At 40.2% G+C, this 288,358-nt stretch overlaps 1 protein-coding gene across 7 annotated transcripts; it reads right to left on the bottom strand.

The window, feature by feature from the left end:
• Nucleotides 1-55,590: 55,590 nt before the first annotated feature.
• LOC143282022 (uncharacterized) lies at nucleotides 55,591-287,074 on the bottom strand. Of its 7 annotated transcripts, none has more exons than XM_076587445.1 (34): nucleotides 287,048-287,074; nucleotides 276,805-277,045; nucleotides 221,532-221,698; nucleotides 210,874-211,096; nucleotides 209,623-209,706; nucleotides 204,808-204,905; nucleotides 203,173-203,317; nucleotides 199,958-200,083; nucleotides 197,995-198,120; nucleotides 196,953-197,120; nucleotides 192,035-192,160; nucleotides 191,311-191,478; nucleotides 180,091-180,162; nucleotides 176,634-176,699; nucleotides 172,740-172,901; nucleotides 172,099-172,178; nucleotides 171,352-171,448; nucleotides 158,016-158,101; nucleotides 153,664-153,727; nucleotides 146,385-146,519; nucleotides 146,020-146,078; nucleotides 133,522-133,628; nucleotides 129,155-129,323; nucleotides 128,615-128,726; nucleotides 127,905-127,946; nucleotides 120,451-120,593; nucleotides 116,462-116,581; nucleotides 115,410-115,429; nucleotides 108,346-108,389; nucleotides 92,979-94,838; nucleotides 86,153-86,258; nucleotides 78,240-78,657; nucleotides 63,264-63,325; nucleotides 55,593-55,729 (listed from the first exon to the last, which is right to left on the bottom strand). In XM_076587445.1, exons 2-33 carry the CDS (start codon nucleotides 276,925-276,927, stop codon nucleotides 63,298-63,300), a joined length of 5,544 nt encoding a protein of 1,847 aa, XP_076443560.1. In that variant the 5' UTR covers nucleotides 276,928-277,045; nucleotides 287,048-287,074; the 3' UTR covers nucleotides 55,593-55,729; nucleotides 63,264-63,297. The 7 variants fall into 7 exon arrangements, with proteins under 7 accessions (XP_076443561.1, XP_076443560.1, XP_076443558.1 ...); XM_076587443.1 differs by lacking the exon at nucleotides 63,264-63,325 and adding an exon at nucleotides 75,756-75,832 and having other exon boundaries at nucleotides 55,594-55,729; XM_076587442.1 differs by lacking the exon at nucleotides 63,264-63,325 and adding an exon at nucleotides 75,680-75,711 and having other exon boundaries at nucleotides 55,662-55,729.
• Nucleotides 287,075-288,358: the final 1,284 nt, after the last annotated feature.

The following is a 288,358-nucleotide window of genomic DNA, read 5'->3' as shown; positions in this document are numbered from 1 at the left end:
CACCACTACTGTGTTCCACAGAACCTTGACTCTGGGGATCTCTTGGGCGCCCATTGACTAAAAAATATGGTCAGTCCACAATGAAGCAAGTTCTTGGATAACCTGGGCTGTAAATTCCCTGCCGTTATCTGGCTGAAGAATGTGTGGTGCACCTCTTTATCTAAGAAAATAATAAGTTCATGGGCGACCTCAGCTGCTGTTTTTGACTTAAGGGGGCGAATCATATGGGACTTGGTCAGGAACTCCATGTAATGTAGAATGAAGCGATAACTCACTACTAAATCTACTTGTCCACGCTCAGTGATATCATTCACAATGGTTTTGCAATCACTCCTGCAGTTGTCTCCTGCCTGCAACGCGTTTCTACACAAAGTTCTAGGAATACTGGCAATCTTCTCAGTTTTTTGGCAGTTTCCTGTGAGTCTTCAATTAGGATTTGATCCCAATCCTGCAATATAGAGAAGTTTTCAATTGTCGTAAAATACATTTGTCTTGAGCAATAGCAATGTGAACAATATTTTAAAACTCATACGTGACTACCCATTTGCTGAAACGGGCAGTTTCAAAGATTGGGTGTAACACACACACACACACACACACACACACACACACACACACAGAGACTCAAACTGACAAGGACACAGACTGGACACACACACACACACACACACACACACACACACACACACACACACACACACACACACACACACACACAGAGATGATGGAGTCTCCCGTTGGACCGGCGGATGAGTAGGCAGGCAGGCTTATCTGTCAGTGTGTGTCCTCATATGGGAGAAGAGGCCGATTCTAGATGCGCAGCACTTCCCACAGGTGTTGCAAGGGAAAACGTCTCCAGAAGTTGAGCCCTGCTTCCTTCGCTCACGCTTCTCCTTAATGGCCAGAGTTCTCTTGTTTTCAAATGTCTTTATGCCACTAGAGCACAGCATCCTCCAGCCAGAGCGGTCAAGGGCATCAGTTTCCCAGGAAGCAATGTCTGTGTCACAGGCTTTGAGGTTTGTCTTCAAGGTGTCCTTGAAGCGCTTGCAGAGTCTTCCAAGTTCGCGGCGGCCTTCCTTCAACTGGCCATACAAGAGCATCTTCGGGATCCTGCTGTCTTCCATGCGGACAACGTGTCCTGTCCAGCGTAGCTGGCGCTGGATCAGCAGGCTTTCAATGCTGGGCAGGCCACTCCTCTCTAGGACCTGGAGGTTGGAGACCCTGTCTTGCCACTTTTTGCCGAGGATCTTTCGTAGACATCTCTGGTGAAACTGCTCAAGTTGTTGAATGTGACGGCGATACGTCGTCCATGTTTCACAGCAGTACAACAAGGTGGTCAGCACAACAGCTCTGTAGGTTTTGATTTTGGTGCTCAGCCTGATGCCTTTGTTGTTCCACAGCCTGTTGTTGAGTCTGGGGTGGAGCTGGCCTTGGCGATGCGCATCGTCACTTCTGCATCAAGAGTTCCGTTGCTGCATAGGGTGCTGCCCAGGTAACAAAACTTGTCGACTGACTTAATCTCTGTGTCATCGATCTTGATTGCAGGTGGGGGGGAGGCACTGGCGTTCTGAGCTAGCTGGTTGGTACATGGACTCAGTCTTGCTGAGGCTGATGGTGAGTCCAAAGCGCCAGCAAGAGGTTGAGAACCTGTCCATAATGAACTGCATGTCCTCATGGGTGTGTGCGGCAAGTGCGCAGTCATCAGCAAAGAGGAACTCTCTCAACAGTGCCTCAAACACCCTGGACCTGGCGTGGAGTCGCTGCAAGTTGAAAAGTTTGCCATCTGTGCGAAAGTGAATGTAGATGCCCCAGTCACAGTCTTGGAAGGCGTCAATCAGCATGGCAGAGAAGAGAATGGATAACAATGTGGGTGCCAGGACGCAGCCCTGCTTCATTCCATTTACCACAGGGAACAGATCCGACATATCAGTATTTTCCTGTACTCTCGCCTGCATGCTATCATGGAATGACACAATCAGCTAAATTAGGCTCTTTGGGCAGCCGAACTTGAGGAGGATCTTCCACAGACCACGGCGGTTCACCATGTCAAAGGCCTTGGTCAGGTCTACAAAGACCGTGTGGAGCTCCTTGTTCTGCTCACGGCACTTCTCTTGCATCTGGCATACGCCAAACACCATGTCACATGTTCCCCTGCCTGAGCGGAAGCCGCATTGTGCTTCAGGGATGACTGTGTTGGAGACATGGTCAACCAGTCTGTTCAGTATGATGCGGGTGAAGATCTTCACGGCAATGCAGAGGAGAGAGATTCCATGGTGGTTATCGCAGAATGTTTTGTCTCCCTTCCGTTTGTAAATGTGGACAATTGAAGCATCCTTGAAATCCTGGGGGACCTCCCCTCTCTCCTAGATAGACTGGAACAGGGTGGTCAGCTTGTCTGTCAGCTCCTCGCCTCCATACTTGTACATGTCAGCCTGGATTCCATCCATTCCTGGTACTTTTCCTGACGTTGTCAGCTTCAGGGCCTTCTGGGTCTCGGCCTTGGTGGGAGGGGCAGCTAGCAAGTCATTGACTGGTAGCTGTGGGAGGGCTGCAATTACCTCGTCAGATACAGACGAGTCCCTGTTGAGGAGGGTGATGAAGTGCTCTGCCCAGCGGGCAAGGATGTCTTTCTCGTCTGTCAGGAGGGTGGTCTGGTCCAAGGCTCGGACAGGGGTTGATCCTGTGACTCTCGGCCCATACACAGCTCGGAGACCATCATGGATGGTCTTCATGTCATAAGCATCAGCAGCGGACTGAAGCTCTTCAGACTTTCTCTCCCACCAGGTGTTCTTCATCTCACGCAGCCTCTTCTGTACGAGTTGCCTGGTTTGCAAGAACTGGTCCTTCTTCCTCTGGCAGTCTTTATCGGAAATGTGATCCTGATGCCGTATATGCTGTGTGTTCAGGAGCTTGGAGATTCCAGAGTTTTTCTCGTCAAACCAGTCTTTGTGGCTCCTCTGTACAAAGCCGAGTGTATCAGCTGCTGCTGTGTACACAGCATCTCTAAAGATGCTCCATACCTCTTCTACATCAGTTGATGCAGGAATTTCTTGGAGAGCTGCTTGGATTTGCTGCTGCAGCACGTCCTTGGTGATAGGCAGGCGGTGGATGTTCAGCTTCCTAGAGGGTTTCTGCTTGGCTGGTTGGAGCTTGTGTGCAAGTCTGATGTTCATCTTGCTGTGCACCAGGTGATGGTCCGACCAACAGACTGCTCCTCTCATGCAGCGTGTAATAGAAACATCACCTCTGTCCCTGTGCTGGACAATCACATACTCCAGCATGTGCCATTGCTTGGAGCGGGGGTGCATCCATGTGTTCTTGTACTTGTCCGCTTGTTGGAAGAGGGTGTTGGTGATGGTCAGTCCATGCTGCACACAGAGCGGGAGCAAAAGCAGTCCGTTGGAGTTGCACTTGCCAGTGCCATGCTGTCCTAGAACTTTTGGCCATGAGGTGAAGTTCACGCCGACGCGGGCATTGAAATCCCCAAGGATGATCATTCTGTCCTTTCTGTCTACCGCTGAAATGGTGCGGCTGAGCTTCTCGTAGAAAGCTTCTTTGTTTGGGGCATAGCAGCTGACGACTGTGGAGAAGCAATCCTCAGACAGCTTCAGACGCAGGGTCATCAGCTTATCCTACGTGGAAATCTGTCAAGCTGTCATGCAAGTTAAGTTTGTATGGCAAAGCCCACTCATGAGATTCTTGGCGTGCCATCTGGCTTCCCAATGCAGTAGAAGGTGTAACCCCCTCCAACTTCCTCCAGCTGGGTTTCACCAGCAAACCTGGTTTCGCTCAGGGCTGCTATGTCCACCTGGCAGTGATGAAACATTCTAGCAATGAGCGCTGTGCACCTTTCTGGTCTGTCGTCTCTGTCTAGTAGGGTGCAAACATTCCAGGCACCCAGAGTCACGGCATGACTCCTGGTTCTTTTCTTCTGTTGTTTTCGACTGCTAGTGTTGGATGTCCAAGCAGGTGCGGTTTCCTATTAGGTACTAGGCGAGGCAGGCTTTGTTCAGGGATCCTTTTATCTCCCCTTCCCCATGTGGGGAGAGCAGTGCTGTCCCTAAAAGGAGCTGCTCTGACACTGTGGGAGGATACGGGGGCTGTATCTGCCCCAGTCTACGGCGGACGACCATCACCTCACAGCCGCCTGCATGCAGAGTCGTGACTAGGAACTGTCAGCAGCATCCTCTGCCTGTCCCTGTTACCACTTCTCCATTGCTGCAGGGCTTAGGAAAGCTGGCTGTTGAAGGGCTAGCTCGTTGTTCCGACATTAGCCTGGTTGCCTGACCAGCACAGGTGACTTTTTTTTTTTAGTGAAGAGGAGCTGTGCAGTCCCTTCCCCACTCTCTCGCCTACCGACGCTCACAGTCCCACAGTTGCAGATGCTGCCATGTGTAGAACGGCCTCGGCAGGTGCAGGTTTTTTTTTCGGAGTTCCGTCTCCTAGGAGGACTTCCAACCAAGGATAAGAGCTCCCCCTGCCCCTTGGTCATCTTCTTTCGCCTTCACAGCCGTTGGGAAGGTTCATATCGAGCCGTCGACCTGGTCGGACGTGTTTGTGTGGAGCTTTGACTGCGGAAAACTGTACTCACAAAACTTTCGAGGTTGTAGGTAAATGGTGCTTCACTTGGCTGAAAATGCCTTGCGAAACACAACAGTATAGGCCTTTTTGTTTTTATTTTTATCGCCTTTATGGTTCAAAGAGCATGGAGAACTTCTTGTCTCATCAGGACTGAAAATTCCTGTGTCGCTACGGCCATCGGACATCTTGTTGCTGTTGTTTTTTTCTGTGGTGTGCTGTTACGCTGCACGGGTGATGTCGAACAGAATCCTGGCCCTTCAACAGAAATGGACAGACTTTCACATCAGATGCAGTCAGTGTTGTCAGCATTAAATGGTAACCACCAACAGAACGTAGATACCCAGCGTCAAATCACAGCCAACCACAGTGCATTGTGTCAGGACATGTACGAGATCAAACAACATATGTCGTGGGTGACGCGTTTTGTACAGCAAAATACCAGCATCAAATCGCTTCACGAAAGACTGGTACACTCGGAACAGCAAGCAACAAGATTACAGCGGGAACTGGATAGGGTGCAATCCGACATGAGATGGAAAAACCTTAAGATCATGGGTGTGAGGGAGGAAGAAGGCGAGTCGTCGGCATTTCTATTGAGTGCTGGACACTCTAAACAGTTAGTGACCAGTCTCTACACCAGGAGGACGTGGTGGAAGCTGTACGGGTGGGCAGACGGAGCAGGAACAGCATCAGACCAGTGATCGTCACGTTCAGGCGACTGCAGACCATCATGTCAGTCATGTCCAACAGGAATGGCAGACAGGCGATGACGCGGGGAAAGGGCGTCAAGGTGGGGACAGACCTCACCCCAACACAGCGTGACGAGGCCGACCGTTGAAGACCCAGAGCAGACGCTGGTACCTGAAGGACGGCTGGGTGCTGCCTGCAGACGACCGCTACCGTACGGACCAGCAACATCAACAGCGTCAGCATGCTGGGCAGGTGGGCAGAAAGCAGTATCACTTCAACGACAGTGACGGCCGAGCGAGGGGGAGAGAGATATTGTAGAACAGTGTACAGCGGGAGAGGAGGCGGGGAGTGGGAGAGGAGGGAGTCACATAGGCAGCGGGCGGGGCTTCTCATCAGGACAGCCCGTTTCCTTCACCTGCAGGGCGTCACTTGAATCAAAGCGACGACGAGATGAACGTCAACAATCCAGTGGAGGACGAACCAGTTGGCGGACAAGGCAACGATGCTGCAGGTACAGTGACAATTCCTGTGCCCCCCAGAGGCGGTGAAGTGGTGAATGAGGGGATGTGTGAGGGCATGGGGGAGCAGGACAGAGAGGTGGAGGGAGAGACGAGAAGTAAAAGAAGGGAGGTGACGGATGGAAGTGCTGTGAACAATGACCCTGTACCCACCACCCCCTTGTGTGGTTTTGGACGTGGTTCTCCCGTCAGTGCGGGGAGTAGTGCTGGGTCGGCTGCTTCAGCCGGAGGGGGAGGGGGACTCGCATGAGGGGTGCACACCAGTCAGAGGCCTCTCAGTCATTGCACTCTCCAAGGCAGCTGAGGAGCCGAGCGACCATTGCACCAGACCACAGCCTGGGGAGCTGAACAATCAGTGGAAGAGGTTGTTCGTCCAGGGTGTAGGTGAGACAGCTGGCTCGGACTCACTCAGCATGTTGCATCCAAGAGACTCACCTCAAGAACACTCACCGCTTTTTCATAAGTTACGAGTTGTTCAGACAAGACCGAGAGAACAGACCAAAGGGAGGCCTCATCACCCTGGTAAGAAACAACATCCCAGTGGCAGAGACCCAGAGTTCTGGTCAAGCTGATCTCAACACAGAATTTCTGGGAGTCAAGTTGGTGTTACCAGGCACATCAGTGACAGTCCTCAATGTCTACTCACCTACAAACCAAATACAGCTTGACTCTATCCTTGTTGACTCCCACAGCTGGATCATCACAGGAGACTTTAACAGCCACTCACCCAGCTGGGGCTACCAAGATCTTAATAAGAAGGGAGAAGATGTGGAAAACTGGGCAATCAGTAACCAGCTGATCCTCATCAACAGTCCAAAAGATCCACCTACGTGCTACTCACGAGCATGGAGGATAACAAGCACTCCTGACCTGGGCTTCACGACAGACGACATCCATAGCATTGCCCAAAGGGAGGTGTCGCCCCAGCTTGGAGGCAGCGACCACAGGCCAGTGATCATTACAGTACAGAGACATTTTGAAACCCATCCCACCAGGCTCTCAGCAAGCTGGAATTACAAGAAGGCAAACTGGGACCTTTTCAAGCACGAGGCAGACAAGAGGACTTCTGCGCTGACACTGTCGCAGCAAGACATTAACGAAAATGCCAAGAATTTTAATAAGGCAGTATTAGACGCGGCGCAGGCAGCTATTCCATGAGGCAAACGCAGGAACTACCGTCCCTACTGGACACCTGAGCTCGACACCCTGCACAAGACCCTCAGTGAAGCCAGGAATACGATGGAGAGCTCCCCCACTGACAAAAATGTAGAGACACACAACAGAGCGAAAGCTGCGTTCATAAAGGAAAAGCTGCAAGCAACACGCAAGAGTTGGCAAGACAAGACATCCTCCCTGAACATGGCGACAGACATGCAGGGGCTCTGGAAGCTGACAAAGAAACTGAACGATGACAACCCCAGCAGAGGCAAGACCGTCATCAAGCAGGACAACCAGCTGAAAACAGAAAAGGCCGCTACCAACACCTTTGCGGAACTGTACAGAGAAGAGAGTACGATCCACATGTCCAGACAGTGCATCAAGCAGATACGAGAGGAAACCACGAAACTTATGACATCAGACCCACATGGCATAGATGACAGCTGTACGAGCGAACCATTAACCATGAAGGAGCTGAAACAAGGCATTTGCAAGCTGAAGCCCAAGAAAGCTCCGGGGCCTGATGGTGTCACTGGCAACATGCTGAAGCACCTGGGACCAGCATCCAGAACAGTGCTGCTCTTCAACTACAGCTGGACAGCAGGAGTTGTGCCTTCGATCTGGAAAGAGGCAGAGATCATCCTGATCCCAAAGAAGGGAAAGAACAAGGACCCCCACAGCTACAGACCAATCAGCCTTCTGAGCTGTGTCGGCAAGCCACTGTAAAGGATGGTCAACCGCCGCCTCACCTTCCTCCTGGAAACACAGAACATCCTTTCACCTACCCAGACTGGCTACAGAAAATTCCGAAGCACAGAAGATCAACTAGCCGTCCTTGTCCAGGACATCGAAAACTCTTTTCAGGAGAAGAAGAAGACACTGGCCGTGTTTTTTGACCTGTCGAGAGCGTTTGACAAAGTGTGGAAGGAGGGCCTCATCCTGAAACTTCTCCAAGCCGGCGTACGTAGCAAGATGTACATGTGGATCCAACACTACCTCTTCAGCAGGACCACAAGGGTCAAACTAGACGGCTTCCACAGCAGAAAGATCAAGTTACGTGAGGGTGTCCCCCAGGGAGGAGTGCTTTCCCCAACATTGTTTCTGTTGTATATCAACGACATCAGAGACAACATCACGAAGCACGTCTCCAACAGTCTGCACGCAGACGACCTGGCAGTATGGACATCCACTGAACACACCAGCACGGCCTCCTACCGGCTTCAGGAAGTCGTCAGCAATATCGCTACATGGAGAGAAGACTGGGGTCTTGAACTCAACACCACAAAAACCAACGCAACACTTTTCTCTCTCTCCACCGCCAACGAGCAAGTCAAGCTGAAGCTCCAGGGACAGGTCTTGCCCCAGACGGATATACCAACATTCCTTGGCGTCAAGTTGGACACCCACCTGACCTGGAGGCCACAGATTGAGGAGATGGAGAGGAGAGGCATCCGCAAGCTAGCCCTGCTGAAGAAGCTGGCCGGGACGACTTGGGGAGCAGACAGCCGGCTTCTCTCCAGGGTCTACATGGGAGCGGTCAGACCCACCATGGAGTACACCTCAACCTCGTGGGGCACAGCCTCCAAGACCAACAAGAGCCGGCTCGACAAAGTCCAAAATATGGAAACTACGCCTCATACTTGGAGCCATGAGGTCCACGCCGATCCATGACATGGAGAAAACTGCTAACGTTGAGCCCCTGGAGAGAAGACGCGACCTGAAAGCCCTGATGCAGGGAGAGAAGCTCAGAAGACTGCCCTCACACCACCTACACCACAGACTGGAGCAGCCCACCAAGAACCGTCTCAAACGTCAGAGCCTCAACCACCAGTATAAAGCACTCAGAGCACAGCACAGCGATGTTCTGGAGGCAAAAGGGGAGTCTTGCACTGACCTTGCCTTGCCTGACTGGAGGCTTGACCAAGAGATAGAGGCCACCATCAGCCTCAGAGTTCCTGGCATCACCACCAAAGACCAGCAAACAGCTATTCTCAAGATCCTGACTGGCCATGATAGAGGAGTCCTACCCAGCCAGCTCCTGGACCCATGTATACACGGACGGATCAGCGGAGGAAGCCACACACAACGGAGGCAGTGGAGTCTACGTCAGATTTTCCGATGGAGAGCACAGCAGCATCGCACTCCCTGGAGGAAAGCTCTGTTCCAATTTCAGAGCTGAAGTCTTGGCCATTAAAACAGCAGCAGAATTCCTATCCTCCTGTGGAAAGCCCCTTGGCAGCATCTCCATCTTCACTGACTCCATGTCCACACTCCAGGCCCTTGACTCCCCTGATCCTGGTCCACTGATCCAGTCCCTTAAGGCCTCCCTCACAACCCTTACCCAAACAGCCCCAACGACCCTCCATTGGGTGCCTGCACATGTAGGCCTCCCAGGCAACGAGCGTGCAGACCACCTTGCTAAAGAAGGAAGCCAGCTCATACAGCCAACCATTCCTGCCACGTATGAGGAAGCAAAAACTCTCCTCCGCAGCAGATTCCGAAGAGGCTGGGTCACCCTGAACGGAGGCTACCAGGCACACCAGGATCCCATCAGGACACTGGAGAGAAGACACCAGACTACCATCTACCGCCTTCGCACAGGACACTGCGGCCTCCGAGCACACCTGAAGATGATTGGAGTGGCAGCCACATCCCTATGTGATTGCGGCCAGGCTGACCAGACCCCATCCCATATTCTCCAAGACTGCCCCCTGTATGAGAAGATGCGGCAGCAGTCCTGGCCTGGGGGTGCTGACCTCAACACCAGGCTCTGGGGGACGGTAGCCGATCTTCACCGGACGTCCGAGTTTGTGGCATCCCTCGGACTTCGACCCTGACTACGTAGCTGTCGAACGCAAAAGAAAGAAAAGAAAGAAAGGACTCACTCAGCAACTGTAGTGAAGGTGAAGTGAAGGGTGCAAAATGAGGGTCAGACCAGGATCCAGTGAACGGCGATCGAGTGCGTAACGGAACTGCAGAGACAGGTTTTGAATCCGGCACTATTGTTGGCGATAATGTACCCCAGCCCTCGCGCTGCAGTATTTCTTTCGCCTCATTTAATATTGAGGGTCTTTGACGTATTACAAATGAGCTTGACATGTCGTTTCTGATAAATGATTACGATTTTGTTCTTTTAGTAGAAACGTTTACCGAAACTATCCCCGAGACTGTATTTTGTTTTCGTGCTGTGTTTGTGTGTCCTGGTGTTAAGATTTCCGACAGTGAACACGGACATTTGTCTGGTGGTGTAGCTCTGCTGGTAAAGAAGGAGTTTATGCCATACATTGTGAGAATACATGTCGAATTTGACAACATTATTGTGGAAAAGTTGTCGCGTGTACTTCTGGGTACTGCATCTGACTGCCTCCTTATTGGAGCATACATATCACCCGAAAGTTCTAAATACTGTGAAGAGACAGATATATATAATGGTATTTCGATGTTAGAATATTGTTTGTTAGAATTGTTTAAGGAATTTGGTGATTGTCCTGTAATTGTATGCGGTGATCTGAATGCTCGCACGGGTACACTGAACTACAGAAATGTTAGTGATTTATGTACTCTGAGTGCTCGTGATACGTTGGAGACATTTACTGTGCAGAATGATTATTTATGCAGAATTTCTAAAGACAGTCACGTGAATTCTTTTGGTTGTTACTTGCTTAATGTATGCGAGGATTTCGACATGATTATTCTTTATGGTTTAAGATTGTTGTTGAGCTATTCTGATAAATATACATACATTGCTACTAATGGCTGTAGTGTTATTGATTATTTTTTGGTATCCGGCTCAATGCTTACTCGTTGTAAAAGTTTGAATGTTAAGCACATGGTAGAGTCAAAGCATTCCTTTGTCGAGTTTTGTTTGGCTGTGAATTCGAATTCAAACGTTTCGCTACAGAAGACTAGAACACGTATGCCCATGTCCAAGCTGATTCAGTATAAATGGGATGATGGAATGAGGGAGACTTTCTACAGTAATAGTAAACAAATAAATCAGGATGCAATTTGACTTGTAGATGTTGATGTTAACGCTGCATTTTCAAAATTTAATGAATGTTTTGCTTTTTCGGGTGAATGACAGTTGTCTTTGGGAATGAAAGAAGAAAAGTATGGTTTGAACTTGAGTACCGTGAGAGTAGAAAAGTTCTTCGTAATCAATTACATGGGGCCTCTAGAACTAACCTGGACACTGACCGCCTGGCTTATGTCCAAAAACGTAGAGAGTATAAAAAGTTATTGCGTCAAAAGAGAAAACTGCATAGAGAGGATGTGATTAAGTCTCTACAATACCACTCGACTAATCCAAAGCAATTCTGGGACACAGTTCGTTTTGTTAGGCTTAGATCAGGTGGCACCGACAATATTTCTTGCAATGATTGGTTCTCCCACTTTCAGAATGTTTTCAATGATATTTCTGTGGATAACGGTAGTGATGATGACTTTTGTATTATTATGATAGCGTTTATGCGAGAGAAATGATCATCATCAGATCAAGAAATTTCTGTATCAGAAATCGAAGCTGCTGTCAGGGCACTCAAGAATCAGAAAGCTGCTGGGCCTGATAGGCTAACTGGAGAATTTTGCAAACATAGAGCATTTCACATCATGCCTTTTTTGTCGAAGTTTTTTAATTTCATATTTGATCACGGCATTTTTCCAGATTATTGGTGTTTGTCAGTGTTGCAACCACTCCATAAGAAGGGCGATTTGAATGTACCTGATAATTACCGTGGTATCTCCCTATTAAATATTTGTAGCAAGCTTTACGCTTTTGTGCTGAATAGACGTCTTACAAAATGGATTGAAGAAAATGGGGTTATTGGGGAAGAACAAGCTGGGTTTAGAGAAGGTCATTGCACAACTGATCACATTTTTACATTGCTTACATTAATACAGAGACAACTATTCAGACATAGAAAATTGTATGTTGCATGTATTGATTTTCGAAAAGCTTTCGATACTGTTAGAAGAGATCAGCTCTGGAGAATTCTGAGTGTCAATGGTATCAATGGAAAATTTTTAAATGCACTGAAAAGTATTTACACAGTTGTTAAGGCGCGTGTTCGCGTCGGAGGTGACCTCACAGACACTTTTCTCTGTCCTCGCGGGCTGAAACAAGGCGAAGTATGTTCTCCTGCATTGTTTTCATTATTCATTGATGAGTTAACAAAAGAAATTAATAATCATGGTAGGCACGGCATTCAGCTTTCACCAGAGTTTATCCAAATTTTGATCTTGTTTTTCACCGACGATGTTGCCTTGTTATCTGACAGCATAACTGGTCTTCAAACCCAACTGAATGTTTTGTTCGAAACCCTCAGACGCCTTGATTTAGTTGTAAACCTTGATAAATCAAATATTGTTATCTTTAGAAATGGAGGTTTTCTTGCACAGGACGAGGCATGGATGTTTGGTGATGCACAACTGAAAACTGTTAGCATATACAAGTATCTTGGTGTTATCCTTACTACGCGGCTTTCTTTCCAACCCACTATGCATGATTTGTCTGAACGTGCGAGAAAGGGATGTGAAGCTATCTTTAAAATGCTTTGGTCTATTGGTGAACACTCCCCCGGTATTTTTTTTTCAAACTATTTGACATGCAAATCAAACCAATTTTGACATACGGAGCAGAAGTTTGGGGTTTGACTAGAAATCAAGAGTGCATTGAAAGGGTGCACTTGTCTGCAATGAAGTGTCTTTGGGGCGTGAGTCAGAGAGCACCAAGACACTTGATTTACGGTGAACTTGGTCGCTATCCCCTGTATGTGACCACCTACTCTAAGTGTATGAAATTTTGGTTTTGTGTTGTCTTTATGGATAATGACCGTTTCCCTAAGAAAGCTTATAATATGATGTTATCATTGCAAAGTCATAATGTAGTTGGGCTTGCTCTGTGAGAAATGTTTTGTATAAATTTGGATTTGGTGTTGTTTGGGAGACTCAGTTGGTAATGTCAAAATGTTTATGATTGAATTTAAGCAGCGTCTGGTTGATTGCTTTACTCAAGACTGGCATTCAGCTCTCCAGTCTCACGCTTTTTATGATGCGTATTCAGCTTAGAATCAGTCCTTGTCACTTAAACCTAACTTGAACAATGTCAATTGTATAAATACGCCGTATTTTTTTCGCGGTTTAGAACTGGAATATCCAACTTGCGCTAACACTTTTTGCAGTTTATTTATGATGGGCAAAGTAGGAATTGTCCTTTTTGTGATGACACTCGGGAAACCGAAATACATTTTCTTTTGGTCTGCCCTCAGTATTGTTCCCTGCGTTCTCAGTTTATTCCTGCTAAATTTCACAAACATCCAAGTGCATTTAATATGTCCATGTTGTTATCTTGTGCGAGTGAGAGATTGAGTGTCAGTATATGCAAGTTTGTATTCAAGGCGTTTTCATTACGAGCAAATGCTTCAGAATCGTTATCGATGCCCATGAAGTTCAATGATTGTCCTAATATTCATTTCCCTGTATTAATTCTGTTTGTCCTTGTGAACTCCATGTTATGGATATGTGGTGTGACAATTAAAATATTTCGACTTCGACTTCGACTTCGACAGCCGTTGGGAAAGGTTTCCTGCTCCGCCTGGTCCGTCGTTGGGAGACTTCACATGCGGGAGGTAGTACTGGGTTACATGGTACCAGTAGCAAGGGCTATGCCCCTGACCTAACTGGAAGATATATATATATATATATATATATATATATTCAGGCCCAGGTATCTTTGTTTGCCAGAGAGAAGTGGAAGAAGCAACAAAACAGTCTTGTTTTAACTGGTATCCAAGAAATCACTTTAACGTAAATGGCAGATTTTGACTATTTAACAGCTTATTAGTGTGTCATGTGTACTACTGTACCTTGTACAATGTAGATGACAGAAAATGACCACCGCTCACTTTGACTTAAAACACACACACACACACACACACACACACACACATACACGTGATGAGATCGGAAAGGCACGTTAAATCCCATTCAACAAAGAAACAAACCTTATTAAAGCAGATGACCTCTGACCAGCGGTATTCTCCATTGTACAAAGTACAGAACTACTCAAGATACCCTAATAAGTTGTTAAACAGTCAAAATCTGCAAATTCGTCAAACTGACCTCTCGTCAGTGGCACTGGCCACTGGTCATATGTATCATTAAAGGTACAAAAATTATCGAACTGTTTGGTAGTGGACCAGATGTGCTGTGCCATCGCTGCTTTGTTTGCTTGCTTTGGTGAACCCGACGTGTCAAAAAGGGATGACGGGGTACTGCTCAGTTCAAAGCTGAAAACTGTTGTCATCACAAATGTCGACTAGCCTCTCCAATCTTGACAAGAGGGTTGGGTCAAATAAAATGCAGCTTTGACAGCAACATGATAGCTTTCACACACACACACACACACACGCATTTTTTTTCACTAATATTACTGGACTAATATATGCCAAAGCCAAATCATGAGTCCACTGGAAAAGTAGTATGTCAAACGATTTTGAGTGCAAGATTGGTGTTAGGGGGAAAACCTGTTCCCTCTATAGTCTTCTCTGTTCTTCAATGAAACATTTTATTTGAAACAGCATGGGTGGTTTAGAATTACTCAAATATAACGCTGAGCAAATGCATATTGATGTTTTGGCTGGTTTTTAGATCAATCAGTTGTTTAATTTTTTTCATACTTTTGTATGTTGATGATACGGTTATTAGCTGAATCTACTGTATCATTGCAAAATGCACTTGATGCTATGCATTTTATTTTAACAAAATAATCTGAAGGCTAATGTTTCGAAAGCAAACGTGGTAGTCTTTTCAGAAGGAAATGTAAGGAAAATTCCCGATTTTATAGATTGTGAACTGCAAGTAGCACATGATTTTCAATACCTTGATTTGACACTTTACAATTCAAATTGGCACAGAAAAAGATTGCCGTGTCGATGTGGTGAGTGTCGTAGACTGACGGCTGGGAGGACGCACAAACATTTACAATCAAAGCAAGCAGTCTTCCAAAAGTCACGCAAGACTTCGAACCACATATTCATACTTAAAAAGATAATTGACGATAATCTAAAAAGGAATCTCCTTCATAGCTGCTTTGTTGATTTTCAGAAAGCATTTGATACAGTATGACATCATGCTCTTATGCTAAAAATGTATGAAATAGGTATAAATGGAAATTGCTTTAGAGTTATTCAGCTTGAAGCATATATGAAAATGCCACAGCTTGCACAAGAACTGATACGGGATTTCTTCTGAAATACCCCTATCAAAGGGTACATGCAAGGAAACAGACTCAGTCCCACCTTATTGAATATCTTTATAAATGATCTCCCGAAATGTTTGGGAGTTACTGACTCACCACCCATAGGCCATGACAAAAATTACATTGTTTCACGCTTACTGTATGCTGATGACCTCGTAATTTTGCCCATGATAAAGATAGGACTACAAAACAAACTAGATAAACTCAATCTTTATTGTGAAAACTGGGATGTGGGATTTGGTTCCCATAGGTTGAAACTAAAACTGCCAGTTCATTCAATGCAGGAATAACAGATCTCTTTGGAAACTGTATTTCTTCGAAACATTCCCATGAACAAATGTATTTAAAATTCTGCAAACAGCTTCTTGGGGTACATACTGAAACAATGAATCTGCCAACTCTAGCAGAATTTGGCAGATTTCTAATTGGAATTCATATTGCATGCAGTGTTCTTAGTCACTGGAGTCATATTCTGGATGCACATGCGATAGCCATATCAAGAAGGTTCATCCATGATGAACCAACCAGATAACTGAAAACCCCTGGATACTATTTGTAAAAAATATTCTTCAAAGTGTAGGGTTAGGTCATGTTTGGATTAATCAGTCTACATTTTGTAACAGCAGACTTGAATTTACTTTACGCCAACAACTAAGAAATAGATATATACAATTTTGGAAACAGAGAAAAACTGAATACGACAGATTAGATTTCTACAACAAAATGAAAGGAAACTATTATCGATTTGAGAATTATCTGACTGATAAAATCGACCCTGCTCACAAACAAGCTCTATCATCATGTGCATCCAGAATATGAGTCCAGTGGCTAAGAACACAGCGTGCAACATGAATTCCAATGGGAAATCTGCCCAGTTCTGCTAGAGTTGGCAGATTCATTGTTTTAGAAGCTTTTTGCAGAATTTTAAATGCATTTGTTCATGGGGATGTTTCGAAAAAATACAGTTTCTAAAGATATGTTATTTCTTTATTAATGAACTGGTAGTTTTAGTTTCAACCAATGGGAACCAAATCTCGGCTCCATACGATATTTTACCTAAAACAAGCGAATCAAACAGCCGCAGTACAGAATCCAAACGAATATTTTGCTTTTTAACGAATCGTTGGGGGGGAATGTGCTGCTTTTGATGCCTGTTTGACTAGGTGTTCTTGGGCGTAAGAGAATGTTCCAGTTTCGTGAAGTAATATGCCCACGTACTTGTTACGGTCAGTTGTATGGATTACATCATTGCCTAATGTGAAAATAACACGCACTTTGGGATCGGTGCACGTGAAAACAAATTTAGTTTTCTGTATGTTGATTTTTAGATCCTAGTTTTCACAATATAGACTGAGATTGTTTGTGGACAAAATTATGAGGTCATCAGCATACAGTAATCACGAAACAATGTCATTAATGTCATGGCCTTTGGATGGTGAGTCAGTAACTCAGAAACATTTTGGGAGACCATCTATAAAGATACTGAATAAGGTGGGACTGAGTGTGTTTCCTTGCAGTATCCCCTTTAATGTGAGTATTTCAGAAGAAAATGGATGCATTGATCATCTCTTTTGTGGAAATTGGAAAATCAAGATATGAGGGTGTTATATTCGAATTTATGTTTGTTAGTTCTGTATTCATTTTTTCTTGTGTGTTTTTGTGAACTTTTCTGTGTCCCATTGATGTCCTCCAGATGTTTAATCTATTTTGTATAACTCATTGGTCTGTAACAACTATCTACGGGAGTTTCTGCTTCGTTGAGACATTTTAGTGTCTTCCACATGTAGCCATGTGCTCAGTACGACTGGCTACTCAACTCACACCACAAGCTGAAAGCTGGTCTATAACAGACCCCGTTTTCGCAACTGACTTGCTGGTCTACAATGACCCACACAGAATGTGTGACGCCATTCCCGGTTTGGATGCAAAGCCCATTCTAAACCTATTCTCTAAATATATATTAATTCAAGCCTCTGTATCGTTCACTGCAATATTATAATTGTTGTGCGCGTGCTTACACACACACTTTAATCAGTTAGAAGCATAATTGTGTTAAAGGGGTGGTGGGTAGGGGTTGTACGGGTAGGTGTAGAAGGTGAAGGGGTAGAGTAGGATAACAGGCCGAGGATAGGTGCACAATCCACACTCTCCTCGTACCACAGCAGGGTCCTTTAGAAAGATGAATTGAGGTGTTTATTTCTCAAACTTTAAACAGCACACAGCCCCCATGGTACTGTCTTGACCATCCAGCTCTCCGGGCCTGCTCCAAGCAAGGAAAAGAAAGAAACCTCACTTGCCCATTCATTTTATCCTCTTCACAAGCTGGCGCCGTATACAAACTATCTTCCGTATGCAAACTATCTTCCGACCCAGAGCATTTCAATTTGCTGAAATTAACAGACCAATCTGGGACCAACAGTGCTAGACTTGTACATCCAGCACTTTTCTCACGGAACCCAACCCGGAACCTGGCATTGCCAAGGAGAAGGGGAGGGGAGGGGGGGGGGGGGGGTTGATGAAAAGAGGAAGGGAAGGAGGAGGAAAGATCGCCCAGCCCTGATTCTGTTCTAAACAGCTCATGATAAACACACCATACCATGCTCCTCACCGACCACTGAGGCAGATGCCATCCTGTCAGAGATCAACATGGGGAGTAAGGAGGGGGGTGGGGGTGGGTGGGGGGAACGGGGTTGAGGGTGATGGAAGTGGAAAGGAAAAGGGCAGGAAGAGAATGGTCAGATGAGATACCATCTTTACTTAGTATTACTTGATAACTTGCTCCCTCTGAACTTGGCCAAGGGAAGGGTGGAAAAGGGAGAGAGGGTATGGGGAGGGGTGTTGGTGGGGATAGATGCCATGGAAGGGGGGTGGGGGGAGAAGAGTAGGGAGGTAGGAAGGAGGGTTTCATCAGTGAGCAGTGTGTCTGAGAAAATCCCAGCTTCCACCATATGCACCTGACACACTATAACACTTGGTTTCAGCTTAAACATTCGTCAGTGTAAAGATTTCAACTGACGCTAAGCTTACGTCATTTTGTCCTCAACCCACTCCTTGACAAGTTCACTGTACATCATTGGCTGAGCGGAAATCTGTGTTTCTGAAGCAGGGTGTTTAATTAATATCTCTTTTGTCGGATCAGTAAACAACAAGTATTATATACTGGCAGAATCGTCGCAGTTCCATCTTTAAATCTATTCCTTTTGTGTTTGCCTACGTTAAACTGATTTAACGCAGTTTGTAATTTTCCGCGATGAGCTCGCTAAAACTTACCCTTTTCATGTGACTTAAATTAAGATTATAAATTCATCTTGAATAATCAACACTTCATTTTATACTCTTTAGAAAGTAGGTGTTGAGCTCTTTCTTTTGCGACCTATCTGACGTAAATCAGTTCAGGACTAATTTAGAAATATATCACTGAACACCTTGTAAGAAACAGTTTCTATCAGATTTAGCTTGATTTGAGCCGATCTGTTTCGCAGCACACGCGATTGTCTTTGCAGTCTGCTTAACTTGCGTAAGGAGATGGAGTGGGTGATCAGTGGTCACTTCCTACTTAGTCTCTGACTAGAGACCCTGCTCTCTTTCATTCTTGCTGTTTCGCAAGCAGTGTGTGTGTGTGTGTGTGTGTGTGTGTGTGTGTTGTTGTTGTTGTTGTCCAGAGGCTGACATCTCACTAGGTATCGCTGTTAGTACCCCATTTAGAATGTGCTGATGATTTGTAAATTGTATTCTTCCATACAATGCTTGTGTTCATATGAGTATGTTGATATTGCTTTGACATGTAGTCACAGCTCGACTATGATTGATCTAGAAAGTCGCCATGTCGTCATAAGCTTAGCGCAGTGTTCCATTTGAGTCTTCTTATCGTCACATTCAATGACGTCTCTGGACACTGATAGGTTGTTCGATAATGTTCCAGTGAGTGCATATGACGCGTTCTTTCTCATTTGTTGTCACTGATGAAGGTTATGTTCCTTATCCCACTTGGTGGAGGAGATTTAAATGTTGAGCACAAGCTTAGCTATGTTGATATTTGGTTTTGGTGCAACTGGATAACTTGTGTAGGTTCATTCATCACTTAACGCTTAAGCCATGACAGTCTTCCAACAATTGTGTGTTGCGCACTGATTGCTATCTGTTCTCTCAGTTTGCCAATATTTTATCAAAGCCACTGATTCTATTATTTTGTTTATTATTCATGTATTATTTCACATGCCGATATGAGTTATGATGCTACAGTGTTTCACTGATTCTCATTACTCTAAGATGTGTGTAGTATTCTGTTGAGATTACAAGATAGTGTTGGATTAATATCGGCTATTGGTTAAAACCAGGTTATCGGTTATTGGTTTACTCCAGTATAGTGCAGCATGATAAACTGATTCATTTGAGTCACTTTGACACAGTATAAGCTTTACCTAATCTATACTGCCAGTGTGTTTTCGCTAAATCAGCATAACTTCAATCACTTTAACTGCACTATTTAAATGTATTAGAAATGCCATTTGATGTCAGTTGTTTGGTCTTCACACATATGCATTATCTTATCATATGTTGTTCCTTATAACAAACCAAGTGATAGTCTTTCTGTGTAATATGTATACATGTGCTTTTCTATTCACTTGTGTTGACATGTGCTTAATGACATCTGTTTACTTGTGTCTGTTCAGGCACTGTTTTATCTCTTTCTCTTATCTCTTCTTCTCTTTATAATAACTACTGTAAATAAAACAATAGAAAAACCCTTTTCTGACTGGCCTCTATATGTTCCTGGCCTGTGCGCGGGGATTCTTATCTATCCTTTAATTCAGTAAATCATCATTAGTTAGTTCTTTTGTACCGTACCCTTTCATTCTAAATAAAACCATTCAGGTACACGACTACACACATACTATTTGGATCTTTTTTGCCAGGCCTGATGATCTTGTCATACCACATCATTTTCCTTTTCTTCACAGTGCTAAGCAGGCTGTCATGTGTCACAAAGGCTGCAATTATTCTGTTTCTGACCTCTTCATTTGTGATGTGGTCTCTGTATGAGAAATTCGGGATCTGGCGGTAGCATCTGATCTCAAGGGCTTCAATGCGTCTGTGGCATCTGTGAAGGTCAGCAGTGTGAGTCCTGGATTCACAAGCGTAGAGAAAAATCGAGATAACAAGTGAACGCAAGAAATTGATTTTTGATGCCGGAGAGATGCGTGAAAAGGAATTAGGAACCCCTGATATGAGCTTGAAGAACTTACTCACCTGTGCACACACATTAGAGATTACTTGTAAGCAAGCCAAAGTAATGACCACACCATCTAAGAAACGACATCATCATCGTCACTATGACCAAAATCATCTGTCGCAACTGTGGTGGTCAATAGCCTCATCATGGTGGGCAGCGCTCCTGTCCAGCATACAACAAATGACATCATGAAATACCAATTAAAGATGCTATCTCCTCGGACCGTTCTATACTCCCCTGCCCTTTTCCCTTCCCCTTTCATCACCCTCAACCCCATTTCTGCCTCCCTATACCCCCCTGTCCGCCACCCTCTCGCCCCTCCTCTCGTGGAGGACTGGCAGACAGAGAGCAATCTGCTTCTGCTGAATGATTCAGAAGACCCACCAACCTTCTCTCGCCGATGGCTCACCACGACCACCCCAGGTCTTGCCTTTGCCACTGAAGACCTTGCCCAAAAAACCAGCATGAAGGTACAAAGACAGTTGGCAGGCAGTGACCACAGACCAGTACCACTGGCCATCAATTTGCAGAATACACCAAGCAATGCCAAGTCCTTTCCCAGATGGAATTACAAGAAGGCGGATTGGGAGATGTTCGCGGGCCTCTCTGACAAGTACTGCAAGACCATCAAAATGGACGATTACATTATCAACAGAGCCACCAAAAACTTCAACCAAACCATAGTCCTGAAAGCAGCCTCAAAGGCAATTCCACGTGGCACTCACAAGAACTGCAGGCCATGTTGGACAGAAGAGCTGCAGGAGCTTGAATATGAAGTGACAAGGACTAGAGAGGAGGTTGAAAACAACCAATCACAAGAAAACAACATTAATCTCAAAGCCTGCACTGTCAAATACAGAAAGGCCTACATCCAAGCTGCAACAACAAGCTGGGTGGAGAAAACAGAAAAGCTGAACCTTGACAGAGATGGCAACAAACTCTAGAAACTCACCAAAGCCATGAACAACTAAGAGATAAGGTCAGCGCCTGTCACGCTTCAAAAAGACCAGGAGATGGTGACAGGAAGAGGCAGCAAACTGCTTCATAGACAGCTATGAGCAGATCAGCAACATCACTGTGTCAGAGGACAGAAAACAACAAGTCCATGATGAAATGAAGAATCATCAGGATGACCAAGACCAGCCTGAATATATGGACAGGCCTTTCAGACTGGAGTTTGAAGAAGCTGAAAAGTCTTTGCAGGACAAAAAATCTCCAGGTCCTGACAAAGTCACCAAGGAAATGCTAAAACACCTTGGTACCAAAGCAAAGACCAAACTCCTTGCTCTCTTCAACAACAGTTGGAAGACGGGGCATGTTCCACAGCTGGCGAGAAGCTGACATGGTGCCCATCCACAAGAAGGGCAAAGACAGAGCCAGGGCTGATAGTTATCACCCCAACAGCCTCACGAGCTGTGTGGGCAAGCTTCTAGAGCGTATGATCAACTCGCGCCTAGTTTGGCACCTGGAGAAGAATGACATCATCACTCCAGAGCAGACAGGCTTCCTCCAACATCATTTCACTGAGGACCAAGTGACCTACATAGCTCAGAAGATCGAGGATGGCTTCCAGGACAAACAGCATACACTGACGGTGTGGATAGACATGGAAAAGGCATACCACAAAGTCTGGAAGGATGGCCTCCAGAGGAAGCTCCAGAAGAGTGGTATGACTGGCTGTATGTACCAGTGGATCTTGCAGTACCTGAACAATAGGAAGGCCTGAGTCCATGTCAATGGAGCATACAGTCGGAAGAAGACACTGAGAGGAGGAGTTCCTCAGGGAGGTGTCCTCAGCCCTACACTATTCCTCGTCTTTATCAACGACATCGTCAAAGATATGCCACGCAAAGTCCAGGGAGCCATCTATGCAGATGATCTTGTCCTATGGTGCTTGGAAGAACACCTCAAAACTGCCAACTACAGACTACAGCAGGCACTGAATGTTCTCGAAAACTGGACAAAACAGTGGCTGGTGACAATTAATGCCAAAAAGACCACATACACTGTTTTCAGCCTCTCACCCAAAGAACAGAAGGCCAACCTGCACATTAATGGACAAACTCTGCTTGCTGAGAACAACTGGAAGTCACTTTTGACAAACGATTGACGTGGAAGAAGCAAGCAGAGAAAGCAGAATCAAGAGCTAAAGTACGACTTGCCCTCATGAAGAAGCTGGCAGGAACAACAAGGGGCGCAGACAACACGACCCTCAGGAGGCGGTACACTGGTAGAGTCAGGCCAGTGCTGGAATATGGCATGACTGTATGGGGCACTACGGCCAAGTCCAAATTTGAGCGGATCAGCAAAGTTCAGAATCAAGCTACCCATATCATCACAGGGGCCATGAGGTCTACGCCAATTCAGGAGCTTGAAACCATCACAGAGCCCCAGCCCCTTGAGAACCGCAGAGACGCCAAACTCCTGACCCAGGCTGCCAAGTTCAAGAGGTTGCAAGGCCACTACATGAATGACAGACTGTCCCAGCCAACAAAAGGACGGCTGAAGAGAGGGAGCTTCATACACCAGAGCAAGATCCTAGAACGGAAACATCAGGATATCCTTGACCATGCCCCCAAAGTGATACCCCGGTGTCTTGTGCCTGGAGCAAAGGAACCCCCCCCCCCCTCCCCCCTTATCCAGTATAGCAGCCCTGGTGTTGGCCCCAAAGATTCCCAAAGTGGCCCTGAAAGAAAGTCCCTCAGCCATGAACACGTCCACACCCAGTTCCTCAAAGAGTTCTGGACTCATGTCTAAACTGACGGCTCTGCGACAGATGCCATTCGGAACGGAGGGGCAGGAGTCTATGTTCAGTATCCAGGAGGCAGAGAAGAAAAGATCTGCTTCGCTACCGGCGTGTACTCCACCAATTACAGAGCCGAAGCAGAAGCCTTGAAAACAGCAGCAGCCCACATCGAGGTCAGACCCTACGCCAGCCACAACGTTGTCTTCCTGACCGACGCCCTGTCCATTTTGCAGGCCCTTTGGTCCAACAGAGATCCAGAACTCAACGATCTGTCCTCCTCTCTCGCCTCCCTCTGCACAAGTCACACAGTCACCCTGCAGTGGATTCCCTCCCACTGCAACGTGCTTGGCAACGAGACTGCTGATTCCCTGGCAAAGGAAGGCACTATGAAAGAGCAGATGGACAGATCTGCCAACTACTCTGAATCCAGGATCATCATTAAGGCCAAGCTGCAGAACAGCTGAGTGGAATCAGCAGCATCCATGCCACAACAGAGCAGACCCGTCAACTGGAGGACCTGCGACGTACTGCCGCCTTCGTCGAGGAGACGAGGGAATCCATCTGATAAATGATGAACGAGACAACATTCGGTGAACACCACACACACACACACACACACAGAGAGGCAGACAGACAAACAGATCAGACATGCAGAGGCACAGGCAAAGAGAGATATTGCAACATTGTCGCCAGCGACAATATTCGCAGACCCACTGCATATATTGTCGTACTTCTGCATATGACATTGTCGCCGGCGACAGTATTATATGCAAGGAAGGTGTCAACTGCTGAATTGTCACCTTTTCAGTTAGCCGCTGAATTGTCGCTGACGATAAAAGAACAGTGATCGGCGCCTATTCAACATGTCAGAGAACTGTTAAAATGTCGCCGGTCGACGACTTATCAGTGGACTGGTGACATTTCATTTGATTTGGCGACATTTCAGCGTTCACTTTGTAACTGTTGATTTGTCGTCTTTATTTCTTTCACTGACAGTTCATGACTTCAACCGTTTGTTTTGCTTTGCGGGGCGCGTGGGGTTGGGAAGCTATTCTATGTATTTGAATAGTAACTAAGCTCGAAAGCATGTCTATGTTCCCCCATGTCTATATTCCTCCAGGTATTATGTTCTCCCAGGTCAGCCTTGGTCAGTGGCCAGTGGTGGTCTGGTAGTCAGCGACGGTCAGTGGTCAGCAATGATCATTGGTGGTCAGCAATGGTCATGAGTTCGGTGGTGGTCAGCGGTCATTGGTAGTAGACCTTCAAGTGACCATACCCCCCCCGCCCCCCCCCCCCCCCCACACACACACACACCTTACCCAGGCGGGAGGGGCGTGCCATAATGATTTCCCGAACGTTTTATCAATTTGCCATCCAAATATACTTGGCCAAAAACGAATTACGGTATGAATATACCAGGGTATGATTAAAAAAGAAACTGTTTTTATATTGTCGAGAAAGAGTGTGATCAACAAAAATGGTATGTTCATTGTTATTGAAGGAGTGTCCTGTTTGACTAAGATTAGGTTTGTAGAGCTTCATATTATATCACAGTCTTTTACTATCAAGAATGACCAGCTAAAATGTACCCTAGCGTTACAGGCGTTCTGTTACTGACCTATTTCTTTTCAATGGCATTTTTCTTTCCAGTTAGAACTTATTCCATAAAGTCCTTCTTAGTTTTCTTTGTAAATTGTGACAAATTACACTGATTAACTTTAAAACCATCATCAATACTGAATCTCACATCCGTCGCGGCTAAACAGTGTGAATGTGTGTGTGTGTGTGTGTGTGTGTGTGTGTGTGTGTGTGTGTGTGTGTTGTTGTTGTTGTTGTTGTTGTTGTTGTTCACCGGCGAATAATGTATTTACTGTGCCAGTGTCAGCGGGATGCACACAACGGATATGTTTGTGAAAAAGTGTGTGAGTGCGGGCAGAGAGAGAGAGAGGGAGACAGAGACTGACAGAGAGAGACAGACAGACAGACAGACAGAATTGGAATTGGAATGGTTTATTCACAATCAGGCCACAGCCCCTAGTGAAGGGGGTATACGTAAACGTAATGCAACTCAGCGAAAACACATAAACAAATAAGCATTAATATAGACAACAAACTGTGCATTGTATCCGTGTAAATATATAGACAACAAAAAAATACATTATGACTGTTTTACGAAGTAACAATTTCTCTTAATGTGAATGCCTTATATAAGAATATCGAAAAATTATGTACGTCATTGATATTGCTTGACGACATTAACAAATTCAACTTGAACAGACAGGGATGCTTGTAGTACTTAGGTTTTATAAACATTTGACGTACATGTTTTAGTGCTGGGCAGCAAAGAACAAAGTGCACCTCGTTTTCTTGGGCTCCATGACATAAAGGACAGACTAAACCATTTGCACAAAAACTTCTGTATCTAAAGTGATGCACTTTCAGTTCTGATATACCTAGTCTAAATCTTGTCGTTACACGTTTCAGATGCCTGTCTATATCTAACAGCAGATAAGGTTTCAAATCAGGTATATTACAGAATGTTCTATACATATCAAATCTATCACTTGTACAAATGTGACTATACCATGTTTGCCATCTACAATCAATAAGCCTTTGGCGAAAAACAGATATAAAGCCATTAACGCTACCAACACCCTGTTCCATCCACACAAAGCCAAATCCATATTCGAACAGACAAAGACGAACCTTTGTTACCCAGTTATTTTTTCCCTTTCTATCTAAATCATGTAATATCTTATAGGCTTTATACGGTATTCTATTATCCCCCATTTGCAACAGTTTAAGCCAATATCGAATACAATTTACAGCATAGTTTACATATATTGGGTAGCGATTTGTTTCGCCATAGACTAGATCATTCGGTTTTTGCATATCTACTCCTAAAAATTTCTTCAAAGCCAATAAATGGACAGGCTCACAATGTAAAACAGCATTATCTAGACCCCATATCTCAGATCCATATTGTACTATTGGTTGTATTTGACAATCAAACAGCTTAATAAACAAGTGGAATGAATTATTGTTCAAAGTATATAACATTTTCATAACACGGATCAAAGCATTTTTTGCTTTACTTGCTAGTTCCTTGCATGCAGAAACAAAACCCAAACAGGTAGAAAACAGAATTCCTAGATACTTATAAACGTTAACAACAGGCATCGTCTCACCATCATAAAACCATCGTTCTCTTACATTTAAATATCCACCCTTCCGAAATACAATAATATTGCTTTTAGACATATTTACGTTTAACTGTAGAGATGTAGCTGCACGATGTAGACTATTCAATTGTGTTTGTAATCCTACAGCAGTCTCAGAAATCAAAACAACATCATCAGCCAACAAAAGAATAAACAATTCAAATGCATCAAGTGAAAACATGGCACCATGCCTACCATTATTAATTACTTCTATTGCTAGTTCATTTATAAACAAAGAAAAAAGAATTGAGCTACATGCATCACCTTGTTTGACTCCAGATGTACATGAAATATAATCTGTCAATCTAGCGCCACACCGTACTCTTGCTTTGACAACACCATACATACTTCTAACACATCTATACAGTTTACCTGTTATACCATTTTTTTAAAGAGAATTGGCCAGAGAAGGTTTCTGTTTATGGAATCAAAAGCCTTTTCAAAGTCTATAAACGCTACATATAGTTTACGATTGAATGAAATTTGTTTTTGTACTAGGGCTAACAAAGTGAACATGTGGTCGACTGTAGAGTATCCCCTTTTAAACCCAGCTTGAAGATCACCTGTGATATCATTTTCTTCCACCCACTTCTGTAACCTGTTATTAATGATTATTCCGAATAGTTTACTGCTAACATCAGTCAAAGAAATGCCTCTGTCACTAATTAATGTCGCCTTTCTTAAAGATTGGATGAATCACAGACTCATCTGGAAATATGCCATGATCAAAAAGTTTATTAAACATTTTAAAGAAAAAAATGCACTACCTGGTCATTCGAGTTCTGAAATAATTCAGCAATTATGCCATCAGGACCAGCTGCCTTTCGACTTTTTAATTTTCTAAAAGCAAGTAATGTTTCTTCTTTAGAGATCGGACGATTCATATAGTCCTCTGACTGAACATCAGGCCTGTCATCATATAGAACACTATCAACGTCCTATTCTAACAAAGCTTGAAATTGCTGAAACCACATGTCGACTGAAATGTTATTCCTATATTGTTTTCTTTTAAACGACGCCCCGCGAACAGCATCCCAAAATTCTTTTTGGTTATTAATGTAGTATGATGCATGCGTTTGTAGTGCTTTGTGTATCGAGACGAGCTAAGGGAAATAACTCCGGTTGATCTGAACTTGGCGGAATAAACGTGGCTTACACAGAAGCACTCTGTCTGGACTCCATTTGTCCCTTTACATAATATTACATAGTGGCAGCAGTCTCATAGACCCCCAAAACATGGCAGAAAACCAGCAGGCAAGTTACAACAACGGTCATCGACCCCTCAATCTCCCCACTCCCAAACCGTTTGACTGCACGCCAGCGAACTGGCTGAAATGGCGCCAGCGTTTCGAAAGATACTGGACGGCGTCCGGACTGATGAACAGACCACGACATGAACAGGTGAGCACCTTTCTGTACACCATGGGAGAAAGTGCTGACGACATTCTTGCCACCCTACGTGTAAACGAGGACACAATTGAATTTAAAGACTTGCTGCAGGCTTTCAATGGTTACTTCAACGTGAGAAAAAAACATCATTGTAGAAAGAGCAAAATTCAACAAACGCTCACAGGCAGTCGGAGAAACCATTGATGCATTCATTCAAGACCTCCACAAATTGGCCGACGAATGTAATTTTGTTGACTTGAAAGAAGAGCTAATAAGAGACAGAGTCGTGGTTGGTGTTATCGATGACACACCGCTATCAAACGACTGCTACAGTCGAAAGCAGAACTGACACTGGCCCAAGCTGTCCAACTCAGCAGGCAGGCAGAGGCCAGGAAAGAAAGCCAGCAGCTAATCAGAAGCAGTCCTTCAGTCAACCTGGTAGACAGGAAACCACCTGCCACTTACAACCAACGCTTCAACTCCAGGAGTCACACAAGGCCAGCAGTGCTGCTGGCAACGTTTGTGGTTATTGCGGCAAAGAGCCACACAGTCGAGACAAATGCCCAGCTAAGAACGCAACACGCAGCAAGTGTCACAAACATGGACACTTCCAAGCAGTATGCCGCAGTAGCCAAGCTCCTTGACACGCCAGTCGCCCAAGGGCAGTCCATGAGCTGTTTGAAGACGAGGAAGACGGGGACAATGACTATGACAGCCATTTCCTGGGTCATGTCTACCATCTACAGGATGAAGACTGCTGGTCAGCTGAAGTCCTTGTCAATGGCTGTCCTCACACCTTCAAGTTGGACACGGGGGCATCAGTGACAGTGGTTGGAGAAAAATGGGCAGCCTCACATACTTTGACCAAGCCCACCAAAACCCTGAAGGGACCAGGAAATACCAAACTGAACATACTCAGCACCTTTCAAGCACAGTTGCAGCACAAAGAAAAGACAACAGAAACGCTATATGTCATCAAAGGACAGACATGCTCCCTCCTCAGCAGATCAGCCTGCACCAAGCTTAGCTTAGTTACATGCATCCACAATGTGACACAGACAACGGATTTCAAGCAAGAATTCCCTCAACTTTTCACTGGTCTCGGGCTGCTGCAAACCCCTTACTCCATTTCCCTCAAGCCAGAAGCCCGTCCAACATGCCTGTATGCCCCACGCAAAATTCCCCATCCACTCGTCCCAAAAGTCAAGCGTGAGATCAACAGAATGATGGAAGAAGGAGTCATTTCCCCTGTTACGGAACCCACCAGCTGGTGCACGGGAATCGTCATTGTTCCAAAACCAAACGGGGCAGTCCGCATCTGTGTGGACTTGACACAGCTGAACAAAGCCGTGCAGCGGGAAGTTCACCCCATGGCATCAGTGGACGAGAGCTTGGCTAAGCTGTCAAAGTCCAAAGTCTTCACCAAGCTTGATGCTAAAAGCGGACTTTGGCAAGTACCTCTAGACCCTGGCTCAAGGCTCTACAACACTTTCGTCACGCCCTTTAGGCGATTTTGCTTTAATCGCCTCCCCTTTGGCATTAGCTCAGCCAGCGAAGTGTTCCAGCGCCTTATGTCTCAGATCCTGGAGAATACCGAGGGCGTCATCTGCCACATGGACGACATCCATGCAGAAGACCAGCAAACACACGACCAGCGCCTGAGGACAGTCCTGCAATGTCTCCAGGAAGCTGGCCTCACCCTGAATGACAAATGCGAATTCGCAAAACCATCAATCCGGTTCCTAGGCCACATCATCGATGCAAATGGCATCCACGTGGATCCAGCCAAGGTGGAAGCCATCACTAGCTTCCCACCTCCCACCAACATCACTGAGCTCCAGTGCTTCCTTGGCATGGTAAACCAGCTAGCGAAGTTCACGCCCAACCTTGCTGACATCACTGCACCACTACAGGGCCTACTCCACAAGGACACAGCATGGACATGGGGCGACCAACAAGAGGCAGCCTTTCAACAAACAAAACGCCTCCTCACCTCTACACCAGTCCTTGCTCACTACAGCCCTGACCGAGAGACAACCATTGCAGCTGATGCTTCCAACACAGGGTTTGGGGCAGTGCTCTACCAAACATAAGACAATGGCACACGACGACCCATCTGCTTCATTTCAAGATCACTCACAGATGCAGAGAAGAATTACGCAGTCATCGAAAAGGAAGCCCTGGCAGCTACTTGGGCCTGCGAGAGACTGAGGGAATACGTCCTGGGACTGAAGTTCACCCTGGAAACAGACCACATGCCATTGATCCCCTTGCTCAACACAACAGAACTGCACAAGATGCCACCACGGATCTAACGTTTTCGCCTCCGTCTCATGCGATATGACACCAAAGTCATCCATGTGGCAGGAAAAAATCAGATCACAGCAGATGCGCTGTCACGCGCACCAGTTTCGCTACCCGACAAAAATGACGTCAACCTTATTGATGATACAACTGCACATGCCCAACAGTGCATCAACATCCTCCCAGCATCAGCCGAAAAGTTACACCGAATACGGCAGTCACAAACAACTGACCCAGAAATCACCGAAGTTCGCAAGTACTGCACCAATGGCTGGCCCGTCTACTTACCTCACTCTCCACTCCTCCAGCAATACTGGACCAACAGACAGCACTTCACAGTCGTCGATGACCTGCTACTCTTTGATGATCGCATTGTCATTCCCCGTGACCTGAGAATGGACATCCTCAACCACCTACATGAAGGACACCAGGGCATCACTAAAACCCGTGCCTTGGCCTCATCAAGAGTCATCACTTCCCTCTTCCTTCCCCGAACGCCCATGGTCCAGAGTCGGGATGGACCTCTTTGAACATGATGGCAAAATGTACATCATCATCATTGACTACTATTCTCGATGGATTGAGATTCAACCCTTAGAAAAAACTTCAAGCACCCACACCATCGTCAGGATCAAGAGTGTTTTTGCAGCCCATGGCATACCAGACGTTGTTATTTCTGACAACGGTCCACAGTTCGCCAGCACAGAATTCTGGGCATTTGCAGCAGATTACGGCTTCACCCACACCACGAGCTCACCACGGTACCCACAGAGTAATGGTGAAGCAGAGCGCGCAGTCCAAACGGTGAAACAGATGCTCAAAAAATCCAAAGACCCCTGTGCAGCCCTACTCCTCTACAGAGCCACTCCATTGCGCAACAGTCTCTCCCCCAGCGAACTCCTGATGGGGAGGAAACTTCAAACCAAACTTCCCATCCTACCCTCCTCCCTCCGCCCATCAACTCCCGACCACTCTCTCATCCAAGAAAAAGAGAATGACATGAAATCAAAACAACGAACACTCTTCAACAAACACCATGCTGCACGAGAGGCACCTCCGCTCAAAACAGGAGAATCTGTGTTCATTATAGACATGAACAAAACCAGACAGGTTTGAGCGGAACACCACAATCCACGCTCCTTCATCGTGGCAACAGCGCAGGGAACGATCCGCCGTAACAGGTCACACCTAGTGGCCATGCCTGGTGAAGCCCCTCCAACACTGCAGACAGCCACTGCCGCAGGGAATGCCACGTCCTCGGGTTCTCTTCCACCACCATCACCACCTCAACAGATCCCCTCACCGCCCAGACAGCAGCCACCCATACAGATGGCCACGCCCAGAGCAACACCCACGGCCCCAGGATCAGCTGTCAACAACACACCAGGCCAACTCCGCACCAGATCAGGCAGACCAGTCAACAAACCGGCGAAACTGAATCTGTGAAAGTGTACCCAGCAGATCTGAGAAAGGCCCTTATGGCTTATCTGTACTGGGAAAACAAAGTGTAGGAAGTGCAAATGTGCTCCCATACAGGTCTGAGAAAGGCCCCTATGGCTCACCTGTCTTGGGGAAAACAAAATATTAGGTTGAAAACTTCACCAGCACAGCAAACGTACTTCACCTCATAACCATACCAAAGTGTGGAACACAGTGCAACATTGACATATATATTCTCGTGTGTGTACATGTACATTGCTTCGGAACACTTACCAGTTCAGTTTCAGTTTCAGTAGCTCAAGGAGGCGTCACTGCGTTCGGACAAATCCATATACGCTACACCACATCTGCCAAGCAGATGCCTGACCAGCAGCGTAACCCAACGCGCTTAGTCAGGCCTTGAGAAAAAAAAAGGTGAATAAATAATAGATACGCTTACATAAATAAATAAATAAATAATAATAATTATGATATAAAAAAGGTAGTAGTAATGTTAATAATAATAAAATAATAATAATAATAATAAATAAATAAGACAACAATGATGATAAATAAGCAAATAAATGTAAAACATGAAGATACACATTCACACAAACACCCACACATGCATAACAGATATGCACCAAACATGCAGCTTCACAGTTATGAAAGCACAGTCAAATACATATAAACGTACATGAGCTCCAACACACACACACACACACACACACACATTACCCTGCACCTCCTCTACCCCCCTCCTCCACACACTCATTTCTGGTCTATGTATCGCAGCTTCCACGGCACACACACACACACACACACACGCACACACACACACACACAAACGCTTACTTGTACAAGCACACACACACACGCCCATATCTCCCACCCCCAACCCCACACACATATATACAAAGATATATATATAATATATACGTTCCAATATCCTGTTGCTCCCACAGTGTAGGCATGCATACACTCACATACCTCATCCTCTACCGCACCCCCATCTCCCCCTCCGCCCCCCCCCCCCCCCCCCCCCCCCCCCCCCCCCCCCCCCCCCCCCCCCCCCCCCCCCCCCCCCCCACACACACACACACATGCACAGAACTCTCCTGACACTTGTGTGCACTTACACTTTCACGCATGCACAAACGCACTCAAAAACACAGACCCACACATACACACACGCACAGAGGCTGCCACTGACTGGCCGCAAGAGGGATGGGAAAAGATCTCTGATGCCAAGAACATGGCGTCTAGTGTGTTGCTCAGTCTATTGTATTTGGAAAAGCCCACAGAGACTCTGTTCCGTTTTGAAGAAATTTGCGCAATGTTGGTTTGGAAATGATGCCGATATTTGTTTGATTTGCAAAGCATCATGCTCTACCTTTCATGTTGGACTTACGGCCGCTCCCTCTCTCTGCTTTTATTTCTTTGAGGTGATCGATGGTGTGATGGCCTTGTACCTGTTCTTTTTGATATTCTTTGACTTTTCTGAGGATTTCCGATTTTCCTAGATGTAGGCCGCTCGTTGGTGTTGCGGTACCAGCAAGTCTGTCAGCCCGCTCATTTCCCTTAACTCCTGCATGTCCCGGGCAGTATGACCATGTGAGTTTTTTAATCTGAAAGTTGCGCATTGCCTTATGCCACTCTGGGCTTCCCATTCCGGTTTCAATTTTCTGTATGAGGTTCATTGAGTCGATTAGAATCATGGCATGTTGGTTTCTGGGCATATGGATGGACGATAGCCACTGGAGGGCATGTGTCACAGCTTCAACTTCCATCGTTAAGCTGGAGGTTGTGACTTTGTAGGCAGCATTCTCTTCCCTAACTGTTTTTCCATTTTGTTTCGCAGTGAATCCCCAACCGGATTGGTCTTTGGTGACTGAGCCGTCTGTGTATATGGTGATGTCCTCTTCTTTACTGTTTTCTTCTATGAGTAGCTTCACTTCCGCATCAGTTTTGCCCTCTGGCCATTCCCGACAATGTCTTCCTAGAGTGGGTGAAATGGCTGTGTTGAATAGATGGTTGAGGTTTTCGGGGTTTTTCTCCCATTCTTTTGTTTCTTTCAGGTCTTGTAGTCGGCATACTAGGTGGATTGTGTCTTCTGCTTGCCCCATCCATGATCTTCCTCGTCCTAGACAGCTGCCTTTTGGTTCTTTGACTGCGTCATGCAGTGGGTTTTGAGGGTTTTCTAATGCTTTGAAGTAGGTCTTGACCTGTTCTAACTTGTTTCTGGCCTGCACTGAAGGAAGGTCAAGCAGGTATCGCATGGTTTCTGTGGGCGTGTCTTTTGTTGTTCCAAGGATCAGCCTCATAGCTTCATTTTGAACTCTTTCTAATTTTAAGAGGTTGCTTTGAGACGGTGTTGTTAGCCCAAGTCCGTAGTCGATCACACTGAGGATGAGTGATTGGTATAGCAGGAAGAAGTGGCGTTGTTCAATACCCTTGGTTGCCATTGCCTTTAAGACTGAAAGGCCCTTTTTGCATTTGAGAACAGTATTTTCTGTATGTTTTCTGAAGGTCAGCATCCTGTCGAAGTGTATTCCTAGGTAGCGTAGACATTCAGTTTTCTCGATCTGAATCCCATCGAATGACACAGAAGGTGGTGATTTGCTCGCGGTTCTGTTGTTGAGGGTGCACAGCAACGTTTGGGCTTTTGCTGGATTGATGGAAGATCCTGTGTCTTTGCACCATTGAGCAATATTGTTTAGTTGTTTCTGGACGGCTTTAGTTCTTTCCTGAGCATCTTTCGAAGTTTTGAAGACCAGGCCATCATCCGCAAGAGTAAGCACCCGAGCTATTCCATTGTTGTTTAAGTCTGCAAGGCCCTTCGTGTAGACATTGTAGAGGACAGGAGAGAGCGGAGACCCTTGTGGCAGTCCCATGGAGAGTTTAGAAGGTGCAGACATCCAATCTCCAAGGCGTAGGACGACGGTTCTTTCCTGAAGCGCTGCTGCTATCCATCTTGTCAGTGTCAAACTTACTCCATACCTTAGTAGCAGCTCCATGAGGTGTGCAAACTGGACTTTATTGTAGGCATCTTCAAAGTCGATTGCTACTGCTAGTGTTTTTTCTTTCCTTTGAAATCCTTCATACACCTCATATGCAAAAGCAGCTGCATTTTCCCATGTGGACTTGCCTGTTCTGTAACCACCTTGATTTGAAGGGAGAATGTGTCTGTGTTCAAGATCCCTTGCAAGTTTCCTGGCTATCATGCGTTCCATGAGCTTTCCAGCAATGTTTTGCATGGTTAGGATCCGGTAGCCGCTTACCTGATGATGGTCCTTTCCTGGTTTTTGTATGGGTTTTAAGAAGCTGTGTGTCCAGTCCTCCGGCACATGTCCATTGTGGAAACTGTTTTGATACAGATTGAAAAGTTTGCTTCTGTCTTCTTCCGATAGTTCCTTGATGTCCGAGTAGCGAACTTTGTCTGGGCCAGGGGCTGATTCTTTCTTGCATTTAGCTATTGCTTCATTTAGATCATCTATTGTCAAGTCATCATCACCAGTAACCGCTGATCTAGTCATATGTCATCATCAAACGTACACTGGTATCAAACCCAAAACCCATACAAATATGTTTAACGTATTGTTTGTTTTTCACTACATTTTTTTTCTTTTCTCCTTTCCACGACAAAATTCTCTTATCACTAAAAGTTTCAAAGCATATCCCATGATATGTATCCGCCCACAAGCCATAATTTCCTTATCTCTTTGGAAGGAAACTATACTGAATTGATTGACATTGTTATGAATCAGTAGAAGGGGGAAGAGAAGTGAACTGACTCTCACAAAAGAAGCTCAGTGAGACTCATAGTGCATACTGCATGATCTGCTTTAAATTCATTTTTAGTTCATTGTGTATCTAGATGGAAATAAACAGTACCCCACACAAAAAAGGGGAGTTGTAGTATGATGCATGCGTTTGTAGTGCTTTGTGTATCGAAACGAGCTAATGGAAATAATTCCGGTTGATCTGAACTTGGAACAAACGTGGCTTACACAGAAGCACTCTGTCTGGACTCCATTTGTACCTTTACATAATATTACAATTAACTGTCGTTGTAAGTTTTTCTAACATAGATCTATCATAATGTTTCTTCTTTCTCTTAGGTAGATATTTATACTCACGTTTGCAAATTAAGTATTCATTACTATCCTCGATTTTTAGGGTACGACGACATTAATTTTACGTAACAGTCTTCTCGTGAGTCTATGTTTTTACCCGGTGTTCGGTTGTCTGTGTGTGTGTGTGTGTGTGTGTGTGTGTGTGTGTGTCTGTGTGTCCATGGTAAACTTTAACATTGACATTTTCTCTGCAACTACTTTCTCAGTTGACACCAAATTTGGCATAAAAATAGGAAAAATTCAGTTCTTTCCCGTCATCTTGTTTAAAACAATATTGCGCCTCTGGGATGGACACAAAAAAATAAAGAATGAAGCCTAATTATATGCAAACTGCATTTACTGTTATATTTATATTTTTTGTATTCTCTAAACTTGGCACTTTGATCTGATATTCTGACCCAACAGCTAGAGTAGTCATTATTATCATTTTTTGTTCAAACAGGAACTTCTTTTGCTAAGCATGGAAGTTTTATTTATTTTGCAAACGTTTTGGTGCAGATAGTAAAAAAGGGAAATTACTCTAATGCTAGGGAAGTTAATTTGCTCTAAACTGATCTTTCTCATCTTAAACATTACATTTTGAAATTATACTCAATACATAAAAAGCTTGTATTTTTTTAAAGTGTATCACAAGTGAGTCTTGAAGGCCTTGCCTCTCTTGTTTTTCTTTTAGCATGAGCACATTCCTGATCAAACCAATTGTTTGTCTTCTTATCGTTATTGAAAGATACACGTTTCTTCATGCAATCTGAACTTTCTCTAACACAATCATTAAACACTCTAAGAGCTTTATTAACACTAGTCCGAGTATCGATTAAACCAATAGCCGTGTTTATTTTCATCCTCATGTCTTCACTACATAAAGTGGAAGTATATAAATGGACATATTCATCATTCCATACAAATCTATATGAAGCATTATAGTTTTCATCGTCATTAACAACACACTAGTTTTCATTCGGAAAAACAACTCGCATTGTCACTGGTAAATGGTCAGAGTCAATTTGTTCAGTAACAGATAATTCACATGAGTCATACAACATTGTAAAAAGTTCATTTGATAAGATAAAACAATCAATAACACTGCACCCTGAATCAGATATATATGTATAACAACCTTCAAGGTCGCCTTTACACATGCCATTCAAAATATTCAAACCTGATGCAGTGCACATGTTCAGTAATAATTTCCCATAACTATTTAAATTACGATCATTAGAAGAACGAGTAGTACTAAGAGATCGGCTACGTTGTTCCACATCAAAGATATCTTCTACAGTATGATCTTGAGAAATGTTAGATGTTCTGCTATTCAAATCCCCTTTTAGAATAACGTCTACGTCTTTCTCCAACAATAAATAGGTCAAACAGTCTTCAAGCACTTTTATTCCATTGTCAATTTCAAAATGAAGATAAAAGGGAGAACCTTCTGGAGGTACGTATGAACACACATAAAGGACATCCTTATCTATTTCAAATAACTCTTTGTCAATCAAAAATATACATACGTTAATGTAATCAATGACAACAAGTTTAACATGGGCAACGATTTCATTTCTTACCAAGCAAAGTAATCCTCCTGATCGTCTCCCCTGTCTAGCGAATTTTTCTGCAGATTTATAAAAAGGTGTATATCCTGCAAAGACATCAAACTGGTAATCCTCCATAAAAGTTTCAACTAAACAAACGAAATCAAATCCACAAACAAATGAAACGAAATCAGGATCAACAATTTTTGATAGCAAACCATGCACATTCCACAACAAAAAAGAAAAAGGGTTTGTTTACATTTTCACGCTCTTGCACGTGCTCGTTTATACTGTCAGCCGAATGCTCGACCTCGTTGCCCTGACCTATATAACAGGGTTCGCGCATGTCACTGACACCTGCAACAGGTGAGCACACAAACGGTGCTCTGACAGACAGAATGAATGAATGAATGAATGGTTTATTCATATAGGCCATTGCCCCTCATGAAAGGGTGTCAGACAAAAACATAATTTTATGTGAGAAGAAAAAATAAAATAAAATAAGCAAGACAAATATCATACGTTGTCATGCAGTATACACTTAACTAAGTAGTACACAGCAGATAAATAACAACACGCCTATTTAACTGAACTCAATAAAGTAATCGTGTCATCAGAAGTGGCACAAGCTTAATAAATGAATTTTACAACGTAAGAGTGGATCGAAGCTTAAACGCTTTGTACAGATAAATTGAGAAATTTCTGATAGTTTGTTCGTGTGTAGATGCCATAAGTAGCGATAATCTAAACTGACTAGGGAACTTAAAAAATTTCAACGGTATGTATTGCATTCTTAAGTCATACATAACAGGACAGGATAGAACAAAGTGCACTTCATTTTCCTTCCCCTTCTTACACAGTGGACATAATAAATCAGACTCATCATGTACTTTATAACGGTGACTATGTTCTGCAATTTCCGAAATACCAAGTCTAAATCTAGTCATTATATACTTTAAATGTTTATCTATATTCATCAATAAATAGGTTTTGACATCGGGTATAGTACAAAAGGTTTTATAGGCATTAAATCTTTCACTGTTGTTAACATGGAAATCCCATTCTTGCCACCTACAAACAATAAGTCTTTCTTTAAAAGAAACTCATCAATCCCCTCTACACCTTGATTGAGCCATACATACCCAAATCCAAACATAAACAGTTTACAGCGTATACTTGTAGCCCAGTTTCTTTTGCCACGCGCATCAAGATCAAATAACATTTTATAGGCTTTGTGAGGCAGTCTAGACTCATGCATTCTCAGTAACTTTAACCAATACTTAATGCATTTTATAACTGAATTTATATAGATAGGCTATCTGTTTGTTTCCCCGTATATCAAATCATTGGGAGTTCGCTCTTCTACGCCTAAGAACTTCTTAAGTGCAAATAAATGTATCTTGCACGTGCTCGTTTATACTGTCAGCCGAATGCTCGACCTCGTTGCCCTGACCTATATAACAGGGTTCGCGCATGTCACTGACACCTGCAACAGGTGAGCACACAAACGGTGCTCTGACAGACAGAGAGAATGAGAGAGAGAAACTGACAGAGAGAGAGAGACAGGGAGAGAAAGAGAGAGAGAGAGAGAGAGAGAGAGAGAGAGAAACTGACAGAGAGAGAGAGAGAGAACTCAGAACTCAAAACTGACGTTTTTATTCAAGGATTAAAATTTTAGGTATAGCCTATTCTTCCAATTTGTCCTTGCTAATCTACATCTATTACAAATAGCATACACATAAATGAAGGGGAAAGGTATTCATGCAGAAGGGCATACATAATGAAGAAAACACCCCCCCTCCCCGCCCCCTCCCTCCCCCCCCACACACACCCACACAATGATGCATACACACGCGCGCGCGCGCGAGCGTACACACGCATACACACACACGCGCGCGCACACACTGAGAGCCCGCCCCCTCCCTCCCCACATACACTAAGACTGACAGATGCATAGGACAGTGAGTCACAGAGAGAGAGAGAGAGAGAGAGAGAGAGAGAGAGAGAGATCAGTATGCAAGTTCCAGAAACATCTGGGTGTTCAAAAGGTACAGTATTGTTACTGCCTCTGAAATCTACGCGTGGCAAGTGAAACATACTACAGGACCACCACCATCATAAATATTACTTGGACATTTGTCACGATTATGATAGAACGAAATGAATAAATTTATGCATGCATAAGAAATAGAACGAGGAAAAAAAGAAAAGAAAAAAGAAAAGTGGAACAAAAGAAGCAAAACAAAACAAGATGAAATGAGAAAGCAAGAAAAGAACAACAACAGCAACAATGACTGATACAATAAATGAGACATAACTGGCCTCTTTGTTACTACCTACAGTAATTCAAAGATCAGAGTTATTTTCTGTTGGAAGGGGTGAAGATGTTTATGCAGACTTGACTCGATTAGAAAATAGGAAGAGAACTGCCCGTTTGTACTGATGTACATAGGAAGGGAGTTCAACAGGGATCCGAGTCACCCGAAAATGCAAAACTAGGTTTGAACAAATCAATTCGGGTACGTGGTAAAATGTATTAGTTACAGCCGTATCGGCATGAGGCTCGTGAGAAGAGAGAGAGAGAGAGAGAGAGAGAGAGAGAGAGAGAGAGAGAGAGATAACTGACAGAGGGAAGAGAGAGAATAAGCACACACACACACACACACACACACACACACACACACACACAGAAACTGACAGAGGGAAGAGAGAGAATGAAAGAGAGAGAGAGAGAGAGAAACTGACAGAGGGAAGAGAGAGAGAGAGAGAATGAGAGAGAGACAGAGAGAGAGACGTGGAAGAAGCAAGCAGAGAAAGCAGAATCATGAGCCACTTGCCCTCATGAAGAAGCTGGCAGGAACAACATGGGGCGCAAACACGACCACCACGAAGCTGTACACTGGTGGAGTCAGGCCAGTGCTGGAATATGGCATGATTGTATGGGGCACTACGGCCAAGTCCAAATTTGAGCGGATCTCTGCAGATACACTGATCCGTGATGAAAAAGTCTAAGTCCGTGTAACACGGCCCGGACTACAAGGCAGCGAGCCCACGCAACAGCGGGCCCAACACCCAAGTCACTGCTCAACTCTGAAGGCGGATGGCTGGTATGAAGAGAACACATAACACATTCATCATTCCACAACACAATCTTTGATCAAGCAGAAAGCATTATCAGTGACAAATATATACATACATCTGTATTTGACTGTTTCTGGGTCTTTGCGAGAGGGACTATCGAGCCGGGGAAGTATCGACACGGGGGAGTATCGGGCCGACCGCGTAAGTGTCAAACTAGAATCTATTTTTCGGACTTAATTGAATGCTTGATTCCTCGTACTGGATTCTGTGACTGACACACTAGTTCAGTGGGATTGTGTTCTGCTACATGAAAGTGGACCCTGAAATGTTGGGGGCTGTGAGTAATGCTTGTACTTGTATTTCATTTGTCGGCAATTTACTTTCTGGTTTTTGGAAACAGTTTGGAGTTAGTAGAATTGTGATGTTGTATCACAAGAGCGTTGAGAGACCCTTATTGACTCACTTGTGCAAACAAAGTGAGTCTATGCTTTAACCAGGTGATCGGTTGTCTATGTGTGTGTGTGTGTGTGTCTGTGGTAAACTTTAACATTGCCATTTTCTCTGCAAACACTTTGTCAGTTGACACCAAATTTTGAATATAAATAGGAAAAATTCACTTCTTTTCAGTCATCTTGTTTAAAACAATATTGCAGCTCTGGGATGGGCACACAAAAAGAAAGAAAAAAAAAGAAGCCAAATTGTATGCAAACGGAATTTACTGGGTTTTTTTTTGTTTTTTGTTTTTAATTCTCAAAACTTGGCACTTTGATCTGATATTCGACACAACAACAAGAGCAGTCATTTTTATCATTTTTTGTTCAAACAGGAACTTCTTTTGCTAGCATGGAAGTTATATTTCTGGTGCATGTCTTTGCTGCAGATAGTAAAAAAAAAAAGAAGGGGGGGGGGGGGAATTAATCTGTAATTAATGCTAGGGGGGTTCATTTGCTTTAAATTGATCTTTCTCATCTTAAACATTTCATTTTGAAATTATACTCAATACATAAAAAGCTTGTGTGTTTTACTCTCAGTGTACAGGGCTTTCACTATGTTCATTCACCCAAGTGGTCTTTTTCGGAAAATACTAAAATCAATACTACGAGTGGACTTTATAGATCTACTGGCTGAGCCCTGCGAAGGTCATGGGCAAAAATCAGTTGCGTACACATATTTATACATATTCAAAGTGCGTGCTTATATTCTACGTGAACACGAAGGACACCCTTTTGTTTCAAGTTGTTGACCTGCCTGTTCAATCCTAGATTCAATCGACAATACACGATAACATGTGATGGAAATTGGAGAAGGAGACCGTTAAATATTTAGTTCAGAGAAAGATTTGTGAACGCCTCATCACTTACTGGATTATGCCCCAAACTGCCATAAAAATATCAACAAAATCAGTCGGAATTCACAGTTTAAAATAATAAACCACGAGAGTTAATACCCTTGATAAAACGTAAAAATTTCCAGTCTTGACTTTTCTAAAAATGAAGACCTTTTCACTTCATACGACGTTTAGAAGCATTTGTACTTGGCTCTACATGTTATTAGTTTAACAAAATACTCAATTTTCATATCAGCTTTAAAACTATAAAACTAGAACGAACATTAAAGAAAAATTGAATCGACTTGTGGCGGGTGTAACTAAACTTGTACATCTATATCTAGATTCAGAGATAACGGCTAAATGTTGCAGTGTGATTGCCGCGATAGCCACGTCTCCTTTACCACGGACTTAAAATAATTTTTTAATTGCCCTGACAGATTTTTTGAATGCCCAAGATACACCAGAATAATATGATTTAAAAGCGTTCTCACTGCGAATACCGCAGTTGATTTATGGCCCTTTAAAAAAGCATGTTTTAATATTAAATTTTTGAACGTCAGTTAAGGAGCCATGATAGTATATTGGGAAGACAGTTTCTTCTCACCCGAACATGCGGGGTTCGAATCTGTTGTCAGGACTTTTTTTTTTTTTTTTTTTAACCTGAAGCTTTATAATAACAAATACAGAACACATTTTAACAATTAGATTTTTTTTTAAAAGTGTATCACAAGTGAGTCTTGAAGGCCTTGCCTCTCTTGTTAGCTGATGTAGTATTTCACAGTCAGTGTAACTGGAATGTGTTGATGCAGATACCATGAATTGTGAGAGAGCATGGCCAGCGTGTGTGTGGCTTAATTGTTTTGAGGCTAGTGACTGAAGGAAAAGTGGTTAAAATACACAATGTAGCCAATACTTGACTAAATGGAGTTTGGTTTGGGAAAGTTGGGTATCTTCTCCCCCCTTCCCCTTTCCTGTTTGCTACAGGTTGATATTATGGTATGATACTTGAACATCATATTTGGGTTTACATGGTGTTGCATCTTGGCTTTCATAAATAATAATGTTCAGTAACATGTCAGTGGTGTGTCAGATGTTGACATACTGTGGGTACAGTGTAAACATTAACTTGATTTAATCAAAAAGAACTACAGAAATGATGTGGGTGAAGTGAAGTATCTGTGTAAAATGTTTTGGTTTGCTGCTCTTGGAGTTATTTTGAGGTTTGACCTACCTGTTTTGTATGTTAGGTGGTGATATTTATAATCAAGGTGAACAAATCTACAGGCTAACTGTATGTTCATGCTTTTCCATGTGTGTGCACATGGGTGATAATGCATCATGGGGAACATGTGTGACTTGTTGGCAGTTGTGATTACCATGTGCTGTAGTCATATGTTATATGCCAGTGGGGTAACACATCTGTATGTGTTCAATAAGATTTGAGACCACTGAGAGGCAGTCCTATGTTGGTACACACAGGTTGCTATATATTTGCCAAATTACTTGGTAACGATATGATTCCAATGTGATATAATTTGCAGACAAAGTATAGATTTGTTCAGTCTTAATGGAAACAGCTATTGCTGTATGGTGATTTAACATGAGTTAAACATTGGGAGTTTGTAATTGTCTGCCATATATTTGTATTTCTTTTTATCACAACAGATTTCTCTGTGTGAAATTCAGGCTGCTCTCCCCAGGGAGAGCATGTTGCTACACGACAGCGCCACCTTTTTTTTTCTTGCGTGCAGTTTTTTAAAATCTGTTTTTCCTATAGAAGTGGATTTTTCCTCAGAATTTTGCCAGGAACAACCCTTTTGTTGCCGTGGGTTCTTTAACGTGCGCTAAGTGCATGCTGCACACGGGACCTCTGTTTATTGTCTCATCCGAATGACTAGCGTCCAGACCACCACTCAAAGTCTAGTGTAAGGGGAGAGAATAATGGCGGCTGCGCCGTGATTCGAACCAATGTGCTCACATTTTCTCACCTCCTATGCGGACGCGTTACCTCTAGGCCATCACTCCACATTGGTGTGACAGCTATTATTGTATGGTGTTTTAACAGGATTTAAACACAGGGGGTGGGGGGGTGGGGGGGCGGGGTTGTAATTGTTCTGCCACATACTTGGTGCAACAGCTATTATTGTATGGTGGTTTGACAGGATTTAAACACTGGGAGTTATCATTTGTCAGTCATATATTTGGTGCACATAATGTTATGTCATTGATTGCTGATGGAAAGCTAAGTGAAGCTTGTTTTACATCTTTACATATATCTCTTTGGTAAGAGAGTGTACGGCTAGACATTGAGTGTCAGAATGGAGAAAGGTTATCTGTGGAGTTGTTTACTTGTCCAGCCAACATAATGTTTCTGTTACATCAATGCAGTGATGTCTTGCATATGATTTGGTATTATTTTAACCTGGGTTTTGATATTGTGTGTGTTCCTTGTGTGCTGTTTAAGGTTAGAGAAATAAACACCTCAATTCATCTTACTAATAGATCCTGCTGTGGCCGGTACGAGGAGAGAGTGGATTGTGCACATATCGTCTGCCTGTTATACTACCCCTTCTTCTTCTCCTTCTACACCTACCCCCTCCACCCTTTTACATTAATTTACTTATCTATTCGCGTATTTACTTATTCATTAATTTGTTTAACTACTGTGTGTTTTTACTGTGATATGTTTAATAACTTTGGAATCTGTGATGCCATATGACTGAACGTTATAATCATTAGCGAACTCAGGTGGTGTCTCGTTAAGTTTTGACATAATCAAACGAGGTTGTATATATATATATATATATATATATATATATATATATATAAATTTCATGTGAATTATTGACTGTCTTCGTATTTGCAATACTGTAAGGGGTACGCGTTACAGGTCTTTGATTTTGAATGAATTAATTAAAGTTGTTTTACTGTGCTGCATCTCAATTTAGTGATCCATGGAAGTGCTGCTTTGTGGTTTAACATTGTTGGCCTGATAGTTTCAGTTTCAGTAGCTCAAGGAGGCGTCACTGCGTTCGGACAAATCCATATACGCTACACCACATCTACCAAGCAGATGCCTGATAGCTAATCTGTAGAAAAAAAAGTACTATGTCTCTTAGTATTTGCATATTCTGTGTGTGTGAGTGCGCGCGTGGTGTGGTGTGAGTTTCAAGTGTATGTATATGTGTGTGGCATGGGAAGATGTGCAATGCAGTTTGGTTGACTACGATGGAAGTGCATGTGAATGAATTCAATAATCTGTATATCTATAGCTGTTTCTGTTTGGTGCCATCAAATTCTTTTTATTTCAAATTTATTTTATTTTAATTTTTGGACACGCGTTGCTGCCAAAAAGTAAATCTCTGTACCTATGTACAATAAAGTTTGTGTATTATGCATTCGTATTCTGTCTCACGCTTTATCGGTCTGTATCTCTCTGTCTGCTGTGTGTGTGTGTGTGTGTGTGCGTGTGCGCGCACTATCCGGATACGAGTCATTGACTGATGAAGACAGAAAGAGAGAAGAAAAGGAAGTTGACTTTGCATTGAGATACAGTTCACCTGTCCGCGCGAGTGAGAATGGGCAGGCAGTGGGCAAAGTGTTAAAACTGATTTCACAAGAACACCTTTGTTCTGTTTCTTGATGTTTCTTTCACAAGGACACAAACACCTGGATCTTCTTCCTTGCCATATTTGCATATGTTTTCAAACTGTTTTCTTTTCTCTGCTCCATGTTTTCAGGCAACGTGAACATCTTTTATAATTAAATACAGACCATCCAACGTCACAATAAGCTTGAATGAATAGACGCTGAGACCAAAAAGTATAATTTTTTGAAAGATCAGAAAGTAACAATGTCACATAGTTTGAAAGATCAGAAAGTAACAATGTCACATAGTTTGAACGATCAGAAAGTAACAATGTCACATAGTTTGAACGATCAGAAAGTAACAATGTCACATAGTTTGAAAGATCAGAAAGTAACAATGTCACATAGTTTGAACGATCAGAAAGTAACAATGTCACATAGTTTTAAAACATTGTAGTCCTCTGGCAACTTCCTGGTCTTATTTGAAAACTTCTGTTTATTGACGCATGCATCTTCAATTCTTGCACTGTGGCGTCTTCAAAATCATGTTAGCTACACAGATCCATGCTGACAACTGTGAGAAAGCAATTCTGCGAATGAAAGACACCTGATTTCGTGTTCAGAGATATATGTGACGTAACCCAGTGAAATCTGTCAGCTGACTTTGTTACTCTCTTGCGTATAAAGTGCCGCCGACTAACAATAAACCGCAACGTTGAACACTTGCTCATTACCAGTAATGTGCAAAGCTTTACCGGTAATGGACAAAAACTGTTGCATTTCTCCACAATAATAGACCGTATAGACCTCCAAAATAGAGTTCACTTTAACAGCTTTTGTTTTCCCCCTGGAAATCTACATGTAATGGTTCGGGAGTCTGCATTTGGTGTTTCGAGTTTGATATGACCCAGTGCAGTTTATGCAGCAGTTACGTTCCTGTTTAAGTGCTGCAAGAAAAAGATATCAAATCATGAAGTACATTTGTCTTTTATGAACTGTATTGAATTTAAAGAATGAATGCGTTGAAATTCATCTAAATATTAGATTGAAAGGTAGAAGGAATGGGACAGGATATCATCTAATATAATTTGAATATCAATTCTGTTTGATGCTGATTGATATCTTGCCATTTGTTCTTGCCAAGAACTGAACCACAACCAATTGATTGCTAGCTTTCATTCATGTATAAATTCAAATCAAAGCATTTCTGTTGTTTGTGTATTTCACAACATTTACTTATTGTTTTCCAAGTTTATCAAATCACCTTAAGAGTAGGTAGAACCAAATACATAATGATTATTAAGTAACTGCGTTACTTTATTTTTAAGAAAAAAAATCTATTTTACTCTAATGAAATAAGCAAATGGTGGTAATATTCACTTGCACAGAAATTGCATTTGTAAATACATTTTGGTAACAGCGTTATGCATGGCTTGATCCTCTATATATTTTATGTACATATTCACATGCATTCATTCAAAGAACAAGAGAGGCAAGGCCTTCAAGACTCACTTGTGATACACTAAAAAAAACTAACTAATGTGTTCTGTATTTGTTATTATAAAGCTTCGGGTTAAAGAAAAAAGAAAAAAGATGTCCTGACGGCAGATTCGAACCCCGCGTGTTCGGGTGAGAAGAAACTCTTACCCAATACACTATCATGGCTCCTTAACTGACGTTCAAAAAATTTAACATTAAAACATGCTTTTTTAAAGGGCGATAAATCGATTGCAGTATTCGCAGTGACAACACTGTTTAAATCATATTATTCTGGTGTATCTTGGGCATTCAAAAAAATAAGGGCAATTAAAAATTCTTTTTAAGTCCGCGGTAAAGGAGACGTGGCTATCGCGCAATCACACTGCAGCATTTAGCCGTTTTCTCTGGATCTAGACAGACGTACAAGTTTAGTTACACCCGCCGGGAATCCCATGACACTGTGGATTCAATTTCTCTTTTAGGTTCATTCTAGTTTTATAGTTTTAAAGTTGATATGAAAATTGAATATTTTGTTAAACTAATAACATGTAGAGCCAAGTACTTCTAAACGTCGTATGAAGTGAAAAGGACTTCATTTTTAGAAAAGTCAAGACTGGAAATTTTTACGTTTCATCAAGGGTATTAACTCTCATGGTTTATTATTTTAACTGTGAATCCCGACTGATTTGCTGATATTTTTATGGCAGTTTGGGGCATAATCCAGTAAGTGATGAGGCGTTCACAAATCTTTCTCTGAATAAATATTTAACGGTCTCCTTCTCCAACTTTCCATCACATGTTATCGTGTATTGTCAATTGAATATAGGATTGAACGGGCAGGTCAACAACTTGAAATAAATTGGCGTCCTTCGCGTTCACGTGGAATATGAGCACGCACTTTGAATATGTATAAATATGTGTACGCAACTGATTTTTGCCCGTGACCTTCAGGGCTCAGCCAATAGATCTATAATGTCCACTTGTTGTATTGATTTTAGTATTTTCCGAAAAAGACCACTTGGGTGAATGAACATAGTGAAAGCCCTGTACACTAAGAGTAAAACACACAAGCTTTTTATGTATTGAGTATAATTTCAAAATGAAATGTTTAAGATGAGAAAGATCAGTTTAAAGCAAATTAATCCCCCTTGCATTAATTACAGATTAATTTCCCTTTTTTTACTATCTGCAGCAAAGACATGCACCAGAAGTATAACTTCCATCCTTAGCAAAAGAAGTTCCTGTTTGAACCAAAAAAAAAAAAAAAGATAAAAATGACTGCTCTTGTTGTGTCAGAATATCAGATCAAAGTGCAAAGTTTAGAGAATTTAAAAAAACAAAAAAAAAAAAAAAAACAAAACAAAAAACAGTTTGCATATAATTTGACTTTTTTTTTTTTTTTTTGAGTGTGCCCATCCCAGAGGTGCAATATTGTTTTAAACAAGATGACTGAAAAGAACTGAATTTTTCCTATTTTTATTCAAAATTTGGTGTCAACTGACAAAGTGTTTGCAGAGAAAACGGCAATTTTGAAGTTTACCACGGACACACAGACAACTGAACACTGAGTTCAAACATAGACTCACTTTGTTCAGACAAGTGAGTAAACAATTAGACACTACTATGAGTGTATTGTAGTGACTAGGTACAACATGGCGAAAACATTATACTACTCAAAAATATAATCTTTTCATGTGCCGATATAGTTCAGAACTGCCTACCAAGTCTACCAGATACGTTCTGATCCCTTAATGATAAAATCTTTCTTTTCAAAGATACAGTCTTCAAGCCACAAGTCAGTCTGGGCATCCCATTCATGCTATCTACACCTCTCCCAGATTCAACGATCCATTGCTTCCTGCCTCAACTTTATAGATTTGAAGAAACTATAACTAAAAGAAAGAGAACTGCGTTTTTGTATGTTTGGTGCGAATGTTAACACAAAAACACAACGATATGCATCATATGTTTTATTTGCAAAAAAATATTATATGCTTTATCTTTATTGTTCCTCGATATGTACATGTACTTCACATGTTTAATTCGTGTAAATCTAAACAAAGAAAAAGAACAGCAACATAATTTTCATTTAGTAGCAGCAGTTTGAAATTCTGACATCACACAATAACAAAAACTATATGAACAAAAGAGAGAGAAAGAGAGAGAGAGAGAGAGAGAGAGAGAGAGAGATTCTTCTTCGTTTGTGGGCTTTTACGTGTATGACCGTTTTAATCCCGCCATACTGGCAGCCATACTCCGTTTTCGGGGGTTGAGAGAAATCCAAGTGCTTGCCCTTCAATTTCGTATTTGTATTACTCTTTTTGTCCAACAGATTTCTCTGTGAAATTCGGACTGCTCTCCACAGGGAGAGTGCGTTGCTACACTGACAGCGCCACCCACTTTTTTCTGCCTGCAATTTAATTTGTTTTCCTAACTGGATTTTCCAGAGACAACCCTTTTGGGGTTCTTTTAAGTGCGCTAAATGCATGCTACACACGGGACCTCACATTCATCCTCATGGACTACAAATCAGTGCTGCAAAGTCTCCTTGCAGGAGAAGAAAGCCAGATCCTGCTAGACATCAGGCAGGCACTGGGGACATTGAGCCAGAGGTCAGTGCTGACCCTTCAGTGGATCCCATCGCATTGTGGAGTCAGCAGAAATGAGGAGGCTGACAGGCTCTCAAAGGTGGGCAGCAAAATGGAACGGACTGTCCATCCTATCTCCTATAGAGATGCATGAGCAATCCTGAAGAGCCAGTTCAGAGAGCAATAGAGGAACAAACACCACGCTGGATTGGAGGAGAATGATCTCTGGAGCACAGACCACATCAAGTAGTCCTATTCAGACTGAGAACTGGACATTGTAGGCTCCTTTCACACCTCTACAGACTGAGACTGTCCTCTACTGATGAATGCCCATGTGGAACTGGTTCACAGACACCAGAGCATTTCCTACAGTTCTGCTTAACTCTTGATACACTGAGGAAGAAAACCTGGCCCTGTGTGGTGGATCTCCACAAGAAGCTCTGGGGACCATCTGCTGCACTGCGGAGGATGACGGACTTCGTGCTGCAGACCGAATTGACCACCTGACAGCATGACCTGGTGAACGCTGAGGAAGAATCACTCATCCGAACGACCAGAGTCCAGACCACCACTCAAGGTCTAGTGGAGGGGGAGAAATTACTGGTGTGATTTGAACCAGTGCGCTTAGATTCTCTTGCTTCCTAGGCGGACGCGTTACCTCTAGGACAACACTCCACTTGTGTTGCTGAAACAGAATGTTTAAATGGACAGAGCTGCTGGTGGCGCAGTACACTGGCGCAACTGTCATAAAGTTGCTTCACTGTCCTTTTTTTTTTTCGTCGAGGTATTTTTGGGGAGTGAGCTGGATTTAAGGGATGGAGTGGGAGGATATGGAGCATTCAATCTGTGTATCATTTTGTAAATTAAAGTTCTGAGCATGTGCTGTGGAGAACTGGCAGCAAGTCAATGGTTAGGAACTGCTGCGGGAGTGAATACATACATATGACATGAGCATAACACGATCACCAAGACATGAATTGGTTTGCAGAACTGATTGAGTGAAAAAAAAGGAAAAAGTCTCACACTGTGAAGTGTCAAAATGCTGTGCACACACCTCAAGGTGGCATGCAAACAATTTCTACCAACATGAAATTTCATAAATAAAATGATTTTTGTTCATTCTGACCACAAGATGCTTATGAAGTGCAACCTTTAATGACCACAAACTATATCTATGCTTACACAAATTTGATTCACTGTTAAAGTGACAACAATATGCCTGTTTATATGTATATGTGCTATGTGCACATTTAGAAAATATACATAACGCTTGTTTACAGGAATCATATATGCAAATGTTTGTGTAAAAGAATTAAAAATTGGCCTGTAATTCTATCTTATGTAAGTGCTGTGTGGAAACCTGCCCTCATGACTGGTACTGCTTCATGCTACATGACTGGTACTGCCTCATGCTACACAACTGGTACTGCTTCATGCTACACGACTGGTACTCCTTCATGCTACACGACAGGCACTGCTTCATGCTATATGACTGGTATTGCTTCATGCTACATGACAGGCACTGCTTCATGCTGCATGACTGGTATTGCTTCATGCTACATGACTGGTACTGCTTCATGCTATATGACTGGAACTGCTTCATGCTACATGACAGGCACTGCTTCATGCTGCATGACTGGTATTGCTTCATGCTACATGACAGGCACTGCTTCATGCTGCATGACTGATATTGCTTCATGCTACATGACTGGTACTGCTTCATGCTATATGACTGGAACTGCTTCATGCTACATGACAGGCACTGCTTCATGCTGCATGACTGGTATTGCTTCATGCTACATGACTGGTACTGCTTCATGCTATATGACTGGAACTGCTTCATGCTACATGACAGGCACTGCTTCATGCTGCATGACTGGCACTGCTTCATGCTACATGACTGGTACTGCTTCATGCTATATGACTGGAACTGCTTCATGCTACATGACTGGTACTGCTTCATGCTATATGACTGGAACTGCTTCATGCTACATGACAGGCACTGCTTCATGCTACATGACAGGCACTGCTTCATGCTGCATGACTGGTACTGCTTCATGCTACATGACTGGTACTGCTTCATGCTACATGACTGGAACTGCTTCATGCTACATGACAGGCACTGCTTCATGCTGCATGACTGGTACTGCTTCATGCTACATGACTGGTACTGCTTCATGCTATATGACTGGAACTGCTTCATGCTACAAAATTGATAATGTTTCATGCCACATAACAGGTACTGTCTGATTCTACATAACTGGTACTGTTTGATTCTACCTAACTTGTACTGTTTCAATCTACATGACTGGTACTGTTTCATTCTATATAAATGGTACTGTTTCATCCTACATAACTGGTACTACTTAACTCATTCAGCCCTGCTCCAGAGCAATGCTCTGGTGTCAAAATTCATTCCATTGAAATGGTGTACATGTTCCTACCTATGCACAAACTGCAAACAAAGGGAACTAACTTCTACAGTATTCCCAGCTGTGTCCCCAAGTGTCAATTTGGATGAAAAACCGGTTAAGTATATATATCTACTGGTTAAGAATATATATATATCTATCGTCTTCGGTGGGTTTTTTTTGGTTTTTTTTGCATCAGTATGGCAGGGGAACCTGCTGAGGCTGTAAGCTCCTTTGCCATGAACGGATTTATGCTACATGACAGGTACTGATTCATGCTACATGACGGCTTCATGCTCCATGACTCGTACTACTTCATGCAAGACAAATGGAACTGCTTCATGCTACATGACTGGTGCTGTTTCATGCTATGTAACCAGCACTGTTTTATGCTAGATGAGTGGTACAGCCTCATGCTCACAACTTGTTCATGTTTTGTTCATGACTGGTACTGCTTCATGCTACATGGCTGGCACTGCTCCATGCAACATGACTGGTAATGTTTCATGTTACATAACTGGTGCTGTTTCATGCTGCATAACTGGTACTGGTTTATGCAACATTACTGGTACAACCTATTGCAACACAACATGTTCATGTTACATGACAGGTACTGTTTTATGCTACATAACTGGTACTGTTTTATACTAAATGACAGATACTGATTCATGTTATATGACTTGGTCTTGCTTCATGCAACAAACACGCTGTGTACATTTCAGCCCACATACACATTTTGACAAAAACTGCTGACAATCTTTTTTTTTGTGGGGGTGGAGGGGGGGGAGGATGTGGGGAGTTTGGGGGGGGCCTTCCCCATCATCTGCACTGTTTCATTGGCATTACTGCCATGGTGCTCATTCCAAGTCCCCAATACATGGCCACATTTGGGTTCCTCTGTTGCAGTCCCAGCATCAGCAGTCCACAGAGAACCATCAATGTTTGGTCGTCAGGAAGCCACACACCAGAGGAGACCCTGCACTGCTGCTGAGTCACTTTGGTGGTGTTCAGTAGTGCCTGTTCTGTTTTAATATATTTAGGACACCACGTAGTAAGCCCCTTACTGACAATAATAATGACTTAATCATGGATCCAAATTGAGTGAGACAGAGTGGAGACCGCCACAACATCCCTACAACGAAAGTCCCCCATGAATCTGCTGACACTGATGACCTAGACAGGACTCACCCCAAACTACTAAAAAAAATTGTCTAATTATATAATTGTCTTTCTTTTGTGCTTTACTTCTACCCTCTTCAAAACTTGATTTCACATATAATGTCAATGAAAAACAAGGTTTTTAAACAGATTGGGAAAACTTAATAACTTGGGAACCACAATAATTGTGATCTTCTCACCCTAGTTTTTACAAATAAAGAGAATAATATTTATATTTAAAAAAAATTACCATGAGACATCTTCCTTCAGACAGATTTACCAAATTCATGTCAACACTGTTTAATACAGTGATAAACACTGTATCTTGACAACATACAAACAGAAAACAGCATACACATATGCAGAGATTGACAGTGAATGGTTTAACATATGAAACAAACACACATACACTGCTGCTTCTCAGTTCTGATTTTAAAAAATCTGTCTCTGTCATGTCAGAGAAGAAAATTGCAGTAATGAAACAAAAAAGATTTCCAATGTCATCAGACAAATGTTTTGTTTCCTTATCTGATCTAATATGAAATACGAAAGAATTTAATCGAAACTTCATACTTGATCAAAGAAACTTGGCTACTGTGAACAGTGACAGAGCTGCTATTCTGTGTCTAAGAAAATGGACATGATGAAATTAAGAAACATAAATTCATGTTACAAAATGTTTCTAGATCAACGGACAACTTTGTTGTTCCTGTGACTTGTGAAATAAATTCATCAAACTTTCACCATTAATTACAGAGACTGGTATTCATGGAAAGTTAACCTGAGAGTATCATGTCTATTGGTGAAGGGAATTTCACTTGACAAGAAATGTAAATTAGTTTAATGATATATTTTAAGATCAGAATGAAATCAAAGCATGTTGCTTATAGCCCAGCTACCCACAAAGTGGCCATTTCAGGGCTAAATACCTGTCATTTCTTAAAAATATTTCAGATCAGACGATAAATTAGGTGCTGCTAACACTGAACTGCTACTATCCCATGATCATTATTATGGCAGTCTAGCTGTTCACAGCCAATGTAAATGTTTTCATCATTTTTTTCATTTGTAAACATTTGAGTTTACTGTCTGTTACAGCATAACAATGTGAATATGTAAGCATATGTGTGGTTTTAAGTGTGTGTGTTTGAGTAAAAGTGCACATGGAAGGAGATTGAATGTACCTTTCGCTTTATGCCACATGCATTTTATTTTCATACTGTGGAAATTAGATAAATCAAGCAAGACATGTATAATGAGGATATAAAATGACCAATGGGCATTGAATCCATAATTTGATCCAATTAGTTCCTACTACCAACATAACTGCACACACACACACACACACACACATACACACACATGTATGTATGTATATATAATCTTTCATACAATAACATTCATATAAAAGATTTTATCACTGACAGATTATTTATCACTGATTTTGCTTGTCAACATAATAAAGCAAGGGGTACATAAATATACTCCTCTGACCAGATAAACCCACATGCATTTACATATCTCATTTTCTTGGACATACTTCCCTAGTCAAACGTCTAATAATGAAGCTTCTGAATTCATCGGAGTTTGCAAGATTCACAAATAACAGAAAAATATGCTTTCCACAATCTTTATGACCCAGGACTGAAGAGAACAGAAAACACTGAAGGAAAGACACTGATGGCTGTGGAGAACACAAAAGTATCAGTAGCTCAAGGAGGTGTCACTGTGTTCGGACAAATCCATCTACACTACACCACATCTGCCAAGCAGATGCCTGACCAGCAGCATATCCCAACACGCTTAGTCTGGCCTTGAGAAAAAAAAAAGAAGAAAAAAAAAGAACACAAAAACCAACGAGAAAGTAAAACAGGCCAGTGGAGAACTGCGAACATCCTCAGAGAGTTGCCTTGGGCAGTGAAGAAAAGCAAAGGCTTGGAGAAAGGGACCAAATACTTATGTGAACAACAAACACACAACAGACCTAACTAAAATTCTCTACAGCCACACCTTTGCTCCTAATCACCTTACCTCCTACAACTACTCCACACTGGCTGTTCTTCTTTATGAAGTATTATGCTAATCTAATATTATGCTGACACAATCAACACACTGAATAAACTTTTTGTGCATCCAAAAGCATTAAAAGTAAGTCTAAAGGAAAAGAAATCTGGGTGATTTCTTTTTAACAATAACTAAAGCCAAATTCACAGTTTGGCAACATATCACAAGTACACAAAATGCTTATGATTATGTCATATTCTTTCAGCTACAAAAGCAAATACAGAGACATATTGGTAATTTTAATCAAATAACCCTGAACATACAATACTGATCTCTCTGCTGATATGACATTACCACAAATCAAAAGCCGACACAATTACTACAGATTGCATATATCACAGTTGTTGGGTTTTTTTTTAACAGACAATATAGATGTCAACAAATGGTACACCAACAAAATAGTCAAGTAAAAAAACAAACAAACTGAAAAGGTGATTAAATGTGTACTGCTGCTGCCACTGTTGAAATATGGATGGAATTGCTGATGACTTGATACAATAAGGCATGGAGGACAAATCAGCCCAACTCAAAATGATTCAAATGATTGGACACATGAAAGATACATCCACTACTTAAACCTAACCCAAGCCATTTGTCTGGCCATCCTTCATGGCTAGCTTGTCATTACATTCTGCTTCTTGAATATCAAATAATGTCAGGTTTCCATACAACAAATGGTTGGGCAGCAATAGCGTAAATCAGTTTTGTAGATATCATTTGTCATACAGTGGCCATAATAGTTGGAGATTTTGTCAAAGCAGCAGTTTTAGGACTAAGATCTGAAAACAGGTCCTTCTGCACGTGTTCATTCCCTTTGTTCCTGCTTACATTTCAAGAACTTTGAGGTACCTGTAAAGACAAAACAAAAACATTAATTCAACAAAAGGACATTATACATGTCTGAATCAAAGCAATCCTATTCAATCTTATTTTTCATATATATTAACATCTTCTCGTCATTTGCCTTATCATTGCAGAATACTGTAATTTATAGTGAGAAACACACAAACACACACACACACACAAACAGCAACAGTCGGGCATACTCATTTTCTTAAGTCTTGTTTTCCCGAAGTGTGCTTCAGCTTCATTCTCAGTACGAACTGTGCCCAGAGGCATGCCAATGAAGGATGGTGGGGTTGTGGTGGTTTTGAGTGGATATGCGCAATTTCAGTATGTCACAGAAATATTTTTACCAGATACAGCAAACAAGTTAGACATCAGTCATAGGCAACTAACTGTCAGCTGGTCAGGCATCTGCTTGGCAGATGTGGTGTAGCGTATATGGTTTGTCCGAACGCAGTGACGCCTCCTTGAGCTACTGAAACTGAAACTGAAACTGTCATCATCTTCCTTGAAACAAATATCATCCTGACCCTATGATAAGATTGCAAGAAAAAATTTAACCCTTTATATTATTAGACTGGAACATAAACTTCATCTAAAAAACAAACAAACAAAAACAACAACAAACACAGAAAACCCCAACACACACATAAGCCCCCCACCCCAGATCATTTAGACATGTTTCTTTCAGTGTGTGTCCTCAGAGGTCTGTCACATGTACTGCATCACATTTGTTATAACATGGGCCTGTGTCCTGAGGACTATGAGGAGGGAAGTAGCATACACAGGTCTGGCAAACCCATAAAAACAATCACAAAGAAGTGTCCTCTATTTTACTGTCCATCTTCCTTGATCAAAACTTTCCTTGGAGTTTAAAACCATAAAGGATTTTTCAATGTTTTCACTTTTACCAAATTTCTCTTCCAAATATCAACAAGACATTGATAATGAAGCAGCTAACAAAGGTGTTTACAAATGAACAAATGAACAATGCCATTATGTGCTGTCCTTTTTTCCTTGTTTCCAACAGCAAAAATGAAAAAAAAAGAGAGCAAATTTATCAATTTCATGTTCAGCTAATATACTTACCATGTCTAAATGGTTGCATGGCAAACTGACATAAACATTAAAAACTGAAGTTATAGTTAACACACACAAACTTTGTGGGTGGCATTCCCTGCTTAATGCCCTGTTCCAGAAACCCTTGTCCTCACTTCAAGACAATAGGGAATGATGCAGAAGAGTACTTGTGATCCAGGAATCAAGAGATTTGAATGGTTTAATTGCTACAATCAGCATCACTCTGGTCTTGTGTGGGTGTGGTTTTGGCACTGCCTTTTTGCTTTTTTTTTAGGAAAGGAAGACAAATGACAGCTCAGTCCATTTCCCTGTGAGCACCGACGTGGAGGTGAAGATGAAGCATCCCTGTCCTGGGTAAGCTGACCCTGACTAACAGCAGCTCACAGAGCATGGCCCTGGGATGACTTCAATCGGTGGCAACATGACTGGGGACCTGCACACTCACCTCAGTCTCTTTGTTGGGAAGAAGGAACTCAAAGGGAGAGTGGGAGAGACAGTCCGCAACAGGGAAGGATAACTGTGGATCCAGCGGGGACAGTATAATTGTTTGGGCCACTGTCCAGGATTGCACCCACCAGTGGAAGGAAATATGTATGAAGTGGAAACCAGTTGCACAAAATGGGGGACGATGCATTGTTGCATGTGGTAAATATGTGGAAGAAACAGGAAAAGTCAAAGGCTTCCAGGTCTTGTGGGCCTATTGATGGGATCAGAAATGGAGTGTGTCCAGTCCTTTTGCCCCCATGGGCAGTTCACAATGGAGAAATTATTAACACCTACTCCTTTCTTGTGACAGCTTACACATGAAAATGTCACAAAGATGGCGGGGGGGGGGGGGGGGGGGGGGGGGGGGGGGGGGGGGTGGTGGTGATCAGTGTCCCATAAGCAAAGCAGGGTTGGGTCTCCAGGACCTTCTTCAGCCAGTGAACAAGATGGGCTGGAGACAATGTGTCCATGTTCTGTGAATCAGGGAGTGGATGTGTCTGACAGGTGACTGGAACTGATTGTGTTTCAGGCACAGTATTGTTTTGCTTGCAGTTCCTTGAGCCATTTATCTTCAAAACAGACACATAAACAGAGGAAACATGTAAATGTCAACAGGGCTCTGCTGAGATGAGGGCATTAGTGGCATATCATCCCCAGTGTGTTTCTCTTTGTACTTACCTTCAATTCTATTCTAATTTGGGCTATTGTTGCAACACAACTATTACAGAAGACAGCATTAGCCAGTAATCAAGAAGAACAGATCAAAATTAGTATTTTGCTAGGATCACACTAAGCATTACTACAGCAGCATTTGTTGAACACAAACAAAAGATTAATCAATATTATGCATCTGAAGAAGACAGAAGGGAACTGGTCATGTCAGATAGTTTCTATCTATTTGGAAAAAGGCTGTAATTTAAAAACGTGTAATACTACTTGACTGAAGCTACTGATAATGCAAACAACTGATTCATCCAACACAAAAAAATGAGTGCAAGTGGAGCAAAACCCAGAAATACCAGTGGTTACTGGGAGGAAGATTTCATACATAAGTCTTAAAATGTTCCCCAGACTAAATATTATCCATGCTTTTTTTCCTTTTACAAATTAGGGATATGAGAGGTTGGGGATTGCTGAAATTTGTCATCATTCAGCTTTTCATGGTAAAGCTGATTTTACAAACAAACACTACATATGTCAAATATTGTTATTTTTTCATCCATCTCTATCATTTAAAAAATTTTTTTTTTTTAAATCAATACAATTACGTGAAAGTAATCAAATTAAATATTATTTACCAGTCTATATTTCTACATTGTTTTGTTGATTGTCAATGTTAGTTATTTATGAGTATATATTTTCTACATCATTTGGTTGATTGTCAATGTTATCTCCTATTAAATAATGTTATTTACCAGTCTATATTTTCTACATTGTTAGGTTGATTGTCAGTGCTATCTCCTAAAATTTTTGCTGTCACTGATCACTACAGATATTTGCTGAATAAGGCTAGTATCTGCCTAAAGTAGAGAATCTGAAATTTATGACAATCAATTTTGATTCATTATCTCAATTTCTTACTACTGTCTTTCTTGTTATTTATCTTGACAACATATCTGTGGCTGTGCCATCTCAGTATTTCAAGATCTATCATTTCTGAATCATCTATGCTGATATTTTTAATGTTGTTTGCAAAATTTTAATTACCTGATCAGAATCCAAGCAGCTTCAACCACCCTTGGTGCTAATGTAAACAAACTGATCTAGGTCTCATTACACATGAAATAATGTAAAATATCTTTTTACATCGATAAACTCACTAGAGCTTTCTTTCCACTGTGATTGGTAATGTTCATTGCTGCTAGTATTTGCTGAGATGCTTAAAATCCATTTACACTGCTGAGCTCTGACAAATGATACTTTCATGTGAATGAAAAACTTCACAAAATTGGTAGCAAATTCACTCGCCATATCTCCCATATGCAGTATACATCACTTCTTTATCTTCGTCAACATAATGTAGTGTTGTTTACAAATATTTTATGGCCTGAACAGAGGCCACTGCTGGTGATACTGCAAATAATATCCGTGTTCCCCTACACTAGGAATGTAGATAATATATAAAATTTCTTCTGCTGTCAACACTCATTACACACATATAAACATATGGATATTACAACACTGCTGAGTGATTTGTCAGTTAATAATCCACCATTAAAGTCCTCATTTACAGGCTTGCAACTGATTCAATCATGCCAAGAACCATCCAAAACATTAATCTGGTGATCCAGAAAGTGATCCAGCGATGACAGTCAATGACCCCAACAACTAAGAAATAAACCATATGCAATTTAAACAATCAATTCTGGTTTATTTCGGCAGACTTGTACTTCTGCATCAGCGCTTTAAAGACACTATGCTTCTGAAGTAGAAAGAAGCCAGATGTCAGTTCCTATGTTACATTGGTTTCATTAAGCCCTTGGATAACTGTTGTAATCATAAGGATGGATTCTTTGGATGGATGATACAGACCATGTGATTCTATCCCTTTAATTGATGTCAGGAGAAAAGGGGGCGGGGATGGTGGGGGGATGGGGGGAGGGGGAAGAGGAAAGGAGAAATGAGATGGGCGACTGGGAAAGAGACAAGTAGAGAGAGAGAGATGAGAGAGAGAGAGGGGGAGGGATCGGAATGACCAAAGCAAAGAAACTGAAGAAATTTAATCATGATTAGTGTGGGAAAGGTAAATTCTAATGTTCATTATCTCTTTGTTACTTTCGAAAAAGACAGGAAGGGAAGCATGGGCAAAGAAATCCAAATAAACAGATGCTCTTCTGAATTTCTACTATCATCCCCACAATCATCATCTGTTAAATGGAGCGGTCATCTCTGTTGAAAGTCAGATCACCACACAAAAGACATACTTTGATCTGGTAACTTTATCAGTCACAACAACAGGAAAACAGAAACCACAGAAAGAAAAGTTATTTGGAACCTCTACACTCACGCCTGGCCACAGCACATCACACATACAGCAGCCCCACCACCACAAGTCAACAAGCCAAACCACAAGCAGCATATTGCAGACTTGTTACACCTTCCATGCAGGAAGAAGGCCAGCAGTGACCTTACTTGTCACTGACGAAGAATGCATGGAGAGCAAAGTTTGGCTGCGAGGAAAAGCACGGGAGGGCCTGGAAGAGGACAGGAGGAGGAGGGAAAAAGAAGCATGTTAGTAGTGCAATATGAAACAACCAGTATCAACATGGCAGGTCAAATATAACCCCATGATAATCATATTGAGGGATTTGAGTACAACCATATTTCATTCCTATGTTGCTAAAGCCTTGGAATCAACAGTAAAGTTTTGAACCAACATCAGATGACCAAACATCAAACAATATACAGATACATCTACACCAAATGTAACAGAAACACATTCATATTGCATACACCATGCATCATTTGTAGTGCTGTTTCCCAACCCCAAATATCTATCCCCAGACACAGCAGATACTGTAATCCCTCCACCTTACTTTTCTGGCCACCTGATCTCCAAAACCAGATTTATACACATACAGAAGAAAAAATTACCAAGGTGATAATGACTAACCTTACTCGAAGTTTTTTCCCCCTCCGATAGGACAAACAACGAATGAGGATGAAAATTTGTACAAAGATCTCCAGCTCTGATGGATATACTTCTGTCTGAGTAAGTCTTAAAAACAAAATCAAACAAAAACACTTCTCCTCGAAGATAAAAGAAGACTTTTAATGTTTTGGTGAATACTGCTGTTGAAAACAAGCCATGCCCTTCAGATCAGTGCACATATTATATATATATATATATATATATATATATATATATATATATATATATATATATATATGTGTGTGTGTGTGTGTGTGTGTGTGTGTGTTCATGTACAGAAGGTCAGATTGTCATTTCGTGTTGTTTTTCTCTATATCATCTTAAAATGTGTGCATATGCACACAGAAGATCAAATATGCACGTTAAAGATCCTGTAATCCATGCCAGCATTTGGTGGGTTATGAAAACTAGAACATAACCAGTATGCACCCCCCCAAAAAAAGAGTATGGCTGCCTACATGGCGGGGTAAACAAAACAGTCATACATGCAAAATGTTATATATCTCAATGTGTATGCATACGAGACTTAAACTTGACTGAATGACACAGAAAATGAATGATGAGCACCCAATGGGAGCCGTCAGTCAGTTCTAACCAGGTGGGCAGCCTGTTGTGCTTTGAATTTGGTCTCCGACCAAGGATAGGTGCTATGTAAGTATCAATATCATATCACATCATATCTAATCACTAGAAAGCCATTCATTATAAAGATACAAATGATATGTTTTTGTTGCTTGCAAAATTAATGTGCTCTCTCTTTCTTTTCATTCCACTATCTTTTATTCTTTTTTTTGCATGTCAATGAAAAAAAGGCTTTATCATTCCATGTTAAACCATACACAAAATTATTTTCAAGAGTATAAAAAAGTACTAAACAAAAAAAGGAAATGGCCTAATAGCAAGGAATTATGATGAGGTTACCTTTGGACAGTCCAGAGAACAATAATAATAAAGCAGAACCATTTTATATCCATTGCATGACCATCAGAAACATGCACCAAAAGAAAAGACCCCACAGCCAGTATGTGGACACTGTTTAGTTGTAAGCCAAACAATCACTTGAATTTGAACATTATTGAACTGTGGAATATTTGTGTTCTGTAACATTTCTTGAATGATACTGATGGAGATACTTTAATACTGCATTCATATACAGGTATGAACACAAGAACAAAGACATGCACATGCACTCAAACAATGATAAAACAAATTAACTACAGCAAGCAAAAGGAGCTCTCAAGTGAAAAGATCATTAAAGCACCTGGATATATGCAATATCAGTATCAAAACATTAATACAATGCAAAATAAAACAGTAAGTCAAATAAAACTTTGAACAACAATATGAACAACTAGAAACAGCAATCTGCAGGTAATAGAATAAAATTCACATTGCAATCAAAACATTCAACATATCCATGCACACCTACTGAAGCTCATGCTCATACTTCAAACAGAAGTTGTCAAATGGAAACATGAATAAAGACCAGAATGAAAAAAATACTGCATGTAAATACTGAAGATTGAAAAAATGGTAAAGAGGCACTAAAATGCTGCTGCACTACTTCCAAGAAGTGGGAAAAATGGCACAGTGGAGAAGAAAACCAATGGGCTGTCTGAGCGAGGGAAGTCATTGAGAGGGCACTGTACACCTTGACACACTATGTCACTGACCACACAGTGTCACACTCAGTACCCAAGTCAACAATCTTTGACCAAATCTAGGATTTCTGTCATTAAATACATGTACAGTCATACTGAAACATGTTTTAAGAACATTCCTTTCCGTCATAACCAAACCATAAAATTATCATACTGTCAAATGTTCATTCTTTCTTTAGATTCATTTTTATTCACACGTCCCTAATACAAAAGTATATCAATATTTGTATCATAAAGACTATACACGTGTGATTAAAATTGCAAGGATACTAATTTGTAATTTCCAAAGTAACCTTGATAATTCAATGAATTTTCTATTGGAAATCACAATATCTATTTGCACATAAATATTTTTACCCATCTTGCTTTCATATTCTGATACTGATATTACAAATTAAAAAAAAAAAAATCTGATTCACTCTCCAAAGAAAAAAAAAGTCACATAAGAGAAAGGTATTTTTCACACCACAAAGATTATTATTCCAAGGTACTCAAAATGTATTAAAAGAGTGTTAAGTGGGAAGTGACTTAGAATGGAAAGGAACTACACAAAGCTAACAAATGTCTAAAGTTCTGTCACAGCCCAAAAAAGAATGAAAGCTGAAAGGACTGGCTAGAATGAAAAGAGAAAACACATACAAAAGAGGGATTCTCACACCTTTGATACATTGTAACCCAAACTACCATCACCTTCAGGCAAGATCGGCTACCACATCAAACCTTGAGGGACAAATACATGGAACTTGAGTTCATATCATAAGCACACAATGAATAAAATAAAGTGCCGTCAGATTATAGGTGCTATTTAAGTTATCTTTTTCACACAGAAAAACATAACCCAAACCAACCCAAGCCTGTTGTCTTGAACATTCTTATTCAAAGTTTACAGTCTTAATTTTTTTTCTGTGGAATCAGATGACTCAGACCATAAAAGAAAGGGAATCAACCATTTAATGTGACCAAAATCTTTTACCCAGACTTACACAATAAGCCTGGTAAAATTCAATAGCAAAAGGCAAATATTATGATTTCTTATGTCTTTTTATCAGCAGGGCAAACACCAGTGCTGAAAATACTCCACACACAAAATCACCAAAAATCAGTTTAGTAAAACTACAACCCTGTCAAACCTGGGGAAAATCAAAACACACACAAACAACACCCCCGCCCCCTCCACTGTCACCACAGCACCCTATATTGGATCAGATAATTTGGCACACAGTGGCACAGCAGCACTAAAAAACCCAGATATTCATTGTTATGGATTGACAGTTGATCAAATTTCTCACCAAAGGTAAACAATTAATGAATAAAATGAAGTTTGCTTCTGAAGTACAAGGCACACAACTTCAAACCCATCACTGGCCCACAGGGCAATGACATGTACTTCACTTGTTAATATGTACCTTTCATTGACCTGTGTGCCAACTGATAAGAAACTAATAGTGATGTATGGTCTTCACTGGTGTGTCTTTTTTCTGCTGCTTGATTTGTCAACATGCTAATGTGCATATCCACTTCAATTTTTGATTTAAAGTAAATTTTTGTATATGACAAGCAGACATCTATCTAAAGGGACCCCCCCTACCCTCCTCTCCTTAAAACTATGTTTAATTTTACATGTACATTGTGACCCACTCCAGCAGGAATCTCATTCCTGTTCTGTGCAAAATACCAGTCCTTATATGACAATGGAAACAAAAGTAGGCATGGCTGGTGGACTCCCTTGATTTTTATTATTTCCCTTCTACTAATGTAGACAGTGCCCTGTTTGAATGGAGGCTATGGAGGAATTAAAAAAGTAAACAGGGGGTATGGGAAGGTCTTTGAGTGTGTCACTATAAGTATGTAAACTTAAATGTAACTTTAAGAAAAAAAATCCTTTAAATTCCACACTTATTACTGTGACTAACTAGTGTAGAACAGCGTGATTATGAGATGGGCTAACCTTCTTCAGTGACAAGATGCAGAGATTGTTTGCTGAGTGACCACTGTGGAGGTGATGCAGAGATTGTTTGCTGAGTGACCACTGTGGAGGTGATGCAGAGATTGTTTGCTGAGTGACCACTGTGGAGGTGATGCAGAGATTGTTTGCTGAGTGACCACTGTGGAGGTGATGCCCTGGGAGCTGTCTTGTCATGAAACATCTCTGGGGTAAACATGAACAAAGACGCCACAGTTCCTCCAGTATGTGGTGTCTAGGACATCCTGGAGAGGTTTGGTAAGTGTGAAAGCCAGAAGAGGCCCATGCTCTGTTTTTATGAGCCCAGGTTGAGCTGGCATTCAGATCCAAGCATGCCTCTGTGTATGTAACCTTGATGATTTCTATATCCAGTGAAAAGGGGTAGGTCAACAGATATTGTGCGGATGGTCAAGATTCCAGCTAATGAATTCTCAATTTGGGTGACCAGAAAGATCATGACCTCTTCAGATGGATATACAGGGCTCATATGGGGCAGAAAAGTCTGTCCTCATCATCAGAGTTCAAGAAGGAGGAGAGAGGCTGTATAGATAAACTGGAGAAGGTCACCATGGTAACAGTTTTTATCAAATTAGTCAGGGAGGAACCTAAGTGAAACAGAACCATCCTGCTCAAGACATGAACTTTGTTACATCTCCTTCCAGAGGTTAATGAGATGATGAGAAATGACTTAACGGATAATAACCTGAAAGGTGCAATCCAGTGATTCAAATGGGGGCCCCTCTGAAAAGGTCCTAGACAGGAGTTGTGCAAGGATGTTTGGCCTCCTTGAGTCCAGTTCCCTTTATGAGAGGTAGGACTGGATTTGAACATGACTCCCCCCACAGCCCTTTCAAGCAATATCAGTATTGTACTGATGGCTGCTCTACGAATTTTAACAGCAAAAATAGAAAATGGAAGGACCCCATGAGGAGGAAAGGAATACTAGGATAGTGGCAAGATCAATTCTGAATTGATTTTTTTAGACTGATTTAGCTCCTCCTGCACCACAAGAAAGTGCTTCCAGTATGAGAAGTGAATTCCTTGTGCGCCAGGCCATTGGGCCTGACAAAGTACATCTGACACTTGGTCAAAGGCTCCTAATGCAGACAGAGATTCATGCATGGCCGGTTCCTGTGAGAAATGCCTGATCGAGGTTGAAGAAGGGACTTGTGCTGTGGCTACACCTGGGCAAGTTGTAGGAAATCAGGGAACCATGTTTGTGCTGGCCAGCAGGAGAATGAGAGACTTTCTGATGACATTGCTCTAGATGGAGAGGTGGGAAGACGTATCTGGTGAGGTTTCTCCAGAAGGATGGAAAGACAGAGTGTCCACTGGCCAGGCACTGGGAATATGCATGGTGGAAGGCAGAAAGTGAACTTAGTGGCAAACAAATTCATGAGAGGCTCATGTGACTGGTCACACACCAGATGAAGGGCCTGGTGTGACAGAGTCCATTCTCTTTTCAAGATCATGTGTGGGCGACTGAGATAGTTTGCCAGCACTGTAATTTTGCATGGCATGTGGCAGGTTGTGATAGAAATGCCATGGCCCACACACCACAGAAGTTCTCCGTCTGGAGAGAGAGAGGGGAGGGGGGGGGGATAACATTCCTCACCCTTGTTTGTTGTTATAGCTGGACGCATTGTGATGTCTGTATACAACAGGACCACTCTGTGAGTGAGGTGAGGCTGGAGGGCCTGGAGGGAGAGAAAAACTGATCTAGGCAATTTATATACTAGGTCTGTTGGTTCTGGGACCAGGTGCTTGACACAGTGAGGTTGTACATGTGGGCTTTCCATCCCATTGTGGATGCATTCATGTACATATATTTCCAACTCTGGGTTTGGGAGAGAAATGAGGACTCCTTTGGTTAGTGAAGATGTGATCGATGGGGACTCCTTTGGTTAGCAAAGGTGTAATTGACCATTGGTTGACTGCTTGGGCAAAACAGAGGTCCTGCTACAACCTGCCCCCGCTTCTACTGCTCATCCCCCCTCTATCACCATCAAAGGGACAGAGCTGAAAACAGTGGAAGAATTCAAGTACCTTGACAGCATCATTTCCAGTGATGGAACCCTGGACAAAGAAGTCAATGCCAGGATATGCAATGCTGCTCATCTGCGATCACATTTATTTATTTATTTTATTTTATTTTATTATTTATTTATTTATTCTATTTATTTATTTTGTTTTTTCTCAAGGCCTGACAAAGCGCGTTGGGTTACACTGCTGGTCAGGCATCTGCTTGGCAGATGTGGTGTGGCGTGTATGGATTTGTCCGAGCGCAGTGACGTCTCCTTGAGCTACTGAAACTGAGATCACATGTCCTGAACCAGCACAACATCAGGGTGTCCACAAAACTGAAGGTGTACAAGGCCATCGTTCTCACCAGTCTCCTGTAAGGATGTGAGACATGGACTCTGTACAGAAGGCACCTGAAACAAATGGAACAGTTCCACATGCATAGCCTGAGGTCAATACTTGGCATCCGCTGGTAGGACCAAATCACAAACTTGGAGGTCCTAGACAAAGCTGAGACAACCAGCATCAAAACCATGATCTTGAAAACCCAGCTTCGATGGATGGGGCACGTCATCAGAATGACGTCATTGGACTCTGCCACCTGCAAGTCCACAACAGATGAGATGTGCAAGCTGTCATCATCGAAACTGATGGACTACCAAGAAGAAGATGAATTGACCATTGGTTGACTGCCCAAGTGAACCATGGTCCTAAGGTAATGTGGTGGTCCCATGAATGAACGGATTGATTCAACTTCTCCTGAAACCTGTATTGAAATGCTCTTGTGTAGTCTCTCAAAGGGCACCAATATTAACAACAATTCATGAAGCCAAGGAGTGAGGCCAGCTCTATGGTCGATGCAGAATTGGCCTGAAAGAGACAGGTTAGCCTGTAGATGCTCCTGATGAAGGGAGGCATGGAAAACTGACCAATTGTCTTATCAAATGCCATTCACCAAGAATTCAAACTGCCAAGAAGGTACAATGTCTGATTGCAAAAGAATGTTGTCTGTGCTCAATGTGGTTGAAAGTGAAGTCAGATAGCCCTTTCACAACCTCCTCGTCTTTTCCCCACACAGTCCCCCCAGCCTGATGAATTCCTGATAGAGAAGCAGAAGTCTTTGTGTGAAAAGGATCCTGTGCCATCCACCTGAGGTTTTGGGTACCACAAATATCTGGGCAAAAAAGCCTGGAGATGGAGATGAGAACCATCATCCACAGATGGCCAGCATGGGAGTACGCCTGAGGTAGAATGACGCATGTCATTGGTGGTCGACAGAGAAAGCCCACATATGTTAAGACTTGAGTCTATTGTACCACTGATATTGTTCAAATGAGGTACGGTAAGGGTGCATCTCTTGTCTGCAAGAGTGTACATGCTGAGGCCTATAGCAAGAGTAGCTGTGCATGGTGTGTGAGGTGTGGAGCAAAACTGCATATGGATAAGGATGAGATAAGATAAGATAAGATAAGAATAACTTTATTATCTCCAACTGGAGAAATTTGGTCAGGTGCATTATCACAACATAGACAAGTAAACAACATGGGGACCATAACTGTAAAAGCCAACAACAGCCCCTACAAATATTACGAAGATACAAATGTAAAAAATATCACATACATCGTTTCATACATACATCCACACACTGCAGGTAATAACTAGTATTCTTAATGTAAAAACACAGAGCACAAACACCTGCGTGTCGCCCCCTCAAGAAGCGTGTACCACTGGGAACACCATCACCATTAAGAGCCACTATCAATTGGTGTGGCCTGAACTGTATGGCCCATATGGGTAGGATGTGGTACCCACACATGGCAAATCATATGAGGCCAGCGTGTGTTCTACATACAGTAATTCATGGGTGCTTGTCAAGGAAGGTAACTGTTATAAAATGATTGTTGACTAATTAGTCTACTAACTCTCAACAGTTTTGGAGTTTTTCACACTTTTTAGCAGTAACTATGCAACAATTTTAAAATGCTTCTAAAATGTGCAGCTATGGACCAAACTTGATGTATAATATATCAATGTCATCAGAATAAAACAAACTTTCAAACTATGATATTTCTTAAAAGTGCTTGTGGAACATTGTCATTTTTATGACCTTTGTTGCAAAAAAATAGAAAATTTGAGCATTTTCAGTATTTTTCACATTCTCACTGAACAAAAAATCCAAGATACTGAGTTCAAGTTCACAATTTTTTCACTTTTATTGACAAAGCAATCATTTTTCTTTCATCTGAAACAAAATTCACAGTACTGTGTCAAAATGTACATATTCAGTGCTATGAATAAAACATAATTATATATCCTGATTGATTACTACAAATCACTTAAGTCATGTGCACCGCAACAGACTTCTTGTTTTGCAGAAAACACACAAGAGTTTACACAGTAAACACTAATGTAGCATCCCAAGAATACAAACATATAAAATTTTTCACAAACTACAGACAGTTTCTTTTTTTAAACAATGTATTTGTTGATATTGTTTCCAAACATAGACTGACCACTCCCACCTGAACAACTGACCTGTTTTAACAGTGGAAACAATTGCTTGGGTTCTTTGGATACACATGGGTTATAAAGAGAATGTCAAAGGAACCAGTTTGTTGTTTTTACAAATCTATTAAAAAAAGAAGAAAAAAAAGGTATATAAAGAATGTACAGAAAACAGCCTGAGGAAGAAACTTTGAAAGAAATATATGGGACAAACAAACCCATGCATATTATGTTTGAAAATCATCACCCTTCCATTCTCGCTTTTCCCTGTCATAACACTATTGGTAATAACAAACCGAGTATACTTGTTTCAGAAATCATCACTTACTGGTAGAAGAAAAACAACTAAACAAAAAACAAGCAAGAAAACAACAGACCCTGCCCCTACCCTATCATCCTTGCATTTGAGTCCGACACATAAACATGCATGACATAACCTTCATGAAAACTTAGAAAGCAGCTTCACAATCCACAAAGCATGTGGTTTCCACAGGTAACACACATCACATACATTTTTTTTTATATTCTTTCTTTAACCCCTAGGCTGCCTGCATGACGAGATAACTCGTCATGGCAAGCATGTATGCTTTGCTGCCTGCATGACGAGATAACTCGTCATCGAAATATTCTGACTTTTCCCTGGTTTGCATTAACTTCCTTGGCAAAAATAGTGGTAGCTTTAGCCTGGGGAATCTCTCTAGATTCTATTCATAGCTAGAAACCCCATCTACGTCATGAAGCAGTCCTTTATTTGAACGTTTTGGTTGGGTCACTGTCCAAGTGTTTGCCTGACTTCTCTCCTCGCTCGCTCAACAAAATGTCAGACTGACGCCGTGCTCAAGACATGCGATCGTGACGAACTAAATCAACCATGATTTCTTTCTTTAGCTGATGCTCAGAAAGAATTGAAGCATAAATTCGAAGGAGAAGATAGAGATGAACATTTATAGGATGATCTGATAGAAAATAAAAGGAGTAATCAAGAGAGTGGCCAAGATGCGACTATCAGTGAGTGATGCCGGCTGTACAGATGTTAGCAGACGACAGATGACCGAATTAGCAGCAGAGCGATATTGTTGGCACGCAGCCAACGCGGTCTGATGAGAACTGAATCAAGTGACCGTGTGAGAGGGGTGAGGAGGAGGTGGGTGGAGACTGAGGGGGCGTGGCCTCACATCCATCTTATCACTTGGAGAAGTCACAATGTATTGTGTATCTATCTCTTAAAAAAAAATATATATATTGTGGTTGTTCTAGTATGATTTTGTGTTTGCAGATATCCATTTGTCCAGAAAATATGATGTTTTTGTGCAAATTACCTGACTAATGTTTGTAATGAACAAGTTGAAAATGTGACAAAAAACAAAACACTGATTTCAAAACAACAGCATGTCACTAAAAATATATAAAATGGGAAAACAGCATGTGTTTTGTATTCTTTATTCATTCACCTTTCAGAAAATATATACTTTTATGGGTCTTTCTCCAATAACAAAGAGCACAGAATTTTTTGAAAATTTATACCCGTTTTTTGTGAAAAAACCCTGGCAAATAGATTTCACTTAAATCTTATTTTCCTGGCAGCAAAAGGGTTAACATTGCATAACATTTTTTTCCAATTCTTTCTTTCTTTTTTGTTTTTACTGGAAAATGTAATGATTACTGAATAGAATTTCATTAGATGCTTCTGGAACTTTTTCGTATTCACCCAAACTTGCTAGCTGTCTAATCATTTCTCCAGTAAAGTCTAACTGACCAAATCTATCATGTCTCTGTAATTCTGGAATTTTTTTCTTCTTCTAAAATATTGAAATAAAATAAAAGCGCTTACTAGTGCAATATCAATGAAATGAAAATTTTTTTTTTCCATCATTTGTTTGTTTTGTGTAATGAATTGTATTTGTTGATTAATTGATAACTTTTGTCTAACCCACTCATATTTTCACTGTCTTTGACTAGCTGTGGCTGTCTAACATTGAATTTTCAAAACTTCCCCAAAACTTTTAATCCATGGTGAACAAAGCTGGATCTGTTCACTGTATGAGCTGCTGACAGAAATGATTCAGTTTTGTTGTCTCCCCATTGGATAGAAAGTATGTCCACTGGCTGCAAATATTTACTGATGTCAGCCCTTGTTTTGACATCCTCCAGGTAGACTCCAGGTTCAAAAGGGGGGAGAAGGTTCTGTGATCCTAGATCTTCTGTGTTTTAACCTGCATTCCTGTAAGAAAAAGCAAAAATTACTTTAGAAAATAAACGGACACACTCACAAACACACACTCACACAATCGACATTGGCATTACCATGTCGCATGCACACACACACACACACACACTCACAAACACACACACATTTGCCACTGGCATTACCATGTCGCATGCACACACACACACACACACACACATGCATGCATGCAAGGACACGCACACATAAACTGTCATGTGAAAAATGCGTAAATCGTGGACACACACGATTATAACCAGCGTAGCATCCATACAGTTCATACAATTGCTTAGTTTGTCTTGAATTCTCATAACGAAGCACTTGCTCATCTGCAAGCAGATCCAGCATGTGATGTGTCAAAGCAGAATTATATGTTCATATGTTATTGACTGTCAAATGATCAATAAGATAAAAAAAGAAGAAGCTGAAATATATATATTTCCAGTGACCAATTTTTTTCATTTGTGTTTCACAACGGTAATATTTTCAGTTAAATGAGATTGAATGATGAAACTGAAACACTCACACATGGCTTTGTCTGCTACGGTCTGGAATCAACGAAGGGAGATAGGGTCTTCATCTGTATCATTGTCAGACATGGCATCCTGTAGCTCCCAGGTGTCTTCATTGGAGCTATCAAAGGCTTGGTTTTCCGAGAAAGAGTCGTTTGAAGTCATATAGCAGGAAAAATTGGTAAGCACTTGCTGGGTTAAATGTCAAAATTCAAGATGACGTTGGAAGCGAAAGCATGTGGCAATCTTCTTTCGCGTTGATTCGGGACAATAGTTGTTTTTTTAAAAATAATACGTTTTTTCATGATAAACGTGTCTGTTTTGGTTTATTATAGTGAATGATTGCTTTTATTAACAAAAATAGTATTTTGCGCAGGACAGGAATAAGACCCTGCCGGAATCTGCACCAGTTATTCATGGTGATGAATATGTAATTTAATCATTCTATGTGATCCAAAATAATACAGCACAACAACTGCTCACTGAAAATGAAATCCATAAAATCCACTAATGCTTAAGTACACCTGTTGCAAAAAAAATCTTTCTTAACAAGAGAGGCAAGACCTTCATACTTGATACCCACTTAATGCAACAAAGAATCAGAATTTGATATCCTTTTACCCCTAAAAATTAAGACTCTGATATGACACAAATATGACACTGACCTTTGACCTTTGACCTCTAACCCTGACTTGGCTTTTATGATCCAGCTACAACCATTCACACTATATATATATATATTTTTTTTTTTTTAACAATTCAGCAAAGCGAACATGGGTCACAATGCACTTCCACGAGCCTGATCACACGCAGGACAACATAAAGGTCATGGCCATTGAAGAAGTACATCTGAAGAATAAACAAGCAAGGCTCAAGAGGGAACAGGTCTGGATGGCGAAACTGAGGATAGTCCACCCTTTTGGTCTCAACATGCTACAACTGGATATCTGAATTTATTTTGACCTGAAAGCTATGTTTGACAATGACGATGGGTCAGTTCCAGAGACAGACTGGTGTGAATGCAACTAGTACTACTACAACGACGACGACAATGACTATGACTACTACTACCACCACCACCACAACTACTATCAATTCCATGACCATTACAGCAACAACAACCACTACTACGACGATGAGGATGACGACGACAACAACGATGAGGACAACAACGATGACCGCTACAAATGCTATTGACTGTGGGTTTGGAGGTGACGCTGGTGCTGATTATGGTGATAGATGTCCTACTATTCTAGTTCATTCAGTTGTTTATTTTCTTTTCTTTTATCTATTTATTTATTTTTACATTTTTTCATCAATTAATCATAGATGTAAAATTCAACCCAGTACTTTTCTTAGATGCCTCTCTTTTTGTAATACAGCCCACTGTTCTCAACGATTTGATTGCTTATAATTGTAACCCCCCCCACCCCCACCCCTCCCATTTTTATTTTTTTAATATTTTTATTTTTATTTATTTATTTTTTTCTTATTTATTTATCTATTTGTTTATTCATTTACTTCTTTTATTTTTTATTCTATTTATTTATTCTTGTTTTTGCTTGTTATTTTTAAAAAATTAATTTATTTATTTTATATCATTTTATTTTTTTAAATCTTTTATTATTATTATTATTATCATCATCATCATTCTTAATCTTCTTTTGATTATCTCCCCCCTCCCCCCACACCCCTTTATTTTCTTTTTTTCTTTATTTTAAATATCTATTTATTTTCTTTATTTGTTTATCATTGATTTTTTATTTCATTTTTCTTCTGATTGTTATTATTTATCATTTTATTTCTCTACTGTTGATTGAGTTATTCAGTAAGTTAGGTTTTAAGGAACTTATTTTTTGACAGTAGAAGAAAATAGACAATTGCAATTCTTTAGGCTCTGGGCGAAACCTGGCATAGTGAAATTGCATCACAAGATGTATGTCATGGTGTGCCTGTGTCATAATAGCTGCGTAAGAGTGACCCTGTCACATGTAAATAACTTATTCCTTGAGGAAGGAACGTGATTGTTCCAAAAATTTGGAATATTTGACAGACTGATGTGTTTGTTTTCTTTTTTCTTCTCTCTCTCTCTCTCTCTCTCTCTATATATATATATATAAAAGTTCTATCAAACTTTTATATTGCTTCCCATGCCATGTTAAGACATGAGCTTTGACCCTGACCTTGACTCAATGAGCTTTTGTTCTCAAGTTTGCTATTCTCTTGATTGTTTATTTGATTTTTTACTTAGTGGCAAAAATGCATCAATGAATTTCTGCTTTAAAGGAATAAATGCTAAAGAATCAAAAATATTATCTGTCATACATTTTAAAATTTCTTCTTCTTCTTCTTCCAATTCCTATTTAGAATCTATTGGACATTTTCAATACTGAAAGCTTTAACTACATTTTAATTTTTCTGTTTCTATTTTTGCTGGTTAACCTCTTCAGAGCCCCATGACATGTATATACCTCTGCAAAATCCTTTGCTATTTGCCCCATGATGTACATATACATGAGCAGAAATTTCAGGATTTTTCACAGTTCTATTTTAAAGCAAGAACTACCAGTCAGAAAGCTTGATATGTCTACTTTAATCATTCATGAAGAGCAAAAGCCAATCACGCTCTGTATGATAATTTCTGGATGTTACTGTCAATACCCACCTCACAATGCTTTCAAAATGGTGGATGATGAACCACAACTTTACAACAACAAAATTGAGAATTTGCCACCCAAGATGTTGCAGAAGATTTACAAGTCATTGATGATGAATTGAATGTTAGGTGTGGCAAAATCTTTTCAGGTGGTTCACCTGACATGACTGAAAGTTAGAATGATGGATTGCAGAGTGGAGGGAGGGTAGGAGTAGCTGAAAACCTAGAAGTAACCTGCTAAGGAGAGGCAGCGGAGCAGGTTGAGTATAGCTCTGTAGCTGACCTGGTGTTGATCTCAAATACAAACCATCCACTTATTCAGGGGCAGGGAGGGAGAGATGGAAAGTGATAAATGCGGTGAATAGTTTTGTGTGAATTGTCAATTACCTGTTGACCAAGGTTTTGGCATTGATCAAACAGCTATCATCTGCAAACAAACTTATGAACAGTACTCACCCTCACCCCTGCACTGTGAACCAACTGGCTCACTGATAACCTCTTTGATACTGTCTGAAAGTGAGCATGAGGAGAGAGGGCATGGTACAGACAGGAGTTCCAACTGAAGGACGTATCTATACAATAATCACGTTAAACTGACTTCTAACTGTCAGAATTTGATAGCCTGTTCATATTCCTTTCAGAAAAGTATGGTCATGTATGCTTTCTTGCAGTAGTTTGTAAGCTAGAATGTTTGCTTAATTATCACCCTCTGCGAACCAAAACTGCTTGGCAAATAGGAAGCACAAGTCAAAATGCCTGGCACTGAAGAGGTAAAACAACAACAACAAAAAAAAAAACAAAAAAAAAACACATGATAAAATACATCCCACAGTACATAATTATTACTGTTAGAAATACTTATATCAAATGCAAGGGCACAGAACATGGGTGCAGGATAGAGATAAGAAAGAGGAGAACAAATGCAGAGAAAAAAAGACATAATGATAAACATGAACACACACATAAAAAGTGAGAATAATCAAAACTAATAAAAACTTGTAGACATGAAGTCTTTCCCACAGTGCATACACAGTTGCAATGGTCTGTATTAATCCTTTTCCATTCTGCACTGTGCAACACTGATACACAGTATGGGGGAGGGGGGAATGAATAAAACGTCCACAAAGCAAACAGGAAGCATATAGTACGAACAAAGCAGAACCACAGCTCCAAAATACAAGGTTATATTCACTCTCTGGATTTCCATACATTGCAATAAACACACTGAAACATAACAGTAACACTGATACAATCTTCCCATCTCTTACCATGCTCAGCAAATTATGTACACTCTCAGCAGTTTGTGTACATGTTCAGAAGATACATTTTATGCGACTCATAACAACTGTGGAAAAAGAAACACAGATACATTTGAACCTGAATGTGAATGTCAAGTAACACAGGATTATCATAATGCAGGATGATTAGATGCCAGCTACAGAACAGCCAAAACACACTGAGATTGATCTGAAAGAGAAGAACTGCTCCTTATTTAATTAGATTATTGTAGTGTGTATTAACAGAAAATTTGATCAGTACAACTGTTGTAATTTTTTTGAATGCTAGATTACATGTGAATACATGGGATGAATGTGGTGAGAACTGATTTACATAGCCATTTCAAGGCTGTGTAGAAGTTAAACACCAGACAAGAGAATGAGAGTACATCTGCACGTGTGCTGTCACACATTATGCTACAAGACAAACCAATCACTGTTGTGCTCAAGTCATGGGACAAAGACTGGGAAGTCAAGGAAGAATGGTGTTTCTCCCAAATGCTGATGTCTCTAGATTCCCCATGTCAGTCCTGTAACATGGACTGTACTACTGTGTGCATCCCCCAAAAGTCATAAGTAAAATATATTTTGATTGGATAAAAAATATTATGTATTCATATTCCAAGTAATCATATATCTCTCCTTCTCCATCTGAAACTCTGATGCCAGACACAAAAAGAATATAAAAAGAAATAATCTGCAACAGATGTTACTGTAGTAATTATTATCTATCAACTCCAATCTTTTCAGCCAGCTTCGGGGGTGAAAGTGAAAAGGTCATGTGAAAGGAATTTGTTGGCATTAGACCATGGGAAAAATGAAATTCAAACAGGTGCACAGGGTAGTCAACTTGACAGTGTTCAGTTACAATCAAAGCAAACAATGACCACTCCACATATGACTCCTCAGACTGGCTATCCCTGATTTCAAGATGCAAACACAAGAACTCTCAAGACTGGGGAATCCTTTTAAGAGCACTGGAAAATATCACCCCCAAATCTGCACAAACATCTCTTGGGGACAAGAGAGAGTATTGGGGAAAAAAATTAAAACATGAATGTAGATGTGAAATTAGGATTGACCAGGTACTTTAAAAATAGTTACAATGCAGATTCCTTGTAAAATTTCTTTCACAATTATCTTTTTCATTTTTAGCCTCTAAACTGATCTGATAGAGAAAATTAATACAGTAGGCTGTATTAACATATCAGAGATTCTTTGGTTTTTAGTTTCTCTAGTCAGTATATTCATAGCAAATTCTAATCAGCTAAAAAAATGTATAGAAATAGGGCTAGAAAGATGTACAGACACAGGAGAGGAAGTGGGTGGGGAAGGAATAACAGAGAATGAATAGTAGGAAAAAGAAGCATACCAAAAGTTACAAATATTCCAAATTAATGTAATGATGACAGATATGGAATAAAAATAATAATAGTTATAAATAAGCAGAGATCATTTATGACACAAGAGTTAATTCAGATTTTTTATTTTTTATAAGAAGGCCATGTCATCCTACTTACATCATGATCTTGTCAGTAACGTCATCAATTTTGTTTTCTACATGAAGGTAACATGTCTAACTGTTTGGGGTGCTGATGGACGCTTCCTATCAACAGACATTACAAAAAGCTATAATCAAGACAACCACAATACATAGGACACTTCAGAAAACAGGTACTTTATCAAAACAGAGTCAAACAAAAATAAAAACCCATGGGTTATTAACAAAATGATTTAAAACTACAGTAGGATTCATTTGTTATAAAGAAAAGAAAATTTCAAATAAAAATAAGAAAGATATCGTAAGGAAGTATTTGTGAACATGCACACATACATCCGAGTACGACCACAGAATCTCTCACCTTCTCAGACAAAAGCACCCAATTACTCAAGCACCGTAACACAAAAAAAATATGAACTGCTGAAATGCAATAACACCAAGCCATACACAGAGAAATAAACAGTACAGCAATAAACATAAGAAGATGAAACAAGGGACATCTTTGAAACTCCTATCTTTCAGAGAAGACTTCCAGATCTGATCTCAAAAGGCCTATGAAAGTTGATGGTATGACTGCAGAACAGGAAAAGGCTGTGAAAGTGCAGCAGAACTGCTTTATAGTGGAAACGTGCCCATGTGCCTTGTTCCTCATATATTGATGCACTCTACAAAGCACTGGCATTACACAGGAGAAACAAGCTTTGCGAAATACATTAGCCATTATACACAACAGAGCTTATTTTCTTCATGAACTGGGCCAAACAGTAAAGACAAAGTGCAAACGGTAAAAACAGAGTGGGAGGGAAAAAAAACAACAAACCATGACCTAAGGTCAATCCTCTGACAACCTAAATACATTTGGCACAGTGACCAAACTAAAGCGACAGATCATGCACTGACAGATGTGAGAGACATGAACTATCCAGTTCCACAGCAGTAACACTGAGACTGGAAGTGCTGAAACATATACTTACTTCTGTATCAATGCATTGATATCACTTTGCTCCTGTGAATCCAACATCTCTCCTGACTGTCCTGCTCCCTCTGCCTTGGCTCCACCCTCTGCTGACAAACTCTTCATGAGGGATTTGCCAGGTTTAGGAGGGGGAGGGGGAGGGGGCAGCTTCTTTCCAGACTTTTCTGATGAGGCATCCACTGCAGCCTCAGAGGATCCAGTGCGCAGTAAAGGGGCTTTAGGGGAGCCCGGAGTGAAGCCCCTTCCTCTGGGGGATGGCAGACCTGACCGTACTGCAGGAGGGGCTGAGCTTTCTCTGATTCTGGCTCCACCCCGAGGGCTGCTCTGCCCACCAGCTGAATCACTGCTGTGACTGCGGTATTTGGAGATAAGGGACTGCAATCTGTCACCGCTGTCTGTCCCAGATTTCTCAGGTTCTGGGGAAAGTACAAATAAATGACAGTTACTTCACAGTATAGACAGGGAAATAACCCACACATGATGCTGACAACTGATTATCTATCAGTGTTGAATCATAAAATCAGTCCTCTCTGACAGTTAACTAGACAAACAATGTGAGCAGTAAATAAATCAGGACAGCAGATCATTACATCCCTTGAACAATTTGTACTGTTATTTTTTTAAGAACATTTTATGCATACAATTTTCAGTCCCATCATGCCCACACCCCTGAGTATGACAGATGATGTTTAACTAATGAAAGTAATCTCTCTGAAAAAAATGCACAAACCTCTAAAAATGATATGGGTAGGTACAATACATCCTTTAATTAATCTTGTCAAACAATATCCAAACATCTGAATTTGACAAAGTCAATAAATTGTCCAATCAAACAAATGTTTCATTCTTCAAGAAAAAAATTCAATTATGTAAAAAAAAAAAAAAGCCAGCTATCACCCAACATCTACATATCAAATAACGTGTAAAAATTCATAATCTATTTTACAAACATCAGAAACATAAACAAAAGAATAATCTGTCATGTAATATTGGTATTTTAATTTGGACTAATACTGACTTTTAAATCAAAGTACTGTCATTTCAGGACCATATGATGCCTATCTTGTAAAACATTCTTTCATCTGTAAATCCTGACAAATGTTTTTAACATGAATAGTCAATTAATTCCTTTTCACATTCTCAAAATGCACCTTAAAATGCATCAAAACAAAGACTGACGTGCCATCAAATTTTGATCCATGTGCAGTTTAGAGGCACATAAGTGAACTGGCAAGCACAGTACATACTTATCTCTAATAAATTTGAATTCTTCTTTTGAAACTGTTTTCTTGAGAGAGTATCTGCACTTTGACTAAGACTACCTTCACCAGCTCTCTGAAGATTTGTGCACATTTTCAGACAGACAGAAAGGCTATACTGGTCCTGAAATGATGACACATAGCATTCTGACACTAGATCTGCAGACGGAGAGCACCAGACCTCAAAATGAGACACAATTCTAGGCCAACCAAATCTGACACAGATAGAACTAAACTCAATAAAAGAGGCCAGGCTTTTCATAAAACTTTTGAAGAATATGCTTATTTTGTAAATCCTAGAAAGCAGGACAACAAAGTAAGAACAGATGTTTGCCAACTTTAACCTTTTTGCACAGTGGGCACAGATGTAATATTCTCAATAGCATTTACATTCTGATACAGATGCAATGTGATTTTTTGGCTATGCCAAATCTACTTCTTGTGATGTGACTTTTTAATTAGGCTTTTTTAACATCCAAAAGGTATTTCACAATTTCTGGATAATTAAATGTCCTGTAAAAGGCATCTGTTACTGTTCCAAGTACGTTCTTCACAGTTTTACCATCTATCATCAATCAGCCTCTGATATAACTCTGAAAAAAGTGTAATGTTTTAAATACAATCATTCACCCCACCCCCTTCCTCCAATCTATTTTGAATCTAGAAAGCCTTAAATGCCTGATGTCTGAGAGAGAGAGAGAGAGAGAGAGAGAGAGAGAGAGAGAGAGAGATTATGAAGTAGGGTTGGGGGAAGTGAGGGTGAATGGAAGGAAGGACCTGTAAAATGATGAGAACACAATCAACCTAGCACAGTGCAGCAAAGGAGCACACACAAACTGCTTGAAAAGCAGTACTGAAACTGTTTTGTTCATATGCATCAACAAAATGTCCACAATAGAGGTTATGTGTGCCACTGCATACATTTACAGTGTTGACATTGCTTGGAGAACATAAATCGTCCATGTGTTTACTTTGTTTGCTCTGTACGTTTAACAGTCTAACTACTGCAGTGGACAATGTACTAAATGAACAAGCTTAACTCACTCAGTACGGCCAGCCCTCTCTTCTCCTCTACACAGACCCCTCGGATGTCCAGTGGGTGTCTGAATGACCCAACCTTTAGCTTCCGTCGTCAGAATTGTGGTATTCTTTGTCAACATTCACGTCTTCAGTATAAGAGCCTTCCGCTTGCAATATTTTGATGATGGTAATTGGGGTGAAACGCTGTTAATGTCGTCTCTTTCGCCGTTCGTATGGAAAGAGTTAAAAAACCACTATGAGTGTTTGATGCAACTCTCCTCTCAATTCAACCTGGACTGAACTTACCTGATATGCACTTCTGTTCACCACCTTCATGAATGAAATGAAGTTATCCAGACTATGGGCATACCAAACTGGGAATTTATAGCTCATGCTCAAATAGTGGATAAGATTGCAAACCTTTACCAGTGCTTTAAGCACCATTTCATTAAGCTTTTCTTTATACTTTTATTTACACTTCCAGTTTACTGACTATATTGAATAACACTTAAACTTTCTTTCAAACATAAACACAGAAGATAAAACTTGAGTTCATATGTTGATTCCACAAATCTCTTTTAAAAAATTATTTACTTTGCTGACTTTCATTAAAAATTACAAAGCTTTCAAAACATGTCAAGGTAATATTTGTATTTCTTTTCTTTTTTTTTTTTATCACAACAGATTTCTCTGTGTGAAATTTGGGCTGCTCTCCCCAGGGACAGCGTGTTGCTACACTATAGCGCCACCCATTTTTTTTTTTTTTTTCCTGCGTGCAGGTTTTTTATATATTAGTTTTTTCTTATCAAAGTGGATTTTTCTACAGAATTTTGCCAGGAACAACCCTTTAGTTGCCGTGGGTTCTTTAACGTGTGCTAAGTGCATGCTGCACACAGGACCTCAGTTTATCGTCTCATCTGAATGACTAGTGTCCAGACCACCACTCAAGGTCTAGTGGAGGGGGAGAAAATATTGGCGGCTGAGCTGTGATTCGAACCAGTGCAGAGATTCTCTCGCTTCCTGAGCGGACGCGTTACCTCTAGGTCATCACTACACTGACACAATAATACACAATCCTTCTGGAAATATCTTTCTAGTAGCTATCTATACTAATAAATATATGTATATATATATACATATATATATATATATATATATATGATGCAGCACACAAAAACACGGCTGAAGTTGCACCTAGCTATTCTTAGTTATGCACATGAACACCTCATTAGGGTCAAATAAATGAAAATCAAGATTTTTACAAATTTTGCATCTTTTAAGTCTTATCTTTGCTGTTGGTAAGTATCTTAGCAAAAAACTGCTTTTTAGGTGCATGCATATTGTTTTCAGGTGCATGCACTTTTGGTACTACATTTATCACTTCAGTTGCAATATTCAGTGCATTTGACTCCAGGCTTTTCTGAAATTAGTTCAGCCGATGATGTGGCAATATGCCTAATGACTGCAGTTAGTAAACTTTATTTTGATCTGGAATCTAAAGTTGAAGTTCAAAAGATTCATCAGCATTAGGAAAATGTTTTTTGTGCAAACAAAAATGCAGCCTGTGTCTCTCATTTGAACATTCATTACACTGTTGACTCTGCTCTCTCATGGCATGACATCACTCCCCCACTCGCCATTCTTGACTTCGTTTGAGTACAGAGAGAAAATATGGATTTTCCCATGCTTTTTTTCAAACAGAAATTTATAGTTTATTTAATTCTGAATCTTTTGATACCAAATACATAATCATTGTTCTAAAGTTACAAGCAGTCAAATGTATGTTGTTGTTGTTTTTCATGAGCCATTTCTCCATTTGTTATTTTCAGGAACACCAACTTTAGAAAAAATCATAGAAAATAAACTATGATAGATAGATCAATTCTGTTTTTTGTATGTTAATATGTGATTTTTAATCAATTCTGTTTTTTGTATGTTAATCTGTGATTTTTAAACTTTCTGAAAGTACAGAAATGTCAAAAATGATAAATTCTGACTTAACCAGTTCAGTGCCAGAGAGTTTTTAGGTGCTCTCCCCTTGCCAGGGAATTCTGAGGATTTGGGGGAAAAAATTCCAAAAAAATTCTAGCACAAAAGCTATGGGTGATACAGAAAGAAAGTAAATGTTTTTGTGAAGAAAAATGAATGTAGATTCTGCATCTGGGCTCTTTTACCCAATGAGGTTGATTGTAGACAACTGTTCAGGCATGCAACAAAAAAGTCTATTTCCACCTCTACATAATAACATTCATAAAGAAAAAAAACCACAAAATACAGCTAGAAATAGCATGCCTATTGTCAGATTATATCTGTAGAAGAAATTAAAACAGGCTATAAGTTTATAAAAACAAATCACAGCTTGTGCAGACATGTAAGTAAATCACTGTCCCAACAATGACAAAAGTGAGTAAAGTCAACGCAGAGAGTCAATCACAGTCCCAGAAACTGAACTGGTAAGCTTTTTGACAACAAAGAGCGTTTGGGACTGAGAGGGTGAAGTTCTTTGATGACATTCACTCCTTTCAAGCAGCACATGGGCCGATTAAAGTGTCTGCTGTGCATCCAGCTTGCCACCTCTTCAAACAAGTCAACCATCTGATTCAGTGAAAAAAACAAAAAGCACGTGTTTCACGTCCAGTGCAGGTTCCACCCTGCGTTTCGTGAAAATTGTGGAGCAATGGCGGTTGTCATCCTACAGTCTGCATTGAAATGTGAGCACACTCATTCCTAACAGCCACGGCCCCTTCATGAACTCTGACTGACATTCGACCTATCGTCTTACATTGCTCCTCTCCCTCTCCTCCCCCTTCTTCCATTGCTCGCTGCTCGTATTCTGTCAGTCATAGCCACTTGTTCAAAAAAGCTGTCTGATTGGATAAATGGACTGAATTACCATCAAAAGGGGCTGTCAGTTTCGTCACTGTCATTGTTAATCACCTTCTTTTTCAAACCAATCATCAGACAAGAGAGATCCTTCTCCATCACAAAATCTGTCCATAACTACAAGCAGAGCTTTCAGAATTGTGTAAATCTGCTGACTGTGACTATTTGCTTTACTGGACAGAGTTTTCAACACATTTTTTTGCACATGATGCAACCCCCTTTCCCACGCGCATATCATGTGGTCAGTCAGCAAATTATTATCCAGTAGAAAGGGATCTTCTACCTGATGTATGTTCATTTAAATAGCATTTTTATAATCCAGACACATCAAACTAACTGTTCAGAGTCTGTTTATGTGAATTGAACCAAACTCCAATGAAGGAAAAATCGGAACATACGCAGGACGTCAGTGGACGTCTTATAGGCACTATGGCAGTACTTTTTGTAGGACGTCAGCTGACGTCTCATAGGCACTCTACTGGCTAAGCTAGGTTTTTGTGTATCTTAAAAATATTTAAAATCAATATTCTATATATTCAATGACGGGTGCAATAGCCGAATGGTTAAAGCGTTGGACTTTCAATCTGAGTGTTCTGGGTTCGATTCTCAGTAACGACACCTGGTTGGTAAACGGTGGAGATTTTTCCGATCTCCCAGGTCAAAATATGTGCAGATCTGCCAGTTCCTGAACCCCCTTCATGAGTATATGCAAGCAGAAGATCAAATACACATGTTAAAGATTCTATGATTCATGTCAGCGTTCAGGGGGTTATGGAAACAAGAATATACCCAGCATGCACACCCCCAGAAATGGAGTATGGCTGCCTACATGGCAGGGTAAAAATAGTGATACATGTAAAAGCCCACTCGTGTATATATGAGTGAACCAGTGAGTTACAGCCCACAAATAAGAAGAAGAATATATTCAATTATCCTCAATCTTGTTAATCTTATTTTACCAATTCCCAATCAGTATTACTAAAACAAATCTTCTATCAAATGACAAACTATAAAACATCAGTACACCAGCCACAGAATAACAACAAACTCAAAGCTTCTGTGGTCTGATCTGTACAGTAACTTGTGGTTGCTATGAAACTGAGTCTTGTACACGCACATTTTACATACACTTTGCATCCTGGAAAGATCATTGTGCACAGCATAAAATACAAACATGACTGCATGTTTACAAACATATACATGCATGTGCAATTTCTTGAATAAGTTATCACATATAAGACCAGAGTTGTTGCTATACATTCTTCTCTAATTAAAGTAATTATTTGAAAATCAACAATACAGAACTGAAATTTTATGTTCCATATATTTTCCAAAGACATATATATTTCAGCTTCAGATGTCAGGTCTGTGTGAAAATATTTATGATTTCATAACCATTGTACATTGATGGATGTGTTATGACCCTTCAAGTATAACTATGCAAGTGCCCATGCTTAGCAGTTCTAGACTTTCCCCGGGTCCCTCAAAGAAATCAGATTATCTGAAAAAGAATGCTATTGCAGAGAGAGTGCCACAGTTGAGCATGCTTCCTCCCTCCTTACATGTATCAGAGCACTAACCAATTTTCTATTTTTAACCTCAGTAGAATATAGTGTCTTGTAAACTAATTCTACATGATTTGAGTGTATATCACTTTGGATGTGAACATACAAACATGACAATGTTACCATGTCAAATTGATGCGAATCAGGCCTATTAATTTGCCCTGCTTGGCCAAATTTCACAAGGCTGACAGTGAAAAAATACCATGTCCCGTCCGCTCTGGCCAATCAACCACCTCTAACGGCTACAATTGCTGACTCATTATGTGGCCAGCAAGAAATGCCCCATGTGAACCACAGCAGACATTGTGAGACGGACAGCAGGCATTTGAGTTTGACATGGTAAGTTTGTATCTTTCTGTTGAAACTACTAAAAACTCTTATTTCTGCTTGTGTGGGTTTTAGTTTGTGTATGACTGTGTTCTAGGTGCACAGGTTAGTTCTGCTTGTTAGGGTTAATAAACACCTCAATATTCTTACCAAAAGACCCTGCTTGTGGTACGAGGAGAGAGTGAAGTGTGCACCTGTCCTCTACCTGCGATTCTACCCTACCCATCCTCCTCCTTCCTTCAATCCCCACCCTTTTACAGTAGTATCTGTACTGTTGTATCTTGTAAACTATTTCTACAGAAGTTGAGTGTATATCACTTTGGATGTAAACCTACAAACATGACTGGATGCAATTCTTTTTTTTTTTCTTCTTGCATTTACCATTTTTAAATGCAAAGCAAAATAATATAAAAAAAAACTTGCAAGAAGATAATTAAGAAAAAAAAGTATGATCTTCTGGTGTTTTCTTCTTTAGGAAAACTCATTTAATGCCAAGTCACAAATAACTGAGTAAATATTTGAATTTCAATTCAAATTCTTGTTTACAGCTGGTGAGAATTACAACAATACCGTAGGAAATTTTCTATTGTTTTACTTTTTGTTCTTGTGTTCGGCAGTGTCAGAAACTTCTTATTTCATACTTGTATTACAATTGTCCTACACAGTTCAAAATATTCTGGCAGTTTCTTAATCACAGTCGTATCAATTTCACAGCAAAAACCTTGCTAGCAAGCAGAGGAACACCAGTGGCATCATCCAAAATCTGGCATGTGCTCTACACACACTGTCAGTGTCAGAACGCTACTTACTGTGGAAAAACATGGAGCCATATCGGCCGCGGTGTACACTGATGTTACCTGTGTCACCACCTGTCTGCTGGGAGCCGAGGACAGAAATGGGATGACCAAGAGACTTGCTGAGGAACAGCCCTGTGGCTGGCTTGAACTTCGCAGGTTGACCCTCCTGTGTGAGCAAACACCATTTATTAGCAAGGCAGCCACTTGAGTGAGTTCTTTTATATTGTGCAGGAATCACATCCAACTCAAAGAAAAAGCCAATTCTGGGAATGAATACATCAAGGAAAGTTATTCTCATATTCAGTTTACATTTTTCTTTTCACTTGCTCAACCATACTGTGTTCCCATCTCCCCCTATTATTAATGCATCAGTGAACCAGAACCAAACAAAGCAAGAAAACTACAATTTGACCAAGAGTAAGCTCCTTGCCAGACATGACACTGAACAATTCAATGTCAGTGAAGTGTTGAGTTTTCCACCTTTTTTCATAGACTTTGGTTGCCTCTAGGAGTGCTGAGCATGAGCTGCTAAGTTTCACTCCTCAGAGCTGTTGGCTGTGAAGTTTTGATTGAAACAGCAAATTCAAGAGGGCCACTTTTGTCTAGGCTGTCCCTAGTTGATTATCGGTAGGAGCACTTTTTCCTAAACAGAGTTATAAGGTAGGGCACTCATTCCATGGTCTCCAGTTTCCCGAGAGGAATGATGTCAGTGCTCATGAGGTGAGAGCCTGGTATGCTATTCCTACCTTTGAAAGTAAGCAAACAATGGACCAGTTGGCATATTCAGCAGCTTATTTATATTGCCAAAGATAGCTCAACCTGGAGCAAATCAGTAATTTTTCTTGGTTAGCTATGGTTCTAATCCACAGATGGCTAGATGTCACATGAAATCCACTGATGCCGCATAAAAAGGGTTGTAGGTATGCAGATTGAATCTCCAGAAAAAAATCTGTATTACTGCAAAGATAACTTTCTTTCAACATATGTTGCCTCTCTGGTTTTCACATACACGCACTCACAAAAACACTCATATTCATGCACATGAAATACATATACATATAGAATGCATGCACATGCACACAAGCACACACAGACACATACTGCACCCTCCCTTTCTTCAGAACCCAGAGAAACGGATATGCTAACCTACTCTGTATTAAACAGACACACACACACATACACACACTTCTTATTCATCATTTATATTCACTAACCTGATCTTCAATTATCCATTACCTTTTCTTTTTGTTAATAAAGGATCAATGGAGACAACATGACTACATCAGTATATACATAAAATCTTATCACTCCCTTGCACAGTTGCTAGAAATACAGATTCTGAGTTCTTACATGTGTTATTCGATTTCAAGATTAATCAACATTCAGAAATATTTCAAACAGATAAATTCCATAATTGAAAGATTCTTATCATGACAAAAAGCTGGTTAGAACATAAATTTAATTAAGAAACCACAAGACACATATTTATTTCTGGCAAAATAGTAAACAGAATCAAATAACATTAACATCAGTGTATTTTCATAGGCTAAAAATGTTTTTATAAACAAAACTGACTTATAGAAAGAGAAAGGGTAGGGAGGATATGGTAAGGGAGACAGATGGTAGAGACAAGACAAGAAAAAAAACCGAAAGAAAGAAAGAGAGAGAGAGAAGAGAGAGAGAGAGAGAGAGAGAGAGAGAGAGAGAGAGAGAGAGATGACTTCATTAAGTTAACGAAAGATAACAGGCATTTCTTAAAATAGTCACTAAGCACAAACATGTGGATAAAGCCAGAGGGAGCTCAGTACATGTGCATTTCACTAAATGTTAATACAGAGCACTGCAGAAAGTAAAATAGTGCACTTTTGTGTCAAAGCAACATCACTTCATGCTTGCACACTTAGTAATTAGAAGAAAAAACAACAGACAACAGTGCATCAACTGTAAAGACACAACAGTAACTGCAGTGATATGTAGATTAGTACACCATATTAACTTTCTGAAAAACAAATATGGATCTACTCAAAGCTCCAACAGACACTAGAATTCTGGCACATAAAACTTCCCTCATACAAAGCAAAAGTGATGCATATCTTCACTTTGTTAGGAAGGCACAAAATTATTGTGTGCATGAACAAGAGGCAAAGCCTTCAAGACTCACTTGTGCTTCGCGCTTAACCCAGTAAAGGAATCACAAGGAGAAAAAAAAGAGATTAAAAAAAAATCATCAAAAAATGTTCTGTGCATGTAGTAAGCATGATATAATTATAAAACAAGCTTGCGAGAAAGAAAAAAGGCTTGTGAGCGGGATCGAACCATGCATGTTTAGTTTGGTCATTTGGTTAAGTCTTTTATCATATAAATAAGATAATACAATATTATCATAATATGAGTGAGAGTTTCCAATGACCTTGACAATGATACTATATACTTTAGTACTATCTTAATACTACTTAGGATGCAGAACATGGCAAATTTATTTTTGGTAAAGATAACACAATGCACAATCACACATGTTGCACATTTGTTAGATCTCATCAGATAAGCAACTAAGATCATTTTCCTGGAATTTACAACCATCATAAATATAACCTGGTATTTTTGTTTTCATTCGTTGATATTTATTATTAAAAAAAAGAAACACCACAACAAGCAAAAACAAACCATAGTCTCATTTTTCAACACAGAAGGTATTTTTATGAAGGAGAACATTAGAACCAAACCCAGTCATATTACAGCTTTTAAAAAGCTTGCGTTTAAAAAAACAACAACTTTTTTTTTGGATAAACCAGCTAAAACATAAACAAACTGGCTGAGCAAAATTCATGACAGCAACAGGGAAAGAAAAATGAAGAAGGATATATAAAAAAGAACACACACAAAACAAAAACAACTGATGGATTTCTGATCAACAGTTATATTTTTCAGATTTTTTTTCCTCTTTATTCACTTAAACAATTCTCCTTTTTGGGGCTGATCTTGAGATAAATGATCTTTTTCAATGTATTTCAGAATTCTACCCCATCAGTACAAGCAGTTATAATACCAGTGGTCTAGAATAGTTCACTGTCAACAGGCTCATGACACTCTCTCTATTGCACTGCACACCATGCATTCTCCACGCCTCTTATCCCTGACCAGAACAACAAAACTTGACACACAAAAAAGAAATAGATGTTATTTCCCATTCGTGTGGAGAGAAACAGCATCTAAATAGACTTGCGCAAAACATTATCATCCAACATAACGGTTCAGGTGTGTGGAGGAGGATGCAGCTGAGAGACATTCTACAGAAAGAAAATTACAAAATTCTTGTCACTCCTCATCACCTCATCATCATTTTTCTCATGTTGACATAAAACGACAGGATATTAGATTGAGATTTTTTTACCAGGCGATGTTGGCCAAAGACAATGTAAAGTCAAAATCACTGTTCATTGTCAATAGCTTTTACGTTTTGATGACAAAAATGTTCATGGACATGTATCATTCCTGATCTAATGATTTCTTTTCTTTGCAAAAGAAGTGACTGTGCATATTTTACAAAAATCTTGTCAGTCTGCCAAATCAGTTTCCTTATCAAATTATATATCTTTCAGTTTAATGATTATACTATCAATAGTAATAGCTACAATAGTAGTAGCACCTCATAATGTTCCAAACTATGTGTTTGTACAAGTGCAACAGCTCCCTAAGGAAGGCTGGTGAACACCCATATCTTGGTAATAAAGATAATACCCAAACTGGAGACATACCACTGCAGTGTAAACTTTCTCGTCATGGTTGTAGGAAATGAATCACAAATTGCACTTTTATAGACATACACAATGTGTTGAAAGTATATTCTCTGATTTTTTTTCTTTTTCAAGTCAGACTTAACCAGCGTTTAAGGGCCCAAAACAGTTCTGAATTTTGCAGAATCATGCAAAATTGCTTTGAAATGCGAAATTAAATGTTATCAAATACAATAACAATGCATGATACAGCACACACTCATTCTGATTCAGTCATATTTAGCAAAAAAAACCCAACAAACAAACAACACACAAACAAACCAAAACACACTCCACCTGATCAAATTTCAGCTGCTGCCATGATATCTCATTCAAACAACCAGCCATTTTGAGAGGATTGTGATAGAGAGGTAGGTCAATACAAAACAAGGCCAGCAATATTGCCTGTTTACTATCACAAAATGTCAAAATAATGTGCTGCAGCTTGATGCACTATATTCATTTTTATTTCATTACCAATTAGTCATATCATTACATCATTTGCTAAATCTATTGCTATTGTATAATCTGAAGTCAGCTGCACTGTTGTGAGTGTGTTTGAATATATTTATGTGTGTATGTAGAAAGGGGATGGGGCCTGAGTATGTACATGTGTGGGTTGGGGGCAACTATGAGACTACAAACTGGTGATGTGCATAACGTGTGTGTGTGTGTGTGTGTTGTGTGTGTGTGTGTGTGTGTGTGTGTGTGTGTGTGTGTGTGTGCGTGCGCGCGCGTGTGTGTGTAAGCACAAGTTACTGTATGGAGCCCATTTTCGTTCTTATTACATTTTAATCCATTCCATGCCTACAATGTGTCAGTTGACAACAAAAAAATGTTTGCAATGCCATAAAGCTGCCTACTGACAGTATGTATCTATTCAGATTTCCCCTCATTTGAGTTTAGTTCAATGAGCATGAAGACTGAAATGTTTGCTTGGTGTGTCTGTAGTGTATTGAGCACAGACTGAAAAGACAGCTTGATAGTATAAAAATACCATTAAAATGAGCACATATCAGGAGGAAGGCCCCTTTCTTCTCGATAATGATTTGCTGATTGATCCACATGAAGGGAACATGGTAAGGGAGACTACCTCATATGTGAAAAAGGTGTATGAAACTTTGACAAGCAGACAACTTGTATAACATTGCGACTGTGTAAAAGATTATAGACTGGGATGATGATAGTGATACATCTCTCTTGTTTGATGATTTGTTAGAACATGAAGCTAAAGACAATGACAGTGACAAAACTGACAACAGAAGTACTATGTGAGTGACTGGCAGTGAGTGGGGCAGAGTGGGGCAGAGTCCATATGCTTTGTGCAGTATGGGAGAGGAGTGGTAGAGGTCATATGCAAGTCGTGGAAGTGCGACTCTCTCTGAATACTGCCGTGGAATGACAACAGCCTATTATTCCTGATTTTACTTGAAACTTGTGGTTTAAAGTGTAAAGAACAGGAAACCTGTTTTTATTTATTCATGCTTTTTGTCACTGATCAGGTTATTGATTTGTTTACAGATAAGTCAAACAGGCATGTATAGCAGATACTTTAGTCATGCCAGTTGCAACCTAGAATGAATGAGTGTTATGAAAGAGCTTCCCACCTATAGGGAGAAGTTGTTTGGTGTCACAAGGCTTGACTGCTCTGTTCATTTTTATGACTAACCTTTTATGTTGACTGAACCCAGGTTTGTCACTGTCAGGACAGTTATTGACTTACCTGTCTGCTTGAGCTGTGAATGTTATCATGAACTTAGAACCAGTTTTATTTTCATTATGTATACAAACAGACAAGCACATACTTTTCCAGCTATAACTGTTTGCTTTCGTTTTGGATATTAATCTGCAGTGGTCAAACTAGACTATCTTTGTGCATAAAAATTGCCCAAATAGTTCTCTGCAATCAAATTAATTTGAACGTAAGTCCAGGTTCAGAATTCTTATTTATTTTCCTCCACAAAATATATATATTTTCTTTTCTATATCTATTTCATACTTTTATGTGCTGGATTTTTGTTGTTGTTGTTGTTGTTGTTCTTCAAAAATCCTTGGCAAGGGAGAGCACTTTTACAAAAGTCACTGGCACTGAATGGTTAAATCACTTGATTTCTATGTATGCTTTTTAATATGTTTTGTATTTATGTTTGTTAATTTAGTGGTATTTACTTCATATTATTATTGTTTACTGTTTACTGATTTATTTAATTTCATTTTGTTCACAGTTTTCAACACACACACACATGCATGTGCACACACACATCCAAATGAAGTGTACGAGTGAAAGCACTCTCTATCCCTCTCTCACTGTATGTCTCCCTCTGTCTCTCTTCATACACACACACACATGTCAAAGTCTTAACTAAGTGTATAAATCTTAACTCTCTTTTCTGTGTCACAGGAAGGAATGAGGCTGAAAAAAGCTTGTGTGATGTGAGACACAATGGCAGTGAATACAAAGCTCAGAAAAGTGCAGCTCTGACAGTGTTTTTTTTTTTTTTTTTCAGACAAAGTGTGAGTCTGCTCATATCACTTCAAAAAACTGACTTAGTTTGCATTTGGTACCAAATCATTTCCTACAAGGGTGCTCTGAAACACTTAAAGTGTTTTTGAACCAGAAAACTATGTTTTGGGGACCTTGAACGCTGATCTGCATTTATATTTGTCATTATTCTTCATGCACAACTGCTTACAAGCAGAAATATATTCTGAGAACAAGCTTGTAAAACATAATAATTAGTTCTTAAACATAAGTTTCTACTAAAAGCTCAGAAAATCAGATGGATTTTACACAAGAAAGCACCATGGGGCAGGAAATGCCTACAAATGCATCACTGATGAATAAAGCAAAGTGCAGTCAAGCAGAATCATTCCACAGAAGCGTGCATGCATGTCCATAAGCAAGATGCTGGTGGTGGTGGCATGCACAGTGCATGTGTAAAGCAGGCCATTCACAACACACGCACTGAAGGGACAAAGTGGTCAGGGCCAGACTAGGAGGCAAGGAAGAGGAAAAAAGCATGCCAGGGTTACAGGGGAACAGTGTGATGCTGAGTTGGCAGTGGGGAAGGAGGGTGTTGGCAGACTGTTACAGGTCAGGTGGGGCTCCCTACCTCCAAGCTGTGCTTCATGATGCTGCCCAGCATCACACCACTGGACAGGGAGGAAGTGGATGATGATCGCGCCAAACCTTTCTTGTCCTGGGACTCTTTATCAGGCTCTCTTGTACCTCGAGATGAGAATTCCTTTGCCTTGCTGACAGAGGCTATAGTCTTACTGGCCAGTTGTTCCAGCTTTTCATAAGACAAAGTCCTCTCTCCTGCTGTCTCATCCAGCAAAAGGCTCCATGAATCCGTTGAACTCAATGAAGAACCAAAACTGGGATCACTGGATAAAGATACAATCAACTGAGCCAGCTTCTCCTTTTCGCTCTGTTCCTTAGGAAGAACAGACTCCAAAGAGTCAGATGAATCCTTTGTGAAGGGACTGGCTGCACTGTCACTGCCTGAAAACTTGGAGATGAATGGTTGAATAGACTTTTGCACTTCAGTTTGAGCACCCTCATTTTCTGTATGTAGCCTCATTGCCTTTTTATCTGTGGTGGAGAAAGAGGCAAGAAAATCTTTTACTGATGAGGACTTTGCTGGAACAGAAGTGTTTAAAGTTGTGGAGGTCTCCTGGTCATGGGTGGATTCAGACACCACTCCTGATTTCCACTCAGGCTGCTGACTAGGAGGATGAAGTTTCAGTTTAGAATAGGCACTTTCACTCTTCACTTTTGTCACAGGTTGGTCTTTTGCACCTGACTGCTTACATAAAGGTTGAACAGAAGTTTGGGACTTACTGTAAGAGAGTGGTTTCTGCGCTGTACCAGTGCCTTCAGACAACACAGCACGATGCTGGGAAGAATCACCACTCAGAAGATCATCAAATGACTTGAGCAGGTTACTCTGATCAATTGATGGTGGAGACGTGTAAGACCCACTGTGGTCTATCTTGTCACTTGTCTCCTGTTTTTTGACGACATACTTTACATCTGTAGAAGCATTCTGTGAGGACCCTGTTTTAGTGGCAATGACCATCACTCCACTATCTGACAACAGTTTGCTGGGTTTGCCTGTTAATTCTTTTCTAGACATGAATAGATTTCGTGATTCCCTTGGTGATGATTTTACTTTGGTGGTAATCTTGGAGGCAGGTGCTGGAACCTTGGGAGTGATTGGCAACTGCGATTTCTGTTTGACATAGTCTGGCTTTAGAACTGCACTGTTGGATGCTTTCCTTTCTGGTGTTTTCTGGGTCAGAGCTGAGGAGGCACCTTGGCCTGCATTAGAAAGCTTGATCTGAGGAAGTTTTCTTGCCTTGGTCTTTGATGCTGGCTGTGGTTTAGCAAAGGAAAGTTTAGGTTTTGCTTCTCCCACTGGATGAGGCATGATTTGTGGGAAATCCAAATTGTCTCTGCACTCTCTGTTTCCACAGGATAATTCTGTTTTGTCTGACACTAATTTCTTCTGATCATCAGACACTCTGGCAGCAAGACAGATGTTAAATTCTGATCCTTCTGTGTCACCTGATTCCTGACTCACATTACAAAGCACAGCTTTAGACATGTTTTTACTCGATGATGCAGAATGTGCAGAACTTCTGTTATTCTCTCTGTCAACACTGGAACCTGTCTTCTTTGGGTGGTTAAATAATGTAAATGGTTTAGGTAGAGTACCTGGTTGGTGGGGGGTAGAAGTTCTGGGATAACCTTGAGGGCTGATTAAATTTGCAGATGTGTCTGTTGCAGAATCTTCCTCAGAACTGGATGATGGTGCTGTCAATACAAACAGTGGTAGCTGAGCAGATGATGCACTTGATGCTGCTAATGGCAAGTTCCTCCAGTCTGGCTTTGTGACAGCCACAGAAATGTCTATCTTTCCTGCTGTGGTTATGTTCTCCATGCCTGCTTCTGCTGCATGATCAGCTTCCTACATGAACAGTAACATTGGAGTAACAACTCAACAACCATTTTGTTTGTTATACTCAGCTCATGATATTCAATCCACATGTCACAATATTCTTCAAGCCATTTCATTTTATAGTTTATGTGACGTATATACAGAATCTTTACTACAGACCTTGACCTTTGGCTGAGTTCCCATAAAAGATAACAATTGAGATCTGGTTTGCTCTGACTGATTTTATCAATATCTTCAAACAGTTTCAGTTTCTAAAGGAGGCTTCACTGTATATATGTTGCATCACATCTGTCAGGCAGATGACTGACCAGCAGCATAACCCAGCTTGCTAGTCAGGCCTTGAGTGCGTGCATTTATATTTGTGTATCTATCACTGATAATTTCTGTACGAGAATTTTGCCAGAGGGCAACACTTATGTTGTCATGGGTTCTTTTTCAGTGCCCCAGGTGTGTGCTGCAGACGGGACCTCACTTAATTGAAAAACTGAAAAATTAAATCTGAATGACTAGATGCTCAGTTTGATTTTTCAGTCAAACCTGGGAGAAAGGGTGAGACTGGAATTCAAACTCAGATCCCCAATATCTGTGAGCTTCAAATGGGACAATGATATCTTAAACAGCCCAAACTGAAAAAAAAAAAAAAAAAAAAAAGTGACATGAATGTGGAAATATTTTTGGCTTTTTAATTTTTTGTTCCATTCCCACAAGTGCATTGTCACTGGAACAAGAACGTGTGGAAAGAACCAATTTTTTTAAAACATCACGTTGACAAAGTATTTCAAGAGAACATGAATTTGTTGAAATTTACCATAGACATACCTACATACACACAGACAACCAAAACACATGGTTATTACATGACTCACATTGTGTGTGAACAATGATGCTGTCAAACTTTGGCAAAGGGAAAGAACAAAGCCTTCTCTTGACAATGAAACTGAAACAAAAATGAAGGAAAAAAATAAGCAGTTTGAAGTCATAGCTCAAGAGGCTAAAAATGTTAAGTGGAAAGAAGTGTACATGGGAAAATGCGGCTGCTCTCGCACTGGAGGTATATAAAGGATTTCAAAGAAAATAAGAAACATTAGCAGCAGCAATTGCGCTTGAAGATGCTTACAATTAAGTCCAGTTTGTGCACCTCATGGAGCTGCTACTGAGGTATGGAGTAAGTTTGACACTGACAAGATGGACAGCAGCAGTGCTTCAGAAAAGAACTGTTGTCCTACGCTTCAGAGATTGGATGTCTGCACCTTCTAAACTTTCCAAGGGACTGCCACAAGGATCTCCGCTCTCTCTTGTCCTCTAAAATATCCACACAAAAGGCCTTGCACGCTTAAACAACAACGGTGAGCAGTTTGGGGGCTTACTCTTGTGGATGATGTCCTGGTCTTCAAAACTTATAGATAATCAAGAAAGAACTACAGCTGTCGCCCAGTGGTGCAAGGACACAGGATCTTCCATCAATCCAGCAGAAGCCCAGATGTTGCTGTGTACTCTCAACAACAAAACTGTGAATAAATCACCACCAGCTGTCTCATTCGATGGAATTAAGATAAAGAAAACTGACTGCCTATGCTACCAAGGAATACAGTTCAACAGGATGTTGACCTTCAGAAAATACACTGAAAACATTGTCCTAAAATGCAAAACGGGTCTTTCAGTCTCATTGAACAACACCAACCAGGACTAACAACACTGTCTCAAAGCAGCCCCCTAAAATTAGAAAGAGTTCAAAATGAAGCTATGAGGCTGATCCTTGGAACAACAAAAGACACCCCTATGGAGACCATGTGATACTTGCTTGACCTTCCTTCAATGCAGGCCAAAAACAAGTTGGAACAGGCTAAGGCCTACTTCACAGCATTAGAAAACACTCAAAACCCACTGCATGATGCATTTAAGGAACCAAAAGGCAGCTGTCTAGGACATGGAAGATCATGGATGGGACAAGCAGAAGACACAATTCAGCTTGTATGCCAACTACAAGACCTGAAAGAAACAAACCCTGAAAAACTCCAGCATTTTTTCAAGACAATCATTTCACCCACTCTAGTAAGACATTGTCTGGAATGGTTAGTGGGCAAAACTGATGCAGAAGTGAAGCTAAAACAAAACAGTAAAGAAGAAGACATCATCATATACACAGATGGCTCAGTCACCAAAGACCAATCCAGTTGGGGATACACTAGGGGAAAAAACAATTTGGCAAGAGAATGCTGCATACAAAGTTACAACCTCCAGCCTGACTATGGATGCTGAAGCTGTGACACATGCTCTCCAGTGGCTGTCATCTATTCATACGCCTGGAAGTCAACATGCCATGATTCTGAGTGAATCAATGAACCTCATACAGAAAAATTGAAAGTGGAATGGGGAACCCAGAGAAGCATAAGGCAATGCACAACTTTCGAATTCAAAAGCTTATATGGTCATTCTGCCACGGACATGCAGGTGTAAAGGGAAATGAGTGAGCTGACAGGCTTGCTAGTAATACAACAACAATGAGTGGTCTACATCTAGGAAAATCGGAAATCCTAAGAAAAATAAAAAGGTACCTCAATAACCATATACAAGGCCATCATACCACTGATCGCCTCACAGAAAGAAAGATATAGAGAGGGAGTGGCCATAAGTCTAGCATGAAAAGTAGAGCATGATCCTTTGCAAATCAAACAAATACTGGCATCATTTCCAAACAACATTAAGTAATTTTCTTCAAAACAGAACAGTCTCTCTGGGCTTTCTCAAATGCAGTATACTGAGCAACATGCTAGATGCCACATGGCATCAGAGATCTCTTCCCATCCCTCTTGCGGCAAATTGGTGGCAATATGTGTGTGTGTGTGTGTGTGTGTGTGTGTGTGAGGAGAGCTCTGTGCGTGTGTAAGTGTATGTGTGTGTATTTGTGCATGTGTGTGTGTGTGTGTGTGTGTGTGTGTGTGTGTGTTCACAGTGTGTGTTCACAGTGTGGGAGCTGTGATATGTAAAATTATGTGTGCATGTGTATGTGTGTGTATGTCTGTGAGTGTGTGTGTCTGTATTGTGGGAGCTATGCAATATATGAATGTGTGTGTATTTATATAATACCAATAAAAATCTAATTTATAAAGCGCCTTCCCATGTAAAACATGCTCAATTGCCCTGTACACTGTAAATACCAATGTTTAAAACATGCATTTATAAACACTAAAATGAAAAAAAGAAAAACTTACATGCATAGCCCTTTACAGTCAGCCAACCAACCACTCAAGCACAAATGCATGCATACACACACACACACACAAACACAGCCACACACACAATCATCACACTCATCATACATATCACATGAAAAAGCCTAAATAATGCAATATCATATAACAACAACTTAGAACTCAACGTATCAAAAGCCAAAGAATTAATTTTAGATTTCAGGAAGACAAGATCTGACCCCTTACCACTTGTCATTAAAGACAAGCAAGTAGAGATCATCAGCGACTTTAAATTTCTTGGACTGATCATTTCCAACAATTTGAAATAGGAGAAAAATACGGAAAAAAAATTGTTAAGAAAGCACAACAGTGTCTGTGCTTTCTTCGGCGCCTCAAAAAGTTCTGAATTAAGAAAGAAATCATGGTTGATTTCTACTGAGCAGTCATTGAAAGTGTGCTAACCTTCGCTATTACTGTTTGGTACGAAACATTTCCAAGGCAGAAGTTGCAGCCCTTAACAGAATCGTAAAAACTGCCACCAAGATTACTGGGGCTGATCTACCTTCTCTAGAAGACATATATTATAAGCAGCTACTCAAAAAAAGCAAAATCAATCAGCCAGGACAAATCACATCCAGCTTTTGGGATTTTCGAGATGCTCACCTGTGGTCGACAGTACAAAAGTATAAGGACGAAAACCAATCACTTCACCAATAGCTTTTTCCCCAAAGCAGTCAATGCCCTGTCTCTCGAACAAATCCAGTATGATAAATAGAATTGTGCAATCAACAACCATCTACCCGAAGATCTAGTCATCAGCCCCATCCACATGTAATATGCAGCTTTTGTTCAAACATGTGTGTGTGTGTGTGTGTGTAGTGCGTGCATGTGTGTGTGTGTGTGTGTGTGTGCGCGCGTAGTGCATGCATGTGAGTATGCACAAGTTTTTATATTGATATGCACTTGTATGTATCCTAATTTCTACTGTATCTGTGTTTGTGTATGGTTTTCTAATTATGTTTCAATCTTGTTATATAACATCCCCCAATATTCCTTGTGACCCCGGTACACTTGGTAATAAAGTCATATTCTATTCTATTCAATACTTAAAAACCCTATCACAATACTTAAAGCTATTCCCAGTATCACAATAAACAAAAACCCTATCACAATAACTGAAAATTCACTTCAAACTCTTAGCACCAGCCACACACACCATAATACAATAAAAATCTACATTTTAAAATGCAAAATTTAAAAGCAGTCACACTCTCTCACCTCCCTGCAACACATCACCATACACAAACAGGCACTCATTTGTATGCATCATGCTTGGTGAAGTAGAAATAGGTGCATGTTTTGATTTTTTTTTAAAGTTGAAAAACACTGAGTTTTCCTGAGGGACAGAGGCAGGGAGTTCCAGATTGGGGGGGGGGGCGGGGGAGGGGGGGGGGGCAGAGGTAGAGAAAGATGTCTTGTCAAAGGCCTCAAGGGATAACTGAGGAACTGTCAGCAGAGAGGTGTCAACTGAGCGCAGTGACCTTGAAGGATGGCATAGATGGAGAAGATCTGAAAGATACAGTGGCATATTATTGTGATAGAGACAATGAAAGCAGAGATAAGCTACTTTGTATTGAATTTTTGCTTTAACACGAAGCCAGTGAAGTGTTCTGAGTAGTGATGTTGCACTTTTGTGCCTGGGTTTTTGGAGTATGAGTCAGGCTGCATGATTCTGAACGTGTTGAAGTTTATTAAGTTTGTTATCAGGGAGACCAGCGAGAAGAGAGTTGCAATAGTGTGATCCTGATGGTATGAAGGAAACATCAAGTTTGTTGGCAGTAGCAGTGGTAAGGAAAGAACGAATTTTGCCTAACCTATGTAGCTGACAGAACAGAGTGCAGCAGGTGTTTGACATGTGCATCCATAGACAGTGTTTCACTGATGTAGATGCCAAGGTTTCTCACAGACTGACAGAACGGTATGTCACAGCCAGAGATGGACATAGAAGTAGAGTTGACCCGATTTATCTTTGCTTTGGTGCCAGTGACAATTAGCTCTGATTTTTCCCCTTTCATCTTCAACGTATTCTCACTCATCCACTCGGCCACACCCTCAATGCAATTTTTCAAACTACGGGCAAGAGTTGAAAAATCTGGGGAACAGCAGAGTTGTAGAGCTGGGAATCATCTGCAAAGAAATGGTATGAGTGACCTGGCCGATGAATGACAGTGCTGAGAGGCTGTGTGTATATAGTAAATAAAACTGGACCCAAGACTGAACCTTGTGGCACCCCATACTTTAACACAGACTGGATCCATGACCAACAAGGACAAGTATGACATGAGCCAATCCAGGACTGTTCCAGAACAGCCAAAGTGGTACGCAACAGTGTAATAAGGATGCCATGGTCTTGGTGTCAAACACTGCTGACAGGTCAAGTAGTGACAAAATCAACACACAACCAGTATCAGAGGCCTGAAGAAAGTCATTAACCACTCGTAGCAAGGTGATTTCGGTTCTATGGTGCTTACACCAAGCTGACAGAAATGGTTCTAGAAGGTTATGTGATTCCAAATATTGTAGCAACTCTTTCAACACAATACGCACGACAAAAAAAAGTAGATTAGAAAGTGGAAGGTAGTGCTTCTAACAGTTGGGATCAAGGTTGGACTTTAAAAAATGTATATTTGTGTGTGTGTGCACGTGCGCGCATGCTGTGGAAGCTGCGACACATAGGAATGTGTGTGCATGTGCGTGTGTGTGTGAGGGGGGTTAACGTGAGAGATGGGGAATGTGTGTGTGTGTGTGAAGGCTCATGTGCTTTTATATGTAGTGCTGGCCCTATGTACATTCGTTTGTGCTTCCATATATGTTTGACTGGATATTTCTAGCATATCTGTTGTGCACGTTTGTGCGTGTGTGTGTGTGTGTGTGTGTTTGTGTTTATTTACATTTTATTTGCTTGTTAATTTGGTTATGATTATTGTGTTTTTCATCTAACATTTCATTTCTTTATCATTATTGGTTGTTTTCTTTTTAACAATTCATTTCTTTATCTATTTGTTTACTTATTTATATTTTATCTAATTTTTAGACCTAATTACTTATTTATTCCAATTTACTTATTCATTAATTTGATGACTTATCTATTCATTTGTTTATATATCTTTTTCCCCGTCAAGGCCTGACTAAGTGTGTTGGGTTAAGCTGCTGGTCAGGCATCTGCTTAGCAGATGTGGTGTAGCATATATGGATTTGTCCAAATGCTGTGACACCTCCTTGGGTAATTGAACTGAACTGTGTGTAAACATGCAAATAAACCAAACAGGAAAGAAGGAAAATAAAATCTGTCAAAAACTGAGATGGTAAACTGAGCTCTAGTGTGTAGCACACAACATAATGTTAAAAGAAGCCATGCCAATAATAGAAAGATGGAAGAAAAGGGTGGTCCTGGATAACGGGCAACTGCTCTCCATAAGAGAAAAGCTTGAATCTGACACATAAAAATCTGTTTTAACAATATAAAATAATTCAATGCGATACTGTATGACAGCAAAAGAAGCAGCTTGGAATTGTTGCTATTATTTTTCTTTAAAAAAAACAAACAGGGATAGTGGACATAAATTCTTTTTCTATGGCTGAGACTCATGAATTCATAAAGCCTAAGGTGAATATAGCCACATGGACAAAAATGATTATTATGGTTATGATGAAAACTAAGATCAGATTCTTTTCAAACGAACTGAACATTGTATGGTAGCCAGGTGGTGTGAAGAATCATCACATGTTGCAGCTTTGTTCACAATATGGAATCATCATGACCATTCTAATTTTGTCAAACATTCAATGTTGCCTGAAAAACACAATGTTAGAAGCTAACAGATGAGTCATGAACCCAAACCCAGCTTTTTGATGATAAAGATTGGTATATGACATCTTACAGAGTTTCAACTGTCCCTTAAAAAACTCTTAAGAGCCTTTCAAAGTTGTTTTTATTTTTCTGAATTATATATTAGAACAATGACAGTGAACTATCATTTACAAGCTTGGATGTAAATGAAAACATGCATAAAAATCGCCATTTCTGCCCTTAACTCATTCAACCCTGCACCCACCTGAGAGGTGTGTGCCGCTGATCGCCATTCTCTGCCTAAGCCTTAATTCTTTCAATAATTCATGGGAAAGTGAAGGAGATGAAATTAGCAACCAGTGTAGACAAAGTGGCAGACAATTCAATCAAGAAGACAGCCCACAACCTTTAACATCACAGAAGCTGACATTTTACTATTTCTGTTTGTGATTTAAAGTTACAAGTATACTATTAATTCCTTTGTCTTGAGACTTCAGCAATTTGTTTCAAAATTACATTTCAGTCATAATGTGAAGTTCGGTAGCTACTGGTTGACTGGTTGCTATAAAATTGTGCCTGAAGTGAAGCACCCCTTCCCACTGATGTAACAAGGCCAAAACATGCCAGGCTGGGAAGGCTGCACAGGCAGAAAACCTTAAAGTGCTGAAAGGGTAAATTACCTAAATCAAAGAACTAGTACAAGTGCCAACAGAAACAAGTTTACCATCACAGCCAGTTTTGTAACAAGTTTTGTCTTTGATGCCTTACCTATTTTGCCTTGACCAAATATTTCTGGTGTTCCTAATAATTCATTTTAACTAAATTAAATGCTACTTCCCTCGCACAGTGATGAGTTCATATAACATGCTGTCTGAAGAGAAACTGTTCAGATGGATGAAACTGGATTTTGTTTTCAACAGATCATCATCACTTATCATTAGCAACACAAGAATTCCATGCAGTTAGCAGCTGTGGAGGTTAGTTGTAAATTCATAGATATGGACTTATTTACTCTTTTACCACAAATAACACTCTGTAATGAACCTGAAATAATGATCAAAAAATTTATTTGTGATTACATAAACAATACCAGTGCTGAACTTAAATGTGGGTTTGAACAGCATCAGAGGCAAACATTATTGTAGGGCTGGGTTTTTTTTGCCTGTGATCAGCTTCCACACATAACTGAGTCCTATGGGCAGAATGTCAAGATGGGACCACAGTCAAGTGCCATTCACCTTACAGATGTGTCTTTGGGAGTGTTAGTCAAATTTCCTGACCAACACTGCAGACCTGTGTGTTTATCACTCTGGTTGACGCTGGGATAGATTATGAAAGGAAGGGTAACAGCCTTGTCATGTTGTCCAAAATGTAATGGATAGCCATGGTAGCATTGTCATTTATCATCAAATAGAACAAGACGCAAAGCTTTCATGACTCAAAAATTATTTGTGCGTCAATTGATGTTTCATAATTTATCATAATACAGATAGAGCAGTGTTTCAAACTTTCCCTGTCTTCCTAATGAATTTCCAGCTTTGATAAATCATAATAGAATCACCAAACTCATTTCCAGTGTAATACACATGACATTCACTATGGACAAGTTCAGTTCTTTTATCAAAATTTTGACTGGCAGATCAGATGGCTTCTTCCAAATAATATATAGATGTAATACAGATCTACATAAAAGTTTCAAGCTTCAACAGTTTTCTTCACGCCTTTCCACCTTCGATAAGTTGTAACAAATGCTCCACACAAAAAATGATTACTTTCTTTCTTATTAACGATGGAATTACTACAATTAGATAAATTGAATTATGAGATTGTGTAAACTGCATAGGTTAATCCAGTTTCCATGCTCACAGTCAAACAACAAATTTGAGCAGATCTTTTGTAATGTTGTGCTGGTTTGTGCTAGACAGTCTTAGCCACATCTAATTCACTAATATCAAAACAAAGGTGTACAATAGTATAACAACAACAACAACAATAATAATACGTATCTATATAGTGCTGAATCTTGTGCAGAGACAAATCAAAGCACTTTCACACCAGTCATTCACATGCATGCATAACTCTAAACTTGAGAAACTGAAGACAAACAAGAGGCAGGGGAGAGAGGCTAACTTGTGGAGAGGTGGGTTTTAAGGTCAGACCTGAAAGAGCTGAGTGTGGAGACCTAACAAAGCCAAAGAGGAAGTTCAATCCAAAAGCAAGGTCCAGAGACAGAGAAGTGAAGGGCGGCCAACAGTGGAGTATTTGAATTTGGGTGTGCATAAACAGAGTGGATCCGAAGCCGATCGCAGAGAGCAAGACGGGGTGTAGAGGTGAAGACAGCTACAGAGATAAGAAGGGGCAGATTTGTGAATACATTTATAACATACAGTGCTGATTTTGTAGTTTATTCCGTGTGAGACAGGAAGCCAATGGAGATGTTGCAAAAGAGGAGTGATGTGCTGAGATCTTTTCTTTCTGAGGACAAATGCAGCAGAGTTTTGTATGTGCTGAAGGGACTGAATGGATGAATCAAGCAAACCAGACAATAGAGAGTTACAGCAGTCAAGGCGAGAGAGAATGAGAGAAATGACAAGTCTAGATGTTGCGTTGGTGGACAGATATTTCTGAAAGGAATTAATGTGCCACAATTGACAATAGCAGGATTGACAGGTCTGACTGATAAATGTATATGTCTTTTTCGTGACTTAACCATTTGGATACTTCATAACAAAAGTAATGACAATAAAAATAAAGAAGAAGTGCTTTTCTATAATGTTGTCAACTCACAGAGAGGCTCTAGGCACTTCACAAATTAAATATAACAATAAAGAAACAACAATTCTCAAGAAAATTCAAATAACAAAACAATCACTCATGGCGCTTCAGAAATGACATGTTACAAAAGAGAAGCAACAATCACGAGAAAAATAATCAACCACTAAGAAACAGTCACCATCATAAACAGCACACACACACACACACACACACAAACACATGCATGCACATACACACACACACAGGACCTCCACCAACACATACACACATAACACTGGAAAAAGTAGAGCATCACTCATATAACAGCAAATTAGACCCAAATGAGACTGAACTGTTACTGAAATGCAAGACAAAAATGACAAGTTTTCAGCTGGGACTTGAAAGAGTCCATGGAAGGGGCCTTTCGCAGGTCAGCAGGCAGTGAGTTCCAGACAGTTGGGGCTGAGAAACTAAATGATCGGTGATCGAAGGTTTTCAGGTAAGTGTCTGGCACCCGAAGTAATCTTTCAGTGGAAAATCAAAGCGACCAGGAAGACTGAAAAGTTGTGAGTCAAGAGGAGAGATTCTGTGGGAGCGTATCATCAAAAAAACCGGTATGCGAGCATGGCAATTTTGAACTGAGTGCAGAATTTAACTGGAAGTCAATGCAGCTCTTTCAGCAAAGGTGTCACATGCTCAGGCTTAGAGTTCCGCGCAACAACTTTAGCTGCACTGTTCTGAACTTTCTGAAAATGACTGATCTGCTCAGCTGGAAGACCCACTAGTACAGAATTACAGTAATCCTGATGTGAGGTAACAGCGGAGGAGACAAGTCTAACCTTGGCAGTCTTTGAAAAATATGAATGAATGCTGGCAATTTTCCAAATCTTGAGAAAGGCTGCTTGGCAGATGGAGCTAATATGTTGCTGCATGGATAATGTTTGGTCTAGATTTACAATGAGGTACTTGATAAAAGGTTTGAAGATGACTCTATCACCCCAACTGTTAGCAAACTCACTGTCCACTTTACAAAAGTGTGATGCTGAACCCACTGGTATGATCTCAGTCTTGTCTGTGTTGAGTTTCAGTTTGTTACTGCTTATCAGGCCGGCATGTGATCAATACAATTTTGAATATCAAATAAAGCAGTACAAATTCTATGGGACGTAAACTTCTGGACAAAAGGAAGTGGGTGGGGAGAAGACATATCACCACTGACAATGACAGACCATCCACAGCCAGTCAGGTACGACCTGAACCAGTCAAGGGCAGTACTATCAACTCCAAAGGACACTCGGAGTCTCTCTAACAGGATGACATGATCCAGAGTATCAAAAGCCGCATTCTGGTTAAGCAGAGCAAGTACTGAAACAAGTCTGTCATCATCAGCAGCTAACATATGTAAAATAATTCCCACAGTGACCAACTTTTCAGGCAAAAAGGCTGACCAAAAGTGCTTTTCAGAAGCATGTTCATTTATTTAATTTTGTACCCTCTTTAAAATATCTGTAAGCAATAAACACATCCATGATGTTGTTAGTGTCGCTCTGTCTGTTCTGTCTACAATTTCAATTTCTTTCTTTTTTTAATTGCAGACAAGAAAAACAATTTCCTGCTGTCTTACATCAGCAGCAATGAAATGGAAACGACTCAAGAATATCTTGCAGATCTGGAGGCTAAACAAAATAAACCAAAAGTTAAATAAAATAAAAAGTTAATGACCCAGAAATACTGCCTGATCCCAAGACTTACAACTTATGGTTGGTATTAGCGGACAAAAGTTTTCTTTATGTTCAATAAAAATTTGGTATTGAAAGACAAAACATTTCCAGAGAAAACTGTTACGTTAACCATGGCCACATGCATACATACAGACAAAAAAACAACAACTGGGTTCATGCACTACTTTTATGGAGATGGGACTGCACAAACAACAACAGCAAACAAACAAACAAAAAGCCAAAACAAACTTGGAAAATAACTGACACAAAACTTACTTCTAATGTAAAAATAAAAAGACAACAACACCAACTAAAACAATCAAATAATAACTGATGATAGAAGATAATATTTTGTGAATTATTGGTGAGAACAGTAATAAAAGCCCTGGCTTTAATGCATCATGTAATGTACTGTTCACATGTTCTGGGCCTGCATACAGAGTGTTGTTTGCAATGCAAATCAAAGCTTACACCCTCACACAAACACACATACTCACACATAACACACAGAGAAAGCAAAAGATCATTGTAGAAAATGCATCAGTAAAATCAATAAAGAAATTTTCAACAAATTCCACCAAGACATCAAGAAAAATTGATGTCCCAGCCTCAAGAACTAGAGACAGAAAGGGAGGGGGTAGAGCGAGAGAGAGAGAGAGAGAGAGAGAGAGAGAGAGAGGATCTGATGACAACAGAGGGAAACCTTTTCCTCCATGTGGCTGCACAGAGCACAGAAACAAAGCAAAAGGCTACTCAATGTTTGTGGTGTTAACTCCTGAATGTTAAGCCAAACTTTCTTGCAGAAAGAAGCTAAACAGAAACACTCTGATTGAACCACAAAGCATTTTCCATGACAACCTGTGTTAAAGTCAGTCGACCCAGAAATCCTCCCCCAAGCTTGATGGGAATCATGGATTTTGATCTGACCAAGCTGTGTGATTTGCTCTGCATCAAGCAGGGCTGAAATCACCATCATGTCAAGTCAAACAATTCTTGCTATCATCAAAGGGAGAAAATAAAATGACAGCTCTGCAATATGAGAGTACACAAATAAAAAAAACCCAAACAAACCCAAAACATACAGCACACTTTCTCAAGTAAGCTTGAACACAAAAACAACAAACTTTAACAAATGCATAAAACAAAACACAACACACAAACAAAAAAAGAGGGAGGCAGGGGGAGCGTGTGCAAGAAGCAGCATGCATGATCCTTTTGCCAGTCTACTCAACACCAAAAGCCCCATTTCTTGCAAAATCAAAATGTGTTTTCTTTGCAGTTAATATGGAATCTGCTCTTTGCAGTTAATATGGAATCTGCTGTAATTCTGCTGTTTTGTTTTCTTTTTTATGCACTATGAAGTAAAAAAAAAAAAAAACTAATTAAAAAATGGTTTTGTCCTGAAATGTTTAATACGAAATATTTCTTTGCTGAATTTTCTGAGTGTCGATGTGAGTATCTGGGCATGCATCATACATGAACGTGTGTGAATCTATGAGTACAACGAAGAACGCCAATGAACTGTACATTGTTCTCCCAATATTTTGTTTCAGGTTCCAATACTCCTGAACAACAAACAACAAACCTCACATATAGATATGACATGCAGAGGACATAAATGAACACCATTCCTTAGACAGTGTGGTGAAGTAGTGTTTACATACAGTCGTCTTTTCTTTAACAAGTCAGCTCACTAGACAGCAACAAGTGCTATCACTTTCCTGGGTACAGACTGTAAAGAATCACACAATTTATATGAACAACATTAAAATCATCATGTGCAATTATAAACTTTTTTTATGTTGCTGAATAAACTTGTTTGGTGCAAAATCAACAACAACAAAAAACAACAACAAAAAACAACAAACAACACACACACTCAAGCACTATCATACATAGGATATAAAGAACAGGCGAAATGTGTACATGCATACATTGATGGAAGCAGCATTTACACCAATGTGAAATACACTGTGTGCTGTGTAATGCTGACCACTCACTTGTTTGTTTTTCACAGCCTCCTCCAGTTCCTCCTTGAGGGATTCTGAAACCACAGTGGGAATCACAATGTGCTATCAGCCAACACAACCATCCTTAACAAACTATTTCAAAACTATGGCATGGGAATTACTTTTTCTCAGTTTAATCAGAAACCAGTATATGTAAACATTATCATATTTACACTCAACTAGTTATTGACCCCTTAACTGCCTGGTCTGTTAAATTAACAGAGCTTTCTGAGCCTTCTGTGACACCTACCTCTGTTATATTAATGGAGGTATTCCATCAAACATTTGTGCCTGTTTAACCCCTAGGCTGCCTACATGACGAGATAACTCGTCATCGCAAACATGTACGCTTCGTTGCCACAATGACGAGATAACACATCATCGAAATATTCTGACTTTTCCCTGGTTTGCATTCAGTTCGTTGACAAAAATACTGGTCACTTCAGCTTGGGGAATCTTTCTAGATTCTATTCATAGCTAGAAACACCGTCTACGTCATGAGGCAGTCCTTTATTTGAACGTTTTGGTTGGGTTACTGTAGCAGTGTTTGCCTCACTCCTCTCCTCGCTCGCTCAACAAAATGTCAGACTGACGCCGTGCTCAAGACATGCAATCATGGCGAACTAAATGAACCAAGACGGCTTTCTTCAGCTGATGCTCAGAAAGAATTGAAGTGTAAATTTGAAGGAGAAGACAGTGATGAACATCCATAGGACGATTTGATAGAAAATAAAGGGAGCAATCAAGAGAGTGGCCAAGATACAACTATCAGTGAGTGATGCCGGCTGTACAGCTGTCGCAGAGACAGAAAGTGACTGAATTATTAGCAGGACACAGTGTGAGCGATTTTCTTGGCACTCAGCCAACGCGGTCTGATGAGAACTGGATAAAGTGACCATGTGAGAGGGGTGAGGAGGACGGGGGTGGAGACTGAGGGGGCGTGGCCCCACATCCATATTATCACTTGGAGAAGACACAATACATTGTGTATCTATCTCTTTAAAAAATTTTGTTGTTGTTGTGGTTGTTCTAGTATGATTTTGTGTGTGCGGATATCTATTTGTCCAGAAAATATGATATTTTAAAGCAAATTACCTGACTAATGTTTGTAATGAACAAGTTGAAAATGTGACAAAAAACAAAACATTGATTTAAAAACAACAGCATGTCACTAAAAATATATAAAATGGGAAAACATCATGTGTTTTGTATTCTTTATTCATTTACCTTCCACAAAATATATACTTTTATGGGTCTTTCTCCAATTAAAAAAAAAAAGAAAAAAAAGCACAGCATTTTTTGAAAATTTATACCTGTTTTTGGGGAAAAAACCCTGGCAAATATATTTCACTTAAATCTTATTTTCCTGGTAGGGAAAGGGTTAAGAAGGGGGAGAACCACTGACTGACATATATAGCCTCAGGAAAGGTTCATTTAAGTGATTTTCTTTTTCCAACAGACCAGTCATATGGTTCTCATGAAATCTTTTCTCCCAAGAACTGATACCCGTCTTCTTCAAAATATCAACAGGATGATGGCATCAGGCTCCCAATCCTTTTAAACATGTGAAAAAATTATGAATGAGGTAGACAGTGATGATGAAAACTTGCACAATGATTCAAATGATAATTCTAATGAAAAAGAGACCAAGGCTTATTACTCGGTTTTTGTTTGTTTCTATGTTGAGTTGCAGAAATATTCACAAATTTTAAAACATGTAATAATTAACTCATTCAGTACCTATAAGATGTTCATATTCTGATTTTTCTTTCAATGGAGTTTTGTCCAGTGAATATAAACATACTCTGAACGATTAGTTTGATATGTCTGGATGAAAAAAACAACAACTCCACTATTTACATAAGCATATATCTGGTGGAGGACTTCTTTTTTCTTGATAATGATTTGCTAACTGGACAATATGAAACAAATTTGGCTCATATGCAAAAAAAAAAAAAGGCACCGAACCTTTGTCAAGCAAAGACAGTGGTCTCAGTCAGTGGATTTACACAACTTTGCAGGCTGCAAATGATTATGGACAGGTATATATATATTGATCTCTGATGAGTCATTTGGACATGAAGATTATGACAATGCAGTGACAAAACTGACATCAACATTCAATGACTGGTCAATCTCATCTATCAGTTTTGAGCAGATGACAGTAACAGACCGAGATATGGGCAATTATCTGTAGTTTGGGATTTCCTGCATTAATTCCCACAAACACAAAAAGCTACATTAGTTTTAAAGCATATAGTACAGACACAGTTTTTTCCTCTCGACATATAGAATATAGCTGACTTAAAAAAAGTGTCAGCAGTCAAGGGGTTAAAAGGTTTAAGTGGTTGTCTTTCTGAGGATATGATAAACTGGAGACCTGATGTCCTGATGCACAGTATGCACTTTGTATATGTAAAAAACCCCAACAAAAACAAGAGAGGCAAGGCCTTCAAGACTCACTTGTGATACACTTAAAAAAAAAAAAAATCTAATCGTTAAAATGTTTTCTGCATTTGTTATTATAAAGCTTCGTGTTTAAAAAAAGAAAAAGAAAAAAGAAAAAAAAGTCCTAACCAGATTTGAACCCCGTGTGTTCGGGTGAGAAGAAACTGCCTTATCCATTACACTATCGTGGCTCCTTAACTGACGTTCTAAAATTTAACGTTTGAACAAACTTTTTTAAAGGGCGATAAATCAACTGCAGTATTCGCAGTGAGAACGCTGTTTAAATCATATTATTCTGGTGTATCTTGGGCCTTCAAAAAATCTTTAAGGGCAATAAAAAAATTCTTTTTAATGGCTATCGCCGCAATCACACTGCAACATTTAGCCGTTTTCACTAGATCTAGATAGATGTACAAGTTTAGTTACACCCGCCGGGAATGTAGTACGACACGGTCGATTCAATTTCTCATTTATGTTCATTCTAGTTTTATAGTTTTAAAGTTGATATGAAAATTGAGTATTTTGTTAAACTAATAACATGTAGAGCCAAGTACAAGTACTTCTAAACGTTGTAAGAAGTGAAAAGGACTTCATTTTGAGAAAAGTCAAGACTGGAAATTTTTTCATTTCATCGTGATCAGTTCAAGGGTATTAACTCAAATGGTTTACAATTTTTAACTGTGAATTCCGACTGATTCTGTGGATATTTTTATGGCAGTTTGGGGCATAATCCAGTAAGTGATGAGGCGTTCACAAATCTTTCTCTGAATAAATATTTAACGGTCTCCTTCTCCAACTTTCCATCACATGTTATCGTGTATTGTCCATTGAATATAGGATTGAATAGGCAGGTCAACAACTTGAAACAAAATGGCGTCGTTCGCGTTCACGAAGAATATGAGCACGTGCTTTGAATGTGTATAAATATGTGTACGCAATTGATTTTTGCCCATGACCTTCAGGGCTCAGCCAACAGATTTGTAAAGTCCACTCGTCGTATTGATTTTAGTATTTTCCGAAAAAGACCACTTGGGCGAATGAACATAGTGAAAGCCCTGTACACTGAAAGTAAAAAGCACCCAAGCTTTTTATGTATTGAGTATAATTTCAAAATGTAATGTTTAAGATGAGAAAGATCAGTTTAAAGCAAATGAAGTCCCCTAGCATTAATTACAGAGTAATTTCCCTTTTTTACTATCTGCACCAAAAACGTTAGCAAAATAAATAAAACTTCCATGCTTAGCAAAAGAAGTTCCTGTTTGAACAAAAAATGATAATAATGACTGCTCTTGTTGTTGTGTCAGAATATCAGATCAAAGTGCCAAGTTTAGAGAATAGAAAAAATATAAATATAACAGTAAATGCAGTCTGCATATAATAAGCCTTCATTTTTTTTTTTTTTTTTTTTTTTTTTGGTGCCCATCCCAGAGATGCAGTATTGTTTTAAACAAGATGACTGGAAAGAACTGAATTTTTCCTATTTTTATGCCTAATTTGGTGTCAACTGACAAAGTATTTGCAGAGAAAATGTCAATGTTAAAGTTTACCACGGACACACACACACACACACACACACACACACACAGACAACTGAACACCGGGTTAAAACATAGACTCACTTTGTTTACACAAGTGAGTCAAAAAGCCCCCAAAAATATGGCAGCAAGAGAGCTGACCCTGGCAAGCGAGCCTGTGATCAAGAGAGAGAGAGAGAGAGAGAGAGAGAGAGAGAGAGAGAGAGCTTGAATTGGAATGTTTTACTGAGGGTAAAAGGATAAGCTATAGGCTTTTTTTGACCATGCCCCAAAAGCAACAAGATAATAAAATTAAAAATAATAAGTGAGGTAAATAATGGTAATAATAATAATAATAAAATGAATTTATATAGTGCCTATTCTCTAAACAAGGTTCTAGGCGCTTTACAAAAATAAGCAAACACACACACACACACACACACACACGAGAAATACACAAGAACATCTGAATGGTGTGGCGTTGTTCTATATTAGTTTAAAGATTTGGATTTTCAGGGAAGGCTTGAATGAAGTTAAAGAAGTAGAGTTCCTGATTTGCAGAGGGAACTGGTTCCAGACAGCTGGACCATGAAAAGAGAAAGAACACTGACCAAAGAACTTTGTTCTGACAGCAGGGATGCAAAGCAGACAAGTATCAGGTTGGGACATGTTTGTGGATGATATCTATAAGATATCTCGGAGCAGTGCCAAAAATAATATGAGAAGCAGACGGATGCAAGTTTGTAGCTGATTCTGTATTGGACAGGCAGCCACTAAAGAGACTGTAAGAGAGGCACAATGCAGTTCCGTCTTAGTTACTTGCAGACCATCCTGGCAGCTCTGTTCTGGAACTTTTCAAGAAGGTACTTTGGTGAACCGGCCAGGAGACTGTTACAGTAGTCAAGCCTGACAAGACCAGTGAACAGACCAGTGTTCTTGTAGCTCCAGTGGAAAGAAAATGTTGAATGGAACCGATTTTTTTTTAATTTCCAAGAAGGCTGCTTTACTGATATTGGATACATACTTCTTGAAAGAAAGAGTAAGATCAAAGGAAGAATAAAAGGGAACATTGTTAGTGCCAATGCATATAGACACAGAAAGAGAAGGGTTACTCACGAATTTAGGGAGAGAAAGGAGTAAGATTTCCATTTTCCCTTCATTGAATTGTAGTTTGTTCAGTGTCCTCTATTGCTTTGGTATGAAATGCAGTTTTGGGTGCTTGTAGTCATGTTGTTCAGTTAAAAAAAATGCAACCTGATGTATGTAATTACGTGTCATCAGTGAAGCTTTCATGTGGCAGTGCATGTTGGCTGATCACAACCAATATAGGGTCTGATGTACAAAATGAATAGAACTGGTCCAAGCACTGAACCATGTGGGACCCCACATAGATGCAGAGGAATTATGGCTGTTGACAGAGACAGTCTGGGACTGGGTAAAGAGGTATCATTTCAGCCAGTTTAAAATTGTGCCTGAAAGGATGAAAGAATTTTGAAGTGTAAATAGAAGGATGCCGGGATCATTAGTACTGAAAGCTGCAGAAAGATCCAATGGAGATAGAAGAGATATTTTGTTATTAGCAAAGGAGAGAAGATGGTTTATGACTTTGAGGAGGGCTGTTTCTGTACTGTGTCTAGCCCTATAAGCAGGCTGGTGTGGATCAGTGAGATTGCTGGCATATAAGTAGAAAGAAGATGAAGAAGAAAATGGAGAAGAAAAAGGAGGAAAAAGACAACAATAAAAGAAAAAGAAAAGAAGAATGAAGAAAAAAACAAAACAACATAGACTTAGTGAAATCATAATCCTAGCATAGAAGGTGAGAAACAAATCAAGTGATAATTTCAAAAGAAAATTTTCGACCTAAATACATATTTTTCTCATAACAAAAAAACAACAGTTATCAACTTGCAAAAATTACAAAGAGAGAGAGAGAGAGAGAGAGAGAGAGAGAGAGAGAGAGAGAGAGAGAGAGAGAAAATGAATGAAACTGTTTTAATGAACTTTGTCCATGGACCACAATTCAAAACCAGGGGACTGGGGGTGGGCATGGGAAGGGGTATTATAACACTTGAATAGATGACACAATATCATAATGTTCATGGACTTGACATTAATTCTACTTAATTAGGTCTGAGTATATGATTTCTCCTTTTGATCGCATGGAAAATAAATTTTGATACATGGAAATTTCTCTGCTTGTTGTTTGATCGGAGAAGTGAACTAAGAGACATGTTTAAACAGTCTTGAAGAAATTTTGTCCGTAAATCATTATATACAGAACAAACAAACAACAAAAGGTATTCATCTTCTAGCTCACCTTGGCAAAAAGGACAATGCTTTAAAACATCATTTTCAGTGTACCTATTAACATTATTATTTAAAGGAAGCACATTAAACCTGGCCTGAGACAACGCCACTCTGAAACAATATTCATCAGCATTTGTTATGGTGTTTTTTTTCAAATATAATTTTAAATGATCAGTAGCACGAATATCTGTCTCTATCACTAATAGTACCCGACCATTCTTGAATGAAGATATCTATAAGTCTTTGCTTGAAAGTAATAAGAAATCCTTTCACATCACCAACACCTTTTTGCAACCACACAAAAACACAAAATTAAAACCTGTTGTACATAATATTTCTCTAACTTGAGAAGATCAACACTGTTTTCCATTTAGATCTAATCCAAGCAACATCTGATAAGCCATGTATGGCAGTCTATTTTGATCCATCTGTAGTATTCTAAACCAGTACCTTTGAACATTTAAGAACGAGTTTACAAATAACTGATATCTACCAAGATCACCATAAACTACTTTGTTTGGCGTTTTCATCGGCACTCCCAAGAATCGCTTACATAAAGCGAGAGAGAGAGAGAACAGAAGACAGAGAGAGAGAGAGAGAGAGAGAGAGAGAGAGAGAGGTTGCTTCAAAAGATAATGTCCATGAAACTGCAAATGAACAATCACAAAGGCAGTTTGTATAAATATATATATCTTTGTGAACAGACTAATGACTATGAAATAATACTTTCATACTTTCTGGCAACTGAGAGATAACAATCAATTTTCACACAAAGTTTATACTCACTTTCTCCGGACTTGAACACGCTGCAAAGGAAATCATTTCATGTTACACTGATACACACACATATGAATATACCTGTGTGCAACTTGCCATCACCACATTTCAGACATCCACATGCCCACTATCTTTACACACATACACATGTGCAGCACAGTCACATTTGCAGGAACCCTTCCTGAACATGCATGCATCCTAAACTTTCTAAACAAACACTTACTATTCCTTTTTTCCCTATCTAGTCATATTCATTGCTACCATGAAAATACCTCTCTTCTAAAATGCTCATATTTCAAAACTGACACTAATTTTTTTTTATAAAATAAATATGACAAAATAAATTTGGGATTCAAAAACACATGCATGTACCCCTCTCCCCCCAACACACACAAAGACAATATGTTGACCAGACCCACGCTGCAAAATCATTCCACATACATTCATCCCATCCAATCAAAACTCACATCCTGCTTCCACATGTAAAACGTACACCTTCAGCCATATATTCCTACACTCAGTTACTTACATTTCACCACTTACACACATATAGGAATGGTCACAAAGTCATAGGATGCACACTTTATCTCAGCATTGTGCTAAATGGTCATGGCACAATACAGCCAGCTTCAGACTCAGCAATCAAATGACTGTGCCAGAGCAGGAATGTTTTTGTTTATTTCTGTTTGGCAAACTCATCACTTTTTAAATAATATCCCCCAAACACAAATTTAGTCATATTTTTTTTTCCTTCAACAGTATTGTTTTCTGAGTTTGTGTATTCTGAGATATGTACCTGAAATAGCCCACTTGTTCTACTACTAATTTTATCCATGAATAAGGTGCACGAGTTAAGGTGTAGAAAAACAAATTGCCATAGTTAAATGTCCTATCAAGTCTGCTAATACACAAGCAAAGGTTGAGATAAAGAAGACATTAAAGGGACAGAATGCAAAGCACAATTCAAAACACTATCACCTTCATCTTGTCACTGATGATAGCTGCCACATTGTGACATTGACTATCAGTGGCTGACATCAAAAGCATGAACACACACTTACGTGGAGGGGCCATCACCAGAAGAAGAGTCACCATGTCTGACATCTAAGTTGTTTTTCAGTGAGGTAATCTGCATCTCCAGGTCAGACACCAGCTTTTTCAGTTCATTTATTGTGTGCTCCCTGCAACAATAAATGCAATTCACTAAATCTAGCTCCCTCCACAACACATACAACTACATATACTTAAATATACATATACTTATTGACTGCTACTGCTAGTAAATATGATAGAAAGTTCATGTTTTATCAAAAAAAAAAAAAAAAAAAAAAAATGAAGGCCCTGCAAAGGGCCCAAACAGGGTGTCAAAGAAATGCAGATCACTAAGTGATTCTTTGTCAACAGATGTACAGTCTGGGGTCTATTTCCATTCTGGCAATGCTTCCACTATTTGTTGACTCATGCTTTTTATCATGCTATAGATTAATGCTTTTGTCGTGTTGTCAACCACACAATTCCTTGCACTGTAAGTGAGCAGTCTGAACATTTGTTATGCTTTTAACCCAGGGATTCATCTGAGTGTAAGAAGCTGGACCAACAGCATTCGAAAATGAACAAACCATTTTCAATCAAATCAGCACCTTGTCCGAACAATATTTTGCCAGATCAGACAAGAAATCATTGTTTATGACTAAGATGCTTCTAATCACCTACTCTGATGGTCTAAAAAGCATTGGTAAAATTATTTCAAGCCAGTATGAATGCAGATTATCACCAATTCTGACAAGTGTTTACTTTCGCACTGTGACAGCGACTTCCTGTTAAAGGGAACTAACTCTGACAAGTCTATTTAATAACCATGCTGCAAAAACAAATTCAAGTTGCTGCCAGGGCAAGGTATGCTGACTTTCACAGTTGAAGCCATCCAACACATCTGACCAAGGCACGCTCGTATTGCAAAACACACTCCTGAAAATGGGACAATTCCATCTAATGCAGCCTATGTTGATCACCATTTCACTGTTTTACAATTCTAATATAGATCTTGATGTTCAGATCAAAGTTTTGAACTATTCTTGTCTTCACAACAACTTCCCAGTTTGGAGAGATTATGATAATCACTCCACACAAAGAATGATTTTCAAAAACCTCTTATTTCATGGCTGTTTTCTTTCAAATCATATTGTTTATTCATGAAAAAAGCACCCCCACCCCTCCTTCACACAAAAAAGAGGTTTTTTTTAGCTCTATAAAAATGTAGTGCTCATTTGTGCCAGACAGTCTTAGTCACATCAAATCTGCATTTTAGTTGAGTAATATTCAAATATTCACATCTGTCAAACTTTAAACCTCTTCAGTGACAATCATTATTTTAGCTTGTGCTTCTTATTTGCCAAGTAGTTTTTGATTGCGAAGGATAATAATACACCAAAAATTCTAGCATGCAAACTACTGCAAGAAAGTATAAACAAACCATACTTTTCTGAAGGGAAAATGGTGAGATTGTCATTTTGTGATAGTCTGAAATTTATTTACAATCAGAAGCTTACTTAACACACTGGTTAGCAATGAGTGAACCATCAATGTGAGAAAAACAATTTTCAAATACTTTCTGTATATATGTTATATTGTTAGTAAAAGCAGCTGAAATGAACCTAGAAAATATATGAAAACTAATAACTAAATGCATCACCATACCTTACGTGCACATAGTCATGAACTATAATCCAAAGTTCTGGCATTCTACACATTTTCAGCCCATCATTCCAGTCTGTTTCTTGGCAATTGCAGACGCACACACACACACATGCTAATGCACACACACTTCCTTCATGTGCCATGCCTGCCTATGCCATGCCACTCACCTCATGCTCAATTTTTGACAATATCAAAGAGGTTAACCCCTTGCCTGCCTTGGGACTCGAGACTTACGTCCCTTTTGTTGCACTGTAATACGTCTATAGGACATGACTATGATGTCAAATTTTCATTAGCAATTCATGATTGATGGTTTAAAGGAAACAACCTACTTTGTTTCTCACTGTCTTCTAGAATGTTTGAAGATTGTTTACATCTCTTGAACTTGTACAGCCTGGATTGTATAACTTACAGGCATATGAAATTCCTAAGTCACTTGCATACATGGTTGGTCAAAATGGAGGTGTGTAGCAAAGGTCAATCTTGGCTCATTTTTTGACTGATCAGTGTAAGTCAATAGCAGGGCAGGAGTAATATGAACGTGAACTTGAACCATTTGGCAGCCCAAGTACTGTCATTCTACTTGTGTAGCTGGGAAAGGAAGGGGGAGTGGGAGAGGGGTGGTGAGTCGAACTGGTCACCAGTAGGATGGGGGGAGGGGGAGGCTCTCCCAACCCCCCTCAATGGAATTATAACAAACTTATCATGCACTTACAGCACAATGTATGAACAGTAGTTATGACAAACTTATCATCTACAATGTATGAACAATGTATGAACAATCATCAAGCAAAATATCAAGGAGATATCTTTGTATTTGAGGAAGTGGTGCACTTTTTCTTTGCACATAGGTGAAACCCCCCAGTTTTTGCTCGACACATGGGAATGACGAAGTTGTTAAAATGTTTGGCAGGCAGGGGGTTAACAGTGAACCAGTTGGCTCACAGTGCAGGGGAGGGGGGATAGGAGTGAGTACTGTTAAGAAATTTGTCTGCAGGAAATAGCTGATCCTCTTCTTTGATCAATGCCAGTGTGATTTCCAAAAACCATGCATCTCTAATGATTCGTACAACACATGACATTGCTCCACCCTTTCATCAATATCTCCCTCCCCAAAATATGGGGGCAGGTTGATCTGGTCAATTCTGGGTCAGTTACAGATCTATTCCAGGCCTCCTGTCTGCTGGCAACTTCTTGCTCTGTAACTAGCTCCCTCCTTCCTCCTCCACCCCTCTGCAAATAATTTTGCTGTTTCAAGCCACAAGAGCCAGAATGTGCTTTGTCATCAGCCACCTTGAAAATTTCTGAGAGGGGTACTGACAAAGATATCCAGTAATTACCATACAGAGCGTGAATGGTTGTTGCTCCTCATAGATAATGGAAGTAGAATTATCAAGCTGACTGGTGGTTATTGGTATATATCAACTTTAAAATGTAACTGTGAAAAATCCTGAAATGACATGGACATGTATATATGTCATGGGGCAAACAGCGAGGCAGTTTTGCTGGTGTATAAATAATCATGTCACAACAATGAGCGGTCTATATTTGGGGAAATCTGAAATCCTATGAAAAGTAAAAGAGTTTCTGAAAAACCAGGTACAAGGCCATCACACCACTGGTTGCCTCACAGAAAGAATAACAGAGAGGGGAGTGGCCATAAGTCTAACCTGAAAGCTATAGCTCAATCATTTGCTAGTCAAATGAACATTGGCATCTCAAATGAACATTGGCATAATTTTCAAACCAACAATGTTCAGATTTCTTCAAAATGGAACTGGGTCTCTCTGGGCCTTCCCAAATACATCAGTCTGAACAACACTCTAGAAACATTCATGGACTCAGATATCTTTTTCCACCCATCTCGTGGCAAATCTGTGGCAGTATGTGTGTGCGTGCGTACATGTGTCATGGAAGGTACATGTGTGTCATGGGAGGTAAGTGTGTATGTATGTGTTGTGTGTGTGTGTGTGTGTGTGTGTGTGTGTGTGTGTATGACCATATTACCAATTCTTACTAATTTCACCTAGTCAAACTCATATTCATGTACATATATAAGTTTATAGATTCTTACAAACACACATGCATACAATTGTATACTATCACAAACACAAATTTGTATCCCATCACACCACACTTGCTCATTAAGACCCATACTTTTCAAGACAATCCCTCTCTTTACTTGAAACAACCCGTAAATTTACATATAAACATAACATCAATATGCATACACACATCATATTCATTTTATGTATTTTCATAGGTGCAAACACAAAGAAATGTTGAATGCAGACTTTAACACACTCATGGTGCAAAGGAACACATCCAGAAAACTGAACTGATTATCACTGACTTGGCATCTGCAGTGTCTTTGGTAGTGCGCAGTTTTCCCTCCAGACTTTCTATGGTTTGCTCCTTGTTCTCGATCTCTCTCATCAGTTTGTGCAGCTGTCCACTCATCTGTTGCAATTCTGCCCCCACATCCTCCAGTGACTCCTGCACACACATTTAATTTTTCATTTCACATACACAGTGATGGTTTACACAAGTTTATGACAAACTAATCTGATATCAGTAGTTTAAACACTGCTTCTCCAACAGAAAAAAACAACAAAAAGGAGGATGCTGCCTAGTTTGCACCAGACAAATGACCATCCACTTGGAGCAAAATCATTCAACATTATCATCATGCAACTATATGCCCCCACATCAGACTATGATGATGACCAGATTGAAGAATTCTACATCCAGCTCTAAGTGGTCATCAATAAGGTTGACAGAAAAGACATCATCATTCAGAGTGGAATGCCAAGAATGTTAGAGATGCCCAAGAAGACTAGAGGAATTTCTGCAGCTCTGAGTGCAATGAGAATACAAGACAGTCAACATCACAGCCAGATACACTATATCCTTGTGAAGAACAGGAATAGGGCTGGCATCATCAGGGCCAAATACAAGAATGTTCTCAGGAACTGACACTGGCAGAGAACACAACCTTGTTATGATGAATTTTAAAATATGACTGAGGATTAACAAGAAAGCAAAAAATAACTCAAATTCAACCCTGACAAACTGAATGATTGTGACACAGTTAACAATTCCAAGCAGTCACAGGAGGAAAAATTTGCACCACTACTTCTGCTTCAAGAAGATCTTATACCTCTCACAAACAATTTCAACCAAGTCATGACCAAAACAGCAACAAATGTTCTTGGGATAAACCACTGGAAATCCAAGCCATGGATCACATGCAATGTCTTGGAGATGTACAACACTACAAGAAGCCTAAAAACATAAATGAATACTAAGAAAAGAATGGAGAAGTATGATGATGTAAACAAGAATATTGGTTAAGGAATGAAGAACAGAAAGGAAAATTGCATTGAATAACAGACAGTGTGAATATTGACAAAAACCTTGACAATAATGACACAAAGAAAGATTTAAAGATTGTAAAAGACAGGAAGAAAGTAAAGTCAGCACCATTCAGGACAAAGATAGCAACGTATCACAGGAACAAAGCATCATAAAATGGTGAATTAAGTACTGCTCTGAACTCTGAACACACAAAGCAAAGGAGGTGCAAGTGAGTAGAATTATTTAAAGTGGTGGTGAGGCAGTAATTGAAATCCTAACAAAATATGATACAGTAGAGAATGGCCCAGGCCACATCACCTAATCACCAATCATCCCCCTTTCTACGAAAGGAAATCTCCAACACTGCTGGAACTACTGCACCATCGGTTTGATCAACCATACTGGCAAAGTAATGCTCAAAATCATTCTGAACAGATTACAGTCAGAAGTAAGTGCCACTATTGCTGAAGAACAGACCAAATTATGCAAATGCAGAAGTACCATTAAGCAGATCTTTAACCTGTGTACCCTTTGTAAAAATCACCAGTACCAGAACGAATTCTCTCACATCTTCATAGACTTTGAGATGGTGCTTGATACAATGATATAGTCTTGCAGCAGGAACTATGGACCACAATGAAAAAAAAATAATCGCAAAACTTATTAACACTATCCAGCAACTTTATTTCAAAGTGATCACTGATATGCTCACACAGGGTGCTATTGGACAGCGGTTCCATACTTCGTTTTGGAACCCGTCAGGGCTGACTTCTATCTCTCACACTGTTCAAACATATTCCTGGAATGCATCATGACTGACACACTTCAAGATGTCAGGATGGTCAGCATAAGAGGAAGAACCCTCACAAACATCTGATTCAGAGATAACATTGATGGCCTGGCAGGTAGTGAGCCAAGCTGGCTAAAAGACTGGACGAAATATTAACAACACATGGTATGGAAATCAGTGACTAAAATACCAAGTTGATGGCCAGCCAAAACACCACAATCACTGCTGATATATTTTTTCTGGGACCAAACTAAAAATTGTTCAACAGTGCACCTTCCTGTGACCTACCATAGGCAATAAAGGATCCAAAACAGACATTCTCTTAAGTGTAACAAAGAAAACATCAGCACTGTCCAGACTGAAACCTATATTGAAGGACACACTATCAGGCTCTTGCATGCACAGGTTTATTCTATCCTCATGTATGTACATGAAACATGGACCTCACTGCGGATTGGGAAAACAAACCCTCCCCAAAAAACCCATGGAAATGTTTTATCACATGACACTGAACACCAGATACACTGATCACAACACCAATGAACAAGTGCTCCAAGCCCTCAAACAGCACATTGAACCAAGATCTGAAGATTTATCGACATCAGTCAAGAAAAAAAAAATGTTGGCATGGAAAAATAACAAGATCCAATTGCCTTGCTAAAACAGTCCCCCAAGGAACTGTTATGGGAGGGAGATGGAGGGGACAACAAAAACAAATGATAGACTGACAACCTTGCAGAATGGACAGGAAAACCATTTGCAGAAACTCAGGCTCTGACATACAACAGACAGAACCAGAAGAATCTGGTGAACAGTTCTTCTGTGAGACACCCCAATGACTCTTCACAGAGTTATGGAAGAAGAAGAAGACATATTCTGCTGCAGTCCTGTTCAAGGATTTCTGTCAACTATCAACTGCATTATGGAGTCTTCTGAGCCAGTTCTAATCAAAGACTGCACATGAGATTTAGTGAACAGAACACCAGAGCAAGACATAGCGATTCTATCCCAGGGGAATTCTTCACCTGTGCTGCTCTTGGCTGCCAATCGCTAGGAATATCTGCATGATGTGCCAGAAGAAGCTGTCCAACACTGGATCCAACTTTCCTACACTAGAGAAAGCTTATTTGAACATTTTCTGCACCACCTGGTTGTGTGAGAAAACTAGAAATGTATCCTCTTTTCTGAAGAAGAAAACAACAACAATTATTTCCTTTCACTTTTGACTTGTATGTTTTCAGCATGTGCTGTCCTTCATCATTGACTGGTTTGAAGGTCAACATAAATATTATAAAGTTCTTTGGTAAGAGGAAACCTAAAAGAGTTATTGACCTTTCTTAATAACATTACTAAACATTAAGACTGGTTTGTCTCGTTTTCTCATCTTTTGAAATATCTTCAAGGTTTTGACACAGCTAGAGATTACTATCTTTATTTAATATATGTACACCAGAAAAGGAAAAAATATTATTACCTGAACAATAAATCATTTTCTAAATGTTAGATAATAACAGTTTCAGAATTCAATTGTTATGACCAGTCAAAAACCAGTTTCATAATTAAATTGTTGTGACCAGTAAAAAAACAAACAAACAAATTTAATGTTGGTTTCAATGTTAAATGGAATTAAAAAAAAGAAACACACCAAACAATGAAAGGCCAATGCTAAAACTGGAATATATATATATATATTGTTATGACCAATCAAAAACCAAACAAATGTAATGCTGGTTTCTATATTAAATGGAAACAAACCCACGCAATGAAAGGCCAATGCACACACTGGAATAGAAAGGCCAAATGACAAGCAGATGCATTCCTTAACGGCTAAGCAGTGAAAAATCATGATCTCTGGAGAATATTTCATGATGTTTGTTATATTTTTGTTCTGTTTCTTTCATCATAGGTTTCCTTGTTTCTTCATTTCTTGACACACAAAAGTCTATTGGTTAACTCACTCGGGACGACAAGTTTTCTCCCTTGCTTTTCCCCACAGACGGCCCATTTGTAAGGGTTTGGAAAAAAATTACAAAAAATACAAAATACTGTGTAAGAAAATGAAACTTTCAGGACTGGTTTATTACATGTTGAGCTATTACATATAAAAAAAATCAAATTTCTCATCTTATTTTTACAGTTTTGCCATATGTAGAAAATAATGCCAATTTTTCACCCCGAATCACCATATCCATGCTCGCTTTCTGCATTAAATTCGCTTTCTTCTTTGTCATCATCCACCTCTTCAATGTCCGACCCTTCAGTTTGTAGCATTTCGAGTACTTCGGCAACCCTAAAACGTTGCCGTCACTGCCTTGTTCGCTTCACAACATTCTGAGAACAGCCCGCTTTGCTAACAGGCTGGCACGCGAGCAGACCACCAGTCAGTGACTTTGTCAGCGTGTGTGCGAGACAGGCCACACATCCCAGGCTGACCAATCATACTGTTCGATTGTGGCGTGACCCAGAATAGCGCACTCTGCTTGGCTAATCACAAAATCACGTGTACAGCGCATGATGGAATTTTACTTTCAGAGAATGCTATTCCATTCCTTCGTCCGAATCCGAATACGTTTTGTGTAGGAATGCGTGAGCATACCTTCGTCCGGAGAGAGTTAATTTGACAAAAGCAATATATACACACCACATGCACAAATTGTACAGCTCTCCAGACACACACACATGTCCACACAAACAGCTGTTATCTCTCTTCAGATGGAAGGTGGCAGAATGGTTAACTCACTCCGGACGAATAGTTTTCTCCCTTGCTTTTCCCTATAGATGACCCATTTGCTAGGGTTAGGGAAAAAAATCACAAAAAATACAAAACATAAAGTAACTGAATGAAACTTGCTGTACTTGATGCACTGACCCCTCTCCTCACATCTTGTGTATGCCCACCCCCATTCCTCTTCACTGCCCTCAGAAGCTGTGTCACTGTCATTGCCTTCTTGCTGGTAGCTTTCTTCACTGCAGATGCTTTATTCAACGTCTTCATCACCTTGTCGATGTCAAAATCTTCAGTTTGAAGCATTTCAATCACTTCAGCAGCAGTAAAAAGCCGCTGTCGTGATACAGTTTGCTCCCCAAATTTCCACTTGTATCGCCTGCGACACCATTTTCAATATGTATGCAGACTAGCTTGCCATGTGGGGTGTCGAGGTCAAAGGATTGCCGGCAAGTGTGTTTTACAGAATCACACAATAAAACTTTCCATTCGACCCTTGACATGTTTGCAATGCCCGGTGTAGGTATGATTGTTATGCTACCCCATGAGGAAAACGTGGAAAAAATTTTAATTGACAAAACCACTGCAGCGTTCCAGACGACAGAACGCTGCCTTACGTCCGGAACGCTATTGCGTCCCATCGTCTGGAGTGAGTTAAGATACTTATCTGCTAATACAGTGTTCATGAAGGTCTGAGTATGATTCACACTTTCACCCTTTCTCCCACGTTTGACTAGAATATCAAACTGACAGTCTAGTCATTCTGATGAGACTATAAACTGAGAGGTCCCATGTGCAGCACACACTTTGTGGACTGAAAAAAACAACAAACCCCATGACAACAAAACCCATGACAACAAAGTGCCGCTTTCTGACAAAATTGTGCAGAAGAAATCCACTCTGATTGGTACACAAATTATATATATATATATATGTCTGCACTCAAGGCCTGACTAGTGTGTTGGGTTATGATGCTGTAAGGCATCTGCCTAGCAGATGTGGTGTAGTGTATATGGGTTTGTCCCAATGCAGTGACGACTCCTTCAGAAAGTGAAACTGAAACTGAAACTTCTCTTCAGTTAATGTAAGTAACGTTTTCTGGAATCAAACAAGCAGATGTACGATGCCTATGAATACAAGCAAAGTAATAAACATAGGATATAAGTGTGAACATTACATGGAGCGTAATCCAAGTAATATAATTTTCAGATTATGTTTGATGAATACAGTTACTATGATTCACTGATAAAACAGCTATCTAGTAGAAACAAGTCCAAATCATATGTCTATTTGGGGCAACTGAGGACACACCAATGAAGAAGAAACATAGCATTGTTCCAAAGCAAGTAAGTCAAGTAGAACTAATGCTTCTTAGTGAAAGAGTCCCAAAAGCTCATCTTAGTGGGAAAGCCCTGGGGCATTAGGGTCAGTTGTGGTAAGTCCCCTTGTTTCAATAAATTTAGGGACAAAGTTCTTGTTACACCAATGTAACAGGGATATGTACAAATAAAAACAGAGACAACTGATTTATTGTAAGCTAGGTATGTATTTTAATGATGGGTATTTTATGTTATAAAGATACATGCAAGTCTGAAGACTGAATGACTGGCTATGGTTAACTGAGTATTAATAAAAGACTGATTGATTGGTCCTGGTTAACCCTTTCATTTCCGGAACTACATGGGATAATTTGCAAAATAACCAACCACTAAAAAAATCACAAAAATTAAAATTAAGCTCAAAAGAGTGTAAAAGTATATGTTTTTGTTGTTGTTGTTGTTGTTTTTTCAAAGGAAAATGAATGAAGAATTATAATAATAAATTCAATGTTGACAGAATGAGACAACTCCCAATCAGGGGAAGATATCTCAGATTTAAAAAAAAAAAAAAAAAAAAAAAAAAAAAAAAAAAAAAAATCACAAAATATTTTGAAAAAAACAAAGAAGAAAATTCAAGTTTGTTTATTTCATGGGTGGAAATGATGCTAGAATATTAGCAAATGTATTAGACACAACAGCCAAGTGCAATTATGTTGATTCCACCATAATCATGTTTTAATATACACACCACCCCACCAAAACACTACTTCACAATAGTACAGCAAAAAAGCTAGCTGTAAACAATATTTCAGCTGGAAACTTTCATCTGAGGGTTTCACAGTGAATGAAAACCCCAAAATTAAGGTTTTAAGCTAAATATTGTTTTTTTTCCTATACCTGCTTCTAACATGACCCCACCCCCTTCCTGTTGATGTACCTTGTAGTATGTAATCATCACTAGGATAACCAGAATCACTTCAGTTGATCAACAACTACTTTTGTTTTCCATAACCTTTTCGTAGTTGCTATTGTTGACCTTGTGTGGAAAATCAAACAAAATTCTAGCCATCTCTTCTGTGTCGTATGTCCTGGCAGCCATGCTGACATGCTCAACAGCTTTTTGCTTTGTAAAACACAAAAAATGCATCAAAATTGAGCCCATACTTGCTGAAATATTGCTTCAAACACTCGTCAAGGCAGTTGCCATTTGCAATGAAGTAAGCGTATGCAGATGAAGTAGCTACTAACGTGGCGATAGCCTTGAGATTGCCTTGGTAGTCAGTGAGACTCAAAGCACCAAAATATGATTTGATTTGAAGTGTATGAAAATGAATGGCTGGACAGTTGATAATGCAGTGGCCTGTGATCGTAAGTGAAAGGCTTAACTGAGTATTAATGAACAAGCAACACAAACTTCACTGAAAAGGAGAACAATATGGATGCCTGCAAATGATGTACAATGCTATGGTAAGCTTGTATTCGAATGATACACAAATGTTAATTCAATCATCCAGATGACCGAAAGATAGGTGCAAATGACAGAATATGGGTGATGAAGTGTCAAAACTGGGATCAGTGAGTGAAACAATTAGGTTGCTGTCTAAGAATAAAAGCACCTGAATTCGTGCTGGTTTCTTTGATCGTTCTTCCTCAAGCTCCTGGAAAATAAGTTCCCAAGAACAGAATAAAAAAGTATATCAGACAAAGATTTGTGAATGAGGAAATTCTTCTTTGCAAATCCATCTAATAAATAAATGAAGATTCTTATTGCAGCCATACCAAAAATGATTTTATTCAGAACATTGATAGAAAATTAATGATGTAATAACATAATCTAGTGATCAAATGAAGACAAACATAACTGTAATGGCAGCATTTGCCCATGCAATTTAATTCTCAAAGAAAAATCCCTAGTATGTATAATAATTCAGTTTCTTGAGCCTTTGATGCAATTCACAGAACTTCTACTCTTCTTTGCACCCTGTCTAAACTTTGTGTTCCCACCCTTCACTCTAACTGCAAAGCACACACCTTCCAATGCTTCTGATCCCTTCACAGACAGGTCAATAAAAGTAACAAAGCAAGAACCTGGGATAAAATTCCTTAGTTTGTAACACTGTATCTTTTACTGACCGGAAAACAAGTTGACAGGAAGAGCTTAACATGACTGGCATAAAGTTGTGAGCCTTGTCATATTTTAAGGAGTAAAACTTCCAGCAAGTGTACTAATCATCTTGTTCTTACAAAAAAATTGTTACACAACAACGTGATGAATATGTATAAACTTATTTCAATTTGAAAAAAAAAAAAATGTGCAAGATCTCACCTCCTTCATGGTACGGATGAGTTTCTCTTGGCTCTCCTGTTGTTCTTTGGCTCTGTGGAGCTGCTCACTCAGGTTTTTCACCTGTGCTGCCACACGTTTCGCTTCAGCACACCTGTACAGGGCATTCAGAATTTCACATGTCACTGACCACAGCTTAAGTGGCTACATCCCTTCAGAATTACCATCTTTGATTTTGATTCATGTAGGTATGGGGTGCTAAATATCCATGCTCATGTCACAATTGGAATGGTTCAGTTAAAATCAATCATTATAAACCAGTGAAAATTATGACCCCTCCCTTCCCCCATCATGTCCTTGTGTAGTGGTCCAACTGTTTCTCAGACCTGAATTTTCCTTTGTTGACGTGGTTTGATTACTGTCCACTTTCAACCATGGCATTAAAATCAGAAGAAACATTCCACAAACATGAGTCACTGTTTCTGAAAATGTTGAGAACTTGATGAAATAAATGAGAAACATATATACAGAGGTACTGACAGACACTCAGACTATCCAGAGAGACGAAAACAGATGACTAACTCTTTGCGATTTGCTTCAAGCTGTGATCGCACTTGGGTGAGTTCATCCAGTGTTCGCTGGGCAGTCTCATCAGAGCGTTTCTTGCTGCCTTCCAGCAGGCTTAGCTGGCCATTGATCAGCTGCACTTGTTTCTGTAAAGCATCCCGCTCCTTGCGCATTTTCTGCAGCTCTGAAGAAAAGGATCAATATCAATATTTATGACCATTCCCCCTGAACGAATTTGTTTCTAAAATTATATTCAGCCCATTGCCTGCCAAACATTTTAACAATTTGTCATTCCTGTGTGCTGGGGAAAAACTTGGGGGTTCCATCTAAGTGCAATAAAATGTGCACTTTTTCCCCAAATACACAGATATCTCCTTGAAATTTTGTTTGATGATTCTTCATACATTGTACTCTGAGCAGATGAAAAGGTTATTATATTTCTACTGTCTAACAGTATTGTTGTTTCAAATCTGAGTCAAAGAAAAATTCCATGAAATCAAGTTGTCAAAAATTCTTTGCATCATAATTAATTCCAGGATTTCCAGTCAAATTGGGTGCCTGTGACCCAGTATTACACCAGAACTTGATGAAAAACAAACTGGCCATACTGCTGTGTGTTGGCACCTGGCCAACAGATAACACCCCTCTCTCTCTCTCCCCTGCTGGTGGCAAGCCTGACTGACAACCCCTCTCCTCATCTCCCTTCCTTCCTTTGACTTTTGTCAGACAACACCATTTTGACCAACCATGTCAAAAAGTGATGGCTATTCCTACTAATAGCCTAGGAGTCACACAATGCAGATAATATAAGTCCAAGGGCTGTACACAATCTGCAAACATTCTTGAAGACAGGGAGAAACAAAGTAGGTTGTTTCCCTTTAACTGTCAACTGTGCATTGCTGATGAAAACTGGATGTGACAGATATGTCCTGTGGGCGTATAACAGTGCAACAAAAAGGACACAAGTCTCACATCCCAAGGCAGGCAACAGATTAATTTTGACATAGTTACCATGCTCCACCAGTGCAGACTCCTGCTGGGGTCTGATTCCTGTGCTGTGCAAAAGTTTGAAAAAGAGATTGAAAGTGAAAGTAGTTATGGCCAGTGAAATCCTTTGAGTATATTATTTCCCTTGTACTTGCGTGTGAAGTGACCACTGTTCCTGCTGCCATCTTCATTCTTGCAACTTGGGTTCCAATTCCACGAAGTTTAAAGAATGCATCACTGACTTTAAGCATTAGATGACAGCAAACAAACTCAAACAAAATGATGACAAGACTGAAGTTCTCCTGATTCACTCACAGAACAAGACATTAATTGACTGCTCCATCCTCTATCTCTGTTAGTAACACAAACATACAGTTCTCCTCTACTGCAAGAAACCTTGGGGTAACCTTTTTGGACACTCTGTCCATGGAAAAACACGTCTCCAACATTTGTTGCTCTGCTTATTATGTCCATGGAAAAACACGTCTCCAACATTTGTCGCTCTGCTTATTATGTCCATGGAAAAACACGTCTCCAACATTTGTCGCTCTGCTTATTATGAACTTAGTAAAATTGAAAGCATTCACCATCTTCTCACTTCTGATGCAACCAAAACTCTTGACTGTTCTTTTGTTCTGTTTAAGTTTGATTACTTAACTCCTTACTCTCTGCCACTTCTCAGTACCTCCCAGACAAACTTCAAAAGGTTCAAAATTCACCAGCACAACTGATCTTCAGTGTCATAAAGCATGAACATGTACAGCCACTCCTTCAACAACTTCACTGGCTCCTGATCTCTGCAAGAATACAAAACAAAACATCTACTTTTTGCTTCAACTCTCTCACTGATCCCTACTTTCCTGCCTATCTTTCAGGTCTCCTTCATGCCTACACCACTGCCAGACAACTCCACTCTTCTTCTTCAGACAACAGAACCTTTACTGTACCTTGAACCAGAACAAAGACTTATGACAACCAATCTTTCTCTCACTTTACGACAACTGTTTGGAACCAGCTTCAACTCACAACTCGTCACTCTGAAAGCCCCTCACAGTTCAAAACTGCCCTCAAGACACACCTGTTCAGACAGTCATATGATATTGTATAAAATAGAGGTGTGTGTGCGCGTGCGTGCGCGCATGTGCGTGTGCATGTATGTTCATGCGTGTGTGTTTTGTGTGTGTGTGTGTGTGTGTGTGTGTATGTGTCCACATGTGTGTGTGTTCATGTGTAAGTGCGAAGTTTATATTCTGAGCACATGCATATTGTGTGTGTGTGTGTGTGTGTGTGTGTTCTAGAATATAAATATATATGTGAAAAATTCTTAAGACAAACTGTTTTATGATGTAATGTTGTAGTTTGTTTACTCAGCTGTTCATCTGTGTGTGCTTTTGTTGTTGTTGATGAGTTTATGTGTGGCGTTCTGTGTGTGCAAGTGTATGTGGCGGGAAGGTGAAAGTTTTTATAATGTGTACATATTTTACTTCTTTTTTTCTTTTTTCTTTTTTTAATGTAATGCACATACATTTTTACTATAAATGTTTGAAAAAGTATTGCTTTATCATGTAATGTTGTGGTTTGTTTCAAATATTTATCATTTGTGTGTGTGTGTGTGTGTGCGTGCGTGCAAGCCTACATTTGTTTCATCTTTCCAGGTTTTATCTATAGATGTTATGTGCAATGCTTCTTCAAGGAATGTTTAACAGGAACTGTGTTATCATATAAGGTCCCTCATTGCATGAGAGCATGATTAGTGTATGAATGTATGTTTGTCGGCGCATGCATTTGTACGTGCGTACGAGTGTGTGTGTGTGTGTGTGTGTGTGTGTGTGTGTGTGTGTGTGTATGCATGCATGCAGGCTTGTGTGCGTCATTCAGTTGTCTACATTGTTGTTGTTATGATTATATCGTTTTATCTTTTTTTTTTTATCTGTTATTATATGCATATGCTTCTGTAGGAATGTTTGAGTGAATGTTTTTAGTGTCAATGTAAAGTGCATAGAGCTTCAAGAATATGTGCTATAGCAAGATGTCTCAATAAATAAATAAATGAATAAAACATCTTCTATCAGTCCATCAACTGGTTGTTTATTTTACTGTTGGTGTTCATAATGTCAAGTGGCTGGGCACAAAACTACACCTCTCATTTGTGAGATCAGGCCAAAATGAAGCCCAGATCATGATTTTCTGAGTATCATGCAGGGCTTTCCTCTATGCTCTCTCTCCTTCCCACTCCTCCTCCACCCCTGCTGCCATCACCAGCAGATAACAGATCACCTTCACCCACTCTTTTGCCTCCTTCTCCTTTATTTCACTCATCTGCGAGTTAGGCTGGTTGCAGTTATAATTGTTTTCCTTGCATTCTGTCTGTGTCAACAGTCCTTGATTTTCTAACCCCTATGCCACTGGATCTGCAGTCGTAGGTATACCTTACACAGTCATTACTGAATGAAGCTGCACAAATCAAAAAACATATTTTTAACAAATACAAAATGACAATTCAAATTCAGTTTTTCAAGTTTCACTGTCTTCGGACGACTCCATATATATCTGCTAGGAAGATGCCTGATACCAGCATAGCCTAATGTCAGGACTTGAGTGCATGCATGTGTATTTGTGTACTGTGTACCCAGAGTGGATTTCTTCTACAGAACTTTGACAGAGGACAATACTTGGGCTGCTCTGGGTTCTTTTTCTTTGCATGAAGCACATTCTGTAAATGGGATCTCACTTTATCATTTCATCTGAATGACTAAATACTCAGTTTGATTTTCCAGTTAAACTATGGAGAAAGGGCGAGGAGAGGAAATGAACCCAGAACTTCACAGACACTGTTCTGGCAGATAAGCATATCAACCATTCTGCCACCACCCTCCTTGACGAATCAAATAAAACTGCACGGACTGCAAAGAGCCTCTGAAAAAGCCCATATAACCAGAGATAAAAGAAAGTCTTACAATTTTATACAGGACAGAATGAACATCATGACTACAATAACAATGATGCATAACATATTATATAAATGTAAAGTAAACCACGAAAATGTGACTTGCAAACTATACACACACATAAGCACAATGCATATATACATTTAAACATGCATTCAAACATAAATACATACATACCAGCCCTGCTCCACATAAGCACACACACAGACACATAAATATACGAACACATACAAACACACACACACACATTTATATATATACATGCATATGTGTACATATAATACAGTAAAAATACAGAATAGATGTTTTGATGTGGTTCTGGAGGCACTTATGCAGGAGCATTAGTATATTAAAATATAATAGGTGAAAGGAACAAAGAGCCAAGATATACAGTGGACCATGTGTTTAATCATAGGATTTGTCTCCTAAGACAATATCATATTTCACCTTTAGTTGAACTTTCCAGATCTTTACTTGTATGAGAGGCAATCTGTTGATTCTCCTTTCGCATCTTTTTGTTTTCTCCAAGCAGATGACTGTTCTCTTCTTGCAACCTGATCAGTCAGAAAACATGCAGATATGCATATAGATACAAACAGAACATACACAGGCAGTTCTGACAAATAATGTATAAACACACAAAGAATTCACAAACACATCAGAGTCAAACATTCATAAAAAAATAAATGTTTAAAGACGACAACATGATTCCCAATAATTGCTCCTAAAGCTATGTTTATGGCACATCCCTTAAACTGACTCATTATAAAACTTTTTACATTACAAAAAGGTGAAAGTTTGTCAGTCTAACATTTAATCTGAACCTTCTCAAAAATTCCTGTTTAAAATATCTTTGCTCTTTGTTCAATAGATTTCTTTTAAATGCTTTTGTGTTTTTCATAAAGTAATTAGTTCATAGGGTAGTAAGGGGAAGGGAAAGAAAACTGGTAAAAAGTGATGATTTTGAAAGGCATCAGGTACCGCAAAGATGGTAAACTCTTTAACCTCAGGAGGCTCCAAGCAAGAACCAAAGTCACAACAGATACAATCAGAGACTTCCTGTTCACTGATGACTGTGCCCTCAACACTTGCTCAGAAGCTGATATGCAACACAGCATTGACAAGTTCTCTGATGCCTGAAACAACTTCGGTCTCACCATCAGTACCAAGAAGACCGAACTAATGCATCAGCCTGCTCCAGGAAGGCCCTATGTTGAACCCAACATCACCATCAAGGGTCAACTACTGAGAGCAATTGACAGGTTCACTTATCTTGGCAGCACACTGTCCAGAAACGCCATCATTGATGAAGAGGTGAACTTGAGGACTGCAAAAGCCAGCGCCACTTTCGGCCAACTACACAACAATGTGTGGAATAGAAGAGGCATCAGCCCTGAAACTAAACTGAAAGTGTACAGGGCTATGCTGCTGTACACCTGTGAGACCTGGAGAGTTCACCAGCGCCATGCCAAGAAACTGAACCACTTCCACACAACCTATCTCAGGAAGCTCCTTGAGAGAGAAGAGACTACTCCCCATGAGTCCCCCATGCATGTCCTCCATCCCGCTGGGACAACTTGGGAGATGCTTGACCCCATTTCCCCCTGGTCTCCTTCACGACCAGTTCTGAGGATCGAGCGTTGCCTCTGTAATCTGCATCCAAAGATGCATCGCTGCAGTCCACATCGGGAAGAAGCATGGGCTATGTGCCTGGTAAAGGCTCCTGACAAAGTTCTAACCCAGCTTCACGGTTCCTACCAAAACAGGATGACTTGTGAGGCCTTGTGAAGACCACACTTTGAACTCAGAAAAATAACTGAGGCTGGTACAGAGAAAGGAAAGACAAGATCAATTGAGAGTAAGAAATAAATAGTGATTCAAGGAGGTTAGAGTTAAATCAAGGTCAGAGACAGCACAAAGGTTATAAAGACAAGCTGCATACAACAAAACAGGCCAAATGAACACACTTAAAAGCCAATAAAAGCAAAAGACAAGGTAAAGCATAAAACCTGACAAGATGGCATTGAAAGCCTGGCCTAAGGAATTCAGAAAAAAAGTCTTAAACAAGATACCTCAAGGTAAAGCATAAAACCTGACAAGATGGCATTGAAAGCCTGGCCTAAGGAATTCAGAAAAAAAGTCTTAAACAAGATATCTAATAACAGTTTACTAATTATGATTCACTTCATCCCAATCAAAGTGGCTTCAGAGAAAATCATTCTTGTCATACTGCACTCACCGATCTTATAGACCTTGTTCGTTAGAAAAAAATTAGAGTAATTTGCCCTTGATTACGCCAGAAAGAGAATTCGTGGGGAGTCTCTAAAAGTGAAAGTTGCGAGTTCGTCGATTGTACTTGTGTAAATACTTCACAATGGGTCTGGGGAAAACAGGAAGAAAGAAATACTGTGTGTGCTGTTCGAACTTCAAAGGAAAAAAGGTGACATCGCAACGAATACCAGCCACGAACCGATTGCATAGAGGGTGGTGAGCACAGAATCACTTCGTGAACTGAAAAGGACCGCACCCTCTGTGGTGATGATATTCCTTCACTTTTCATGAACAAGGTCTTCAAAACAAGCACGGTATGTGACATTTTGAATCAAATATTCATTTTTTATGTTGCAAAATATATTTGTTTCAATTCAACAGCCAAGCCAAAAAATGTTTTGGGTCTGATTTCTCAAAGAGGGATAATTATACTGTCTTCATTTCTCACACACTTATCTGTCTAATGATTGAATCCAAAAGCACAATTTAACCCAAAAGGGAGAATTACAGTACACCAGCTGGCCGGTCTTTTTCAACTTCCAGTCACCAATGTTGTATCATTCAACTGGATTTTTTGTGTGTGTTTGTTTGTTTGTTTGTTTTTTGGTCACATTCTTAGCTGTGATATTTATTCAGCACAGATATATGCATCTCTGACACATAGTATAAAACTGACTAGTGTACCCCTGAAACAAACACTACAAAGAATTTCCACTGTACAACATTTGTCAGCACATACTTCTTTCAAGTGGAAATGCTTGCACATTTTCAGAAAGTGCTTAACAATGATACTGAGACAGTGGGATCCTTGCTACTTCCACAGGCAATGTGAATGTTTACACACACACACACACACACACACACACAGAGAGAGAGAGAGAGAGAGAGAGAGAGAGCATAGTTATTGTTGCATTTTTAAACAACTCACTGGCTTGAGATTCTGCACATGCATAATGCAGTGAATAGATCTGACACATTTTAGGGGTTGTATGGAGTTTGACTGAAAATGTGTAACTAAAACAAATGTCATAACATTCAAGCTATAATTATATATTCTTTTCTTTTTTTGTCACAGCTGTCAGATGTGCAAGTCCAAGAAGACATCACTGCTACTTCTGCATCAGCAGTGGAAACCAATGCTGCTGACAGTAAATTGAGTAATTTTACAAAATTTAACAAATTTGGAAGTGAAAATATGAAATGATCTGACAGCTTTGCTTCCCCCTTTACACCAATCTGACACTGATGACACAGTGAAAGATGATTTATTAGGGCCTTGAAGACTGTTTTGTCAAAATATTTAGACTGAAGGGGGGTTACAGTAGTGGGTGTCAATTTGTAGAGTGTGTGTGTGTGTGTGTGTGTGTGTTAGTTGAGAGCGGATTGATTCAGGTGTATCATTGGTATTGACAAGACAGTAAGATTATCATCTGTGTATGAAGTTTTTTTAAAGCTTTCTTCTTGGGAATTGTGGAGTTTGAATGCTCCTGATATTTTTTTTCATACTGATGTGAACAAACATTGCAACTGTTTATGTACTGTTTACATTTATCTGATACAATGTTGATTTATATGCAATATGTACATCACTTGTATACAAGAGATAATTTGATTTCAACAGCCAAAGCTTATACTCACTGCTTGCTAATGATATTGATATTATGGTGCATTTAAATAAGATTTCAGAAACTGTTGCTGTGATTTTTCTTCTACTCTTTGAGGGAGAAAGGTGGGGGTGGGGAGGGGTGCAGTGTGGTTCAAAGCAGTTAAGATTCACTGCAGAGTTTTTGTTTTTTCTGTCTGATCATGGAAAAAAATCAAAACTTTGTGAATGTAGACATTGCACTTCAATACAGATGTATATCAAACACACACACACACACACACACACACACACACACATGCACAACATCAAAAACTAAATGGTGCTCACATCATAAATAACTCAAATTGTTTAGACAATTGTTCATTGTTTAGCATTTAGGTATATATGAATGAATGATACCAAAAAAAATAAAAGAAAATATCTAATCAAGTGATTTTCTTCAAGTCTGTGTTTGACTCAGACCTGTTTACACTGCATTTTGTAAACAGTCCAAATTTGATTGTACAGATTTGACAACAAGCAATAAGCAAATGAAATATATATATATATATATATATATATATACACACACACACACACACACACACATATTTATGATTTAAAAAAATACAGGAAATAAAAGATAGGAGGTGGGGCATGCAATGTAAATACATGCAAATATTTACACAAAGAATTTACAGCACTACCAGTTTCTAAAAAATGGCATCAAAGAGAAAGCTGGTATGTATGTGTTAATCCTTTGGCCAGTTGTTAGATACAATGAACTTACAGGTTTCCATAAAAGAAATACATATTCTAATCTGGTGAAAGTACAGACATATCCATTTTGGGTAAACAGGCCAGCTGATTGTACCATACTGGTGTGTCTGAATGTCTGGGAGTCTTGAGAAGACTTATCAGTGCATGTCACTTGTAATGATGAATGAGTGAGTACTGTATGCACACATGCATGCATGCTACACCATAAGATGAAATCATTCTTTACTTGCAGTTAATCATCAATGCAACTGTGATGAAACACATGAATCAGTCTTGATGATGATTATCTTTAATCAAATTCCATGCACAGCTCCACCACTCTTCTCCCCACAATTTCCATGCTAAACTGCACCACTCATTTCCCCACAGATTTCCATGCTCAACTCCAACACTCTCCTCCCCACAATATGTATTAAAAAGTCATATGATAGAAAAGCCAGAAAAAGATAAAATTAATTAGAACAGCAATGGCCATTTTCTCAAGTCTGAAATCTGTCGTTAGAAGGCGCGCGCACACGCACACACACAGACTCACTTACTCATACTATGTAGCAACAATACGAAATGCTAGAATGTATATAGATTCTGAATGAATGGGTCACACACATGAGCAATGTTTTTTTTCTTCAGTTCAGTTGTTAAAAATCTGCGGGAGGTTTATGTCGCTGTGACAGCAGAAATGTCTCTGTGACAGCAGAAACTGACTTGACTTCGCCTTCTTGTTTCTGGTTCCGCGACAACTGAAAATCTTTGCACGACGAACAAGTTCAACTTTCACGCTACTTATCAGCTGTCCGTTCTTTTTTTTTTTTAAAAACAAACTTTTTCATTTCTTTAACTTTCATGGATTCAAGCGCATTTTCAGTTTCAGCGGACAGAGTCACCATGTTGCCTTATCCGGACATCCCAAGGTGAAGGGGCTGAACTTTTCACTGACTTCCGGTTTCCTAACGAACAAGGTCTATAAGAACAGTGGCATTCAAATACTGATAATGATCTGATCACTGGAACAACATTTGTTGATTTCGCTAAAGCTTTCGTTGTTATCGATCATGATTTCCTCTCCAGGAAACTTGCCATTTATAGCTTATCCACAGAATCAGTTATATCATTGTTCCTTACAAATAAAAGACAAGTTGTTTTCAAAGATTCTCAAGTGTCCTCTTTCACGCCATTTAAATACAGAGTTCCACAGGGATACCAATACAAAGTGCATCAATTTACAAAATGATGTAGATCATCTTGTCAAATGGACTGATTTAAATCATATGGCCCTTCATCCTAAAAAATCCAAGTTTATGTTAGTTACAATATGACAAAAATGTCAAAACATACAACATAAATTAGATGACATCAATGTTCTTAATAAAAAGCTAGAAGAATCCGATTTTCATAAATTTCTTGGGCTAAACATTGACAATAATCTCTCTTGGTCAAATCATAATTTCTCTTTATCTAAGAAGCTTCTGACAAAAATATTTGAGCTGAGTAGAAAAAACAACATCTTTTTAATATAAATACATGAAAATTATTTTTTCATGCTTATATAAAACCAGATTTTGACTATGCCTCTACAAGTTGGGACTTAGCTAGTGAGAACTACTTTAAACCATCGGCTGCCCAAAAGGCTCTTCTATGGCGAGCTGCAACAAGGGAAGAGATCACACGGAGGCCAGAAGAAGCGCTTCAGAGATACTCTGAACGTCTCTCTGAAAGCATTGACCCTGACTCCTGGGAGGAATCTGCAATGGACCGTGACAAATGGCGCGCTGCTGTGCACAAAGGCGCCAAGTTGTGCAAGGCCAACAGGACTGCTGCAGCTGTTCAAAAGAGGCAGGCCAGAAAGTCACGGGCAAACAAGCTCCCTGACAATGATATGCCTGTCTTTGCCTGCCCCAACTGTCAGCGAACATTTCGTGCGCAGATTGGACCATTCAGCCATCTGCGCATTCACAGATAGACTCATAAGCATCCCCCCTCCCACCACCATCACCCTCCCCCCATCCCCCAGCTGGATGACAACGATGGTCGTCATCGATCTCGATGGACACACACCAAACCTCTAAAAAAACTGTACCAATATTCTGTCAAAATATTACTTCTTAAATCCTCATCTGTAAATTAAATCTGTAAATTAATGTTTATAAGGAACTTAACATTCTGCCATTTAATCTAAGACGTACCTTCAATAAAGGTGTTTTCATGTATAAAATAATGAAAAAATATCATCATCTTATCTTTGTGAGAAATTCAAAGTAAGGAACATTTGAGGAAAAAATAATATATACACCCCTTGCCCAAGAACTGATCTCTACATGTCATCACTTAGCTATTTGGGTAATAAGTTATGGAATGAAATCCATGATTATTTAAAAGACAAAACTAGTCTATCTATTAAAAAAGCTTAGCAAAGGTTGTCCATTGAAATTTTATTAACAGATTATGTTTTTATGCATTTTGATTTTAAGCAAATAATCTATTTTGCTCTCTCTCTCTCTCTTACTCTTTCAGTCTGTGTTATTGTATGCATCAGAAATTTGGGGTTACAAGAGATTAGAAAGTATAGAGAAAGTACATTTATTAGCCTGTAAAAGATACTTAGGTATTCCCTTAAAAACTCACAATAAAATGGTATATGGAGAACTTGGTAGATACCCCTTATTTGTGAATTCACAGATTAGATTTAGATTGCTCCAAATGACTCTGAACAGACTACCCAAATAGGCATATTTAATGATGGTATCCATGGACAATGATGGTAAAAGGTGTTGGGCAACCGAGGCAAGAGAAATACTGTCTGATGCTGGTTTTTATGAAAAATGGTTAAACCAAGGGGTTCCAAATATTGACACATTTTTTCAAGTGTTTAAGCAACAGCTGAGATATATATTTTTTTCAGAATGGTCAGGCACTATTAGAGACAGAGAAAGATATAATTTGTACAGGCTGGTTAAAGACAACATGAATATGTGTACATATTTACAGGAAATTAGCATATTTTGTTTTCGCGTGGCCTTAACGCAGATTAGATGTGGAGTCTTGCCAATAAATAATAAAAAGAACAGGTATGGAAATGATACTGTGCAGTCAAATTGTCCACATTGTAAAACTTGTGCAGAAGACGAAAGACACTTCTTGTATGCTTGTCCACTATATTCAGAGCTGAGAAATAGATTCATTGACAGTGGAATCAATGTTCCTTTGGAAAGATTATTGGATGGTGAATAAAAACAGTTGTCCATATTAGTATCAAAGTTTATTTTCCATTCTATAAGACAGAGGCAGACATTTCTAGAAACTAACATGACAAAGAAAACAATGTAACATGGAGCAAGCAGAAAAACGTTTACTATGGGTCATGACAGTTTATACTTTCATTTGATAATGTTCTTGTGTAATACTGTATTTTTCATTTTATGGAACTTCTTTACTTAGCTATTTAGTTATTTCACCTCTACCCCTACCCCCAACCCTGCCCTGCCCCCCTTGAATATTTATGTGCCCATGGCCGAAAAACATTAAAACATTTCATTTCATCTCTTTCTCTTTGTCTGCTCATGTATCTTTCTGTCTCTCTCTGTATTCTTATCTGTCTCCTCACGTTTTCTTCCCATCTGATCCCTTTCTCTCATTCTCAACCATCTGTCTCCCTGTCTCCTCTCTCTCCCTAATCATCACAAGTGCATGATTATATTATTATATTTTGTTTTGCTTTTTAATTACTTTTTGAGTAATTATTATGTAGATTTTTTTTAATTATAAATATTTCTAAAAATATTTTGTTTATACTGTTTTTCACGCTGATACCTTTTTCTAAAACAATTATAATTTTTTTGTCTAGACCGTTCTTTTGAAATGATCATTTGATTTGTTTCTCAATCTTTCGAGTTATGATTTTCATCTATTCAAGTTGATGTTCTTCTTTCTGTCATTCTTCCTTTCTTTTATTCTTCCATTGTCATTGTCTTTTTTCTCCTCTTTCTTCTTTATCATTTTCTTCTTGTTCTTTTTTCTACTTTGTTTGGATTGTTTTTTTTTATGATTTAACTCATTCTACTCCAGGTACAAGTTAACGAGTATTGTTGTACCAACACACTGTTCTAATTTCTTTCATTCTTGCTTGGTACAGCTGGCATTCTAAAGTGAACTGTTTACGGATCCTGGAAACATGAAATGAAGCTTCTTTCAATTTTCGCTGTTTTAGTGAACCACCCTATTTTTTCTGCAGTGGTCTGATGTAGTGCTGGTCCATGGCATGTAGCTGTGGGGAAGAATGAGTTAAAAAAAATTTGTTGTTGTGAGGGCATGGTGAAAAGAAGCTTGTAGCTTATCCTTTCACCCACAATAAAACATTTGAGTTTTAGTTCTCTCTCTCTCTGTCTCTTTTCAGGCATGTATGCTAGATGACGAAGACAAAGCACAGTTCTTAGAAAAAAGATCACAATACCATTCTACATTAAAGGAAAAGAGAAAAGCAAAGAGGCATTCAGTGTGTGGATCTTTGGTACAAATAGAAGTGACAGCAACAAATTTTGGTCAACAATCAAGCGAGCTCAACCTAAAGTGCACAATGAAGCATCAATAGACATAGAAACATGGTAAAATCATTTTACCAGAGTGCTAGGACAGCGTACAACAACTACTTCAGAACAAAACCAGCTACTGACTGATGACTTTGGTGTATATGTTCCCAAGTCAAATGAAAAAATAACAGTGAATGAAGTTAAACAGGCTATACATAAACTTAAAGCAGGTAAAGCCGCAGGTTTAGACGAAATCTCAAGCGAGTTTTTGAAAGCTGCTGAAGATGTAATTGCCCCTGTTTTGACCAAAGTGTTTAATCATTTGTTTGATAAAGGTATTTTCCCAGAAGAGTGGACCCGGTCAATTATTATTCCTCTATTTAAAAAGGGAGATAAAACTAACCTAGAAAAATACCGTGGCATTTCTCTTTTAAGTATCATAAGTAAATTATTTACAACTATTCTGAACAAACAACTGTACAAATGGGCAGAGAATGAACATAAATTAAGTGAGGAGCATGCTGGCTTTCGCAAAAAAAACTATGCCACTTCTGATCATATTTTTACACTTGTGTTTATGATTAAAAAATGTTTGTATGGGGGATAAAAAAAAGAAGTAAATTCTATGTTGCATTTATTGATTAAATCAAGGCTTTCAATTCAGTAGACAGAAGTAGTCTTTGGTTAGTCTTAAAGAAAGTTTAAACATCTACGAAAATGCTTTGAATGTTACTGGGAATGTATAAATCAGTTCAGTGTTGTGTTGGTTGGGGATCTGAAATGCCTGACTTCTTTGATTGCCTGCTGGAGTGAAGCAAGGTTGTTTGTTGTCTCCCCTGATTTTTTCTTTATTAATTAAAGAAGTAGTGAAAATGTCAACAAAAAAGGAAAGCATGGTCTTCAGATTTTACCTGGTCTACAAGAAACATTTTTTGCATTTATATGCAGATGAAATTTGTTTGATCTCACCCACACACGTAAGTTTACAAAATCAGACAAACAATCTTGCAGAAACATCAAAGTCTCTTGGTTTGACAGTAAATTTGTACAAAACAAAAATTATAGTTTTTAGAAGAAAAATGTTTTTTGGGATGGAAAAGATAGAAATTGTCAATAGTTATAAGTATTTGGGCTTTACCCTAACTACAAAATTGTCTTTTGATATTGCATTAGAAGAAACTGCAAGAGCAAAAGGCAGAGTGGTAGAAATCATCAAAACAATGTGGAGCCTTGGAAACATGGAACACTCAGTTTTCTTTAAATTATCTGACACACAGGTAAAGCCTATGTTGTTGTACGCAGCTGAATTTGAGGTTTGACTCATTTTCTGTTCAAAGAAGCCCCTCATATATTTGCCTCTAAGCGTTTTCTCTGAGCAGGTCCCAAAACTTCAAACCTAATGGTGTATGGTGAACTAGGTAGGTACCCCTTATATGTTGATACTATGATTAAGGTAATTCGATACTGGTTCAGGCTACAAAAATTAGATCTTACCAGACTGCCAAAACAAGCTTATGAAATTAACAAAAACATAATGCAGAAAACCAGACTGACAAACACAACTGGGCCAGCACGGTTAAGCATTGCCTAGATATATATGGATTTTCAAATATTTGGTTGAATGGAGGAGTTGGAAATGAAAACGCATTCATACAAGTTTTTAAACAACACATAACAGACTGTCATAAACAAGACTGGTCAAGTAAACTATTTGAAAGTGATAGATACTCTACATATCACTGTTTTAAGTCATTGTTGCTACCAGAAACGTACATTTCAGACATAACTATCATTTAGTTTCGTATTTAGGCTAGACATAATTGGTATAAATTTGCACAAAAAAATACACAGAAAAATCAATCTCCTGCCCCTGCTGCAATGCTGAAGAAGACGAAAGCCAGTTTCTGTTAGTATGTCCAATGTATCAGTAAATCTGGGAAAAATACCTTGTGAAACTTTTCAGAAACATAAATGAATACACAGACTTAGTGTTACTTTTACAAAATGAAAACAGACTTATGTCTCGCTCTGTGGCAATGTTTATTCATTATGCCTTAAAAAAGAGAGAAGAAGAAATGACATGATTATATCATTTTTCAAAAACCTTAAAGTTACTGCAGAAAATGTCACGAGCTAAAAATCTTTGTCTACCTTTTCAGTCATGAAATGTTGTGTCCATGACATTGGTCCCTTCCCCCTTTATTTTCAGTATTTTGTGTGTCTCAATTGTATGTACCTTCTTTGCAAACAGTCTGGTGGCCTTGCAGTAAAATATTTCTGAGCTGCCGTGGCGAAGTGGTTAGCGTCACGGACTGACGGCTGGGAGGACGTGGGTTCGAATCCCAGCGGAGGTGGGTTTTTCGGCCCGTGGCCGGCTCCTACCCAGAGTTGAGTGTGCTGTGGGCTTAAATGGGGAGACTGGGACCACACAGTCGAGTGTCATCCACTTCAAGGATGCGTCTTTGGGTGTGTTGCTCTAATTACCTGACCAACACTGCAAGTGTCTGTATCTCTTGGGCCTGGTTAACGCCGGGATATCATTATGACAGGAAGCAAAGAGTACAGCCTTGTCATGCAGTCCCAAACCAAAATGGACCTCCATAGCAACATCGTCATTGTCATCCTCCTCCTCCTCATCCTTCATCGTCATCAATATAAACAAAATAGTCTCAAAGTCTGTGGCCTTTCATGCCCTACCCTCATGGTGACCTCAGTTTCGATACCCCTCCACTTCTGTGCTTGGGGTGAGTGCTATCAATGTCGTCAGTGTCGGCAGATTCATGGGGGGCTATTGTTTGAAGGACGTGGTGGTGGTCTCTACTCTGGGAGGGACGTTCACTCAGTCTGGCTCCGCGACTAAGCCATTATTGTCGTTAGTAGGGGGCTTAGTAGGTGGTGTCCTAAGTACGTTAAAACAGAACAGGCACCACTGAACACCACCGAAGTGACTCAGCAGCAGTGCAGGGTCTCCTCTGGTGTGTGGCCTCCTGGCGACCTAACATCGATGGTTCCCTGTGGACTGCCGACGCTGGAACTGCGACGGACGAACCCGGGTGTGGCCGTGTATGGGGGAATCTAAATGAGCGGCGTGGGAGTAATGCCACTGAAACGGTGCAGATGATGGGGCAGCAAAAAAAAAAACAAAAAAAAAAAAAAACAAAAAAAAACCAGAGTTCTCAGGCATGTGAGTGCATATTTCATTCTCATCCCTTTTAATCCCTCTCCTTTATTGTATTTGTCCTCCCACTCTCCCAGAACCAGCCCCTTCACTGCTTGCCTTCTTGGATCTTTTAAGAGCCTTCCATTTTTAATGGTTTGCCGGTGTCTCTACCATTTTTACTTTGAACTGATAACAACACCTCTGAGAACAGCAGAGGTACAGCTCCTTACACCTTCACACCCCTGCCTACCCTTTATAAGAGGTGGCAGCCTAAGTTGTGGCTGACATCAGCTGTCCCTCTCAGCTGACCTTTAACAGCTGGCCACAGTTGCAAACATCAAAGTGATGATGAAACGCTGACCACTGTACCTTTGTCGTGATGTCAACATCACATCTAGGAACCAGATGTTGTCAGCTTCAGATCCTCTCTGCCCCCACCCGCTTGTTGAATTTACTATTCAAACTGTTGCCTGTCCCCCCCCCCCCACCCCCCAACTCCCATCACCCTTTCCTACAACCAACCCCAAAATGCATTCTTCAATCATGGAGTATGAAACACAGTATGGAAGGCATAAACTAATCTCATGCATTAACATTGAATGTTACATACCAATAGTTTCTCCTACCTTCTGAGTTCAATTTTGGTGGAGCCATCATCCAAGGACTGCTTCAGTTGTAAGTTTTCCTGAAGAAGCAAATAATATGCCATCTCATACACTGCTGAAATGTGCATAAATTAACAGTTTGAGGTGATGTATGTGTGTGTGTGTGTGTGTATGTGTGTGTGTGTGTGTGCATGCATCGTGGTTGTGGTGTGCTCAGTGAGAGAGAAACAGAGAGAGAGATAGCCAGAGAGAGAATCATAGTGACAAACAAGGACATACAGATTTTTAAAATGTTCCCTCTTATTTGAAAGAAAATACCAGACTACCAAAGTGAAGTCATCAACTCTCCTAACATTTCGGCTGTAAAAATGTAAAAGTGAGCTCACCTGTTCAACAATCTGCATTTTATTAGACATGACCTCGTTGATGTCTCTTAAGTGTTTGTTGGCCTCTCGCAGTTCTTCCATCTTGCATTCCAGCTCCTCCAAACTCTGACTCTTGTAGATCAGCTCACCGCTGGCCTGCAATGGTGCAGCACACAATCAATGGGCCAGTACTACAATGCCAGATGGGAATACAGAATATTATCTCAATAAGATAAATTCACGTGTGGTGTATTTTATACAAAAAATACATAAAAATCACAGTCACTCAATGTAAACACATAAAAGACATAAAATGTTGAAATGCTAAGTTGATGAGGACCTTTTGTACAACGGTCACAATCATACACATGTAATGATTACATACTTTCACAGTCATTCATCATGAATATAAAAGGACCATGAAATGCACATTTACAAAGTTCATGCTAAATAATCTCATACAATAATCACAAATCTGCCAGCACAATAAGCACAGTCAGAGAACAGATTAAAATATACTATAGTTAAAACAATGACGTACATGATTAAAACTAGCTGTTATTCAACAGCATTTAAAATCAATGCATAATTCTATAATTTACATAACCTTGCATGTGCATGCATGCATGCCCCCACTCCCATATCACACAAACTTATATGCACATGCAAACGCATGCACACACACACACACACACACACATACATACACACACAAACATACACACACACACACACACACACGTACACATACACAACCCCAACCACGCACACACATGTGCGCACACACACATAAATATAGATTTCCCAACAGACACGCACACACATACATCCAGACACACAGAGGGGCCAATTTTAAAAACGCCTGTGTGTTAAAGTTAGTTAAATATTTAAGAAATGAATCGACTGGGGTATAAAACTGTTTTGAGTACTGTTAGGAGGAAGGTGGCAGAATGGTTAAGACGCTCAGCTGCCAATACAGAGAGTCCGTGAGGGTGTGGGTTCGAATCCCGCTCTCGCCCTTTCTCCTAAGTTTGACTGGAAAATCAAACTGAGCATCTAGTCTTTCGGATGAGACAATAAACCGAGGTCCCGTGTGCAGCACGCACTTGGCGCACTGAAAAAGAACCCATGGCAACGAGAGTGTTGTCCTCTGGCGAAATTACGTAAAATGAAATCCACTTTCATAGGTACACAAATATGTAAGCATGCACTCAAGGCCTGACTAAGCGCGTTGGGTTATGCTGCTGGTCAGGCATCTGCTCAACAGATGTGGTGTAGCGTGTATGGATTTGTCCGAACGCAGTGACGCCTCCTTGAGAAAGTGAAACTGAAACTGAAACTGAGTACTAAATTTGGGAAATCCACTGCATTTCCCTGAAGGTAAAAGTTTGTAGCACTTTGAATATGGCTGTCATCATTTTTGACCTTTGTTGATTTTTCTTTCACACACCGTTCGTACAGTTTATTCAAAGGTTCTTGTTTGACCCCACCTATTTTGGTGGACACATTCACAATTTTGCTCAAAGTATTCTTGTTCTTCACGTTAAACTTCCATACCAGCAAATAAAAGAGAACGATTCAATGAAGCATCAGTAAAAACCCTGGAGAATTTTAGGATTGACCTAGATATTTTTAAGCTTCTGTAAACAGCAGATGGTTCTTTTTACACAAATGAGACCCTCCAAAAAACAAGAAAAGAAAATAAGTCAAATATAGACACTTCCAACAAGTTTATAAGTAACATTGGAATAGGTCAAAAGTGAGGTTATCATTCCATGCCACTAATTAATCTATTGTGTTTTAACTTCAAGATCTCTTCCATGATCTCCTCCCTGATAAGAGGCTCTGTCAGGGCGACCGAACTTTTCCCTCACCACATAGAACACCCTTCTATGGATACTTACAAAACCCTGTCTCGCGTGCACCTCGGGGATCAGCTGCATAGCACGAGACATAAATTCAGATCCCCAAAACCCCAAAACAGGCGTGCAAAAAAGGTGGGAAAAGATTGTGCTTAGGTAGCAGAATGACAAAAGCAGAGCGGCTGTCAAAGAAATTCTTTAGAATCGGCAGTTGGAATTGTTCCAGCGCGAGAATGAGAATCTCAACAATTGAGAAATTGGCATATGATTTTGACATTTTATGTCTCCAAGAGACCAGGACAAGTGCAGACAGACCAATACATTTTGAGAATTTCACAGTCTTTCAAAGGAATGAAGGAAGAGGAGTAGCAATCATACTGAACAAAAACCTAAAAAACAAAGTTTCCACCATAAATCTAGAGAAATGGTGTAGCAACTCATGTGAACTAGTGGGGGTACGTCTCGAAAAACCTGACGGAATTCACAAAAGCATCGTGCTCATCAATGCCTATGTTCACCCAGGAACCTGCACAACAAAAGAGGATTGGGCCTTTTTAGAGGAAATAGCGAACAAACTTGGAGACTCAGTCATTATCTGTGGAGACCTCAATGCAAGATCCAAGCTATGGGACCAGCGGAACACCAACCCACAAGGACTCGCACTTGAAGGAATGATAGGGGAAATTCTTCTTAGCCCATTAACAACCACATCCCCAACTCGCCTTGGAACAAGATAAGGGGACAGTGACAGTGTGATCGACATTGCTCTAACATCTCCAAAATTCAGAGCAGAAATGAATGCAGAGACGCTTCCACACCAAGGCAGTGACCACCTCCCGGTAGTTTTCAGTCTACAGAAACTGTCAGATAAACGCTGCATGAAACCGCGTGATCCATTTCAGTATGAAACCAAAGAGACAACCGTCATCGAAAAATTAAGACGCAGAAGAAACAAAAGAACGGCACTGAACAGGATGCAAACTATTCAGCCCCCATGGTGGAATACCGACACAGAGAGAGCCTGGATAGAAAAACATGCGGCTGTCAAACTTTGGCAAAAAGAAAGAACAAAACCATCTCCAGACAAAGATATTGAAACAAAAATGAAAGAAAAAACTAAACAGTTTGAAACCATTGCTCAAGAGGCCAAAAATGACAAGTGGAAACAGTTTTGCGAGGCACTCAGTTATGACTCAACACTGACAGAGTTCTGGCAATTTTATCGTCGCATGGAAGGGAAAACGTGCACAACAACAACCCCAGACATGGTAGACACTGACGGAACCAAGCTTAAGACAAACGAAGAAAAAGGATCCGCCCTGCTCAAACGTTTCATACAACAGAGCGATCAGAGAAACTTAGATGAGAAAAAGAAATATGTTGAGGAGTTAAACCAAACCCTTATGCAGACTGGACCTGATGATGACTTGACAATAGATGATCTAAATGAAGCAATAGCTAAATGCAAGAAAGAATCTGCCCCTGGCCCAGACAAAGTTCGCTACTCGGACATCAAGGAACTATCGGAAGAAGACAGAAGCAAACTTTTCAATCTATATCAAAACAGTTTCCACAATGGACATGTGCCGGAGGACTGGACACACAGCTTCTTAAAACCCATACCAAAACCAGGAAAGGACCATCATCAGGTAAGCGGCTACCGGATCCTAACCATGCAAAACATCGCTGGAAAGCTCATGGAACGCATGATAGCCAGAAAACTTGCAAGGGATCTTGAACACAGGCACATTCTCCCTTCAAATCAAGGTGGTTACAGAACAGGCAAGTCCACATGGGAAAATGCAGCTGCTTTTGCATATGAGGTGTATGAAGGATTTCAAAGGAAAGAAGAAACACTAGCAGTAGCAATCGACCTTGAAGATGCCTACAATAAAGTCCAGTTTGCACACCTCATGGAGCTGCTACTAAGGTATGGAGTAAGTTTGACACTGACAAGATGGATAGCAGCAGCGCTTCAGGAAAGAACCGTCGTCCTACGCCTCGGAGATTGGATGTCTGCACCTTCTAAACTATCCATGGGACTGCCACAAGGGTCTCCGCTCTCTCCTGTCCTCTACAATGTCTACACGAAGGGCCTTGCAGACTTAAACAACAATGGAATAGCTCGGGTGCTTACTCTTGCGGATGATGGCCTGGTCTTCAAAACTTCGAAAGATGCTCAGGAAAGAACCAAAGCCGTCCAGAAACAACTAAACAATATTGCTCAATGGTGCAAAGACACAGGATCTTCCATCAACCCAGCGAAAGCCCAAACATTGCTGTGCACCCTGAACAACAGAACCGCGAGCAAAGCACCACCTTCTGTGTCATTCGATGGGATTCAGATCGAGAAAACTGAATGCCTACGCTACCTAGGAATACACTTCGACAGGATGCTGACCTTCAGAAAACATACGGAAAATACTGTTCTCAAATGCAAAAAAGGCCTTTCAGTCTTAAAGGCAATGGCAACCAAAGGTATTGAACAACGCCACCCCTTCCTGCTACACCAATCACTCGTCCTCAGTGTGATCGACTACGGACTTGGGCTAACAACACCGTCTCAAAGCAACCTCCTAAAATTAGAAAGAGTACAAAATGAAGCTATGAGGCTGATCCTTGGAACAACAAAAGACACGCCCACAGAAACCACGCGATACCTGCTTGACCTTCCTTCAGTGCAGGCCAGAAACAAGTTAGAACAGGTCAAGACCTACTTCAAAGCATTAGAAAACCCTCAAAACCCACTGCATGATGCAGTCAAAGAACCAAAAGGCAGCCGTCTAGGGCGAGGAAGATCATGGATGGGGCAAGCAGAAGACACAATCCAGCTAGTATGCCGACTACAAGACCTGAAAGAAACAAAAGAATGGGAGAAAAACCCCGAAAACCTCAACCATCTATTCAACACAGCCATTTCACCCACTCTAGGAAGACATTGTTGGGAATGGCCAGAGGGCAAAACTGATGCGGAAGTGAAGCTACTCATAGAAGAAAACAGTAAAGAAGAGGACATCATCATATACACAGATGGCTCAGTCACCAAAGACCAATCCGGTTGGGGATTCACTGCGAAACAAAATGGAAAAACAGTTAGGGAAGAGAATGCTGCCTACAAAGTCACAACCTCCAGCCTAACGATGGAAGTTGAAGCTGTGACACATGCCCTCCAGTGGCTATCGTCCATCCATACGCCCGGAAACCAACATGCCATGATTCAAACAGACTCAATGAACCTCATACAGAAAATTGAAAACGGAATGGGAAGCCCAGAGTGGCATAAGGCAATGCGCAACTTTCAGATAAAAAAAATCACATGGTCATACTGCCCGGGACATGCAGGAGTTAAGGGAAATGAGCGAGCTGACAGACTTGCTGGTAACGCAACACCAACGAGCGGCCTACATCTAGGAAAATCGGAAATCCTCAGAAAAGTCAAAGAATATCAAAAAGAACAGGTACAAGGCCATCACACCATCGATCGCCTCAAAGAAATAAAAGCAGAGAGCGGGAGCGGCCGTAAGTCTAACATGAAAGGTAGAGCACGATGCTTTGCAAATCAAACAAATATCGGCATCATTTCCAAACCAACATTGCGCAAATTTCTTCAAAACGGAACAGAGTCTCTGTGGGCTTTTCCAAATACAGTAGACTGAGCAACACACTAGACGCCACATTCTTGGCATCAGAGATCTTTTCCCATCCCTCTTGCGGCCAGTCAGTGGCAGCCTCTGTGCGTGTGTGTATGTGTGTGTTTGTGTGTATGTGTGGGTCTATGTTTTTGAGTGCGTTTGTGCATGCGTGAGAGTGTAAGTGTACGCAAGTGTCAGGAGAGTTCTGTGCATGTGTGTGTGTGTGTGTGTGTGTGTGTGTTGTGTGTGTGTGTGTGTGAGGGGGAGGTGGGGGTGCAGGGAGGAGGTGAGATAGAGGATGAGGTATGTGAGTGTATGCATGCCTACACTGTGGGAGCATCAGGATATTGGAACGTATATATTATATATATATCTTTGTATATATGTGTGTGGGGTTGGGGGTGGGAGATATGGACGTGTGTGTGTGTGCTTGTACAAGTAAGTGTTCATCTGTGTGTGTGAGTGTGTGTGTGCGTGTGCGTGTTTGTGTGTGTGTGTGTGTGTGTGTGTGGGTGTGTGTGCCATGGAAGCTGCGATACATAGACTAGAAACTCCGAGTGTGTGGAGGAGGGGGTAGAGGAGGTGCAGGGAAATTTGTGGTGTGTGTGTGTGTGTGTGTGTGTGTGTGTGTGTGTGTGTGTATTGGAGCTCATGTACGTTTATATGTATTTGACTGTGCTTTCATATCTATGAAACTGCGTTTTGGGGGCATATCTGTTATGCATGTGTGGGTGTATGTGTGAATGTGTGTCTTCATGTTTTATATTTATTTGCTTATTTATCATCATTGTTGTCTTATTTATTTAATTATTTATTTATTATTATTATTATTATTTTATCATTATTTTCATTACTACTATTTTTTTTTCTTCTCTTTTTCTTTTTTTTCCATCATAATTATTATTTATTTATTTATGTATGTACGCTTCTCTCTCTCTCTCTCTCTATATATATATATACATACATATATATATATATATATATATATATGTATGTATGTATGTATATATATATACCTTTTTTTTTTTTCTCAAGGCCTGACTAAGCGCGTTGGGTTACGCTGCTGGTCAGGCATCTGCTTGGCAGATGTGGTGTAGCGTATATGGATTTGTCCGAACGCAGTGACGCCTCCTTGAGCTACTGATACTGATTCCATGAAAAGACATTCATTATGTAGGCATGTGAATTCTGAGGTGTTGCCAATGTGATGCCCATTTCATTACATTGTATGCTGTGTACAATGTTACATGTGCAACTGTTCTAGTCTATAATAATAATAATGATGATAACAATAATAATGATAGTATCTGTATAGCGCTGAATCTTGTGCAGAGACAAATCTAAGTGCTTTCACACCAGTCATTCACACACATGCATAACTCTAAAACTGAAGAAACTGAAGACAAGGAAGAGGCAGAGGAGGGAGGCTATCTTGTGAAGTGGTGGGTTTTAAGGCCAGACTTGAAAGAGCTGAGTGCGGAGACTTGACGAAGCGAAAGAGGAAGTTCATTCCAAATGCAAAGTCCAGAGACAGAGAAAGAACGGCGTCCAACAGTGGACTGTTTGAACCTGGGTATGAGTCACTGTTACCAATAAAAGTTCTAATTTCTTTATTATTCATTAAGTTGCTTTTTTTTAAACTGAAAAAAAAGAGATCAACATGACAAACAGACATTTACTGAATGGCAGTAACTAGTATACCATGATCCATAAAAATGTGTGTACAAATTTGCTGTCTTAAATAAAGCCATACAACTTTCTTTACATGCACACACATATCATAATACATGCAATGTCAGTATTCACCAGAAGCTCTTCTTTCTGTTTAATGAGGTTGTCTCTGACTTTCTCCAGTTCTGATATCCTCTGCCTGCAAGAGAAAAAAGTCACATTTGTATGGTGTTCCAAACTAGGGCATTTATCTATTTCTGTATAGCATAATTACTGCTGGAATTAGTTTGGTTTTGCTTTGCTATTTTGTCCTACAAACCACAGAGAATGATGGGATACAGTGTGGTTGCCATGTGGTAAGCTTTTGTGAATGTGATCATGCTCAATGAGGAATGGTTAACAGATATGGAAGCTCTGATGAATACACAACTGGCTGCACTCCAGAGGATTATAGAATAGAATAGAATAGAACAGAATTGAATAGAACAGAACAGAATAGAATATGTCTTTATTACCAAGTGTACCAGGGTCACAAGGAATATTGGGGGGGACAGTACATAACAATATACGAACATAAATAAAAAATCATACACAAACACAGATACAGTAGAAATAAGATACATACAAGTGCATATCGATATAAAAACTTGTGCATACTCACGCATGCACACACTACACACACACACACACACACATGCGCACACACACACACGTTTGAACAGAAGCTGCATATTACATGTGGATGGGGCTGATGACTAGATATTCAGGTAGATGGTTGTTGGTTGTACAATTCTATTTATTACACTGGATTTGTTCAAGAGACAGGGCATTGACTGCTTTGGGGAAAAAGCTATTGGTGAAGCGATTGGTTTTTGTCCTTTTACTTCTGTACCATTGACCAGAGGGGAGCATCTCGAAAATCCCAAAAGCTGGATGTGATTTGTCCTGGATGATTCATTTTGCTTTTTTGAATGGCCGCTTATAATATATGTCTTCTAGAGAAGGTAGATCAGCCCCAGTAATCTTGGTGGCAGTTTTTACGATTCTGTTAAGGGCTGCAACTTCTGCCTTGGAAATGTTCCCGTACCAAACAGTAATAGCAAAGGTTAGCACACTTTCAATGACTGCTCGGTAGAAATCAACCATGATTTCTTTTTTAATTCCGAACTGTTTTGAGGCGTCGAAGAAAGTACAGTTGCTGTTGTGCTTTCTTAACAATTTTTTCCGTATTTTTCTCCCGTTTCAAATCGTTGGAAATGATCAGTCCGAGAAATATAAAGTCGCTGATGATCTCTACTTGCTTGTCTTCAATGATAAGTGGTAAGGGGTCAGATCTGGTCTTCCTGAAATCTAGAATTAATTCTTTGGTTTTTTATACGTTGAGTTCTAAGTTGTTTTGATCATACCAGTTGACAAGTTCATGTACTTCTTTCCTGTATTTTGACTCATCACTCTTCGTAACCATCCCTTCTAGAATTGTATCGCCGGCAAACTTGACCATGGTGTTACATTCATCTTGAGTTGCACAGTCATGTGTTAATAATGAGTACAACAGTGGGGATAGAAAACATCCCTGTGGGGTGCCTATGTTGAGAATGCATGTGGAGGAAGTGAGGTCACCAACTTTAACAACTTGCGGTCTGCATCTTAGAAAATTTAGGATCCATGCACAAATTGATTCAGACAGCGAGAGGTCTTTCAGTTTAAAATAGTTTTGATGGCACTATTGTGCTGAATGCAGAGCTGTAGTCAATGAAAAGGATCCTGGCATAGCTGTTAACTTTCCCTTCTTAATGCGTTTTTCAACACTTCTTTTTGCCTTATTGTGGGCTATTCTATCATCAGTTTCACAAAAAGCTCTCTCTTTTTCCTTTAGTTTTTGCCTTACACCAAATTTTGTCGTTTGAAAATATTTTGATATTTTTTTATGGAATGCACACACTTTCACAGAATAAAATATAATCAACACACTTTCACAGAATAAAATATAATCAAACACTGTGTTGGTATATTCATTGAGTCTTTAAAAACATTCCAGTCAGTACATTCGAAACAGTCCTGCAAGGTCTCTAAGGCAGGGGCCAACCACTGTTTCACAGTTTTTAAGACTGGTTTTTCAGCTTTCAGTTTTTGTTGGAATACCGGCACCAGAAAAATCATGCTGTGGTCGGATTGTCCCAAAGGCGCACGGCGGATCGAGTGGTATGCCTTCTTGATGGAGGTGTAGCAGTGGTCGAGGGTCTTCTCACCACGTGTTGGACAGTTCACTTGCTGGTACAGCTTCGGCATTTCTTTCTTGAGACTGGCTTTGTTGAAATCACCAGCAACAATGACAGTGGAGTTGGGCCAACTGTTCTCACACTTGCTAATTTCATCAGCTAGAAGACCAAGTGCGGGGGAGAGGTTCGCTGTGGGATGGACGTACACAGCAATCAGCGTCACTGAGGGAATTTTGCGTGGGAGGTAGAAGAGTCGGCACTGGATGTAGGAACTCCATGTCAGGGAAGCAGGCATGCGATAGCACTTTGACATCAGAGCACCAACGTGTGTTCATGAAGAAACACACATCACCAATTGTCACATGTCAGTGTATGTCGGCAGGTTGGGAAAAGGTCGGATGGAAGATCCGATAATTGAGTTTTACATAGGGGTGTCAGGTAGGTTCTGATCTATAATTGTAGAGTGGAACCATGTTTGTTGTGTGTTTCCGCCTTCCCTGCTGGGAGAGCTCATTGTGATGGGACTTGCGGGAGGGGCTTCCGGTTTTGAACTTCGAGGGAGAGCGACACTTCTCTTCCTTGGATTGCGAGAGTCCAAAGCTTGTGTTGCTAGTTAGAGGCATCGTTTTCTTTTCTATTGTCGGATTTAGTGCTGTAGAAGTTGGTTTCGTGTTGATTTGTTGCTGGAGATTCTTGTGGGTTTTGTGCTGTACTGGAGTGATTTTGCTGTCGTGTGAAGTGCCTTGTTATCGAACGGGACTTTTTTTTTCTAGTTCGGGAGTTCGTCATTTATGTTTATAGTACAAGCCATCCAGGGATTGCCTGAAGATCTTGGGTTAAGCTGAGTGCTAATCTCGTATTATTGTTGACTGGTCTAGAGTGGGCCAAGTCAGGGGACTGCAGAATCAATGTAGTCGAAATTCCTTCTTCTGGAGTGTTAGATCCAGGTTGTAGTCGACTGTTAGTTTCCCAGTACAAGTTCTGGTTGCTGGAGTGCGGGTCGACAGGTTACTGGTTTGGAGCCAGTTCAGTTGCTGACGTTTAAAGTCGTGATTTCTGCTGAGTCCAGTAGTGGATCTGTAGATAATCTCACCAGACAGCATGGTAAGGATATTTCTATTGTTGTGAGAATGTATGGTGGGTGCATGTGAAAGACTTGGGTATAATGGGGTTATAATTATTAATGGTGAGATTAAGGGTGTAATGGAGATAATACATTTGATAGTATGTTCATTATAATAAAGATTAAAATTTGGTGTGGTCACCCTTTTTGAAAGGTGTTTGTATGAATGTTGTCTTGTTACACGTTTTCATTTAGTACTGGATAAGTAAAATTAATACAGGTTAAGTAAACCACCCCTAAAATTGTTAGGACAATTTTGCATAAGCTCTTTTGTGTAAACCAATACCCCTAGACTATTATTGTATTAAGAGAGTTTGTGACACCACCCCTTTGCTGGCCTGAGTCAGTAGTGTGGTCAGCTCTGTGTACAGTGAAGCCTGGTGGTTGAACGGCACTGTCAGGGATGTCCGGGTTAAGCCATGTTTCAGTGAAACAAAACACAGAGCACTCTTTGTAGTGTCTCCTCGTCTGAATATTACATGTGAGTTCATCAATTTTGTTGGGTAGAGATCTACAGGAACATACTGGGTAGAGGTGGGCGAAAACTTCGTTGGCGTAACCTTGAAAGGGCCCCACCTCGCTTTCCCCATTTACGCGCGGACTGAGGTTTGCGTGCTGACCGGTCGGTGTTCATTGTTGACGATTGTAGACCATGATAGAGTGAGTCGAAGTGAGATCTCAGCACACTGGACTCACCTACCTTGTTCCCTAACACGCAGCAGCGTGTCACAATCATATCAGCTGTTTCCCTAACACACATAAACAGAATCAAACACAAAATAAACAGGACAGCTATCCCCGTGTCGCCATTGGTCGGTGCCATCTTGAATCTTGAATGGGGTTAGTTTTCCAGTTCTGGTTTCTAAACTTTGGTTCTTTAGCATTGAGGCATTGCATTCAAGTTTACTGAAGGCATTCAGTACGATTTTATAAATGAAGAACCCCTGTAATGGAGTATGGCTTCCTAAACTGTAGAGTAAACATGAACACACATGTAAATGCCTACCTTTAGATACCAGTGAATGTGGGAATGACTGTGCTTATATGCAAAAGAAACAAAACAAAACAAAACAAAAAACCAAGAGAAGGAGAGAGACAGAAACAGAAACATGGAGACAGACAGGGAAAGAGAAGACAATACATACCTGAGCAACTCATTTTCACTCCTCATCTGATCCACTTTTCCACTGAGCTGTTCCACATCCTGCAGTTTGTTGAGACTGCTCTCCGTCTGCATGTAACATGTATGCAGGTCATGGCATGAAACCTTTACCATATGATTATACACAAAAGCTGTGCCATCTGTTGGGCTTTGCCCAGTAAACAAAATCACATTAATGATGGGAAAGCCATAGTTATTGACTCCACTTGAGGTGATTTTAATATACTATATTGTATATTTTTCTGTTCAGATTGTGTGTCTCTTCATTCTTTGTTATTATTTTATTCTTTCATCACAGTATTCATGCTAAGGAGAACACGACCTTTATCCCTACACCCTAAGTATGCATTTGTTTACCCTTTTTTTTTTCTTTTTCTTTTTTTTTTTGCTGCCCCCTCATTTGCACCGTTTCAGTGGCATTACTACCACGCCGCTCAGTTAGATTCCCCCATACACGGCCACACCCGGGTTTGTCCGTCACAGTTCCAGCGTCAGCAGTCCGCAGGGAACCATTGATGTAAGGTCGCCAAGACGCCACACACCAGAGGAGACCCTGCACTGCTGCTGAGTCACTTCGGTGGTGTTTAGTGGTGCCTGTTCTGATTTAACATACTTAGGACACCACCTACTAAGCCCCCTACTAATGACAATAATGGCGGAGCCAGACTGAGTGAGCGTCCCTCCCAGACTGGAGACCGCCACCATGTCCCTCAAACAACAGCACCCCATGAATCTTCTGACACTGAAGACATTGACAGGGCTCACCTCAAGCACAGAAGTGGAGGGGTATCGAAACTGAGGTCACCATGAGAGCAGGGCATGAAAGGCCACAGACTTTGAGACTGTTTTGTCTATATTGATGATGATGGATGAGGAGGAGGAGGATGACAATGACAATGTTGCCATGGAGGTCCATTTTGGTTTGGGACTGCGTGACAAGGCTGTACTCTACACTTCCTGTCATAGTGATATCCAGGCGTTAACCAGGCCCAAAAGATACAGACACTTACAGTGTTGGTCAAGTAATTAGAGCAACACACCCAAAGACGCATCCTTGAAGTGGATGACACTCAACTGTGTGGTCCCAGTCTTCCCATTTAAGCCCACAGCACACTCAACTCTGGGTAGGAGCGGCCATGGGCCGAAAAACCCACCTCCGCTGGGATTCGAACCCATGTCCTCCCATGCATCAGTCCGTGACGCTAACCACTTTGCCACGGCGGCTGGTTGCACTGCATTTGTTTACCTACTGAAGAGGATTTTTTAAGATCTTGTCAGCAATTGCTGTTTTGTTCCTAAAAATTCTTTCACTAGCTTTATGTGCAATTTGCAAAGCAGCACATATCTGTTGTTCCAGCAATTTGTGACAAGTCACATGCCTGGCACACAATCTTCCTGTGACCACGACACATTTTGTCAAAGTCCCCCTAGAAAGCTATGAATCTTAAGAGTATGTAATGCTGCATCTGTATCAGGGTTACACATACAGACAACAACAGGATAAATGCCATGAACTACTCAGACATAATCAATAGGATATTCTCCTCTACAGACCTACATGAATGGGATATTGAAACCAATTGGTCAACACATTTTTCCAAATCAAGTCCTAAGTTTTTAATTAGCTATAATGAAAATGAATGAAGCATTATCATTCAATAACAAACACTTCTGTACTCTGAAGAAACTTCATAAGATGTAAATGAAAAAAGAAGTCTTGAAAATAAAGAATATAAATACGAAGTCCTGAAAATGGAGAATTAAAATGAAGTTTTTCTCAATGTTTTCTCACTTCCTGTTATAGTCTTTCTCCCTATCTCTTTCTCTCTACTTCTTTAGGTCATTTTGTCAAAAACTGATTTGGACAAAAGTTGATATTTTCTGACTGGTTCTGTTATTTTCATCATTTCCCTTGACAAGATTTGTTTTCCTATTTGCAGACTTTCAATATTGCAGTTAAAGGCTTTATCAAAAGTGTATCAACAGTGATATTCAAAGTAACTGTTGTAGTGATAGTAGTTTGTCCCTTGAAACTGTTGGACTTGAATGCTCATAGTCATTGTTTCAGTAAATCTAATCAAAGAACTCTTATCTTCAGAAACCTTTTATGTCTCCTGTGAGAAGATCCAGAAATTGTCCGATGCAAAGCCAAGTCCATTCAGAGAGAAAAGGAGCAGTTGATTTCCATTCTAGCAGAAGACATTACATCCTAGTTAATCAAAAGCTAAAACCACTGGCTGAAACTGATGCAAGGTTGCACACACAAAAATGCTGGCCTTGTTCTGACTGAACTGAAATTACCAAACTGGTAATTTGGGGAGGATCAACTTCTCACCAAAGTTTATCACACATAATGTCTGAGCTAACAAAGAAACTTACTTGACAATCACCAAACTAATGAAAAAGTAATGGGACACTGGTCCTCTTCAGCAATAAAATGATCAGACATTCTCATCCCTTTATCAGTCCGTGTCTGTTGTCCAGTGATTATGTGTACCCCTGCTGATGTCAAGTTTCATAAGAATCCTGCACAAAGTTTATTACAAAATGAGCAAAAATGATAGATGTCTTGAACTGTGACAATGCACAAAAGTCAACATCACACTGAATAATATCTAAGAGACCTTAAAATCTTTATTCATTGCTCTCAGCTGCATTATGATTGTTCCAGTGGTTTAAGAAACCATTAATTATGCAGACAGATATGTCAGTGGGTCACAAGTTTATGAGAATGCGTAGAGTTACAACTGTATGTAACATTTATCAAAGTTCATTAAATAGTTTCTCAAAAATAAACACAAATACAAACCCTTTTATACACTGAGCAAAGTCCCTGGTGCATCAATGGCTTGTGAGACACCTTTGTTCAAACCTGACTTCCAGTTAAAGAAACACATCCAATCACTTCAAATAAATTTCATCCCAAGTCAGGAGTTTCTTGTGATGTCAGTGTGTCCTCACAAACCACAGAACGAGGAACTCGTGACTCCAACCCTACTTTCAGTTCCAGTGCACTGAAACCACTTTATCTTGATATGACAGGATATACATCTGCCAGTATTGCCAGTGACCCCAAGACACAGAAGCGGCGTTCCTCTACATGCAAGTGTGTACTCACAGAGACATAGTGGGATAAGCAACTTGTGTTTCAAACTCTGCTTTCAGTTGTCTTCTTTGTTCTGTTTGTTTGGTTTGGTTTATCTTAGTACAGGAAAACCTATTTAGAGACCCAGGCTTTGATACACAACCAACAGACCTGGAGGAATCTGGTGGACAGTTTTTCAATGTGGACATCCCAGTGACTCCACAGAGTTCAGAGAGAAAAAGTACAAACTGACCCGTGTGTAGTGTGTTGAGTGGTACTGTTGTGGTGATGGTGATATATAAGAGAAAATTATCTCCTTTAATGGAGGAAAAACAAAACAAAAAGACATCATCAACCCCTTTTCCCCCAGTACTGAAAAAACAAAAAGATTCAGGTAACTGTTTTATTCAATGAACAAAATTAACAAATATTTCAGAAATCACTTTACCACACACACACACCAACTTGAACAACAATCCAATCTGAAAATTTTACAAATCATTTTTTCTTCTTCTTTATTTGTGGGCTACAACTACCACCTTATACTCGTAAACACAAGTGGGTTTTTACATGTATGCAGGGTTCGCGCTAGGATTTTTCAAAACCAGTCCCTTCGCCTCCTACCCCAACCGTTTTTCAGCGCCTCTGAGCAAAACCAGTCCTTGTGAGAAAAATCCAGTAGCATTACAAATAACGATGTAAATGTTTGCAAGCACGAGTCAGAGACTGTCAAACAAAAGACAGTTCACTTACCTACTTTCGACGCACTTTCATTGCGAAGAAACGATCAGTGCCAGAGTCAACATCAAAGTCTCGAACACTCTTAGCGTGGATATTGAGGCGCATCAGCCGTGACACTCTCCCTTCGCCCAGCCAGGAACGCGCCTCTGTTTTGATTCCGTTCTGGACACTGAAACCTCTCTCCGACTCAAACCCACAGCTGCAGCGTTCTTTCTCTGGGCTTCCTCTTCAAGTTCCAGTGTCAGTGCTGGGTACATACTCCTGACAGCTGTGACAGCTTTCCCCAGACTTAGCCAGCGCACACTGATTGGATGCTTCAAGCATAGATACTCCACCGAATCTAGGGCATCACAGATCTCTTTCAAACGATGGGTTCTGTCACCCGAAGCCTTGTACAATTTGAAGATCTGCTGCAAACAAAGTCTGTAGTCCGATATGGATTGCACATTTTCTGTAGCATCCTTTGTCGCCAGCGCTACACGGTGAGCGGCACAGTGAATGTGTACTAGAGCAGGTTGACGGGCCTACAGTCGAACGCCCACACCATTCAGTCGGCCTGTCATAACGGACGCACCATCCGACCCCAATCCGGCCAGCTGCCTATCTGTGATCGACCATTCTTGAAGCACTTCGACCAACATGTCAAAAACACATTCTGATGTTCCCCTGTCGATGGTGTAGTTGCCTAAGAAAAGTGTCTCAACAACACCGTTGTTCTCAATGCGAGCAAACATGATTAGCTTCTTGTCCAAAGTACAGTTCAAAGTTTCGCCTATGATGATGCCCACAGAATCACTTTTCTCGAGTTTTTCTCTGATTTCCTGCTTGGTAATATCATCCAAACACTGTTCCATCTGTGACACTGAAGAGTGGTGCGTGTAGACCGGCCCTGACTTCAGTGACTGTACTCCATTCACCTCCTGAAGTTCAATCAGTGCTCCAAAATTATTGGCAGCGATATTGCGTTTTGACATGCATAACACAGTTCGTAACTGCGCTTTCACACATTCTTTTTCATCAGCACGGGCTGCTTCAGAGTGTGGGACCATGGAGGCTTGTTTTGTGTCTGTTGCTACTGCTGCCTTATGAGATACACTCTTTGCATGGTCTGCCAGGGTAGAATACTGGAAATTTCGTGATCCCCTAGTTAAACCATTTTTCTGTTTGGTTTTGATGCACACTTTACAGTACATTGTCATTTCATCACTTGCATCAACCTCCAGCCATCTGAAATCTTTCAGCCATGATTAGTGCTGGTGCTAGGCCTATCTTCTGTGCTGGTGGAGCTGATTGGAGTATTGTCACTCGAAGTCTGTGGTCGGTCTGAACTGCCTGAACCTGCGCTTCTTTCGGGCTGCCTGTCTGAATCACTTCTTCCACTTCGTGAAAAAAATGAAAAAATCGACTGCTGGTTCTTTTCTGCCATTGTGATCCCACTGATCATTCAGTGAATAGGCGCGTGAATAAGTACTGGCTCTGCTGCATCCAGTTTGAAAATTGTAATGACGCGACTTAGCCTAGCATCACAAGCGACGACCCAGACAGACAGACGTCTGGGAGAAGTTGCGAATAACAGGCAGTAAAGCGCGTCTGTACAGCTTTTATTATGGGACAGTCGCTATTCTGCTCTGTACCTTCATCAATTACTGATGGCTAGGCCTACGTGACAATCTGCATGTGTGCGAAGAGGCAGGAGGGTGGTGGAGAGGGGAGAGGGCTGGTTGAAAGATAAGGCAATTAAAGTGCTGAAGCCTTATGAACGATCAACTTTTTCTTTCTTTTGTTTTTCAGCCTTTTTATTTATTCCCCCACCCCCCCTTAATCTCTAACCAGTTGCAGCAAATTAAAACCAGTCCCTGGGACTGACAGCTAAAAAATTTCCAGTATTTCCTCTTTATAACCAGTAATTTACTGGTAATTGCCAGTTAACGCGAACCCTGTTGTGTATCTTTATGATGGATCTCTGCAATGCATTGACATCAAATTCAACATCAGAATCAACAGCAAACAACAAAATTAAGGCAATGTGTATAACTCAAACAGAAATATAATATACCAAGACTTGAACTGAATCCTTCCCAGGTGACGTTGGGAATAATATCAAAATGATTCAACTTTCTACATAAAAATGACAGAAAAAGGTGTTTCACAATGCTTTACCCTCATGTAAGGAAGTGTGAGAACTGGACCAAATAGTTTTTGATGTTTGTTGCGATACAACCTTTTCTATCACATCTTTTTAGAATGTTCTTCATTTCATGCCTGTTCGTATGTTCATCTGTTTGTGTTAACATCATTTAGCATGCAAGATTGCACTGAAAATAGATTCTCAGTTTCATAAAAAACACTAAGAACATGAAACCATGGACGTTGAAGCTATGACAAATGCTCTCCAGTGGCTGTCATCTATTCTTATACCTAGAAACCAAAATGCCAAGATTCTAACGGACTCAATGAACCTCGTACAAAAAATTGAAAGTGAAATGGGAAGCCCAGAGTGGCATGAGGCAATGCAAAACTTTTAGATTCAAAATCTCACATGGTCATACTGCCTAGGACATGCAGGTGTCAAGGTAAATAAGCGAGCAGACAGGCTTGCTGGTAATGCAACAACTACGAGCAGTCTGCATCCAGGAAAATCGGAAATCCTTAGAAAAGTAAAAGAGTACCTAAAAAAAGAGATACAAAGCCATCACACCATCAATCGCCTCACAGACAGAAAGGTTGAGAGAGGGAGTGGCCATAAGTCTAGCATGAAAGGTAGAGCATAATCCTTTGCAAATCAAACGAATCATTTCCAGACCAACACTGTGCAAATTTCTTCAAAATGGAACAGTCTGTGTGGGCTTTTCCAAATACAGTAGACTGAGCAACACGCTAGACATCATATTCCTGGTATCAGAGATCTTTTCCCACCCCTCTTGCAGCAAATCAGTGGCAGCATGTGTGTGTGTGTGTGTGAAGTGCATGTGTTTAAGTATACGCATGTGTCAGGAGAACTGTGTGTGTGTGCAAGCGCATACATGTGTGTATTTGCATATGTATGCGAGTGTGTCTGTGTGGGTGTGTTTGCATCATAGGAGCTACGATTTGTGTATGTGCTTGTGTATGTGCATTTGTGTGTGTGAGTGTGTGTAGAACATGGGATATGTTTGTATGCATGTCTGTATTGTGGGAGCTACAGATTATTGGAATGTGTGACTGTGTATATATGTGTGTAAGTGTGTGTGTGTGGGTATGGACTTGTTTGTTTGTGTGGGTGTGTGTGAGTGTGTGTGTGTTTTTGCCCTGGAAGCTGCGATACATAGGAATGTGCATGTGGGGGAGGGGGGGGGGTGCAGGGTAATGTGGGAGATGGTGTGTGTGTGTGTGCGTGTGTGTGTTCGTTCATTCTTTAGTTTTATGTCTTTTCCCTATATGTGGTATTAGTCGAGGGTTGGAAAAAAAAAATGAGGGAGGGAAAAGAAATTACTGTGAACGCATGCGAGTATGTAAATGTGTGTATGCATGTGTGCATGAGTGTGTGCATATGTGTGCGCGGGTGCATGTGTGTATGTGTTACATATAGTTATGATCCATTGAAGTTTTGTTTAAAAAAGAAAAAGCACAATATAACACCTTTTTAATGAAATACTAACAACTATAACAGCAAACCAACTGGACTATTTAACAAGGATTTGAAAAAGTCATACATTAGCAATGGACTGCTGAAGATTGTCAACAAAGGAGATGATTTCAGGTCAGGGATGTGAGACTAACATATGGCAAATTAGCATATGATTGGCTGTTATGTAAGCACCACAACCCCCAAAAATGGAGTGGCAGGGTAAAAAAGGTCCTGCACGTAAAAGCCCACTCGTGTACATACAAGTGAACATGGGGAGCTGCAGCCCACGAACAAAGAAGAAGAACAGTAAGCACCACAGATGCAAGAAACATTACCGACATACTTGGTCTTAAAACAATTCATTTTCCATCTGCAGATCAAAGAAATAATTTGTGGCTTATGAAAATCATTTTGATAATGTTTTCCCATGAAGCCATACATTTTCTGTATATCTTTATGTAACTTTTTTTTTTTTATTCAAGCTGAAATTTTGACCATTGTACTTATTCTAACATGGTGTAACATTCCTGTGGTGAAAGCGGAATATTTAAATCTAACACTCTGTGTGTGTGTGTGTGTGTGTGTGTGTGTGTGTTTGTTTATGTGGCGGGGCAAGTGTGCTTTATGTGTAGTGTTGGCCCTGTGCACTTTTGTTTGTGCTTTCATATCGGTGAAACTGCATGTTTGTTGCATATCTGGTGTGTGTGTGTGTGTGTGTGTGTGTGTGTGTTGCGTTACCAGCAAGTCTGTCAGCTTACTCATTTCCCTTAACACCTGCATGCCCCAGGCAGTATGACCATGCAAGTTTTTGAATCTGAAAGTTGCGCATTGCCTCATGCCACTCTGGGCTTCCCATTCCACTTTCAATTTTCTGTATGAGGGTCATTGAGTCCGTTAGAATCATGGCATGTTGATTTCCAGGAATATGGATTGATGATAGCCACTGGATAGCATTTGTCACAGCTTCAACTTCCATCATTAGGCTGGATGTTGTGACTTTGTAGGCAGCATTCTCTTCCCTAATTGTTTTTCTATTTTGTTTCGCAGTGAATCCCCAACCGGACTGGTCTTTGGTTACTGAGCCATCTGTGTATGTGATGATATCCTCTTCTTTACTGTTTTCTTCTATGAGTAGCTTCACTTCTGCATCAGTTTTTCCCTCTGGCCATTCCCGACAATGTCTTCCCAGAGTGGGTGAAATAGCTGTGTTGAACAGATGATTGAGGTTTTTGGGGTTTTCCTCCCATTCTTTTGTTTCTCTGTGGTCTTGTAGTCAGCATACTAGCTGGATTGTGTCTTCTGCTTGCCCCTTCCATGATCTTCCTCATCCTAGACGGCTGCCTTTTGGTTCCTTGACTGCATCCTGCAGTGCGTTTTGAGGGTTTTCTAATGCTCTGAAGTAGGTCTTACCTGTTCTAACTTGTTTCTGACCTGGACTGAAGAAAAGTCAAGCAGGTATCGCATGGTTTCCATAGGCGTGTCTTTTGTTGCTCCAAAAAGCCTCATAGCTTCATTTTGAACTCTTTCTAATTTCAGGAGGCTGCTCTGAGATGGTGTTGTTAGCCCAAGCCTGTAGTTGATCACACTGAGAATGAGTGATTGATGTAGCAGGAAGAGGTGGGGTTGTTCGATACCTTTGGCCTTCATCCAGGAAAATTGGAAATCCTCAGAAAAGTCAAAGAATACCAAAATGAACAGGTACATCACACCATCGATCGCCTCAAAGAAATCAAGGTAGAGAGAGGGAGCGGCCGTAAGTCTGGCATGAAAGGCAGAGCACGATGCTTTGCAAATCAAACGAATATTGGCACCATTTCAAACCAACACTGCGCAAATTTCTTCAAAACGGAACAAAGTCTCTGTGGGCTTTTCCAAATAAAATAGACTAAGCAACACTCTAGACGCCATGTTTCTGGCATCAGAGATCTTTTCCAACCCCTCTTGCAGCCAATCAGTGGCAACCTGTGTGTGTGTGTGTGTGTGTGTGTGTGTGTGTGCGAGCGTGCGTGCGTGCGTGCGCGAGTGTGTAAGTGTACACGTGTCAGGAGAGGTCTGTGCACATGAGCGTAAGTGTGTGTGTATGTGTGTGTGTAGAGGATGAGGTATGTGTGTGTATGCATGTCTGTACTATGGGAGCAATGGAATATTGGAACGTGCGGTTGTGCATATATCTATCTGTATATGTGTGTGGGGGGTGGGGGTATATTCATGTGTACATGTGTGCGTGCGTGCGTGTGTGCCGTGGAAGCTGCGATACATAGCCTAGAAATTAGCATGTGGAGGGGGTGGGGAGGTGCAGGGTAATTTGGGAGATGGTGTGTGAGTGTGTGTGTTGGGGCTCGTGTACGTTTATGTGCATTTGTTTGTGCTTTCATATCTGTGAAACTGCATGTTTGTTGCGTATCTGTTATGCATGTGTGTGTGTGTGTGTGTGTGTGTGTGTACATGTGTCTGCATGTTTTATTTTTATTTGCTTATTTACCTATTTATCATTATTATTTGGTCCCACAGAGATCCAGAACTCAATGATCTGCCCTCCTCTCTCGCCTCCCTCTGCAAAAGTCACACAGTCACCCTGCAGTGGATTCCCTCCCACTGCAACGTGCTTGGCAATGAGACTGCTGACTCCCTCGCGAAGGAAGGCACTACGAAAGAGCAGATGGACAGGTCTACCAGCTACTCTGAATCCAGGACCGTCATTAAGGCCAAACTGCAGAACAAGTGGAAGCAGCAGCATACATGCCATAACAGAGCAGACCCGTACTACCTGCTGACTCGTCGAGAGCAGGTAGTCATTTTCATGCTCAGGACAGGCCACAATCGCCTGAAACACCACCTATACACGAAACTCTGTATCAGCGACACAGAGCAGTGCCCCTGCAGAATAGGCATCCAGACAACAGAACATCTACTGCAGTCCTGCCCGCTCCACCAAGCGCTCCGAGAGAAAACCTGGCCTGACCCAATCCCAGAGGCCCGGAAGCTCTACGGAGGGCTGGAGGACCTGCGACGTGCTGCTGCCTTTGTCGAGGAGACGGGGAAATCCATCTAATAAATGACGAACGAGACAACCACAACATCATTATTATTGTCTTTTTATTTTATTTTTATTTATGATAATTATTATCATTATTATTATTAATTATTATTATCATTATCTTTTTTTTTCTCTTTTTTTTTCTCAAGGCCTGACTAAGCATGTTGGGTTATGCTGCTGGTCAGGCGTCAGCTTGGCAGATGTGGTGTAGCGTATATGGATTTGTCCTAACGCAATGACGCCTCCTTGAGCTGCTGATACTGATACTGTGTGTAACAATAACAACAACAATAACAATAATTTTAATGCAGTCTTTTCAGGCCATCTGGCCCATATGGACAGGAGAAGTGAAATTCTACATGGGATAAGCAGCACAAGGTGAGCATACAGACATCAAACATTAAGTGTTACATCTGAGTTTCAAAGATCCACAAATGTACATAGCAACCTTGAAGGCTAACTTCCCACTCAGGTTTCTACATAGCAAATGAACTTTAAAAGATGATGGAAAACGGTAATAATAAAGCGGTATATATCTTTTACGTAATGCTGCATATCTTGGGCAAACAAAAAGAAAATGTACAAGATCTTCAATACTATTCAAATTACAATACTTACAAACTGGATCTGACAAATGATTACCAAAACGAGGGATTCCATCAAGTGGCAGACGATTTGACTTAATCAGACACAGAATACAACGATGCTCATGATTGTCTAACTCACCAATGTAATTTGCTCTTATAATTTCTGGAAACAGTACCGTAAATTTCGGTCTATAAGCCGCAACTTTTTACCCCAGCTTCAACTTCTGTGACTTATACAATGATGCAGCTTATTTGAGGATTTTAACGATCCCGGGAGTGTCACGTTCTCGTCTATTCTTAGCTGCCCTTCAACTCATCAAAATCATGATTTCTGTCCATGAATTTTTGGATGAGCTTCAGGATAGTGTGCTAACTGTTCACATTTTATAAATCAAACCCCCACACATTAAAGCCTTCAGATCAGCATTCAGTTCTACTCTGCTCAAGCCTACACCCTCATCATGCTGAAAACGCGACGTAATGCCTATGATGCAGCCTTCAAATTGAAGGCGATCAACCTAGCAGACGACAGTGCAAGCAGCAAACCAGCAGCGACCTCTACTTTGCGTTCATGTTCATGAAGTGAAAGCGAGGCTGAAGTCAGTGACAAGATGGCGGAGGAAGCTGTGCTGGTTCTCTTCAACTCAGACACTGAAGATGAAGATTTCAGTGGATTTACTGAGCTGGATGACGTTGAATCAATGTGACTATCCCTAAATTATGGATCTTATTTTCTTTGTGTTTATTTTTTATTTTTTTGTGGCACTGGCAGTATTTTCGCTTGCTCTTCTTTGTGTTGTTCCCACTTGTGTTTATTTCATAACCTACAGTACTGACAGCTTTTCTGTAGTATCAGTATGGAGTGAAGGCCTAGAGGTAATGCGTCCGCCTAGGACGCGAGAGAATATGAGCGCGCTGGTTCAAATCACAGTCAGCCGCCGATATTTTCTCCCCCTCCACAAGACATTGAGTGGTGGTCTGGACGCTAGTCATTCAGATGAGATGATAAACCGAGGTCCTGTGTGCAGCATGCACTTAGCGCACATAAAAGAACCCACGACAACAAAAGGATTGTTCCTGGCAAAATTCTGTAGAAAAATTCACTTCGATAGGAAAAACAAATAAAACTGCACGCAGGAAAAAATACAAAAATATGGGTGGCGCTGTAGTATAGCGACGCGCTCTCCCTGGGGAGAGCAGCCCGAATTTTACACAAAGAAATCTGCTGTGATAAAAAGAAATACAAATACAAATGTGTTCCGGTACCGGAAATAAGTGCGGCTTATAAGCCAGTGTGGTTTATGTATGTATGAAGTTAAATTTTTTCCAAAATTTAGTGGGTGTGGCTTATATACCAGTGCGCTCAATAGACCGAACTTTACGGTAATCACTTTTCACAACAGATTCATGCGAGCTTTGGCGAAAATCATCTTCTAGTCTGTCCTTGAAAATCCTTTGAAAATACTCAATATTACCCGAATCTTGCATTGCCCATACATACCCAAATCTAAATTTAAACAATATAGTCCTTACTTGAGTTGTGTGTGTGAGTGCGTGTGTGTGTGCATATCTGTATGTTCATTTACATTTATTTGCTTATTTGTTTGTTTATTTATTATCATTACTGTCTTTTTATTTATCATATTATATTTTTCTTCTTTTCCTGCATTTTATTTATCTATCTGCTTACTCTTTTATGTTATTTGTTTTATTTATTTGTTAATTCATTTATTCATTCATGAATTTAATGATGCATCCATTTATTTGTTTATAAATGTACTTTTTATTTCTCCTCAAAGCCTGACTAAGCACGTTGGGTTACACTGCCGGTCAGACATCTGCTAATGGATTTGTCCGAATGCAGTGACACCTCCTTGAGTAACTAACATCACCATCATTATCATGATTGTCATTGTTGTTGTACCCCTCTTGCTCTTTTCTTTTTCTCTCTCTCAGTTTTCTCTAAGATTTGTGTTGGTAAAAGACAAGAAACCAACCCAAATGACAAAATGTTTTTGATAAAAATAAGGGACTTCCCATGCTTTCTCACACATTGAAAGAAAAGGTGAGAGGGGAATGACATCATGGGAATGCGAGAAATCATGGGCTGACAGACCTTTTCCAAGTTCAGTAGCTAAGGGGCAATTATCTCTGTTTTCTGATCTAAATCTATTGGACTGTTTCCATTACTGATGACTGTGTTTCTGATTCACCAACTTCAACATTCAAAAACAGTCCCGAGAAAATGAATTATAATCTTACACTCTTTGACAGCACATCCCTCTGTGTCTCCAGCAACTGCAACATCTGCTCATTTTCTGCCTTCTCTTGCAGCAACCTTCTATTTTCATCCTGTAATCTGCAAGCAAACAGTATCAAAGCTAGTCAGAACACTTGTAAGAAAGCACTGTGAAATATGAACATATAACAACTGTATTCTAACAGCTAATGCATCACAGAGCTCCCTCTTCTACAAAACAAACAAGAAGGCTAGACATGCAATCTTCAGTTTCAGGAACAACCCAACAATCATTAACACACCTGTCACCTTTGACAGAGGTCATGGATTTAAGTTCAACCACAGATTTTTTCACCTCTAGTTCAAAGCACTGTATATCTGGTTGGTTGCTATAAGTTCTTACCCAATCTCTATCACCCATTTTTCTCTGGTATTGGTCAGACCATATACACAGAACATGAAACATAATATTCTATGTTCCTAAATAAAAGCTGTTGAGCTGACCCTTGAAAATATGGCTAATTCTGGGAGCACAAGAAAAAGATAATAACAATTATTATTGTCATTATTATTATTACTATTCCTGCCAAGTTTCATCAACAGATTCCATCAAATAAGAGGACAGCATGCTTATAAACCAGATCCTAACCAGGACCAAGTAGTCATTGCCTTTTCTTGGAAAGATAAGCAGGATGAAGTCTTCTGTGTGAGTGGCAGTTTCTTGTTGATATTTCTTCCACTGTGTATCAATAACTGTCTCTTGTGTTTACCTTTCCAGGTCCTCTTTTACATCAGAAGAGATTTCCTCTTTCTCCTTCGACTGCCTCAAATCCTCCTGCACTCTGGAGAGCTGAAAGCACACCACACTGCATGTATCATGACAAACGGAAAATAAATACTCATCTCATTCTCCCAAATAAATAAATAAATAACCCTCTATGCAGATGGTAAGATACATGGGTATTTCGTGGCTTCATAATACCCGGTAAATAATTTTTGACAAAATGACTGCCTAGAAGACGAAGTCTGTGCAAAACAGTCAAGGTGCCAAAACAATATATAGCTAAGCACGCACTCTACTACTCACAACGTGTATATTTTCTTTGAAAAAGTACTTAAAGTAATTTTCTTAACTTCAAAATCGGGTTTTATAATCATAATATACTGCAACTCACAAGCAAAACAGACAACAGCTATAAAAAACAAATTTGGGGAAACAAAATATTATTCTAATTTCCAGGTCAAAAACAAAACATTTCTGAATATTTTTCATCAGTCTCTGTAGGATCTTAAAATGTTATGAGATAATTTCATTTGAAGTAATTTCAATTTTTTGCTTCTCTCTTCATCTCAGTGTCAATGGTCTTATGTACACCCAAAGAGGGCAACACAAAACAAAAAAAAGAGCTACCTGTTTTTCCAGGTTGTGGCATTTGTCTGACAGGTTCTGCAACTCTGTTTCTTTGCGTGTGACAGAGGATGTCAGCCTGTCACAAGTGGTCTTCCACGTCTCCATGTCTTTGTGCTGTCTCCCGATTCCTCCTCGGATTTCATCATTGGCTTTTTTCAATTTCTAAAGTGAAAGAGTTACACTGTCAAATATCACACTTGCCTACCCTTTGAAAAAAAAATTCTTCGCCATCTGTTATCTTTCACCAACTAGGACACTGATCCTCTTCAGTTTGCATACAAACCACACAGAAGTATTGACGATGCTATTTTAACTCTCCTTCATAATGCTTTTCTTCACTTAAATAACAAAAGGTTCTTCCGCTATTAACACCTCATCTCCTGGCCCTCGAACTGCTGGGTTTAGATGTGAATCCTGAGCTTATTCTTTAGATAATTAGCTTCCTTTGCAGCAGAACTCAGTCCATTTTCAATCTGTCCATTCTTCTCAAAACTACTGCAACTGGTGCTCCTCAAGGTATGGTGCTGTCCCCAGTCCTATTTCCATTAAACACTGATGACTGCAGAGGCATGATGGAAACTGTCATTCTGATGACTCGGCTATTGAAGACCTGCACAACTCTTGTGCCGTCTATTTCAGTGGAATCAGAAATGTTCTGTTCCTGGCGTGAAGAGAACTATATGGATCTGAACGTTCTGAAGACAAAAGAAAAGTTGACTGATTTTCGAAGACCTCTTGCATGTACCTAACCTTGTTATAGATGGTGAATCAATTGAACAAGGGACTATTTTAGATAATAAGCAAACTTTTGACAGAGGTGTTGAGTGCAGAAATTAAGGAATATTGGTTATCAATTAAAAAAATCTCCAGAACTACTCCTGGTGTTGTATTGAATCTGTGCTTACTGTTTCATGTATGTGCTGGTATGGAAGTTTGGGAATGAGGAGGAAGCAAGTTTTGAATGATGTAATAGGTGTCTGCAGTAAAGTTGTGTAAGTGAAACAAGCTGTATGAAAGACAAGTGTTTCAGAAAGCCAAGCAGTAGCAACTGACGACAGGCATGTCTTAGGCAAGCATTTTGAGCTGCGGCCATCAGGACCACACTAAAGAACTTTTAAACTGAAATCTAGAGCACAGAAAACCTTTATCCCACGCTTTAATCACCTTTTAAATTCTAAAGAGCCAGATGTGTGTGTGTGTGTGTGTGTGTGTGTGTGTGTGTGTGTGTGTGTGTGCGTGCATGCTAAGTGAGTAAATAACATTTCTTACTTTTGTTTTATTCTCTATAAAAAGCTATTTTCAATAGTATCAAGCTGAAAAATGTGACAATGTGCTGAATTAATTTGCAAAATAATACATGCAATGTTAACGTTGGTGTCTTTCAACATGTTTACAATAATGATTAATTACAAAATTCTAAGTGAATACATGTAATACTTTTATATGAATGTCTTATATGTTTGTTTCTTTCTTTTTTTCTTTTTTTTTTAAATATGATTGTTGTGTTTAATGTTTTTGTGTTGAGTACTTGTCTATTTTTGTTTTGCCGCACTGGATGTAATTCCTCTTAATGAGATAATAAAGTTATTCTTAACTTATCTTAACCCCTTGGCTGCCTATATGATGAGATAACACATCATTGCAAGCATGTACGCTTCGCTGCCACAATGATGAGATAACACATCATCGAAATATTTTGACTTTTCACTGGTTTGCATTCAGTTCATTGACAAAAATACCGGTAGCTTTAGCTTGGGGAATCTTTCTAGATTCCATTCATAGCTGGATACACCATCTACATCATGAGGCAGTCCTTTATTTGAACGTTTTGGTTTGGTTACCGTAGCAGTGTTTGCTCCTTTCCTCGCTCGCTGAACAAAATGTCGGACTGGTGCCATGCTCAAGACATGCGATCGTGGGTAACTAAATCAACCAAAATTGCTTTCTTTAGCTGATGCTCAGAAAGAATTGAAGCGTAAATTCGAAGGAGAAGACATTGTTGAACATTTATAGTACGATCTGATAGAAAATAAAGGGTGCAATCAAGAGAGTGACCAAGATACGACTACCTGTGAGTGATGCCAGCTGTACAGCTGTAGCAGATGACAGAAAGTGACCAAATTATTAGCAAAACACAGTGTGAGCGATTTTCTTGGCACTCAGCCAACGCGGTCTGATGAGATCTGGATAAAGTGACTGTGGGAGAGGGGTGAAGAGGAGGAGGGTGAAGACAGGGGGCATGGCCTCACATCCATATTATCACTTGGAGAAGTCACAATGCATTGTATATCTGCCTCTTTTTTTTCCACATTTTTTATCGTGGTTGTTCTAGTATGATTTTGTGTGTGCAGATATCCATTTGTCCAGAAAATATGATATTTTAGTGCAAATTACCTGACTAATGTTTGTTATGAACAAGTTGAAATTTTACAAAAAACAAAACACTGATTTCAAAACAACAGCATGTCACTAAAAATATATAAAATGGGAAAACATCATGTGTTTTGTATTCTTTATTCATTTACCTTTCAGAAAAAATATACTTTTATGGGTCTTTCTCCAATAACAAAGAGCACAGAATTTTTTGAAAATTTATACCTGTTTTTTTGTGAAAAAAACCCCTGGCAAATAGATTTCACTTAAATCTTATTTTCCTGGCAGCGAAAAGGTTAAAATACTTTGTGGTAATCTTCTTTCTTAAAAATGGTCATTTTCAGAAGTTTTCGGATTTCTGTCAGGTGTACTTTATTTATACTATACTTTGCCATTGAGGTTGGTGCAAGAGGGTTTGTGAGCGCATCTGCCTACAGCCTCATGAAACAGTTGTCGGTTTCTGCCACTTGGGCAAGGTTTGGGGATGTTTCTGCCATTCAGAAAGGGTAATGAGACAGGTGTTGACAATAACATTCAGTAATAACAGAAAGGGTAATGAGACAGGTGTTGACAATAACATTCAGTAATAACAGAAAGGGTAATGAGACAGGTGTTGACAATAACATTCAGTAATAACAAAAAGGGTAATGAGACAGGTGTTGACAATAACATTCAGTAATAACAGAAAGGGTAATGAGACAGGTGTTGACAATAACATTCAGTAATAACCATACTGAGCACGACTGTCTGTTGCTCCTCACAGATAATGAAAGCAGACATGTGAAGCTATCTGAGTGGTGGCTTTTGGTATACATCAACTTTGAAACAGAATTGCAAAAATTTTGGAAATGACAGAGATGTATATGTACATCATGGGGAAAATAGCAAAGCATTTTTTGCGGATGTATATATACATCATGGGGCACTGAAGAGGTTAAAAGTTCAGTGACCTGTACCTTTTTTGTCTGCTCTTTGGCCGTGTTCATGTCTTGGCTACAGCCAATCATTGCGCTGACAATATGTTTGACTACAGTATAGTTTTGTTTGACTGTAATACAGCACTTAACCCTGTTCTATGAAATGAATTCTCTAAAGAATTAAAAAATTCAGCAGTAAAGTGATGAAAGTTCATACACTATAAACAGTACTGCATTGTGGCAACCATCACTTAACCCCCACGTTTGTAGCACTGTCAGGAATCTGCCAATTTTGATTTTGATACAGATATCGCAATACATCTTAAAAAGAGTATATTACACCAATATGGAACTTCAAAATCTAGATACATGTGACTGCTTCAGTTATTCAAACGTAGAATCAAGTCCTGTGATAAGTCATTCTACTTTTCCATCTTTTTTTCTTCCATTTGAATTTCAGAATCTTTGAAATTCAAAAACTTTAAAAAAAGATATTTTGTTTTCTTCCTTTTAACCCATGCCAGATTTGACTAATTTATCATAACACAAATAGACGCACATGTCTGACTCAGCAGACAACAGATCTGTGTGTGGCAATACTCACTGTTTCAATCTCCTGGCATTTCTTGGTCAACTGCTCCTTGTCATATTTCTGGCCTTTCATTTCATTCTGATGAGATACCACCACAGCCAAGACAGATAGAAAACAGGTGTAAGCCATTAATGTTTATGCAAAGAAACCAAACCAGGAAAGAAAGATGGAATGTAAGAAGTGAGCTGCACCAAAGCAATGCCTGTTACATTCAATGCCTGTTACATCCAGGCAATACAGCTTTCCAATGACTGAAGGACACTGAGAACAGGGCAGCACTTTGCTCACAATAATGAAGATACTGCACAAGCAGACAGCAATATCAAAGCAGGTTTACTCTGACAAAATAATGTATCACTTCCACGTGATCTGGACCATGACCAGTCAGTGAGACAAACAAGTGAATTTGCCATTAACATTAAACGTCATTTTCTTGCAAGCTATACGCAATATAACAGTATTACAATGGATTACAATGGTATTAGTATAGTCAGTAATAATTTTAGCCAACAGAACAAGCTGCCACAAACAGGTATTGGCTTAATGTAAGTGTATGTGCATGTGTGTATATGTGTTTCAATAGGGTTCGTGCTTCTTCTCATTGTGCATCTGTAAAATGAAAAGCAGTAACTTGCCCTTTTCTTTAGCTCAAAATGCAAATGGCTTAAAATGTTTCTTTATTTCATAATGATCAATGAGGATGATAGTGCTGTGGAGATCCATTCTGGCTGGAGACTAATGGATAGGGCTGTAGTCAATGCTGCCTTTCATAAAATATCCTAGAATCAACCAGGCCCAAAAGATATAGAAATGTGCAGGAAATTTGAGCTGCTCTCTGAAAGAGGCATTAGTAAGTGGATGATATCTCTGCTGTCTGATCCTGATCTTACCATTGGAATTCCCCACCACATACTCTACTGCAAGCAGGAGCTGACTGGAGCTAGGAAGAAATGTCCCTCAATGACATATAATTATGCCTGTGAAATGGTTCCCATCCACAAAACTTACATACTTTATATATGAACGGCTGATGATGGATGTTGACTGACATTTACTGCATTTGTGTTCTGGTGATTGTTTCATGTTCTTTGTAAAGTAAACTTTGTGATCTGTCATATATTAAAACTAATAGATATAATAATTTATCAACTGAAAAAAAAAAAAGGTTTTATAATAGATCGTGAAATTTACACACACACACAGAGTCACCACACACACAGAGTCACACAAACACACACACATATTGAGAGAGAGAGAGAGAGAGAAAGCATGTGCACGCAAGAGAGAGAGAGACAGCAAGAGAAACAGACAGACAGACAGCAAGAGAGACAGAATACACTTTTGATAAGAAAAAAATGAGTGAAAATGTGAAACGTAATATTTTTCAGTAATTATTAAAATGCAATGTGAGAAGTGATACAACAATTCATGGCAAGAGTTTATACTCAGAAAATTTACATTATTTTCTACAGTGGAGCATGGGTAGCAAACAATATTTAAAAAGATGGCAAATGATATACAGCTGGTTCTTGTGACTGTTAGCTACTTTTATGCACATACATGTACATAAATAAAGTAAATAATGAAATATGAGATATATGGATAAAAAGTGATTTTCATTCCAAAAGAATTACAACCTGGACATTGCTCATTTCAGACAAAAGCTGATTTACAAAATCTTTTTAACTTGACTGGTCAAGTGATGGTTTTTATGCTGATCCTTCTTTTTCTCCCCTAATACTGTGAAGAGTCACTGAAGTGCCACACAGAACTGTTTACCAGATTCCCCCAAGTCTATTGGTTGTGTGTCAAGACCTGTGTCTTGTTTGTGAGAGCTTTAAGATCTTCTTCTAACATAAGTAGCGGTGAAAATTTTCCTTCTATGACTGCTTGGAATTGTTCAGGATTGGAACGTCAGGATCTTTCAGCTTGTCAAGGTTGAATCTGAGACAGCTGTTTTCCCCTCTCTTGGTGTTCCTCAGCCATACTTTACAGTTCATTATGACAAGGTTGCAGTCACTGCCAAGGTCAGCTCTTTATTTTAAGCCCTGTTGATGCCAGTCTTTAGAAGAATATAGTCTATCTGGCTGTAATTCTGACCGTTCAGGGAGTGCCATGTCCATCATCAGGATGTTGATGCTCACCAAGAGTGTTAGCAAGAACCATGTCATTATCACTGGCAAATTTTAGCATGTGCAGTCCTCTACCATTGGTGTTCTCATTACAGTAGGGGTCGCAGAAATTCCTCCAGTCTTCTTGGGCATCTGTATCAACCGTGGCAATCCAGTCAGCCTGAACAATGTCTTTCTTGTCAACCTTGTTGATGATTGTTAGAAGCTGGGTGTAGAATTCTTCTACCTGGTCCTCATCATGGTCTGATGTGGGGGCATATATCTGCATGACTGTGACACTGAATGGTTATATACATAAGCGGATGGTCATGATCCTGCTGGAAACTGGGCAGCATCCCAGAATTGCATTCTTCAAGTTCTTGTTGACCTAAAACCCCTCTGCATGTGCATGTTTGTCGTCTTCCCCATAATGGTATAGAACATGCGCTTTCTTCTCCACATAATTTGTTTTACCATCTAGCTCAACAGAAGCCAAGAATGTGCCAGGTGTATCTCACGGGTCAGTTCATTTAGTTTTCCAACCTTCTCAGTGTTCTTACATTCCAGGTGACAAAAGCGATGATGTTCCTTCAATGGATATTCTGTGGTTTTCTCCCAGTGGCACATCTTTCATGTCTGCCCTGGTGGAGGTCAACAGATGGTGTGGTCATTGTTAACCCAGGCTGTGACCGATACTGTATGATCTCTGCAATGTTTTCTTTCATGCATCATGTCTTGGGCAAATCAACTTTGTGGATCCCACTGTTGCAGCATATACTGTCGCCCTGCACATATTGTTGCTGGCGACAATATGTGCCGCAACACCCACCCCTCTCCAGATCAGATTTTTTTGTTGAGTTTACTTCCCACATGTGGCAGGTATACTAGTTTATATGGTTATCAGCAGCAGAGGACTTGACTCACAATATTCTATACTGATTTCAAATGTGTTTAATGTGAAGTTCGGTTTAACGATGATAATTCACAGCAGCACCTTCAGAATTTAGCTGTTATTTTTGTACTGGAGCCTGAATGATAGTTTTATAACTTTATTTATTCCTTCCATATCTATCAAATTAATTTATTGCATTACTATTCATATATAATCCTTTTCAAAACTCTAAAAAGAGACAAAAACATACAATTAGTGCAAATGCATTCAGCAGCAACAAATACTGCTGTAACTTTATACAGTAAAGCATAATCTTAATGTAACACACACAAAATTTGAAGTTATTCTAACATGGAAAACAACCAGTTCAACTGTGCTTGTTTCAAGAGATGGAATGGAGTCATACACCAAATTATTAAAATGCTGATGCTGAGATATGAGAACAAGAAGTGAACTGTCTGTGTACCCTCATCTTGAGAATGGTTTCCTCCAGATGTTGCCGCTCTTCTCTCTCGTCCCTGTGATGGCCATCCACAATCTGTGCATCAATGAGAAAAGATACATGTTAATCATATTTAATATTTTTCTACACATTCAACAGTACTGCGCCAGATTTGTTGTATGTTCTTGCTGCAATATCTAATGGTCATGAATACTAGAAAGCAACCCAGAAATTGATTACACTGTATCAATGATAAAACCACCCTTCTAAGAGACATTTAAATTTCCACTCAAATTCAGTGAAACAGCTAGAACCTTCAGAGAAAAAGCAACAAACACACATCATGTTTCAGCCTGTTTCATTCAATATGAGAATCTGAAATATCTCCCTTCCCTTCAAACAGCAATTAAAACAAGAGGCAAAACCTTGGCTCACATGTGATTCCTGCTGATTTAAAAACCAGAATCAAACTGAAAACATCGATGGTCAGGAAGGGATTTGGGGCTGGGGAACCCACTCACACACACACACACACATATGTATACACATACATACACACACCCACACATCTATATTTACATATATATATATATATATATATATATATATATATATATATAAACCTTCTTGGCTCACATGTGATTCCTGCTGATTTAAAAACCAGAATCAAACTGAAAACATTGATGGTCAGGAAGGGATGTGGGGCTGGGGAACTCTCTCTCAAAGCTTAACTCGACTGATTATCACCTGTTTTGGAAAATGTTTGATACACAAATTGAACCTGTACTTATGTATGCAGCTGAAGTCTGGGGGCTAAAAGCAAACTCACAAATGGAGAAAGTGCACACATATGCAATAAAACGTTTTCTGAATGTACCGATTCACTCATCCAATACTGTATTATATGGGGAAACGGGTAGATATCCTTTGTACATAAAAACTTTTGTCAAATGCATAAAATATTGGTTGAAATTATTGAAGCTTCCGCAATCACGTTTGTGTAAACAGGCTTATGATATGATGTTATTACAAATGGATTTAGGTAGAGAAAACTGGGCTTATTATGTTAAAAAGATTTTGTTTGAACATGGTTTTGGAATTGTGTGGATGTCCCAGGAAGTGGGAAATGAACAGCAGTTTATTTCGGAATTTAAAGATAGACTTATTTGTTCTTTTAAACAAAATTGGCATTCTGATATGGAAACTAAAGAAAAATATAGTTGTTTTTTTTCATTCAAAAGTATATTTCAAACGGAAAAATTCCTGACAGTCATCACAGATAAGTGGCAAAGAATAAACTTTGCAAGATTTCGACTAAGGACATTTGGATTTAATGCAAATAAAAGATGGTTTCAGCCTGGGACATCCACAGAATCACCATGCCCTTTGTGTGCTTTTAGTGTAGATGATGAAAAACATTACTTGTTTCAATGTAAATCATTCGATAGGGTAAGAGATAAGTACGAGTTCTTTCAGTCTGATGTAGCTAAATTGTTTCTGCTTTGTCGTCTAATGATGACCTCACAATACTGTCAATCGCTAAATTTCTTGTAGAAGCACAAAGAATAAGATGTAGTCTTACTATTCAGAACAATACCAGAGTAAATGAGGGGGATAATAATGTATAATGTCTACTATCTTATGTTCAGACTGTAAGCCAGATAATAAGGTAGACATTGAACAGTATCGTTGATAGAATGGATGGTCGAGTAATGGTGTTTTTGTCTTTGGGTTTTGTTTTTGTTTCTTTTTTAATGTTTGTTGCTTCCATACTGTAAGGATGTTGCATTTCGATAAAAGCTGTTTTGTTTTTCTTTGTTTGCATGTTTTGTTTTGTTTTGACGGATTAAGCAGAGTGTGGTATGGTACTTGTGGTGACATAAGAATTAACCCTATCACCCCCTTGTCAATAGACCTATGCAGGTAATGACAATAAAATATCAAAGCGTCAAAGCGTCTCTCTCTCTCTCTCTCTCTCTCTCACACACACACACATATGTGTTCATTGATCCAGATAATATTTTTGCTCACCATCTGAAACAAGCCTTAAACCAGAAGTTGTGTGCTGGGATCACCTGGATCACATTTCAAGGTTTTATGATCATTACATGATCTATCAAAGTTTCAAACTTTCATGGTCTTCATCATGACTTTCCAGTTTGAATAAATTGTAACAAAATTGCATTTCCGGGCATAATAAACACAAAGTCACCCCAGATGAGTTCTTTCATAGGGGAAGGTGGGTTACTGAAACTTACATATGATCCAAATATTTTAACTCACTATCAGAAATGACTGTTTGTTATGCCAAAAGTTACAAGCTGGAAGGAGAACAATTCTATGTTAAGCAACCCACAGCAGTCAGCATCTAATTATTTTATTATCTTAATACAGATCTGTCAAAGTTTCAAACTTTCCCTGTCATTGTCACAACTTTTCAACTTCAACAGATCATAACAACATCACCAAACACATCTTCAGGCATAATAAACACGATATTCACTCTGGATAAGTCCAGTTCTTTTTACAAATAATGTTCGACAAATTGAATTATTCACAAAGAGTCAGACAGTGACAAATTTTGCACTGTGGTCACATCAGTACTGTCTGTTTAAAAAAAAGTTTACAGTTCTTTATACATAGTATTTGTTATGTAATATTCTAATGTCTTCACTTCTATCTTCAAGCAGACTATATACCTGTGTCTGTTTGTCTTCCCCCTATCCTATGCCCTCTCTGCAGTCTTACCTGTATCAGTTTAACTTTCCCTGTGTCAGTGTGGCTAACTCCCTTTGAAGTCCTACACATGTCAGCTGGCTATCCCTTTGAAGTCCTACACAACTGTTTTAGTGTGGCTGACTCCCTTGGAGGTCCTACACACCTGTCAGTCTGGATAGCTCTTTCTGAAACCCTACACACCTGTGTCATCGTGGCTAACTCCCTTTGAAGTCCTACACACCTGTGTCAGTGTGGCTACACCTGTGTCAGTGTGGCTAACTCTTTCTGAAATCCAGAGTCTGGCAGCGTTATTCTGAATTCATTGGAGTCTGTCAAACAGATATTTGGGAAGGCCGCTCTTCTCTCTCATCCCTTGGAATAGGGGTGGTGGGTTGAGATGCTGGGTTGCGGGGGGCGGTGGGGGGCCGGTGTGGGGGGGTGGGAGGTAGGATGCATCTGTTTCTCCGCTGGAGCTGGCTTCATTTAAATTTGTTGTTGTTGTTGTTGTTGTTGCTGTTGGATTGTTCAGATGGTTTTTTTTCTGGTTTGGATCGACAGAAAATGACCTTTTTTTTTCTTCTTTTTTTTTTTGCTTCCGTGAATACGTTATAAAACATCTGTTGGGATCAACCAGCAGGACTGTGTTGGGATTGTTGATGGAAGACTCGAATGAGAATGGGTTACGAGTGGATAGATTTATGTGAACAAAAAAACTTTTTTAACACACACACACACCAACTCAACTATCCCCACCTCTGTTCGCAGACTTGGTGTAATCCTAGAGGTAGGACGCGTCTGTCTCTCAATTGTCTCTGAGTTTCTGTCTTTCAGTGTGCTTGTCTGGTTTAATTTGATGAGGATAAGATATCTGTTCTCACTCTCTTCGACTTGTCAGCAGCTTTTGACACTATCGACCACTCTATCCTCTTGAACAAACTTAAAACTTCCTTTGGTATTCATGACACTGCACTAGCATAGATCACATCTTACCGGTCAGATCATACACAGAAAGTGTGTGTAAATGGTAGATACTCTAGAGTATCTGCCTTAAAATATGGTGTCCCACAAGGCTCCGTCCTAGGTTCTGTTCTTTTCGTGCTGTATGCGGCTCCTGTGTGGGATGTCATCAGTCATCATGTGATGTCACAGGAGAGCTTTGCTGATGACACTCAACTTTATCAGTTGGCTTCCATAGCTGAATTTGATGCACTGGTGACTCAAACACTGGAGTGCATTGCTGGCCTAAAAGACTGGATGACTCTCAATAAGCTGCAACTAAATGATGATAAGACTGAATAGCCTGTCCAAAGAAGTTTCGTTAACATCCTTCCTTTCCTGACTCTGTTCTGATCCATAGCACACCTGTTTCACTGTCTCCCTCTGTTCGCTGTCTTGGTGTAATCCTAGACCAGTCTCTTTCCTTCCAACAGCACATTTCGAATATCTGTAAAGTTGCCAATTTGGAACTGCGTAGAATCAGTTCTATCGGCCACTATCTCTCAACCGATGCAACCAAGACACTTGTATGCCCTCTGGTTCTCTCAAGATTGGATTACTGCAACTCTCTTTTGGCTGGCCTTCCCAAATATCCCACGAATTCAGAATAACGCTGCCAGACTCATTTGCAGAGCTTCTAAATTTGACCATGTTTCTCCTCTCCTTCAGTCTCTCCACTGGTTGCCTGTTTCTGATTGAATAGACTATAAGCTATCCACTCTGACCTTTTCTGCAGCCAATGGATCTGGCCCTAAGTATCTTTCTGAACTCCTCCATATCTATACTCCGTCTCGCCAGCTCTGTTCTTTCTCTGATACTTGACCTCTCAGGATACCTCACGTCAGAAGTAAGACCTATGGACACAGACTGTTTTCTTTTCAATCACCAAAGACGTGGTACAAGCTCCCTAATAACCTCCGTCATTGTGATTCCCTTGCATCTTTTGAATCTCATCTCAAAACTCACCTTTTCCCTGAGCAATAAGTTCAATTGTGGCAGGTCCATTTCGTTAGCGTTAGCTGTGCTTGACTATGTGTGTACACATACGTATGTGTACATAACTACACGCATGTATATGAATGTGTCACTGTGTGTGCACACGTGCGCACACGTCTGTTTATGCATGTTTGTGCGTGCCTATGTGTGTGTATGCACTGTGTGTGTGTGTGTGTGTGTGTGTGTGTGTGTGTGTTTAGTCACATTTTGGTGTGTGTAGGTAACACTGATGTAATGTGTTATGCAAACAAAAGTGTTTTGTAAAGCAGATTTCTGGATAGTGTGCTATACCCTCGACCACTGCTACACCTCCAGCAAGAAGGCGTACCGATCACAGCATGATATATCTGGTCCCGGTCTACAAACAAAAACTGAAAGCTGAAAAACCAGTCGTGAAAACTGTGAAACAATGGTCGGCCCCTGCCTTAGAGACCTTGCAGCTGCGACTGTTTCGAAAGTACAGACTGGAATGTTTTTAAAGACTCTGCCAGGGACTTAAATGAATATACCGACACTGTGCGATTATATTTCTTTCTGTGAAAGTGTGTGCATTCCATCAAAAAATATCAAAATATTTTCAAACGACAAAATTTGGTGTGACGGGGCTGCTAGGCAAAAACTGATGATAGAATAGTCCACAATAAGGCAAAAAGAAGTGTTGAAAAATGCATTAACTCACTCCATACCAAGAGTTTTTGCCCTTGCGAATCCCTGAAAACCCAGGGTTTGTATAGGATGGGGAAAAAATTCTCAAAAAAACAACAACAAATAAACACCAAGACAATTGAAATTTAGTATGTGTATTCATTGAATGTTGTTCCATATTTGTGCAAAAAAATCTAATTATTTACTATCTTGTTGTTGATCGCGGTATCCATTTTTTTTGTGTATTTTGTAGCATTTTTGCACCCATCAGAAAGGTATACCAAGTGTCCTTGAACAGCTTACAAATGCTCCACATCACATCCTAACACTATTTGAGGAACTGAAGACATAGTACATGCAATGAAGTATGAACAGGTGGTGGAGAAAGTTGAAATTCACACACGCACACACAAATATTGCCTCTATATAAAAAAAGGAGTTCACTGTACACAAAAACCTGATGTATTATCACTGACAATAGTCTTGTCTGGAGTGAAAAAGCTCATGGCAGGTGATGTTGAGTCCTGGGCACAGCTTCACACACAGTGGAACTCCACATTTTGGACACCAGTTGGCAGTTTGGTGTCTTGGTGTGTTGTGGCGCTTGAACAGGTCTTCATAGACCTTGCACCTGCGGTAGCTGGTCACTCATATCCACTCCAGCCATGCTGGTGATGTAGTCTTGTACTGCACCTGGCTTCTGTCTTTCAGGATGGTGTTGTTTTGTGACATTCACCATGGTGGTTGGCAACATGACTGTTGTCAGCATGTGAACTGGCTTTTTGTCCTGCCACTTCAGCACAACATGACCTGCAACCACACACACACACAAATGATCATGCAGGTCTAACTCTTTCTTCTTATTGTTGTTTAAATCATTTGTTTGCTTATTCCCTTGTTTATTCTAAATATTTATGTGAATGGAAGCATAATGTGGTAAGTTTTTTACATGTTGTCAAAGAAAACCTTAGATTTTTTTTGATTTTTTTTTTTTTTACAATATTACAAACAATGATGACAATATCATCAATATTAGTACTATTACTGTCATTTCTATAGCACCTTGTTCTACATATAAACTCCATTTTATTGTAAAACAGAAAATAAGTAAACATATGCATGCAATCACACACACACACACACACACATATATATAATGCATACACACTCACCATTTTCAGTCCAATCACTGGTAAAAACACCAGCAAAGTCGTCCGTTTCCTCAGTGATTTCGTTGTCAGTGTCGGTCAGCTGGCACATGGTCAGGACTCACTTTCCTCTCCACTGTAAACACCCTCTTCTGCGGCCGAATCTATTTCTAGTTCATCGGGATATGGTTCAAAATCACTGTCTGATGAATCAACATTATCTCCTTCAACATCGGAGCCTTCAGTTTGGATCATTTCCAAAGCAGCTTCAATGCTGTGTTGCGTTTGACCTCTCCTACTGTGTAGAACACTTTTGACGTGATGCCATCTTGTCAAACAACTTGCAGAGCTGACCGAGGGTATGCTTCGTTGTTGACTGCTAATGAGTGTGTCACTACACACATGCAGTGTGTGTGAATGAAAATTTGGCCGGAGATACTTAAGTATCAGCTCTGCTTTTGCGTTTCGTATCTGACACGTCACTCTATCAGCGCAAATTTACAAAATCCAAATCTGCATATGCGGACATTGGCATCTTCCACTTCGTCCGACGGCATCCGCATATGTGGACAATGGCAGCAAATGAGTTAAGAAGGCAAAGTTTTTATACAGGAAAAAAACAAAAGAAAATTTGTCTGCAAACAACTCTAGGAATGTGTGGACCAGACTGCAGAACATCACTGATATGACCCACCAGTCAACAGCACTGACAGAACTCTTCCAGACAAACCCAACACATTCCACTCCAGATTTGACAAACCACTGTCTACTTCTGACGTGGCTGCACCCAAAATCACCCCCACTCCCCCTTTCATAGTCCAAGAGAATGAAGTCAGACTCCACTTCAGTTGTCTGAAAATGAGAAAAGCCGCTGGCCCTGACAACATCTCACCAGGCCTTTTGAGGAAGTGCGCAGTCCAAATCCAGTGTCTTCACTGACATATTAAACATGTCCCTTCAGTCTTTTGTGGTGCCACACTGCTTTAAGAAATCAACAATCACTCCTGTTCCATACCCCCGAAAACAGAGTATGGCTGCCTACATGGTGGGGTAAAAACAGTCATACACGTAAAAGCCCACTCGTGTACATACGAGTGAACATGGGAGTTGCAGCCCACAAACACAGAAGAAGAAGACTCCTGTTCCAAATAAAGCGCAGCCTGGCTGTCTTAATGATTATCGTCCCGTAGCCTTAACATTAGTCGTAATGAAAATATTTGAACACTTGATTCTACAATTCCTAAAAACCTGCATTTCTCCATCTTTTGATCCCTTTTAGTTCTCCTATAGAGCTAACAGATCAGTTGAAGATGCCATTAGCATAGGTCTCTACCACATCCTCAGACATCTTGAACTATATTTCACTATATTTCAAACTGAAAAACCTCTCACTGTCTGAAACAATTTGTGCATGGATCTAAGATGCAGACCGCAAGTTGTTAAAGTTGGTGACCTCACCTCCTCCACATTCATTCTCAACATAGGCACCCTACAGGGATGTGTTCTATCCCCACTGTTGTACTCACTATTCACACATGACTGAGCAACTCAAGATGAATGTAACACCATGGTCAAGTGTGCTGACGATACTACTCTAGAAGGGTTGATTACGAACAGTGATGAGTCAAAATATAGGGAAGAAGTACTGGAACTTGTCAGCTGGTGTGATCAAAACAACTTAAGAACTCAATGTATCAAAACCAAAAGAATTAATTTTAGATTTCAGGAAGACCAGATCTGACCCCTTACCACTTGTCATTAAAGACAAGCAAGTAGAGATCATCAGCGACTTTAAATTTCTCGGACTGATCATTTCCAACGATTAGAAATGGGAGAAAAATACGGAAAAAATTGTTAAGAAAGCACAACAGCACCTGTACTTTCTTCGACGCCTCAAAACATTCGGAATTAAAAAAGAAATCATGGTTGATTTCTACCGAACAGTCATTGAAAGTGTGCTAACCTTTGCTATTACTGTTTGGTACGGGAACATTTCCAAGGCAGAAGTTGCAGCCCTTAACAGAATTGTAAAAACTGCCACCAAGATTACCGGGGCTGATCTACCTTCTCTATAAGACATATATTATAAGCGGCTACTCAAAAAAGCAAAATCAATCAGCCAGGACGAATCACATCCAGGTTTTGGGATTTTCGAGATGCTCCCCTCTGGTCGACGGTACAGAAGTATATGGACGAAAACCAGTCACTTCGCCAATAGCTTTTTCCCCAAAGCAGTCAATGCCCTGTCTCTCGAACAAACCCAGTATGATACACAGAATTGTGCAATCAACAACCATCCACATGTAATATGCGGCTTCTGTTCAAATGTGTGTGTGTGTGTGTGTGTGTGTGTGAGAGAGAGAGAGAGAGAGAGAGAGAGAGAGAGAGAGAGTTTGTGTGCATGTGTGTGTGTTTGTGTGTGTGCATGTGTGTGTGTGTGCAGTGCGTGCATGTGTGAGTTATGCACAAGTTTTTTTTAATATTTATATGCACTTGTATGTATCCTAATTTCTACTGTATCTGTGTTTGTGTATGATTTTTGACTCACTTGTGTAAACAAAGTGAGTCTATGTTTTAACCCGGTGTTCGGTTGTCTGTGTGTGTGTGTGTGTGTGTGTGTGTGTTTGTGTGTGTGTGTGTCCGTGGTAAACTTTAACACTGCCATTTTCTCTGCAAATACTTTGTCAGTTGACACCAAATTTGGCATTAAAATAGGAAAAATTCAGTTCTTTCCAGTCATCTTGTTTAAAACAATATTGCACCTTTGGGATGGGCACAAAAAATAAATTATAAAAAAAAAGCCAAATTATATGCAAACTGAATTTACTGTTATATTTATATTTTTTTTATTCTCTAAACTTGGCACTTTGATCTGATGTTCTGACACAACAAGAAGAGCAGTCATTTTTATCATTTTTTGTTCAAACAGGAACTTCTTTTGCTAAGCATGGAAGTTATATTTATTTTGCATGTCTTTGGTGCAGATAGTAAAAAAGAGAAATTAATCTGTAATTAATGCTAGGGGGGTTAATTTGGTTTCAACTGATCTTTCTCATCTTAAACATTACATTTTGAAATTATACTCAATTCATAAAAATCTTGTGTGTTTTACTCTCAGTGTACAGGGCTTTCACTATGTTCATTCGTCCAAGTGGTCTTTTTTGGAAAATACTAAAATCAATACTACGAGCAGACGTTATAGATCTACTGGCTGAGCCCTGAAGGTCATGGGCAAAAATCAATTGCGTACACATAGTTATACATATTCAAAGCGCATGCTCATATTCCTCGCGAATGAAGGATGCCATTTTGTTTCAAGTTGTTGATCTGCCGTTCAGTCCTATATTCAATCAACAATACATGATAACATGTGATGGAAAGTTGGAGAAGAAGACCGTTAAATATTTATTCTGAGAAAGATTTGTGAATGCCTCATCACTTACTGGATTATGCCCCAAACTGCCACGATAAAAATATCAACAAAATCAGTCGGAATTCACAGTTAAAATAATAAACCATGAGAGATAATACCCTTGATGAAACGTAAAAATTTCCAGTCTTGACTTTTCTCAAAGTGAAGTCCTTTTCACTTCATACGACGTTCAGGAAGTACTTGTACTTGGCTCTACATGTTATTAGTTAAACAAAATACTCAATTTTCATATCAACTTTAAAACTATAAAACTAGAATGAACATAAAAGAGAAATGGAATCGACCGTGTCGTACTCAGTACATTCCCAGCGAGTGTAACTAAACTTGCACATCTATCTAGATCCAGAGAAAACGGCTAAATGTGGTGATAGCCACGTCTCCTTTAGTGTGGACTTAAAAAGAATTTTTAATTGCCTTTGAAGATTTTTTGAATGCCCAAGATACATCAGAATAATATGATTTAAACAGCGTTCTCACTGCGAATACCGCAATAAATTTATCACCCTTTAAAAAAGCATGTTTAAATGTTATATTTTAGAACATCAGTTAAGATAGTGTAATGGGTTAGACAGTTTCTTCTCACCCGAAAATGCGGGCTTCGAATCTGCTGTCAGGACTTTTTTTCTCTTTTTTTTTACCCGAAGCTTTATAATAACAAATACAGAACACATTTTAACGATTAGATTTTTCTTAAAAGTGTATTACAAGTGAGTCTTCAAGGCCTTGCCTCTCTTGTTGATTTATGTTCGTACCTTATTATGTACTATCCCCCCCAATATTCCTTGTGACCCCGGTACACTTGGTAATAAAGACATATTCTATTCTATTCTATATAAATATCCATTATTGTTATTATTATCCTACACATCTGTGTCAGTCTAACACTCCCTGCAGTATTACTGAATCAACTGTGTCATTCTGGCTAACTCTACCCTACTGACCTACACACAAGTGTCAGTCTAGCTAATTCTCCTTCAAGTCCTACATACCTGTATCAGCTTGGCTTGGCCTTTGAAATCCAACACAGCTGTGTCAGTCTGTCCAACTCTCTCTGAATTCCTACACATTTGTGTCAGTCTGGGTAACTCTCTCAGACTCTGAGGTCCTACATACCTGTGTCAGTGTGGCTATCTCCCTCCTAAGTCTTACAATCTGTGTCAGCCTGGCTAACTCCCTCTGAGGTCCTACACACCTGTGTCACTCTGGCTATCTCCCGCTTAAGTCTAATCTGTGTCAGCCTGGCTAACTCCCTCTGGGGTCCTACACAGCTGTGTTGGCCTGGCTAAGTCCCTCTGAAGTCCTACACACCTGTGTTAATCTGGCTAATTCTCCCTGCAGTCTTTTCCTCTCTTGTTCTGCAAGCTGCAGCTGCTGTTCCTGTATCTTTTTTCCATTCTCTGCCACACTCAGCTGCTCCAGGGCTCGCTCATAAAAAGCTTTCACTGACGCCAGCTCTGTGGAGAGGTCTTCACTCACCTGAACAAAACAAATGCACCTCCATGTCACATCTTTCTGATAAATGTTTCCAAGATGACATAATTAATGTAGAAATAAAAATACTTAGTTATACAAAAATAATATGTTCCTCTATTAAGTCCATCATAATCTGTATTCTCTGAACTGAATTCAGTACAGTCAAGGAGTCTTTTCTATCTCTGTCAAAACAAGAACAATCAAAACCCCTACTTAATGTCAGCTGTTTAAATTATGACGTTTTGCTCACGATTAGTATATTCTGCTGTTCCAGAAAAGACCAATGCTCTATCACCAGTCTGTATAACATGATGACCACTGACATCTACATATATTCCAATTTATTCAAATTAAGCATTTAAGTTCAAGCCAGCATAGGACATTCTTCCTCTATCTCAGTCTCAAGACTACAGGGGCACCACTGATAACCTGGCAACCAATGCTCTCCATTTGTTCCTGTTCCTTGTCTTTCTCGAGGCTAAATGTCAGATCAAATTAATATGGAATACCTACATATCATCCTTCATGTGGACATTATAAGTTTCAATGTTTTCCTTACTCGTTTTACTGCTGCAAGTTCATCTTCCAAGTATTTTTTCTGGTTATCTTGATGTGAGGTAGAGTTTTGTGTTTTCTCCAGGATTTTCTGTTGATCCACAATCTGTTCCTCGAGGATCATTTGAGCCTGAAACAGTGGTATTAATAAATAACAACAGGCATGCAATAAAAATTCAATATTTGTAACATAATCCACAGCTTTTTTCTCTCCATCAGTATGTCAGTACTTGAGAAAATTAGCTTGGACCTTGGCTGGCTATACTTTCACATAGAGTTGATACCAGTAAAAATTATTGCAACAGATTGCAAGAGATCTTTTCTTGCAAGCTTAATGATTACCATTCAAACATGTCTACATACATGCCCCTCTGTACCAAGGTCATTTGCCTGAGAGCCAATGTGGATTCCGGAAAGAGCGCGGAACCACCGACATGGTGTTTGCTGCAAAGCAGCTGCAAGAGAAATGTCAGGAGCAAAATGCTGATCTGTTCTCCACCTATGTCGACCTCACTAAGGCCTTCGACACCGTGAGTAGAGAGGGACTGTGGAAGATCATGGCCAAGTACGGATGCCCTCGGAAATTTATTTCCTTGGTCAGCCAATTCCATGAAGGCATGCAGGCTCAACCAGCCGCCGTGGCGAAGTGGTTAGCGTCGCGGACTGACGGCTGGGAGGACGCGGGTTCGAATCCCAGCGGAGGTGGGTTTTTCGGCCGGTGGCCGGCTCCTACCCAGAGTTGAGTGTGCTGTGGGCTTAAATGGGGAGACTGGGACCACACAGTCGAGTGTCATCCACTTCAAGGATGCGTCTTTGGGTGTGTTGCTCTAATTACTTGACCAACACTGCAAGTGTCTGTATCTCTCGGGCCTGGTTAACGCCGGGATATCATTATGACAGGAAGCGTAGAGTACAGCCTTGTCACGCAGTCCCAAACCAAAATGGACCTCCATAGCAACATCGTCATCATCATCGTCATCCTCCTCCTCCTTCATCGTCATCAATATAAACAAAATAGTCTCAAAGTCTGTGGCCTTTCATGCCCTGCTCTCATGGTGACCTCAGTTTCGATACCCCTCCACTTCTGTGCTTGGGGTGAGTCCTGTCAATGTCGTCAGTATCGGCGGATTCGTCGGGGGCTGTTGTTTGAGGGACGTGGTGGCGGTCTCCACTCTGGGAGGGATGCTCACTCAGTCTGGCTCCGCGACTAAGCCATTATTGTCGTTAGTAGGGGGCTTAGTAGGTGGTGTCCTAAGTACGTAAAATCAGATCAGGCACCACTGAACACCACCGAAGTGACTCAGCAGCAGTGCAGGGTCTCCTCTGGTGTGTGGCCTCCAGGCGACCTAACATCGATGGTTCCCTGTGGACTGCCGACGCTGGAACTGCGACGGACGAACCCGGGTGTGGCCGTGTATGGGGGAATCTAAATGAGCGGTGTGGGAGTAATGCCACTGAAATGGTGCAGATGATGGGGCAGCAAAAAAAAAAAAAAAAAAAAAAAAAAAAAAAAAAAAAGGCATGCAGGCTCAAGTCCAGGACAATGGCGAAACATCTGCTCCTTTTGCTGTCACAAATGGTGTCAAGCAAGGCTGCGTCCTGGCTCCAACGCTGTTCAGCCTCATGTTCTCTGCAATGCTTCCTGATGCCTTCAGAGATGGCGATGTTGGAATCGGCCTAAAGTACCGAACAGATGGCAAGCTGTTTAACCTCAGAAGGCTTCAAGCAAAAACGAAGGTCATGACAGACATCATCAGAGACTTTTTGTTTGCTGATGATTGTGCCCTCAACGCTGGATCTGAAGCTGACATGCAACTCAGCGTCGACAAGTTTGCCACTGCCAGCAGGAACTTCGGCCTTACCATCAGCACGAGGAAAACTGAAGTTCTCCATCAGCCAGCCCCAGGGAAACCCTACGTTGAGCCCAACATCACAGTCAACGGTCAGAGACTCAGTGCGGTGGAGCGGTTCACATACCTTGGCAGCACACTGTCACGAAATGTGACAATCGACGATGAAGTGAACATCAGGATTGCAAGAGCAAGCGCAACTTTTGGTAGACTGAATGCAAATGTCTGGAACAGAAGAGGCATTAGTCTTGAGACCAAGCTAAAGGTCTACAGAGCAGTAGTTCTCCCCACACTACTGTATGCCTGCGAAACTTGGACAGTGTACCAACGACATGCCAAGAAGCTGAACCACTTCCACACAACATGCCTCAGGAAGCTACTGAACATCAAGTGGCAAGACAGGACCCCAGACACATAGGTGCTCGCAAAAGCCACCCTTCCCAGCATCTTCACCATCCTGATGAAGTCCCAGCTTCGCTGGGCTGGACACGTGGCGCGCATGCCAGACCATCGACTGCCCAAAAGGCTCTTCTATGGCGAGCTGCAACAAGGGAAGAGATCACACGGAGGTCAGAAGAAGCGCTTCAGAGATATTCTGAAAGTCTCTCTGAAAGCGTTTGATATCAACCCTGACTCCTGGGAGGAATCTGCAGTGGACCGTGACAAATGGCGCGCTGCTGTGCACAAAGGCACCAAGTTGTGCAAGGCCAACAGGACTGCTGCAGCTGTTCAGAAGAGGCAGGCCAGAAAGTCACAGGCAAACAAGCTCCCTGACAATGGTATGCCTGTCTTTGTCTGCCCCAACTGTCAGCAAACATTTCGTGCGCAGATTGGATTATTCAGCCATCTGCGCATTCACAGATAGATTCATGAGCATCCTCCCCCCCACCCCACCACGACCCTCCCCCCATCCCCCAGCTGGATGACAACGATGGTCATCATCGATCTCGATGGACACACCACCACCACCACATACATGCCCCTCTGTACAGGGGAGTGTATCACTTTCTTTTAGGCGATCTGTCAGGCAGTCTATCTGTCCATGCTACAGTGCACCACAATGCACACCAACATTTTTGAAAACACTGAAATGTTAAAGACATGCAGTGTTGACTGCTGTGAGGAAGTAGGCCTATTTACTTTCATTTGTGTTCAATCTTAGGCAAGGCAAAATGTGGGGGATATTTTTTCTTTAGTGTTTTGGAGTTGATTAATCAGTCATGGCAGTAGTTCTGTGTTTTGCATGGCCATGCCATCTTCCACTCCAACTCAGCAATGTCATCCACTGTGGAAGCAGGTACAGAACTATCAATCCCTTAATTCTAAGTTCAAAAGCAGCTTTTCTCGCAACAGATTTTTTTTCTTTCTTTTTTTTTTTTTGTCACTTGCCTTTGCTTTCAGTTCAAAATCAATACTGGGTGAAAACAATGCTTGGGTTTTTACATCACAATGAGAAGTATAAGAATGTTTTCAAAGTGTGTGTTACTGGCTCATACTATCAGGTCTAAAGCTAAGAAGACAATTAGTTTAAATCTGGACATAGAGATTTTTGTTGTTGTTTTTTTTTGTTTGTTTTTATTTTTATTGGCTCACCTCATTTACCAACATGAGCCAGAGACATCTACATAAATAGTTACAACAATCACCCCATCAGTGTGTCATCAGTTACCTGTCTGTGTGACATCAGCTATACAGTCAGTATGTCATCAACCACCTGTAAGTGTGTCATCAGTCACCTGTCAGTGTGTCATCAGTCACCTGTCAGTGTGCCATCAGTCACCTGTCAGTGTGTCATCAATCACATGTCAGTGTGCCATCAGTCACCTGTCAGTGTGTCATCAGTCACCTGTCAGTGTGCCATCAGTCACCTGCAGGTGTGTCATCAATCACCTGTCAGTGTGCCATCAGTCACCTGTAAGTGTGTCATCAGTCACCTGCAGGTGTGTCATCAATCACCTGTCAGTGTGCCATCAGTCACCTGTCAATGTGCCATCAGTCACCTGCAGGTGTGTCATCAATCACCTGTAAGTGTGTCATCAGTCACCTGTCAGTGTGCCATCAGTCACCTCAGGTGTGTCATCAATCACCTGTCAGTGTGCCATCAGTCACCTGTCAATGTGCCATCAGTCACCTGCAGGTGTGTCATCAATCACCTGTAAGTGTGTCATCAGTCACCTGTCAGTGTGTCATCAGTCACCGTGTCAGTGTGTCATCAGTCACCATGTCAGTGTGTCATCAGTCATGTGTCCGTGTGTCATCAGTCACGTGTCAGTGTGTCATCAGTCATGTGTCAGTGTGTCATCAGTCACCTGTCAGTGTGTCATCAGTCACTTGTCAGTGTGTAACCATTCACCATGTCAGTGTGTCATCAGTCACCTGTCAGTGTGTCATCAGTCACCTGTCAGTGTGTCATCAGTCACATGTCACCAGTAACCATTCACCATATCAGTGTGTCATCAGTCACCTGTCAGTGTGTCATCAATCACCTGTCAGTGCGTAACCATTCACCATATCAGTGTGTCATCAGTCACCTGTCAGTGTGTCATCAGTCACCTGTCAGTGTGTCATCAGTCACCTGTCAGTGTGTCATCAGTCACCTGTCATCAGTCACCTGTCAGTGTGTCATCAGTCACCTGTCATCAGTCACCTGTCAGTGTGTCATCAGTCACCTGTCAGTGTGTAACCATTCACCATGTCAGTGTGTAACCATTCACCATGTCAGTGTGTCATCATTCACCTGTCATCAGTCACCTGTCAGTGTGTAACCATTCACCATGTCAGTGTGTCATCAGTCACCTGTCATCAGTCACCTGTCAGTGTGTAACCATTCACCATGTCAGTGTGTCATCAGTCACCTGTCGGTGTGTAACCATTCACCATGTCAGTGTGTCATCAGTCATCTGTCATCAGTCACCTGTCAGTGTGTAACCATTCACCATGTCAGTGTGTCATCAGTCACCTGTCATCAGTCACCTGTCAGTGTGTAACCATTCACCATGTCAGTGTGTCATCAGTCACCTGTCGGTGTGTCATCAGTCACCTGTCGGTGTGTCATCAGTTGCCCTTACTGACCTTCAGGAGCTGTTCTTTCTCTAGGATCATCTTCTGCACTTTGTTATTGAGGTCCAGCCTCTCCTGGAACAATCGATCCTTGTCAGCCACAGCTGCAGACAGCCGTGATTTGAGGTCAGCCAAGGTGTCCTGATAACCCTCCACCTGCTTGGAGGCCCGGCTTTTGCCCTGTCACCATGCCACAACCAGTGAGACATTTGTTGCACACAGTGTGTCATAAAGAAATCTAGAAAATCAAACTGAAGTTATTCAGTTCCACACACACACAAATGCAATGTATATACCACTGAGAGAAAACAGTGAAGACAATCATGAGTTCTTTCATGGGCAGGAGAAGGATCTTGTTCTCAGTTACAGAAGAGCTCATTTTCTTTTGCATGCATTAGCTGTTCTTGATGTCCGAGACAAGGCAAGTGTGATGGAAGAAAAAAGCATCACATTTCATTACAAGTGACACGTCTGTTTTTCTCCTTTCCGGTCATTAGTGTCATAATTTTGAAACAGTGAAGTTATGTAAGTATTCCTTGATTTAAACTTTTTACTTGCTATAATCAAAACCCACTGGCAGAATATAACCAAGTGAATACTTAAGACCAATACAATCTTACCTTGTTAGAATCTATTGCAATTACTATACTGGTCTGAGAAAATATTCCTTCATGTATGTTAAACAATGCTGAAAGCAACAGGCACATTTTATGATTTGTCAAACAAAACAGTAACTCTCAAAGAAAACCTAAAATGATTATCAAAATTCAGCACATTTGCGGATGTGCAATGTTTCCATGAAGGTCATGACTGCACCTATTTTATCAATATCTATCATCGTGCCAACCTGGGGTTCTCTACTACTTACAGATGCTGAAGAAAATGCTAATGTTTTAGTTTACCACACATACACAATCACAGATGGAAAAAAATAAACCAAAAAAGGATTAATACACAGACATGCAGTATGTACACATCTGATTTGAAAAAAAAAAGGATCACTTAAACTCTTCACAAATATACCTCCTCAAATTTCTCCATGGTCACAACTCACCTCAGTGGCTGTTTTCCAGGAGGAAGAAAGGCGTTCATTGTCATCCTTCACTGCCTGAAGAAGGCTGCGTAATTCTATCATCTGACCGGCCATTTCATGCACTCTCTTATTTAAACCCTGGTTTTCCTGTAGACACAAAATTAGTCTCTCAATATACATGTTACCAAAAGGTTTAGAATTTTATTTATTTATTTATTTATTTATTTTTTATTTTTACAAAACTACAATGGTTTATTTTCTGAGTCACTTCTGTGAAAAAATGAAAAATGACTCTCTAAAGTGTCAGAGCACATGCACTGTTCTTTCTGCTTGAAATATTACAATGATGATCTTCACAGACATGTTAAGTACTTCTTCTTCTTCGTCTTCATTCGTGGGCTGCAACTCCCATGTTCACTCGCATGTACAAGAGTGGGCTTTTACATGTAAGACCGTTTTTACCCCGCCATGTATGCAGCCATACACCGTTTTCAGGGGTGTGCATGCTGAAGTATGTTTTTGTTCCAAAAACCCACCCAAGCACAAGCAGGTCTGCACAGATGTTGACCTGGGAGATCGGAAAAAATTACTACCCTTTACCCACCAGGTGCCGTTTATATTAAGTACAATCTTCATTGACATGTCAAGGACAATCTTCACAGACATTTCAAGGACAATCTTTTTATAGCACAGACATGTCAAGGACGTCTTTTAATGACATCAAGGACAATCTTCATAGACCTGTCAAGGACAATCTTCAGAGACATGTCAAGTACAATCTTTACGGCATATCGAGGACAATCTTTTCAACATAGAAATGTCAAAGCCAATCTTCACAGACATGTTAAGTGCAATCTATATAGACATATCAAGGACACTTTCTTAGCATGGAAAAGTCAAGGACAATCTTCATAGACATGTCCAAGACAATCTCCATAGACATAGCAAAAACAATCTTCATCGACATGTTAAGGACAGTCATCATAGATACAACTGCTCTCTTTGATTGTGACATGTCATGGACAATTTTCATTTACATGTTAAGAACAATCATCATTGACATGCCAAGGACAATCTTTATAGACATGTCAAGTACAATCTTCACAGCAGACTTGTCAAGGACAATCTTCATAAACATGTCAAGTACAATCTCCAAAGCATAGACTTGTCAAGGACATATCAAGGAAATCTTCATAGCATATAAATGTCAAGGCCAATCTTCATAGACATGTCAAGTGCAGTCTACACAGACATACCAAGTACAACCTTCATAGCATAGGCTTGTCAAGGACAATCTTCATAGACATGTCAAGGACAATCTCCACTGACATGTCAAGGACAATTTTCATAGACAGTCTTCATATATACAACTACTCTCTCACATCTAGACATATCAAAGACAATCATTATAGACATGTCAAGGACAATCTTCATATAAACGCCAGGGGCAATCTTTATAGAATAGACATGTCAAGGACAACCTTTATAGCACAGACATGTCAAGGACAATCTTCACAGGCATGTCAAAAGCAATCTTTACAGACATATCAAGGATGGTCTTCATAGATTCAATTGCTCTATCATTTGGACATGTCAAGGACAATCATCATAGACATGCCAAGGACAATCTTCATAGACATGTCAAGGACAATCTTTATTAACATGTCAAGGACGGTCTTCATAGATTCAATTGCTCATTTGGACATGTCAAGGACAACTGTCACAGACATGTCAAGGACAATCTTCATAGACACTGTTACTGTATGGCATAACAAAGCTCATGACTGAACAACACTGCTGATTCTTCAAGGAAAAAGTTTTTTCTTTCTCAACAGAACTTATCTTCTTGTTTGTTTTCTGATTTATTTATTCCATGACTATGTTTTCATTTACTTTTACTTTAATAAAATGAAAGGTAAATATTACTGTAATACCACTTCTATCAGCATCTTTGAAAGGTGTGAGTGCTGAAGTATTTGCTCACCTCTCGTAACTTGTCCATTTCAGCTCTGTTAGATTTGCCTTCTTCCTCAATAGAGCTGTACCTGGTTTTGGACAACTGAAAAGCTTCCTTCATCACACTGATTTCCTCCCGCAGCTTGTCACGGTCCTTGAATTAGAAACACACGTATATAACAAACTGTTTTCACAGCTCAGTGCATGTGTGTGCGCGCGTGCGTGTGTGTGTGAGAGAGACTACATTTGCGTCTATGTGAGGACATACGTGTGTTGGTGTATGTGAGTGTATATGTAAGGATGTATGTCATGCTCAGTAGTGGTAACTGTCCATTACTGGTAATGCGCAAAATATTTGCACATTACCGGAGAAGACTGAAAGTCTGTCAGCCAAATTCGTTATCTCTTGTGCATGATGTACAGACTACTGGTAATGCGCACTGTTAAATGCTTGCCCACTTCCAGCAAAGCACAAAAATGTGCTCATAACCAGTGACGCACAAGCCACTTTGCTCATTACCTGTAATGTGCAAAATCTGTTGCACATTACTGGTAATGCACAAATCACCACTACTGATCATGGCATATATATACAAATGTGTGTGTATGTGTGCTTCCGTGAGTACTTTGGGAGTATAAATATGCATGTGTGGATCTGTCTCTATGTGTTTGTGTGTGCACATGTCAAGCCCATGCACTTTAAGATCAGTTTGTATACAAGCATCAATGGCTCCACTGCCCATGTGCATTTGTGAGTATGCTTGGATAGAAAGAATATCTGACGCAGCATGCAAAAAGCCAGCTAGTCGCAGCCAACTATTCTTAGCTGTGCACAAAAACACTCCTTTACTAGGGTGAAAATAATGAAAATTGAGATTTTTACAAATTTCGCATCTTTGAAGTCTTATCTTTGCTGTCAATAAGTATTTTAGCATAAAACTGCCTGAAACTGTAGTATTTTAATGTTCTCTGGTGCAGGTGCTGTTGGTACTGCTGCACTAATTTGTCATTTAAGTTGCAATGTTCAATGCATTTGACTGCTGGCTTTTCTGAAATTATATCAGCCGATGATGTGGTAATACACTTAATGACTGCAGTTAGTAAACGTTATATTGATCTGGGATCTAAAGTTGAAGTTCAAAAGATTCATCAGCATTATGGGAAATGTTTTTTGTGCAAACAAAAATGCAGCCTGTATCTCTCATTTGAACATTCATTACACTGTTGACTCTGCTCTCTCATGGCATGACATCACTCCCCCACTCGCCATTCTTGACTTCGTTTGAGTACAGAGAGAAAATATGGATTTTCCCATTCTTTTTTTCATGTAGTAATTAATAGTTTACTTAATTCTGAATCTTTTGACACAAAATACATGTTCAAGACAATTCTTGCTCTTAAGTTACAAGCAGGCAAATTATGTTTTTTTCATGAGCCAGTTTCTCCATTAATTTTGTTCTTTTCAGGAACACCAAGTTTGAAAAAAATATAGAAAAACACTATGATACATCAGTTTGTTGATGATATCTGCCTTTTAGCCATGATGTCAATACTGGGTTTATTTCTTTGGTTTGTGGTGTTTTTTGTTGCTGTTGTTGTTTTTCAGTTGATAAATCTATTGATGTTTACTCACAGTCAGTCAGTCACAGCTCTCTGACTGTTCACTAGTTGTTTTTTTTATGTTCTCAGTGATGATTCTACTTCTGACACCATGTTGTATTATCTTTTATCTGGATTCACAATCAAATTGTCAACATAAGAGAGAGGCCACCCTATATCATTTACCCAGAAGCCCTTATTTTCAATATAGAATGTTTATTCAGACTTAACTCTCTCCATACGAACGGTGAAAGAGACGACGTTAACAGCATTTCATCCCAATTACCATCATCAAAATATTGCAAGCGGAACGCTCTTATACTGAAGAGGTGAATGTTGACAAAGATTACCACACACGGCTGCTCAGCTGAGCACAAAATCCGGCTCTTTAGTTGGCCGAGCAGCGTCTAGTGTCTTGGGTCAAAAATTTTTTTAATGCCAGACTTTCCCACCACACTCTGTACTGACCGGCACATTTGCCGCGGTATTTCTGGCCCCGCGCGCCAAACCTGGACATTGCCTTCTTTGTTTCACTCGGCCCCGCGACCCCCGCCCCACTTTTCCCACCTTTTCACAGCATCCACACATTTCCTGCAGCGATTACATAAAGTTGAATTATTGCTATTCCTGGTTGTATTATTGGAGTGCAGTTTGATTTGATTTACACAATTTCATTATTTTATCAACATCATCGTTTCATTTTTTTTTTTTTTTTTTACCTTAAAAATCTTCGTCTTTCTCGTGGAATGAAGGGCACGGCAGTGCCATAAGCCGACAGACACTCACCCCGCTCTCCATCCCCCTGCTGCTCACTCTCACCATGCTACAGTGTGTTCATATAAATATTTGTTGTGCTGCCAAGAAAAATCGCACAACTCAAAAGGTAAGCTAATCGGCATGCAGGCATGCTATATGTTCTGTGTGTATTTATGATGTTATTGTGCTAAACGCCTGTTTTCTTAGAGAGGGATTTAAACTTAACGATTTTTGCGATCATGTTTCTGCTTATCCTTCTCTTCTCTTTCTTCATTTATGTTTCAGCCGTTGCCGCAACAACCGCTATGTAAGAAAACATATTGTGTTTGGAGTCAATGGAAAGCTTATTTTGTGTTCTTTTTAGAAAACCACTTCTTTAGTCGTTATTTCCGATCCATCCGAGGAGATGATGCGCGAAAGAAACAAAGCAGATTTACCGCCGAACAAGCGTACAGCGAGTGCCGCTGGCACGGCCTGTTTGTCAGCCGCGTTTATTTATATCCATGCCCTACTTCCTGGGTTCACGAACTTTCGCAGGGCCAACTAAAGCGCCAGCACTGAACACCCGTGCACAGTTCTGACGATGGAAGCTAAAGGTTGGGTCATTCAGACACCCACTGGACATCCGAGGGGTCTGTGCAGAGGAGAAGAGAGGACTGGCCGTACTGAGTGAGTTAATGGACATCAATCTATGATTGGATAACGTTTATCAACATTGTACAATTTCAAGGCTGAATGCCCTTCAGTTCTTCAAAACCAATTAAAGACAGTCACATACACCATTCATATATATATGATGCTGCACAAATATATCCACACACACACACATACAAGCACACACATACACCCCCCATCCACCCCCTCCCTGATCCCCCATTGGGAACAGACCCTCTGTAGCTTGGAGTTCTCTTCCTCCAGCAGGGAGAGAGCTGCTGTGGTTTGGTCCAACAGACTGACACGTCGTTCATGATCATCCTCTGTCGACAGGTGCTGGCTCTTCAGGGACTTCAGCTGGAAATCCAGTGTGTCAATCCTGCACACATATTTCAATCAACTAATTATACTGTTTTAGAGCTTCTTCTTCTTCTTCTTCTGCGTTCGTGGGCTGCAATTCCCACGTTCACTCATATGCACACGAGTGGGCTTTTACATGTATGACCGTTTTTACCCCACCATATAGGCAGCCATACTCCACTTTCGGGGGTGTGCATGCTGGGAATGTTCTTGTTTCCATAACCCACCGAACGCCGACATGGACTACAGGATCTTTAACGTGCATATTTGATCTTCTGCTTGCATATACACACGAAGGGCATTCAGGCACTAGCAGGTCTGCACATATGTTGACCTGGGAGATCGTAAAAATCTCCACCCTTTACCCACCTGGCGCCGTCACCGTGATTCGAACCCGGGACCCTCAGATTGGAAGTCGAATGCTTTAACCACTCGGCTATTGCACCTTCAAAAGTATACACTAAATTTTGAACAGGAGAGCACATGCATATGTGCTGCTTTCTGAATATACTATTTAAAAAAACAAAAACAAACCAAGATTGATTATTGATTGATTGATTGATATGGATACTTAAAAAGCACCTGTCCTCGGTCTGAGACCATGCTCTAGGCGCTTTATAAACACACACGGGTTCATTTGCACAACAGGCTGCCTACCTGTGTAGTGCCGACTGACGGCTGCCACTGGGCACTCATCATTCATTTCCTGTGTCATTCAATCAGATTTCAGGTACGCACACATACACACTCAGACAGACATGTAACATTTTACGTTTATGACCATTTTGTTTACTTACCCTGCCATGCAGGCAGCCATACTCCGTTTTCGAGGGTGTGCATGCTGGGTATGTTCTTGTTTCCACCGAACGCTGACATGGATTACAGGATCTTTAACGTGCGTATTTGATCTTCTGCATGCATATACGCACGATGAGGGTTCAGGCACTAGCAGGTCTGCACATATGCTGACCTTGGAGACTGGAAAAATCTCCACCCTTAACCCACCAGGCACCGTCACCGAGATTCAAACCCCAGACCCTCAGATTGAAAGTCCAATGCTTTAACCATTCAGCTACTGTGCCCAACACCGGGTACCCAAGAGATTATGTTAACAATGAAACTAAATTTTGTTCACTTCAACATTAAAAAAAAATTCTGGGGAAACAAAGACAAGTGGAGGCTGATACATAGGGATATTTCAGAGTTGGAGGCTTCAAATGATACAGAGAAAAATAAGTCTGCAAAGGAAAACTGCAAATATCACATCTCTAAAGTAATTCAGAAGAAAATTCCTTGTTTTTGTTTCTAAATGTTCAAAACAGTAAATAAACACACACACACACACACACACACAAAAAAAAAAAAAAAAAAAAAAAAAAAAACCCTGCTTAAAACTATAACTTGAAAAAAAGAACGAATAAAACAATTAACAATGGAATTTAGAAACCTCAATGACTTTAACTGATCACAGACATACAGTCATGCCATTATGTGAGACAAAAACCGAACCTATTCTGCATTTCTTCCCTAAGCCGGATGTTTTCCATCTGCAGCATTTGTTTCTCTTCCTCTGAAGCCTGGAGCTGGGTGATCTTCTTCCTGTATTCCTAAAACACACACACACACATTGAAAAGTAAAGACATTTATCAAATGTGTCTACATCCATGATTCTATTTTTGTTGAGCACTTTCTTGAGCGCACACATATACACAGAAACAGATGCAGACACACACATACACACACTGCTTTAAAAATACTCTCTATTAATTGTTGTTTGCTCATAACTCCTGCCTTGGGACCTGAGACTTATGTCCCTCTCGTTGCACAACAGTCCCTCTCGTTGCACTGTTGTGCATGTACAGGAAGGAAACAACCAACATTGTTAATTCCGATCTTCTAGAATGAAGATTGTTTACATCCCTTGGACTTGTATGGTCTGTACTGTATGACTCAGAGGCAGCAAGAAATTTTGAAGTCACTTGCAGAAACAGTTGGTCAAAATGGTGTTGTTTTGCAAAGATAAATCTCGGCTCATTTTTCAAAGGTGTACAGCCTTGAAAGTGGCTCAACAAATACTGAAAGATATGGACAGTGGGGAAGCAAACCTGTGTAGTAGTGAGGGTGATGATTCAGGTACAGATCTGGCTTATGATGACTGACAGTCACAATCTGCTTCATGACACAGAGTTAAAGTAACAGTGATGTAAATTTTGTGCCTGAGACTGGTCAGTCTACATCTGCAGCATGCCAGGAGTAAAGCAACAGTGAACATGAACCAGTTGCCAGAAAAACACTGTCACTCTACTTGTGTAGCTTGAAAGGTAAGGGGGTGAGAGAGGGGTGTTGTTGAATCAGGCTCGCCACCTGTGGGGCAGGAAGAGGTTTTTATAAAGCTGGGCCACAAGCACCCAACAACAACAAAAAAAGTCTGAAAATCCTAGAATTAATTGTGATGCAGAGAATTTCTTACCACTTGATTTTATGAAAATTTTCTTTGACTCGCATTTAAAACAACAATAACAACAGTTATACAATGGAATTATAATAACTTCATCATCTCCTCAAGTACATTGTGTGAGCAATTATCATTCAAAATTTCAAGGATATATCTTTGTACTGGAGTAAGTAGTCTATATTTCTTTGCACTTTTCTGGAAACCCTAAGTTTTTCCTTGGCACAATGGAATGACAAAAATAACTGTTAAAATGCTTGGCAGGCATGGGGTTAATGGCTGAAAAGTCTGAGATGTAGCTGATAGCTGGTGAAATTGCTACAGCAGATTTGACTGAAGATGACTATAGGGTAGATATGCCTAACTGCGAACGATCCAGTCAAAGCGACCAGCTCAATGTGTATTGTACAGAAAACAGGTTGTACAGTCGTCAAATGTAGCTCTTCTGTTTTTGAAAACTTTCTCCGACTGGTTGCACCAGGAAAAGTTCCTCTGCTCCTCTTTTTCAATGTTTTTTTAACAGTTTAAATAGCAGGGGTGCATGAGGGTAGATGTGAACGTGCAAGTCCCTGGGTTTGGCATATAGCCAATTAATACAGAAGCAGGTCTTGAACTCATTAAACATAATATATTATTGGAACATTGCACCAGACTGTTGTATTGTTGGTTTTGATTACACATGCACATATACACAAACATACATTTAAACACACACACCCCACATCACACACAAACACAACCTTTTGAGAGCACTCAGTAACTCTGCAGCCTTGTTCACAAGTAGACTCACATCAAAATACCCTATGGTCTGATTGCAAACAACACTTCTGGAAATTCCTGTCAAAACTGACATTCTGATCTGTCACCATCATGCTTTCTTAAATTCTCCCAGCACTGGAAATGCACAATTCATTTAACATATCCAATCAAATCAGTTATTCTAAACCATGTCAAAGTTAAATTTAAACAACCTGTGTCCCTTGATTTTTGGATATTGAGAGTAAAGTTTATAACTTGGTAGCCAGTGGTGCGCAAAGAGAAGAAAGAGCGTGGAACCAGACAGAAATAGCTGATGTTTGACTGGGTTTTGGAAATGAATATTCATTAAAGTATAATAATAAGGCTGAAGCAGATGTTAAATTGTGAAATGTGTGTGATGAGAACGCTCTGAAGTGGGGCGGAACACTAAACGTTCGCAATTACATGCTGCTCGAAATTAGGCATACCTACCCTATTTGTTTGAAGATTTGCAGACTGCATTCAAACAGGATATAATTTGCAGATAAAAAAAAAACCAAACAAACAAAAAACACAACCATATATATATATATATTGTACTTATATGGCACAAACTCCCCACAGATGGGTTCTAAGCGCCTCACATGAAACAGTACATATACAATAGTGCATCATACAAAATAAGAAAACACCCTACACACACACACACTGACACAACAAACGCCGACCCAAAAGCACACACACCACAGGGATACTTCAATGGAGGGGGATTCAAGGGGAGTGTAGAGGAGACAAAGAATTATGCTTCATCACATCCAAAGGCCATTTTGAACAGGTAGGTTTTCAGTTTTCTTTTAAAAGAAGAGAGAGTTGGTAAGTGCCGGAGATCCAGAGGAGGAGAATTCCAAAAAGAAGGTGCTTGATACTGAAAAGCCTTTTAAGCAAATGTCTTTGAAGGGACTCGAAGGAGCTTTTCTCCAGAAGACCTGAGAGAACGGGATGGAGTGTAAATATGGACAGAAGATGAGTAAGATGGCATTCAAACCGGATAAAAATATACAGCCAACAGCAGCACTCAAATATGTCTTGTGACTGAAACAAGTCAATCATTGCAGCATATTTAGGTCACTTGGTTTCCTTTATTTCAATGGGTTTTTTTTCAAAAAGATATATGTGCTTTCACACATATCTAGGTCAAGCTGGGAGACTGGATTTTATGTTTCAAGGTGTTACCTGCATAAGAATAGCACAGAACAGTGATAATAATGGAGAATTTTCATAACAGTGATAATAATGAAGAATTTTCATACAAAACTTTTTATATAACTACAAAAGAAAAAAACATGTCAGGCAAGGCCTTAGAGACTCACTTGTGATATTTAAAAAAAGATAAATTAAAAAAGTATAAAATAAATTTAACTAAAAAAAAAAAAAATTAAAATGTGTTCTGTATTTTATATTATAAAGCTTCTGGTTAAAAAAACCCAAACCAACAGCAAAAAACCATAAGCAGATTCGAACCCTGCATGTTTGGATGATAAGAAACAATCTTACATAGAGCGCTAACCTGTGTCTACAAATGACGTTCAAAAATAATATCATGTTGTTGATTTTTAGTGTGATAAATTGCTTGCAGTATTCAAGGTGATAATGCCATTTAAACATGTTATTTTTGTATATCTCGGGCATTTAAAAATTTCTTAAAAGTCCACAGTAAAGAAGATTTTAACACTGCCTCAAGCACACTGCAACATTTAGCCATTTTCTCGAGATCTGTGGAGATCCATGCTTGACATGTTTAGTTACACTCGCCAGCAAACTATGACAGGGTCCATTCAATTTCTCTTTCATTTTCATTCTAGTTAATTCTGTATTCATATGCAGTAAACAAATCAATGATGTAGTTAGTGTCAGTGTATGTGTTCTGTCCAGAATTTGTATTTCTTTTCTTTTCATTGCAAACAAGAAAAAAACAAGATCTGCACAGACCAACCTAGACAATGCTGACAAAACTCAGTGAAACGGTCAATTCAATTTTTCTTTTATGTTTATTCTAATCAGTTCAGTGCCCACATTCTTGTTCGCATTGGCAGTGAACATGTCAATTGAGTATTTAGTGTCACTATATGTATTCTGTCTAGAATTTGTATTTCTATTCTTTCAATTGCAAACAAGAAAAATGAGGTCATGCCATCTTCCTACCAAGCATAACCTATGTTCTGGAAACTGGGAAGTGGTAATATGGTGTTTTCAAATTCCAGAACAAGCTTCAACGAAATAAACTGTTAATGATTCAGAAATGCAGCTAAATTCAGGAGACTTACAACCTATTATTGGTATGACTGTAAAGATTTTTTCCCTACTATGTTTAAGCCAAATTTGGTATTGGCAGACAAAGTATTTCCAGAGAAAATGGCATTGTTAAAGTTTACCACAGACACACAGACACAGACACAGACACCACAAACACACACACACACACACAGACAACCGAACATCAGGTTATAACATAGTCTCACTTTGTTTACGCAAGTGAATATAAATATCAATGAGAATAGTATATACCAGAAACAATATAAGAATCATTAATACATAGATGATACATTGATACAATTTTACAAATCATCTCTTGCACACCATCATCCTCATACCCTCCTCCCTGTGTACACCCACAAACAGTAAGTGATAAGATGTTAAATTAAAGAATGAACACAAACACACACACATACAAGGGCAGATGTATGATATATAATGGTTTTTCAAACACTTCCATATGCCATGTGGAAACAGGTCACTGGAAGTTTTTTGAATGTAAATCAGTGTAATGTCCTATTTCAGTATTTATGTGGTGTGTTAGCTCAACCGAGTGCATGCATTGCTTCCTTTAGCATTAAGTATTTGTTCGAATGCAGTGACACTTCCTTAAGAAAAACTTAAACTGAATGTACTTTTTGATTCCTAATAATCAGAGGAAAACAACAATAAGACAGACAAAAAACAAAAAAACCCAAAAAAACCCAAACAACAACAACAACAAAAAACAAACAAAAAACAACAACAACAACAACAGAGGAACGTCTGTAAAAAAGACTAACATAAAGTGAACAGATGCTGAGCAGTCAAAATCACTCACTCTTTCTTTGAATTTGAGGTCTTCAACAAGTACTGAATTGTCTTTGGCAGAAGTCTCAATCTTGGCCAAGCGATCATTTTGAAGCTGCACACACACCAGTCCAACATGAACATTTTTAACAAATTAGAAAACAATTGTTTCCATTTCTTTTTTTATGTGTATGTATGACCATCTTTTCATTCAGTAGTCTGTAAATGTATGTTAAGGAGGAACTCTAAATAGGAGCAAATACATCAACTGACAGCATACTACTATATAGGGATTTTTTTTAACACAACATGCAGTATCAAACACACACACACACATACAAACACAAACATACACACACACAGTGTGGTATTCATGTAAACATGACAAATAAGTTCCTACTCAAAAGGTTTTCCTGTCCATTCTGCAATGAGTCAGTCCATTGTTTGTCTGTCTCTCCATCATCTCCCTCCTTCAACAGTTCCTTGAAGGACGGTTTTACCAAGGCCACTGTATCTTCTAACATGGCCATTCCAACATAGTATCTTTTTCTTAGCTGATGTCAGCATATCTTCATTTGTATTTGTATTTCTCTTTTTTTGGCACGACAGATTTCTCTGTGTGAAACTTGGGCTGCTCTCCCCAGGAAGAACATGTTGCAGCACTGAGAGAGCCACCCATTTTGGGGGGTATTTTTTTTCCTGTATGCAGTTTTAGTTGTTTTTCCTATCGAAGTGGATTTTTCTACAGAATTTTGCCAGGGGCAACCGTTTTGTTGCCGTGGGTTCTTTTACGTGCGCTAAGTGCATGCTGCACATGGAACCTCCGTTTATCATCTCATCCGACTGAGTAGCGTCCAGACCACCACTCAAGGTCTAGTGGAGGGGGAGAAAATATCAGCTGCAGAGCCGTGATTCAAACCAGTGCACTCAGATTCTCTCACTTCCTACGTGGACGTGTTACCTCTAGGCCATCACTCCACTTCATCCAGTGTGGACTTGATGGTTTGACACCACTTCTTCATTGCTTCTTCAGTCCCTGTCTAATGACTACAATGTCCCTCTTATGCCTCAGTGCTGAGGAAATAAAGGAGAACAAAGAAAGTAAAGGATTCAGAAATGGAAACAGACAGTGAGAAATATCTGGCAACATGGACGCGCGCGCGCGCACACACACACAAACACACACACAATGACACTGCTCGCCATTAGTAATCTGTTCTTGTTCTTCAGATCTGAAAGAGCAACAAGAGAAAGAGGTAAGCTTGTAAGATAATTTGTATACCTCTAGGGTTGCTTGGGCCTCTTTTAATTTATGCATCAACACAGTCCTTCTGGCTTCACTGTCTTCAAGCTGTGTCTGCAGATGGCGAAGTGGCTTTTCTTGTAACATTTCGGTCATTTCTTGTGTGGTTAGGCCATTCAAGCGTGATAACGAGCGAGATCGAGGCAAGCGTGAGGCTGTTGGAGAGAAATCTTCCAATTGATGACTTCTTGATTTGAAAGAGCTGCAAAATAAGTAGCAAAAAGAAACATAACTATTTTCCACAATATCAAGCCATTCTGAGCAAACAGTTTATACAGAGACAGATAGGAAGGAAAAAGCAGCAAATCTGGGAAACAGTGAAAAAGACTTTGGGAAGCAGGGACTTGGGTGTTGTAATTTTGAATTTTTCATCTAAAATATCTCTGTCTAAGCAAAAGTGACATACATTCAGCAACTAACTACTGATACATGTTAAAACCTCCTTCTAAATGAATGTGGCATGTACTTTAGATAATGTAAAAACCTCTTTCTACATGAATGTGGCATGCACTTTACCCCAGATGAAGGGCCCCAGGTAATAAAAAGAAAAAAAAATTAGCACAAAAACGTTTGAAGATACTGAAAGAAAGTGACTGTTTTTTGTGAAGGGAAATGAATGAGGATTCTGAATCTGGGCTATTTTCCAAATTATTTTGTTTGCAGATAACTATTCGGGCATTTCAAAGTGAAGATAATGATTTTTGTGCGACAAAAAGTCTATTTCCACCACTACAGTATGACATCCAAAATGATAATGATCAGAATACAATCAGGAATGGCATGCATGTAGTCTATTTATACCTGCAGATGAAAATAAAACAGATTATATGTCTGTGATAACAACTTTTGCAGACATATAAGTGAATAACTGTCCTGGCAATAACCGACATGTGTTCTATCAACATAAAGGGTTTGGTTTGATTTGAATTAACTTGGAGACCAAGCTCCAAGTGCTTTATAAACTCAGGGGATTTGCACAACAGGCTGCTGACTGATGACTGCCATTGGGTGCTCATCATTCATTTCCTGTGTCATTCAATCAGGTTTCAGGCATGCACACATTCATACTCAGACAGATATGTAACATTTTACATGTCTGTCCATTTTGCTTATCTAACCCACTATGTACGCAGCCATACTCCATTATCGGGGGTGTGCATGCTGGGCATGTTCTGGTTTCCATAACCCACCGAACGCTGACATGGATTACAGGATCTTTAACATGCATATTTTATCTTCTTCATGTGTATACACATCGAAGGGGGTTCAGGCACTTGTAGGTCTGCACATATGCTGATCTTGGAGATTGGAAAAATCTCCACCCTTTTCCCATCAGGTGCTGTTACCAAGATTTGAACCCAGGACCCTTAAAGTCCAATGCTTCAATCACTCAGCTACTGCACCCATCAAAAGTGTCAATCATATCCTCAGAAACTAGCTAAACAGTCAGACTTTATAACACCAAAGAACTTTCCCCTACTGAGGTATAAGCTTTTTGATGACACTCACTCAGTTCATGTTGCATGTGGGCTGACAAATATAATCTGTTGTACCCGCCAGTTTGCTTCCCCTGTGACCAAGTCTGTCTTCTGATCAGTGACAAGGACCATAAAAAAAAGTTCTTCCCATCTTTTGCACATTCAACCCTCGGATTTGTGAAAATCATGAATTGTTGGCTATTGTCCAAACCGCATCAATAATCACTGACAACAGTTCTCTGATGCCCAATAGCCATGCCCACTTCAATGCCCTCTGACTGGCCTAGGATCTATCATTTTACGTAACTCCTTTTCCTCTCCTCCTCCCCCACCCCCCCATACAACACAAAATGCCTGCCCATATCTCGGTCTGTTACTGTCATCTGCTCAAATCTGATGTCTGCTATGACAGATGAGAATGACCAATGGTTGAAAGTTGATGTCACTTTTATCACTGTCGTCATAATCTTTGTGCTCAAATGACTCATAAGACAAAAGAGATCCATCTCTATCGTTATACCTGTCCATAATCATTTCCACAGCCTGCAAGGTAGTATAAACCCACTGTCTGAGACCACTATCTTTGCCAGACAAAACTTAGATGCCTTTCTTTGCATATCAGCCTAGCTCCTTTTCCACACTTGCTTCTCATGGTCCTGTGAGCAAATAATTATCAAGAAGAAAGGGTCTTCCACCCTTACATATACATATACATACATTTTTATGACCCAGACAAATTCAGAGCATGTTCATGTTCACTGAACAAAACTCAAAGGAAAAATCGAAATAAGTGGAGGATGTCAGAGGCAGGACGTCAGCTGACATTTTGTAGGCACTGGACGGGTTAAAAGGGACACAAAGTTGTTGGGCTTTATGGGTTACATTAACAGATTTAGGTAGTTATGCCTTGTACTTTTTAAAGCAAGTAAATGTGAATGTTGAGAAAAAAACTATTTAAAAATGATGTTTCGAGTAGTCGTGGAGGCCACAATTTTGAAATGGTTGTGGCATCTCAAGTATGGAGACTCTCTTTTGCTTTTGGCTGACTTATGAAGAATAGTGAAACAAATTCGTTAAAAAATACTGTGCAAGGCCTTTGAAAAAAAAAAAAAGACAAAAAGACTGTAAGGTCTGTGTCGAGAAGGATTTTGGAATAGTTCAGTATAATTTTGAACCGGAGTTTACAGAAGAAGAGTTAAAAGAAGCTGCTGAAATGTCAACAACACAGACAGTTCAAAGTTGTGAGTGTCTGCCAGCTCCATCTTGCCCGCAGAAGGCACATGTTGTTCAGACAGTGATTTGACTGTCGCAGCTTTTTAAAATGATGAAAGTGATGGGTCTGCAGTTTAATTCATAAAACATCCATTATTTCTCACTATTGTTTTAAACTAACCAGTCCTAGAAGTTGGCTTTGAGCACAATACATGTGACATCACAAATGACCTCTTTCTGTTTCCATTCTAGAGTGCCAAGCACAATATAGCAACATCCAGTGTTACTCCTGGCTGACAGCTTAAATCAATATAACTGCTTTAATGCTCTCTTCAACATCTTCCTGGAGAGGATCATGACTGACACACGTGAACACCATGAAGGAAGAGTCAGCATTTTGTGTTTTCCCATTGACATTGACAGATTGGCAGGGAATGAAGATGAACTTGTGAACAATGGGCACAATAGCCGAGTAGTTAAAGTGTTGGACTTTCAATCTGAGGGTCCCGGGTTCGAATCTCAGTGACGGCACTTGGTGGGTAAAGGGTGGAGGTTTTTCTGATCTCCCAGATCAACATACATGCAGACCTGCTAGTGCCTCAAGCCCCTTTGTGTGTGTACGCAGCAGAAAATCAAATATGCACATTAAAGATGCTGTAATCCATGTCAGCGTTCAGTGGGTTATGGAAACAAGAACATACCCAGCATGCATACCCCCGGAAGCAGAGTATGGCTGCCTATATGGTGGGGTAAAAACGGTCATACACATAAAAGCCCACTCATGTACACATGAGTCAACTTGGGAGTTGCAGCCCACGAACACAGAAGAAGAAGAAAAACTTGTGAATGGTGGAAAACCTTGACAAAACTTTTACAGCTTATGGCACAGAGATCAGCGCAAAAAGGACCAAACTGATGACCAACCACTCCAATGGCATCAGCACTGATATCAGAGTCAATGGTGAAAAACTGGAAACCATCAAAAACTTCAAGTATTTCAGAGCAATCATTTCAGACGAAGGATCCAAGCCAGAAATACTCTCAAGGATAGCTCAGACAACAACAGCATAGACAAAACTGAGGCCCATCTGGAATGAAAGCAACATCAGCTCAGCTCAAAGATCAGACAGATGCATTCCCTTGTCATTTCTATATGCCTGAGAGACATGAACCTTGACAGCTGAACTAAAGAATAAGATACAGGCCTTACAGATGAAATGCTTCCTTCTAGAAGATCCTTGGTATTACATACAGGGACCACATCACAAATGATGAAGTGTGTAGAAGAGTCAAACAAGCTATTGGGCCACTTAATGATCTACTGACCACTGTAAAGAAAAGGAAATAGAAGTGATATGGCCATGTCTCACGTTAATCAGGACTGGCCAAGACATTCTGCAGGGAACAGTGCAGAGAGCAAGAAGAGGCAGGCAGAAGAAGAGATGGGAGGCCAACATCTCAGAATGGACAGGTCTGACCGTGAGTCAGACAGTTGGAAGAACAATAACTGTGAGAAATGGAAGAGACTGGCTGCCAAATGTGTAGTGCCACCAAGGTCTATGAGACTACAGGACAGACAGATAAAACTGCTGTAATGCACAGATATTTTCAGTTTAATACACGGCCCTGTAATCATTTACCCATTAGCCAGGTTTTTATAGCATGATGCTATTTCACTTCATGTCCCCTTTAAATAATCCAAAACCTCTTTCTACATGAATGTGGCATGCACTTTAAAAGATGTGTAAACTTTTTTCTACATGTATGTGGTATGCACTTGAAACAACTTAAGACATCATAAATAGTCTAGTAATTCTGTGAGAAAAAGTGGCCGAACCTCAAAATAATTGCAAGAAAACGTTTTTTTGGCTCTACGTGTTCAGAATGTTTCGCTCTATCACCCGTAAAAAATTGAAGATAATCGAACGTCAGATAAGATCAGGAAAATTAAATAAAGAAAAATAAATAGGCTGAGATGGAAGAAAAAGCACACCATACTTTCTTGCTGCCGCAGCTTGTCATTCGCGCCTTGTCAAGTCGGGTTCTGCGGGCAGGCCTGGTTCCTCCCCGCGCTTTCTCACTCCGTGCAGTGAAACCTGTTTCGTACTTCCCTGACCGTAGTGAATGTTTTGCGTTGATTTGTTGGCAATTAGTGATTCCGGAATAATAAAACATACTTATAACTGTCAATTGAATCAGTTACTGAACTGTTATAACAGTTATCTTGTTCCCAATTTGCATCTAGACAGACAGCACGAAAGTGGCGTTGAAGAAAGGTTTACATGTTGCCTTCGCAAAATGTGGTGTTGAAGTATGGTGAACCATGCGCTTAAAAAAATATTTTACTGAAGAAATTACAATATTCAACTTTCTTAAGTAATTGTATGTAAAATGGAAACGGACGGTCATCAAGGCACTTGTGTGATCTGAAGTGACGACAAGCCATTATCTGGGTTCTAAAAACATTGATTTATTTTGTTTGTTTGTTTCTATTTATGTATCTATCAATTTACTTATTCATCTATTTGTTTTATTTTTAGTTTGTTAGTTACACATTTATCATTCAGTTTATTTTTATTTATTCATTTATCTATCTAATTATGAACTGTCTTGTTTGTTTCATTTGATCTATTATTATTATCTTCTGTCGTGGGGGTATTTCAAACAAGTGTGTGTGTGTGTGTGTGTGTGTGTGTGTGTGTGTGTGTGTGTGTGTGTGTGTGTGTGTGTGTCTCTGTGTGTGTAAGAAAGAGAGAGAGAGAGAGAGAGAGAGAGAGGCAAAACATTATTTTGAATTTGAAAGCAAAATATCACCAAATGTGGATATACGCACTCTCACACACACGCGCGCGCAATATGTGTCATTCATGTAGATGTTTTGTCCACTGTGACCTGGAAACGTGGAATTCATACATGAGATGTTGTCTGTTCTAATGGATTCATTTATGTCAGATTTATATATATATATATATATAAATCCAATTAATATAATCCTATGTTTGATCGTGACCTGGTCTCCATTTGACCTTAAGCTGGTCCTCTTTTCAGCAGTAATAAGTACAGTATCAAAAGAAATCAAACCATACAAGAAGAACATCGATCCTGACAGTCTGTGCAAATTGTTAACGTGAAAGGCAATGTGTAAGCAGAGCGACTTATTCACACAAAGCTGTCTTTATGCGTCGTAAGGTTGCATTTTTAAAATATACACTTACATTTTGCAGACATTCTTCACCAATAAGTATAGATGCAAGTCTGGAAAAAAAAACCCAACATATTGCGATTATTTTGGGATTAGACCACTTTTTATCATAGAATTACTGGACTAATTCATAATAATGTCCATCCTCACAAAGGCTTCCCTCTCAGTGTTGTTCTTCAGCGGTTGTCACCTGTGCTGATTTCGAATAATGTATTCCATGACACTCTCCACATGCTAGCGAGCAGTCAAAACCTTGTTTTCTGCAGGTACACCTTTTTGTCACAGTCACACTCGCAATCACAGCGGATAATGCACAGAAGCTTGGGAGGAGCAGGAGGCAAGTGTGCTGTGCAAGGCGGCACCATCTGGTTGTCAACAATCTTCCAGCCCCATTGTCCCGGCACAAGTGTGTCATTTCCAGTCCACTGTTGGACTTGCAGATATGTCCTCAAACTGTGGTATTTGGTAGCAGAGGACGTTGGGGGCAGAGAGTGAACTTGTATGAATGTTGTCCCAGACGCTACCTTTGAACAGAACATCATGTATCTAATCTTGTCAAGGGTGGACGCTGTCTTCCTATCATACAGAGACAAGAGCATCTGCTCAGCAGCAGCAACAATCTCGTCTTTCTCTAAGTTCTTCAGGAATGTCTCTGCCAGTTCACAAAGTCGTTCTGAGCTCAGAAATTTCTGGAAACCTGTCCGTCTGCCAGTTCCAAAAGCTTGGGACGTTGTGTCACAACCTATGGCTGCATGGATGACAGGCAAGATATGACATAAGCTGTTAAGTGAACTCTGAAACTGCTTGATGTTCCAGCACCTGAACGGCTTTCTACTTTTCTTGAGAAAGACTTCCTCTGAATCACTATTGAAACGGCAGACCAAAAGGACTAAAAGATCTGTGTCATCGTCAACAACCACTGTCTCTTTGCCTTTTGCACTTTCCTGAACCTCAGCAACAATCATGCAGTCAGCATCTCCTTCAGAACAGAAAGTCACGCATCCGTTGTTCCGCAGCTTACAAGAAAGCAAGTCAATAAAACATTGCTTGTTTTTATGATTGGCCAGAAACAGGTCTTTCCCGATATGCAGGGTCATGTCTGGTGTAAACTGAACCTCAGTGGACGACTTTCCCTCAGTTCTGCACATATATGTGACGTCTTTTGTGCTTGGGCCACTTGTATAGCCATCACAGGCTTCTTGTACTTCTGTCGCTCATGTCTGACGTAAGTTTCAATGATGGAAATGTAAGTTGAGCCACGAGACCAGGGATTTTTTTAGAAGTGCCTCTCCATGCAGAACAAACGCACGTCACCAAGAAAGGCACTCTCTGGCATGGGTTTGGAAACTCTCTTCCAGATCCCATCAGCAAGAAGGGCTTTATTTCCTTGACGAAGAAAAATAGAAGACTTAGAAAGAGTTGATGGGTGACTCGACAGCTCATATCTGAACACCTCACTCTTGTCCTCGTATTTACTGCCTGCGGCTGAAACCAGGCGCTGAAACAGAAGTTGAGGTTCGATAGCCACCACTTCTGCGTCGATCTTGACAGTGTTTATGGAGGCCATCTTAACAGCCTGTTCTGACCTAAAGGTGTATTCCGTAGCTTTGTGGCTTTCCATCTTCAAGATTTTATTTCCCACTTAGTTTGCCTTGTGTGCATCCACCTTGGTGTTTCAACCATACCTGTGGCTGTATTCTTCAAAACAGGACCAGCAATGAAGGGATCTCTCTCTTCCAGGAGAGCAAGGATGACCATCATGTCGTGACCATCCTGCCTCTTTCTGGCAATGCTGATGTCTTTGTGCTGTTCACTTGAAAAAGACAACCCGGTGATGTTCTGAATGGACGTATTGATGTCAGCACAAGTGGGCATTGATAGAAGCCATGCTGCACGTTGGGATTCTGACATTCCACGATCACGTGTCATCCCCCCTGTTGATTTGATGCTTCTCATCAACACTTGCTCAATAAAAGATCGACAGAAAGACCAGCCAAGTAGCCATCACTTCTGTGGAAAATATGATGACCTTGAAATTTGTTGTTCATGTCAGGGTTGGTTTGTTCAAGTTGCACCATATCTTGTAGGTACAGCTGGATTGACTTTGTGTACAGACTGTGACCAGCTGAAGCAAGAAAAGGTATCATCTCCAGCAATGTACGCAGGTGAAGATGCCAGTTTCCCGTCCTCTCTGCATTCAGAAAACATCGTAAAATATCTATGAGATGATTGTATTGCAACCACGAGGCAGCTGTGGGGTGTTGTTTTAGCTCCTCCTTCTTTGCATCCAACTTGTCAGAAATTGTGGAGATAAGATGCGTGTTTGCCTCAAGGTCATGAGCTACAAGTTTGCCCTCCATGAGAGAAATTATACAAAGCCAGTCCATGATCAAGATCTTCATCTAACATTGGTTCGGTGAAGTCCGTGTGATCTGTAGCATTTGATTTGAAAGTGTCAATTGAATTTTGAAGTTCATTTTGAACTTGTTGATCCACTTGTTCCAAATGAAGGTCTTCTGGAACAAGATCTAGGTTCTGTGTAGTTGGCAGCTTGACTCCACATGTTTTAGCAGTCACGAGTGCGTTTAAGCAAAGAGTCCACTAAAATGTCCCCTTCCTGCTCGTGTCACTGCTTTTCCTTGCGTCATGTGCATGACAGCGTTTGGAGAGAAGGGCAATTCCAGAACCTTTAACCTCTTGCAACCCACTGCCCTCCATCAACCGTCCAATGCAGCCTCAGAAGCTCATTTCAGCATGGAAAGCACCAAGGCGCAGCACCATCGACTTATATAACTGGCAGGAGGCTCATTAGCAAGATGTCAGTGGCTTTCCATCAGAGTGGTTGATCCAGAGTCAGGACAGGTGTTCAGTTGTGTCGTGTGGCCTGTTTTGTGATGAAATGTATGGTAGAGTAGAGACAGGCCATGTCACTTGGACTGAGGTCGATTATGGGCAGGAAGCCAGAGATGCCACAGTGACTGCCCATGTGAACAGCTTGCATCATACCTGACCAACCAGGCCCCCCTCTCTCTTTCTTCTGTTGCAACGTTCTGTTTATACACAGATATGCATCGTGCGTTAAAATCACACTGACTAGCTTTTCTGTACGCTGTCAGTTGAAATTCGTTTGTTTTCTGGCATATACATTTATGTAATACCTTGTTTTTCTTTTTGCCTTTCCTCAAGTTCTTTTTTTTTCCATAAAATTGGGGTAGTACGTAAGAAAGGTCTTCCTGTGCTTGTTCTTTTCCTTCAGTAAACAAGATTCCTTCTGTTAGTTCTCTCTCTCTCTCTCCTCTTTCTCTTCTTCCTCTTCTCAATACCGTCCCTCTCCTTCCTAAACCCTCCCTCGCCCTTCTGCCTTCCTAGCGCACGCGCGCGCGCACACACACACACACATGCACACACACGCACACACACACTTTCACAGTCAGTAGTTAAATGGAGATAAACAACAACCAAACAAAACAAAAAAAACACAAAGCAAACAAACAAAAGAAAACAATAAAAGCTAAGCCTTGAAGACAGTGCTTAAGGAAATAAATAAATGAATACATATGAAATAAACACTGATGGGAACGAAAGCCCACAAACTTACTATAAAAAATGTTATTATCACCTTTGCAGCCCTTTTCCGATAGTACAGAAAATGTTTTGTCAACACTGCATGGGTGTTTGCAAACCACACATGTGTCTTGATATTCGTCTATTTCCATTTTGCAAAGAAATCTCAAAAAAGAAAATCTTTAAATTTTCAGTGAAAGAAACTTTATTAAGCGCATGGTTTACCATACTCTGACTTCACACACGCGAAAACGGAGGAATCGCGCGAACCTGTCTACCCCTATGCCACTGCCATGCAGTCTGTGCTGGCACACTTTAAGATCATGATAACTGTGATTATATTTTAGTAACAGTCTAATTTGACTGTTGTAAGTACACTTGCTTTCTCGGAAACATTACTTAACAATGAAGCAATGTAAAATCATGTATGATATTCAGTACGCTCAACAGAGAAGCATAAGATACAGTGGTAGGCAGGTTCCGCTGCGCGGACGAAATGCCGGAGAAGCGTAGTACTTAACAGGCCCATCCCCGTTGTGGCATCCTTGACAAGGTGTCAGTGACGTGACCCAGTTGAGAGTTTCAGACTCAAATATGGTGTTCTGTTCGCGCCATCTCCTTGTATTTATTTTTCTTTATTTAATTTTCCTGCTTTTATCTGACATTCGATTTTCTTCGATTTTTTACAGGTGATAGTGTGAAAAACCCTGAATACATAGAACCAAAAAAACCTTTTCTTGCAATTTTTTTGAGGTATTTTCGTAATTTTCTTAGACTAAAATCTCTTTGAACATGAATGTGACACATCCTAGCTAAATATATGCAATGGTCTTTTACTACATGAATATAACATGCACATTTTACAAATAATTTCACACTAAATATAATAACTCATTCTATGCAAATGTACACACTTTAAACAAACATTTCCCCCTAAGAAACAAACATATTTCTAACAGGAGCATTTGAATAAAGTTTTATCTATTCAATTAAGTCATGTAACAAATCACTCTTCCAAGCATACATTTTTGTGTCAAAATCTATAAAGCCACATCCAAAAAACAACCAAACAGCAGAAGAACATAACAGACAAGAGAAACCAAAACCAACAATAACAGCTGTTTGGCACTAAGATCCGACCCATGAGATGTGTACCCACACCCATATACTGATTCACTGACCCAAAGCCACTGTCCGTGTCTGGGAAGACCAAGGACAAGTCATGGAGGGCCTTGATAGGGGCACGGGGACTGGCCCTGCCTGGGGATAAGTCGTAGTCCATCAGTCCTGAGTGATGCATCCTGTCCAGGTCACCATTCACCTCCTGCCCCAGTGCCAGGTCCTCCACCTGCAACAACACAGCCACATGACATGGAAACATATGTCACAAAACAACCACATCCCAATGAAACACCTGCCACAACACATCCAATGGAAACACCTGCAATAACACATCCCATGGAAACAACTACCAACACACATCTACACCCCGCAGAAACACCAGCCAACATCACATACACATCCCATGAAAACAGCTGGCGCAACACATCATCCCATTAAAACACCTGCTACAACATCCACATCCTATGGAAACATCTGCCAACAACACACCAACATCCCATGAAATCACCAGCCACAGCACATCATCCATGAAAACACCTGCTACAACACATCCACATCCTATGAAAAAATCTGCCAACAACACATCAACAGTTCGTTTCTGTTCAGTTGCTCATGGAGGCATCACTGTGTTCGGACAACAACATTCAATGGTAACACTGCCAAAAACACAACATCACACGGAAACACCTGCCAACATCACATCCACATTCCATGAAAACATCTGTCAACATCACATCAACATCCCATGGAAACACCTGCCAGCAACATATCAACATTTGATGAAAGCACCTGCTAACAACACATCACATGGAAACACCTACCAAAACACATCGACATTTGATGGAAACACCTGCCAACAACACACCGACAATTGGTGGAAACAACTGCCAACAACACACCAACAATTGATGGAAACAACTGCCAACAACACACCAACAATTGATGGAAACAACTGCCAACAACACACCAACAATTGATGGAAACACCTACCAACAACATAACACAACATGGAAACATCTGCCAGCATCACATCGGCATCCCATGGAAAAACCTGCTGACAACACATCCACATCTGATGGAGTCATGTGTCACAGCACATCCACATCCTATGGAAACATCTGCCAGGATCACATCAACAGTTCAGTTCAGTTCAGTTGCTCGTGGAGGCATCACTGCATTCAGACAAATCCATGTATGCTACACCAAATCTGCCAAGCAGATGCCTGACCTGTTGAAAAGGGGGAACTGATAGATAAAAACTGTTTAGTATTTTCAAACCTCGAGCCATTTATGCAATGTTGGCTGCAACGACATTCTCAATTTGTGTGTGTGTGTGTGTGTGTGTGTGTGTGTGTGTGTGTGTGTGTGTGTGTGTGTGCATGGATGTGTGTATATGTTTGTGTTTGTGCACATGAATGTGCATATGTATGTGTGTCTCTGCGTGTGCATATGTGTGTGTTTGAGTGGGTGCTGTGTCAGTGTGTGTGTCTGAGACAGATATTGATATACAGATGTAGATAGCTTTAAGTCCAATATTTTACATTACAAAAACAAATGGATCAATGAAACTAGGCTCTCAGCCATCAAGGATAATCTATCCATTTCTTTTTTTTTCTTTTTATACAAAAAAAATATTTTTCAGAACAGACAATTTGTTTTTGGACAATGGATAAGTGAGTCACAGTTGTTTATTTTCCATAAGGACATTTTATATTTTTGCTGTATTTTGTACACATGGTGTTAAATAAAATCTACGGACCAAAGATAAGTGAATAACAGTTATTTATTTTCACCAAGGACATTTTTTGTTTTTGCTGTATTTTGAACAAAGGCCGTTAAAATAAAATCACGGACCAAAGATAAGTGAGTCACAGTTGTTTAATTTTTACATGGGCATTTTATTTTTTTGCTGCATTTTGTACGTTACAACGTAATAATTATATGGACCAAACTGGTGGTATGTCTGGAATAAAAAAGGGGAACTGAGTGATAAGAACTGTTTAATTTTCAAACCTCAAGCCATATATGTAATGTTGCCTACAATGACACTCTAAATTTGTGTGAGTGTGTGTGTGTGTGCGTGCGTTTGTGTGTGTGTCTTTGTACATGCATGTGTGTATGTGTGTGTGCATATATGTGTTTGCATGTGCACCTGTGTGTGTATGTGACTGAGACAAATATTGAGATAGAGATGTAGACAGTTTAACTCTCTCCATACGAACGGCGAAAGAGACGACGTTAACTCTTTCCGGACGAAGGAATGCTCACGCATTCCTACACAAAACGTATTCGGTTTCGGACGAAGGAATGGAATAGCATTCTCCGAAAGTAAAATTCCATCATGCGCTGTACACGTGATTTTGTGATAAGCCAAGCAGAGTGCGCTATTCTGGGTCACTCCACAATCGAATGGTATGATTGGTCAGCCTGGGATGTGTGGCCCGTCTCGCACACACGCTGACAAAGTCACTGACCGGTCATCTGCTCGCGTGCCAGCCTGTTAGCAAAGCGGGCTCTTCTCAGAATGTTGTGAAGCGAACAAGGCAGTGAGGGCAACATTTTAGGGTTGCTGAAGTACTTGAAATGCTACAAACTGAAGGGTCGGACATTGAAGAGGTGGATGATGACGAAGAAGAAAGCGAATTTAATGCAGAAAGCGAGCATGGGTATGGTGATTCGGGATGAAAAAATGGCAGTATTTTCTACATATGGCAAAACTGTAAAAATAAGATGAGAAATTTGATTTTTTTATATGTAATAGCTCAACACGTAATAAACCAGTTCTGAAAGTTTCATTTTCTTACACAGTATTTTGTATTTTTTGTAATTTTTTTCCAAACCCTTACAAATGGGCCGTCTGTGGGGAAAAGCAAGGGAGAAAACTTGTCGTCCCGAGTGAGTTAACTGCGTTTCTCCCCAATTACCACCATCAAAATATTACAAGCGGAAGGCTTTTATACTGAAGAGGTGAATGTTGACAAAGAATACCACAATTCTGACGACGGAAGCTAAAGGTTGGATCACTGAGACACCCACTGGACATCCGAGGGGTCTGTGTAGAGGAGAAGAGAGGACTGGCCGTACTGAGTGAGTTAAAATGCATTCTTTTACATAATCAAAATAAATGGATCAATCAAACTGGGCTCTCAATCAACCATCAAGGCTAATTAATCTGTTTCTTTTTTCTTTCTTTTTTATAATCTGTTTTAGAGTAGGCAAATTTTTTTTGGACAATGGATAAGTGAGTCACAGTTGTTTACTTTCCTCAAGGGCATTTTATGTTTTTGCTGTATTTTCTGCGATGAGCTTTGGAATGAAAGCTATGGATCAAACTGGTGATATATCTTGAATGAAAAGAGGGAACTGCAAACTATTTTCCAACCTCAAGCCATTTATGCAATGTTGTCTGTGATGACACTCTAAATTTTGTGTGTGCGTGCGTGTGCGTGTTCATGTATGTGTCTGCGTATGCTTTTGTGAATGTCTAAAGAAATCAACACAAAAACTACATGGAGTATGCATGAAGTTGAAGAAGTATGAAAAGTTTCCTTGAATGTTTTTGGAAACTCAGTGCAAATCATTAAGTTAACATTTTCTTTCTTTCTGTTTTTCAAGACCCCCACCACACCAACAAACATACACCCAACCACACACACCCACCTACCCCTCCCCTAACCTCAACCCCCTTCCACACACACACACGCATGCACGCACGCACACACACACACACGCACACATATGCATATATACACATATATAGAGAGAAGATCTGCATGCCAACACAACCCTCCGCTCTGCCGCTCTTTCTATAGGCACACCCACTCCCCAAATTCCAGACCCTGTGTAAGGCTGCTAATGAAAGACTGGCATGCAAACCAAGGGGGGAAAAGTGGAGGATCCAGACCTAAATCACAGCACTGGCATTACCACCTTCACCCACACACCCCAGCACCCCCTAAAAGGTAAGAAAACAATGTGGAGCTGTTCATTACTTGTTGCCTGTGCAGGGTAGATCAGAGAAGTGATAACATTCAGAGGGGATTTGTGCACCCTAAAAAAAAAGCCCCCTGTTAAGACAAACCCCCTCCACTTGACTGCCACTCTTTCACCCCCTTAATTCCTTGCGGCTGGTAGTCACTATTCAACATGCAGGCTGGATCCACTGTTTCATGGGACTTTCAATGAATGATTGTCCTCACGTATAATCCTCAAGAATTCATGGCAGAAAGTGTTACTGATGAGTTACAAAAAGTCCAAAGAATGGCTGTTTGCAGATATCAGCCTATATCATAAAAAAAGAGAAGTAAATAACATATCTGTTGTTAATAAGGAAAAAAATGGAACAGTTACAAGCAATCATCCTTAACTTGAAGATTATCATTAACAGAAATAATCTTCCAATGCACAATATTGCCAAAAACATGCAAAATACTTCTTTTTCACACACACACACACACACACACACACACACACACACACAAAGAGAGAGAACTCAAAACATTTTTTATTCAATGATTAAGATTTTAGGCATGGCCTAATCTTCCAATCTCTCCAAGAGAGAGAGAGAGAGAGAGAAAGAGAGAGAGAGAGAGAGAGGAGAAAGAGAATCCTGCTTTCCAGCATCAATAAATTTAGCAAACTGGATACTTTATACTGTTTTCCCATCTGGTACTTGCACCTAAAAAGGACAAATAGAAACATGCAACAGCTTTTTCATAAGAGCATTCTGTGTGCAACTCTTATGAATGTCCATAAACAAAGATTTGCCCCATAGAGGGGGGAGGGGGGTAAGGCCACAAACATTTTACAGCTCCATGAAGATGTTGTACCAAGTTGTACCTTCAGATACTATTTTTCAATTCCCAGAGGAAATAAATATCTTAAACTTGATTTATCTTTTATATGGATTGAACATGATATGAGCGAACTTGTCTTTTTAACATTATCTTAATTGATCTTTTAACATTAGTTTGGTTTTTCTTTGACTGTACAAAAGAAATGAAGCATTATCTGCAGTAAAATTGTGGTTGGATAGGCATAAAATATGATTTGATTTGATTTGGGTTAAGGATTACAAAAATTCTTCAACTATACAGTTCAGAAAGCCACAGAACAAACAAACATGCCCCCTTGACCCTGTTCAACCAACTTCCCCCTACCTCGTCCACCAACCCCCCACCCCCATCACAAAAAAAAAACGTGGGTCTCATTGGTTTGGGAGTCACCCGTAAAGATTTCCTGAATATTGGTAGCTAAACCAGATTTAAAAGAAAAGAAAAGAAAAAATATTCACCCCCCCCCCCCCCCCCAAAAAAAAAGGAAGAAAAAGGAGAATAAAATAACACACACACATACATACATTTGTAATTTCAAGCCAGTAAGATGGTTTGTGTTGACAAAAGTCAGAAAAAGAAGTCCAGCATTTTCTGCAATTTACAAGTGAGGAAGAATATGGGTTTGGTCTGAGGACTTCAAGCACTAAACAGAGAACTGAGAAGGGTGCACAGGGGTGGGGTGTGTGTGCACATTTCTGTTTTTATCTGATCTACACAAGAATGCATGCATTGTCAGCCTCGTCAGTTTATCTATAAGAATTGTCCACTTTTTTGATTTTCTTTCCTCCACATGTTGACTATAAGAAAACTGATGAAAAGTAAACAAAACAAAACAACACAGCTCAGAAATATAATATTACACCCCTATCCTAGCGCTTGAGTACCCCAGCCCTTCTACATAGTTGGAGGAGAGCAGAGAAGCTTGCAGCCAGTGTGTTCAGACCCGTTCAAGTGACCAGATCGATATTCCTGGCTTAGTCATGTCTGTAAGGCCCAGAGAGGATCAGGGAGCATGCCTGGCCAAGCTTGGTGGAAATCAGTGATTGGTAATCATTGATGTCTGGTCGCTGGCATCTTGAGAGAGAGGGGGAGAGAGAGAGAGAGAGAGAGAGAGAGAGAGAGAGAGAGAGAGAATGTGAATGGTTTATTTATCTGGTCATGGCCCCTCATGAAAGGGTAAGTGAACAAATACCAGTACAAAATATTCAAGAACATTTTTCAACAAAATAATACTAGAAATGCGAAACAATAGTTCATGACAAACCGCGAGGTTACAATTTCTGTTAGTCTGAATGCTTCATATAAGAAACATGATAGATTATGTATGTCGTGTTGTCTAGTGCATGACTGACGACATTAGAAAACTTAGTTTAAAGGTGCATGTATATTGGTAGTACTTGGTAGAAAAATATAAACTTTAGTCTAATTTCAGTAAGGGCTGGACAGCACAAAACAAAATGTAGTTCATCTTCCTTGAGAGTTTTAAATAATGGACAAATCAAATCTTTATCATTATGTTCTCTGTATTTTTAATAACTTACAGCCAGATCGTATACACCCAACCTAAATTCTGTCATTACAAATCATAGATGTTTATCTATATTAAATATCAAATATTGTTTATATCTTGTGTATTGCAAAAACTTCTAAACATGTTAAATCCTTCACTGCCAAGAATATGATCATGCCAATGCAGCAATCGACAATCAATCAGATGCTGTCTAAAAACACTAATAAATCTTACATTACAAACATCCTGGTTCAGCCAAACATCACCAATATCATACTCAACCAACCAAACACGTATATCTGATACCCAGTTCTTTTTCCCTCTACTATCATGAGTAAAACAACATTCTGTATGCTTTACTAGGTAACCGAGATTATTCCATTTCTAACAACTTAAGCTAGTATTGAATACACTGAACAGCAGAATTTCAATAAACGGGGTACCTGTTTGTTTCCCCATATATCAAATCACTAGGGGTACATATATCCACACCAAGAAATTTCTTGATGGCAAACAAATGACAGATTAACAATGAAGAGCAGCTCTGCTCAGTCCCCACAACTGCAAGATGGGCTACACCTAACAATAAAACAATTTCACAAATAATTTGAAAGAAGTATTATCCAATGAAGATACTTTTCTCATAATGCATATCAAAGCACTCTTTGCTCTACCTGCAAACAATAGCAAAACTTAAACATTTGGAAAACAATATCCCTAAATATTTGTAAACATTAACAACAGGCACTGTCCATCATAAATCCACCTTTCTCTTACACATAAAAATTCCCCATTTCGAAAAACAATATTACTTTTCATCATAACTTTTAAATGAAGTGAAAATGCTGTGTTTTGCAGATTATTTATTTGAGTGTGTAGCCCAATGACATTTTCTGACAATAAAACAATATCATAAAACAAACAATTCAAAAGCTTCATATGAAAAAGTGGCACCATGTCTTTGATTACTGATCACTTCTAAAGCCAGTTTGTTTAAGAACAATGAAAATAATATTGGCTGCAACACCAGCTGTACAATTTATGTAATCTGTTAATTGAGCATCCCACCTAATCCTACATTTAACACTATCATACATACTCTTAAAACAGTTACATAATTCACCTTTCACACCATATCATAGTACAATGGCCAGAGCAAGTTCCTGTTTATGGAATCAAATGCCTTTTCAAAGTCTGTAAAAGCTACATACAATTTTCTATTAAAGAACGGTCTCTGTATCAGCTAACATGGTAAACATATGATCAATAATTGAACTGCAATCTACCATAAGTAACTGTACTAAATAATTGGCTGTTAATGTCACTTAAAGTGATAACTTTGTAATTATTTTGATTATTTGTGTTGCCCTTATTTAATAATGACATGACAATAGATTCTATCAAGTTTTGAGGAAAGACACCATTGTCAAACAGGATTTTAAACAGCTTCAGAAAGTAGAAAGATCTGAACAACTGAGAGAGAGAGAGAGAACACTGAACACACTGAACACTTTAATGTCAATAGCTTTACAGCCCTAATGACATGGGGGTTCATAATACAAATAACAACATGCATCAATAGTAATATTGATGAAAACTAAATCCAAAACGAAATCCATCAATCTGTGAAACTAAGTGCAGTTCGACCATCCATTCAAAGTAATGTGATGTAGAGAGAAATAAAAAACAACATATATAAATGTATAACATAAATATTTTCCATATGAGAATGACAACACAGATTTCAATTTTCACAATGAACAACACCTCATACTATTTTATTGTTGTTTTTTTCGTCGCATGTTATTTGCTTCAACGATATATTTTGCAAGTGACTGTAGTGATGTTTCTTGATTTAGATTAAGCACTCCAAAAATATCTTCTTTCTTCGCTAAATTTGTTTTAAATACAACACATTTTTTCTCAAATATCATCATAAGCTTTGCAACTAAACAAAAAATGTAACTCATCCTCCCTTAAATGACCGCACATTGGACAAGGGGAGAGTAATGAGAGCTCAGTTTGAAACCATTTTTTATATGCATTTAACCCAGTTGTTCTCGATCTAAATCTGGCGAGACTTGTTCGATGCCACTTGTTTGTCACGACTGTGATATATTTTTCTGTTTGAAATATACTTTTGAAACTATAAAACCATCTTTATTTCTCAGTACTTTCCATTTTACAGTGCCAGTTTTGTTTATATGAAGCAATTTGCCTATCTCTGAATTCTGAAACAAATCTTTCTTCACATCCAACTCCCTGACACATCCACACAATCCCAAATCCATTTACAGTCAATGTCTTCTTTACAAGATATACCCAGTTTTCCTTCCCTCTCTCATGTTCATTTACTAACATTTCATACGCCTGCTTACATAATCTCGATGTGGGTAGCCTTATCAATTTTAACAAATATTTTATACATTTCACACATGATTTAATATATAATGGGTATCTACCACTTTCTCCATATAATACAGTATCTGAAGCATGTAACGGAACATTAAGAAACGTTTAATAGCTAATGTATGTACTTTTTCTAAATCCTTGATATCAGAAAGTCCCCAAATTTCGGCACCGTATGTTATCATTGGTTCTATTTGAGTATCAAAAACTTTCCAAAATATGTACGAATCTATTGAGCCTAATTTACGTAAACACCTTAAGATTTCTATAACCCATTTCCTCCCCTTCCTACATATCTGAGAGAGAGAGAGAGAGCATAACTATCCACATCTCTCTCTCTATCTATCTATCCATATATCTATATATCTCTCTTTATATATATATCTCACAATAGAAAAATATTTTCAACAGGTAAAACTTAGTGTCCAAACAAACCAAAGTACACAAGATATACCCGGGGCATTAAAAGTAATCTACTCAGTATCTAGGGGATCATGGGCATATTTTGACATCTGATGATACACTTCAAAATGCTTGTAACAAATGGTCTGAGAAATTGGGAACAAATATATATTGGGAAAAAGCTTTTATTAAAATTCATAGAATAGAAGAGATAAAACTGAAATGGCTACAACTTCGCATAATACACAGAAGCATTGGAACAAATGTAATTTCAAAAGAAATTGGAATAGTAAATAGTAATAATTGTGACTTTTGCTTAGAAGCTAAAGACAGTATGGAGCATATTTTCTGGCAATGCGATCACTCTAAAAATTATGGGGTAAATTTAGAATATTCACTAAAAACAGAATGTACAATTTGTGCAAATTCAAAGCTTAATGAGCATATAATACTTTTTGGTTTCCATATGGATATAGTTACAGACCAAGTTCTTGATTTGCTAATCCTCCTGGGAAAAATCTATATAAAAAATATATAAATGTAAATTAGACAAATGCCTACCAAATATTCACTCATTTCAAAATCATATTACCTCAAGATATAAAATAGAAGAGTATAATGCAATGGTCATGTGTGAAACACACAGTTTCAAGACAAAATGGTTACGATATTGTCGCGGTAAAACTTGACAAAAAACATCCTCACTGTCAGTTTAAAGGATTAAGCAACAAATAGGGGGTTAAAGGCACATGAAATCAGCTCAGCTGACTTGCGGAGTAGTTCTGCAAGCTGCGATTGGTCAGAGCTACCACGTAGCAGCAGGTTTAAGTGCTGCGAGCTGCGATTGGTCAGACCTACCACGGGGCGGCAGGTTTAAGTGCTGCGAGCTGCGATTGGTCAGAGCTACCACGGGGCGGCAGGTTTAAGTGCTGCGAGCTGCGATTGGTCAGAGCTACCACGGGGCGGCAGGTTTAAGTGCTGCGAGCTGCGATTGGTCAGAGCTACCACGGGGCGGCAGGTTTAAGTGCTGCGAGCTGCAATTGGTCAGAGCTACCACGGGGCGGCAGGTTTAAGTGCTGCGAGCTGCGATTGGTCAGAGCTACCACGGGGCGGCAGGTTTAAGTGCTGCGAGCTGCAATTGGTCAGAGCTACCACAGGGCGGCAGGTTTGACGGCTGCGAGCTGTGTCTGGTCAGAACTACCACGGGGCGGCAGGTTTGACGGCTGCGAGCTGTGTCTGGTCAGAACTACCACGGGGCGGCAGGTTTGACGGCTGCGAGCTGTGTCTGGTCAGAACTACCACGGGGCGGCAGGTTTGACGGCTGCGAGCTGTGTCTGGTCAGAACTACCACGGGGCGGCAGGTTTGACGGCTGCGAGCTGTGTCTGGTCAGAACTACCACGGGGCGGCAGGTTTAAGTGCTGCGAACTGCGATTGGTCAGAGCTACCACAGGGTGGCAGGTTTAAGTGCTGCGAACTGCGATTGGTCAGAGCTACCACAGGGAGGCAGGTTTAAGTGCTGCGAGCTGCAATTGGTCAGAGCTACCATGTGGCAGTAGGTATAAAATCAAGTGTTGAGTGAGGTGAGACGCAGTTGACAAGTCAGTCCCTCAGGGCACGTGCAAGAGGAAACAGCAGTGTGCCGAGTTCAGGGACGTTCAACAGTTTTATGTGACAGGCCTGTTTGGTGTGGGTTGTGCATTGAAACCTGTTGAGGTATGTGATATTGCTTGGGATTTATTTTGTCTTTCCATTCCGTTATGGTGAGGAATGGCGTCCCTGCGCTATCCATTTAGCTACATAAACGGCACGAATATCGTGCTCATGGGTGTTATGTGAATTTTATGCTATGTGAATATTTCGCTGAATATACTATGATAAAGTCACAAAGTTTACACCTTTCTTTTCATGTGGAGTAAATAATTCATCAATATTTGGTCAATTAAATTAGTTAACATGTTGAAAAAAGAAAAAGTCATACTTATTTTTGTCATTTTTGCTCAGTAGAGCAGAGCTCTTGTGCATCCATGAGCAGTATTCAGACATTGCCATTTTAGTCAGCTAATATTTTGAACCATGTTTCCAAATCTAAATATATCTTATTCATTTATTAAATTCATTGGAAAAGATCAATTGAATTTATCTATCAGAAAAGATAATTTGATGAATTCATTTATTTATCAGAAATGTTACCTGCCAATTTGGCTTATGGCACGCTGTCTGAGGGGGTGCACATGGACATGCAAGGGCAGGTGGTGCTTTGCTGGGCACTAATGCATGTGCAAGTCTGCCGTGCAGGTTTCTGTTTCTGTTTCCAGTGCCGGACTTTTCTTCTGCTCTCCCTTCTGTTTGGAGAGGTCAGCGTGGTGTATGTGCCAGTGATGTTTGGAGCCTCGGGCTAGAGGCTGGCAGAGGAGGAGACCCCAGGACTGATGCGGGTTGTGCTGCATGTGGGTGGAAGATGTCCACCAAAGTTACGTGACATTTTGTTTTGTCATCCTCAGTGATTAGAAAGATAATAGCCAGCCAGTGCTAAGGGGACAGTGACTTAATGGATAACATTTTGAGGATGCACAGATTAGACATCATCATATCATTAGTCATCGCTCATTCTGTGGTTGCACAGACAGCAGATATATCATTGTTATAATTGCCCATTGTTTTATTTTGAATAACTGTGTATATAAAGTATAATACGTAACATTTGGACTACAAGTCTGTTGGTGAGCTGAGAAAGATTGTCATTTATGTTTGCATTTTATAACTCTTCCTCACTATCTTTCGACCTTGGCAGCTCCTCTTAAAAAAAAATGGCCCAGTTCTGAGGCCACCATAGGGTTGAAGAACTTTGCGGGTTGACATATTTACCTTTGTTTGAAAGCAATATATAAGACACGTTTATTAACAGTTAAGATACTCAAATATGTAAATCTCCAGGATGCTTTTGAGTGAATTAATGGTGCATTTTTCAATTGGTTTATTGTTTTGTTTTGTTGTCTTTTTTTTTTAAGATGATATATTCATATAATCTACTTACTTGAACTGCAGTACCTATTCTCACTTTTTAATATTAAGTATTATGTGTTTCATCATGTGTTTCTTCACCTTTTTATGTTTCATTTATTATGTACTCTTTCTTATTCTATATATTTAAGTACTTATGTTAAATGTGTATGTGTAATCAAAATTGAAAATTGAAAAAAAAAAAAAAAAAAAAAAATATATATATATATATATATATATATATCTGTGTATACACACACACACACACACACACAGAATCTATACCTATATCTTTATATCTTGATATATATATATATATATATATATATATACATACACACCTCTGTCTGAATATATATGTGTGTATATATATATGCAAATATTTTTGTGAATATCTTTTTATGTTCAGATTAGGCCATATCCCGTCTGAAGAGGCTATTATTACTGTGTGTGTGTGTGCATGAGGACTCTGATAAATCATATTATACTCTGATCCCAACTCACTCTCAAAAAGTCAATAATAACAAATGGATGTGACACGCTTTCTTGCTAATGTTTCATCTTGAATGTTTCGTCAAATTTATGAAGGCTGTCTGATGGAGGTCTCTAGTTAATGTCTTACTGAGAAAAAATATTGGGAGAAGATCATTCCGCCAGTCTTAGACTTTTGGCCTCAAGCCTCCCTTTTTGTGCAAATTACTACTGAGGAGGGGCTGCAGTGGGATGGCTTAGTCTGCAGGATTTAGTGTGAAGTCTATCAATACATAAAATAGTTTACTACTCACTTATCAAACGAGCTGTCGCAGTTATTTGTGGGTGCTAACCAATCATCAAGTGCCCTCCTCCACCTCTTCTCCCTCACAAAGCACCGTGGATCCCTCTCACTCTCTTTTATGGCTGTCAAATATTCACTGTCCACCACTGAGGAACAGACCCAGGCTAAATGTCCAATCTGTAGAGAAAATGTGGGAAGTGATCAAAATGCCAAAGCTGAGCTGATTTGTGAAAGAATGTGGTTTAGCAGTAAATTAAGGATGATCGATGACAGAGAGAAAGATCAAATCCTTGGCAGGGCCCTACATAGGGATCAGACGCAACTCCAGCACTGAATTTTGTTTGTCAGTGCAACCATTATGAGGCAAAACCATTCAATATCAATAACACTGAAAATACTGAAAAAGACGGGTTGGGAGTGGGAAGTGGTGGTGGTGGTGGTGGTGGGGAGTACTATGCGGAGACCATGTCTGAGTTTACAAAAAGAAAAAAAAAGTCGCTTTCAACTCCTGTCATGAATAGAACGCAACAGGGACTGGGGGCTTCGATCTGACGCTCCACTGCAGATACACAAAAGTAGGGGTACTATTACATTATACCTTACCTGATAAACGCACTTTCACTGTTATTACAGCATGAAAAGTTTGCTTGCAAAACGGTATTTCAGGTATCGGGTGACAGCCAAAAAGGATCCGAAGAAGCAGGGTGACAAAAAATAATGCATAGGCACCTGGTAATTATTTCTTTGATGAAAAAATTGTGGTCCTTGTTGTCAGAAGCTAAATGAAGTGAGAGAGAGAGAGCAAGAGAGCGAGAGACAGACAGACAGACACACACACACACACACACGCAGGCGCGCGCGCACAGAATGAATGAATGAATGAATCTTTATTTTCCATCAAATGAACAATGGTGGGGACATTAACACACTGGCTGACTTACGTATCTGCGTCAATCTGATGGACACATCGTCACCCATAATTATGTTCATGAAACAAGAACATTTAACACGCTACACAAGAAACTTTACATTTACATCCACCTGAATCACATGCATGATTCAAGTGAAATCACTGCAGTACAGAGAAGTAATTATAAAATATAAAACACAATAGCAAGAAATGAAAAGGAAGCAAATAAGGAGACAGGTAACATGGATATGGACAGATGGGGAAGAGAGAATGTCAGGGACTTGCTGTACCTGGGTGTAGGGAAGGGGTGGGGGGGGGCATGTGGGGGAGGAGAGAGAGAGAAAGAATGTCAGTGCAAAACTAAAAGCAAAAAAAAAAAAAAGGAAAGAAAATGTGGGGGTAAGGTAAGGATGGTTCACAATCAGTAATTAATACACTTGAGAATATATAGAGACCGTGACATGACCAGACTATACTTTGGTTTCATTTATGTTCACAATGAAGATATCAAATACTGACCAGTACCATTGTGGCACAGGCCCACAGACCCCCTCCCACATCCCGCTGTCCTGCCCCACCTTCCACGCTCTGAGACGCCAAGCATGGCCCTGCCCGGTGGAGCGCCAGGAGAAACTGTGGGGACTGGTGGGGTCCCTGCGACGGACGCGGACTCCACTGTCCTGACTGGACTGAAAATCTAGCGTGGTCAGGGAACGCAGAAGAAGTATGTTTACAGTAAGGGGAACACATCAGAGCCTTCAAGAAATTTTTCTATGGCATGAAGTATGTTATCAACTGATTGACCGGTTCTATATAGTTTGAAAAGACTGTCAATGAATGGAAGCAAACAATGTTATATAAACACAATTATATTGGTAGTGTCCAGAAGTTGCCACCACAACTTTACCTCGCTTTATCATACAGTTTCTGCTATTCACACAACTGCCGCATATACTCGCATTTGCGCTCGCATACATGGCACACACACACACACACACACCCACACACACATGTGCGCATGCACACAAAATTTGACAGGTAAACTAAACACATATGACTTTTTCAATAAAAGAGTTTACGTCTAGGTTTCGGCACATATGTGCTGTCCAAGTTTCTCTTTTAATCTTGTGGTGGAAAACAGTTCTTTCAGATGTTTGGGGAGACTGTTCCAGCAGTGTGTGCCAAAGTATACTAAACTCGATTTGTAAAGGTCTATTCTTGGCTTGGGTAAAATAAGTGTCGTATGTCACAGAGGAATTGAGGTTGCAAATATCATTGCAGACAATGTTTTGGCCTAGATAAGTAGGACATTTACTGAATATAATTCTATGAATGGGTATGCACTTATTCAATATTAGGTGCTTGGTAAAAGGAAGAGGAGCTGGCAGTTGATACTGTTACAGGTAAACATTTTTTGCAATTGTCCTTGACAAAGAACCACTTAGTGCCTCCCATTAAAGCCGGTTATCAATAATGACACCGAAGTGTCAATATTCTGCAACTTCTTTAATAGTTTTGACCATTCAGTATGTAAGCGGATTTAAGCCACGCTGGGTTTTTTGTCGGGTGGTTATAATCATATTTGTTTTTTAGGAGTTAAGGAGCCAGCTAGACACTTCAGTAAGGCTTGTTTGCATTCTATCATTTACATGCTCTAAATGTGCTCCAGCTGTATCAAGAGAAGAGTCATCTGCAAACATTTCGCATGATACTGAAGATGAAGAGATGCATAATGGAAGATCACTGATATAAAGGTAGAACAATATGGGTACAAGCAGCAAGCCTTGAGGAATGCCCGTTTCTATTGTTCCTACATTTGAAAAAGTCCCATTTACTAATACAGTCTGAGAGAGAGAGAGAGAGAGAGAGAGAGAGAGAGAGAGAGAGAGAGAATGGAAATGTGAATGCAAATGCGAATATTTTATTCAGATTAGGCCACAGCCCCTGTCTGAAGGGGGTATTGCATAACTGTATACAAAGAATATTAATAATATGAACATACATTCTCATTCTAAACAGATGTAAACAAAAACAGTAAAACATGAAACACATGACTGCATTGTAAGTTCTACAAATATAGAGTAACCTCAGTGCTTTGTAGACAAATAAAGGCAAGTTAGTCACGACAGTTTCATTTCTGGATGTCATAAGAAAAATTTAATCTAAGAAGACATGGGTTTTGATAATACATGGGTTCAATCAGTTTTAACCTTATAACATGCAAAACGGAACAACAGAACATAATATGAATTTCGTTTTCTTTAGCTGCATTACATAAACTACATAAAACATTCACTGAACTTTTACCCTTATATCTGTATCGATGGCAGGCTATATCTGACACACCGAACCTGAATTTAGATAATGCACTTATGACATATCTGTTCATATTAATCAAAATATATGGTTCCATGTTAATACCAATCTTAAACATTCTGTATTCTAAAAACCTATCACTAGTCTGGATATGATCATGCCAATCCTGTCACCTACAATCAATAATTCTTTGCTTGAAACATTAAAGAAATCCACTAATACTTTCAATGCCCTGATTATCCCACACATATGCAAAGCCCTATGTATACAAACATTTACGTACGTTCGTCACCCACATCTTTTTGCTATTATTATCTAAGCTTAACAACACTTTGTACGCTTTGCAAGGTAACCTGTTAATGACCATCCTTGTTAATTTTAGCCAACAACTCGCACACTTTACACATGAATTCAAATAAAATGGATATCTTCCTAGTTCTCCATAGACAAAGTCATCAGGTGTTCAATTATCAACATTCAAATAATGTTTCATAGCAAAAAGATGATTTTTTTCAACATCAATACCATTTTCAAATGCCCATATTTCAGCACCATACTGTAATATTGGTTGTACTTGTGAGTGAAAAAGCTTTGTAAAAATATCAAATGAATTACAGTTAAATTTATACATGATGTGGAGAATAATCAATGACGCTCTCTTTGCTCTGTTCATTAAATCCTGACAAGCAAAACTGAAACTTAACCTAGCTGAAAAGAAAATACCAAGATACTCATAAGCAAGCACTTACTACACTGATTCTTTCATTACCATAAGTCCATGTTTCATTTCTAGATTGATAACCTCACTTACGAAATACAACAATATTGGTTTTATCCATGTTTACTTTCATTTCTAGTCTCACTGCTGCAGCATATAAATTATTCAACTGATTTTGCAACCCTATCACTGATATAAATAATAAGATAATATCATCAGCAAAAAGCAATATAACAACTCTATTACATCAAATGATACCCCATGCCTCCCATTTTCAATAATCTGTAATGCAAGCTCGTTAATGAAAAGAGAAAATAAAACAGGACTATAAGTACATCACCCTGCTTCACACCATAAGTACAACTCACATAATCTGATAACCTGGCTCCATTTCTTATTCTAGCTTTTATTTTAATATACATACTTTTGATACTTTTGCCTCTAACACCATTCTTTCACAAAACGGGCCATAATAATTTCCTGGAGATTGAGTCAAATGCTTTTTCGAAATCTACAAATGCAACATATGATTTCCGATTATTAGCAGACTTCTTCTGTATTGCGACGAAAAAAACAAACATAAGATCAATTGTAGAATAATCTTTTTAAAAGCCACCTTGGTGTTCACCTGTTATATCATTTAAATGAATCCATTCCTGAAGTCTATTGTTTATTACAGAACTGTACAATTTACTACTAATATTACATAACGATATGCCTCTATAGCTGTTTGTGTCATTCACATCACCTTTTTTAAACAGAGGTAAAATTATTGATTCTTTCCAATTTTGTGGTTGCACACCATTATCAAACAAATAATTAAATAACTTAACCAGGAACAAAACAACAAACTCAAAAGAATTCTTGAAAAATTCAGGCCCAGAAGACTTACACTTTTTCTAATAGCTAACATAACTTCTTCCTTTGTTATTGGTCTGTCTAGAAATTAATTTGTCTCAACGTTGTGTTGTGTTCAACTGACTCTACACAACCTTTTTCAAGGTTATTTCAAAAATGGTGAAACCAGTCTTCTAGAGATATGTTGCTCTGTGGTTGTGTTTTTCTATGTGACAGTTTGTTCATTTTTTCCCCAAAATGTTTTCTGACAGTTAACAGAATTCAACAATTCTTTACTAATGCTTCAATCCAATCATTCTTTTTCCTTATAATTAAGTTTTTTTATATTCTCTTCTAGCAGTGCAAAACAAATCCCTGTCACCTTTATCTAAAGTACGTCTCCACTTTCTATGAAGTCTGTCCGACTTGATAACCTACATTCTTGGTCAAACCACTCCCTACGTGTGTCTTTACCTATATAAACAGTTTTCTTCTTACCCTTCGCCTGATTTTTACAATATCATTAAACCTATCTAGTGCCAAATCAACATCAGTGTCTATCATATCAGCAGCTTCTTCAATATCTTCTTTTATACTTCTTGAATTCATTCCATCATAAAAAAAAAATTAAAAAAAGATTGAGCGAATGACGAAATCCATCTATATTTTATCAAACTATTTTCTACATTTACATTTTGTATTCTGCTTACAGAAGATGAGCTAACATGTTCATCAAAACGAAGTACAAGAGGGAAGTCGTCAGACTCTATCCTTTCTATAACTTCAAGTGTCATACTCGTACCCACACGCTCGGGCAAATTTATAGAAGTTCGATAATAATCATTCACACTGCACCCTTGTTCATAAATGAATGTGAAACAACCTTCACTGTCGCTATTACATAATCCGTTTAAAATGCAGTCTTAAAACTGAGTGCCCATATCTAACAGTCTCTTACCATTATGAATTTAATACAGAGTCATGAGAACATCTTTTTATCAGATTAAGATCGTCCTTCACACAATTTTCATGTAGACTACAGTCATCGAAGAGAACAGGGGAACTATCTGAAGTCCTTGCATTTAGGTCTCCACATAACAATACATCTGCATAATCAAACATAAGCAATTTGTTCACAATATTTTCTTCTAGCATAGTTATTCCAGTGTCAATATCAAAAGCAAAATAATAAGGTGAATTATCAGGTGGAATATATGCACAAAGAAGAAGAACATTTTTAGGAAAGTGAAAAAATTCTTTATCCCACATAAAAGGCATGGAAAAGTTACCATCAACTCAACAGTGTCGCACATTGGGAATAAGCGTATTACGAAACAGATGATTCCACCCGAACATCTTCCCTGTCGCGTCAGCTTAACTGCCGGTGTGATAAATACTTTATGTTCTTTAAACAAATAAGATTCAAACTTTTCAACATAGGTTTCAACAAGACAAACTGAATCAAAGGAAGAGACGAACTGAACAAAATATGCATCTTCATGTTTAGACAACAAACCCAAAACGGTCTAAAAATTATAAGTTATTTTCAGTTTTAACAGCACTTCCAAAACAAGCTGACCCCACACTATCACGCCTCCCCACCCAGTTCTCATTACATTCCCAAACACAACCCTGCACCCTTCCCTCAATCATCTTCTCTCCACCACATTCATCCACAACTGTAGTTCCATCAACAACAGTATCAGGAACATAATTAGCATTCCGGTCACCGTTTTCCCCAGTCATGTCAGCCATACAATCCATCTCACACCCAACGGAACTTTCTACACGGTTATCTCTCATCCGATCACATTCATTCACATAATCATATATCTTTACATATAACTGGTTCACATGTCCTGTCGCTCCTTTTCCGTTTCACACTCGTCCTCACACCTTTCTTCATACACATTCAACACACTGCCATTTACAGTTCCTTGACACATTCAGCCTTGCAACGTCAACTTGACAGGCACGTGATCGAGTGTTCAGCATTTTCTGACAACACAGCAGTGTACTCTGTGATCAACACACTCTGTCTCTGAAGCAGGCTGGGTGCGTGCCGCACTGTCACCGACATGGTCAACTTGTTCCCTCCCTCCCCACCCACATGCACAGGTTCAGTGTCACATGGAAGGCAAAGTTTTTTGTTGTTGTTGTTGGTTTTTGTTTTGTTTTGTTTTGTTTTTACATTTTTCAGTTCACGTCCACGCTGGTAAACCGGCGACAACACTAAATTTTGCCCACAACTAAAAAGATGTACCCATTGCGAACCCGGAGAGAAATTCACCTTTGACCCACAGGGGCGGCCGACTCCCTTGGTAGCCTCCGTCAAGTTGTAACTGGGACCGAGAAAGAACTTCATCCCATCGATCACCAGATGATCGAATACTATGGCCGTCTTCCCTTGTGTTATGGCAGACTTGAGGTGTTGTGTCAGCTCTCTTCGTATTTCCCTTACTTTAGCTGAAAAGTCTTCTCCGATGAAAAGATTGGTTCCTTTAAGCTTTCGTTTTTCTTTTAATATTTTTTGTTTGTCCTTATAAAAGGTACAACAGGCAATAATGAGTAATGTAGGGCTAGCGTTCAAAACTGTACCCGGTCAAACTCTATTGTGTCAGAAACTTCAAGTGTGTCAGTTATCAAGTCGGTTATGTGAATGATTAAGTTGTTTCATTTGGATTGTCCTTCTAGGTCATTAGTCTTGGATTCTAAAGTTTCGATCTTCTTTTTCAGATTTTTTTTTTCTCTTCTTTTAATGTTTCATTTTCTTGTTTCAAGTCCTGAACTGCACGTGTCATGTCATGTAACTCTTGTTCACTGTGGCAGTCTTTCAGTTCAGTCATCTCATGTCGGTCATGTCTTTTCTCAGGTCATCAAAGTTTGACTGAAAGCTTCCTAACACTGACATAACGTGAAAATTTTATCTCCTCTGTTGTTTGCTGTGTACCTTAATGATATGAAAGAATTTAAAGAATTTATATCAGAAAGAATGAGTGGTTTGAATAGTGTCCGAGAGATGGGCACCATGTATACTGATTTTGATGACAGATTGACACATTACATAAGATGTTTATTTTGCTTTAGGCAGATGGCACTGTTATATTAGCCGAATTACCCACAGATCTGCAAAAAGCATTAGACGGTTTGTCAGAATATTGTAGATTATGGAAATTAAAGGTAAATGCTTCGAAAACTAAAGTAATATTTTCTAGTGGAAAAGTCCGTAAACTGCCAACATTTAAATTTAACGGTGAAAATCTTGAGATAGCATGTGATTTTCGGTATCTTGGCATGAAATTCAATTATAATAACCGTTTCAAGCCAGCGCAGAGAGACTTGTATGACCGCGCTGCAAGGGCCATGTTTTTGTTTATTAAAGAAATGTCGTAACCTAATGTTACCCAATGATGTTCAATTAGAATTATTTGAGCAAACTGTTGTACCAATTCTATTATACGGCTCTGAGATTTGGTGCCCTCAAATGTGTGAGCTAGCCAACAAGCTCCACATTAAATTTTATAAGATGATTTTGAAATTACGGAAGGATACTTCTACACATATGGTCTCAGGTGAACTTGGACAGTATCCTCTTAAACTTACAGCAAAATGTTGACTACTTAATTTTTGGTACAAGCTGACAGACCAAGAAAACAAAAATAAGCTCTCTAGTATGATGTATAGATTTTTATTTCAGTTAACAGAAAGAGACATTTACAAATCTGATTATTTAATGTATATCAAAAGTCTACCTAATGACCTAGGATTGAGTGGACTCTGAACTGAACACTGTGACATGCGTCCTTCATAAAATAAATTTAAGTCTATAATAAAGCAAAGGTTGAGAGACCAATATATGCAGACCAGGAGTGCAGAAAAAAAAATTGTATTATAACTACAGAATATGCAAAGAAAATTTTCAGTTTGAAAAATATATTACAATTCTCCCAGATAATTACAGAACTATAGTTATGAAGTTTCGATCTCTCCATCACAATTTACCCACCAAGGAAGGAAGATTCTTATGTGCTGACAGAAATGAGAGGGTTTGTAGAAAATGTAATTCAGGTAAATTGGGAGACGAATTCCATTACGTCTTTAAATGCTCCTTCTTTTCAGACACCAGAAAAGCATTCTTAAAACCATTTTATTGTAATCGACCGAACACACTGAAATTCAGTACACTCTTTAATTCCTCGAAGAAAAAATTTTTGAAGCTGGCAAAATTTTTGAAAATTATTATTGAATCTGTGCGATAATTTTTATGTTCTTCTTATTTTTTTCTTTTGTCAGGGTAACAGTACTAAACGCTTCAAGTAATATATTTCCTGTGTGTATTTTTTTTCTCCTTATATTGAATTGATGATTGTTTATTTGCGTTTGTGCATGTGGGCCCTGCCGGTTTTCTTTTCCTTGGGTTCCGCTGTGTGTGCCCATCCCCCCCCCCCCCCCCCCGCCCCTTTCATATATATATATATATATATATATATATATATATATATATATATATATATATCACCCTCTCTCTCTCTCCTTCTTCGTGCGACTGCACGTCTCGAGAATGTGGGCCTGTTTTTCCTTTGTGTCTCCATGTACCCAAATAGGGTTCTCGGATTTAAAATGATTTTAACCTTTTGAACCTTGAACTTTTGTCTTTCAATGTTGGTTATTCTGGCGCTTTTTCACTTGCTTATGGTTCGGTGCTAGCTCTCCTCTGTACACTCGTCAGCCTCGTCTGTCGGAGCGGGTCCTGATTTGGGGTCCGGGGAGAGAGAGAGCGCGAGAGAGAGAGCTCTGTGTGTGTGTGTGTGTGTGTGTGTGTGTGTGTTAAAGACGTGAGAAACATCCCGACTGATCTGTTTCCAGTAAAATGCACGGAAAGTGACATAAAGAAACAATAGACAGGGCCAAATTCAAGTAGGTTTCGTAGTCTCTTGTTTTATCTTGATTCACACTGTGGCAGAAAAACAAGAACATAGAAATTGGAGGACAGAAGGAGAAGAAGAGAGAGGGAGAGAGAGACTGGTGGGGGTGGGGAGGGGTCAAGCTTAACTATGTACTATAATAATAATAATATGTATTATAATATAAAAATCATTCTTCATTGTCTTTGGTTGTATGTGTGTGTGGGGAGGGGGAGTGGGGGTGGGGTGCGGGGTGGGGCAGGGGGGGACAGGGAGTGGCATGCATGCGTATGCGTGCATATGTGTGCGCGTGTGTGTAAACGTTCAGGCTAAACAAGGTGTAGCTCAGCACTATTTACCTTTACTCATGTCAACATCCCGAATGTACCTTCACAGAGGGTCATAAAGCACAACCGGTAGTCAGAGGACCATAAGGACTAATGACCAAATCGCGCTTTTCTGGTGCCACACTTAACAGCCCCGTACACACAGCCCTCCGTGTCCTCTACGAGCAGTCTTTACCTCTTCTTCTCGGAATGTCGTGTATGAAAAGGCCATCCTGCTCTCACACACATCATGAACTTGCTCCAAATCACTTTTGCCGGTCTTTGAAATTCACGAACTTTGTTCCTTTTTTTCTTTCTTTTTTTTTTTTTTAATTTTTAAATTTTTTTAATTTAAATTTACATGTACACATGAATTTTTCTATTTTACTGTTTCTTTTAGAGGAAGGTGACAGAATGATTCAGACACTTATCTGCCAAAGCAGTGTCCGTGAGGACATAATTATATAGGTGAAAAAAAAAATCGGCAAGACAGAAATAAGAAAGAATGAGACGACAGGTGAAAGAAAGAGAGAGAGAACGAACGAACGAACGAACGAACGATTTATTCAATATAGGCCCATTGCCCCATTTGAAGGGGTTAACAAAAGTAAAGAAAATTTTCTACCTTATATAATGTTATGAATATTGTTTACATACAAATAACATACGGACACAAAAGTATTGCGTGAAGAAGTAAATACTCAGATTCCAAGAGAAAAAAACAACAAAACGAACAAGCAACAAAAAGCAATCGTCTTTGCCTTACTCTCTGACATCGAACAATTCTGTTGCGTTCTAACGCCTCTTCAAAGCTTTGTATATATAGAGAGATACATTTATCATTATATTTTCATTTTTTGATGAAAAGAGCATTTGTAACGAAAACAGGTTCTGCTTATCGTGATAAATGTGTGGTATAAATTTTGTCCTTAAATCGTGAAGACAGTGGCAGCGTAATACAAAGTGGATTTCATCTTCAGTTTCTTCTTTACACAATGGACATATTTCATCTTTCTCGTAACTGTATCGGGAACTATCTACAGCAATTTCCGACATCCCCAATCTAAATTTTGTCAACACATACCTCACATGTCTATTCATATTCAATAAAATATATGGTTCGACGGTGGGGAGTGTCTTAAATTTTCCATATAAGCTAAACCTATCACTTGAATTCATGTGTTCTTCCCACTGTTGCCATCTAACATCAATGAGTCTTTGCCTGAATGTCCTAAGAAAAGTTTGCATGCATCTTACCCCCTGATATTCCAAAACATACAAGAACCCATTATTACATAGAACGTTTCGGACTTTTGTTACCCAGTTGGTTTAGAAAGAGAGAGAGAGAGAGAGAGAGAGAGAGAGAGAGAGAGAGAGAGAGGAGAGAGAGAGAGAGAGAGAAGAAAGATAGGGATAGAAAAGAGGATATATTCACTACAGAATTTACCGATGGTTGGGAGACGGGGATGCTATTCAGTTCTGAGAGAACCCCCGCCATTCCTGCGGGCGAGGGTGAGGTGCTAAAAAGAAGGAACCTAAACCAATACTGAGCTCAAGGAAGCTCACGTGTGTGTGTGTGTGTGTGTGTGTGTGTGTGTACCCGTTTTTGTAAAGCACTTAAAGCCCAATTTAGAGAATAGGCACTATATAAATTCACATAATTTTTTATTTTTTTTTATATTTTTTTTATACTAAACTGGTCGAAGGCCTTGAAGTTTGCACGAAGTATCTGCTGACAAATATAATCATCTTTACTCGTTGAAAATAAGAGTTGAAAAAAAAAAGTGTGCGCGCGCACAAACAAATACACACGTGCTCGTGCGAGCATGTTCATACAGTACAAAGCAAACGAGAGACAGAGACTATAGAGCCCCCGCATCCGTTTGTCCTTTGCGTACACACACACACACACACACACACACACGGGCGTGCGGCATTACAAAATTTGAGTTTTTGAGAATAATAGATCACATCCCCAATTGCAAAAAGTTAAAGCTGCTAAAGCAACTCGTCAGCATCAATCGTTAACAAAGTCGAACCGGAATGAGTGTAAACAAAAATTGTCACCGGCGGCAAATTTCGTTATGGTGACAATGTTTGGGAAAAAAGCCTACTAAAATCGTTGCCGGTGACAATTTTGGAAGGCGACTAATTGGGATATAACCAGGCGGACTTAGCGGCCTCGATCGTTATCTGGAAGACAAACACGACACACATGGAACCGCTCTCGTTCACTGGTAGCTAGCCAGTGCTAGCTGTGAAGAGCCTTGTTTCCCTCCTTATCACTGATCTGCTGTTTATAACGGGTAGTTTAAAATATCTCTGTTCGTGCGTATGTGTGTGCACGCACGTGTGTGGTATCTTACCACAATCCATTGATTCAATCTTTCCAGGTATCTCTAGACAATCTACACATGATAAAATAACCTTCATTTTAAACAATGTAAAGAGACGACTTCGAAAAACATTCATTCACCCCCATCCCATTACCCACACAATACTGCAAGACGTCTGATGATCGGGCCTGGCCAAGTCCCACGGACCAGCCCGGTGCAGGCCACTGGAGGCCCTGTCCTGCTAGCTGGGGACACCAAACGGACAGAAGGTAGGGTGCCCAGATAAATACCAAATCAATATTGACTATTGATCATACTGCCTTTCTGACTGATCGTCAATGTTGTCAATAAAATTGCTTCACTTTCTCGCGTCCACAGATACCACTCACTGGACTGAGCACAGATTTGAGAGAGAACGAACGAACGAACGAACGAAAGAAAGAAATTTTATGAGGGTTAATGAAATAAGCATGGTGTGCATTTACATCCGATCAATACTTTTCAGAGGAGAGGAAAAAAACACTACATGAATTAGAATCACTGGTATGGATGGTGGTGTCATCAGCAAGAGATCGAGAGAGAGGGGTGGGGTTGGGTAGGAGTGTAAAGGAGGGAAATGGAGAAGAGTGTAACGCCACACCAGCTGAAATAAACTGGTCATAACAACCAAACCAGGCCCACTGACTCAAGATTCAAGATTTAATTTCCTTTTACCAGTTTTGGGGTATGGAGGCTCACAAACAAACGAACAAAAATTAATACTGAAACCATCAACTGACTGTATTTACAACACTCATGTAGTGAATACAATGTAATTTTTTTCAAATTCACTGGAACATTCAATACAATCGTTTAGGAATAAGTTCTAACTACAGGGATGTGAGAGGCACTGGATCAAAAACCATGTGGATCGGATGAGAGCTTTGTCATGTAAATTTTTCAAGACTTGGTTGACACTGAATGACAATTTTGAGAACAGAGAAAACATAAGCTCCATCCAAAAACGAATCATTTGGACAGAAACTAAAACAGTGATATCTTCCTGTTTCGCCATAAACTAAGCAATTCAAAGTATTACGATTTAAACGAGCAAGTAAGGCAAGGCCTTCAAGACTCACATGTGATACACACTTAAAAAAAAAACAACTAATAAAAATATATATTAAAAAAATAAAAAAATTAGTTTGTTGAAATGTGTTCTCTATTCGTTATTATAATTATATACAGCTTCGCAAAAAAGAAGAACAAGAATAAAGTTTTCTATGCAGATTCGAACCACGGATGTTTAGGTCGAAAAAGATCAGTGGTTTTACACAGTGCGCTAACGCGGGTTCAACAATGAACGCGACATGAATCGACAGCGGCAATCGATTGAGTCGTAACGCAGTTTAAATCAAGTTATTTTGGTATATCTCGGGCATTTAAAATTTTTCTTTCAGGTCCGACGTCCCTATCGCCTCAAAAACACTGCAATATATGTCCGTTTTTATACATCGGCAGGGATCCGTGTTCGACAAGCTTTGTCTTTCTACTCACTGAGAAACTACGCTGGACACCGTCCATTCAATTTCTTTTTTCAGTTCATTCTAGTTAATTCAATACCCACTTTAAAACATTCATATGCAGTAAATACGTCGATGATTACTTAAGAAATTATTTCAATTCAGCGGTAAATCGCGTCATACTTTATTTAAGCCAAATTTGGTATTGGCAGATAAAGTATTTCCAGAGGAAAAGGCAATGTTAAAGTTTACCACGGACACACAGACACACACACACACACAAACAAAAAACAACCCGAACACCGGGTTATAACATAGACTCACTTTGTTTACACAAGTGAGTCAAAAAGTATACTTTAAAATTTTGAGATGAAATTTATCTCAGTGGGTCAAGGTTTCATATCCAAACAGTTTATCAAATAAATCTAATGTTAAGTGAATAGGTATATGTTAGTTTTTTCTTTGTTGTTCGTATTATGGCGAACATGGCTTTAGTGGTCTTGTCATATTCATAGTTCTTGCATTTTGCAATGCTTAAGTTTTTGATAAAATAGCTCCAAAGTATTAAAAACATAACAATTTCAAGAGCTTCTCCTCCATTAGATCTGGTACGAACAAATATCCCAATTTTTGTTTTTGTTTGGTTTACTGCAAGTTTTCATTAAAAAAAAACACACACAAAAAAACAACAACAAAACAACAACAACAAAAAAACAACCAACAAAGAAAACAATATTGAAAAAGCATGTCAACGACACTGTACTTATATTTGCCACATACAGTTATTAGATTCATTGAAGTTCTGGATAGCCCACACAACCCCGTGCCAGCAAATACTAATTAAATCGTAGTCTGATGGTTTGTAATGAGCCGGAAATATTTCTTTCATACAAATAAACTGTGTGTTTTGCATGCATACTTTTTTCAGTTTTAACACTACGACGTCTTTACTGAACAGACCAGGCCGGTGTAAGCACAACGTGCAGCGTAAACATTGTAAGCAATGAACCGAAAATCAATACAGTCACTATCACGCCATGTTTTATGTCGATAAAGGGGTAAGGACGCTGTCTCTGTTATCGTTGCGTGACAATAAACAATCTGATAGTCACAGAGCGAATTCCCTGCTGTGGCATTGCAGTCATCTAACCTCACGGACTGTGGACCCATTCAAACACAGGCACCCAGACACTGTATGGTGCACACGCAATCTGGCCACACCACACCACCACAATTCTACTCTACCTGGCTGGACCAGTGACGAGGCATTGTACGCTGCCGGTTAGCAACCAACACTCCCACTGCCAAGGTTCTGTTTCTAGTGTACCACATGATGCAGCGTCTGCATGCCTTCACTTCATGGCTAACACTGAAATAGTTCCAGTTGTAACTGGAGAGAGAGAGAGAGAATGTAAAAAAAAAACCAAACAAAAAAAAACAAACCCGTCTTCAGCTGTGAGATCCCCGGTCCTGTGCAGACCCTCAATGACAGGCATTAATCCGTAATAAATGGTAGCTGGTCTACATTCATTGCCAGTGTGGTGTTCACGGGGTACCTCAGAAAGTCTGTAGTGCTAGGGGGGGATTAACATGGAGAGCCTTTCACTTTTACCTACGAACAGCGAGGCACAGCGACAGCCACACCGGCACGTCTACTCTGTCATAACACTCGGGTCAGGAAAACCTGTTTTGAAAGCTTTTCTTTTACAGCTGGTTTCTGTTGCGGTCCAGAATGTCACTCCGGTACACGTATTCAAATCAATGTCCACTGTGGAACAGACTGACGCCATATGTATGCTTTGCGGTTGGGTCTGACAGGTCATTCTTTTTGCTCACGTGTATGTTTACACATAACGTGTCAATATAATAACTTTGTGTTTCTGGTTTTGTTTGTTTGTTTTTTTGTTGTGTGTGTGTGTGTGTGTGTGTGTGTGTGTGTGTGTGTGTGTGTGTGTGTTAAACTTTAATAAATCAATTTTCTCTGGAAGTCCTTAGTCTGTCGACATCAAATTGCGCTTAAAAACTGGAAACAAAAATTAGGTCTTTCCACACAATCTAATTACAATGACAACGCACTTCTGTAAAGGGTACACAAATATAAAGAAGCCAAAGTAATTGCAGTGAGGTTACTGTTCCATTTTTATTTTTTATTTTACTAAACATGAATTTTATTTGGTATAATGACACACTAATCAACAGCAGCTCTTTTGTGCGCATATGTGTATTTGCGTGAGTCTGTGTACACACACACACACACATACACACACACACGCGCGCGCGCACGCGTGCGCCCGCACTGCCGAACAAGAGAGAGAGAGAGTGTGTGCATGTATGCGTGTGTGTGCACTAACCCTGTGTTTCAGTTGTCTGCTTGTCCGCATGCGCGTGCGTTTTTGTGTGTGTGTGTGTGTGTGTGTGTGTGTGTGTGTGTGTGTGTGTGTGTGTGTGTGTGCGTGCGTGTGTGAATCCATGGTTAACTTTAGCAAATTCATTTTCTTTGAAATCGTATTAAACACATAGAAACAAATATTTCCACTAATACCAATGACAGGCTGTTGCTTTTTCGGACCAAACCGTATTTCCGGGTCGTGAATTGTTTATTTCGTTTAGTTTCCGGATCCACAAGATTTTACTGGGTCATTCCCGGTTTGTTGCCGGAATGTTTGCTTTGCGTTTTAAAAAGGTATTATATCCTATTTCTTCCCCGCAGTTAAAAGAAAAGAAACAGAAAATCATGACAGAACACGCAGGATGACACTAACCAGGAGTCCTTCTTTACGGCTGACCAGCTACAACCATAGACCACCAGAACAATTAACCATCGAACAATATGATCACCGCCAGATAAACTCCGATCGATAGAATGTACAAACGCTTCAGCCAATGTGACACTCAACCAGCAGAATAACGCGCAGAATATTGAACCCACACGCCATGTCTTTCAACACGACAGGATTCTGCCTAGCCCTGTCCAATGAACACTGTGTGCATGGATATCATGATGAGTTACAGTAATCCATCTCACAATCACGCTCAATGTTTCCTTTCTCCCTCCTTTTTTATGTTCTGCTTTCCAATTCAAGCAAACAGACAAACGGATACACACGCACTGAAGCAGACAGACACAGATACAGTTCTAACAATTCTTTACTGCCGGGTAAACAAAATCATGAAAATCACGAACCACAAAACTACAATGAACAGAAATTACGTTAATTTCGAATAAATGAGTGCAATAGATGGTGGGGGTGGACAAGCGAGCAAGAGAGAGAGAGAGAGAGAGAGAGAGAGAGAGAGATTACACACTCAGACACGAACTTGCTTGGCATTGGTACTTCCCTGCGTCGAAGTCAATGACTAATATACCACCCCCTTCGGATTAGTTTCCCCCCCTCTCTCTTTTAGAAACTAAAGCAGTTTAGTCTTCTTACAATTTGCATTGTCTTGTGAGTTTAACACCCCTTAAGCATTACAACCAAAAACAGAAAGAACAGTTTCGTACCTGGGGTGACATAAGCATGCAAAGTCTTTTTTGTACTCTACTTTGAGTTGATATATATGTATCTTGAAGAACTGGAACTGTCCAGGACCGTGCCTTGAACTTAATACTGGTAGAAGCCCTGTTTTCAGTCACAACAGAAGTACAACTTTACAGGGTCCCTTTACCACCGAGCAGTTTGGAATATGCGTTGTTAAAATCATTTTAAGGACACAAATGAAAACATGAATGCCGACCAAACAGAAACTCAGAAAATAATGTAAAAAAAAATTACATCACCCAACTCTATCAAACAATGTACCAAACAAAGCACCAATATGAAATAAGAATGTCAATCTGAAACTCATAATAAATGAGCCAAGAGATAGAGACATTTTTAGTGTCATAGCCTGCATAACGCTGAGGTGTTTTCCTTCATATCTTTCAAATTTTCTTCCTATGGTTTAGTTTATGTTGTGATGTCAGTCCCGGGAGGGCCAAAACAAGACAAGAAGTATTTATGAAACACACACACACACACACACACACACACACACACAGACGTTTTACACCGGCCTCGCACATGAGAGGAAACGTGGGATGGGAACGACATACCTCGGAATGCATATTTTTCCTCCATTTTGTCGTCCCATTTCAGTGACATCTAGTCAGGCATTCAGTGCCTTGACAGACAAGTCTTAATTCCTTTGTATGAAATATGAAGAGAGCAATAGTTTACAAAGAAACGATTGGTGGAGTAAAATGATCCAATCTACATGTGCATCCCCCTTCTGGTGTCACACTCAGACACGAACTTGCAATAAAAAATAAATAAAAATAAAAACCCAAATCTTCGAGATCAACATACAAATAAATGAAAATAATGAATAAGGGAACACAGCACACATTTAAAAACAGCAACAAACACACACACACACAACAAAATCCAATCGGATCATAACACGTATGATCCCATGGCATTTGTATTTAAGAACCATAAATCTTATGTTAAGATTGTGTGATTTCATGTACCAATTCCATCCATTCAAGATAACTTTATTGTCCCCATGATCGTGGGGGGTGCACGCACAAGTGCTCACATCGATCATAACACAAAAGAACAGCGGTGGATAATCTACCCGCAAACAAAGGAAAAAAGAAAAAAAGGTAAGTGGTTTGTGTCAAGCTTGAGCCAAACTTCCCCTCTTTCCGTCCTTTAATACACTAAGTGGTGGTCTGGGTGCTAGCCCACCGAATGAGACAACCGATCGAGGTCTGCGCAGCATGCACTTTGCACACGAAAAAGAACCCACAGCAAATACATGTAAACAAAACCACATCGATTGGTTAAAAAAAAGAAAAGGAAAACACATGCGCGCGCGCACGCTTTCCAACGTATGATACTACACTGACACACACAACATATTTATTCGGAGCAGCATGTGCACATATGCTATATACAAGCACGTGCATGATTCATTTCACTGAAATCAAATTTATGTATTAAGCACAAAAACATGTGAAATATCAGGATAAATCAATCCAACTCAAATTAATCTCCCGTTTGAATTCTCCATGACAGATTAAAAAAAAAAAAAAAAAAATTGAGGGTTTCATCTCCTGACCTAAAAACACTGGACAAAACACATTCCTTCTTTCCGAGATCAAAATTAATTTGTACTGACGTGGAGAATGATCTCTCCATGAATCACGGTGTCTGTTACCAAACAGTGGTGACACGGACAGGCCTCTGCCCTGTGTGCTGCGAACCTGTGCACTTGAAAGTGTCTTATTTCAGCACCCTAAATCACCCGTCTCCCCAGCCGTCACGGAGAGGACCTTAAAAACCTGGCACTGCCAGTTCATACCGTTAAAACTGCCCTGCCTGATCAGGTGTAGTCACGACACTCTATGTCCTCTGAGCCTTTCAGGTTTCTGAAGTCGCATTCAAATAGGCTTATGACGGGCGCAATAGCCGAATGGTTAAAGCGTTGGACTTTCAATCTGGGGGTCCAGGGTTCGAATCTTGATAACGGCGCCTGGTGTGTAAAGGGTGGAGATGTTTCCGATCTCCCAGGTCAATATAATGTGCAGACCTGAGAGTGCCTGAACCCCCTTCGTGTGTATACGCAAGCAAAAAAAATCAAATACGCACGTTAAAGATCCTGTAATCCATGTCAGTGTTCGGTGGGTTATGGAAACAAGAATATACCCAGCATGCACCCCCCCGAAAACAAACGGAGTATGGATGCCTAAGTGGCAGGGTAAAAATGGTCATACACGTAAAAGTCTATTCATGTACATACGAGTAAACGTGGGAGCTGCAGCTCACAAACGCAGAAGAAGAAAAAATAGCCTTATCTTTCATATCTTGGCTGCAGTTAAGAAAGTGGCAAACATTGAATCTTACTAGCTGTTCAAGCACATGTTTCAGGCAGCTGAAATGTTTTTTGTGTTTAGATCTGTCCAGCATTATCCAATTTGTTCTTGGGTAAAAGTAACATTGAAAACTCAACAATACTCACCATATTCTTTGTTAAAGCTATGAAAAAATATTTTTCAAATCCAGAAATATTCACATTGCTCTCCAATAAATATGTGCTGTTAAGTCTAGTATCAAAAGCAGAGAGAGATATTAATCATTTCCAAGAATCTTGAATTTTGATTTAGTGATTATCTAATTAGATGACTCAGGCCCAACGCTCGGCTTATATCACAAATTGACAAGCTCACAATTGGGCCACCAGCAAAATGAGAGCTGTATTATCAATGGTTTCTCCATTGCAATGGGAAGTCATTTACAGCTCAGTCTTAGTGATGGACTATGACTGAAATTTGGAGGCAATATTGCACTGGCTCTTAGAGCTGCAGCCTTGGGGGCTAGTTGGCCTTCAGTTGGGAACCATCCCAACGCTGACTGTCCTCTTAGCCAAAAGAGTGGGGATGTAATTTGGGCAAGACACTCTCCACTATAACCACATTCTAGCCAAACAAGGACAGCAGATGCCTCCTCAGCTGTTCTGATGGTCATAGTCGAACATGACTGACTATCATACATACATAATGACTGCTTGATTCCGTAACTTACACAAATGCATCATGCAACAAATCGATTGCGATTCGGATTTCCAGTTTTACAAACAGTAAATCCCTTTCCTCCTTTTGGATTCTAATGATCAAAACTGTTTATCCAGTCAAATAAAATGTACAGAAACTGAGAACTACATGGTGACAAAGTGGAGAATGCGCTCTCTTCTGGAAATTAGATAACATGTGTACATCTGCATGCAGTTGTACCCCGAACTCCCTGCATCTCCCCGTCTGTAACAAGTCCCTAAAATAGCGCATGCAGCGTGTATTTGGTGTTATAAAAAAAAATCTGGTAGCAATAACAAAGCTATTCCTGGTAAAACATTGTTGAATACCCGCTTTGACAATATACAAATTACTTTGCTAGGAACTAACAGTTTGTTGACTGCTTTTGCGTTCATCGGGCAACGACTTCCATGGCCACCCGTATAGATAGATCTACGAGTGGGCTTTGAGGAGCATTACCGTTTTTAACTTTGGGCAGCCATACTCCGTTTTCTGGGGTGTGTACGCTGGTAAATTCGTGTTTCCACAACCAACCTAAAACTGACATGGATTACATGATCTTTGACGTGCGTACTTTGTCTTCTGCGTGTGTACGCATTGCGAAGTAGTAGATCTACGCGTATGTTGAGATCAGATACCAACATGCAGACGCCGATATCGGAATCAAACCAAGGAATACTAAAAGCCCATCGCTCTAACAATTCGGTTACTTTGTTGACCCCTTAAAAAAAATCTCCCGAGCAAACGAGCACTTTCCTTTTTTTTTTCTCTCGTGTTAATCATAATGGGCACGCACGTCACGCATGTTCATAAACACACACGTACACAAATGACAGTCCCGTGTCAATCTAAATGGGGAGAGCGAGGCGGGGAAGTGGGGGTAGTCTTGTGGAGTGGGGTGGGGTAGAAATCAGGGTCAGTGTATGCAATCGGTGTTGCAAAAAGTTTTGCCTTTCAGATACGTAAAGAATGGGCCGTGTCAATTCCAGATCACATTAAATCCCTGACTACTGTGACACACTTACCTCGCTTATCGAGGGCAGCCTAGTCTACTGTTGCTTACTGTCCATTGCTGCCACTGGTATACACACTGATGCGCGCGCGTGTGTAGTGGTGGTGGTGGTGGTGTGTGTGTGTGTGTGTGTGTGTGTAATGTGTTGGTGCTGGTGATGGTGGTGGTGGTGGTGGTGGTGGTGTGTGTGTGTGTGTGTGTGTGTGAGGGAGAACGAGCGAATCTTTTTTAATGAGGGAAATGGAGTAAGCATGCATATTCTTTTTTTTTTTTTTTTTTTAAATTTTTTTACATCCAGCCCTTAGGGCAAAGAGAAATGAAATCAAAATGTTCACAAGGTAACAAAATGGTTATAGAAATACATACATGACATTCAAATACACCCAACTGCACAGTAAACATTTACAGGTATATAATCATACCTGCATTCATGACAATAATGTATATAAATATAGTAATGAGAGAGAGATTGAGCGAGCGAGCGAGAGAGAGAGAGAGAGAGAGAGAGCGCACGATAAGTGTGTGTGCTGTATTGTTCATAGAATAAAATGGACGTCAGTCAAGGATTTTTAAGGGAATCGGTGAGAGTCGCGCGCTCGTGTATATATATATATATGTGTGTGTGTGTGTGTGTGTGTGTGTGTGTGTGTGTGTGTGTGTGTGTGTTGTTTATTGTTCACTGACGTGTGCGTGTGTGTGTGTGTGTGTGTGCCAGTGCGTGAGTGAATCAGAATCAGAATCAATTTAAATTGCAAACGAAACCCTAAGACGCACAAGCATACGCAGTCACCTTAAACATTATCACACACACACACACACACACACACACTGAAGTCAATGTACAATAAACAACATATAAAAACACACAAATGCACAATACAGTACGTTTTTTCAACCCGACGTTCGACAGCCACAGAAGTACTGAAGTCCATAACAAACTAGTCCCAGGAGACACAAACACCTACCCATTTAAGGAAGCCACAAACCGACGACACAAATCCACCACCACCACACCGCCGTCACAGCACAGCACAAAGAGCCACTGCCTGTCCTCCACAAACTGTACTAGTATATATCAGGGAGACACGAGGCTGTCACCCCACCCCACCTTCGCCCCCCAACCACTCACGGCCGCCACACCCCTCCGCCCCACCAATACCAGCCATAGTGGCTGGAGCAGCGTTCGGGGTATCGGGGAGGAGGTGGGGGTACAGGCAAGTCAATAAAAGGTTTGAGGAGAAGTTAGGCCTTCCTGGCAGGACTGGGCTTGAACAAGTGGCGGGAATCCTAACTCGCCAACTGTGGGCCAGTTCGCTGAAATACAGAAGGGTGTGGGAGGCGGGAAGGTATGAGAAACAGCAAAACAAGACAAGATGATAAAATTTAAGAGCTGATATTCTGATGAATCAGTCAATCAACCAAAAACTTAATCATTGGTATTGATAATATATCTTTATCTCATGAATTCTCTGCTTTTCTACTTTGCAAACTTTAACATGTCTATACACATGCATCATTTATGTTACCTGTTCCAGACTGATCAGACCAGAAAAGTGGGCCATACATTTTCGTTCTGCGTCTGCTGGACTTCAGTTTCACACTATTCCACATGCACTTTAAAACTATGGGTTCAAGTGTCCCGCGCAGTCAGTCACCGTCCAAAGGTCCGGATTGAAGTGGATTCCACGAGACAAACATTTTCTTTCTTACGCGCGCACGAACACACACACACACACACACACACTGTTGGGAAGGAATACAGTCAGACTAACACAAAAGAATTAAATAGAGATAGTGGGGGAGAGGGAAGGGGTGCGGGGTGGGGTGGGGGGTCGTATTTAAAGTGTAAGCACGCAAAATATAGATGGATATTAATTTTTGCGCAAAACAAGGGTTCTGTTGCTTAAAAAGGTTTTGTAGAGGAAGCGGGCATACTTTCTCAGTAAAATTTTCTCATTACGTTTTTTTTTCTTTTCAAAATTCAAACCAGTTCAGGTGCAGAAGTGATTGTGCAGGTGAGCTCGTTTTGGTGCCCACTGTTGCAACCTGTTTAATTTACTTCCAGTTGGATATCTTTTCTCATCGAAAAGGTATGTTTTCAAATAATATTTCCTTTCTGGTTCTTGTCATGGTTAAAATTTTTTTAATCAGGCTATCTGATGAAGCCGAGACACCTCAGCGACAAAAGTAGTTTGGAGCCAAAAAAAATGACCCAAACTCATGAAACACCACCGGACACTCGCCAAACCACTGACTCCTAAAATTCGGTAGTCAAGAAATGAGACAAATAAGAGCTACTGGCAGAGGCTAGTACTCCTGTACTTGGCATCATTACTCCTGCTAACGTCATACGCTCCTGAACCAAACCCTGGCCCGAAGGTTGCTACAAATACAAGTCAGCAGACTAGCATTGTTGATGAAGATGAACAACCTGACCCATCCAATCTGCAACACTCATGGTTTTGTGGTACATGTGATGCGACTGTCAAGTGGGGAGATTGGGGTGTAGCCTGTGAGACCTGTGGACAGTGGTTCCACGCTCACTGTCAAAGCACTGACACACAGCTCTATCACCACTAGGAGACAGCAAGGAGGGTGTACTATGGCACTGCGCAATCTGTGGCAATCCAAACAGCCAAACTATTTTTGATTTGCATGGAATAGACTGGCCAGATTCAACAGCCCCTTCAAACTCAAACCTCCTGAACTCTCCAGACACGGAGCAACCATGTCTATCACCATCAGGACTGATTTTGGGCCACAACATGCTTCCACACCAACTAGGGCAAGTCAACAAAACAAATGCACCAGGAGACCACTGAGAGTGCTTACTATTAACTTTCAGTCCTTGCCTGGGAAAAAAAGCAGAGGTGATCAATTTGACTGACATTTTAATAGGAACTGAAACGTGGCTGGACTCAGATATCAGTGATGCAGAGATACTGCCTGACATGTTCTCAGTTTATCGGAAGGACAGGAGTAGAAGTGGAGGTGGAGTCCTCATTGCTGTACGATCAGACCTGGAAAGTTGCATCGTCCCAGAGTTATCTGCAGAGTGTGAGCTGATTTGGGTTTGGCTAAAACTTCAGGGAAGAAGATCTCTGTATATTTGCGCCTATTATAGGCCCGATAAACCGGATGAAGTCAGCCTGGAGCACTTTGGCACATCATTCGGCAAGGCTGCTGCCATCCACAGCGCACGCATTCTTGTAGGAGAGGACCTCAACTTCCCAGGATTGGACTGGAAGAATACGAAACTTAAGCCCGGATGCCCATACCCAAGCCTACATAGAAAGTTGCTAAATCTCCTCGGTGACTGTGGGATGGAACAACTGGTGGAAGTACCAACTCGAGATGCAAACACACTTGACCTTTTCATCACCGACTGTCCTGAACTCATACCGCGTATCGAAACGCTACCAGGACTGTCGGATCATGATGGAGTCTACTGTGAAGTCCAGATCCATGGACAACGAAAGAAACAAACCCCCAGACTTATCCCCCTATACAAGAAAGCAAACTGGGAAGGGTTGAAAGAGGAGATGACCAACCTCGCAACTGAGGTGGAAGAGGACAAAGCCACAACTTCTACAGAACAGCTGCGGACAAAATTAAAGACGGCGCTTCAGGATGCAACCCAGAAATTCATTCCCCACAAGACAGTCAGAAAAAGGGAGAGCAAGCCCTGGATCACACTAGATCTGCAAAGCCTAATCAAAAGGAGAGACAGAGTCTTCTGGAAGATGCGCAAACAGGGAACAGAGGTGCTCAAAGAAGAGGTGAAGAAGCTCAGAAGTCCAGAGGCAGCTGCGCAGAGCATACTGGGATTACCTGAACAAAATCTTCACTACAGACAGTGACTCAGGACCGGACCAAGCACCAGAGCCAAAGTACAAACGTTTCTGGTCGTTCATTAAACACTAGAAGTCATCAAACACAGGAGTGGCCCCAATGAAGGCTGGCGGACGTCTGACCCCAGACCCCTCGGCACAGGCTGAGATTCTGAACAGGCATTTCCAGTCAGTCTTCCGCAAAGGAAATGACTACTCGACAGAAGAATTCACCCAGAAATGCAACATGAAACCAGCAGACTTCCCTGAATTAGAGAACATCAAAATATCAATGGAGGGAGTAAAGAAGTTGTTGCTGGGGTTAAAGCCAGACAAAGCAAGTGGACCAGACAACATCAACCCACGTATACTTAAAGAGTTGGCATCAGAAATTGTCCCAATTGTAACAACAATATACCAGTCATCCCTTTCCACCAGTACAGTTCCATCTGACTGGAAGGGTGCAAATGTCACTCCAATTTTCAAGAAAGGAGAGCAATATGATCCGGCAAACTACCACCCAGTATCCCTAACTAGCATACCCTGTAAGATCATGGAGCACATTATCACCAGTGCAATAATGCAACATCTAGAACGACATGGGATACTACGAGAAGAACAGCATGGATTCCGGAAGAGAAAATCTTGTGAGACCCAGCTCCTGGAATTTACTGACGAGCTCCTGGAATGCACAGAGCAGGGAAAACAGACAAACGTCCTTATCATGGACTTTGCTAAGGCGTTTGACAAAGTCAACCACAGCCTTCTCCTGCATAAACTCCATCACTACAGAGTCCACAGACAGACCAAAGACTGGATCTCAGATTTCCTCAGAAACCGGAGGCAAGCAGTGGTAGTGAATGAAGCCAGCTCCAGTTACACAGACGTGCGTTCCAGAGTAGCCCAAGGATCAGTACTGGGACCATGCCTCTTCCTAGTGTATATTAACGACCTGCCTGAGAACTTATCATCGAAAGCAAGGCTGTTTGCAGACAACACTACAATTTACAAAGTAATAGCAGCACCCCAGGACCAAGCCCAGCTACAGTGAGACCTCAACAAACTCGCTGAGTGGGAGAAGAGATGGGACATGGTTTTCCATCCTGGCAAATGCAACACCTTGATCATGACAAAAAGCAGGAACCCAAAAGAACATCAATATACGCTCCACAGACAAACACTACAGAGGGTAGACTCCACTCAATATCTAGGAGTCACGATAAAGAAAGACCTGAGCTGGAGAAAGCACACTGACAACATCTGCTCCAAAGCAAACAAGACCTTAGGCTTTCTGAGGAGAAACCTGAAAGTTAGTTTCCAGACCATCAGGGAACTAGTATAAAAGGCATTTGTCCGCCTCATCCTGGAATATTCATCATCAGTCTGGGATCCCTACCAACAACAAGACATTGACCTACTCGAGGCAGTCCAGAGACGAGAAGCCAGATTTGTGCACCTCGAGCGTATCAGCAATACTACAAAACCTTGGATGGCCCTCCCTGCAACAACGCCGCCAAACAGCCAGACTGACCATGCTGTATAGAATCAAACATAATTATGTAAGCATGGATTTGCTGATAGAAAAACTGGTACCACCACCACCACGACAACAACGCACCCACACTGAGCAGCTGGAGCAAATCTTCTGCAAAACTAGATATAGGCAGGCTGGTTTCCTCCCACGTACCATCCAGAATTGGAACGCCCTGCCCCATAAGCTGTGGAGGCTAGCTCAGTCGACACCTTTGTGTCGATGGTCTCCAGGATATAAATACCAGAATAACACTTTTTTTTTTTTTTTTTTAAAGAAACCTATGTATCTTCCGCAGATCCCCTTTTATACAGTGATAGAATAGTCAGGTATTGACTGTGATCACTCAACGGAAGGAAGGAAGGAACACACACACACACACACACACACACATAATATACACTTGTCTTCGCTCAAGTCGACCTTGCTTAATCAAGTCCATCAACCCATCGGGTAAGTCGACACATTTCTTTGGCCCCGGCCAAGTCAGCCTTATTCATTTCTGTAAATTTTCCTCGCTTAACATGACCAGATGAAAGTGGTCAGGTTCCTCGTACGTTGACAAAATTTTTGTGCCCCAGTATAACTCGACAATGTCACGTTCTGGGCTGAAACCATGAATGTTGAGAAAAATTGCTGCGTCAAAGCCGATGTATGAGGGAAAAAGCGTATTAATATTCCCTTATCACTTTTAACTGGTATACATAAAACTCCGACAACTCAGTTGTGCCTTCCAAACACCAATCCACAACAATAAATACACACACACACACACAAGCGCGCGCACCATGCCTTTTTACTTGCAGCCTTTTTTCCAGCCACACATGTGTTATCGATGTAAGGTTTCAGTCACGGAAAAAGTTTTTACTCCAATCAGAAGCACCATTAAAGCTCAAGTACCATTATATATATTAACATTTCATACATTGAGAGAAAGAGAAAGAGACAGAGAGAGAGAGAGAATTTAACTTCTGTTTCCAGGAGGCATCAACTTAACACATGCATACTGATCCTTATTTATATTCGCTGCTTAAAATAAAGAAGAAAAGGGGAACAGATACCTGACCAACATACACTGTGGTCATCAATGGTTCCATCAATCTCTCGAGGCCATGAATGTAGTTGGCAAGATGTTTTGTTTAGTGTATTGTATCTGGGAAGGCCCAGAAAGGCTGCACCCCATTCTGAAGATCATGTGCATTGTTGGCCTTTCGTGTCAACCATCATTTGCAAACTGGATGGAATATGTACAAGGCACCCCGCAACAAGAACTGCATGCCAATACCCTGAACTGGTCTCCAACAGGCCGCAGAAAGACAACAGTCCAATATGAACTCTGTGAAAGCAAACAGCAGAGAGAGACTTCAGACTTACTGACAGACGACGGAGTGACGTCAGCAAACTAAGTTCAACTGAGAATGGAGCGCTATGACTGCCTCATTCGTCATACGTCCAATGATGCGAGAGCATCTAAACTTAAATAAAGTAAGTTGGTATAGATGATGTCAATATTCCTTTGATCAGAAATGGCTCTTGCTTTTTACCAGGTACAAGGCCATCACACCAGCGATCGCCTCAAAGAATGAATGATAGAGGGAGCAACTCTAAGTCTGACATGAAAATGAGAGAGACAGAGAAAGACATGGAGAAATACACGTACAAAGCTATTTTCAATATTACTGTGTATGCATGCGAGTAAGTGAAAGTCTCTGTGTGTATGTGTGTTACATATAGAAAATGATTGATTTAAGTTTTGTTAAAAAACAATAAACAAAAAAACAAAAAAAACAAAAACAAACCCCAAACACATAACAATATAACATATTTCTAATGAAAACCTAACAACTATAACAGTGAACCAACTGGACTATTTAACAAGGAGTTGAAAAAGTCAAACATTAGCAATGGACTGCTGAAGATCGTCAACACTGAAGATGATTTCAGTTCAGGGATGTGAGACTTTAACATATTGAAAGTTGGTATATGATGGGCTGTTATGTGAGCACCACAGATGCAAGAAACATTACTGACATATTTTGTCCTAAAACAATTCATTTTTCCATCTGCAGATGTGTGTGTGTGTGTGTGTGTGTGTGTGTGTGTGTGTGTGTGTGTGTGAGGAGGGGGCGGTATGGATATATATATATATATGTTTGAATGTATGCTTGATGCATGTATGCATGTGTGTGAACAGTTTGCTAGGTATATTTTTGAGTGTTTACAACTTTGATGAAATGTGTCATATATGTTTTGGAAAGCATCAAGAGCAGTTTTCTGGGTATAATGCTATGCAAGTACCCATTTTTATTATTACTGTTATCATAATTCTATTTAGTATATTATTATTAGTAGTATCATTACTATTATTATCAGTATTATTTAGCAAATCAAAATGGTAAACCATTTCCATTTATTTAAAACTGTCTCAGAGAGAGACAGAGAAGTAAATACTGCATGCCACAAGCAAAAAGCAAAACAAAAACAAAAAGAAAACAAACAACAGCAAAAACTGTACACAAGTGTAAGCACTATGTGCAGTTTAAAACTAAAATGTATGAACAAGGATCACTGAACTACTGTGACACAAATGCAAGATGTCAGGGGGTAACACAAAAAAAGAAAAAAAAAGGTAAGGAAAAGAAAATACAAAAAGAAAGAAAGAGAACATATAAAACATATATACCCAAAACCTAAATCGGAACTGTCATAACCTGCAGGCAAGTGAGGTCCACAAACTAAATAAATTAATACATGGTAACCAGTTGATAAATCTGATACTTAAATGTTTAACAGTCATGTACCAATACAACACAGACACAGGGGCAGTGATATGTATTAACTCTCTCCATACGAACGGCGAAAGAGACGACGTTAACAGCGTTTAACCATTATTACCATCATCAAAATATTGCAAGCGGAAGGCTCTTATACTGAAGACGTGAATGTTGACAAAGAATACCACAATTCTGACGACGGAAGCTAAAGGTTGGCTCAATCAGACACCCACTGGACATCCGAGGGGTCTGTGTAGAGGAGAAGAGAGGACTGGCCGTACTGAGTGAGTTAAATCTTTTTTTTTTTTTTAAAGTAACTGATCAATAGTCTTATGTTTAAAATGTTTGACTTTCCACACCTCGGATAAGTCAACTTTCTACCAGAAAATGTTGACTTATCTGAGATGTGGATAAGCTGACCACTGCATAAGTCACCATTGTGGGGGGTCCCCAGCTACGGAGTCAACATATATGTGTGTATAAATATCTATCTATTTATCAATATAGGTATTAACATGCAACCTAAGGGCAACAAAGCAGTTGTAATGCTCAAGAGAGAGAGAGAGAGGGAGGGGAGCATGATCATACATTGAACTGTGCATTAAATGTGAATGTGTCATTTAGTATCTTGAGACTGGGATCAGTCAGTTTAGACAAATATCTATAGCATTTAATGGTAAAATGGACAACCAACTGTAGAGCTGTGTTACTTGAAATTACTCCATGTTTTACAAAAGCTTTGTTGCACTCCGGCTGCATGTCGAAGAGAATGGTATCAACTGATTTCTGATAGCAGTGAGTTATGAAGTTGATATGATAAGAACTGATTAAATGACACACTTCCCCTTCCCTTCATGTCCATCACTGTTGTCGCCATGCCCTTCAAGAAGGCAAGAACAGTCATTTGCCCCCAACACTGGGACATGAGCAACTGAAAGTTTCAGAGTTCTGGAAAGATTTTTTGAGATGGGAGCATCTCATGTGTATAAGATGTTTACGCATGAGCCACATGTATCTTGTAGAAAATAGGACAATGGCATGGAAGGGGCTGATCAATCTGCAGGCCAAATGTCAATGAAACCCCCATTCTTATCCTATATAGTCCCTGTCCATATCTTATGTTGCCCTGAGGCTAATGACAGTACATCAAAGGGAATGACTGGCAGTTGTCCAGTATTGAGGTCAGAGAGACTCAAAGCTCAGCAGGTGGTCAAGCCTTGTGGCTGTGGGGCTGCTGGCTGTGGATTAACTGCAATATCAATATCACTGGGAAGCCTGGGTGGTGAACCACATACTAACAACTGTGTCTGTAGGGGGAACTAATACCTTGCCAGGGGTTGTGTGCACGGGGTGGAAGAAAAGTGGAAACAGTAGGAACTTTTTATGCTACTATGTTAAATCAAATATAAGCTCCAAATCTAGTTGGGGAGCAAACCATGCAAATTTCATTGTCTTGTCAATCAAATGCTTCAATGTGCCTTTTACTACATGCCAGCCTTCGATTTTTTGGAAAGACTAAATACAATTTAAAAAAAAACTGTTATATTTGATAATGAAAAATTAAAAAGAAACAGTGACTGCCTTCAGTCAACCCGAAAACGTGGCAATGAGCCAGTCACAATGCCTTGTTATGTGTCTTTTGTGGCAGCACTAACAACATCACATCCCAACTTAGTTGTTTTTTGACTTACTTGTGTAAACAAAGTGAGTCTATGTTTTAACCCGGTGTTCGGTTGTCTCTGTGTGTGTGTGTGTGTGTGTGTGTGTCCGTGTGTCTGTGGTAAACTTTAACATTGACATTTTCTCTGCAAATACTTTGTCAGTTGACACCAAATTTGGCATAAAAACAGGAAAAATTCAGTTCTTTCCAGTCATCGTGTTTAAAACAATATTGCACCTCTGGGATGGGCACAAAAAAATTTTAAAAAAGAAGCCTAATTATATGCAAACTGCATTTACTGTTATATTTATATTTTTTGTATTCTCTGAACTTGGCACTTTGACCTCTTATTCTGACACAACAACAAGAGGAGTCATTATTATCATTTTTTGTTCAAACAGGAACTTCTTTTGTTAAGCATGGAATTTTTATTTATTTTGCAAACATTTTGGTGCAGATAGTAAAAAAGGGAAAATACTCTGTAATTAATGCTAGGGGATTTAATTTATCACAAGTGAGTCTTGAAGGCCTTGCCTCTCTTGTTTCTTTTGCGTTATGTGTGTGTACATGTCTTAAAGTACATAATGTATGTACATAATGTATGCATGCATGTGTGAGAGGAAAAGCTGATCCCTCATAATATGCCTATGTTCTTCTCTATCTTCCCAGTTTTGTCTTTTAGGTTGTTTGTGTGCATGTTTGATGATAATATCCATAAACACAGGACTGATTGCATGGTGATAAGACTGCAGATTTTACTTACAAGGAACAAAACATATTCTCCAATTTTCCTTTGGTCTTTGGGGAAACATATTGGGAACTGCATTATACATATAGCTCCCTTCTATCTTTCAATATCCGAGAGCAATCTCAACACAATATTCATCATCAGAAAACCCTTCAGAAAAAGACACAATGTGTCTTTGTAAATGCAAAGACTGATAAACCAACTCAATTCAAAGTCTTTGTGCTGAAATTGTGTAATCTAATATGAAGTTAAGTCCTGTTTTGCATGCATACCAGCACACACCTGACAATTGTCTGAGTATTTGTATTTTTTTAAATTTGTTTTTTTCTTTTTTGTCACAACAGATTTCTCTGTGTGAAATTCAAGCCGCTCTCCCCAGGGAGAGCACACGTCGCTACACTGAGAGTGTCACCCATTTTTTTATATTTTTTCCTGCATGCAGTTTTATTTGTTTTTCCTATCGAAGTGGATTTTTCTACAGAATGTTGCCAGGAACAACCCTTTTGTTGCTGTGGGTTCTTTTACATGTGCTAAGTGCATGCTGCACACGGGACCTCAGTTTATCGTCTCATCTGAACGACTAGCATCCAGACCACCACTCAAGGTCTAATGGAGGGGGAGAACATATCGGCAACTGAGCCGTGATTCAAACCAACGCGCTCAGATTCTCTCGCTTCCTAGGCAGACGCGTTACCCCTAGGCCATCACTCCACTAGAATAACAGCTAGCACAGAACACATCCCAACAGCCATGAAAACATATATGTTCAGTCAGTCAGTAATCATATTAAAACACAGTGTGTTAACATCTTTGGAACATTTGCATCAGTATTAGTATTTGGAGGATTAATCAATGATACATGTTGTCTGTTGCCTGAACTATTTGTTCATTCTTCTCTCTCTAATATCTGTGTGTGCATGTGTGTGTGCAGGTGTCAGTGCTGTTCCGAACAAACACAAGATTCACTGTTTTTTTAACAACCTGGCCAGCCAGGCATGTAGAGATGGCAGCATCAAGTAACGTGTTGATAAGCTATACCCCTCCATAGTAAATAGGGCCTGGAAAGGCAGGGGTCAATCACCACCAGCATGTAGAACAAAAGGAGCTGCCAGCCATCAGCAATGAAGATCTCTGTACTGTATCTTAATGCTTAAAAAAACAGAAAAACCTTACAACATGCCAAACTGAACAAAATCAGTCCAAAATGAAAATAAACAGGCCTACAAATAGTACAACAAACAGAAAAAGAAAAAAAAAAAAAAAAAAAAAAAGAAAAGTAAAGAAAAAAACATGAATTAACAAATATGATTTAACTAACATTACATCAATGATGAGGTACCTTCTTATGCAGTATACAACTGTTTTTGATTGTTTGTAAAGCAAACTGATTTTTTAAGTCCAAGAACAAATTAAACATGCACAATGTAAACAATTGAAAGTTAAAATTATCCAAACAATATGAACTCACTGAGAGTCTTCTGCAACTCACTAAGACTCTTCTGCATATAAAAAGTATCACTATTTAACTGTGTTATTTCAGCCCTACTTGCCAATACTCCATATGAAGGGGGGTCAGAGGACACAAAGCTGCAAACACACATACACATAGGACACACACACACACACATACACACACACATAGGACACACACACACACACACACACACACACACACACATTAATCTAGCAGACAAGCCCCAACTCTAGAAATATTCATTTGCCAGATTGTATTCAGCGCATTCCACATTCAACTTCTGCATCAAGTATAAGCCAGGATCAAAGAACACTGATGCTGACACTATGTCTCGTCTACCATGAAACTCAGATAAAGACCAAGAGTCTGATGAGATTGCCACAGACCTGCTCCACATTATCTGCAGCAATGCGACTTGTCCAGTTGTTGAGAGCCACAGTCTGTCTGCCAAAGTTATGGATGTTCTGGATGAAGCTGGACAAGGCATAGTTGATGTTACAGTGAGTGACTGGAGAATAGCACAGGCTCAAGATGAAGTTCTTGGAAAATGACCGACTGCAGTTCAGCAGCGAAAGAAGCCATGCAAAATACCTGACACTTCAGCACATCTAGCCACGAGAAAGATTTTTGAGAACTTTCGGCTGAACCATGGAGTTTCATACAGAGAGACCACTGTGGATGGAGACACACACACTAAGCTAGAGCTACCTGACAGCCATATCAAACAGGCTCTCAGAGGGTTGCATGACACTGGCCACCCAGGATGAGGCCGTGCATTTGGACTGGTATGTGAACGCTTTTGGTGGCCAGGTATGACTGGAGATAATGAACAGTGGGTCAAGAAGTCCATGTGGTTTGCACTGGAAAGCTCAAGGCAACACAGCGCCCATGATTAACATCACCACCAATCAGCCACTGGTCCACTATGGATTTCCCAGACATTTGCACATTGACCAAGGAGCTACATTTGAGAGCAAGGTGATCAAGGAACTCAGCAAGTTGGCAGGGTTAGAGAAGTTTAGAACCTCCGTCTACCATCCTATGGGCAATGGCATAACTGAGAAGTTTAACAGGACACTGTTGGGCATGCTAGGAAATTTGGAACCAGAGAAAAGATGCCAATGGTACAAGTACATAGCCCCTCTCACCCATGCCTACAACTGCAAACATGAAGGCACAGGCTATTCACTGTACTTCCTGATGTTTGGGAGAGTGCAGATACTTCCAGTCGATATCGCTTTGGCATTAAGAGGAACAGTGACAACAAGAGTCACACAGTGTACATCAGAGATATCAGAGAACATCTGCAAGACGCCTTCAAGCTAGTTTCAAAAGCTGCAACCAAAGTGCAAAAACAGCAAAAGACAGCAAACAAGGTGCTACTGTACAGCCAGGTGATCGTATACTTGTCAGGATACTGGCATTTGATGGAAAGAACAAGATTTCTGAATTAAACATTTATGTTGTCAACTCACAACCCAATTTAGATATCCCAATGTATGTGGTTGTGAAAGAGACTGAAAAAGATTTTAAGGGGTCGAAAGGCAGAACACTGCAAGCTGGATGATGCAAAAGCTACAGTGACACCCATCAGTCTTCCAAAAGAAACTAAGGAAGCTGCAGGTTCAGAAAATGATGAAAAAACTGAGGACACAACAGTTACACTCTCTGTATGGCATGATGATCAGCAGGAACAGAAAAGGGATGCTCCTCATCAGTCGGGTGATGACTCAAGCACTGATGGAGTGAGGGATGCTGACAGAGAAGGTGACAACCTTCAGCCCAGAGATGGGATATCAGACAATTCCCTTGAAATGAAGACGAGCAGAAAATGATCATGAGGACTTGCCAAGCCAAGACCCTCAGGATGATCTGCATGAGGACCCAATTCATCAGACAGATCCACCAAAAGACCATGCAGAAGATGAACCTCAAGAATCCCAGCTACACTGATCAGAAAGAGAAAGAAAGCCACAACAATGGCAGGCCAGTGGTGAATTTGTCATGTCAGGTCAGAAAACTGCAAATGTTGATGAGAGAACTGTACAGAGCACCAAACTTTATGTTTTGGGTGAACTTGTATCTTCTGGACTACTCACTTCTGATCCTGATATTTTGGTCAGAGCATTTCATTCTGTAATCCACTAACAAGGATGTCATTTCACAAGGAGTATGTAGCAGAGTTGAAAATTAAGTATATAGCAGAACTAAGAAAATAAGTGTGTAGCAGAGTTCAAATAAATATAATCAGTAGTAAAGAGTTAAAGTGGTATTAGTTATTAGTTGCTTATAATCAGTTTGTTTTTATCAGTAGAATGTGAGCAAAAGGGAGTGAATCTTAGTTTTAGGAAATAGTTTTGTCCCTTTTTGTCATGGCCTTTTTGGAGTTGTATAACTCGTGAACTTTGATAGTGTGAGTTCTGTCTCACTGATTTTTTGGTGACCACATCTCCATTCTACACTCTATGTTACACATGTATTTACAAATCTGCCCCTTCCTATCTCTACGGCTGCCTTCACATCTACACCCCATCTTGCTCTCTATGATCGGCTTGAGATCCACTCTGTTTAATGCATACCCAAATTCAAATACTCCACTGTCGGTCACTGCTCTTTCTCTGTCTATGGACCTTGCAGTTGGAATGAACTCCCTCCTTTGCTTCATCAGGTCTCCACACTCAGTTCTTTCAAGTCTGGACTTTAAAACCACCTCTTCCCAACATAGCCTCACTCCCCTATCTCTTCCTGTTTTGTTTTTTAGAGTCACACATGCATGTGACTGATTGGAGTGGAAGCACTTTGATTTGTCTCCGCACAAGATTTAGCGTTATATAAATACTATTATCATTATCATTACTATTATTTAATATCATTATTATCACCTGCCACAGGTACCATGTAACCCTGTGCTACCTGTCACATGCGGGCAGATGGAGCTCGACAGCCCGGGAAGGCAGTCCATCTAAGACAAGGAAAAGTCTGAAGTAAAACCCATGAAGTGCTAAGGAATGCAGGACAGTCTCGACATGCATTGACCCTGGGTCCATGGCCATGTCCCGACTTTCAGTAGCCGCGCCCCCGTGCCTCCGAGGAAGGTTTTTGAGCCAGAGGCTAGGACAAGGACAGTCTGATATAAAACCTACGACCTGAGGACCTCACTGTCACCGTCCCAGCTTGCTAGGCTATGGCAGATGAACCACGGATGTAAAGGGTGGGGCCAGTACTGCGCACACTGCACTCCACCTAAAAATTCCATTGCACAGGCTTGAAGGACACGTCCACGTCCGCGCCACCAACTATTCCAAGCCCTGTAGCGATGGGAAAGGGGCGAAAACGGCAGGTGGAAGATGTCACTGGAAGCCGCAGTTCCAATCCTGCATGCAGGCGGTTCAGGATATTGGTCGCCTGATTGTTGACCCGGAGGTGACAGCATCACTCGGCAGCACCCTGAACGACCAAGCAGCCTTTTCTAGGGACAGCACTGCTTGCTCCACACGGAGAGGGGCCTAGAAAAGGTGGTCCAAACAAATGCTCATCTCCATACCCCCCAGTTGGCTAGCCGCGGTCAACGGGCATCTCCAAACGCGGTCGAACAACAATAGAGAAGAAAAGGCCGGCACCTGCCTCACAATTAGGTGCAAAAGGACTAAAGGTAGCATGCTGGAACATCCGAACCATGCGTGACTCTGCAGACAGCAACCACCCAGAAAGGCGTTCCGCTCTAGTCGCACACGAACTTCAGAGACTGAACATTGACATTGCTGCCGTCAGCGAAGTCCGCTTTGCAGGGAAAGGCAGCCTCCAGGAACACGGCGCTGGGTACACCCTCTACTGGTCAGGCAAGCCAGAGACCGAGAGATGCCTTTATGGCGTAGGCTTTATGGTCAGGAGCACCATTGCCTCCAAGCTTGAAAACCTGCCAACAGGACACTCAGACCGAATTATGTCCATACGCCTCCCACTACGGAACAAACAGCATGCCACTCTGTTCAGCGTGTACGCTCCAACCCTCCAAGTGGACCCCACAGAAAAGGTCAAGTTTTACACTGATCTGCGCAACCTCGTTCAGAACACCCCTGCTGACGACAAGGTCATCATCCTTGGCGACTTCAATGCCAGAGTTGGCCAAGATTCAGAAGCCTGGAAAGGAGTCCTTGGCAAGCATGGCGTTGGTAATTGCAACGACAATGGGCGCCTTCTTCTCGAGTTCTGTGCAGAGCAGCAGTTTACCATCACCAACACCATTTTCCAGCAGAAGGACAGCCTGAAGACAACGTGGATGCATCCTCGGTCCAAACATTGGCACCTCATTGATTACATCCTGATGCGCCAGAGAGACGTACGAGACGTCCTACACACCCGAGTGATGCCCAGCGCGGAGTGTCATACTGACCACCGCCTCGTCCGCAGCAAGCTCAGGCTCCACTTCAAGCCCAAACCAAAGAAAGGAGGAGCTCCTAGGAAGAAATTCCAGGTCAGCAACTTTCAGTCAGCTGAAGTGAAAGCTGAATTCCAGGCGAAGCTTCAGGACAAACTTGAAGACCCCAGTTGCCCCACAGACCCCTCTCCAGAAGCACTATGGGCACAGCTGAAATCAGCCATCCTGCAGTCCTCTGAAGAAGTCCTAGGGTTCTCGTCGAAAAAGAACAAGGACTGGTTTGACGAAAACAACCAGGAGATCCAAGAATTGCTGGCGAAGAAGAGATCAGCCCACCAGGCTCACCTTGCACAACCGTCTTGTCCGGTGAAGAAAGCAACCTTCCGGCTCATATGCAGCAACCTCCAGCGCAAGCTTCGTGAGATTCAAAATGGGTGGTGGACCAACCTGGCAGAGAGGGCTCAGCTTTGTGCAGACACTGGTGACTACCGGGGCTTATACGAAGCCTTGAAGGCGGTGTACGGTCCCTCATACCAGGTCCAGAGTCCTTTGCGCAGCGCAGATGGCCAGGCGCTCTTCACAGACAAGACGTCGATCCTGAACAGGTGGTCGGAACATTTCCAGGCCCTCTTCAGCGCCAACCGCACGGTTCAAGACTCGGCAATTCTCCGCATCCCACAACAGCCAGTGAAATTACAACTGGACGAGCTACCAACCCTAGAAGAGACTGTCAAGGCCATTGAACAGCTGAAATGTGGCAAGGCAGCAGGGGCTGACGGAATTCCACCGGAGGCGTGGAAGAATGGAGGCCCAGCACTACACTCCAAACTCCACAATCTCTTTGTCTGCTGCTGGGAGCAAGGCAAACTACCACAGGACCTCCGTGACGCAGTCATCATCACCCTGTATAAAAACAAGGGAGAAAAGTCGGACTGCTCCAACTACAGGGGGATAACTCTGCTCTCCATCGCAGGCAAGATCCTCGCCAGAGTCCTCCTAAATCGGCTGGTGCCTACTATCGCCGAAGAACATCTCCCAGAGAGTCAGTGTGGCTTTAGAGCCAACAGAGGCACCACTGACATGGTCTTCGTTCTCAGACAGCTACAAGAAAAATGTCGGGAACAGAACAAAGGACTGTATGCGACATTCGTCGATCTCACGAAAGCTTTCGACACCGTGAGCAGAAAAGGTCTGTGGGAGATCATGAAACGTCTAGGATGCCCCCCAAAATTCCTCAGAATGGTCATCCAACTACATGAGGAACAGCGTGGACAGGTCAGACACAGCAACGACCTTTCGGAGCCCTTCCCAATTGGAAATGGAGTGAAACAAGGTTGTGTCCTCGCGCCGACCCTCTTCACGATCTTCTTCAGCATGATGCTCCAACAGGCCACTGAAGATCTTGGCGACGACGACGGTATCTTCATCAGATACCGCACTGATGGCAGCCTATTCAACCTGAGGCGGCTACAGGCCCACACCAAGACACTGGAGCAACTCATCAGAGAGCTTCTGTTTGCCGACGATGCTGCCCTCGTCGCCCATACAGAAGCGGCCCTGCAGCGTATAACGTCCTGCTTCGCAGAGGCTGCGCAGCTCTTCGGCCTAGAAGTCAGTCTGAAAAAGACGGAAGTTCTCCACCAGCCTGCCCCACAGGAAGAATTCCACGCTCCTCACATCAACATCGGTGAGACAGAGCTGAAGTCGGTCCACCAGTTCAGCTACCTAGGCTGCACCATCTCGTCTGACGCCAAGATCGACAAGGAGATCGACAACAGACTTGCAAAGGCAAACAGCGCATTCGGCAGGCTGTACAAGAGAGTGTGGAACAACAAACACCTGAAGAAAGACACAAAGATCAGCGTGTACAGAGCTGTTGTACTGCCCACCCTGTTGTATGGCTCCGAAACCTGGGTCACCTACCGGCACCACATACGACTGCTTGATCGCTTCCACCAGCGCTGCCTTCGCACCATCCTCAGCATCCACTGGAGTGACTACATCACAAATGTCGAGGTCCTGGAGCAGGCAAAGACTATCAGCATCGAGGCAGTGCTGCTAAAGACCCAGCTACGTTGGGCAGGGCACGTGTCCAGGATGGAGGACCACCGCCTGCCCAAGATCGCGCTGTATGGCGAACTGTCCACTGGCCACCGTGACAGAGGAGCACCCAAGAAGAGATACAAAGACTCCTTGAAGAAAGCTCTCGGTGCCTGTCACATTGACCATCGCCAGTGGTCCGCAGTAGCCGCTGATCGAGAGACCTGGCGACGCACCATCCACCAAGCTGTCTCCTCCTTCGAAAACAACCGCAGGGCCAGCCTTGAGGACAAACGCAGAAGGAGGAAGAACCACAACGCTGCAGCCGCGAACCCAGACCAGACTTTCCCTTGCAACCGCTGCGGCCAACTCTGCTTTTCCCGCATTGGCCTTGTCAGCCATGAGCGTGCCTGCATCAGACGTGGACAACGCCCTTCCTAGATCTTCGTCAGCGAAGCCAGGCCATGATGATTTAATATCATTATTATCATTATTGTTCTGAATTGGCCAGTTCTAACTTGGCACTTCAGTGAACCAGTCATTTTGTTTATAACAGCCTTTATCACATTGAGAAGATATGTTCTTTTGTAAATCATCTTGGGTTAGAAAGTTTATTGCTTTTGGAGAATTGTTGTGCTATGCAGTTCATTGTTAGTGTAAGAGTATATTGTATCTTTGAATCAGATTTCTTCATTTTTCACTAAAACAGATCTGAAGCTGAAATCAAACTGTGTACAGTTCAATACTTGATCACAACTACATTTGGTTTTGAAGTAACCTTTGTTGATTTGTGGTAATCGTAAATACTTGCCATCAGAATGTTTTAATTTTTTTATTAATGATATTTTAATAAAGTGAACTTCTAGTATTTACACACTTCTTGACTGAATGAATTTTGAGTCAATCTGTGAATCTAAAATGTAGTAGTATACTTGCAAATGGAACCAGATTATAAATTATGTAATATATATATATATATATATATATATTTTTTTTTTTAGTTGAAATTGTTTTATTTCAGGGTTTTGCTTCAAGCTGAACTTGTTTTAAGTAAAATTTGTCTCCAGTCACACTGTTCCTTGATAAAAAGAATAAACCACTTCAACCCTTTATCATCGATTCCCGTGCCAGGTCTGTTGACATTCATTCCCTTCCACCTAAGACCTCTCTTCTTGTCTTACCATCATGGCACGGCACAAACACACCCCGTTACATATATATATATATATATATATATATATATATATATATAATCTTATCTATAATGAATCACACAATGCAATGTGCAGCTCTCTCGCTGCCTAAATCAATTTGTGCATGGATCCTAAATTTTCTAAGATGCAGACCGCAAGTTGTTAAAGTTAGTGACCTCACCTCCTCCACATGCATTCTCAACATAGGCACCTCACAGGGATGTGTTCTATCCCCATTGTTGTACTCACTATTCACACATGACTGTGCAACTCAAAATGAATGTAACACCATGGTCAAGTTTGCAGACGATACTATTCTAGAAGGGCTGATTACGAACAGTGATGAGTCAAAATATAGGGAAGAAGTACTGGAACTTGTCAGCTGGTGTGATCAAAACAACTTAGAACTCAACGTATCAAAAACCAAAGAATTAATTTTAGATTTCAGGAAGACCAGATCTGACCCCTTACCACTTGTCATTAAAGACAAGCAAGTGGAGATCATCAGTGACTTTAAATTTCTCGGACTGATTATTTCCAACGATTTGAAATGGGAGAAAAAATTGTTAAGAAAGCACAACAGCGCCTGTACTTTCTTCGGCGTCTCAAAGTTTGGAATTAAAAAAGAAATCATGGTTGATTTCTACCGAGCAGTCATTGAAAGTGTGCTAACCTTCGCTATTACTGTTTGGTACGGAAACCTTTCCAAAGCAGAAGTTGCAGCCCTTAACAGAATTGTGAAAACTGCCACCAAGATTATCGGGGCTGATCTACTTTCTCTAGAAGACATATTACAAGCAGCTACTCAAAAAAGCAAAATCAATCAGAAGGACGAATCACATCCAGCTTTTGGGATTTTTGAGATGCTCCCCTCTGGTTGATGGTACAGAAGTATAAGGACGAAAACCAATCGCTTCGCCAATAGCTTTTTCCCCAAAGCAGCCATTGCCCTGTCTCTCAAACAAATCCAGTATGAAAATAGAACTGCACAATCAACAACCAACTACCTGAATATCTAGTCATCAACCCCATCCACATGTGATATGCAGCTTCTGTTCAAACATGTGTGTGCGTGAGAGAGAGAGAGAGAGAGAGAGAGAGAGTTTGTGTGTGTGTGTGTGTGTGCGCGCGCAGTGCATGCATGTGTGAGTATGCATAAGGTTTTATACTGATATGCACTTGTATGTATTCTAATTTCTAATGTATCTGTGTTTGTGTATGATTTTCGATTTATGTTTGTATCTTGTTATGTACTACCCCCCCAATATTCCTTGTGACCCTGGTACACTTGGTAATAAAGACATATTCTATTCTATTCTATTCTGTTCTATTCTAACCTGAAGTGATCCATCTAATGAAGTACTCAGATCCATGCAGGCAGTGTTGTCCATTTCTGGTACATGAGATGCATGATAGAACCTCCATTTCAGAGGTTCTGTTTCTTTCGTTGTGGTCAGCATTTTCAATGTATTGTGCTTCTGACTGGATGAAGGCAGAGGCTGCAACACCCTTGGTGAAAATTTGTTCCTTGATGCCAGATCATCATCTTCCTCATCTGGGTCTAATGTTCAGATCAACCTGAAAACATGAAGGCATCAATGTTGCAACTGTGTACAATTTATGTAAGTTACAACTGAAGCATGTTTCTGAAAGTACATATATGCATACATATGAGGTGTGTGTGTGTGTGTGTGTGTGTGTGTGTGTGTGTGTGTGTGTGTGTGTGTGTGTGTGTGTGTGTTTGTAAAAGTGCCTGTGCATGAGAGAGAGAGACAGAGAGAGAGAGAGAGGAAGAGAATACAAATATGAAGGTTTTACTGATCAGGCCTTTGGCCCATATCAATAGAGGTTCAAATCAAATCAAATCAAATTATGGTACTTAGAGCCTCGCAGACCACTAAGGCCATCTGAAGGCTATCGCCACCTTAATACCTGCTACATGTCAAGGGTAAAAAAAATTACACTAAAAACAAGTCACCACTTTTAGCTTTCCACTCAAAGTTTAAAAACCTTCCATAGTTTAAAACCTTCAAATCCGATTAAAAATGTTCACTTCTTTCAAGAAGTCCATCACTGTCATGGAGGGACATCACAAAGTCTTCAGAGAAACCACTGTGTAATGTCTGTCTAACGTCATGCAGACCCCAACAGTCAAGGAGCACATGTTCATGGTGAGAGGCTCATCACAGGGAATACATCGAGGGGCCTCCTCCCCCTTCAACAAGTAAGAATGAGTAAAAAAAAAAAAAAGTGTGCCCCGCATGCAGTCTGCACAGCACAGACTCCTCCTTTCTATTCTTCACCACCGATGGGAGGGTCTCTTTTAGGTCTGGATGGATTTGGAACAGCTTGTCCGTCTGGGTGTTCCACTCCTCTTGCCAAAGATCCTTAAGTGTTCACCTTCTAATTAATGTCTGTGTATGGTACGAAGTATCTCGATAATTCTTCCTTTACAGCGTTCTTGGCCAGCTGGTCTGCCCTTTCGTTACCACGAATGCCAACATGGCCAGGAACCCAGGCCAACACATCATATCCTTTCTTCGTTACGAGAGTAAAAGCATCATAGAATTCCAGCAGTTTGGGATGAGTTAGATTCCTGCAGGTGATCGCCTCCAGGGCTGACAAGGAGTCGGAAAAGATCATGAAACTCTTTTGTTTCGAAAAGAGAACCATTTTTACTGCCAGAACCAGTGTCGTCAGTTCCACAGTGTACGCTGAGCTGTCAGATCGGATGTGTTCTGTTGAGGGCTAGTCAGGAAAGGCGGGGCAGAATGCAGATGCAGCGACTCCGTCCTCCAACTTGGAACCATCAGTGAAGATTTTTTGAAAAGTGGGGAATTTGTGGCACAGGTCTGAAAAATAAATTCTGTAGGCCAGTGAACTGGTGGAGTCTTTATGGTACAAGGCCAGATCGAATTGGACCTCAGGTGTTTTAAAGGTCCATAGTGGGCTGTCGGGGAACTTGAGAAATCTGAGATGCCGCTGACATCCAGATCGGCATTTTCTATGTGTGGCTGAATGTGGAATCTAAGAGGAGGGATACAGTTTGGGTTGTCTTCAAACTTCTTGTTGAAGTGGTTGTTGAAGACACTATCGTAAGCAGGATTTTGGGGTTCGGAAAACAGTTTCAAGTAGTAATTCAGGGTCAGCTTCAATCTGCGGTTGGAGAGAGGCGGTTCCCCTGCCTCTGCAAACAAGCTATTAATAGAGTTTGAGTTGTTACATTTGCTTTCAACTGGTTCAGACAAGTAAACTGTTTTGGCAACAAAAACGACATGCAAATCACTCAAGTAAGGCACATAAACAAAACTATTGAAAGCATACTTAAAAGTTGATGATTGTCTCATTTGTAATGCTTTATAAATGAACATAGCCAGGTTAATGATGACTATACTGTTTTCGTTTGCAGCAAGAATGGATAATTTAAAGCTTGATGGATTATACAGAATTTTGATGGTATGTATTTGTTTCTAAGTTCTTTATATTTTGGACAAACCAGTATAAAATGGACTTCTGTTTCTTGAATGGAACAACAAAACGGGCAGTTTAAACTATCCAATGAAACACTTTGATAGCAACACAAGTAGTGAGATTTCAAAGGGGAGAGACCAAGTCTAAACCATGTTAATGCATTATGCACCTTTATGTAATGAACATTTCTCACCAAATATGCACTAATAGAAAGCGACGACTTGAATGAACTATAAAAGGAAAACCTGTCTCTAGTAGTTATCTCAAAATGACAGTCTTGCTGATAATATTCCTTCAATCTATTTTTAAAACTTAATAGAAATTGACTACAGTCGCGAACACCCTGGCTCTGCCATACATGACCATACAGTACGAATATGATTCATCAGGGTGAAGAAAAAATTGTATGGTCTGATGAGAATGTTGATGTTTATAAAAATGAGCTTGACAGTGATGAATTCTATAATAGTATTCAGAAAGCATTTCAGTTATTAGACACTAACTTGAACGATAGCCTAAACCAGTTTGTTACTGCCTTGTATGGAGCCGCTGCATGCATGGTTCGAACAGTAGGAAAAGGAAGTAAGATATGTAATGACTGGTTTGATGATGAATGCAAGTGTAAGAAACAAGAAGTTAAAAGGTTACTAAAAAGATTTCAGAGGTGTAAAACACAAACGGACAAGATAGAAAAAAGACAAGCATATGTTACAGCCCGAAAGGAGTATGTCAAATTAAGAAAGTCAAAAGAGCAAGAGTTTGAAAAGAAGAGATTAAAAATATTAAGAGATTCAATTAGTGACTCTAAAACATTCTGGTCAGTGATAAGATCTGTGAACAGAAAAACGTTCGTGTATAATGAGATTTCTTTGCAACAGTGGCATGATCATTTCTTTAGAGTTTTTAACGACTTTGAAAATGAGTCAACACAAGAAGAAGACAATTTAGTGGAGACAGAAGATGAGTATGAGTCATTGTTTAACGACCCCATAACTAAAGAAGAGATCATTTCTAGTATTAGACACTTAAAGTCAGGAAAAAGTGCAGGTCCAGACAAAATTATTGGGGAAATGCTGAAGCATGCAAATTCCCTTATAATTGATTTCCTTGTAGAATTATTCAATCAGATGTTTGAAAATGGTACATTTCCAGTAGAATGGGCAAAATCAATAATTATTCCCATACATAAAAAAGGCGATGTTAACAACCCAGATAACTATCGCGGAGTATCACTCACAAGCGTCCTAAGTAAAGTTTACACCCACATCTTAAATATGAGACTAACTAATTGGGCTGAGAGGGAGGATAAAATAATTGAAGAACAGGCAGGTTTTAGAGCAACTTATAGCACTGTAGACCATATATTTACATTGTATTCAATGGTGCAAAAATATCTGCTTTGTAACACAAAACTCTATGTTGCTTTTGTTGATTTCAGGAAGGCTTTCGATTCTGTAAATCGTAATGCCCTATGGAATGTTCTGCGTAAAAGTGGTGGGAATGGAAAATTATATATGGCGCTTAGAGGTGTTTACAAATCAGTGCTTGCATGTGTGCGTGTAAAAGGTGTATACTCAAATTATTTCAAATGTCCAACTGGTGTTAAACAAGGATGTCTTTTAAGCCCGCAAATGTTTTCCTTTTTCATAAATGAATTAGCTGTGGAACTTTCCAAAAGAGGTCAGCACGGCATTCAGTTAATACCAGGAGCTATTGAATTATTTCTGTTACTTTTTGCTGATGATGTCATTCTTTTGTCAGGGACGGTAAAAGGTTTGCAAAATCAGCTAAATGTCTTAAAAGAAGAAGCAGATCGGTTAGGTTTGACTGTTAATCTAGATAAAACGAATATTATGGTTTTTAGAATGGGTGGACATTTGTCAATGCATGAAAAATGGTTATACGGAAATACTGAAGTTAGAGTTGTTAATTCATATAAGTATTTGGGGATGATTTTTACAACAAAATTAAGCCTGAATAATGCATGGGAAGAATTTTGCAGAAAAGGTAAAAAAGGCGTCATCGAAATTTTGAAAACACTTAGAAAATTGAACTCTATTGATTCCTGTCTGTTTTGGAAAATGTTCGATGTACAAATAGAACCTTTACTGACATATGCAGCTGAAATCTGGGGATTAACGGTTAACTCACACATTGAAAGAATACATACTTATGCAATTAAACGTTTTCTGCATGTTCCAATCCATTCATCCAATACGGTTTTATATGGGGAAACTGGAAGATATCCTTTGTATATAAGAACTTTTGTCAAATGTATTAAGTATTGGTTAAAATTGTTAAAGCTTCCACAAACACGTCTGAGCAAACAAGCCTATGACATGATGCTTTTACAGATGGAATTAGGTAAAGAAAACTGGTGTTATAGAGTGAATAAGGTTCTGACTGAACATGGGTTTGGAATTGTGTGGTTGTCCCAGGGTGTAGGAAACGAACAGCAATTTATTGCAGAATTCAGAGACAGACTCATTTGTTCCTTCAAACAAAACTGGCATTCTGACATGGAAAGTAAAGAAAAATATAGTTGGTTCTTTTCTTTTAAAAGTATATTTCAACCAGAAACATATCTCAGGATCATTACAGACAAATGGCACAGAATAAATTATGCGAGATTTAGGTTAAGAACTCTGGGGTTTAATGCAAACAGGAGATGGTTTGAACCTGGGACTTCTATACAATCACCATGCCCTCTCTGTGGATACCAAGTGGATGATGAAAAACATTTTCTTTTTCAGTGTGAAATTTATACTACTGTGCGAGAAAAATGCATATTCTTTAAAACAGAGATGGCTAAAAGCCATGATGTTGTTACTGTTTTGTCATGTGATAATGAAATCATAATTAGATCTGTCGCTAAATTCATTGCAGAAGCTCAAACAATGAGACAAAGGTACATAAGTCAGAATAGTATTAACAGTATAGAAGAGACTTAATTATAGTTAGTAAAGAAGTTGCTATTTTATTTGGATAAAACAGAAAACATAACATTGCATAATTGAGTGTATTGTTGAGGCAGTATGTATTGGTTTGATGTATTTTTGAAGGGATGGTCGAGTCAGTCTCCATTCATTTTGGTATTTTATTATCATTACATTGTTGTTTTTCTTTAGTTCCGTTTCGTTGAGTTTTTGTCAGGATGTGACTTAAGTGTTTCCAAGTATTACATATTTTCTTGGTTTAAACTGACTGAAGGGTTCAGAAAAAAATATAGTGTTCTGTTGTTTTGAAGCTAAAATATATGGATTTATGTTGTTGCCCCCTTGTCAAAAGACCTTTCTTGGCAATGACAATAAATAATTCCAGTGTCCAGTGTCCAGTGTCCAGTGCCATACATGACCAAAACCATAATGACATAAAAGATAACATAGAGAGGATGCCCACATAATCTTATCTTGATTATGCAAATTTAGTAATGTGTTGTAAAACTTTTAAAGGGAGTCTATTTAAAGGCATTCTCAAAAGACGTAACCAGTGTCTATTTAAAGGCATTCTCAAAAGATGTAACCAGTGTTCAATACATTTAACATAAATGTTAATGAAAAGAGAATAATGGTCAGTTTCTCCATGAACTAATGTGTTGGAGAATGGATTCTAACATTAAGAAACCTTTTATTTATATCATACATAAGATCATACATGCTTTTTGTTGCATTAAAAATTCTGCCTTCTATCTTATTTTTCTTCAAAAACACCACAGTTTTTCCCACACCAGAGAATCAAATGCTTTTTTTTTTTTTTAAATCTATAAATGCAACATTATTTTTTTATGTCTTACTAACTCCTTCTGTATCAATGCTGTTAAGGTGAAGATCTGATCGACTGTACTATATCTTTTTTGAAAACCTGCCAGGGTTTTATGTACTACATTCTTTTCTACTACCCACTGTTAAAGTCTTTTATCTAAAATGTAGCTGTACAGTTTACTACTAAGCAAAGAAATACCTCTGTAGTTATCAAGGACATACTTATCACCTTTCTTGTGCAATGGTTGAATGATGGACTCTCCATGCATCAGGATATAAACCAGAAGAGGAAAGGATATTAAAATATTTGACCAAAAAATGTTATCATTTGCACCAAGGGATTTTTGAAAATTTCACAAATATTCCATCTGGTCCGGGTGCTTTACCCTTTTTCATCGCCAACATCAGCGTTACTACCTCCCTGACTATCAACACCACAATCAGTAACATCACCATCAGTATTTCCCATCCATCCTCACCACCACTATCAACATCACCAACATTACGCCAACCACTACTATCAACAGTACTACCCTCAACATCCCCTTCAGGGAATGAGTTGAATGAATTACTAAAATTGACATACCAATCTTGTGCCTTGATTTCGTTTTGCATGGTATGTTTTGAAACAAAGGATTTTACTGTACCTACAAAACATATTGGATCATTCATATTATCTTGTAGTACGAAAGTGTAAAACATTTTGTTTGTATGTAACCTTTTTCTTTCTAAACAATGCTTTATATCTTTTTCATTTTTCATTGCTGGACAATCTGTCTGTATCATCAAGTTCCTCCCAAGTGTTCTCAACTGCCTCCTCAAAAGAGTTCTATTTTGTATGCATTCTAATGACACATTGAATGTCATGTCTCTCAGCATCAACAACAGTGGAGTGGGCTGGGCCATATCTCTAGGTACATCTTGATGGAGAGCAGGGGAGAGTTGACCTTGCTCTGCCTTCCTATGTGCCCTGAATTTCAAAGCACATGACCGGACCTAACATTGTCTGTCAGCCGTGTCTGTTCACGATCACATCCACATGAATTGTCAACAAACTGGCTTCAACTGCGCTTGCTGTGATCTCAAGCCTAACACTTGTCACTGGCAGTTTTCACTTGCTGCTCTTTACAAGAGGTGGGTACAGGTGGGGGTGGGGGCAAGAGTCAAAGTGTGCTTGTGACAGGGTGGCAGCATGGGACTGTTGGTTGACAGGGGAATCCCCACTGTGTTGGCTGCTGCTGTCACGGCCGCTAGTCTCCTGTGGTTCACTGTTATCACCGGCAGCAATACAAAACATGTTGGCGGGGGAGATGGGGGTGGCGCTGCCTCGTGCATCGCTTGTACAGCTGGCTGGTGACCAGGCAGCAACCACGTAGCTCCTTGGAACATTCAAGTCAAGGTTTCCGGAATACTGCTGCGGTTCTGTGTTCATGTTCCTTGCTGTGTTGTTGACATCTGTCCCACCATGTGCATCCAGTTGTCTGACAGTGTGTGTAGCATGGTGCTGAATGGGTCCCGTCATTATCAGCCGGTCACCTTTGAAACGTGCATGCAGGCCTCGGTCAGTGATCTTTGATGATCTGTTGTTGTCTGGTAGTCAGGTCAGAAGCCACCTTCACACCCTCACTCTTTAGTGCCTCCCTGCCTTTGGTCAGTACTTCCATTTTGTCTGAACACCAAGAGAATCCGGCAATCATGGGGCGGGGCCTGGTTGCGTTGTCATCATTGCCAGGATGTTGTGGGCCGATACGAAGAGCACAGATGATGTCAATGACCGGTCTTTTCCAGGCATTGTGATATGTAATGTGTCCACTGCTTTCTGGGCACAGGTGTACATTTCACCAATCATTTCTGGAATTCTTAAGAATTTTTGATTGTCCCTTCAAGAGAAGAATTCAAGTTTATCAAATTTCTCTTCAATGTTTTTCTCCAGCTCCTCCAGTCTCTCTTCCACTGTAGACACAGCACTGCTGGCTTCCTGACACACTTCACACACATCTCTGACATCTTCCTCCAACTGTGTAGTTCTGGCACACAGATCAGTAATGTCCTGCCCCAGATCACCCAAGCTGACCTGCACAGTACCCAGCTGTTGTTTGAGGGAATCAAAGGTTGCCTGTATGAGCTGCTGTTGCTGTTCAAACATGGAGCACAACAAGGTTTTCAAATTGCCGTCAACATTGGGAAAACTATCCACACTTTCTACAGAAGCATGCTGTTCAGTGTCATCACCATGTTTACCATGCCCCAGGTTCAACTTAACATCCCCAGCACACAACAGCAAGGCTAAAAATGATGACAGCCAACAACACACATCTTGCATGCACTGACCTGGTTTTCCTTTGCAATATATATAATGAAACAGGTGTAATGTGTAATGTACGAATAAACAACAAAGTACTACAAACATAGATCTATGCACAAATAAACTGATAAACTAATAGCAGAGACAGACAGATCGAGAAAGTGAGATTGGGTATGAATGCATAAAACTGTACTGGAAAGCTGTGTGTGACTATACATATATCTACTCTGTGTTTGTGTGTGTGTGTGTGTGTGTGTACTGCCAAAAATGTATGTGTGTGTGTGTGTGTATGTGTGTGTGTGTGTGTGTGTGTGTGTGTGTGTGTGTGAGTGTGTGTGTGTGTATGTGTGCACTGCCATAAATGTGTGTGTGTGTGTGTGTGTGTGTGTGAGTATGCGTGCACAACCATAAATATGTGAATGAAAGTGGCTGTATCGTGTGTGTGTGTGTGTGTGTGTGTGTGTGTGTGTGTGTGTGTTATACAACCACACATGACCAAATCTTCGTTAAATTTGACATTCATGTCAAAATGCAATTTTGGAATACAGGAAAAAAGTTTAAAAAAAGATAAAAGAACTCAAACCATGTCAGAAGAAGAGAAGATGAACTTTAAAAACACAAATATACTAAGCTTTCTAGTACTTGACATAACACATTCCTGAATTTTGAACTAACTATATTGGAAATGACTAGTTTTGAAACAAACTTCTGAAAATATCTCTAAAATATTTTAATATATAAATAACTCAGAATGCATAAAGCTATTTTAAAAATAGGTTCAATGCTTTACAGTGTTATGGAAAACATAACTGCCCATGTTAAATTTTAAAAAAAAATGGTGAGGTGAGGTGATAAAAACAGACCACAAGTGAATGCAAAATTACATGAAAAGCAATGTGATTCTTTTATAAATTTCAGAGACACAACAAGGGGATTTCTGACAGAATGGTTAGTTGGCCTTTGCCACTTTGTTTTGTCGGCCAAGTTCAGTCTGTCTTGCTGTACTTGTGCCCTTGCCTTCTTTCTTCTTTTTCTCTCTATTGACTTCTTTCTCCACCACATTTGTCTTTTTTTGTGTTTTGTTTCACTTTATTTATATCTTAGCTTAGTTTTGTTAAAACTCATGTATGATCATGTTTAAACTTCTAGCTGTGATGACATCCGTCACATATTAAGGATGTACATGTATCAGGACAGGACTTTATATAAGATTTTCTTGTTGTCCTGTTCAACTATACATCTTCCAAATAAAATACTGTTTAAACCAAGGGGATTAGTACAGGCAAAAGAGTATCAGTATGAAGGGGAAGAAAAAAAAACACACAATGAAACAACACCCCCCCCCCACCCCCTGACTCAGTCCACACCTTCCATACACACCCCTCTCTCTTTGCTCGTGCAGTAAAAGGATAGCTGCATCTTATCATGCCAGAAAAACTTTATTGATACATTTTTATTTCCATTATTTTTGGTGATGCAAGATAGCCAGGGCAGGTAAATTATTATGAAAAATATCCTGTGTAAAAATTGTGTATATCTGAATCATAGTGTACAAGTACTTAACAAACACCAAAAATGTGTGTGTGTGTGTGTGTGTGTGTGTGTGTGTGTGTGTGTGTGTGTGTGGGCGCGCGCGCGCGCGTTGGAGTTCATCAAATGTAAAGCAAAATAATTATGGTCAAAGTAACACTTCCTTTGTCATTTTTTGTTTTCTTTCCGATTTTCTTTTCTGCTGTACAACCACCGATCGAATCGGGTTGTACTGGGAAATAAAAGATGAAAACGCCTGGCTGACTGATCAATAAACCTTAAGCCTAAATACACTCGTTCAGACGACATGAATACTGGACGTGTTTGAACTCGCGACACCACCTGCGCCTGTGTTACGACTTTTATCTATGACTGACACCACGTACGACAGCTAGACAGTATTATGGCAGCGTCGCGTGAAACACGAGTGAAAGGAATATAGCTTTGATAATACAGTGTAACGGGAGTAGCAAACTGTAACATTGTTCACTGGTTTGCTTTCTTAAAACTTACCGCCATGTTGTTGACAGGGGCGACACTCTTTTCCGTGTGAAAACATTTTTTTCTTCATGCAAGGAGGGGAAACAATGCATATGGTAGTGTTTGAAAGAAGAATGAAACATTTGCCTAAATGACAAAAATAATTCTCTTGCGCGTGGACTTATTTGTTTTCGATGTTTCGGTATCTGTAATGAATGATTCTTTGCTTGTTAAGTGTGACTGCCGTCTGTGCAGCTTGCAGGAAAAACAACAACAAAAACAAAACACACGCAAAACCCCAACAATATGAAAGACATTAGAGAGACAAGAGAGACCAAAATGAAATTGAAGGAAAGAAGAAAAGAAAGACGAATTAATGGTGCAGACCGACAGAAGAAAGAAAGGAAACATCAGTGACAGGGCCTTCACAACTAGTGTGTGCTACCCACTAAACCCAACAAAGGAATCTTAAAAAAAGATCTTGAATAACTGCCCGCCTTCAACCAGTTGAAGATTTTGGCATAATAATTAGGCGGGTTCCGGTTTGCTGCTCTATAGGGAATGCAGTCAGTATTAGCCTATCGGGGGGGGGGGGGGGGGGGGGGGGGGCACAGGGAACTGGAGATAGGAGTGGGTAAGGTCAGATGATGGATTTGAGGCCCACCATTGAGACTGATGTTACTGCCTCAGGTGGCAGCTTGTCGAACTCCTTGGTGGTACATGGGAAGAAAGAGAATTTCCTGTAGTTTCGGTAACAGGACTCTGTGGCATAACGGTATTCCCCGGAGCCTCGAGTGTTATGTCCTAGTTGTGTTTTTGGCGCATGGTTGGTGTCGATGACCATGTCTCCGCGGTGGTATTTGAGAGTGGTGGCCTGGCGTGTTCTCTTTCGCCGGTCTTCCAGTGTAGGCCATCCTAGCTGTCCAAGCATGTATCCCACGCTGGATGTTTGGCGGTAGCGGTTTACCACCAAGTGGGCGGCCCTCCTCTGTATCTTTTCGAGGCCGCACTGGTTGTTGTTATCAGCCGTGTGCGGGTCCCAGACTTCGTATGCGTACTAGTATTCTAGCTGGGGGCGTGCAAGGGCCTTGGTGGCAATTGGGCCAACCTTGAGATTTCGTCGCAAGAAGCCAAGGGTCTTGCTGGTTTTATTTGCGACGTTGTTGGTGTGTTTGTTCCAGCTGAGGTCGGTGGAGATATATAGTAACACCGAGGTACTGACATGGTATCATAGTGCGGCGGCTTGAGCGTATGGTCACGTAGGTGGTATTGTGCCTTCCATTGCTTGCCGAAGTGCAGTACTGCACACTTGTCCTGGTGGAAAGACATCATCCATCTTTCCTC

Source organism: Babylonia areolata, chromosome 5 (assembly GCF_041734735.1).
Source record: "Babylonia areolata isolate BAREFJ2019XMU chromosome 5, ASM4173473v1, whole genome shotgun sequence".
Lineage (NCBI taxonomy): Eukaryota > Metazoa > Mollusca > Gastropoda > Neogastropoda > Buccinidae > Babylonia > Babylonia areolata.
Note: the sequence above shows the minus strand (reverse complement) of the source record. Positions and strands in the feature narration are given on the sequence as shown.

Bases quoted from the DNA above. Each gene is read 5' to 3' on its own strand.
- LOC143282022 (XM_076587442.1), bottom strand. From the start codon at position 276,927: ATGCTGACCACAACGAAAGAAACAGAACCTCTGAAATGGAGGTTCTAT. The intron at 94,839-108,345 runs GTGAGTGGTCAG...CTGTTCATGTAG, and splicing joins AGGCTGTGAAAAACAAACAA to GAAGCTGATCATGCAGCAGA. The intron at 86,259-92,978 runs GTAGGGAGCCCC...TTGCTCACACAG, and splicing joins TCATGAAGCACAGCTTGGAG to GAGGGTCAACCTGCGAAGTT.